This window comes from Biomphalaria glabrata, chromosome 4 (assembly GCF_947242115.1).
Source record: "Biomphalaria glabrata chromosome 4, xgBioGlab47.1, whole genome shotgun sequence".
NCBI classification, from domain to species: domain Eukaryota; kingdom Metazoa; phylum Mollusca; class Gastropoda; family Planorbidae; genus Biomphalaria; species Biomphalaria glabrata.
The window spans coordinates 48,793,613-49,069,257 of record NC_074714.1 but is presented as its reverse complement, the minus strand read 5'-3'; the positions used below and the strand labels follow the sequence as shown (position 1 = coordinate 49,069,257).

Here is a 275,645-nt window from a genome sequence, read left to right as displayed (position 1 = left end):
CAAATTCACAAAGGTGTTCAATTTAAAATCGTATCGTCATGTATGACAAGATCTACACTGGCATGCGGCATAGGAGTCTTGATATATAAAAAAAAATAATAAAAAAATGTGTAGGCCTACATTCTAAATTATTGAATAAATAAACAATAATAAAAAAAGCTTTAGTGTGCTTATAGCTTGCTGCTAATTAACACCTTTACCACCACCCACACACACATTCACTTTTCGGTAAATAATAGGGTCAACGTTTCTAGGTCTATGTGTAGTAATGGTAGCCTACATTCCCTTTGAAGTGCTCTAGAGACCCACACATTTCAAATACCGTAATATCAGGCCAGGACTGAAGTTATACAATGTGTGCAACCTTTAAGGACCTCGAGATGTTTATTTGTTTATTTCGAGACTAGATAGCACTGTGCTGTGTACCTGACTACCAGTGGACCAGTGGCGTAGCTAGGGTGGGGGAGGGGGGAGGGGGAGAATTTGAAATCCCCCCGGGCCCCCACTTGAGTATTTTTTACATTAAAAATTAAATATTACGCAAAATGCAGGGGCCCCCAAAGAGGTCAAGCCTGCGGGCCCCCAAACAACGATGGAAAATTCTTAGCTACGCCCCTGCTGACTACTTGTATAATGATATAGACTAGGCTAAGAAGCCAGCAGCGTTTAGTTGTTGTGTTCGCTTATGGTACATTATGTTTCCCCAGAGTGGTGAGGATGAGCTACCAATAAACAGGGCCGGCCCAACAGATTGCGGAGCCCTATGCGAAACGGATTGCGCGGGATAAGGATAATGAGTGAAAATTAAGATTTTTTGTTAAAAAATAAATTCGACACTGCATTTTATTCATACTTTAATAAGTGCAAAATCAAGGTAAAATTAATTTTACATCTACAATAGAATGTAGTTTTCCAACAAAAAGCTGATAAACATTCAGATCTGCCTTTTAGATTTACTATCGACTAGAAAGATATCGCTTTTGATTTTTTTTTGTAAGAGATAGAGATAGATTTAGATCTATATTTATATGCCATTGACTATTTCAGTAAATTAAGTATTGGAATTTCCAGTTTTTGTTAACATATGCTCTATTATTTTCATTAAATGAAAGCTGACAACGCCGTTTTTTTTTAATCGCGAGTAGGATTGGTGTTTTCCATATTGAATGACACCCAAAATTATAATTGTGTCTCTTTTTCAGGATATTTTATGAGCTTTCAGGATATTTTAATAACTTCAAGAGATTTTCATGACTTTTTCGTATACTTTGCAATTTCATGAGATTTCCAGGAGCTCGTGGAAAATCAGGAGGCCGCGGAAATATAAGTTAACATGGTTTAATTTAATAATTTACAACTATAGTCAGCGCTGGGCCTATGAAAGTGTGGGACCCACTGCGACCGCATAGGTTGCAGAGCCCTAAGGCCGGCCCTGCCAATAAACAATAAATAATTTTGTTTAAAAAGTATCCAAGTCTCTACAATTCAGACTGCAGAAAATCGCTTCGTTTCCGGGGCTCCGTCCATGCCTTGCTATGAAAATTTACATTGCTCGCCCTAGCTGACAGGGCAAGAATTTTATGGATCTCACTAATGTCGTGGGTCAATTTTATTTTGCACTCCTTAAAGAGAGAGAGAGTGGGGGTGGGGGGGGGTGGGGGGGGGGGAGGGGATCATCGACGTTTAATCAGACTATTTGCTTATGTGTTATGTCTTATGTGTCTGTCTTTTGAAGTGAAGAAATTAAACAGCGCCCTTCGATCAAGATCTAACGAATTGCTGCAATAAACTTATAATTACGAACACCATAGTTTGCTTAAAAAATTAAAATATTTCGGCATTAATGGTCCACTGCATCAGTGGATTAAAGATTTTCTGATAGGGAGAGAACAAACTGTAATAATAAATGGCTCTAAATCAACACCGATAACAGTAAACTCAGGTGTACCTCAAGGAACAGTCTTGGTTCCACTACTATTTTTAATTTACATAAATGATTTACCAAATTGCATTAGTTCAGGAACAAAAGTCAGATTATTTGCACACGATTGCATAATATTAGAACAATAAAAACCATACAAGACACAGAAATTTTACAAAGAGAATTAGATGAATTACAGAAATGGGAATCAAATTGGAGCATGTCTTTCCACCCAGAAAAATGTCAGTTGTTAAGAGTAACAAAAAACTAAAACAAATTAATTCCACTTATCTTATTCATGGCAAACCAGTAACACAGACTAAAAACGCAAAATACCTAGGTGTTATAATAAATGAAAAACTGTCATGGAATCCACATATTGATGAAACTATAAAAAAAAATCAAACAAAGCATTAGGATTTATTAAAAGAAATTTAATAAAACATAAAACTAAAATGTTATTTAACCTTGGTTAGGCCTATAATAGAATATGCATCCTCCGTTTGGTATCCCTCAACTCAAGAAAACATTAAGAAACTGGAACAGACACAAAATAGAGCAGTGAGATTCATAACAAACAAATATTCACATTTAACTAAAGTAACACCTTTAGTAAAATCACTCAATTTAGAAAGCCTCCAGGACAGAAGACTCAAAAGTAAAGTAGCAATTATACATAAAACACTGAACCATAATCTTCAAATACAAAATTTAATAAAATACTCTGAAAGACACAAAGATAAAGGCACATTTCTCATCCCATATGCTAGGACAAATTTGTACAAATACTCCTTCTTCCCTAGTGCTATTAGAGCATGGAATGGGTTGCCTGAGCTAGCCAGGAAAACCAGACACTTGGCAGAATTTAAGTCATTGATTAATATGCATGACTAAATGCATGACGCGTAGGACGTAATCATCTTCTTTTTTGAAGTAACGTCTGTGTTGTGTAGGATGAGGACATGACAACACCAGCAGTTCAAGAAAATAATGATTCTTGAATTTTGCAAGTGACAACGAACGAGATTGGGAAGAAGGTAGGCCTAAAAATGGCAATAGTCAGTGCCAGTAAAAAATGCAGTGAGATTTAGTGCCTCTCTGTTAGACAAAAATAGAAATGAAATCTTTCTCTTTTTCAGTAATTTTGTTATCTAATGAAATCTTGATAAAAAAGTGTCTGAGCACACTGGATAAGTTTCTACTTTGTCTGGCCTAGTTTACATTTATTTGTTAACAATTAATAAGTTTGCAAACAACAGTGTTGTGTGTCATATTGCACGTGTAGATATGCTAGGCTTACGTAACCTGTGTAGGCCTACGTTACACATCAACATCTCGGTTCTGTAAAGGGCCGGATTTAAGGGCAGGTGGGGCTACAGACCCGGGGAATCCAGAAGAAAGGGCCTCCACAAAAGATTTTTTTTAAAAGTATATCCGGAGTTTCTATGGGTCGGATTTTTTTTTATATATAATTTTTTTTTTGTTTACATTTTTACGGCTGGCAAAATGTGATGTTTATAATTAAGTATAGGCCTACTCTTGCATGCTTGCAGCACGCTCGGAATAAGTAAATACAGCTCCTGACCTACGACACTGCGTATATATACATATTATAACTAAAATATGTATATTAAATATTTTTTTAAAAGGAAAGTGAGATTACATTGACAAGAACTCCATTGCTTTCTTGTATAATAAAGCATGATTTTAGATATAAATAGTCTCATTCATAAGCTGCTCTTTATTAAAGCTTTCGAAAAAATTTTAGGTCCCTCCACAAAATATCTGCATGGGCCATGGAGTCTCCACATACTTGAATCCGGCCCTGGACACATATTACTTTGAACACATCCCGTCTTGTAGAAGAATGCACATTTTCATTACATTGTCTTAATATCCTGATTTTGTTATAATCTTTTTAAACTTTACGCTAAATCGACTCAATTGTTCTACCCAAATTTATGCTAAACACACCTAAAAAAGGGCCTGCCTTAGATAACTGGAGGCCCTAGGCGAAGTGAATTTGGTGACCCTAATGACACAAAACTTTAAAAAAAAAGAACAGCGAAAAACTAAAATTATGAAATTTATTAAAAACCTGCCTCTGTTTATATCTAAATAAAAAAATAACTGAAATTCATGTGTCGCATTTTCCGTAGTAGAGAAAGAGACTACAGTGATAGCGCTCTGCTATGTTTGGGAAGTGATCCAAGTTTCACAATTTTTTTTTTAGTCCTTTGCGAGACCCCACTATTTGGAGGCCCCAGGCGGCTGCCTAGCTTGCCTATGCCTAAGGCCGGTTCTGAACCAAGAACATATATATCGGCTGACTATTTTCATGAAACCCCATGAATACTGAGAAGGATTCCTCTCAGCGGACATGCTGAACTGGGAGCTTCTTCATCCCCAATTCTGTCTGAAGATTTCTCTTTGTTAGAGACCATTTTCCCTTGACTATCACTAATTTGGGTCCACACCAATTTTCGCGGTGTTGATAATAATTTAAGCGACCATGAGCCGTAACCCACGACGAGCTCCTTCATATCCCTATATATGTGACTGCCAGTTTTCACAGCGTGGCGCCATGATGCTCTGTCGTGTGTTTTGTCTCCCAGGTGGCAGGGTCATACTGTATACTGTCCACGTTTCTGACGCATACAGCCCGTTAGACCCCTAGCTTGGTACGTGTGGTAATACCTCGTCTGTTCCATATATTTCTAGTCTATCACTGGGTGTCTTTTTTAAATTTTGTATTTATAGTGAGACTAAAGTCTGTAGCTTACGATGCTATGCAGATCAGTTTTGGAGCAGGCATTTAGAGCACAGACGCCAGTAAATAGCAGTTCCCGGTTGTTGCTATTTAGTTTTTGATTTTGCTTTAAGCCGCCTTTGGTTGAATAGACCACCATCAAATCTATACGTTGTATTTATTCCGTCGATATCACGTTCTTTAAAGTCTGAAAACATCTATCAGCACAGCGGAGAACATGATACTGAACAGCGTGGGTGCTAGGACTCAACCCTGTTTTACCCAATTTGATACTGCAAAAGGATCTGATGGTTCAACGATCTCCTGGATACGAGCCTTCGTGGCATCGGGAGAAAGTCTCACCATGGTTATGAATTTTTGTGGGCATCAGTACATAGACGTGATCTTCTAGAGTCCTTCTATGCTCACAGGGTCGACGGCTTTTGTTAGGTCCACTTGCCCAACAATTACAGAGAAAAAGAAGACTACACTGGAATAAGAAAAGCGCCAGAGAAAAACAAATCTAGGCAACTGACACAGGCTCCAGCTGGATTAATCTGCGTCTGAGCATTCCGGGCTCACATAGGTTTCACCAGACACGCAAAGAGACACAAAGTCGCAGTGGAAAGTAATAGCCGGACTTTTTCTCACTTTAGGCCCGTACTTGCCGTATGGAGGACACGACACCAACGAGCAAAATACAAAAAAATATACTTAAAAAAAAAACTAAACTTATATTAAGTGTATCAATTAGTTTGGCTCAGTCATGTAATTAAATTTGTAATAAGCCTCAGACGATGATATGTAAAGGGGAATAATTCTACCTAATTATACCTTTACTTCTTTCAAGTACTATTTCTTTCCCTTGTTTGAGATATTAAACGAAGTAATTTATAACCAATAGTTAATGAACTAATTTTTTTGAAAAATTTATTCTTCTGTTGTTCAAAATTTCAGCTTGATCCGAGATTTGGTGTTTGAGAAATAAGGTGGCCAGACAGAAAGACACCCTAACAGATAGACATAGTTGATATAGGCCTAAGCTTTGTAAAAAGGACTTTCTGAAGGACACGCCTTTTTGACGGAATTTAGGCCTACATTTCCGACCTACGCGTTGAGTTTTAATAGAGACATTTTCCTGACACTTTAAATATTATTTGTAAAAAAAAACACATTGTGATATCACACAAACTCAGAGGCGGCCCCGGTCGGATCCCTGTCGGATACGCCTATTCGCAATGAATATTGAAGACGTGATTTTATTTTGATTGTCGAAAGTAATAATTTATTATATATACTTAAATCTATTGCGATCATACTTAAAACTATTGCAATGTTTCGAAACGAAAATTAAAGGTTAATCAAATTTTCAATAGCTTTTAGTTGTTTTTTCTTATATTAACATGACGGACAGACAGACTGACAGACAAAACGCACAAAAATGCGGCTTTAATCCTGTTTAAATAAGTTCTATTAGAACTCAATGCACCAATGTCGTTAAATATCCCGTGTTAATAAAGACATTTTTTTGGTACTAGCCCATTGTGCATCAGACTCAAATTCTTTTTGATTTCTCTATAATAAATTTTACAATCGTCCGAAAAACGATTAGACTTCATTTTCCATTGCTGTATTTCTATGCTAGGTGGCTTTAACTGGCAACTGGTATATGTGGCTCGCAGTGGCATAAACCGCTTGGATAATTGTCAAGATGCTTGAGTTTGAATCCCAACTCGAGTTGAGTTGTTCTTGGCAGCACGGAAACCTTTTCAAGAAACACCCTCTCCCCTCGGTCTACAAAAGAGATTGGATCAAAGGGCATTGTGATTGTTTGGTGATCTCCGTTGAAGGAATGCCGAAATGAAAGGCAATCAAAGAGTCATTTCTATGGTTTCATATCTGAGAGTACAAAAAGTCTGCTGACTTGGTTAAACAAATAGGCTAATCCCACAGTTGACATTCAAAAAAATCATCAGATGTATTAAAATAACTTGCAAGCATCTTGTGAAGATTGTGATTTCATCCTAAGTGGACATAACAATGATCTTTGGCTATTACTTAATTGTTGTCAGCGGTGTTCAGCGAATTGTAGATTTCTGTGACTTGCTGCAAAATGTATTTCACAGCCTAAAAGCATATCAAGTTGGGCGCATTGACAATTAAATATGGTGAGTACATTTTTGGGACACACACTATTGTGTCCTACACAGTGGTCAAGGTAACATGGTCAAAAAGTCATGCGATTTACATGTTTTAATGTGATTAAAGTGTTAAGACAAATGACTTTGTTTTCCACTAATGAAAAAGAACGCCCAGCAGTATCTTCATTTAAAACGTGACTTGTTGTTTTTGTATATACTATTTGGCCTATATATAACTATTATTTACCAGTTAGGGTTCCAAATATTTTCAATGCTTGAATTATAATTTTTACTAAACCAGTGACACTTTATTCATCAAAGCGGTTGAGATTAGCAATAATTCAAAGCAGGTTGGCTTCACTATCTGTTCTTTTCAGTAACGACGACCCAAAACTCATACCACGAGACTCGGCAGCCATCTTGGCAAGTCGTTGAAGTACAATGATCCTTTTTCAAAAAAAAAAATAAAAAAAAATGCTACAAAATCCTCCCCGTCGTCATTCTAATTATCGGTCCATTTCTTTTTCACTTCTGCTATTCATTTGTCGATTTTCTGCCTGAGTGACTCTTAAAGGCCACGCACAAAGTGTGTATTTATTAGTCATAGTTACTGATTCATTGCAGAATACATACTAAACATGTGGTCGTCCTTTTTGCATGTTACTGATGTGTAAAAATGTGTCCATCAGATCGCAAATAACGATAATAAAAAAAAAAATCAACTTTGAATATAGGCTTGTCCTCAACACCATATATAGTTTCACTTCCAACCAGAAGTGGTGTTAAGCAATATTGCAATGAGATCTTTGTCACCTTAAATCATTGCGCAAGACTTAGATAAGAAAAGACTAGGCCATACTGTGGACACTAACTTCCCTATTAAAAGAGCTGGATTATGTACTACATAACTAAACGGAACAAAATGCTGTTTACAGGGTTAAGTGACGTGTTTGGAAAACACACACACGAACAAACTGTGATGGATGAAGATAATTGAAACAATATATTTTTATTTTTGGTAATGGTATTATTGTCTGTCAAATGAGTGCACGCTTAGGTATTTGCTATGAAGGTCTGCACAGGTTTAACAATACACTCTTCAGTATTTGTTATTAAGTTGTGCACAGCTTTAATATTACACTCTTCAGTATTTGCTATTAAGGTCTGCACAGGTTTTACTTTACATTACACTCTGCAGTATTTGCTTTTAGGGTCTGCCTTTAAATTCTGTAGGATGTAGCTATCTATATATATAATTCTCTTCATGGCTCAAGAGTTTGGACACCACGTAATGGAAAGATCACTCTTTTATTTTTGCAAGTAGAGTTATCCTACGTAATTTAAGAGGCGAAAAAAGAGAAAAAAAAAAAAGGGGGGGGGCGGAGAACAAGCAGCGTTTACCTGTCACTAAATAGCAGGGCCGGACTTATTTGTGACCAAGAAGTCATGAAAAGAGAACAAAAAATCTACTCTGTATTCACCCATCACTAAATAGCAGGGCCTGATTAACCATTGTAGAGCCCTATGCGAAACGGATTTTGGTGGGGCCAAGTTTAGGTAGGGATACGGATAATAAGTGAAAATTAAGAGTTTGTATTAGAAAATAAACTTGTCTTTGCATTTTATTCATTTTTTACTCTGTTCAAAATTACTTTACGAGACTTGCGTGTAGTGAAGTCATACAGTATATCATACAAATTCTATTTCCTACATAGATCACGCTCAATGGCAAGAATTACCAAATGTTTCAATCTATCTACGAGAATGTTTACCTCAAGTAATTCTTAATTAGTTTGAGGCGCGAGATGCTTCTTTCACTAAATTCCACAATTACGGGTATTGCATAATGCCGTTTGTTTTTAATCGCGCGTAGGATTGGCGTTTTCCAAATTGACTGACACTCCCAAAACGACAATTTTTTGTCTATATATTTCAGGAGATTTGTACGAGTTTTCAAAAGATTTTAATAATTTCCAGATATTTCCAGGAGCTCCTGGTTAATCGACAGGAGGCCGCGGGAAATCTGTCATAAGTTATAAAAAAGTTTAATTTAATAATTTATACTCCTAGAATTAGCGCGGGTCGTATGATAGTGCGGGGCTCACTGCGGTCGCATAGGATGCATTGGCCTAAGGCCGGCCCTGCAAAATAGCGCCATATGCTACGTCGCCGGTCGACTAGTGAATAGTATTCAAGGCACTTCTCTTAACAAACCAAAGCCTATGTTGTTTTTTTTGGTGAAGTCCGAAAGACAGCTTATGTTTACTACCCTTCAGTGAGTTCTACTATAAGAAATAAAAAGAACTTGATTCCCTGACAGAAATACCATTAGGAATACAATCTTAGGACAGTAACAATGTTGTACTATTGCTTTAATGATTTTTCATTTCAATACATCATCTTTTTGTGTCTTATAAGCTAATTAGTTAATCAAAACAAACACCACTAAAATAAAAACACAAACTACCATATAAAAACAATGCTGCATATGAAACAAACCGATATTGTAATGAATTAAGAACAGGTGATGAACACATTTATATTAGACTAATTAGCTCACTCAGATGAGATTTTAATGACAAAATTGCCTACACTTCTAATATTTGCTATACATGTACCTATTTTTGTTTAAATTACATTAAATTTAAAGTCCGGGCATGTTTATTTTTATAAAGTTAAAAACAAAATGCTGATAATTTAAATTTGTTTTAAAAAATTTACAGTTTTGTTTTTTTTATTGAAGATAACATCTAATTGAATATGCGAATGAAATTGTTTCCCAAAATGATGACCTTTATATTGCCTCATAGACCTTGAGATCTTTAAGGAAAAATAGTCATAACTTTATTCCATTAAAGAAATCTGCTAGTTAAATTAATCAAAAGTGCTTTTGCATGGATCAAAAGTATTAAAAAGAGCTAATATATACTTGTATAATTAAAAGCGTTCCAAAAAAAAAAAAAAAAAAACCAACAACAACGAATGAACAGTATTACTATCAACTTTGACCAGTTTGTAAAACTGTTTTACATGTTTTGGATGTTCTTTCAAAGTTGAAGATAATCTACTTCCTAGTCCAAACCTCCTGCTGAACGACGGGGGATGACAGCAGGCAAGGGTATGAACCCGGGACCACAGAGAAAATCGAATGACAGTCCAGTGCACATACTGCACGACCAGGTAGCCTTGACCAGTGCAGGCATAAGTCCTGATGAATTGAGACAAGTCCTAGAAACGTGGGCAGTAAATAGCTGACAAATATCTGGAAGTGTTGTGCTACCAACGACATAACGATGTTTATGAGCATGTAAAGTAAAAAAATTCCCCTTTCAGACCATGCGGTCTATAGGGCAGATGATGTTAAGGTTTCCTTGGCCAACGGTTAACGACCAACCGCCTTTACTTTCCCCAACTAAAGTCAGGCACCAATTAGAATTGGGTGCATTCAGGGGTGGTCTAAAAATCCTGAAGTTCAAAATCCTTGTCTTCACTGAGATTCGAACCCAGGACCCCAGTTTCAGAAACCAAGTGCTTAACCACTCTGCCACCACATCCCCTTTGAGAGCATGTACAAAACAATAAAAAAAAGAAAAATAAAATATGAGGTTTGTTTTCAGTATATGTTTTTCTCCCTCTTATTTCACCAGTCTAGTATAATTAGAGCAGAGTTTGTGGGGTCTGGGAAGAGCGCTGAGAGCAAAGTCCCAAAGGGGTTTAAGAATGTAATGAAATAGCATAAAAAACTTACAGACATATAATTATAACACAATTTTCCCATTTTTCTTTGTATAATTAAGTTACAGTATGTTTGGAATCCAAAATACTCAATGAAATTAAATGAAAGCAAATTCTTTTTTTTTTTTTTTTTTGGAAAATGAGTTTTGTAGATAATTTGAAGTGTTTTGTAAACTGGACGAAATTCTGACAGTAGAAAAGACAACAGTTTTTCCCTCCAGCCAGCAAAGATGTCTGGGGGAGCGCTGTAATCTTCCCTAGTGTAATCCTGGACGGAGTCCTGGTGCTTAACATTCTCCTTTATTTAGAGCTTCAGAAATTCATCATCCTGGCATTTACAACATGCCAAAAACAGGCAGAATTACAAAGTGCTGTGATGGGCCAATATGCATGTCAAATTAAGTCTTATAATGAAGGAAGCAGAACTGGCCATTACTATTGTGTGAGGGACAATTGACCTACATGCTATGTCTGTAATGAGTGTGATCGTCATAAAATCATCTTCATATTAATGTAAGACATCTTGTTGCAGACTTTTTGGATGCAAAAGTTGTCAATATAACAATGTACAATCAACTGGATCAATTCAACCATTCCGACATAAGAATGTCAAGAAGAATTGCTTTAGTGGAGAGATTTTGAAAAGTCTTCATAAAAAAGTTTTGTGTCAATATTGTTGAAGAAGCCTCTAGTAGGAACAGCATACATTTTTAAAAGGTTCTACTTAAAAATATGAAACAATCTCATTTTTCTCGGTTAATGGATTTATAATTACAAAGAAAATATTTTTTTTGTTCTCTTGAAAAGTTAATAGAACCTCATCCACCGACAGAAGTAGAGTTTATAATTAAAGAGAAGCCTGCAGAGACTTTATTACTTTATGCTGGTAATGTAAATGATACTGAAGATAAATACAGACAGAATTTTGTCTTGTAAAACTACTATGACGTTTAAACCAGCACATAAGAAAAATTTTGAAGAATAATAAATTCCTATTTTTTAAAAAAAAGGATTTGAGCAGAGGCATAAGATGACACTGGTCTAGTAATAAAATGAGATTTGCCATTGGATGCACTCTAAAAAATTACATCAACATCAAAGCAAGTTTGACATTCTACAAGAAAACTATAAACTGCAAGTCCTGAGGTAACTGTAATCTTCATTGACTAGTTATTAATAGTAATTATATAACTTATTTTCCAAATATGTCAGAATTAATTATATCAATAAAAAAAAAAACATAAATAAATTGTAATTAAAAAAACAACAACCCACATACACACACAAAAAAAAAACACAACAAAATCTGATTATCTAACAAAAAAAAAAAGTTCCTTTAAAAAGAGACAATGCCTCTTCTATGAAGCTGAGGACTTTTTGTAATAGTGATTAATGTACTAATGAATGGTATTAAAAGTGGATCATTTTAATCCTGCCTAAATCCCCAAAGAAAAAGATCCAGGTAAAGCGCATGTAACGCATGTATATAAAGTTCTAGTTTGGTGATACAGCTCCAGACACGCAACATTAAAAGACAGTAGTCTAGATCAGTGGCTCTCAAACTGTCGTGGGGGTCGGCACTAAGGATGAAAATTGTATACAATTAAAATAACTTCTTCGCTTAAAGCCAGTTTATCTGATCGGATTTTAATAATAATCAACTCGCCCCTCACTACCGTTTCATATGTCTATAACATACTATGAAATGATGACCAAAACAAAAGATTTGAAAACAATCTTCACTTGGATATTCCTGACTGGGTGTATCTACTAACTCTTCTGCGTGTGAACAAACTCAGGTCCCTATCCCAGATGAGTTCATACCAATGTAGGGCAGCTTCCACTAACACGGAACTTAAGCAATGTTTAAACAAGGATACCACAAAATCTGGTTACATAAACGTATTCCAAATTGAATCCGCATTAGGGGTCATTGTAAAGAAGTTGTTGACTGTTTTCCCCATCTTCTTATTTGGTACAACGTGGATTAATTGCCTAAATGAAGCTCATCACGATTAAAAGATACCAACTTGAAATTTGTTTTAGTTGAGCCGACTCAGCTTGGCATAAATATACTAATAAAATGTTATCAACCTGATCCAATCATTAATTTAAAAAAAATTATATTTTAAACAAAGGTTATAATCTCAATAAACACTCCTTCAACAATTTATTTTTACATTTGTTACTTATATGCATTAATGTAGATTTTTCACTTAGAGGTCCATAAGCAAGCTTTGACCACATAAAGGGGTCCCTTGGGTCATAAAAGTTTGAGAACTTCTGATCTAAGACTACAGCCCTGGATCTAGATATATGATATAGAAGAATAGGCCTATAGATCCAGGGTTAAAAGATAGTGTGCAAAATGTTCCTGAAATCTATTTTTGCAAACATTTAGTTATTTGTGTTCAACATAAAGGTTGTCTTAACTCCAAATTATTAAACTTAAAAAAAAATATAAAAATGTGTGGCCAATAGGCTAATAATTCTTTTCCCAAAGATATACATAAGCTGTTGAATTTCTAGGAAAATCATTAAGAGTTGTTTTCGAGAACTGTGCCCACACATAAGTTTTTTTTCCAATGAAGAATTTAAAAGCTGAGAAGAGGAATAGTAAAAACAAAACATTATTGTTTGAAGATTTAGTTGTTTTTGTTTTAAATAAAATATTAAATAAATGATGTTTTACCACTGGAAAAAAATATTGTCTATTGGTTAAAAGAAATGAAACCTACATTAAAAAAAGACAAAAAACAATAATAATCAAGCAATCAGCTTGAGCAAATATCTTAAGAGGCAATCAAATTCAAGGAATTCCAAAGCTTTATAAGTAGACGAAAAAAATAGTGAAATGAAACAGTGTCAACTAAATAAAGAAAAAAAATATAGCCACAATAACAAACATAAAATTGAAAACATAAAAATTGTAAACGAAAATTTAAACAGAACCATTTTCCTTATTATAATAATATTCTACAAAAAAAAACACAAAGTTCTGAAATAGTTTATGGTAGTAAAATTATTTTTCTATTTAAAACTATAATGAGTATATAATGAGAAAATAGGATAAATAACAAAATATATATTTTACTGGAATGGTGATAAAAAATATTCCTTGAAATTAATTTCAAGTTAAGCAATATCTACACCCCCTGACAACACTCCCACACACATAAAAAAGCCAATATTCTAGTGATATTAAAACAAATATCTAACAAACAACATAAGTATTTTTTAAGTAGGGAAATGCAAAATTTTAATCTATTTGTAAAAACTTTTTACAAAAATTACATTTCAAAACTTATTTGGATTTTTTTTTTCAGAAAGACATCATCAACCACTAATGAAAACATACTACTAAATTTTGACTTTTTCTTGTTACCCAATATAAATATGAAAAGTTTTTTTCATAAATAGACCATGTGCTACACGACAGATAATTAGCATTAAATAAAATAAAAAGAAGCCATATATGCATGATAGATATAAGCACATCAAAATGCCATCATAACTACTATAATTTCTATTTTAATATCTTTTGAAATATACATTGCAATAATTTTCATTGACTTTTTTTTTTAATCTTAAAGAAAACAAATCTAATACAGAAAAAAAAATGTGTTCACTTATTTCTATGTCCAGGTTGAAGTCCATAAGCCTATTCAGCAGTTGGTGTCCCTAGTTCAGGCTTTAAGAGTTCGAAAGACGAGGATGAATCATCCGAACCTTGGTCATCCTCCTTAGCTTCATCAGTCTCTACATTTGTGTTATTCCCATTCTGATTATCTGCGTCAGAGATGGGCCAGTTTGTTGATTCATCTGCAGATTCAGAAACAGGCATTTCAGATTTTTCCTCAACAGGCGAGTGAGGTAAATCGTGGCTGACCTGTAGGTCATCATCGCAGGATTGACTGCTGTTTGAATGGGCAGTGGAATCCCATTCTGTTGTTGGCTGGTCACCCCCTGCGGCTGTTTCACACTCAGGGACAAAGAACTCTTCCTGTCTAGATAGTGGTGCCCAAAAGTGAATATGTCCACCATCATAATACTCTAAAAATGGGTATGCACAGAGTTTGCGCTCCTGCCAAGTAAATAAAAAAAAAATCAATTAATAAGATATGAAGGAACGAATGAAATAAAAAACCTAGCACTACCTCTGTCTTAAAGGCAAGAATCTAATTATCTAAGTGATAATTTTTTATTATTATAATAAAAACGGTTACTATCTGGTTGGATTGCTCTTGCTAAGGCAGTAATTGTTAAAGACTTAGCAATATTTGTTTAAGAAATAATGTCTTTTTAGGTTTTGGTTACAATACTGACATTTTTTTGGAGTATTTGACTATTGTGAAGCAAAAGCTAAATAATTGAAAAGTGTTTGATACAAGTAAAATTGTACTTTTAAAGGCCATGAGTTACTTGTAAAAAAAAAAAAACCAACATAACAGCTTTACTTTTCTTATTTTTACCAGGAGATTTAATCGCCATTAAGCAAAACATGGATTTTACTAGAACAAATAATATGCCTAATTGAACTTATGGTCTAGTTAATGTATTGAAAATAGCTCATTCAGTTGTTTTCTGTTTTTAAACCAATTAAAACGGGATCATAGCTGGTGGAGATAATTATAATACAAACTTTACAGTAGGTAATGCATGTCATTATATAATATATAAAAAAATATTCCATATTGTAAAGCAAGATTTTAAAAAGTTCCTTTTAAGTAAAAACCATGTTATCTCACTAGAGAGGATAGGCTCACTAACCAGATTTTTTTTTACATTAATCCTTTTTTTTTTTACGAATAAAAATTACAAGATGTTTTAATTCCATAAACAAATGAATTAAAAAATTAAAATTATTGCAATTTTATACTTCATTATTTAGGCTAAAATTATTTATTAAGCTGAGGATTTAGGGGAAGTTTAATAAGTTTAAGTGATAAATTTGTGGATGCTTTTATAACTATTAGTGTTTTAGGATGAAGCTTAGAACTTAAAATTAGTAGGAATGGTATTGATAGTATTCCAAAACCAGCTCTCCTCTTTAACCTGGTTTGGGACAATCAGTAGATCTTAGAAAAACATGTTAAAATGCGTTAAAACAAATTAATTACATATAATTTAATATTTTAAAAAATATTTGTATGAGAGGTCAATTATCTGTTGAAAGAGTGTACAGCTAATTGGTAAAAGAAAGGCTCAGTGCCATAGCAGTTTTCAGTTCATCTGGATGATACATTTCCACATGATTAGTAAGAAGTTTGTTTATTATTATATAGACTTCTGAACGGAGGGGTCCCAGGTTGGGATCTTAGGGGAAAACTGGGATTTTGAACTTCAGAATTTGATGGATGCCCCTGAGTTCTCCAAACTGTAATGGGTACCTAAAGGTAAAGGCAGTTGGTTGTTGTGCTGCCCACATACATCATCTGCCCTATGGGTATGACAGGGGAACTTTGTATATTATAACTAAAATGTTGTTTGTAAACGCAATGGTAAACAAAGTTTAAAGGAATATGTAGAATATTTTTATAAGCCTAAAATATGTTTATTGTCATTTACAAAGAGCAAAAAAAATAATAATAATAGTTTTTTAAGAAAAGTATCTACCTCTATGTATGCCTGAAGCTTTGGATAAGCTTTGTGTACAGCAATCAAGATGGACAGTGTAGTTATATGTGGAAATCTAGTATACACTCCATATGTTACCTGCAATAATAAAGAATATATATAGAGTAATATATATTCATGTACTGTATTAAAATATACATATATATGTTAATAAGCTTTAAATCTGAAATGTAATTTACTCCCTATTATGGAGAGTGTTTTAATGTTTCTATGAGTTGATAATAACTACGAGTAAGCACACCACAGTTGAGGTTATATGGGGAATGAAAGGAGATAAGTGAAAGAGAGATTTGTTGTTTAAAATTGCATTGTATTCTAAATACTTATAAAAACTTGTATCTCCTTCTTATCCTCTTTTGTCTGATTTGTATATTATGTATATATATATATATAAGCATGGCTGCAAAATGAAAAACTCTAGTTTAAATCTTGATAAAGGCTAGGATATTTTTAGTTCAGGTTTCAACTCAAGCTCAGCTGTGAATCACTAGGGCCTAAAGATAGCATGTAATCCTCAATGTAACACTTCACACAATTTACAAATGCATTTCTATAGGGTCACCAGACCTCTGTTTGGGGTCAGTGTTTTGCATCCATCAGACTTAGGCATAAAGTGTGTAAATCGTCCAGCTTTCACTTTGTTGTTCACTGGAATCAAATTCATACATCTCACTTACAAATAGCTGAAAGTTGAAAAATTCCTTGACAAGCTCCTTCATGAATATTCCTATACATAGAGCTACACTGTTATTCAGAGCTTCTTAAGATCTGTGATTGTTTCTTCTGTAGTCTACAGAATAATGCTAAATAAGGTTAATAAGCATTTAGACTGATTAATGCACGGTAAGAGAAATAAACTCTCCAATACTGAGAAGCATATTTCTCACAAAATATAATCTGACAAGAAAACAAAAAAATACACAGAGGAGGGGCTTCAATCTTTAATTTACTGACATATTTCATTAAAATACAGCCTAGTTTTTAAAGTATATTATATGTATACTTTGTTATATTTGTCTTTGCATGTATATCCTCATTTGTAAGGCCTTGCCTCCCACTGGGGGGGTGCAGGTATCTGGCAACCGTATAGTTTTAACATTACATTATTATACAGTCAAAGTAGTGCTTTTACTATTTAAGATAAGATTATTTTTATTGGTTCAAACAAATGGAAATTCAGTTTGACTACAATTGCCCACCTCAGTGTAACTACTGTACAATAACAATATAGATGCAAATAGGAACAACATTCACACACCAAAGCTTGTTTAAATTTTATTTCTCGTTTTTACCTAGAATTAGTTTTGATATTTACAATAATACAACTTCAAAACATCTTGACTTGATGAAAAAGACTTACAACATAAAGGTTAATATTTAATTTTAACCAACTTTAAAAAAACAACAACATATTACAGAATTTGTTTCTATTAATTATTTTTCAAAAGAAACTTTTTAAGTGGGCTTTAGTTTTTATTGATACAGTTTATAGCATATATATATTTGAGTAAAATATGGATTGAAAAGAATATAAATTTACCTCTGGAAGATGAATTATTTTAAAACCATTGTCTGTGAATTTCTTGACCATATCTGTGTTGACCTGATCAGATCCAACTGAAAGTATTGAACCAACAACATATCTCAGCCTACTGGACTCAACCTGGGAGGTAAAAAGGCAACAGATTTCAAAGAGAAAATGATACAATATTAATTTCGTCTTTCGTTTCAGCCAATATCAAACTGCCTGACTGATTATAGATGTTATGCCAGTATTATATATAATGGATATAATCATGCCAAATGACTGCAGAATCTAGGTCACTACGTTACTTTACTATGTTTATATATAATATAGGCTACTATAAAAGGAATTTTAAAACAATTTTATATACTTTTTACACTTTTTTTTTCTGAGGCTAGTGGAAGCAGCCAAAGAGCACTAACTGCTGGATGTGAAAGTCGTAGCTAGAATGTAAAGAGGCATATATAACTATCTCTTTAGAACTATATTCTTAAAAAAGAACTGTGAATTATAAATTATGATCAAGATAATGGTTCTGAACAAGTAACTAGCTATGTGAAAAAAAAACAACGGAAATGCGGAAGAAAAAATGTCGATAATTTAGAGATTGCGTTTTTGATATGTTTTTTTTTTTTTACATATGCTGAAATAGGAAATTTATTACACTTTTGAATGAAATGTGAGAAGTTTTAAAGTTATGTTATCGATTACTTTAGACAATGGCCTAATTAATGCTTAATGAGGATTTTTAAAAAAAGTTTTATTTAATTGCGTTTTTTTTATACTTATAATGAAAATATCACTTTTTTGTTTTCACCAATACAGAAGTTAGGATAGAGAACAAAGGTAAATTTTTTTTTTCATGTTAGATATCATGCCAGGCCATAATTCTACCAAGTTTTATCGCTGTAAGTCTTATGCAGCGCTTACAAAGAAAATAATGGCCATGGAAAGTTTTGGTATTGTCTGATATATATAGAAAAATTTTGTGAACAAAAATAAAAACATGTCAGGTTTTGTAAAGCCTAATATTCTGCATATATTCCAATATTTTTTGTGTACTAAACACCTTCACGCGGAGTGTGACAAATTTTAAAGCGCATTTGAATTTTTTTTTTTCACAGGCGATTTTGATCCCACTTTTTAAATATTTTGTTATTTTTTGCCATTGCAATGACGCCATTTTGTCCACACCTCTCTGGGTCACTCTGGCATTTCTTGACGCTCAAGACCCTATAATTTGTTTATTTCCTTCAATATTTACATTCTAAACAAGTAAAGTTCATAAATATAAATGAAATCAGCTTTGTGAGCTAGAAATTTACTACTAAAACTAGATCTACTATTAAATTTCTTATTTTTCTTATTTCTACGAAACTCAATTTCAACTTTTTAACTTCATCGCTAGGGTGTGTCTCGCCGGCTTAGCCAGCGACAAGCTCTCTTTTCTCTGTTGTTCCGTGTCAATCGATGTTAGGTCAAAACACCACAAAAAAAAACATAAAACTTTCTAAATGTGAAACATACAGTCAAATTTTATACACCAGTTCTGTTAAAGTATTTTAATGATCTACTTACGAAAAATTGTTTTTTTCAAAGATAACTCATTAAATGTTTTATTTCACATACAGTAATCTATTAATCTATTGTCAAGTATTGATACCTTATTTGGATCATCATAATATATTCCAACTTTTTTATTTCCTGGTTCAATAATAGCTGCCTCAGTGAATAGTTGACCAGCTTGGTTGTATGGTCCTCTGTTAAATTTATATGCTAATATCATCTGCCCTACAGGAGGCTTTCCAGTTTTCACTTCATCAACTGAAGTAAAAATGCCCGACTGAACAAGAAGCACCAATAAAGTGAGTACAATTAAAGCCAAAAGCAAAAGAATGACATATAACAATAGTACAGCTGTACTTATACCGTCAAACATGTTAGGAATATTAGATTATATCTTAATCTAGTTAGCTATCGCTAAAATAATTATCTGTCTGTTCAGTTTGTAGAGATGACTCTATCGTCTAGATCCACTGAATTTGGATCCAGTTGTTGTTGCTTGCGCTCTCTTCCGATTGATTATTGAAACTTTTTAATGGAAGAGCATGTATGCTATAAAAAGCATATTATTATATAGGTCTGTGATTATAAACTAGTAGTCACTGACGTCAGTGAGCAAATAGTTCTAGCTAGATATATAATAGAATCATTTAGACCTAGATCTATAGATGACGAATTAGGGTATTAGTTTATGTGACTAGATACGCAGACTCAGGTTTCTATTACATTTTAAGAATATGCAAAAAAAAAAAATAAAAAAAAAATACAGAAATAAATAGTTTTTGCTAAGGATCTATTAGCATAGATTATAGATCTATATATGCCAGTGAATTTACTTTTCGTAACTCTAAAAATTAGCACTCGGTTTCGTGTCAACAAACATGGCTAATAAAGATGAAAAGGATAATAATGCACAAACTGCAGCAAATCCATTGTCAAGAAAACTTAATAAAATTTTGGAAACTCGGCTTGATAATGATAAGGTACGCTTGTTGATAATCTCTGAGACTTATTTTCCGTTATCAATACTAATCAATAGGCTTATTAGGTTTGGCTTAGCCCTCTTGCTCTTGCAACTCTTGCTTGATTTGAACTTTGAAGTTCCGTTTGAGTTTCTCACTCACTCAGACGACTCAGTTTCTGAGTTTCAGTTTGAGTTTGGCCCTTACAGTGACAGTTACAGTTAATGTGGCCTTAAACTTAAATAATAAATAATGATAATAATAATAATTTAAAGGCCTTAACAGTCGGGCTTAACTAGAGTCTAATAACTTCTTAACGCAACACTTACTAATTAGATTTGTAATTACTTAATATTGATAATTGTCTTAATGAAAAGTTAATGTCTTAACTTAATTAGTAAATTAGTAAGAAGCCCTATCCAAAAAATTAAAAAATGTATGATTCGTCATAATATAAAATAATTGTTATTGTTACACGACCCTGCATTCGTTGTACAAGTGGCAAGTGCTGTCATTTTAATTTGTTAAGAGTTTGTGACCATGAGATACAACAGAAAGATTGGTGAAAGAAAGAAGTTGAAGAAGTGAGAATACAGAGAATCTTGAAAATGTAAATAAGGAAGCTTTAGGCACTTTAGCAGTTAAACTATTAGTTTTCACGCTATCTATTTTATTACTTAACTAGGATGATACTGATAGTAAAGCCTTATCGTTGATCTTATTTTGTTTACCTATAATCTATTGGCTACATTACAGCAATATCTATCTATCTATAGTCATTTTTGTCTAATGAACAATCCCTATTTTCTGATATTAGTGAACACCCCACAATCTTTGTTATAATGAGCCTTTATTTTGATAGCTATGACGAAACTAGTCTATTAGATTGTTTTTGTAAATGCTCCATTTCTTTATATAGCTCAGACACATTTAGTTTTGTTTTCTCTGAAAAACAAGGGTTTTACATGAGTTCAAAGAACACTGGTAGGATGATGCCTTTTTTTTCTTTCTTCTAGGACAGAAGGAGGGTAGGTCTGGGGTGAAGGAGAATTTTTTAGAAAATGTAGGTACCAGCTAAACAAGACCTATTCTAAAATTCTTCTAAATGGGCCCTAAAACACATACATGTCACAACCTTTGTGTAAATAGGGGGTGTTCACTAATATTTGTTTATTACTATCAATGAAATTAACTAACGCTATTTTAATGAACATTGAGCTATTAGAGGTGGCGCTAGATCTACATTTTTTCTACACTATTTTATTACTATTTTGCCACACATCACTAATGCTCTACAAATGTAAAGATATTCTAAAGTGATAGGCTACTAACACTAAAGCAAAAAATATGCTAAAACAATTAACAAACAAACAAACACAGCGATAGGCACAACCTTGCTCTCCTTCTCACTCATTCTAATTATTGATAAACCAGGTAGGTACTAAGCCTGGTCATCAGCACGGTATCAGAAGAAAAAAAAAGCATAGAGGGAGGGACAATTATTGATCGTTCAGGTACCAAATTAGGTTACAGTCACTGAGCAGAGTGAGCGGGCTAGACAAGCGGGGTCGCGAAGTTTTTATTTGGGTCAACTAGACCTAGGTAGGCTACAGTACACAATATAGGTAAAACTTGTGTCTAATGGTCTGGTTGTGGTGTCAGTTATAAGTAGAGAAGAGACCAATGAAGAGTGGGAAAAGTAACACTAATCTGTCGGTCTTGAGTTGGTTTAAAAAGAAATTGATATTTAAAAAAAATAAAATTGAAGATAAAATTATTTTTAAAAACAATAACAGAAAGTGTTTGTTAGTGTACAGACAGTGTTCATTAGTGTACAGAGCGGGGAATGGTGTTCGTTAATGTTAGCGCTGGACCTCATTGACCTGACCCTCTTCAACATCATATATTATTGTAGCTATGCTAAGCATAACAAAACAATGTAATATTGACAAATGGATGACAAGTCTATAGATGTTTCCAGTTTTTTCCTAGGACTAACCATTACGGAGCTATAAAAGTTCAAACGTAAAAATTGGGGTGGAGCATATTCATTTGTAAATGTACCTTCACCTAACCCTTGGTCTGTCAAACCATTGGGGCACCACACATGATCTGTTGACTATCTTTCTCCATTCCTGTCTTTTTTGCCTTGAATAAAATCTCTTTGATTGAAAGGTCCATCCAATCTTTGACGCAACAACAGCCAGGACAAATGCAACTAACATTATATACTATCTCTTAAAAGTAATATTGTGATCTAGTAACTTTAGGAATTGACAGTCAACTGCCAATTATGTAACATTCATAGTAGTGGACCTGAGAATTCCAAGGTTTTCAACGTAAAGAATCTTTGATCAGCCTAATGCAAATAAGAACTCTCAAACAAATTCACTTTCCAATGACAATCTGAAATTGCAGCTGGTGACTAGTTGAACAATGTCCAGTAAGAAATGCATCTCTTAAAAAGAAAAGAAAGAGGGTAGCATGTATTTCTGCTTGAATTATATTTCACATTCCTTTCCTAAAAAAAAGGCAGTACATTGCATTGTATATAATATAATATATGTTTATTTCATCAGTGTTAATTTATTGACTAATTTTACTTTCATCAAAGTTTCTTATATAATAAATTGTATCTGGGGTTTTGATGTGATGAACCCAAAAGTTTCATAGAAATCAGAGCCCTCACAGTTTGACTCAAAATTTATCCTTCCAGAATGGGTGGACTACGGAAGAGGAATTGAGGCAAAAGTATTTAACTTTATCTTTACATGCAATAAATGTTGGGTAAAAAAAGACTACTTCAGTGGGTAGGGGGTAGAGATAAGGGTTGGATGTAAAGTCTAAATCTAAAACCTGACAAACCAAAGAATATCATTATTTGTGTGATGTGTTGTGGGACTTAAATTGTATCTTGGGCTGGTGGTGCTGAAACTTTTAGATTGGCTCAAATATTTCATGGAAATTAAAGTCCTCACTAATTGCAAAAGTTCCCTTTTCAGACCTTGTGGTCTATAGGGCAGATGATGTAAAGATGATGTAAAGGTCATCTGTTTCTGTGCCAGCGCAATGACCAACCGCCTTTACTTTTCTCCGACTAATGTCAGGTACCCATTAGAGCTGGGTGGACTCAAAGGTGCCAAAAAATCCGGAAAATAAAAATCACAGTCTTCATACAGGATTTGAACCCTGAAGCCCCAGGCTTTACTGATCAGCCACTGCACATCCCCTCACTAATTGACTTATAACTAAAGTTGGTGGATGGGACAGGGTGCTCCTCTTAAACTATTGGATTAAAAAAGCAACACTTTCATCCTATAAGACTATGACTGAGTTCCCTACTACTGTTCCACGTGAGAATCAAAGCAAAGTTATTTAAGGAGTTGTAGAATTCTTTGGGGACATTGTTGTTGGTGTTCTAGTCATAGATTGACTTTGGTTCATCTTGTAGAGCACTTCTTTGTGGACTTAAAGGCTCCAGCAAATTAAAAAACCTATACAAACATTTTCACTGTATCTAAGTACAAATATCAGCTAATCAATAATAATATACCACAACAAAATGGTAAGTAAAAATGTAACACTTTAGTTTATAGTTTAAAAACTTTTTTCCAAATATCTTTATTTTTTAGGAGATGCTGGAAGCTCTGAAAGCTTTGTCAATATTTTTTACTGAGAATAATTTACGCAGCCGCAGGAACTTAAGAAGTGATATAGAAAAAAGAAGCCTTGCTATTAATGAAGAGTTTTTATCAGCATTCCAAGCAGTGAAAGAGGTACTATTTTTTTGTTTTCTTTTTACATATTGTGGGAAAATTTTATTTAATGTAATATCCAATCAACAATAATAAACATTTAGAAAGACTGGCTCTTGTTGTAACTGGAGCAATATATACAATATTCCTTAATAATAAATAAAAAAAATATTGTATTCTAAAATAGTACTTAACTTTTGATTAATCCTTAAATAACTGATATGATAACATTTCCATTGTCTAGCAACTTGACAGTGTATATTCTGATGTTCAGGCTATGAATGAATGTTGTCAAGATATGACAAATCGTCTTAAGGTATATTTTTTTTTTACCATTCACATCTCTAGAATATTAACATGAGTATATTAATCCATGATAAAAGTTAATTAAATTGAATAGATGCGTATGCTTTCTTTTCTTTCTTTGTTCATTTTGTAAGTTATATTTGTATCAAGAAATAATATTTTCATGTTATTCACTACTTGTTCTCTTTCTTCTCCCTTCTTCTTTGCCTAATTTTAGTCTACTAATAATCTAAGCGCTTTAGCTTTGTACATTGTCTGTGAGATAACAATAAATCTCCTTAGTCTTTTAAAGTTTTGCTGTCTTCTTTTATCCTGAGATTAGAAAAGCAATGCTTTATGAAATTAATTATTATTATTTATGGACTTTATTACTTATATTCATTCCCCTTAAGATTCTGTCTGTGTTCTTTATTAATTTTAAATTAATATATCTAACTTATTAGTATTTTTGTTTGTTTGAATCATATTTCTTTAGGCAGCTAAAGCCAAAACTCACCACCTTATTTCTCAAACCACTTCACTGCACAATGAAAGGTAACCCTTCGGTTTTTATACATGTATATCTATAATCTATAGATAGAAACTTAAACATATACAAAAAGATACGTGGTTGTTAACTCCTGTCTCTCTTTGTTAATTCATGTCAGTCTCTTTGTTAACTGATGTCTCTCTTTGTTAAGTCATGTCTCTCTTTGTTAAGTCATGTCTGTCTCTTTGTTAACTCATGTCTCTCTTTGTTAACTCATGTCTCTATTTTTTTTGTTATTTAGTCAAAAACTACAGTTGAGAGAGCAGGTGGCTAATGCTTTTCTGGAGAAATTTCAACTTAAGCCTGATGAAATAAAAATTCTTCGCGGCACTAGAGATGGAGGATTGCATGCTGTAGGTAGATAATTTGTGGTAACTGTTATCAAACATCATATTGAGTAAGTCTTACTTTGTTTTCAAAGTCTTTAAAAATGTACACATTTTTTTTCCACATCAGGATTTTTTTAAAGCTCTAGCCAAGGTGAAACAGATTCACAGTGACTGTAAATTTCTTCTACGCACAAATCATCAAACAGCAGGGTGAGAGTGAACACATTTTCTTTTAATGAATGAAGTATAAATATTTTGTAAACTTGAATCCTTTAACACCATGACAGAGTCTCTGACAGTATCACTGATAAATCTTGAACAAATTTGGGCCATTTCTCTTAGCGCCAATGGATTAGTGAGATATCTGCTCATCTCATCTTAATGTCATCAACATGTGGTCTTCTTCTTGCTTTAATTAACAAGTGGAATGTGTGTCTGAGTGGCAAAAATCCCTTGACTACCTATCAAGGGGGCTCAAGGTTGAATCCTGACTTGAGCTTAGTTTTGCTAACTGTGTGTCCTTTTCCCAGATACCTCTTCCTGAATGAATGAATGTTTAAAGAGTTGCAGAAGTCAAAGACATGTCTACAGTCTTAATAAACCATGATTATTGTTGTCATGTACACAAAGCTATTCAGAAATAAAATAAAAATTTTCTGTATTCAGTTCAAATAGTTCAATCATATCATCATATTTGTTTTTCTAAAATGTTCTAGAGTCCAACGCAAATTTATATCATTAAAATAAAGAAGTAGATATTATCAAAGTACATAAACTAATTTGAAATACATTTTTATTCTTTTCAATGTCAAGGTTGGAGATAATGGAGTCCATGGCCTTACACCAAGAGTCTGCATATGAAAGATTATACAGATGGACCCAAAGTAAAGAAATTCTTCTTATGTATCAATGATTTAAAAATTCTTTAGAGCCACCACCATCCAGAATTTTGAAAATTATATCCAACTTTAATCTATTTCATTAGGCAATTATAAACATTATCATTGTGTCATACAAGGCTATAAAGCATTATAAAATTTAAATGCATGTACGTATACGTCAAATTGTTATCAGTTTGTCTCATGCACTTGCTGACAGAGAACAAATATCTTATGACATCTTTGAGCATCTAATTGAATAATAACAATAATAATAATAATTTTTATTATCCATGAGGAAATTAGTTTAACAATAGTGCATTGAAAAAAACAATACATAATTAGAGAAAACCATTTGTATGATGGCACACAAAATATATGTTTCTTTTTAACATTACATGTGTAATTTACAACAGTACGTACATTTTGTACAACTATTCAATTGCCGATAGAACAAAAGAGTTTTTGTGTTTATGTGTTTTGTGATTGGTGTATTATATCTTCTTAACTTGAAAACAAACTGAATAACCTAAAGAGACTTTCAGAAATAATAATAAAAATTATGCAATACTGGAAAGAATTAAGTTAGTAAAAAATTATAGCTTTTGAAAATGTTTTTTACAATAATTACTATGCAGACAATTATTGCCAAAAATGTTTTTTTGAATGGCTAGCCAATACCAAGTCATCTCTACTGTGTGTACATTTACCCATTACAAATCTGGCAGATCTCCAATCACTAACCAGCCCAGACATTAAACTGCCCACTTTTGGGTTGTTTTTTTTACCTCCCTTGCCTTTAAGCTTTTTTTTCTACCAACAATTTCTCTTGCAGATATAATTTCTTCAACTTTTATGTTTTTAATGAGTGTTAAACATTTGAAATTTGCACCAAAGATAAAGCTCTAAAATGTTTTTTAAATAAATGCTATCACTATTTAACAGATCAGTGTCGTCAGGTGACTCAAGACACCCCTGATGTCAGTTATCTCTTATGTCAAGCAGTGGAAGCTCTACAGGATAGACCTGTGCTCTTAAAGTAGGAAATCATTAATTTAAAAGAAACTCTCGTTCTAAGATTTTATGCTTTTTTTAATAGTCCTTTTTATTGCCAGTGGTGTTTAAGGCTGCGATAGTACTTTGTCATTGTCATCGGATTCTGTTCTGAACAATGCCCCTCAGTTGGGTCCATGTCCATCCTGATGTATTAGCTTTTTGTTCTGTTGATAGCTTCCATGTTTGCTTTGGTCCTCAGCTTTTCTATTTTCCCTGTGGGTTTCAGAGATGATATGATTACTCCCCAGGAAGCACATAGTTATTTTATTTTATTGTATGGCGTTACAGTTCACAGTTATTGTGTATTCATTATATGTGCAACTAGAAGGAAATGAGAAGGCTGACACACTCACCAAGAGTGGGAGAACAAACTCACAATTAAACATCCAGAAGAAATGATGAAACTAATAGTAAATAAAATAAATGAGAAATGGACAATCTCTCATCCATATCACAAAAAAGGTGATGTTTATTATAAACTATCCCGACAAAATCAACGTCTAATCTTTCGTCTCAGGACCGGACACAACAGAATAAGACAGCATATGTACCGGAAGCTCAAAATTGGAGCCAGTGAAATCTGCCCATGTGGAGTGTCACCAGAGAATGCTGACCATGTCCTTCAAAACTGTTCTCTTTACCATGATGCCTGTACAAGGCACTGGCCCCAAAACACCCCAATAGAAAGAAAAATATATGGAGAGCTTCCTAAATTGAAAACCACTGCACAGTTCATCTCAAATATTGGTCTAGTCATCTGAACGCTTCAACATAAAAATGTGAACGAGGAAGAAGAAGAAGAAGAAGTGTATTCATTGCTATGAAGAGCTTAGTAAAGGGTATAGTTTACATAGACACTTTTTTCTTTGTTTCTGCTAGTGACAGCAGGCTTACATGAAGAGCTCGTCTATCTGGATGGCTGCCTGGTTGTGTGCTAGGTACTCTGGACTCTTGTCATGATAGTCCCAGGTTTGAATCCTATCCACCACCATCCTGCGAGAGGTTAGGGCTAGGATGTAATGATCTTCAATTCTGAAGGAACATTCGAAACATACAATGGACGAATGGGTTAAGATCTAACTAAAGTCAGGCAGCCATTTTGCTGACCACAAAACTCTCTCCCAGAAAGGAACAACTTTAATAGCTTTGTCCTAGTTCCTCTGAGACACCTTTACTTAACTTTTTATTTCTTTAACTTTGCAGATATTCTTTGGATGAATTCGGAAAGGCAAGAAGAAGTGCTGTAGTTCGAGGATTCATTGACGCACTAACTCGTGGAGGTAGAAAGTTGGTCTTCAAATAATCACATTGTCTTTTTTTTTTTAAATTCAAAATTGATAACTTTGGAAAATTTAAATTGAACAATCATTAAAATGTAATCATAGATTTGTTTCTGTTCAAACTTAGGGTATTTTGTTTTTACACATTAGAAAATTCTCTGCCATATTTATATACAACAGGTCCAGGTGGCACCCCAAGACCCATAGAGCTTCATTCCCATGATCCACTTCGTTATGTTGGTGACATGTTGGCATGGCTCCACCAATCATCTGCTTCAGAAAAAGAATATCTTCAGTCCCTTGTGAAAAACTGTTCTGGTAAGCACATGATAGCATTCTACTTAAAGAGAGAGTTTTGTGGTCAGCAAAATGGCTGTCTGACTTTGGTTAGATCTTAACCCATTCGTCCATTGTATGTTTCGAATGTTCCTTGTGAAAAACTGTTCTGGTAAGCACATGATAGCATTGTACTTAAAGAAATAATCTATAAATATTTGTTAAATTAATAATGCCAATCTCTCTGATAGGAATATCTTTTATTCAGTTTTGTCATTTAGTTTTTTTCATTGCTTTGTACAATAATAATGTGATTTACACTTGCTTAATTTAACAATATCCACTTGCAGCTAATGTAATACAGTTGGAAGAAATATTAGGCAATATAACAGAGGGTGTTTGTACACCATTTAAGGTTTGTATGTTAACATTATGTAAATATAACATTGGATGAGAATATATAGATAATATGGTTGTTAAGTAACTGTGATTTGTCTCAGTTTTATCCTTGAGGAAATTTGTCTTACAATAGTGCATTACACATGACAAAACATGACAAAGGTAGAAAAGGAAAATAACATACATAGTCATCATTAGATTCAGTGGTTGAAGGTAAAGCACCTGGCTTCTGAACCGAGGGGTCCTGGGTATGAATCCAGGTGAAGACTGGGATTTTTCATTTCGGGATCTTTAGGGCACCCCTGAGTCCATTCAGCTCTAATGGGTACCTGACAATAGTTGGAGAAAAGTAAAAGCGGTTGGTCAATGCCGGCCACATGACAGCCTTGTTAACCATGGACCACAGAAACAGATAGATTGCAAGATCTGAGAGGGGAATTGTAGTTGTCATTAATCATTACATGTGAAGTTCACATCAGAAAGTTGGCTTCTATTAAATAATTGAATTGCCAAAGGAATAAAGAAGTTAATTTTCTGTTATTGAAGTTATACATACAGTTTGGTCAAACTCCACTATCTTCTTCACTTGTCTGTTGAGCCTTTGAGGCACTATTGAGTTTCTTGCTAATTAGATGACTTCATTCTTCTCTATGTTTTACTTTTCCAAAGGACTCGCTATGCTCTACTTCTTTCTCTCTTTAACTGACGATAACAATGTTGATTTCACCCCATTAAACTAAATTAATTCTTGGTTTATAAACTTTAATTTGTGTTATATATAAAAAAAACATGCATTCTTCTATAATTATATACCTAATATAACATTTCCTGATTACAAACCAAAACGTTATTGAAGTGCAATCATAACTGGATAGTGAAATACAAATGAGCAAAATGAATAGTTCCATTGGAACATCGAAAATAATTAGGGAAAGAAAAAGTTGATAGCTATAATTTGTTTTTATTTGACTATTTCAATTAGGTTCGAGTTGAACAAGTGTTGGTTTCTGAGCAGGACCCAGTTATATTATACAAGCTGGACAATTTGTTGAAGTTTTATCACCACACTATCACGTAAGTGAAATCCTAGCTTTTTGTTTGTCATTTGTTTAACACAGCTTTGTATTTCAATGTAAACATGTTGAAAGCAAGACATTTTTATAACTTTGTATTTTAATGTAAGCATATGTTGAAAGCCAGTCATTTTTATAATTGTTTGTATTTTAATGTAAGCATATGTTGAAAGCCAGACATTTTTATAACTGTTTGTATTTCAATGTAAACATGTTGAAAGCAAGACATTTTTATAACTGTTTGTATTTTAATGTAAGCATATGTTGAAAGCCAGACATTTTTATAACTGTTTGTATTTTAATGTAAGCATATGTTGAAAGCCAGACATGGAAAATAATTAGGGAAAGAAAAAGTTGATAGCTATAATGTGTTTTTATTTGACTATTTCAATTAGGTTCGAGTTTTGTATTTCAGTGTAAAAATATGTTGAAAGCCAGACATTTTTATTACTGTTCGTATTTTAATGTAAGCATATGTTGAAAGCCGGACATTTTTATAACTGTGTGTTTATATCTTTGCTGCAGCCAAATTATTAGCAGCGAGGCGGCTTTGTTGACAACTGTGGCAGAAATACAAGATTTGAGTCATCGCATGTTCTTCAACAGTCTCACCAGCCACGCTAATAGATTGTTGGATAAAGTAAGAAACATATAAATGGTTGAATTTTAATTTCTGTCTTTCCTTTGGCTTGTTTTAATCATTCATTGAATTTTTTAAACGTGTCCAGGTTGAGCTTCCCCCTCCTGACCTAGGTGCTACATCATCCCTGACTCAGACCTTACAGTTACTACGAGATGTCTTGGCATGTCATGATGCTTCAGTTGTTAGAATTGATGATAAGAAACAAGATTACAAACAGGTAGGATTCTTGGAGCAACATGTTTAAAAGTTTCTGCCATTTGTGTAAAAAATAACAAAGTAATAATCTAACATATTGAATATAACTATATTCAACAAAAGAAAAATTATAGAAATATAAGAAAACTATTTAAACATATCTATGCTTAATATTTTACGGCAGTTTCAATCAAAACTTTTATTGAAATATGATTGTAGCTTTGTATTCATAATATATATAATAAAGTTACAAATTTGTTGGCAAGCTTTTGAGAGGCCATAATATATATCAAAGAATAGATCACTAATAGACTCCCTTTTAAATATATATATAAATTTTGATACTTGCAAACACAATTTAAAAGACTCATGTTTGGAAAACAGTGAGTATAACATTTATTTTGAACATGTTGGCAAATCAGACTTTTATTAATGCTTTTTAATTTTAAGACACAAACTTAGCAAATGGACAAAACCACAACAGTAGTTACTGCATCATGTTGTGCTGTTAAAACAAATCCACTCAATTCATAGCTTTTGGTTCAGTGTTAAAAAAGATGAAATAACTTTGGACAGAAGAATCATTTTAGAGCAGAAACATATCTCTGATATGACCAAATTGTAATTGTTTCCTCAGATCCTGGCCTGTGTTATCGACCCACTTCTCCAGATGTGTTCAGTGTCAGCCAGTAGACTGAATGCTGTGGATATGGCTGCCTACATGGTTAACTCTATCCACCTGATGAACACAACCTTGTCCCTGTATGAGTTTACTGATGCCAGGCTGGAAATGTTGAATGCTCAGGTTTGTCTTACTTAGCTTGTTAAAAATAATTTAAAAAAATAAAGGTTCTACCTTGAGGAATTACTGGGCCAATCCAGAATTTTATTATTATTATTATTATTATTTAGTGTGTTCTTTTTTACTTTGGTATTTTGGTTATTTTAAAAATGTTTCAGATGATTTGATTTTAATATTTTGTTATGGCATCTAAAAAATTATTTGGCATTTGAAATTTATTTTTTCTATATGAATAGCTCAGAAACAGGTAATAGAAACTTCTAATATTAGCTCATTGATTTTTTTTTTTAAATTTGATATCTTTTATATTAATCTCTTTTATTTGATCATTTTTTCTTTTTTCTTTTGTTACACAAAACATAGACTGAGGCTCACTTAGATACTCTGGTCAGTGAACAAGCGTCCTATATTCTGAACAGAGTTGGACTGGCACAGATGTATGGCTCCATACAACAACACAGGCCTGAGCATGTAAGTGCACACATTATAGACACACACTACACAGTAAGTGGGCTCAGTGGGGTTTCGTTAAGTTAAATGTACACATTTGTGGATATAGATTCTGGTTAATCATGCCAGATCAGGAAGTGATCATTTTAATCCTTATATCAAGTTGGTCATATTTCAGGAGAATGCCTAGGTTGCTGTGCTCTATGTGCTATATGTATGAATCAATAACCTGTGGTCTCGTTCAATATATTAATTCTGTAATGATGTCTCGCAAAAGGTAGAAAAAAATTCCAATTAGTTGCAAACATATACTATAAAAAAAATGTAAAAATTGAGACTGAAAATGATTTGATCTTGCCAGCTAAATAAATTAGGTTCATAATTCACAGTGGATAGTAATACAAAGACAAATTGTTCTTGACGTTTAATTCTTGATGTCTGTTATGTATTATGAACTCTTTTTTCTTTCAGGGCCCACTATCCTCAATATCTGGTCTGGATGAGATTGCCATTAAATCAGCCATGGTAAGATTACTTACAATTGAATATTAAAATAAAATTGGTATCCTTAATATTATTGATTATTTTGTAAGTAAATTATAGCAAGTTTTAAATTTAGACATTTTTCTTGTTTATTTGCAGAACAAGTTTGACAGTTACCTGGCGCAACCAGACAGCCTGACTTTGCCACAGTGCAGCCTTATTCTTAGCTCAACTGTCAGGTTGGTTGAAATTTAATGCTACACTGTTTTACTGCACTTCATATTTGTCTGAACATCTGTACAAGCATTATTAATTATAATATCTGTCTGTCAATGATGACAGAGTGATCACAGCTCAAGATGGTGTTTGATTTAAAGGCTCAGAAATTCTAATACATACTTACATAAAGTACAGCATTGAAAATGTCAAACAATAAAATTGTTACAATTCTGTGCTTACAATCACATCTATTTATCACATCTATTATTTCCTGACAATCTATTTACGGACCAATGATTGCCTGTTTCTTTTATTCATAATTGTGTGTCATTTTTGTTATGTGACATGTGCAAGAAAAATGCAACAGAAGAAGGACATATATGCTGCCTTTGTAGATCTTGCTAAGGCTTTTGATCCAGTGAGCTGCTATGGTTTGTGGAGGGCTTTGTGCTAATTCAAGTGCTCTACAAGGTTCCTGTCCATTATCAGACAGCCAGGGACAAACGGTCAAGTTAGGTACAATCTTGACCTATGTCATGTTTCACTTAGAAATAGTATATTCAACCAACAGTGCCTACTGTCCTATACTAAAACTAAAGAGAAGATCACCACAGAACTTTTTTATGTGGATGGTTGTGCCCTACTTGCTCACATTGGACATGAGCTTCAGCTTGCTGTCAACAAATTAGTTTACGTCATGCGTCCTTACATCTAACAATCAACCTAGGGAAAACAGAAGTGTTGTTCCAGATATTCTATAATGAATTGCCACCATGAATTGCCACTCCCTCATTGTGGTGTACCACATTGCATATCTGGGAAACATGGTATCTAATGACACATCACTTTAGTGAGAAGTAGCTAACCACCTGGACTTGGGCAGCTTTCAAACAAGAATGTATTGCTCCATCTGCCAACAAATATCAGTGCTTAACAATTGTTTTGTATGGCTTTGAGACCTACTATACAGAAAACAACAAAGGCTTCTTGAATACTTTCACTATGCTCATGCGCATACAATGGCCAGACTACACTACAAATAGTGATATTCTGATGAATGCTGGTGTGGACAATTTAGAGGCATTGTATATTGTTTAACAGCAGGGCTGTATGGGAGATGACTTTGTGCTAATGCAATATTTTTTGGTAAGTTGGAGCTGAGACCGCTGAAACCACTAACAAAATCCACAGAATACACATATGAGACAAAAGGACGCAATAGCTGACAACATTCCTATACGAGGAATATTTAAATCTACCACTAGTAGATAACAGTTTTTGTTGGGGTTTGGTGGCTGAGTGGTAAACCAACTGTTTCCCAAACTGAGGAGAATTCTAGTGAAGATGGGTTTTGATTTTCTGGATTTTTAGGTTGCCCAGAGTCCACACAACTCAAATGTGCACCTGACATTAGTTGCAAGATCTGAAAGGGGAACTTTACATTTACACTTTTTTAAGTTTGATTTGTATGATAATAAACACTGATATTAGAATAATTTAGTTTGTTTAGTAGGAGATCAACTAAAACTATCTGTTTAGATATTATGCCAGTATGGTACATACATACACACATATATGTGATTTTTTAAATTCAGCAACTCTTTATCATGTGAACTATGTAACAAAATTATTAAAAAGGTTTTTGTATGCTTGAAAATAATAAATCAGCCCACTTGTTGTTAGCCTCCTTCAGTAAGTCTTTCTTGCCTTTCAATTCAAATTTCTCTTCTTAGTTTCTTGTGTAAACAAATGTTAAAGTATCCTTTAGTCTTGTCTATAGTCTAGTCATTCTAAAATAGGGCCAATCATCTACTAGGTCGGTTATACATTTCTCAAATATTTAGTCCAGATTGTTCAAGAATAAGTATTAGTATAATTTTCTTATATGCTTCTTAGATCTAGAACTGGTTAATAAAAAAATAATGTATAATTAAAATTTAAAGATGTAATAAACTTATCTCTGTTTGTGTTTTGACATAATTATTGAAACAAATTGTTCAAAGGAATATTTTTGTCAAAAAGACTAAAACTTTTATTGAAAATTGTAAAGGTCATCTGCCCTCTAGACCACAAGGTCTGAAAGGGGAACTTTACTTTATTACTTTATTTTTATTTTATTGGAAAGTTACTGTGATTACACTGACTTTTGTTTTTCAATTAAAAACAACAACATTCCACAAAAGAGAACAAACACACCAAACAGAGAAGTTCATTGAGTGACTCCACACACATGTTTATCTCTTTGTTCCCCCCCCCCTATATTTGATAGGTGTATCATTACATTCTTACTTCATTCTAGAAATAGTTACTTACTGAATTAGGGAATTCATAATTTTGTTATTTTTATTTTTTTTGTGACCATTTGTCAATCTAGGGCATCTGCCAAGAAAAGATCAGTAGAGTTGGTGTGTCAAGCCTACAAACAAATTTACAATGCCATCATTGACCCAAAGAATAACTACAGGGATGGCCAGAACATAGTCCCTAGAACTCCAGAACAAGTGGTTCATTTATTAATGTGATTTAGCTGAAGTATTCAATTTCTTTGTAAATAGTGTTTGCTATATATGTTTATGATTTAGTTTTTTTTAAATGACAATTATATTGAAACTTTTTTATAGGTAGCATTTCAAATTGTTTCTGATCAGCTTTTGTGTTGTTGTTTTTTCTAAACTACTATTTTGTTGACCTTAAAATTTTGTCTTCATTAAATGTTTGCTAATGTTGTTGATATATGTAAAAAATCGTGGGCCATCAGTTTCAATATTGGTGATATACAGTGTATTTATTTAATAAAAATATTACAATATTTTTTCTGAGCCTATTTTTACATAAATGGTATCTGTCTTGAAAGGTGATCCATGTGTCCAGATGAATTACTGGTGTTGATTTCTTTTCCATGAATTTGAGCAAATATTTTTTTTTTATTGGATTTCTAGTCACATCTACATATGTTAAAAATATTTCAAATTATTAAACAAACAAAAAAATCAAACAGACCATCTTTAAAATAAGTTTACACTATTGTATTTACAAAGCAACAGTGACATTTTTGATGTCATCAAATGATAATAGAATACAAAATATGTAAACAAAGGTTCCAAAATATTAGTGTACCAGTAATTGTAATTTTCTACAATTTTAAAACAAAAATCAAGAATAATTTCATTTCATAATTGTGAACAATAAACTTTGTAGTGTTCATTTCAGATACTTTTACAAAGAAATAGAATTACATTTGACATATTGCTTTCTACAGAAATTTTACAATGAATGTGTTCTCTCTTAACTCCAAAAACAAAAAATGTGAAAATGCACACAGCTGCAGAATAAAATATTCATTCTCAATTAAATTATACTTTTATCCATTGATGTATTCAGTGAGAAGTTGCGAGGCATTCCACATTTACCAAGTTCCTAGAAAGAAAAATAAAAGCACCTTTACCATATTCTTTTTACAAACCTTATATCAACTCACTCTGTCTGGTCAAAAGTTTATGCCTCCCACACCCATTCTTGGATCAAGCTGAAACTTTGCAAAACTATTCATTGGCACAGACAATACATGAATCAATAAAACATAATTAACCAATTAGTGAATTAACTACTGGTAATTAATTACTAAGTTTGATAACAACAAGGGAAATTAATCCTTCAGTATTAGCATATATGACTAAATATATAGGGTTTAATCCCCTTAAATAAAATGTACACATTATTTCTCCCACACCCATTCTCAGATCAAGTTGAAGCTTTAAGCTATTATTTATTGTACCTAGCAAAAAATGTATCAATTAAAAAATTAACCAATTACTCAATAAATTAATTAATTATTTTGTTTTATATCAAATACTGGAAATAACTTCTACATTATTGAGATAAAGTTATAAGTGAGGATTCTTCCCCTTAAATAAGCTTTGTTTTTAAAAAAGGATCTATAAGCTATTAAGTAATTAAATTTAATCCATGTTTAAAGTTTAAACTGAGACTTACATCTGAAAATTTTTGTGATTTGGCATGAAAACAAAGTGGCATAGTGTGGACTGATGGCATCTTGGATCCATATTTTGAGGCTTCAGTTGTGTACATAGGATGTTGAGGTTTCTGACCATATCCTTTCATTACATCTAAAAAAAAATTTGAGACTTTATTGACATGTAAATTTGATTTCAATCTATTGAGTATTCGAATAATTGAATACTGTTACATGGGTTTAACATCATGATTAAGACAGCTGATGTAACATATTTCTAATGCAGAAAAAGTGGTAAAGTGCTTGGCTTACAAACCAAGGGATCTCGATTCAAATCCTCGTGAGGACTGGCATTTGAATTTAGGGATTTTCAGGGCACCCCAAGTCCACCTAGCTCTAATGGGTAAAGTAAAGGCAGTTGGTTATTGTGCTGGCCATATAACGCCCTTGTTGACCCTAAGCCACAGAAACAGATAACCTTTACATCATTTGCCCTTATAGATTGCAAGGTCTGAAAAGGGTACTTAACTTCTACTTTTTAAAAGATTTTTCAATGATCAACTGGGTTATTTGTCTTATGTTTACTTGAGACTTTTGTTTCTCAGATCCTCAAAGATTCAAATAAAAGTGTATAAGAATGTCACAGAGCAGGCTAGAACCAAGGTCTAATAACCTACATTGTAATTTAAATCCTTAGGGATAATACAACAATATTATAGAAGGGCATGCTATTGCTGGAATATTTATTGCAACTCAAAGTAAATAAACAAATTGACATAGGATTTTTTTAATAATTGTGTTTGCCAGTGATAGTAATGAGAATATAACCTGATGCCTGAATAAAAAAAAAAGAAAATATGTAAAACTCAGTGTTTTTTATGAAAGAGTAGAAGAAAGGAAAGATTTTAATGTAAAAATAAACAAAATTATAACTTGTAGCTTATGTAAATTATACATGTAAAAAAAAAGTCTCAAATACTCACTTGGATGTTCAAATCTGTAAGGTAAATCTTTGGTCCTGTAATAATCTGATGTGCAAGCATCCAAGGGAACACCGCCAGGACCAAGTTGCTGTAAAGCATTGACAGAAATAAATTAAGCAATAGTGTCAATTGGTATACTTTATGGTTTGTTTGGAATAAAAAAAAGTAGTAAAAAGCTACATCATTGATAAAGACCAATGAAAAGGCTGCAGGTTTGATAACAGATTTTGAGACCATTCAATTCACTCATAAAACAGAATATTTAACCACAACATAACAACAAGTTGGGTGGACATTATATACATATATACCATAGCTGAATGTGACATTGTAGTGCCACCCTTTAGTACTGTGGAAACTATAAATATTAAGACTAAATTTATACTGAAAGAAATTAGAATAATAAAAGAAAACTAAATCTAGGGCTGTTTTTGTATATATTTTTTTTTTAAATTTTAGTTTTTCTTAACAAGTGGTGTTTTGTTTCTGAGTGAAAAAAACATGCTCTAATTTGATAGGCATAGGATGTAGGCCTAGTCATCTCCTTTTTTGATAAGATACTATCTAAACTTTTTGAAAAAATCATCACTTAAAATTATAGAGTTTAAAATTATCTAAAATTTCAAATGTTAGTGGTGTTTACTAGGACATTATTGTATCTTTATATCTAGGTGATTTATAATGCTGCTACATTTTTCTGAATGTTCTAATATTTTACATAATGGGTTAAATATTAACCCTTATTAGGCTTAGGCTAAGGATTGAATTACTGATAGGATAGCTATAATAGTCTAAGTATTGTTATTTATATCTATATAATTCTCCTATATGTTTACTAGATTAGATCTATTTGGTTTAAAATTTAATCAGTATGTCTTTGTGTCTCAGTCTCATGGAGCTTACACTAATAAATTAATTAAATCTAGACACAGAAGCCTACTGAGTAGGCCTAGTGAGCCTAGTCGAGTAGTCTAGTCGAGCTAGCGGGCCAATCTATATTAGTACAAGATAGATCTAGGTTTCTAGATATAGAATCTAGATGAGTAGATTCTAATATTTTTTTATTTTATTCAACAAAGGATAACCTTTTGAGATGATTCCATTTTCCAAACTTTTTCCTTGGCTTGCCTGAAATCCAATGAAATCAGCAATGGACTTAACTTAACTAGACTAGACTTAGAGTAGACAACTAGATTTAGATCTAGATTAACTAGATATAAAAATAGAGATGTCGAGATGATGATAGATACAAATAATAACTAGATCTAGACTTCAGAGATCACATATAATATCTAGATTCTAGAATATAAACTACATCTAATGAGAATCTAGTCTAGAATCTAAATCAAAATATGAATTATTTGAGGGATTTCCCATGGCAACAGGGGAGAAAATCCATTACCTTATTGTAGATATATCATATAATCATTATATCATTCTAATAGTGTGGTTTATCTAGATCTATCTGAAAATAATGCAAACTTTCACTTTTTAAAAATAATATAGATTTAGATCTATCTTTTTTTAAATTGAGAGTCTAGATATTTCTATATAGTCTATAAGACTATTAATATATTTTCTAACCTAGATTATTATCTAGAGTAGATATCTAGACTCTATACTATATCTAGTTCAGTGATCTAGTTAGTCTATTTTAAAAAACAAAAGTAAACAGATTATTCACGTGATGGATAATTTAAAAAGTTTACTCCTATAGATCTATGGGAAAGGACCAATGGCGAACGCTTTTGTGCCAGTTTTTAGTTTAGAATTTATAACTCCGCAATGGTTAAACTTATTAAAAAAATGAAAACATCTGCGGACTCCTCAGCTATTGGGCGATAAAACTAAATTTGAATCTTTTTTCAATATCAGCTATTAAATTTATAATTCAAGTCAACTTGCGGTAGGGGTCGGACCTAATCAGCGAACGCAATTTTCGCGGGAGTCATAATGAGCGAAAGGCCGTAAAAAATAGCGAAATAGCATGTTAAAATATAGGAAATTCTGCTTCAATTAGATCTACCATCTAACTTCTTCCATGAAACATTATAACTATTGTCCTCCTTGTGACATTAGGCCTAAATTTGTTTTCACTTTTCTCGTGCTCCACATCTCCTTTCTCTGCTTGGAACTGATGTATATATAGCCTACGAAACTTGCGATCAAATATTTTTCTTTTAGAGAAAGAAAGAAACTACAAAATTCTATCTTGCCTCCTCCCTCTAGGCTAGTCCACGTCATTTTACTCCCCATTTCATAAACTCTCGTTACTGTGACTATTTTTTTAAGAACACATGTTCAGTGCACTTAATTTAATCAACATCAACTCGACCCCCCCCCCACACACACACACACACACGCGCGCTCGCTGATTGACCCAAAGGCAGATCCCGAATGCGATGGATTGATGATGTATGGGAGGTAGATCTTCAACAACTTGGGTTTCGGGCATGGAGACGAAAGGCTCAGGAGAGATCTTGTAATTTTATACATGTATATTATATGGTAATTCTTATATTTATTACTAAATATATAGTTAGCGTTTTTTCCGCTCCTGAAATCGAATATTTTCTCCTGGAAAACTCTTGGAAATCCTAATCCTAATGGTGGGGGAACCCAGTGAAAATGAATTCTGATCTTCTTTTAAACACCTATACACATATTGATATCATTAATTAGTAACAAGAGGTTAACCAGCCAGTTACAAAAAAAGGAGGACGGCAAAACAGAGGTCCCCCCCCCCGTATAAACCGTATAGGCCTAAGCGCTGTTTCAAATGATGCGTCATTTCACCCTCACTGGCATAGAGGAAAGTAACTGCCAGCATATGACTGTTGGAGAGAGAGGTGTGAGTCAAACATTTTAGACGGAAAGAAAATGCGGGAAAATATGCCGGTCACAACTGGGCGTAGACATGTGAAACATGTAGGCTACTGCACTCATCCTTAATCTTCGAAATCGAAGACATTGGGTTAAGGTTAAAAATAGGCCTATTATTTTAATATTTCAGTTTACAAACAATAACATTAGATAAGACAAAAAGAAAAACAGATTAACTCAGTAACTACATTATTTTTAATGGCTTTTTAAGCTTATAATAGGGGTTTCGCTGAATAGGTTTTCAGTTAAAAAGGTCATTTTGAGCGAACATTCCATAATATTTTTTTTTCAACGGAATTAATAGCCTTAGCTATTCTAGCTAACTATTTCCTCATCAATTTAGAAGCATAATAGGCGATTTTTTTTCGGCCGATGTCCATTGGTGCTTTAAAATCGCCTTAAGTTCGAACCTATTCTCGTTTATCCGGAAACGTTTTGAGAATGAAATTTCCATACATGTCAACTTTGACCTTCAGCTATGCTTTATTTTATGAGGGAAAACGAAAGTGACTATGTGGGAAATGTAGAAAAATGAAGTCTTTGTAATACCATTTTATTAGTTCTGCAGTTACTTTTGAAATAAATAAGAATGGATAAAAATTACGGGGAGGTGTTCGCTTTATATGCCATTTCGCTGATGGGCCTTTCCTATACATTGTTTTCACAAAATACGAAATTAACATCTCTAGAGTCTAGATCTAGATCACACTAATCACAGGGAAGGAAAACATGATTAAATGTAATCGAGATCTAGATCTAGGTCTAGATAAGGTTTGATTTAAACGTTCCGAGCAATTTGGGTGTTTAGTAGTTACAGTGTAGTTAAAAAATGAATTGTTCTAATAATATTAGTATGATAGATCTAATTAGCAATTCCACTCAGACTACTCAGAGTCAGAGTCCGGGCACTCATCATCACGAACTTCTCTCAGAGAATCAGGTAATCACCGTAAATGGCGTAAATCAGTAATGCTTGCAGTCATTCTGTTGAGTTCTATTTGAGATTTTTTCGAGACTTCCTCTTCCATTTCCAACACTATCTTTGTGAAAGTGAAACATGTTTGTTTTTTTCTGCCTGTCAGTTATGAAGTTTTAACACAGAAATAAACTTGATGTGAATTCCTAATAGCCTAATCTATTGAAATAAAAACAAGCTTAACCTTCGCACTAACTTTGGGCAGTTTGGCGTGTTTGAAAATACTGTCGCAACGTTTTCCATGATTAGTAATACTTTTAAAATTGTAAAATATTATGTAATGTGAGTATATTAAACACGCAATGAAAAGTAAATAAATACAAATAATAATATCTGCTTTTTAAAAAAATTAAAGCACAAATTTATTTTACACTAAATAAATATGATAGGTTTCTAACAATTAAATAAACATCATGGATATTAGTTCTATACATTTTGATAACCATTTTATAACATTAGCTAAATCAAATTTACCTAATAAAACTAAAGTAAAGTTCCCCTTTCAGACCATGTGGTCTATAGGGCAGATGATGAAAAGGTAATGAGGCCTATGGTTTTACGAGGGTGTTATGTGGCCAGCACAACGACCAACCGCCTTTACTTTTCTCCAATTAATGTCAGATACCCATTAGAGCTGGGTGAACTCAAAGACGCTCAAAGATCCCGAAATAGGAAATCCCAGTCTTTACCAGGATTCGAACCCGGGACTCCGGTTCAGAAGCCCAGCGCTTAACCGCTCAAACACCGCGCTTCACATTTTACCTAGAACTATGACAAAAAAAATTATGGTTGGGGGTCGCTTCCTGTTGAAAAATTGTATTAGGGGTCGCGGAGCTAAAAAGGTTGAGAACCGCTGATCTTGTGACACTAGAGTCACTAGTGATCACTAGTCACTAGTAAATGTAGAATTTAGAATAATATTAATAAATCTACTCTTCCAAAATCTAGATTGTCTCTTGAGTCTCAATAATAGTCAATGCTATACTATACCACTATTATCACTATACTATTTTGATATTAATTTTGTCTGTATATTTTAGTGAACCTAACTAATGATTTAATGTTGTTCATTGTCTTCCAGATGCAAACTATTGCAGTTTTGAGTCTTCTAACATCAGGATTAAGGTAATTATTTGGTAAAAAAAAAAAGGTGAATTACAATTAATCCATTTCAAATTTCATATTTTAATTTTAAACAATTCTGATAGAAGCATTAGGTAGACATTATATAGAATATAGATCTTGTATGCTAATAATAAAACATAGTAAAAGAACTTCATAAAAAATTTCCTATTATAGGATGAGTAGAAGATGAGATATTAAGTCAATTTTTAAAAACAAAGTATGATTTTGATACCGTATTATTATAAAAATATTCCTTTTTTTCTTAACAGCTTTATTGGGTCTGGATCAGTTTTTCTCTGTGCTGTGTACCTTAAAAGAGTATGTTATCCAGAGGTAAGCTGTAATTGGAAGATTTAATTATTTGTTCTAGCTGGTCTTTGTGCTGTTGACATAGTTTAGAAATTTTTCAGAAAAATACTTTTAAAATTTCGTAACTAATTTTCATTTTCAGGTTTTCCCAACATTCCATCTTGCTCTTGCGGACATGTTATCTTCGCTGTTTTTGATCATCTCCTCGTCTATATTTCTAACCAGTCCAGTAAAATCAACCATGAACTATCCAGGAACACCAGGTCCTTGTGCGTACCTAATGGCTATAGTAACAGTAAGCTGGGATTCTATCATAATGTTTTCATTAAATTTTATTTAACTAAAATGTATATAAGTCTGCTTGTAAATGTGCATGCTGTTTTTTCCTTTTTTTTTTTAATCTAAAGAGTGCCTATACACTAGCATTTTTCCTGACAATAACATATGCACTGGAAGCTTATTTTCGGTTTCGTAAAAGATTAGTGGACACAATGAACATGGATCTAATGACGGTACGTTGGATTTTTTCTTTCTTACATTTCACTGTTTATTTGACATGTTCTCAAAATATGGGCTCACTCATCTCCCATTTAAAACCAAAATGTTTTAAAAATATTTGTTAAAAAAAAAACTCAAAATTTCTTTAAATTTAGAGAACTGTTAAAAATTTTTTGGAGATGTAGCACAATTTAAAAAAAGTGATTTGTTTGCTTTTTTATGCAACACAGATTATCTTGGTTGCATAAATGTAAATTCCATAATTAATCTTTAATGAAATTTGACAAATGATGGAATTCTTTTAATGTTTTTTTTTTCACAAAATTGATTTTCGATAAAACAAAAACAAAATTTTAACTTTCTCAAACCTTTTATTTGATAGGTAACCATGGCAACTTATTTAGTGTAGTTTTGGTTTTGTTTCCAACCACTTACATTAATCTCTATATTTAGGTACAAGTAGTGAGCAACAGATGGATGTATTTGGTCTACATAGTTGCTTGGTAAGTTTTGAGATGTGCTAGATTTGTTTAGCTTAGCTTCTGGTTTTATTTCTCCTGCTGGTTGATGGGAATTTTAACGCATGTGCATTTCTTCCATGAGAAAATTAGAACTGACATTATTAGATGATCAGTTGGCTAGTTGTTTGATTAGGTGAGGAGTTTTCCTACCATTGAGCTCTCCAATAAATAATGTGCTCTGCGCAGACTCTATGACATCATCACATTCTAAACCAAAGCCTACAGTAGGTAAGATCAAGGAACTCTTTTTTAGACTGTACAATCTATGAGGCAGATGATGGCTGACAGTTAATGAGGGTATCATGTGGCCAGCACAACGACAGACCAACCATTACTTCCCCAACATATGCCAGGTATCTATTAGATTTGTGTGGATTTAAGGGTGTCTTTGAAATCCCAGGATTTAAACTTGGGACCTCTCAGTTCAGAAGCCAAGCACTTTACCACTCACCCCCCCTAGCCCCCCCCCCCCCCCCCCCCGCCTTCAATAGCCAGGTAAAATAACAAACATTTTAATGAATGTTCCATTACTCAATATACAAGTAACATGGAATTCTATTCATGATGTTTTGGAGGAAAAGGAAATCATGTCTCAAGTTTCTTATGCTTGTCCTGACAAATTTCTTTGGAAAGCCACTTGTTTTTTAACCTTTATGGACAATGACGTAAACATCTTTTTTGAAGTAACGTCTGTATTATATAAGATAAGATGACATTTTTATTATATTCAAGGCTAGTGAAAAGCAGTTTACTTCAAGATGGGAATTTTTGTAAATAGCCCAGAATAAAACATATAGTACCAAACAACCTTTTCTATTTTGGAATCAAACACATCATAAAATTCTACCAAGCTGAACATGTAAAAAATGTATATATATATATATGTATGTATATGTGTATATATATATATATATATATGTATGTATATGTGTATATATATATATATATATATATATATGTATGTATATGTGTATATATGTATATATGTATGTATATGTGTATATATATATATATATGTATGTATATGTGTATATATATATATATGTATGTATATGTATATATGTATGTATATGTGTATATATATATATGTATGTATATGTATATATGTATGGTGCCCGCGGGTCTTAATTTGCATATCACTTTCGATATAGTCACTGAGAGTGGTTTGTAAACAATTAAACGAAATAATAATTTTTATAAGTAAAGTAAATGCGGAATTCGTGAACGTAAAAATAGTATGAATGGAGCTATCAAAATAGCTAATCAACTTAATTTCATTTTTCAAATAAAAACATTTGCTTGTAGGCCTACATATATTTGATTAAAATTTTAAATGAATAGACTTTATTTTGTATGTTCATGTGTTAAAGTATAAAGTAGATCTTGAGTTAGACACAGATCTAGATCTAGACTAATCTTGGATAGAGTTCATTCTGCGCGTGCGTGAAGGCTTCGCTTTGCACATGCGTGACCTTTTTTTTATTAGATTACATGATTCATGAATGCAGCTTTAGAAAACAAATGAATGAAAAATGCTTTAGAAAAACAAATTTGAATGTTAATTTGATTAAAATATGAAATGAATGGACTATAATTAGTATGTTCATGTGTTAAAGTATAAAACTATCTTTGCAAAGAGAAGTTCTATCATCTTAGAGTTGAATTAGAGTTTTTGACCTAGGAATAGAGAGATGTGTAACCTTTCGGGTAATGTCTAATAAAAGAATGTACGTCAGAAATTCTAAATTCGCAGATATAAGGAATGAATTTATGTAAAAATGCTTTTGAAACACAAATTTGAAGCTTAATTTATTAAATAATAAAATCAATAGACTATATTTTGTAATTTTCATGTGTCAAAGTAAATAACTATCTGTGCAATGTGTAGTTCTTAAAATTAGATCTAGATCTAAATCCTTTCGATCTTTTCTCATATCAACATGGTAAACATGGCCTAGATTTATAAGATACTATACTTTCATAGAGTCTCTCAACTTTTTTTTTTTTTGAGGGTCTTAAGTTTATTTTAGGGCTACAATACATACACTACAGTCCCAGTTAGTACCCAAGGAACATTTATGCCAAGTTTTATCAAGATTGGTCAAACTGTTTTGATTTCTATTCGGCACATACATACATACATACATATGCCTTACATTGTAATTTATAGTTTAGAAATGTATACATATATATATATATTGGCAAGCAGACAAATAAGTAAAGCTTCCTTTTACATCTAGTGGTACAATATTTTTTTAATGCGAGAAATGTGACAGTTGAACTTTGGGTAGGAAAGTTCAGGACTGGTAAACACAATCTGAGAGATTTATTTTTAAGAATCTGGATTGTCTTGTGCTGTGTTTACTTTGTCCTTTATTGCTGCTCTGCGGAGTTGCTGACTTGGAGGGTCCATGGGTTGTGCCTTGGACAGGACTGTCTATGGTTTCATTTGCTTCGTTGCAGTGCAGTGTGCAAACGGTGTTATTTTCTATGTTAACATAGTTTAATTGAATTTTTCTTTTTTTTTTTTTGCCTTTAAGCTCTGTCCTGTTACTCAGTTAGATTGGCTTTGTGAATTGATTGGATTTGAGAAACTTTCACTCTGGTTCTATTGCTAGTAAATCTTTAGTAGATTCTCTGGAGAACTGGTCTAATTTCTGTTTCCAGTTTTCATATGTGTATCACTTTAATGGTATGCATCATTATCTGAAAACTATTAAATAACTTTTCTAAGAGTTTCCATTGATTTGGAAATCAATGAAAGAAACTTGATTTTCATTCAATAAATGAGGATTGAGCATTTTTAAGCTATTTAGAAACATTTAAGAAAAGTCATTCAAAATTCAATCAATGATAAGATAAGATAAGATGACTATGTGGACCTCAGTTGCCTATAACATATGTTGATCAATATTTCAGGCTGCTTCCTGTGATATTTGGTGGCATATTGATGTATGTAACACATTCACTGCGAGACTGTGATGATGATGTGCCACCTAACTCTAAACTTTATTATCACTACAACCGGACCAATCTGTCTGCACAGTGTTCATCGTAAGCTATTTATTTGTTTCCTTTATTTACATGTATATTATAGAAAAAAAAAAATTACAGATAAGTGTCACGAACATGTAATTATTATTTAATTTAATTGAACAAAATTGTACAATCTAATTTACTCTTTAGTCATGGTAGAAATAAAATGTGTGTTCTTATAAATTTGAAATGTCCTTCAAGCACTTACATTTTTTCTTTAACTTTTAGATTAATTTTTTTTTTTGCATACTTATTCCGAAACTCTTTTGAATGAAACCCATAATTTTTTTCTAGATGTTTTCCTGTCTTCTGGTTTAATGAGGATCATTGCTGGGTATGTTTTTTTTGTTTTTTTAAATAATTTATCCTATTGATCGTAGAATGTTTGCTTGTTAGATTATTCTTAACTCTTTCTCTCCTAACTGACGATACCAATGTTGATTCCACCAGAATGTGGTAAATAGTTACGGAGAGAAAGAGTTAAGATATTAATGGGTTGAAATCTTTAAGAACATGCTAAATGTTAATGGTGAAAGAGGAATTAAAAACTTAATGACAATAATACTAAGTGTTTTTATAATTGCTAGAGATGAACAAATGAAGAAAGAAATATTACAATGTCTGGTATCTTCTTTGAAAAAATAAAAACCTTAAATATTAATGACAGAAGTAAAAAAAAAAACTAATAAAAGTATGCAACTGGACATTCTCTAACTTTCACCTAAAGCAAATCACTTTCAAGTAAAATAAAGAAAATTGTCTAACAAACTAGTTTATGACCAATAGCCATGTATGCACTGACATAAAACCTAATAAATACTTAGGAAAAAAAAGTCCTGAGGAACTTTGGAATTGTGCATAATGAAACTGACATAACTAGGAACTTATACGACCTACATTGAGACTCAAGTAGTCACCATGAAAGAATAGAGAAGCTAAAGTAGTCAAGCAGGAAAATAAAAGATGTAGGAATTCAATACTGACCAAAATTAAGGTGTCACGACAAATAAACTACCATTCATTATATATGGCTTAGTGGCATAAGCTGCATGGCTACTTAACCAAGGGGCCTCAAGTTCCAATCCTAATGTAGCCTAGGAATTTTAAATTTGGAACAGAATTGTAATTGAGTGCACACATTCTCCCATGTACCCCCCCATCCTGACATGTCCACAAAAGGTATTGAACCAGAGCTCACAGAGTACCCAGAGCTCACAGATCTCACTAAAATAACATGGAGACAAGTAATAAAAAAATAAGTTAAGGCATGGAAACTAAAGGTTTAGGAGAGATCTTTATGGAAAAATTAATAATTATAGCTTTTATATATAGCTACTTTCATGCTTGTAGCATACTCAGAGCGCTATGGTCCAATCTCGTTTGTGGACCAGTGGGGGAGGGTATCTGGGAGAAGGTTTTCTGTGCTGCCTTTAGGCGCTCAGTAAACACAACTTGAAGCTTGAGCCCCCTTCATAGGTAGCCAAGTTCAAGTGTAGTTAACCTCTCGACTACGCTTCCCACAAACTTGTGATGAACTAAAAGTTTAGGAGAGATCTTAATGAAAAAAATGTGTTGATATAGACCATGGACTTCAGTGACCCTGGTGTGGATGTAAATATTTTGGTTTTTGGCATTTAAAAAATTTGTCTGCAAATTATACCTTGTACTCTTTGATACAGTATTATAGCGCTTATGGGAAAATGTGTCCACTCAAATACAATTCCATTTCAAATTTAAAATTCCTAGTCTACATTAGGATTAGAACTTGAGACCCCTTGGTGTGGATGTAAATATTTTGGTTGTTAGTATTTTTAAAATTTGTCTGCAAATTATACCTTGTACTCTTAGATACAGTATTATAGTGTACTTTTTCTATTCCTAACAGAAACAGGTTGATGAAGGCCATCTCATGCATGTTGTTATCAGACTGATATTTTTGATACCACTTTTGATGGTCATGGTACTTAACATGGTGAGGAACTACTTAGTTTTTTTTTAATTGTTTTTTTTTTTATTTATTTTAGCAAGAAGTGAAAGTCATTGTAACTGCTAACTGGAAGTGAAATAACACCTGAGTCTAAATTTAAACTCTTTAATGGCAAGGATGAAAGTCTGTCATGTAACCTTTGCTTTTTTTTTATTGTGAGCTGCAAGTGAAAATGTAATGAGAGATTTAGTTTTAAGTAGTTTTTACTTTTCTTTTTATAGTAAATTATCTGCAAAAAATTTATATACAAACTCAACATTGCAATTAGTTCAACTTTATTAGTTTGAATGTCTGACAAAAATTTGTTTCTTTGAGTGTCTGTTATATTTTTATGCCCATTTTAATTTTATGACAGTCATTGGGGTCAGTAATGTTTGTTGGTCATTTTGCTGCACATATGATGCCCTTTTTGACCTTGAAAACTGGTGCACATTCCATGGATCGCTGCTAGATGTAAAAGGAAGCTTTATTTATTTGTCTGCATGCCAATATATGTGTATATATACATATGTTTTTAAAATTTATTTTTGAAAACTTTCTAAATATATATATATTTTTTAATTTTCTGTAATGATTTTATCTTTTAATGCCAGATTTTGTATGTGTTGGTAGCCAAAGTTTTTAAGCAGGTGGCAATGAGGCGAGGTGAGTTTCCTGCATGCTTCAAATAATGTCTCACAACTTTTTTAAAATCATTTTTCTCAGCTGTTCTGTGTCTGTATTGTTGATGTTGATGGTAACGTTTTCTGAGAGCTCTAGTTATGCTGAATTTAGTCTATTATCTTATATAGACTTGCCTTTAGACAAATTATATCTCGAAAGATAATTGATGTGCCCAGATGAGTCACTGGTTTTGGATTTACAACAGTAAATGCTAAAATATCTCATTTTGTTAATTTTTTTTTTTGCCTTTAGAGGATTATTACTAAGGTAAACTTGTGAGAGAATTATCACATCAGAATACTTTATACCTATCAGTCAAAAAGTTATTACCCTAGAGAGTAACAAAAATCTTGAAAAAGTAAGCACAAGATTTGTTGCAGATATTTTGGCTTCTGTTTTTAAAAACAGTTTTCCCTTAGAGTTTTTTTTTTTTTTTTTTGTATGGAGGTTACAACTGTTTCATTTATAGTCCATGTTTATTGATTTATCAAGATTAATTCATTATTCAGGGTTCGTAGCCACCTTGAAAACCTGGAAAACACCTTGAATTTCATATTAAATTCAAGGCCTTGAAAAAGCGTTGAATTTCGTAAAAAACTGTGAAAAAAACTTGAATTTTAAAACTGGACCTTGAGTTCTTTCCCTCCCGATACCTGGTGTTTATTTTCGTTTTTTTCCCGGTTACATTGAGCTGACCAGGGACGACGCGTCTACACTGCCTTTCACCCACTTGTGAAGGGCGACCTCGTGATTGAAAACGACCTTGGCTCAAGCAAGCATTTCTTTTAGCACTATTTTCCTTTCACTGTTACCACTGAAGACGCGCTAGATCTAGTCTGTAGTGACTATTGTCTATAGCTAGAGCAATTAGCAGCCTAATGTGAAGGCTACACCCTCCGGGCCCTCCCTCGCCGAAAATCTTCTTCTTCTTGTAACAGTAAGAGTGACTTCGCGTGGAAAGTCCGTATATCATCTTATCTTTGTGTCTTTCTGAGTATTTTATAAGATTTTGTATTTGGAGATTATGATTCAGTGTTTAAGTATAATTGCTACCGGTACTTTACTTTTGAGTCTTCTCACGATCCATCCTTCTCATCTAGCTAGAAATAGTATATAGATTTAGATCTAGTGAAGATGATTCGCACTTAACCTGAAAACTCCATGAATTTTAGTTAATTTAAGGATCTAGATACAGGTACATCCTAGATTGCTCTAGAAATATTCTAGATTTACGCTAAATCACTAGAATCTAGTGATGATAATTCTCTCACAGCCGTTAAAAGTCCACGAAGTTTAGTGACATTGAGTTAGAATCTATACAGTCTAGATCTACGATAGATTCAGTGAAGATAATTCGCACACAGCCGTGAAAAGTCCGCCAATTTAGTGACTTAATAGATCTAGACTGTAGACGCAGTGACAGCCGTGAAAAGTCAGGGAAGTTAGTGACTTAAATCTAGACTCTAGATTTACGGTAGATTCAATGAAAATAATTCGCACACAGCCATGAAAAGTCCGCCAAGTTAGTGACTTAGATCTAGACTCTAGATTTAGCCTACGGTAGATTCAATGAAAATAATTCACACACAGCAGTGAAAAGTCCGCGAAGTTAGTGACTTAGATCTAGACTCTAGATTTACGGTAGATTCAATGAAAATAATTCACTCACAGCCGTGAAAAGTCCGCGAAGTTAGTGACTTAGATCTAGACTCTAGATTTACGGTAGATTCAATGAAAATAATTCACACACAGCCGTGAAAAGTCAGCGAAGTTAGTGACTTAGATCTAGACTCTAGATTTATGGTAGATTCAATGAAAATAATTCGCACACAGCCGTGAAAAGTCTGCGAATTTTAGGGACTAGATTTACGGTGATTCAGTGAAGATAATTCAAAAAAAGTCAGCGAATTTAGTGTCTTAGACTTAGATCTAGACTTAATTTACGCTTATCCAATAGAATAGAGTGAAGATAATTCTCTCACAGCCGTGAAAAGTCCGTGAATTTAGTGACTTAAATTAGAGTCTAGATCTACTGTAGATGTAACGAAAATATTTCGCACACAGCTGTAGAAAAGCCTGTAGAATTATTTTGGTTGTAATTTACTTAAAACTGACAGAAAGCAAGTCAACTGCTATAGTAAGAATGAAATTTTTTTTTTTACAAATCTATGTCAATTTAAGAAAATTTCCAACTTCAGATTGCGACAGTTTTAGCTGTATTACATCTCGTATTTAAAAAAAGTTATTCTTTTGTAGTGCAAGCTTGTGTGTGTTTTCTAATGTATTAAAAAGTTGCATTTAAATGCTTAGGAAACACTAGAGATGAATTTTTTTTTCTTTGATTTCAACTTATCAGCATACATTTTAATGAGTTTTTTTTTATTTAATATTTATATATATATGTATATATAGGCTATATATTGTTCTTTTTACATATTTATGTCATATGTATGTAAATATATATACATATATATTGCTTGCTATGGTGCGATGCATACCTTGAAAATCTAAAACTCTACCTTGAAAACCTGGAAAATACCTGGAAAATCATTCATGAAATTGGCTATGAACCCTGATTATTACTACAATTTGTCATAGTCATTGTCTTAACACTAGACAAATCTGTTTATAGACTAGACTTAGTGACAAAAAGAAAGTTTTTTTGTTTTTTCCTGGCTATATTAAACTCATTCTGGTGAAATGGACTTTATTATGAACATAAAATAATGTGAAGACATTTTAATGCTTAATGTTAAATTTGGAAACTGCTGTCTCTTTTTAATTAAAGATCAACTCTATTACGTTGAGTCTCTTTCTATTTAAAGATCAACTCTATTACATTGAGTCTCTTTCTAATTAAAGATCAACTCTATTACATTGAGTCTCTTTCTAATTAAAGATCAACTCTATTACATTGAGTCTCTTTCTAATTAAAGATTAACTATTACGTTGAGTCTCTTTCTAATTAACAATCAACTCTATTATGTTGAGTCTCTTTCTAATTAAGAATAAACTCTATTACATTGAGTCTCTTTCTAATTAAGAATGAACTCTATTACAGGATTACTAATTAAGAATGAACTCTATTACAGGGTTGCTTAGTTATCACCAGAGAAAAGAGGAACAACTCCTTAAGAAAAAAGCTTTCCTCTACCAGGGAGTATTCTATCTTTGTTGGCTTCCATGTACGTTCAATATAATTGTAAAATGTTTTTATTCAATATTTCTGAACATTTTTTTTTCTTTGTACACAAGTAAGTAAAATTGAAAATAACTACAGGTAATTCTATTCTATAGTTCATCCATTGTGGTTTGATGATGACCACTTTATCAACCAGGGGTCTGAGGGCTATGCACTGGGGTTTTGTGCCTCCTCATGTGGCTGGTGAGACCTATGTGAGCCCAGAATGTTCACATGCACACTGGGGAGGTTATTCTAGCTGGAACTAGTGTCATTGGCCTTGCTTTTTTTCTCTGGCGCTTTTCTTCTGCCAGTGCTGTTCTTCTGTCCTCTGCAATTTGTGCACCAGTTTTCTCAGTGCGACACCATGATGCACTATCATATGCTTCTGTCTCCCAGGTGGCTGGGTGGCTTTCAGGGTGTCCCTGAAGCGTTTTCTTTGTCCATCTTGTCAGCACTTTCCTTCCCTTAATTGGCCATGCAGGAGTCGTTTAGGTAATACATTAGGGTTTTTAGCTAACTTAAGAAAACAAAACTGATAACAGAACTGTAATAAAATTGTACTAATCATACTTTGAACAAGACATTGAGTTGTAATACATAAAAATTAAGTGAATTCAATCATGTCAGTACCGGGTATTCCAAATGTGTTTTGACATAAAGATTTTCAAAAGTTCATTTTTTATTAATTCTGCATGTCAATAGCATTAGCATTTTGCTTTTTTTTTTCTTGCTACTGTCCAGAAGGGAGACCACCAAAAGCTAAAAGTGATATTTTTGAGTCAGTTGTTTGGTGGACAAGAAATGTCTAGAAATCATGAAAGGAAAATTCTAGACTTAACAGGAATTATAGCTGCCTGGTCAGCACTTGCCTGCAGCCATCCCCAGTCATTTTAGGGATAACATGTGCAAGTATTTACTGCACTTTTTACAGTGATTTTTTTTTCTTTATTCTTATTTTTTACAAGTATCAGTAAAAATTGTATTCCTTGTTTTCAGCTGTGATTCTTGGGATAGTTTCTTTATTCACATCTTATTCTATGGCGAAATTTTTCTGGCTGCTGGTCATACAGGTAACATATTGATTTAAACTTGTAGGAAATAATGTTTCTATGTTAAAGTTGACTAGAATTAGCCTTAGGCTAAAGTTTTAAGGTATATGAAAGAATCAGTTGGCTAATGCTCTGAGTTTGCATGCACAGAGTTGATCTGGTCATCTTAAAGCAGCTAAAACTGTGGCACAGTATTTTTGTTATATAATGTTTGTGTAATGTTTATTTGCCATTTGGCCTTCACTGGAAAGCAGCTGGCGGTATATGGCTTTAGAAAGGGACAGCTGGAGAGTTCTCGTAAAGGTCGCTGGATACACATTTGAGGCTCATTGAAAAGCCCTTGCCAAGGACAGGCCTAGAAAATGAAAAGAAAACTTAAATAGCTCCCAAGGGACAATAGCTTTGTCTGCATTAGGTGTGGCAAAATATGCGGGTCACAATTGGGCTTGGGTAGTTAAACGAAATACTGCACTCATCCTTAATCTTTGGAATCAAAGACATTGCCATTATTATTATTATGTTTCTTAAATGGAGGCAATTGTTGTAAGTAAATTGTTTAAATGAAATATATATTGCAGGCTATCTTTGGACCATTGCAAGGAATCTTGAACAGTATTGTGTATGGCTGGAAAAGGGACAGCTTCAGACGAGCTTTGAATGAGAGAACATCTTTACTGAGTACTAACAGAACTACAGCCATGTCAGTAACATTATAAGATTATTTCATCAATTCTATATATTACTCTATGCCCCTGTTTCTTTTGTATTTTTTTTTGTTCTTTTCTAGTCAAGACAGACATTTTGCTTTGGTTGGAGTGTATAATTAAAACCTAAATGTATCCTGTGGGCTTTAGTCCTTCATTGTATCTCATATTTGTCATTATTTAACCCTTGCTTATATTTCAGAGTTAAAAAAATATATACAATTATGTTTTCTCAAGCTGATTTTGAGTTTTGGAATTCTATAGAAAAAAAAATAATTTTACTGTAGAAAATGTATATGCCTTAGAATGGATTTTTGCAGAATGTTATAAAACTTAAACCATTCTTCAATTTAATTTAAATGATTTTTTAAAATTTAATATAGAGTGTATCATTTAATTGAAAACCTTTTTTTTTATATAACGTAATGACTGAACAATGTGATACTTAAATATGTGTTTTAAATATATGTTTTATAACAAGACTCTACAGCTACAATGGTTTAAGGTAAAAAAATATTTCTATTTTTTTAAACGTAAGATGCGAATCTTTTAATTTTTGGAATTTGTTTTTTAAACTTATCATTTTAATGTAAAACCAATTATTTTTTATCAGACAAACCTGAATGTTCAGTAATATTAAAGATTTTGTTTGCCTCTTTTTACCTTTTACTTATTCACCCATTTTTTCTTTTGAAAAAATTCTCTTGTTTATGTAACAATAAAAATTAACTAAAAAATTATAGGGAAAAAAAAGTAGGATTCTTACTTAAAATTCTTCATTTAGCAATGTAGACAATACGACACATTGAACTTTACAACCACACTGCGTTAACCTGCTATCTAAATGTGAGTTCTTTTGGGTTTGCTATGATAAATTTGCAACATATTGAAAAATCATTTTAAAACAAAATCCTTATTTTACATTTTTTATAAATAACAAAATGTTGAGATGGATTGCTTGCAGAGATGAAATGCATGCATTATAGCATTACCATAAACTTTTTAAAACATTAAAAAAAAATTTTTGAGTTTATTGTTTTCAGTTTTTTTAAGCTGAATTTTTTTTAAATTTTTCAGTTGACCTTGTACATTAAAATTATTTTAATTTCTTTTTTAATTCTAAATCTGATTTAGTAGTTTTTTCTACAATATTCCGGTGAGATGTTTACCAAACATGTATAGCATGAATCTCATGGTATCTCTTGATGTTAATTTGTTCTAATTTAAATGTTGAGTTCCTTGTTCAGTTTTCTAATTGGAAAAGTTCTTGTATATTAAAAAAAAAGTTAAAATGCTTGTTTATCATTAGGATAGGGATATCCTAACTTTGGTGTCTAAATGGAAGATAAGATGCTTTTAAAACAAGTTATAGATTGACTTTCTATCAAATAAATATCTACAAGTACCTTTTGTAAAAACACATGAATAAATTCTGGTTAATACTGAAAGGAAATTTTGAAAAATTCCCAAGAATGGAAATTTGGAAGATAAGGTAGTTTCTTTATCTCTCAATAGATTAAAGATAAATATTGAGTCTTCACTGTCTGCAGTGTATTGCCTCTTTTTTAGTGGCTAGAGGCTATTTTTGTAAAGAAAAAAAATTTTTCTTTTTTTTTAAGTAAATAAAATTGAATAGAATGTTAGAGAATGCTAGCTTAAATTTGACCTTGGTTGTTTTTACATCCACAAAAGTCTGTTGATATTTCTTTGTAAAAAATATTTTGAGTGCCATATTTGTGAACAATTTTTCTGTTTATGAATCTGACAGCATCCTAAAATGACAACATCCTAAAGGATCAACACAAAACTGACATGACCTATTTAGTGTTCTCTCTTTATAAACAGGGTTCCCGCGGCCTCCTGATTTTTCAGGAGCTTCTGGAAATCTCCTGAAATTGCAAAATATATGAAAAAGTCCTGGAAATCTCCTGAAATTATTAAAAATCTCCTGAAAAGTCATAAGAATCTCCTGAAAAATAGACAAAATTGTCTTTTTCTGTGTCATTCAATATGAAAATCGCCGATCCTACGAGCGATTAAGAAAAAAAAAACGGCATTGTCGGCTTTCATTTAATAAAAATGTAATAATATGGCGAATTCAAGCCTAAAACGGAAGTTCTAATACTTTGTTTACTTTAATAGTCACTGGCATATATAAACATAGATCTAAGTACTGGTATTCTAAGTCTATCTCGATCTCAAAAGTGATTTTTTTAAAAACAACATTGTATTTAGTCCTGAGGTATTTGAAGATCCTCTTAACCGATTGTGTAGCCATTGACTTAAATTTTTTTTTTCACAGTTTGCTTTGTAAATATGTTATTAAAAAACAACTTACTAGTTTTATATTTGAATTTTGCTTATAGTATCGAAATTTTAAAGGATTGATACTTGCAAATATTGTTGACAATAGAAATTTAATTAAATTCATCTGAATACAACTTTTTAAAGGAACTAAATTAGCCCATTAAAATTGTACATACTGTCTTATCATTTAATTGTCGTACACTTTTATTTGTACTTGATGTGTTCTGTTTTATGGTACACAGTCTTTTCATGACATACTAGCGGTGTAGAGTTTGTTTTATAGTTTTTGCAGTCATTAGAGCTTGGTTTCACTTTTTTTACCTTTCCACAACACCCAGACTCCTAAGCTCCCCATTACTTTGAAATTCATATTTCATGTGTAAATACTTTTGATATAAAGAAAACTGTTTTATAGTTTTGTAATTTTAGTTGTTTTTTTTTACAAACCACAAAGAATTTTGTTAATTTATACTCCCAACTTGTTTTCATCAGTTCTGCTCAGAATGAGAGACATGATCTTCTGAATCATAGATCATCAGTCATAAAGGAAGTTCAAAAAAGATCCTGATGATGTTCTAATGACGCTAATAGCAAATTTTACTTTGCTCCATTGTCATTTCTTTTATCTTCGCCTTTTTCTGACAAAGAAGTGAGCTATTAGGAAAATGTTTTTAAAATGTCATTTTGAAATTATTTTTTTTTAAATTTTCAGTATATTTAGAAATGGATATTTCATGTTTTTATGAGATCTGATGGTGTATAGTTTGAATGTTGATATGTCTCAAGGCACACAAACAGTAGTGCTAGAGCACTTATGGAACTGGTGAATTGTATTACAATCATTATTGTACTCATATTTTATTGTGTCATAATGTTTAAAATGTGTGGGAGTGCTTGTTTCAAGGTTCTGAATGTTATTAAACATGGCTAAAATTTGTTTCTGGCCATCGGTAGCTCCTATAATGAAAACTGTTCAACTCTACTTTGAACTCATTTAAAATTATAGTGCTACAATATATTTATAACTAACTGTGCATTATATTTGTGACTACTTCATACAATAAGGAAGTTTGGTACTGACATAAATGAGATGTTTCTCTTACCATCTAATTTATAGTTGACATTTAATGTAAATAAGACAATGTTTTGTTTTCAAAACTAAAAATAGGTTTATACTTATTAGAGAAGTCATTATTTTGGATGTAGACAATCCTGTTAAAGACTAGGATTTTTATTTTCAAGATCTTTAGGGAGCTACCTGATGTAAGTTGGGGAAAAGGTGGTTGGTCATATTGCTGGCTACATGACATTAGCCATGGGCCACATAAACAAATGACCTTTACATCATATGCTCTATAGATCACTAGGTCTGAAAGGGTAACTTTACTAGAAAAGTCATATTATTTTAAATGTTGTGAGAAACTATAAGAGATCTTCCATCGTGGGAAAAGTCTGTCTCAAGTTTGATGGGAATGATACTGTTGATAGCTAGTGGTCAACACTATTCAAATTTTGAAATTAACTTATAGACCAGTAGAAATTTTGTATTTGTATATCAGTGAATACTTGGTTCCTGAGCTATTTGCTGTACCATAAAATTAAAAAAGCAAACAAAAATAGATTCTGGTACTTTGCCATGTTCTTAGTATTCATTGCCTATTACACTTTAATCTTTTAAATTACAAACATTCATTTCTAACTGAAGTTAATTTACTGAATTGAAATTGGTCTTCTTAGAAGATTGATTCAAATGCCCCTGTGCTGAAGCTGCTTGTGTAAAATTAGGAAGCTATTTACATATTATTTATTTATTACTATTTATTAATGGATTAGTTATAGTTCCCAAGTCTCAGGCAGTTTTTTTTTTTAACTTCTAATAACTACTGAAAATTGTGTTCATTAAATCTACAAACCACTTTTTTTTTTTTTTGTTGAGGATTGTATTCATGTATTGTCTCCAACACAGCTTGCTTAAGTTAGGACACACAAGTGTCAGTTTGAAATTTGTCAGTTCGTAGCTTTTGTGTTTTGTTTATTTGGCCATTTAACTTTAAAAAAAGAGTGTACTTGTTCAGAAATGATAAATAATTTTTGTTTATGTCAATTGCATGCAACTCAAACATTTTGTTTTGTATGAGGCTTGCTAGTGACTTCATTAAGTTAAAAGGAGTGTTCTCCAATGTTTGACCTCTTAGAAAAGATAAATTTTAATGGATGATGTATGAATGTAAAGCTGCTTTTTTTTTAATCTGGTTGTCCAGTCTTTGAAAGTCTGGAATGGTCAACTATTACAAGTTATTAGAGCCAGACATTTTATTATCATACTTAATATATTAAAGTAAGTAGCTTTAGTGTCATTTGTCATGTTTTCACTATTATGTTGCTACAGATTTCTCTCTTTCTGTTGTTGCTACCCTATGCCTTTCAATTTGTCAGAACTTTGTTGAAGCAAGTGTTTGATTTACTTGTTCATTTATAAAGGTTGTTTCTTACTAACCATTGGATGACTGAATAAATAGTTCAGAATTATGAAATATCAAAGATTAGGAAAATGTGATGATATTGGTATTTAATACAATATTTTGATTACAGCTTAGAATTTTAACTTTACCCAAGTAGTTGGTATTTATCCATAAATTCTGTTTATTATTATTTATATCATGACACCATCACCAAGATAAGTGAGAAGACAACTCTGTTTTAATGTTCTGTAAGACAATAAAAGTATTTTTTTTATTTGTAAACAATCAGCTTTTTTTTTTTTTTTCTACACATACTGGTACATAGAAAGTATAAAACTGTTTTAAAATGAAATATAAATACAATACAATCAATAAATAGTGGAACATTTGTTAAGAATAATTGACTTCCTGTAGGTGCCTCATGTCTCAAACACCCAGCCTTCATCATCATCATTTTGTGAAAGCAGAATTGTGCGGTGATGGGACTGGGCCCACAGCCACACTATTTTAGCCATTTCACGTCCTTCCTGAGTGTCCAGCACAAAAGCATGCTTTAAATTCAAGGTGCAGAGCCTTGCGTCTAAATGCGGGAACCGTTTCATCAGGTCATAGTAATACTGCGGTGGGGCCCAGTGGTCATTAGCGCCATAGTAGAAACTGAGCTTGTCTGCATGCTTTTTGATGAGTTCAGCCTGTAATAACGTTACTTTGTCCATTTCCAGTTTAGCCAGGTATGTTGTGTAGTTAACTGTCCATGGGCTAATGGTGGCAAGAATGGCTTTAAGAGTGCATGATGGGCAATCTAAGTCTTTGTACCACCATTTAAAAATGTGAACATGCAGATACTTTGGCAAAAGTGAAATGATGAATGCAGTAAAAATGACGAGCCAGCGCATATATCTTAAAACAGGTGTCATTTTAATTCCATTTGGCGATGAGGACATGCGTTCAATAGTTGGAAAGAGCATGAAACATCTTAGTATCTGGTCAGATGGCAGACTATCCAATATATTTAATATCATGTAACTGCCGATGGAATGGCCGATCAGAATAAGTTTCACCTCACGAGGAACATGATTCTGAATAAACTCAACTTTGTGTGAGATTTGGGCTTCAAGTCCATACACTTGTTCTGAAGTAGAACCTATATAGTACATGAGAAACAAGGAAAAAATCATCATAATTTATAGCTGATTATTATAACATTACCATTGTTAATGATTTGTGCTGGTAGTAAACTGAATGCAAATTATTATTATTAAAATTAAATAGTTTATTAAAGAAATATTCCTAATATTTACATATAATCACATAAAAACCAATTATACAACTAGTTTAAACTCACAGATGTCTTGTAAAGAGAGTCTTTCTCCAGGGGGCTGAACATGTCCTGCATGACCTAGAACCCAGACTGGTATTTGAAAGTCACAGTGACTGTAAAGTTCCTGCATGAAGTCTTCATAATAGTATGGCACCCCAGGGTTACCTAAACAAACATTTTAAGACATGGGATATTAGCATTTGTTTAGCCAGAAACAAAGGGAATGATAGACACGACTAAAGGCTTGGAAAACAGAAAAACACTTTCATTATCTCCCCTAATAAGACTACATGTATGAGTTAAAAGGAATGGTTGTGTAGCTTCAGTCCAAATTAAGTTCAAAATTATCCAATCCTGTTACGCCAGAGTTTTGCTTAGTCAATTATATTCTTTCTTGAAAAAAAACAATCTCAAAATTGGAATAGCAAAAGTGTAAATAAAGTCAGTACGGTATTCTTCTTTTTGCCAGCATTTTTTTTTTGCTGCTGGGCTGTAAGTTCTTTTTCAGTCTGTGCCAAGAAAACATAGTAAGCTGTTTTTTGTTTTCATCTGTTCTGCCATACAGAGTATTGGTTATGTTGGGCTGTGGTAATTAACGTAGGGCATCAAAGAGGGTATTATTCATTTTCATAAGTGTGGGCACAGTGTTTCTTCAGTGGCGTGGGTGTGTTTATATTTAGGCAAACATTTGAAGATCTGTGTCCTGTTCCGAGATGAAAGATTGTTGATTGCTCTTTTTGGGGGAAGAAATTGATATGTAGAGCTTGTTTGGCTCTGTCATTTTTTGTAAATAACTCTCCCTTTATTTCTGATGCCCATTGGTTGAGCCATTCAACTTCTTTTGTTAGCCCTATAAAGTATCCCTTTCAGACCTTGCAGATCTATTGGGCAGAAGATGTAAAGATCAGCTGTTTCTATGGCTGACAGTTGACATAAATTAAGTATAAAAAAAGTAAAGTTCCCCTTTTAGACCATGTGATCTATAGGGCAGATGATGTTAAGATCTGTTTCTTTGGCCAACGGTTAACGACCAGGGTGTCATGCGACCAGAACAATGACCAACTGCTTTTACTTTCCCCAAACTAAAGTCATGTACCCTTTAGAGTTGGGTGGTCTCAGGGACACCCTAAAAATCCTGAAATTCAAAGTCCCAAGATTTAAATCCAGGACCCCAGGTTCAGAAGCCAAGTGCTTAGCCACTCAACCACCACACCTTCAAGAGACATTTAAGACAGTTGTAATGTCTTCTAGTGGGCCCAGTGTTCATGCAAAAGACTTCAACAGACTAATAGTATGCCAAAAAGAAATTACCCTCTATCTGAAAATTGTATATAATATTAAGAAAAATAGAGATAGAAGATAAAAATGACTAATAGAACTAGAGTCTAGAAATATAGTATTAAATAAATGTGTGTGTGTATTACTGAATTACCGTTAAGGGCTACCTGGTATAATTAGCATTAAAACTTTTTGGTTTCCTGGAGAAGGTGAATCTTTGAAGTGTCCAAGTTTTAAGACAGAAGTCTTCACTTTGCCAACATGAACGAATTCTTCTTGAATAGAGTCATCTGGGATTCGTCTTTGTGAAGAGGAAGTGGACATTCTAAAGATAAAAGCCAAAACTAAATAAATTTAAATTAGCCAAACAATAATTAATGAAATGTACAGCACTTGCAGTTTCTGTTGTTTTGAGCAAAGCTACAAGACCAACCAAAGCTTTTCAAAAGCTAGATCAAAGTCAAGATAGATAAAAATAATAATATTGTTATATTATATAAAGTCAGGGAAGCGTGGTCTAGAGGCTAAGTGCGCTTGAACTTAGCTTGTCTTGGCTACCTAGAAGGGGGCTTGAGGTTCGACACCGACTCGGGCAGAGTTGCATTTACTGAGCGCCTAAAGGCAGCACGGAAAACCAACTCCTAGATACCCCCTCCCCCCACCGGTCCACAAATGAGATTGGACCAAAGCGCTCTGAGCATGCTATAAGCATGAAAGTAGCGCTATATAAAAGCTATAATAATAATAATAATAATAGTAATAATAAAGTGTAAGCATATTTATTTTCAAGCAAAATTATGTTTGCCTACCTTGAATGCAAAGTGCAATCAGTGAAAAAAGAACTGAGTTTGTTAACTACACACAATTTCCAATTTGCTAGAGATTTAAATGTATTCACCCTCACATTCACAGAAGGCTGGATTATTGTTAGAACTATTTTAAATAGCATTCACATTGCATGTTTAGACACTTACGGCTAAAAACAATTGACTCAATGGTCAATATTGAGGAGGTTTTCAGAAACAAATTATTATGATTACCAAACGTTCCTTCAAAAAGAAGATTGTCATGTTTTGTGCATGTTCATGTTTTAATCACAATATTATTCTTATTTAAATTTATTGTTGTATCTAAAAAAAAAAACTCATTAAAATAATGATTCAAAGTCTGCCCATTTTAGTAAATTGCTTTAGTTCATCCCAACATATTTGCTTAAAACTTGCATCAATGCAAGCATACAGAATTTCATTTTTCTGTTTCAAAATTCTCTGAAATTTTAAAATTGTTATAGTCATTGTTTATGTAATGCTCTATTGCACAAACAAAGAAATATTAATGAAAAAATACATAAAAAAATTGGCACTAAGTCTTTGTGTTAAGTGATATTCTATTTAAAAAAACTAAGCTTCTACACTTTTGTTTCAGGAGTAAGGACATAACAATTTACTCTATTGCAAATAAATCTGCAAGCAAAAATTTGACTTTACCAGACTTTTATTTTGACTGAGAGAGTTTATATATATGTTTTGGACATTCATTCAAAAATGAAGATTACTACATCCTAACCCAAACCTCCTGCAGGTCAGCGGGGGATGGCAGCGGTCAGGATAAGAATTCAGGACAATATCATGTTGACAGACCAAAATACCTTCACAAGCTTGACAGTGAGTTTTGTCAATATTGAAGACATTAATGAACTGAGACTATCACTAACATATAATTATACCAAGGTTATTGGGCACTACCAGTAATATATATAAACACCATGACATCAGAAAAGAAATTTAACATGTTTCAGATGTAATTATATTTTGCCAAGCCCAAGCTAAAGCTGCCTTGTGCCTTTAGGGTGTGGATATATTATTATATAATTATATTGATATATCATATATTAGCTATTATTAGTATATTATATTTATATATTATCATATATTTATTATTATTATAATTATTCTAGATTCTAGATTTCTCCTTTCTAGACTAAAGTCTTGATAGATAACTACATAAGATCTAAATCTAGTATCACACTGAGTGACTATCATGTAGATCTATAAGATAATCAGATCTGAGCATCACACACCACAGTATGATGAGTATGACTAGTTACCACTAGTATGAGTATGAATATGAACAGTATCAAATAATCAATCTATCATTGACTATCACTATCATGAGTATCAATATTATTCAATAAAATCAATATCATCATTTATTTTATTATCAAGACATTTCAAGTCAAGTTAATTTATTTACTATTACCCTTTATTTTTATTCAATCTATGAGTATAATATTATTCATTTAGATCTAAAATCTTAACACATAGAGTCTAGATCTAGCTAGATCTACTCTATTATACTCTATACGCAAAGAAACAATAATGGGGAGTGTCGTTATCTAAAATCGAAAGTTGACAAAATATTAAAGGACGATTACTCTCGTCTTTAATTTTGTTTTCTTTTTTATCATTCACATTTTAAAATTCACCTTTTAATTAATACTTTATTATAATTGTCGGCTTTCTTCTTTAACAAATTAAAACAACAAAAAACAACGTGTGTTTTTGAAACTATAAGTGATCTATATTAATATGCCTCTAGGCTATATCTATAATAGTAAATATGTAGGCCCTAAGACTGCATTTCATCTAATTATCATCTAAATTACAGCAGTTCCCCAGTAATGAATATAAGCTTTTCAATTAAGAAGAAAATGCTTTCAATGGCATTCGTCTGAAACAGACCCTGTCAACCAGACCTAATCCTGGCCTTCAGATATTGGGTTATCGCTGACAGGTGAAAGGGGCAAAGTCGAGCAACTGTCACCTAACACAGTAGGCCTATAATTTTCAGGCAGGAGGGGCTCATTTGCCTTGGCTGGCTACCTACCATAAGTAGGCCTATAGAAGGAAAACCTTTGCTGCCTTGCTGTTATACCAAAACAAGGGAAAGACTTCAGGAGTCAAACCCGAGGAAAATTCGATCAGGAGCCGGCGACCTTAAGGCAGATTGCATCACATAGTGCTACACCCCGGCAGAGCCTGCGATGCCGCGCTGATTTCAAACTGAATCGGCACCTGCCGTTCCTTTAAATTTGGATTCACCAGCTGTGTGGAGAAAGGAGGCCTTATAGAGATAGACTAGAATCTAGATCTAGATGTTGTCAACTAGTCCCGAGGCGAACATACACGCTGCTCTGAGGATCTAAAAATATTGTCAGGGCCGCAGAGAAAGAACAGATAACGTTGGCATATAGTTAAGCTGACCAGTTTGTCTCTCAATACAATAATGCGGACGGATTCTTTACTGTTTTCGGAACTTCCCTCAGAAGTGACTCCAGTTCGGAGCGCACACGAATCATTCTCTCTCCGTTTATCAAAGTCTCGGTAACAGCGTTGACCAGTCTTGAAAGGAGTGTTAATAAGTCTTTTGTAGCCATGCTGATCAGTCTTGGTAGTCATGCTGATCAGTCGTGGTAGTCATGCTGATCAGTCTTGGTAGCCATGCTGATCAGTCTTGGTAGCCATGCTGATCAGTCTTGGTAGTCATGCTGATCAGTCTTGGTAGCCATGCTGATCAGTCTTGGTAGTCTTATTTCCACTTTCTACATCAAACAAATTTAATTAATAACCACTAAATAATTGGGGTTTTTTAATGACTCGTTTATTTATGGACAATGAGTAATTGTGCAAAGTTTCAACTTGATCCGAGAATGATGGGAAGGGAGTAATAATAAGTTAATGTGCAGCCTACCAATAAGACAGACAGACGGAGTGAGTTGATATGTAAATTAGGCTATACCGGTACTTCTCTTACACTAGTTCATACTTTCTGATGGGCAGAATGATCTAAGTTGGCCAAATGGCACTCTCATAGCCCTTGGTCACAGAGAAAGGTGAGATTTACACCATTAACAAAATAAATCAATTCTATTACAATCGATGACAAACTTTTTATTTTAATTTCCTCATGGGAAATGTGGCTATGTAAAGAAATAGTAACATCTACATAGGGAACTATTAGCAAGAATAATAATCGATAGACTTTCGAACTTAAACGTACTATATACAATCACTTTATTGCAAACAGTAGATATGCAATGTCTTTTGTATTTGATGATATATATCAATGGTATACTGCATAAAAATATAATAATAATGCTCTTCAATACAGCTGATTTAAGCAAACCCAGTATAATGAAATCCTATTTCCATATACTGCAAACTTGCCTCAACGTAGGTACACTATTTCCCCCCATACGTTAGGACAAATGAATACAAGTGCTCTTTCTGTAGTAGAACCATTTGAGTATGACCTGGTTACCTAAATAAGCCAGGAAAATAGTTAACTAGTTTTTAAGTCTAACAAGCAAGACTAGATAAACTCATGGATACTCACAACTCATTGAATTAAAATGTCTTTTTGAAGCAACATCTGTGATTTATAAACATGTTATCTATAGCTATGGTAGGCATCATCAGTTTGGTGAGCTATCCAACATAACTTTTCATAACTAAAATTTTTACCTTCTAAACTTTGACTCAGGTAATCGTGCATTATATTAATCATTACAATACTATTATTGCCTTGATGTTCAAGATGAGAAAGCAGAAATAGAAAATTCATTGACTTTCTAGATCTGATAGACAAAAAACATTAAAACTGTTGGTAGTTTTGAAATCACTATTTACATTAGGGGTGCACCGGATAGTCCCTCAGGCTCCGGCTTCTGCCGAATATCCGGCATTTTTTACTATCCGGTGCTATTCGGCTCCGGTCGAATATCACTACCGGATAGTAAACCGGATAGTAAAAAGTACATAATTTAATATGCATAAAGTGGACCTAGTTCCATTACTGTCTGTTATAGAATGTATTAATGTTTATATGAAAACAAAATAATGTGCTTAAAAATAGAGCCATTATGAATATGCACCAAACATCGTTTATTATAAAGACAAGGCGTGTTAATAACTTAATATAAATAGAGATGAAACTTTACATCATAAATGCGCTTTACATACAGAGCAGCAATGGCTGGCACTTTTTTTCAATTTGTCTTGACCTTTGAGTAAGTTAGTTAACATGTTAAAATGCTACATTCCTTGACTACGTCATGCTGACCAGACGTCTGTCTAGCTGTGCGGGTATATCTCCAGAGGTAGAGATGAATAACTCCCACCCCCTTTTATTTGTTTAGTCCATCACATTGAGTTTTTTATGGGTGGGTAACCACAAGTTAAATACGATGGACGTAGGTTTAATGTCAGCGTATTGACACTCTCTAGTGGTCACACCTCTAATGTAACCAGGTATATTTCTAGATGAACAACTCCCTTCCCCTTTTATTTGTTTAGCCCATCACATTGAGTTCATTGATTGACAGGTGACCCCAAGTCAAATACGATGGACGTAAGCACTCTCTAGAGGTCACACGAGGGAACTAGGTTTGTTATTGGGGGGGGGGGTGGACTAGACTTTACATTATAAATTCGTATTACATACGTAGCAGCGATGTCTGGCACATTTTAAAAGCTTGTCTTGACCTTTGAGTGGTCTTGTATTCCTTAACTACGTCACGCTGATAATCTGTCTAGATGTGCGAGTATATCTCCAGAGGTAGAGATGAGCACCACCACCTCCTTTTGTTTGTTTAGTCCATAACATTGAGTTCACGGATAGGCAGCTGACCACATTAAGCCAGATGTCAACGTGTTGACACTTTCTAGAGGTCACATCTTATGAGGGAACTGAGTTTGTTTACTTGGAGTAGAATTTTTATTAGGGGCGGGACTACAAGCCAAATCTCTATAAGGTTAATCTGGTATGAGTTTGTTTATTATGAGATAGGTTGTCAATCAAGGGTCTGGACCACAAACCAAATTGTTAAGACATATTGACACTGTCTAGAGGTCACTAGATGATGACACTAAGTTTGTTTACTTGGAGAGAAATGTCAATTAGGGCGCTGAACTACAGGACACATCCCTACAAGTATTTTGTTACACAAGCCACGGGTATTAAAGTGGCTTGTAAGGGCCTTTAGTAAATTGGACAACAATAATAATGGCTGATAAAAAGTCATCACTTATATGGCGTTACTTTAATGTCAAAACAATGGACAACTCTAAAGCAGTTTGCAATGCTTGTAAAATAGTAATGTCACGTGGTAAACCAGGCAAACCTAAAGACTTCTCAACCACCACTATGATTAGTCATCTACGCTCGAAACACCCAGACTTATTCAACAAAATGACTGCATTGAAATCAGCATCAAGTAATATCACTGCCTGTGCCAGTACGTCTACGAGCTCCAGTGATTCGTCAAGCCTCACACACAAGCAGCAACCAGGGATTAAAGAGGTCTTAGACAAAGCTAAATTGTGGGATATTAATAGTGATAATGCTAAACGCATTCACTTGGCCATAGCAAAGATGATTGCAACTGACATGGAACCTTACCAAGTAGTTGAGAAGCCTGGATTTATTGGACTTTTACAAGTACTGGAGAAAAGATACACTGTGCCTAGTCGCAAATATTTTACAGAACGTGTTATTCCAGATATCTACGACAATATTTCCTCAAAGCTTCGTGAAATGCTATCTGATGCTAAAAGCATCGCTTTCTCAACGGACACTTGGACAGCTGATAATACCACCGAATCATATTTTGGTTTAACTGCCCATTGGTTGAATGAGTCATTTGACCGAAGCAGCTATGTTTTGCATTGTACAAAATTTAATGGCCAGCATACGGCTGCAAATTTGCTGTACTTAAGATATTTACTAAGCCATTATCTGTATTAGATACAAACCAGAAGCGGTTTGTGGCTTTTAAAACACGAGCCTAATGACAAGTTGATGGTGTCAAATACATGAACACAAACATCTACCCACTATACAACTTAGATTGTACTTAAGAAAGATTTACGCTATAAAACCAAGAGTGAACTTTACCTTTGAAAGATTTACATTAGTTACATATATGTTTATATATTCTGCATGAGTTATCCCACATTCTACTTTACAATACATACGCACACACCATCTCATGTTACAAAGATTAGTTTATGATAAGCATATCTGTAAAAAAAAATGCTGTTCATTTTAATTTATCAATCAGTGATAGAGTTTAAAGTAAGAATGTAAATAACAAAATAATATGAATATAGGTATGTTATATAGAAGATTTGCAAAAACTTCAGTAAAACGAGCTGTTTGAGTCATGTAGGTATCCGGCTCCGGCCGAATATCTAATTGTACTATCCGGTTATATCCGGCTCCTGCCAGATATCAAAAAGTACTATTCGGTGCACCCTTAATTTACATAGTGTTAATACAAACAACTTCACACATTATTATTTATTTTATTTTTATTGATTAAATATTGATTAAAATTGAGGTAAAGACTAAACAATGATATCAAGTGAATGAAAAACAAAACCAGGCCAAGAAAAAAAGTTAAATTAGAAAGAGATATAAGTACAATAGTGACTGACTAATATAAGGTACAGAAGTGACAGACTAGATTACATTTCTTTTATTTCATAAGGCAAGTCATAAAGAACATATTGTTTTGATTCATCTACTGTACAAATAAGGTGCAAGAAACTAAAATACAAAGACAATAGTTCCATTAACATTTCTTTAAATGGGGTAGAGCTAGAAACAATACAAGGTGAGCAATTGAAAATATCACATCAAAATATGACACTTTTATTTATTTTTACAAATATTTTGAAAGACAAAGCAAGTTTTTTTTTTACAATTAAGAATGACATACAAAAATAGAATACAAATTGAAAGTAAGAAGCTAAAAAAAAATATAGTTAAAAAGTATCAAAATAAAGTTTTACAAAATAAAAACTAGAGATTTTTTATTTTGGAACTCCCAGAATATCATTAAGACAAATTCTCTTCATAAAATAATGTTACAATGTTTAGGCTATGCATTACAAAATTTTATAGATCTAATAATATTTTAAATTATACATAAAATAATATATATATATACATAAATACACATAAAATAATTTATAATGCAATAATGAATAAATTAAATCTCCTTACGGTTAATATAGCAGCTTGTGACACATATCACTTCATAAATGCCAATAATGGATGGCTGCCTGGTCGTGCGGTTTGCTCGCTGGACTGTCGTTCGGATTTATCGACGGTCGAGGGTTCAAACCCTGCCCGCTCCCATCCCCCGTCGTCCTGCGGGAGGTTTGGACTAGGAAGTAAACTATCTTCAACTCTGAAGGAACATCCGAATTATGTAAAACAAAACATTTTACATGAGAATTTTAAGGGTTTTGCCTTTTGATTTTATTGGTAATCATTGTTAAAACTTAGATTGTCTTGTAGATCGTCTAGTGGCACTAGAGACATTGCTTGTAGAGGATTTACAACTTCTGTCATCCAATACTAACGTTTGAGGAGAAACTGTGGCACAGGGTGACGTGCTATTCAATGCCCTGACCAGACGACTGTTTTTTTCGGCTATCTGATGCATATGGTACACAGTCTTAGAAAAACTTTTGGCAGATTCCACACGTGTGACTGGGCTAATGCTGGGACTGTTAGTCTGTTTCCTGGGACGTAAATTGTAGGGCGATCCCTAAGGAGGAAAAGAAGATATCAACATTTGAGAATGAGATGGTCCAAAGAAAATAAACAAAAGGTAAAAAAAAACTCTTAAGTGTTATGAAATGTGTTTGCGTGTTTCTAATGAAATCAGGATTAAAAATCATGGAAGATAAACTCAGTGCGCGATGGTCCAATCTCTTTTGTAGACCAGTAGAGGTCTGATGTATCTGGAAGAAAGTTCCTGTGCTTCCTTTAGGCACTCAACCAACAAAACTCTGCCCAATCGGGATTTAAACTGGACCCCCTTTGTAAGATGGCCAAGTTTCCCTTTCAGACCTTGCGATCTTTAGGGATGTAAAGGTCATCTCTTTCTGTAGTACACAGTTAATGAAGGTGTCGTGTGGCCAGCACAATAACCAACCCCTTTTACTTAAAAAAAACCCTGGTTGGTTGATGTTTATGAGTGCACAACCAGAATTCTTGCTAATGTAAATGGCTTTTAACATAGAAAAATGGCCAGCTTAAGCTTATGAGGTCCATGTTACATATAAAAAGCAGGGCCCGTGTTACATATACAAACCAGAACTTACTGAATTTGTTGTTTGAGTTACAGGAACACTCAATGGTGAAGGCTTGAAATCTATGTACTCTGTAAACAAATATCACTATGTTAAATATACTTATACCATGTTATAAAACTAACATAAAGCATAGTTTCTATAAAACATTTCATAGATCACGAGTTTTCATAAAAAACTTAAATAAAACTTTTCATAAATGAAATGAAAACATCAAATGGTTTTCCTTTTACTTTAAATCTGTACATCATTACACCCAGTGCAACTTACCCAGTGAAGTGTTAGCTTTATCCAACCAAGAAAGAATCTTTTCATGAGGATCTGTCAGGGAAGTGTCTTTCTGAAGTTCAGACAGCTCGATCAACAACGAGGCCTTCTCTTTTTCCAAGTGCTCAGACTAAATGGCAACGATAAGTAATCCATTACAAATGTGAGAAAATTAGACCACAGGTTATTATATACATTAAATATTTGTAACATGTCAGATGTTGAGAAATTGTTAGTGTCTTTGTTTTGCCTAGATCAGGTTAAATACTAATATCCTTACATCTTGTAATGTCAGCCAACTAGCCAGCTCATCATTATCTTTTCTATTCTCCGGGAGAATGAAAGTCTTGTCAGAATCATCACTGTCATCTTCATCAGAGACATCACTTGTATAATCACTGTCTGTAGAATCTGTCAAGATAAATGCATTAAATAGTTTGAAACTTTATCATTTTAGAACTATATTATTTATCTATTATTAACAAGATCTGATAAAAACATGAACAAGATAGATTTAAAAAAAAAAGAGCTAGTGAAAGCAGAGAATTGTTACAAAATACACATAAAAAAAAATAATTGAAATGGTTATTTATACAATTATAATATTGTTATAACTCTGGTGGAGTGGAAAGGTGTAGTAGTGTGTATGTAGTCAGCCGACAAATCACTCAAGGCAAACGCAAGATAAGCAGTCAACCATGATGAGTGGAGATGGTCCACAGTGACAACTGGTGAAGTTTCAAGAAACATTTAAAGTGAACGCTACTCATGCAAGTCACATTGGATGTGGTAATGTGATTAACCAGAACGGTTGAGTGACGTTTCATTTTTTTTTTTATGGAAGGTCAGAGGGGACCCTATATAAAGAGCAGTGATGTCACAGTCAAGGCTGGTTGACTACAACACAGTTCAGTGTGGTTTAGAGGTGTGGTTCTGTATGGTGTATTACAATGGTTTGGTGCGGAGTAGTGTCAAGACACATTGTGAGTATGAGACAAAGTCTTGGTGCTGATCTAGATGATCATGTCTGACAAAATGAGCCCAGTGTGTGAAGTCAGTTTTGGAACAGTTGGTCCCAACGCAAGTTCAAGACAAGGAAGAGAGGCCAGTGGAGTTTGATACAGCAGTTTAAGAGTTGATACGGCGGTACGGTTGTTAACTGTGAAATATTTGTACAGTAAGTGTTACGTGTGGCCAATTGTCCTACAGTATTGGCTGTGATTTATCGGACTGTAATGTTATTTTGGAGCCCTGAGTTGTCAAGTTGTTTGAATTGGTGGTGTTGTGAGGAGCAGTTTGCAGAGAGCCTGGATAGTGAGACTGTTACAGTATTCCACTTTAATCTCATTAAATATAAGGGTACATGATGTTGAACAGGTTTTAGTTTTTATTCTAAACTTCCGTCATACCTTCAGTGTGCCTGTTAACTGTGCTTGTTTGTTCAGGTTTTGGTGGCACAGGTTGACCTAATGAGTAAGAAAAAAAAAAGGATAAAAAGTGCCAATGGAACAGATGGCATGACATGGTGATAAAGTCTGGGTCATGACCATGGCCTGGTTTCAAAACTTATTCAACGGAGCCTCTTGTCTGGTCTCTCATGTAGCAGACAACATTGTAATGTCTTCAGACCAATATGAATGACATGAACTTGTTTGTCATTATGAAAATGCAATGAGAAATTAATTGATGAAAAAATATGTTGTGTATAATAATAAAAATGTTCAAAGTAGGGAAAACTGGTTTAAACAAATTATTTTTAAAAATTAATTTAACTTTTTGAACTTTTAACCTCTTCATTATGTAAGAACAATTAATTTATCCAAGCAAGACATAGCTGATTGCTAAAACTAATGTTGAAAAAAGAAACATGTTAGACAGCCATGGGTGATTTGCTAACCTGTGAAAAGTTTCTTCAAGTCTGAGTTTTGTTTTCTGATTTCCACCAACAGCTGATTGTTAAGAGCATTAATGTCCTTGTACAGGTAGGCACATAAGAGCCAGCTGATGATGGCTACTGCCATAGAGATGCGACGACACATCTTCTGGAGCCAGTATAGAAACTCCTGGTAAGAATAAAAAATATTTCAGGTAATGTGAAGAAACAAGTCCCTTTATGTTTAAAGGGACTTTTAATAGTGAAGCATTTCAACATAACATATTTACATGGCAAACGTTATATACAGATACCCAACTTTACTAGCTGACTTCCTCTCTTCTTGTTTACACACTCGTCACTTCCCGTAAGTCCCCTAACTCTCCAATACCCAACACTTGACAGTGTGTCACGGTTGACCACACACAGTAACCGTGTTACAACAGGTAACAATATTCACCTGTCTGTTTGTGTTGTTCACAAGTGTAGTCATAATTAGTATTGTTGCTTATTATATGAAAAATTCCAGTCAGCACTATATGGTGGTGCTTAGATACAAGTTTCCTTGATAAAGAATGGTCAAACAGATTGAAGTTAGGACATAGGTAAAATAACATCACCAATCACTCAAAGATTGCAAAGTTAGGACTTGTTTTTACCAGCTTACATTAAAAAGATGAAGCAGATGGGCATGGGGTGGGGACAGTTAAGACACATCCAGAACCAAGATACTGGTAGCTATGCCCCAGATGGGATCACAGGCAGAGATGAGATCTGTATTAGTGAACATAGTTACAAAAACTGTTGAGTATATGTAGTCAAGTGATAGAAAGTAAGATGGCAGGGAAAATACTCAGAAGACAAAAAAAATGAAAAGGTAGGATTGTGATCAGCCAAGTTCTCTTCAATATTGAGTTGCTTATATTGGAACGTGTCACCACTATATTGAGCTTTCATATTTTAAAAGTTTCAAAATATAAAACAAACTTCTTGAAAAAGCAGAGGGGGAAAAAAAACTGAAGCCTATTTTATAATTAGCATACAAAACTTAATTTTACAGAACAATCAATTCAGCTAAGGAATTCTCTAACTAACATTGGCTACAGCTCAGCTCAGTTTTGAACTAGAGCTACTGATTTTTAGATGTATCTCATTTTAAAATATCTTAGCTATGACATTTTTGTGCACTGGAAAAATTAAGCTTACATTATCTCCACTTGTAGAGTAGACATTGTTGATCCATCTCATTATTGTCTGTTCTGTTAGCACATTCAACGTCATGATAAGGAACAGCCAAACTCTGGAGCCTGTTATAAGAGAGAAGGTGAAAGCAATGAAGTCTCAAGGAGTAAATGATGAAATAAATGTTTTATAATTCTTAAAGCCCCTTTTTATACCCTGAACACATGATAACTTCGGGATGTGTCACAATGTATTTCTTTTTTATAAAGAGATAAATCTTGCTGGTGTGAGCGTGCGACCCCAGGTCTATTTGTTATCTATTTTTATCTGTATTTCGATCTGGTTACTTTATATAGGCCAGGCTAGAATAATTTAATTTAGTGTCTTTTCTTCCTGCATAGGTCAGTGCTGTGTGTTTGTAGTTTCCGCTATTTATAACTTCTGGTAGTTTTAGTCTTTTTCTGTTATTTGTGTTTTACTTGTAGAGGAAAAGTAGTTTTAAAAATAGTTAACTAGCCTTAGAGTTGTTGGCACTGTTTCCATTTTTTTGTCCCTGATTAGTTCTATGTATTTTTGTCTTTAGCGCTTAGGTTAGGTTAGTAGTTATTTTCTAATTTCAGTCTAAGTGTAAGTCTAGAAGCTGTATAGGGTCCCTGTACGAGTTTAGAACATAAATATCTTTCTTCTTCCTTTTTGTATTTTTGTAAGATTTAAATTTTAAGGTTCTCTTTTTTATGCTGTTTAATTTGGTATATAATGTTGTGTAGTCCGTGTCTTTAGTAATTTTCTAGATTTTATTATAGCGTACGGCTAGGTACAAATTAGGGGAATTAGTAGTCCAGTTTAGTTTTAGGTAATTAGCGTGACGTCATGCTCTCCGATATGTTCGCGCTGACCAGTTATAGCTAGCTCCGGAACCACGTTGAGCTCTCTTTTGTCTTGACCAGTGGTCAGTGCCGACAGTAGTGCCGGTGTAGAGTTAATTGTGTGTAGTGTAATTTCAGCTGGGACTGCCTGTAAGTCGAGAGAATGTTTTATTTCTTTTTCTTTTTATTTTATTAGCTTAGATTTATATTGATTATTTCTAGATTAATTGTTATAATCTAGATTTGGATGGATTGGGGCAGCACCCCAGTTCTGTCTAATTTCATTGGCCATTTTCTAGACTGTGCCGGAAACTCATTAACCTGGGTGGCTTAACCTGCAGCCATCTTGAATTAATACATATATATTTTTTTTTATTTCTTTATTTTATTTGTACATTTTTTATTATCTTATATTCTTATGTATGTTTATTTTTATTAGTGATTTTTTTGGTAGTTTCTGAAGCGTAGTTGGCAGATAATATTATTTTTAATTTTGTTGTACTTTTATGTACAAGATGGCGGCTGGCATAAGCCGGCTCATTAACCTAGATCTAATGTTATCTAGATCTGTTTATTGTCTAACCAGCCTGTGTGGGTTGTGGCGTAGACTTGGCCTAAATTCTGTGGCTTTTACTAGCTACATGGAGGCTAATTACTAATATGTAATTACCTCATGTCTCTAGGTCGGTTTGTGTACTAGACTAGGTCTAGTCTAGCTTTTTACTATTTTTTAACGTTTTTTTGTATTGATTTTTGCAGGCTATCCTTACTGTTGTTAGTCTACTGCCTGTAGGCTGTTGTTAGTCTACTGCCTGTAGGCTGTTGTTAGTCTACTGCCTGTAGGCTGTTGTGAGTCTACTGCCATTAGACTGCCATTAGTCTGCCATTAGTCTGCCATCGCCTCCTTGTACCTTTTTTTTGTTATATTTTATTAATTCTAAGCTTAGGTCTAGGGTAGTAATTGTAGTGATTTAGTTAGATAGTTGGTTTGGTTCGTCTGTTAGTGTTTGTAGATTTAGAGGGTTTTAGTTAGATGCTGAGTTCAGTTGTAGTGTCAGTGTAGCTCTATATGTTATATTTTATTATTGATTTATTTGTGTATGTAAATAAAGTTTCTTTTTGTTTTATTTACCCTAAAGTAAAAGTTTCGTTATTGCTTTCTTTTAGTTAGCTAGATTAGTTTAGTTTAGTTCAATTGTGCTGTCTGGTTGCTTAGGCGACTCTAGCCCCTTGGTCGCAGACCGAGGTGCACAGATTGGGCCCACCCAGTAGAGCTACCACCTGCCTACTGTTACAAATGAATTTAATGTTGAGCAGCAGAAGAGAATAGGCCACCACACTCGCGCCTGCCTGACCTGCTCACACTGGCATTTTGGTATGTGTAATATACTAAGTCAATTCATAACCTTAGAAACAAGGCTTTATTTCAATAAAACACGACTGATACACACAATAACACAGTACAGACTGGTCACGATTCACAGACTACGATAATGCGAACACGATTACAAATACTAGCACGATTACAAGCACGGGTAACACACAAGTTCATTTAACGATCACTCCATTCACCCCTCCTTTATTTCTTTCTTGGTCTTAGGTTATAACCATGCGTATGAAGGGAAGGATCCGGCGGTATCTCTGGCGTAGACTTTTCTCCTTGCATGTCGAAACTGTCCTGTACGGGACTCGAGTCAATATTGGCCTCAGGCATTGGGTGGCTCCCCTGTGAGTCACTGATGACTTCTGGCTGGTTGTACATCATTGGGGTGGAACTCTGTGAATTACTGATAGTTTCAGGCCCGTAGCGACTCCCTGGTGAGAGATCCAAAGAGTCACCGACCTCTTGAGGCAGAATACCGTTCTCTGGTTCGAAATAGTCGTTCGTGGAACTTTCCTTTGGCGCCAGGTGCCTAAACGACACTGTCTCATCCCGGCCGTTTGGAAATCGTATATGGGCGTACTGTGGGTTGCAGCTAATAAGTTCAACCTCTTGTACCAATGGGTCAAATTTTGAAGATCTTACAGGGGATTTTAGTAATACTTTGCCTGGGTTCTGTAGCCAAGTAGGCAAGGATGTTCCCGTTGGCGATCTTCTGTTGAATTTGAAGATCCGTTCGTGTGGAGTTTCATTAGTAGAAGTACACAGTAATGATCGAATTGAGTGAAGTGCCTGGGGCAACACAGATTCCCACTGTGATAGTTCCAACTTCCCTGAGTCCAATGCTAATAAAATAGCCTGCCACAATGTTTTATTCAGCTTTTCTATTTGCCCATTTCCTTTGGCATTATAGGGCGTTGTCCTGCTAGTGGCTATGCCCTTAGAATGTAGATATTCTGTAGTTTCTGTGGACATAAATGATGTGCCACGATCAGAGTGGATGTAACTGGGTGTTCCAAAGAGGAAAAATAACTGGTCGAAGCACTTTATTACTGTCTTAGATGTCATATCAGGACAGGGAAAAGCGAATGGAAACCGCGAATATTCGTCAATCATTGTTAACAAATACTTGTTGCGAGTAGCTGATGGCAAAGGACCTTTAAAGTCAACACTTATTCTTTCAAACGGCTGTGTGGCCTTGATGAGCGTACCTGCAAATTCCTTATAGAATTGCGGTTTAATTCTATTGCAGGTTCTGCATTGTTGAATGGTCTGTCTGACCTCTTCAACCGAGAAGGGTAAGTTCTTTGACCTGACATAATGTAGAAGTCTAGTGACACCTGGATGACACAGGTAGTCATGGTACGTCTTCAGGCTACTTTGTTTCGTCATGGTTGCACAGTGCCCTCTAGACAAGGTGTCTGCTGCTGTGTTGGCGTTCCCAGGTCTATACTGTATATCAAACTTGAAGCTTGCTAGTTCCAATTTCCACCTTTGTATCTTATCGTTTTTAATTTTCTTGTCATGAGTGTCTTTAAATATGTATGAAATGGACCGCTGGTCTGTAATAAGGGTAAAATGATTGCCACACAAATAATGCTTCCATTTGCGTATGGCTTCAATTATTGCAGTGGCTTCTTTCTCTATGGCAGATTGATGCCTTTCAGTAGGTGAAAGAGTTCTAGAGAAGAATGCAATAGGTCTTCCCTCCTGATTTAAAGTGGCAGCTACTGCGATGTCAGAAGCGTCAGTTTCCACAATTAGAGGATGGTCATACTTTATGGTGAAAATTGCTGCTTTCTGCAATTCTTCTTTCAAGTCTTCCAACGCTGTTTTTACTTCTGTAGGTACAGGAAAAATTTGATTTTTCATTATAGGATACATTTTGTCGGAGAAATTTGGTATCCAGTGAGCATAATATGCCAAAAGTCCTACAATCCTTTTCTGAGACTTCAGATCTTTTGGAGGTGGCAAATCTCGCAGAGCTTGAAATCTATCAGGGTCCGGCTTCAAATGCCCTTTGGATATTTCATATCCAAGCAGCTTTACCTTCTTAGTAGCAAATACACTTTTACTTTCGTTGAAAGTTATTCCGTATTCCAGAGCTACCTTCTGAAAATGCAACAGATTTTTGTTATGGGAGTCTACATCTGTACCACATATTGTTACATTGTCGACATAGGCAAACGTGTCAGACAACTTTTCTTTTTCTATAATAGTGTCTATGGTTTTCTGGAAGCAAGCTACACCGTTAGTGACCCCAAAGGGTATTCTGCAAAACTGGTAGAGTTTACCACAAGCTTCGAAGGCTGTGTATTTCTTTTCGCTCTGTTGGATAGGTATTTGGTGATAAGCACTCTCCAGATCCAATGTGCTAAAGATTTCATACCTGGAAATTTTCTCCACCATTTCATCCACTCTAGGCATGGGGTAAGCGTCCAGGTAAGTAAATCTATTTATAGTTTGGCTATAATCAACGACCATTCGCTTTTTGTGCCGCTCATTGGTCGTGACAAGGACTTGAGCTCTCCAAGGTGATTTGGAAGGTTCAATGATACCGTTTCGTATCAATTTCTCAACTTCAGCTTTAATAAATTGTGTGTCTTGGAAGGAGTAACGACGAGATTTAGTAGCAATAGGTCTGCAATCAGGGGATAAATTTGCAAACAATTGTGGTGCCTCTACCTTAACAGCATTGAGCGAGCAGACATGAAATGCAGGTCGACCACCGTTGAATGGAATTATCAGTTCTTTGTGTAATGCGAGGAAATCTAACCCAAGCACTACATCAGTGCAAAGTTCATCTAGTAACGAAAGTTTGAATTGATTGTAAACTTCCCCTTTGTATTTTAGCGATGCAAACGTGTGGCCTCTTGTGACGCTTGACAGTTGAGATGACGCCATAGAAATTTTGTGCTTTGAACGTGTCACTGACCAATCGTACTCTCTTGGTATGTTTGAAGAAATGTAGCTTTCCCCGCTACCTGTATCAATTAGGGCTTTTAGGTTCACGCCATTTACAGAGATGTGTACTGTTGATTTAGTTAAACCAGGTACAGACGAAGTAGCAATTAGTGATGTTAGATGTGTAGAGTCCTTAATGCAGCTACAATCTTTACAAGATTGTCTTTTAATCTCGTGGCTAGGAGATGTTTTGACTTTTGTTTTGGTTATAGGAGTGTTGCGAGACCTGCAAACCTTCGAAAAATGTCCATTTTTCCCGCACGAATGACACATGCAGTCTTTGGCAGGGCATTTCGCTCTGAGATGCCGACTACCTCCGCAAAAGAAACATTTAGTATTCACTGTTGCGATTGTTTCTGAGTCCACCATTTCTTCGGTTGAGATTGCCGATGACGAAAGAGATGACTCTACCAATTGAGACGGAGTACTAAACGAACTGGATTCTTTTTGGGCCATATCGAGAGTCTTGGCAATATCTAAAGCCATTTTCAAGTCAAGGGATCTTTTCTCAAGTAGCCTCTGTCTAATTACACTCGAACGCATGCCGCTAACAAAGGCATTGCGAATGGCGTCCTCTTCATTTTTGTCAGCACTGACAGCTCGGAACTGACAATCTCTGGCCATCACTCTCAGCTTGTGTACAAATTGATCAAGACTTTGATCGACTTCTTGTTTGCAAGTTGCAAGCAAATGTCTGGCCAATGTTTCATTAGGGGCCTTCACAAATAAATTCTCAAGAATAGATTTTGCTTCTGAGTATTTAGAACAGGTAGAAATATACTGATATAAGGATGGAGACACAAAGTTGCATAGCAGGTCAAACTGTTCGCTTTCACTAGCCCCTACCTTCGTTGAGAATCTGTCAAAACAAGAAATCCAATGTTTCCATGTAACTGAAGCATTAGTTGAACTAGGATCAGCATCCAGTCTATTGGGACGCAAAAACTTGTCCATTTAAGAATGGTTGTATTGAAATAAATTGTAATATACTAAGTCAATTCATAACCTTAGAAACAAGGCTTTATTTCAATAAAACACGACTGATACACACAATAACACAGTACAGACTGGTCACGATTCACAGACTACGATAATGCGAACACGATTACAAATACTAGCACGATTACAAGCACGGGTAACACACAAGTTCATTTAACGATCACTCCAGTATGAAACAAACAAACAAACACGAATGTTGATTGGGCTTTATTTTTAAAAAATCATATTTCAGTCTCAAATGTTTTTAGATCAAATGATGTGGTGTTGATAAGAAAAAATATTTAACATTATTAGATCTCGAACTAGAAAAAATAGGAGAGAGGGTGTGCCCCTTAGGTATACAGGACAGGTTTCGGTACTAAGGTCTGGTAGGGTTAAAATCCTTAAATTATAATACCAAGATTCACTGAAAGTTTAAGACTCTTGCTAACATTAAAGAGGCCTAAGTTTTGCTTTTTTAACGCCTAACACATAATGAACAAATTATTCACCTGCAGTCCTAGGAGTTGAAGATAAGATATAGCAAACAAATATTGAAGCCATGTAGTACACAAGTGAGTAGAATCCAGACACTTCTCCTAGGATAGTGTTTTGGAGCTTGGTCAACTGGTCAAATAAGTCTCCAATAATTTGACGCTGCTCTTTTGTAGATTGCTGGAAATAAAAGTTTTAACAATCAAATCAATGGATCATGCAATGAAATTCTGGTCAAATTTCATTGTAGAGATCATTTAATTTACAGTTCGAATGCTGGATAAATAAATTATTTCGTATATACAATTTAAAATCCATTCAATTTTCAACACATAGCATTTAAGAGGACATTATTTGACAGTCACTTAGTTAACGCTAGAAAATTGTATGGAATGAAAAAAAGGAACAATGAAAATGTAAAAACAACATTAAGCAGTTTAAGCTTTCACTAATTTATAACACTCTAAGTCTTACAAAAATTCTTTTATTACAACAGGGGAGTGCAGAAGAGAGCAAAAATTTGTTGGTATAACGTTTATCTTTCTTGTTGGCTCAGGTGAAATATATAGGCATCATGCTGCAGCCTTTAAACGAGTTTAATTGAAAATAATGGTATTACTAAAAAGGGATGATTATATAGAAGTTGAAATACAATATGCAATGCAATATAGTTAAACCATGTTTTATGATAAAAAAGAACAAGTGCTGACCTTAAGATCTTCAAATAAAAATTTGACGCTATGAGACGAGTTAATTATAATGTCATTTAAACTGTGAGCCTGGTTGATTAGCTCTTCTTGATTTTTCAAACTCTGGTTCTGAGAGGCCAGCATGTCCTTCTGAAGTACTTGGGACGTTTCCAGTTGATCAGCCACCTACAAGAGCAGAAATGAAATTAATAACAAATTACTACAGTTAAGGAATATGCTCAGAAAAAATTAACAAAAACTTTAGTAAGAAATGTAGACATTTTGTTGGACACTATGTTAACAAAAGGTTAGTAAAACTGACCATCTACTTGAAAATGTTGGATATTTGATGAAATGTTTGACAAAATACTGGTGAATAAAACGGTAACTTTCAAACTTTGAAAGTAAACTCTCTCTTGAGACCTTGCTGTCCACAGAGCAGATGATGTAAAGATCATATGTTTCTATGGCAGACAGTTAATGTGGATGCCATTTGGCCAGTCCATTGACAAATAGTCTCTACTTTCCCAACTTAAGTCAAGTACATGGACCCAGGGGAGTCCTAAAAAAAAAATTCAGAATTTCTCAAACTCATTCAAACGTAAGACCCCTCAAACCAAGATCTTTACCATTCAACTACTATACCACCTTTCAATACAAGACACAGAGAATTAAAGCCAAGGGATGCTTCTTAATTCCTATCCATTTACAGTATGATAAATTTTGTAAACGTCTGCTATTGCTTATATAGCAAAAAAGTGCATATTATCTTTGCTATACCTGAGAGCTGGTCACGCTCAACTTGTTGATTGTGTATTCCGTTTCTTCTTGCCAAACTTGAGCTTGCAGGAAATAGCAAATGTTTTGGGTGTGGGTAAAGAAAGTGGTGAAAGAGCTGCGGTCAGCATCATTCATGTTCTGAAGACAGGACTGTATCTCAGAAGTTCCACTGCACTCGTACCTTGTCCGCCCTTGAATCTTTTGAAGAAACAAAATAAAGCCAACAAATCAGACAATGTGGCCAATGAAGAAAAAAAAATAAAAAAAAAAAATGCATAAGCAGTAAAAATTAAAAAAGAAAGTTGACATTCAGAAGAAAAATAAATTTAACAAAAATTTAAATTATGCTACTTTAACAATATTATCAGAAGGTCTATAAAATCAATTAGGGGTAGGCTTGCTGATGCATAAATATATTATTGTTTTTGTTTTTTTAATACATTTTCATATGATTATTTTAATTATGTTTTTGTCACTCAAAGTGATGTAGGCATAGCTAACAATGCTAGTTGGGACAGAAATGGTATTATGGCATGTTCCAAGGTGATGATTATAAAAGTAAAAATAGCTGTTTCGAGAAATATGAATGCAGATGTTGCAAGCTTTATTGCAGACAATTATTTTCAGAAAAGCTATATAATGAAATTAAAAGTGACAGAAGGATTCAAGAGACACTCAGTTCAGTTTTCTCATTAAAATATACTCACATCTTTCCCTTCTTGAATAAAAACATTGAAAAGACTAGAAACATGAGAAGCACAAATATCAATGTCAAAAAAAGAGAGAGTGATGTTTATTATTGTAGAATATATCATTTAGATTTAGAGTAACCTAGAAAGATAATTGTAGTTCAGCTAGGTATAAAGATTTCTTGTCATTGTAATATATGATACGGGTGGGTGACTGTGAGATGCAACCATTAGGAATTTCTGCATGATCAAGGATTGATGTTTTCTAGCTGACCCTTTTGTTATTTGAACAGATGCATGTGAAAAAGTACATGTAAACCAAAAATGTATTTAAAGGCTTGATTTTGTTATAGTTGGTTAGTAAGCGATAGTAGTTAGAATCTATACAGAAAGGTTAGTTAGAATTTGGAGAAAATGTTGAAGACTAGAGAACTGTAGTAATGTATTTTGCATTAATAAACTGTTAAAGAGTTTGACTTGTCTCTGTTGTTATTCAAGAATAAACTAAAGTAGTAAATCATCATCAACAATAAAAGAGTTCGCATCATAACACAGATTTGATTCAATTCTAAATGTTTAGTTTAAAAAGTAATCACCTCTAAAAAGCAGTTGAGATAAGCCAGTGCCAGTCGTGCCTGAACTAAATCAGTGAGATGTTTGCATTCTGAATGTATGAGCATCACAGCCTCTCTCCAGCAGTTGCCGTACTTGGGCATCTCTGATTGGGATTGCATCATATCATATTGTTTTTTACCTTCCTGGTAGCGAGTATGATCGACAGGGGACTGGAAACCCCAAACAACTGCAATGTTCCATGTGAACAAAGTCATCACTAAATAGAAAAGTGCCATTATATCTGTAAATGAAAAGATCAAAGAAAAATGTATTGACAACTGACTTTGAATATAATTATAATAATATACAACAGATGATCTTTACATCATCTGTCCTATATAGGGGTGGCCTTAGCAGTGCAAGGGGCCCTGGGCGAGTGCCATGTGTGTGCGGGGGCCTTAGCTGTAAGGGTAGACTATATATATATACCATACGGACTAATCTGTCTCTAAAGCTGTAACAATAAAAATACAGTATGTCCGCCTCTAAGCTATGTGCCTTATTTTTGCTACATAACATAGAACATTACGTAAGTACGTTATATACTGTATTGTAAATTTTCTTTTTCTGCATTAAAAAGGAAAACACAAGCGCACTACTAATATTATGTCTCCATTCTCACTCTGCTAATTGAAGCCAATAGGACGTTCTAAAAGAACAATTGTGCTATAAGAGTTACAGAGGTCCATACACTTTTGTAGACCTGACTTTTGCGGAGAGGCTATATCACGGGTTTTCAAAAAAAAAAAACAGCTGCGTTTTTTTTTTTAACATGGTGTCAAACATGGTGACACCGGTTTCCCATGGTCGCACGATGTCTATGCACAGTAGCCTATTGGAAAAAAACAACAACTTAATACGTCATCACCAAACTTTCTCGAAGCTGATTAGCCGAAATAAATTAAAAATTAAATTATGGCTTTTATATAGTGCTACTTTCATGCTTATAGCATGCTCAGAGTACTTTGGTTCAGTCTCAGTCGTGGACCTGTGGGGGGTATCTAGGAGAAGGTTTTTCCGTGCTGCCTTTAAGCGCTCAGTAAACACAACTCTGCCCGAGTCGGGTGTTGAACCTCGAGCCCCCTTTATAGGTAGCCAAGCCAAGCTAAGTTCAAGGGCACTTAGCCTCTCACAAAACAGCTGTACAAGCACATTAACTGGTTCAATACAGGCTAGGTTACAGTACCAAATAAGGAATCCTTCTTATACACCATCAACCTTTTTTTTTCCATTGCAGACTAAATTAACAGTATATTTAATGTTTACGTCTTTATGTACACCAATTCTTTCTATATTGTAATGTGACATAACAGTGCTGCATGACACTTTAAAAAATTACTGAACATTTAATGAGTTTATAAAAGGAACAGCATGTAAAAGTTATTAATGAAATGGGAAATGGTTATCTATAGGTTTTAAGTGTTAGGGGATGTCCTGTGATACTCAAAACAATTTCTAATAATAATAATAATAATATAATATTATACCTATAAATAGTATAAAATATATTATAAAAAATTAGTATAATCTAGAGAAATCTAGATCTATAATGATAGATCTAGAAAAAAATCCCAATCTAGTTACTCTAGTGTAGAGATTAGATTGAGTCTAGAGAATTAATTATAGTTATAGGAATCTAGAAATAGAACGTAGAAATCTAGCTCGAGTCTAGTGAGACTCTAGTGCCTCTAGTTACACTCTAGACTCTATATATATATATTAGTAGTATATAAAGTATATATCATATTAACTTAACACTCTATTCTATATAGATACTAATTACTAATAATATACTTAGTACAGTCTATAGATCTATCTAGATTTACTATTTAGATCTAGAATTCTAGATTTAATAAATTATAAATCTAATAAGTAATATAAATAATATTAATAATTTAATAAGTAAATAAGACCAAAGACTTGAAAGACGACAAAGATTAAAATTAATGATATCATAGTCATAGTGTATTATTATAATATTATTAATATTATAATAATTATGTATACATACTAAGTTAGTAAGTATGATCATATGATCTAGATTATCTAGATTTTTTAAATAAAGATTAGTAGAGTCTAGTCAATGAATCTACTCTACTTTCTACTAGCTAGCAGCTAGATCTAGATATTATATATACTAATCTAACTACTTAACTTAGACCTAGGACTCAAGTCTAGACTAGACTAGATTCTTAGTAATCTTAGTGACTAAGTTAGTCTTAGTACTCTCTTACTCTTAGTGATTCTAAGTGACACTAAGTCTAATACTAATGAGTATCTAGCTTGAGTAAAGTCTGTAAACACACCCACTTTTCACTACTTTGTGACTGGCTACGTAGATTCTAGATCTAGGTACTATTCTACTCTATCTATTCTAGGTCTAGAGTCTAGACTAGGCGTAGAGCGTCGACTGATACTGAGCAGTACTATTGTTGATTATTTTGAATTTCTTTGTTTCGTTAACGTCAGAATATTTGGATTTTTTAAACAGCTAGACTAGATTTATAAAATTATTTGTAACTCCCCCCCCCCTTTTTTTTTTTTACCTGATTCTAGATTCATGATCTAGATATTTGGATGCAGATCTAGAATAGATGCTATATATTCTATTATAGGCCTACTCATAAATCTACATCTACACAAATTAAGATTTATTTTAAATCTACTATGAAATAGTGCTAGATCTAGCTTCTTGAGAAGTGGATCTTTTGTTGATTAATCTGGGTATTTTTTCCTTCCCACTATTTCCCCAGCGACAAGTTCAGACATGAATTTAAAACGCTTCTATGTATACTACATCTAGGCTATATCTAGATTATAGAGTCCACCTATTCAGGGAAAATCCGCTTCTCTGATCATCGTGACCTAATGAAGGGGACATATTGTCGTAGATGCAAGACCGTCGTTACAAGTTTACAACCATAGACCAGACCTGATTTATAGTAATTTATACTATATGACATGTCCCGAGAGCAAAAGCGGGACGTATGGCAATAATAAGACCCCCCCCCCTCCCAGCCCCCACCAAAAAAAAAAAAAAAAAAAGCAATGGTGCTCATCGGTATATATATAGACTACTATAGACTATGTGATTAGAATAGCGTATTTTAAAAATGAAAAAGGGTATAAAAATTGGTTCCAACATAACACCCGCTGATAGTCTGGCATTTTGTGAAGCTGTTGCTCTAAAACCTTTCATGGACGCATAAATCTCCTTGTAAAGTCTAAGTATTCTTGTGAATGTTTACGTGATCGTCTTTTAAATGCATAAAAAAATGTTCACTCAGGGCTCGAGGCCTCAAGGGGACTATTTCAACTTATACTACCACATCTGTCAAGTACGATTTCTTTTTCTTTTTCAAGATACCAAACAAATAATTATAGGCCTATAATCATCGTGACATCGTGGTTCGATGATGACCACTTTGTCATCCAGGGGGCTGAGGGCTTTGCACTGGGGTTTTATGCCTCCTCATGTGGCTGGTGAGACCTATGGGAGCCCGGAATGTTCGGCCGCACACTGGGCAGGTTATTCCAGATGGAGCTAGTGTCGTTTGTCTTGCTTTTCTTTTCTGGCGTTTTTCTTCTGCCAGCGTTGTTCTTTTTTCCTCAACAACCTGTGCGCCAGTTTTCACAGCGCGACGCCATGCTCTGTCATGTGCCTCTGTCTCCCAGGTGGCTGGGTCTATGCTGAACGCCTTCAGAGAAGCTTTGAGGGTGTCCCTGAAGCGCTTTCTTTGCCCACCTTGCGAGCGCTTTCCTTCGCTTAGTTGGCCATACAAGAGTCTTTTAGGGATGCAGTGGTCTTCCATTCTGTAGACGTGACCTGCCCATCGCAGCTGGGACTGCATCAGGATTGTGTGGATACTTTGCAGACACGCTCTTCGAAGGACTTTTGTATCTGGTATTTTGTCTTGCCATTTGACATTTAGTATTTTTCTCAGACATGTCATGTAGAAGTGGTTCAGTTTCTTTGCATGTTTACTGTACACTGTCCATGTTTCTGAGGCATAGAGCAATGTAGGGAGGATGACGGCTCTATAGACCCCTAGCTTTGTGTTTGTGGTGATACCATGTCTGTTCCAGACATTTGTAGACAGTCTGCCAAACAAATAATTAATTAACAATAGACTATTTAGTTATTTTTTAATATTCATTCTTGTGTTGTAAGGTAAAAGAAAAAAAAAGTGTGCAAAATTTCAGATTAATCCGAGATAAGGTGTGGGAAAAATAATGTGCACTAACTTCTTACTTGACTGTGAGAGAGTTGATGTAAGCTTTGTAAAAAGATTGCCCATCGCTGCCCTAGACGTAACACTATACTAGAAAGAGGTTGGGCAAACGTTTTCTTCGTACGAGTAGGCCTACAAAGAAAACCCTCATGACAAATATAAAAAAAGTAAAGTTCCTGTTTCAGACCATGCAGTCTATATGGCAAATGATGTTAAGAACTGTTCAAATAATTTAGATTTAACATCTTATAAAAATAATATGAAAAATAATAAAAATAATATCTAACAATATCTGTACTTGCTACCCAGAGGACGCTTGATACACCTACCACCAGTCTATAGTCACCACTCTCGCTTCAACAATATAAGTGTTAGTGCCGCCCAAACATCCTCAGAATAGCTTGGAAAGGCGGTGAGCAGGATTCGAACCTGGGACAATGAACAGTTCAAAGCGTAGACCACACGACCATATATACCTTGTATGCCACTTTTTTTTTTTACAGTCAACACTGTTTGACACATACATATCTTACAGCAGCACTTCCACACTTTGGTCATGTTAAGCACTAGAAATCAGTGGCGTAGCAAGATAGCTGTGGGCTCGGGTTCGAAAATATCTTATTGGGCCCCCCTATTTTGAGCGTCTCGCTAATGACACACAAGTCCTAGGTTCGATCCTTATAGTCAACAATTTTTGTCAAGGATAAATAAAATTTATATTGTTATGACTCTACATTGCGCACTGTCATTAGGTGCGAGACTGTGCACCATGAGACACAGGACAGAGACACGCTAAAAGATAGAGGAAGTCAAAGATGGCCGATTATTAGATCTAGGATGTAAACAAGAAAGAAGTACTGCTATTATTGGTTACTCTAGTGGTACATTTGTTATCGCATTACTATTGTTCTATGATTAAACTGTAGTTTTGATATATCCCTTTCGTTAAGGTTCTTTGGGCTCGCTGTTGGCTGAGTTACAGCAATATGTTAAATGTTTTCTTGGAGGTTCAGCGAGTGCCGATTTAAAATTATTCCGATAGCGGATTCCAGCGGTGGTTGATTTTGAAACCAATATGATGCCAATGCCGATACATTCTCATCGTATGACCTCAAAACCATCCATTCGAAGTTTTTTTTTTTTCTTACGGTGGTTGAACTCAAAACCATCCATTCGACGTTTGTTTGTTTGTTAGTTGTTTTTTCTTGCGGTGGTTGATTTTGAAACCAGTACGATGCCAAGAACTTGATACTAGCTCTTGGCGGCTAGAGTGGTTCTCACTACTTCGACTAATATAATGTATAAAGCTAATATCAGATGACGATAAAGTAAAGAAACACAATAAATAATAATACTAATTATCTCACACTCCGGACACAAATTTGTATTTGAAATTGATATATTGATTTACAACTAGGCGTTAACCAACAACATTGAAAATAATTTTTAAAAAGTGAGTTGATGTTTATTAATATATCAAGTTAGCAAACGTATCATACGACAGTAGGGGCTATAATGTGTAAAAAAAAGTAATAATAATATTATAAAGTAATATAAAGTGTTTTCTTTAACCTATGTGATTTCAGAACTAGAATATAGTTAATCCTGAGACATCAATACTTGGCTGCGATAGACTTTCTCTGTCCCTGTCTCTCTCTCTCTCTCCTGCACGGATCCTGGAGACCGACGTCACAGTCTGCGCAGTAGCCTACTAGTCAGTGGCGTAGCATCCATGACGCGAAGGGGTTTAATGAACCCGGGCTCACAACCAATAGGAGCCCACAGTTATGGCGTAGCAACCATGGGGCGAAGGAATACATTACGCTTGGGCCCATGGCTCATGGCCATATGGAGCCCACAACTTAGGTAGAACATTTGTTTGTTCAGTTGAAACACTTTGAAGTCGTTTACTCTGTTAAGAAGTTGTAAAAACATTGACTTTTAAGACACTATTACTTATATGCAGTCCTAACTGAATCAAACGTTATCACATAATTACTTACTTAAAAAAAAGGTATGATCTTTACATTGGAATGTTTTTACATTTAGATTACTCATTTTTTTGTCGAACACTAAGTTTGTCTTATTGGTTGGAGGGGGGCCCACCAAGATGTTCTTAAACCCGGGCCCACGGGTACCTTGCTACGCCACTGTACAGACCTGTGACGTGGTAACGAGCTATTGGTCTCCACTGCCCACAGATTGCTACGTAACAGGTCAGAGTTCAGGCCTTCTATGACGGTTGGTCTCGCTCAAACTCGATTCTTCGGGTTGACAGTTTGAAGTTTATAGCACTCAGCCAGTTCTGTTACTGAGGGAGGGGGTGAGGGATATATATTATAAGGAGAGGGAGAGTTAGAGAGAAAGTGGTTTGTGTGTGTGTGTGAAAGAGAGATGAGAAAAGGACCGGTAGTTATATTTTTAGAACACTATTTGTAGAGCAAACCTTAATATATCTGTAACATCTGACACTGATTTTGTTCTACATAATTTCAAATGCCTTCTATTTACACTGGTTTATTTATACAGCATTAATTTTGGCTTTGTGTTTTCCAAATGGCCTTGATTGAAATGAAAGTGATTTTAATTGCTTCTCTCTCTCTCTCTCTCTCTCCCCCTCTCTCTCTCCCTCCCTCTCTCTCTCTCTCCCTCTCTCTCTCTCCCTCTCTCTCTCTCTCTCCCTCCCTCTCTCTCTCTCTCCCTCCCCCTCTCTCTCCCTCTCTCTCTCTCTCTCTCCCTCCCTCTCTCTCTCTCTCCCTCCCCCTCTCTCTCCCTCTCTCTCTTTCTCTCTCCCTCTCTCTCAGCATCCTTGTCTTTCCCTTTTCTCAGCACTACTATTTAAACAATGTGATGTTTTTGTTGACTGAACAAAACAAGGTCGTCATTGACATCCTCTGAAAAGGCAACAGGGGGAGAGGGGGGGGGGGGCAAGAAAAGGAGATCGGGAGGAATGTAGAAGCTAATTACTATCACCAGGGAATGGACTGGTGTCAGTCTAATAGCACAGAAAAACAAAGCTAAGGGGTGGGAGAAGGTCTTAATTACCTTTCCGTGTTTGGCCTTCAAAAGTGGGTCGTGAACTGACCCAGCCTCTATCCCTCCTACATCCTCTGACCGTTCCTCAACCCACCCCTTTCCTCCAGCATCCTCATCTCTCCTCTTATCTCTGTCACCGAGTGTCTGACAAGCAGGTGTGTGATAGCCCGCAGTTCCAAACCTGACAAAACAATGGCGTCACATCGTTGGTAAGAGAGGTGGGATGGGAATAGGGTGACGAGAGACGCTGCTGAGACTGGTAGTGTTGCCGGCACAAAGATTCTCAAACTGTACCAACTATATAAACGTTTCTAATTGAAAAAATAGGCCTATTTCAAAATTTCGATAACATAGCAGCCCATTGTCACATAATTTGTTGAAAACTGATAGATGTAAAATTGTGTGTATTGTAGATCTGGCTGTCTGGTCTACTGTGATGCGCTTCGGAGTGCCAATACGATGGTCCCGAGTTCGAAACTAGGCCGCTGCTCCCCTCTGCAGTCCTGTAGGAGTTTAGGCTAGGACGTATTAATCATTTTTTTCCAAAACTTACTTACTTAGACTTAGGTCCTCCCGCGCCGTTCGGCTCATTGGGCGGCAAGCTGTCTCCATAATGATCTGTCACTGGCAATGTCTGAAGCCTCCTCCCACCTGGTGTCCACTGTTCTGAGATCCTCCATGAAGGTGTGTCGCCAGGTAATACGAGGACGTCCCTGTTTGCGCTTTCCTCGTTTTAGTCTTTTCTCAATTTTGACAAAAAAATTTTTTTTTTCCAAAACAGCATCTGAAAAGTCTGAAACATAGGTAATCTTATAATGGAGCGTGTGCCTGTGTTTTTGTGTTGCTATGGTGACGGTAGGAAGAGGTTAGCCATTGGTTGTGAATGATGTAAGATAGGTGGCATCATCGTCATTGCTCTTAGTTAGGACGACTCCAGAAAGTGAGACTGAAAAGAAGTGTTATTGTAGTGAGTTAGACTAAGTTTAGAATACCACTTTATACTATTACTGTAGTTTACTACATTGATTTCATTTATCTCTAATGTGTTTATATTGAAATAAATGTATTATTTGTCACGAGTCTAGAAGCCCAGGTCAGGTCATAGATGACTAGAGTAAACAAGTTAACTATAGTCATCCAGTCAGAGAAAGAGGTTAAGGTTTCTTTAGTGTATTATCAAATCATTCATATAATCTCCGGCGTGATGATTCTGTTTGAACCATAACTTATATAAGAAGTAATACCCAGAATTAAATAAACAGAAATAGTCATGATATACTATTGTTTATAAAAGAAGTTATTCAAATTTTACAAATTAAGATATTGTAGCAACTCTAGGGTAGGCACTCAAAGAAAAGGCAGGCAACTCAACACAGTTGGACAGGAAATAAATAGTTGTGTTTATTCACCAGGGCAAACACATAACATCCTTCAACTTCCCCAGAGTCTTACTACTAAGTACACCAGTCCTTTGTTACTTAACCCGAATGTGGACCAACGACAGCCTTCCCCGCCTCGCTCCAGGTCCCTACTACAACCTTCAGGTAGCACAAAAGTTGGCCTCATAGTTTCCCAACATTCAGACTCTTCACAATCTCTGATGCACTGTTCTTCTCTCCATTCTAGTGTCTTCCTGTTTACGTTCAACAGTGCGCGCGTGCGCATCTCAAGCACTGGTGCAAGGCAGGGTTACAACAATATAATAAGCCTACAACGATTTAGCTGTCTACTAGCAGTTTGGTGCTACAAGTCAATGACCATCAACAAATAATCTACATCTCAGAAAGACGCTAGGATAGAGAAAAGAACAGTGATAAGTGATTGTGAAGAGTTTGAAATGTTTGGAAACTAATGAACCGTCTTTTGTGCCTACTGAAGACCGTAGTGGGGACCTGGAGCGAAGCGGGGAAGCAGTAGCGTAGCAAGGTACCCGCGGGCAAGAATATGTTGATGGGCCCTTCCCCCCCAAAATGACAAATATTTGTGTGACAAAGAAATCCATTAGTTTGTATGCATCATTACATTTAGTCAAAGATACCCCAATGCAAGCTCATGAACACGGCTGACAGAATCATTGAAGACTATGTTTAAGTACTGTGTAGCAAAAAAATTGAACATAATGCTTTTGTTGAAACAATACATGAAGGCTATTCAGTGGCGTAGCTAGGGTGGGGGGAGTGGGTCCTAATTTGAAAAACTCCACGGGTCCCCCATTGAGGGGTCTCCCAAGTGGGTGTCCGAATTTTGTTTTACATTAAATAACAAATATTATGCCTTTATATAATGTCAGGATGTCGCATGTTATAATGCAGGGGGCCCTAAAGAGGTCAAGCCTCCCGAGCCCCAAAGTCCCTAGCTACACCACTGAGGCTATTGTACTGTTGGCTCATGTTGAACAAAACATCATTGCCTTGGCATCGTATGTATTTAAAGAGAGATGGTGCATTTTATTATTTAAAAGTATCTGTTCATTCAATCCTGCAGACTTCTGGTTCTCGCAAATATAAAACTAATGTGCTCTTTGTATTCACCATCCACCGTTCTCAATCGTTCATGTTGTCTGTATGTTTGGCAAGCTTGTGTAGGAAATTTAGTAATTAGTAGGTCTATCTTTTTGTTTTTTGGCGATTCGGTTGGAAAACAAACAACATTGATGCTGTGTCAGGGTATAAACCAGAGACCATCTGAATGACTTTCCAGTGCACATACCAGACGACTAAACAGCCATTCAAGTGTGAGACACTATTTCACGATAAATGTAATTATCGCTAAATCTTAAAAATTTTTGTTATAAACTTCCTTCCCAATATAGTCACGATCGAAAAGTCAACATCTTTAATGTTTCTCTAAGTTACAAACATAATATGATGTTTCTTTTTCTTGTTTAATACCTATTTAAAGTAAAATCTAGATTTATGATAATGGAAAAATGAAAAAAAAAACAACAAAGATGCTTAATTAAAAAAAAAAGCAGAAAAAAAGGTAATATTATCAAAGGTTTAGTTAACAGAGGGAAAAAAACAAGAGTAAAGAATGAGAGTATGGGGGGAATCAAACGTCACCACCAACGCGCCGTCAGCACATTACATAAACCTGAAGAAAGCAGTTCCTTACAATGACTAGGTGAAAACACGGGTTAATGTTTTGAAGTTCATATAAAGTTTGATTTGACGTTTAGGATATTTTAAGGAAACTATTAAATATTTCTTGGAGGCCCTAAGGTAGAGCTTATGTTGCATAGAAGGGCCCTAAAGGGTCGTGGGCCCGAGTTCATTAAACCCCTTCGCGCCATGGATGCTACTGCTCTCATCCACACTGATGACTATTTCCTCTTTTGGATTACTTTTAATTTTTCATTAAATTCTAAAGAAAACCAAAATGTTGAAAATGTTGACATAAATAATTAGAAAAATAATTAGATCTAATTTTTTAAAAACTCTATTTCATTATGGCTTTAATGAATTATAATTTTTTGTTCCGGCATTGATAATCGAACATCCTTTTCATCTTAGCTTCCATATTATTCAGAGTCTTTTGCCAGGTAAATTTTTTTGGTTGGAAACTAGTTTGTCGTTTTTTTTTTTTAAATTCTATCACGAAATTTACACACATTTTCAAGAACATTGAAAAAAATTACTTGTACAAAATGGCATAAATGTCCATCCTGCCATATTTGCTTTTTGTTCTGTTGATCTCCTCAATATTTACTTTGGTCTCACAGCCTTTCTCTTCCCCTGTTGGTTCCAGTTCAGAGCAGTTCTTTTGCAATATTTTCCTTTATTCTCTGTTTTGTCTTGTTAATCCAGTCCCGTTTGAGTCTTTTTTTTTTTTTTAATTTCCTGCTCTATTGGTATTTGCTGGGTTGTTTTTCACAGACTGTAATTATAGATTTTCTTTGTCCATTTAGTACCCATTATATGTCGTAGGCATTTCTTGGTGAAGTCCTAAAGATTGTCTGCATTGCTATTTGGTAATCTCCATGTCTTTGCCGGGTCGCCTCGACCGCGTGGCCGTAGGTGGTAGCCCACGTCACCAACAGCTTGAGCCGCCTCTGCGCTTGCGCCGCTCTATTTTTGTTTATTCAGTAGAAGAGATTACATTGCCAACAACACATAAGACAAAAAAAAAAGCAAGTTCCCAGTTTACACAAATATTAAGGTTAACATTGTTCAGAAACTGTCCAAATTTGACGACCACTAGGTTGTCAATTGTCCTCTGTCGAAGACACATGTACTTAAAGTTTCCAAAATAGCTTTTTATTGTATGAATATCGTCTCCATCTTTTTTTTTTTAGGGCCATTGGTTCGAGTAATTGGTTCAAGTAATTGGTTCGAGCAATTGGTTCGAGCAATTGGTTCGCGTAATTGGTTCGAGTAATTGGTTCGAGTAATTGGTTCGAGTAATTGTCTGGGTGCATCGTTTTCTCATTCTTTCATGTCTCTTTGGGTCACGTTCTGTTTGTACTGCAATGTGTATATGGAGCGCGTGTATTTAGATCTGACTAACCGCTAGTGTTCATTTTGTATGTGCAATGAGCAAAAACCTTTTGTGGTGTGGGTTGACTGGAAATGTTAGGGTATGAGAGCATCGTCTGCTGAGTAGGGGTTCCCTAAAGAATAAAGAAAAGTAAAAAAGGAATAAAAAAAAAAAAAGAGAAGCAGAAAGAAAGAATAAGATATAAAATAAAATGTTTTGCTTCGTTTAATTTTCATGGAAGACCCTCCCTCACTCACTAGCCCTCTTGACCACTTCTAGGCGACCTTCTGCTCGGAAGGTCCAGGTGGTCATTAGTTTGATATACAGACAATTCATATTGGGATATCTCGATGGGCGTTAACCTAAAATTCAAGGAAACCACACAGGGGAGGAAAGCATTATACGTAGGACCAACCTTTATGGAGGGAAATAATCGCTGGACCATCCTATTCGCATTACATTGTAGCGCCCTTTCACAAAACGAAGGCCCCCATAACGGATCTCCTTTGCTCCGCCGTTGAGTAAATCACAGGCAGAGCGGAACGTCAAGAGCGGTGTCGTTAGCTTCTCTCCTTGCCTTCTTTGTCCTTGGACACTCACAGTTTCACTAGAGGACGTAATCGTCTTCTATTTTTTTGAAGTAACGTCTGTATTATATAAGTCAAGTTTTGATACAAATTTCACAATGGTGTATTAGTGTCACAATTTTTTTTTAATGTTCGAAACTGTGGAAGTGCCGTTAAAAATGGCAGTCCGGATATTTGACTTTCCAGATAACTGACGTACGGATCAAGGACGTTCTACCTGTAGACCTATATCTACATTCTAGATCTAAATGAGAATTAAGATAAGATAAGAGATAATAGAGATAAGATAATTTTTATTGATCCAATCAAATGGAAATTCAGTTTGACAACGATTAACAACCTCAGCGTAACTACTGTAACAATAACATTATAGATGCAAATACGAACAACATTCACACACGAAACACACACTCACAACCAGCGCTTTATGACTTAGACTTCTATGTACTTCTGGATGATAGATGATCTTGTAACACTCTGACCGAAAGTGGGATAAAGGAGTTTTCAAATCCTTCTGTTTTAGTCCTAATGGAAAGGAGACGACCACTGCGTTCAGATCTTATGTAACAGTGGTTTAATGAGTAGAGAATTTTTTTTTTTTTAAATTTGCTGTCATAACTTATCAAATACTAGGCGATATTGGTAGTGACCACATTCCAATACTACAGACTGCCACTCTTTCTAAAATCAACACCAAGACCACTAAAGAGCCACGAAAGTGGTGCTATACTAAAGCTAATTAGGAAGGATACGAGGTAGCTGTCGTCATTGCCCTTGAAAAAAATCCACGTAGAGTCTAGCTCTGTTGACCTTGTATACCGTCAAATAACAGCAGGTAATTTGCTCACTGACAAATACGCAAGCTGACCGAGATCTAATGCAAATAAATAAGCTTCCATTTTGTCATTAACTCTTTGATGCCTTTGGGTGTACTAAAGTGAAATGTTAAATTGTAAATTTTACAGAAAGGTTTGCTTTACTTCTTAGTAATTGCTGACTAAAAAAATTTTTGTATCTAGATCTATTTAACTGAGGAAATTCATTTCACTTTTTGTTTTGATATTTCTAAAAATGGCCTCAGAGTTCGTAAAAAACAACAACAGCTAAATCCTAGCATCATTGAAAATCTAGATTCTAGATCTATTGTCATTGCGGTACATTCAAAAAGAAAACCATATTTGATATTTCTTCTTATTTCGAGAACAAAATACCAAGAGAAATGTAGAAACGGAAACGGGAATGTGTACGAAAAACAAACTTTTAAATCTTGGCGGGGGGAGGGGGGATAAGTACAAGTGCTACTAAAATCAGCGGGTCCAAAATAAGAGAGCGGCCCGCTTATTAAAATTAATAAAAAAAAAAAAACAACAGGAAAAGAAAGGGATGGTCCGGTCATAAGAAGCAATATAAAGCTTAGGAACAAATCCGGCCATAATAAACAAAAAAAAAAAAAAATAAAAAAAAAAACAACCTAGGAACAAATTAACGGGCTTAGCCTGTGCGTACTTCTAGAATATATGTATATTAGGTCTCATGCGAGTTTCTTTGTTATTTTTCTAAAACATGAGGACACTGTGTGATAAAATTAGACTTAAAAATATAATAAAAACTTACAAACTTCCCAATTTAATGGACGCTCACTTAACTATATGTATATATGTATGTATGTATATATGTATGTATGTATGTATGTATGTATGTATGTATGTATGTATGTATGTATGTATGTATGTATGACTTTTGTATGTTTGTATCTTCATTACATCTACCAAAAATGCGGACACTATTCCAGCCTAAAAACTTAGTTTAGCTTTGTATGAGTGTATATCTATTCAGTTTCAATGTGGGGAGCGCCTGTAACATTCTTCAATATCATACATTAGACAATATAAACAAAAAAGGTTATAAAAAACAACAACATAATATGATAATAAAACAAAATGTCACAACAAATAACAATCATGTACATAAACGTTGAAGACTATTTCGGATATTGAAGAAGCTGCAGGGAAGTAACTATATACATCTTTATTACCTGGTTATTTTTATGTAGAGTTGCTGCCCTTGCTAATATGAATCAATTATAAGAAGTATTTCTCTTTAACTATTAAGAAGAAATAGTCTGTTACAATTTTGATTTATTTTTGTCTTCGGTTTTTATGTTGTTCAAGGTATGTATATTAAGACCGAAAGAAATAACTCAATGAATATATCAAAGCAAGATGCGATGGACACAGACGGGACGGGAAGACTTCTGCTCAGCAAGATGAGAATGATGCCCCCCCCCCCCTGGATTGTATCACAAAGACTGCTGATAAAAACTTGAAAAAGTACGCAATTAGTTCTACAGTACACGTCACAGGGTCTTCGGAACATACTTGTGAGATGTTTAAATAAATGAAGAACATGGACGGCTTCCTGGTCGTGTGGTATGCGCCCTGGACTGTCGTCTTGATAATCCAAGGTTCGAACCCTGCCATTCTAAGCCGTTTGTGGGAAGTTAGGGCTTTTATGTAAATACTTGCAGTTGTCATATTTTATTTCTGGACAAGAAAATAAAAAAAAAAAACTTTTTGAAAAAAGCAACAAAGCTTACATTAAGAGTACTTGTATCAATTTGTTTGGATGTAACTAAATTTGTAGCAAATGTAGACTAACAAAAAAAAATATTTATAAAAATAAAAATGGAAACGACCTGGATTCTAACTTGTGGGGTAAAGCCTTCTCAGCCTTCTCAAGCCAAACCGGTAACCACTGTGCAAGCAAGCAGTCTATGAAATTGGAAGATTGTATAATTATCTCTTGTTTCTATTTCATGTTTGTGTTCACTAAGCCTAAGACTGCAGCCTAATATAAAGGGGACTTACTCAGCGTATACCGCCTCTTCATTCAGTACTATTTCTTTCCCTTTTTTTTAAGGAATACCAAACAAAGTAATTTATTACCAGTAGTTAATTAACTAATTGGTTAAGTTCTTGTGTTGTCAGGTAAAACAAGTAAGTGTGCAAAGATAGGGCGTCGGAGAAATAACGTGTAGGTCTACAAACATTGGCCAGCCAGACAGACAGACAGACAGACAGACATACAGAGTGAGTTGATATAAGCTTTGTAAGAAGCCATTTAAGAGAAACTAAATTAAAAAAAAAGAATCGAAATACAAATACAAGCCTTACTGAACTGCAGTATAGGAGTATCGTACATTACCTAACAAGCTAAGACAATATCTGCTTTAATAGATAAAACTGCCAATTCTGATAGTCTTCGTGAATCACTGTACATGTAGGCACTATTTCATAACTATTAATTACTAGTTTTAATTTTGAAAATCTTCTCTCATCTGGTACCTGCACAGCTGCAGGTATTGTTAACAAACTTAGAACGATAATGCAGACTCTAAATATTTAGGTACATCTCTTTCTAAAGGTATTTGTTTGTAACATATTGGAAAGCTGATTAACATCATTAAATGAAATCGGGTAAATTAGGAATAAAGTTTTGTAAATCTTGACATAATTAATTAGGCTGGAAGTCATTGCTATCACCCACTTGACGATTACCTATTTCAGATTACTTTTAAACTTTCTTAAATCATAGAGAAAACCCAAAGTTTTCAAAATGTTAATTGCCCATTATATGTCGTTGGCATTTGTTGACGAATGCCTGGAGCATGTCTGCAGCGCTATTTGGTAGAGGCCCTACTATCTACGTCTCTGCGCGAGGCCTTTAGGACAAAACGTTTAGGAGCTCTTTGCAAGAGATTATGGCAGCTGATCATCTTCTGGGGGCGCTTTGGCTGAGTGGCTAAAGGCTCGGCTTCTGAACCTGTTGTCCTGGCTTCGAATCTTGGTAAAGACTGTAATTTTTAATTTCAGGATTTTCAATGCGTCTAATGGGCAGCTGACTTTTGTTGGTCATTGTGCTGACCACGCTACACCCTGCTCGTTAACCGTTGGCGTAATGAAGAGAGTAAACTATTCCATGTGATTTGTTACAAAAACTGTCAGACTTCTTTTGTCTAACTCTAAATGATGAGAACTTATAAAAAAATAGAGTCAATGACCATTTGTAGACATCATATGTAGTTTTCTGTAACTTTTCCTAACAAAAATTTCTTTGACTTGATTTTTTTTTTCTTTTCTAGCAGATGAAGCTCGTACAAAGAAAATGAAAGCGTTTGGTCTGTCTTTCACAAGACTTACTTTTTAATGGTCTTCAGCGCCACCTGTCGGCTGTAATCGAACTACAAATTATAATGCTTTGTTTAAAATTACCATGGCACACTCACACGTGCAAGCCTAGTGCCAAACGAAATCGTGACGTGCTCATTCAGTCGGTTTACGTCTGAATGACTTCTGCTTTGAAATATATATGCTGCGTTAAATCTTTTCAATGTGTCGAACTAACACGAACACCCGCCCGAATAGAGATTCACGCCTGAAACGAGGCCGCGGAAATAGTTCAAGGTAAAATAAAAAAAAAATATTGGATGACAGCACGACTATCAAACCATTCTCACCCTCCCTCCTAAGTGTCATTTCTCTTCCCCCCCCCCCCCACCTGTATGACGAAGGGTAGTTTAAACTGGGTCAGTGGTAATTGAGGTTCAAGTACGCAGTATCGATACGGATATCCGGACGGAGCGAAAAAAACAACAACTCATCACCGATCTTAAAGCTATTCAAGTTAGAGAACTCTTATTGTGCTAAAGTTACGTAGATTTACAAAATAAATTTTAAAAAAATGGCTGCCACCTTTGATTTCTAAAGATTAGTGAGAATGGTTGCTGTTATTACAGCCTAATTCATCTAGATTTCATAATCATGAATATTAATTAGGAAGTTCAGCCTTCTTCTGTTCTGAATACCATGATTCATCATCATCATCGTTGGCCTCCTTCAGTCGTAAAACGACTATGGTTCATCTCAGAGCACACTTCCTCGTGTGGCTGTTAAGTGAGATGAAAGACTGGGCATTGTTTATGGTCGGAACGATTTCGCCCACACAGCAGTTCCCTCCTCTATGCGCAGCTGATGTGACCAAAGGAACGGAATATACAATACAGTTTGGGATCAGTAGCGCCGCAGGATCTGCCAGGCTGTAGCACGGTGTGCCACAGTCTGCCTAAGGGTCACCAGCTCCTGATTTTTCCCCAGGGTTGTCTCCCGAAGCCTTTCCCGTGTTTGGGTATAGCCACAGGGCAGCGGAGGTTGGGATTCAGAGTTTTCCTTCTTCTAGATGGGTAGCCAACCAAGGCTAACGAGCACTTCCTGCCCGAAGCTTACTGGTTTAGGCGCCAGTTGCTCGTCTTTGCCCCTTCTCCTGTCTGTGGTAACGGTTCCGCCGGGCTCAGAAACTGAGCCACACGTGAAGGCCAGGAGTTGGACTGGTTGTCAGAGGCTATTTGAGACGCATGCCATTTGAAGCACTTTATAGGTAATGATGGGCTTAAGACCATTACCACTTCCGGCGTTAACAACCTTGCGGAACCTAGCATGATTAAGAAAACACTTTTTGAACCGCCCTCGATAAAGAGCCGCTATTAGTTTTGTGTGATCCGTCCTTTTGTTTGTCCCTTTTAGATCATGAAAACTAGAATTTTGATTTTGAAAATTCGATTTCATATTTTGTACCTTGTAAAGTTCTTGTGTTAACGCTTTTTATTAATCTTTTGAAAACGAACCGTTTTGTTTTTAAAATTACATATGTGCGGTTTGATACAGTATTGAAAAATAGGATAATAAAACTTTTAAGTCAAGTAAATGTAACGTCAGAGCAGATTTATTATTATTATTTTAGCTAAGATCACGAGTAGTTTGGTCTCTGTCCTCCATTTTGATTACAGTGTAGTTTGGTCTTTGTCCTCCATTTTGATTACAGTGTAGTTTGGTCTCAGTCCTCCATTTTGATTACAGTGTAGTTTGGTCTCAGTCCTCCATTTTGATTACAGTGTAGTTTGGTCTTTGTCCTCCATTTTGATTACAGTGTAGTTTGGTCTCAGTCCTCCATTTTGATTACAGTGTAGTTTGGTCTCAGTCCTCCATTTTGATTACAGTGTAGTTTGGTCTTTGTCCTCCATTTTGATTACAGTGTAGTTTGGTCTCTGTCCTCCATTTTGATTACAGTGTAGTTTGGTCTTTGTCCTCCATTTTGATTACAGTGTAGTTTGGTCTTTGTCCTCCATTTTGATTACAGTGTAGTTTGGTCTCAGTCCTCCATTTTGATTACAGTGTAGTTTGGTCTCAGTCCTCCATTTTGATTACAGTGTAGTTTGGTCTTTGTCCTCCATTTTGATTACAGTGTAGTTTGGTCTCTGTCCTCCATTTTGATTACAGTGTAGTTTGGTCTTTGTCCTCCATTTTGATTACAGTGTAGTTTGGTCTCTGTCCTCCATTTTGATTACAGTGTAGTTTGGTCTCAGTCCTCCATTTTGATTACAGTGTAGTTTGGTCTCTGTCCTCCATTTTGATTACAGTGTAGTTTGGTCTCAGTCCTCCATTTTGATTACAGTGTAGTTTGGTCTCAGTCCTCCATTTTGATTACAGTGTAGTTTGGTCTTTGTCCTCCATTTTGATTACAGTGTAGTTTGGTCTTTGTCCTCCATTTTGATTACAGTGTAGTTTGGTCTCTGTCCTCCATTTTGATTACAGTGTAGTTTGGTCTCAGTCCTCCATTTTGATTACAGTGTAGTTTGGTCTCTGTCCTCCATTTTGATTACAGTGTAGTTTGGTCTCTGTCCTCCATTTTGATTACAGTGTAGTTTGGTCTCTGTCCTCCATTTTGATTACAGTGTAGTTTGGTCTCTGTCCTCCATTTTGATTACAGTGTAGTTTGGTCTCTGTCCTCCATTTTGATTACAGTGTAGTTTGGTCTCTGTCCTCCATTTTGATTACAGTGTATTTTGGTCTCTGTCCTCCATTTTGATTACAGTGTAGTTTGGTCTTTGTCCTCCATTTTGATTACAGTGTAGTTTGGTCTCTGTCCTCCATTTTGATTACAGTGTAGTTTGGTCTTTGTCCTCCATTTTGATTACAGTGTAGATTGGTCTCAGTCCTCCATTTTGATTACAGTGTAGTTTGGTCTCAGTCCTCCATTTTGATTACAGTGTAGTTTGGTCTTTGTCCTCCATTTTGATTACAGTGTAGTTTGGTCTCAGTCCTCCATTTTGATTACAGTGTAGTTTGGTCTCAGTCCTCCATTTTGATTACAGTGTAGTTTGGTCTTTGTCCTCCATTTTGATTACAGTGTAGTTTGGTCTCTGTCCTCCATTTTGATTACAGTGTAGTTTGGTCTTTGTCCTCCATTTTGATTACAGTGTAGTTTGGTCTCAGTCCTCCATTTTGATTACAGTGTAGTTTGGTCTTTGTCCTCCATTTTGATTACAGTGTAGTTTGGTCTCAGTCCTCCATTTTGATTACAGTGTAGTTTGGTCTCAGTCCTCCATTTTGATTACAGTGTAGTTTGGTCTTTGTCCTCCATTTTGATTACAGTGTAGTTTGGTCTCTGTCCTCCATTTTGATTACAGTGTAGTTTGGTCTCAGTCCTCCATTTTGATTACAGTGTAGTTTGGTCTCTGTCCTCCATTTTGATTACAGTGTAGTTTGGTCTCTGTCCTCCATTTTGATTACAGTGTAGTTTGGTCTCTGTCCTCCATTTTGATTACAGTGTAGTTTGGTCTCTGTCCTCCATTTTGATTACAGTGTAGTTTGGTCTCTGTCCTCCATTTTGATTACAGTGTAGTTTGGTCTCTGTCCTCCATTTTGATTACAGTGTAGTTTGGTCTCTGTCCTCCATTTTGATTACAGTGTAGTTTGGTCTTTGTCCTCCATTTTGATTACAGTGTAGTTTGGTCTCTGTCCTCCATTTTGATTACAGTGTAGTTTGGTCTTTAGACTTTAACTGTATGACTTAAAACGTTAAACAAGCAAAATAAAAAAAAAAATCCTTGAAAAAAACAAAACAAAATTATCTAAGGGGGAAGAACTCTATCCTTAAAACTATATATACCAATAATGTACAAGTTATTTCCTTTATTCAATATAAAAAAATACCAATAATTAATTGTCTAATTGAGTATTTTTGTTTATTTGATTCATGTTATGTTAGGGTACAATAAATAATTGTTTAAGGTATCAACTTGATCGGAGAATGCGTGAGGGAGAAATAACTTACAATTATTTAAGGGGACTAAACCCAACACATTTCGCCATTTAGTTTCCCTTGTTGGTTTTAAACAAAATAATGAATAAAAGTAGGAAATATGGTCTAATTGGTCAATTTTTAGCGGCCCACGAAAGGGAAAAGATGTTGTTAGTCCGTCTTCCGTCCCGTTTAGGTCTCACAAACTAGAAGAGAAAATGAAAATCGGACATGATAATATTTTAGATCATTCAAAGTTCTGATGCAACTGCTACTTTTTCTTTTCCGAAAGTGAACCATCTAATTAAAAAAAAAAAAAAAAATACACCACTTTTCAATGAAAAACTTCAGGGGAGGTAACTTTTTTAAAACAAAATAATGAATAAAAGTAAGAAACTTGGTCTAATTGGTCAATTTTTAGCGGCACCCGAAAGGGAAAAGACGCTGTTAGTCCGTCTGTCCGTCCCGTTTTGAAAAACTTCAGGGGAGGTAACTTTTTTTAAAAAGAGGTCATGGACTTCTTCATTAATAACTCAAGCTTCATTCATAGATTCGCGCATTGGTACAAAAAATTCATCTAAGGTCACAATGGTAAAAGTGTCAATGGATCATTATAAAATATATTTTCCATTTATCAACTAAACTCATTGAACAGAATGCTGATTCAAGTGTTGTTTTTTTAAAAAGAACTTCGTTCTAGTTATAAGTTTCAAAAGTAACGAACTACTTTTATAGCGCGCAGTTTTGACATATCCTCATTATAGGGGCGTACACTTGTAAATTCTGTCATGAATTCACGGAGTCTAGAAACAAGAACGAATAAAGGTGCCTTTGTGGCATGGACATAGCCAGTTTTTCTCCACTGTTGTTTGAATTGTCGCAGAATTCTCATAGATGTAGAGTCCAGCGACTGGCAGGATCCGCTTTACATCATCTGCTTCCATAGATCGCAAGGTCTGAAAGGATCACACTTTTCTTTTTCTTTAGCGCAGTCTTTCCCCAAACTTTTTCTTTAACGGAACACTCCGCACATTCTGAGTATTTAGCGGGACACTTTGTACATTCTGAGTATTTAGAGGGACACTTTGCTTATTTTTTTTTTAGAGAGGTTAATTCACTTGATGGCCTACTAGCTCATTATTTCCAGTAGCTCGTGGAACACCTATAAAGGCCATGCTGAACATTAGGGTTCAGCGGAACACAATTTGGTAAACGCTACTTTAGCGCAGTAAGTATTTACTCTTAACCTATTCTTCCCATTTATTGTAATTGTTTATGGTGAGTTTAAGGCCGTATTGTCAAGTTAGATCTAGCAATGGCCCCTCGGTGTCATTGAAACAAGATTAAACAAAAAATAAACACACAGATATTTACATTTTTTCACGAAAGGTAAGCATCACTTTTCTTAACCCACTTAAAAATATACCTCGATCAATAAATCCAACCGATTTAATTACTTATGCATGACATCAGCCATATTGATCGTCTGCTAAGCACAGTATCGATACCGCGTTTTGGATTGAAGAAGACAAAAATCAAACCAAGATGTTTACAACTTTGATATAGTTTTTTTTCTTCTCCCTCTCTCTCTCTCTCGTCTCGCTACGTATGTAGATCCAAGTACCTGGTCCAACCAGACGGGGTGGAAGTTGACAGGCGACACAAAGTGGAAGTGATCGCCTGCTCGTGTGGTTCTGGAAGGAAGTACGCGATGTTTTAACGCACCGCGACCTGGAAGTTTTAGCGGATCTCTCTCGTGTGTGTGTTTGTTTTATCTCTCGCTCCCTAACCTCGTGTTTTGATTCCCAACTTTTCATAAAGGATTTCATAAAGGATTTCTAGTGTCGCGTCCAATCGGATACATATGTGTGGATATAAATAGACCATTATTTCTATGTGCTTTATGCTAATTTACCATCTGATTATTTAATGAGGTAAGTAAGTCTAGATCTAAAATCACTGATCCATTATAAAGTTAATTACACGGCTGCATATCTAGATCTAGATCCAAATAGATCTACAATCATCTACTGATCTAGACATTCTAGATCTACATCTAGAACTTTATAGTAGATCTAGATCTAGATCTAATATAAATTGTAATCATAGAGTCTAGATCTAGATCTAACCTCTCGATCTAGTCTAGGTTTCAGAGCGCAGACTTGACCTAAAGTGGACAGAAAATAGTCGTCAGTTAAGCTGGTGGTAGCGCTTTAGTTTCACTCGCCCGATGCAAATTTCACTCGCTTGGGGCGACTGCACCAATCAAGCTGATCTATGACCTTACATCTGTAACAGCCTAGTTTTGATTTAAAAACGATCTTGGCCTACATTATTTGGTATGTGTGTTTGTTTCGATGTGTCTAGTTCTGGTGTATTAAGAATTACGACATCTATAGCACTAGACCACTTTAAGTTAGCATTTGGAATCTAGATCTAGGGCCTACATCTTTATAATGCTCTAGTCTCTAGAAAAGGCTTTATCGGAGATGCTCTTATTTTAGTGCGTTCTTTTAAAGTAGCCTAATTGTGGACCTGCAAGTTAATGTTTAGGTGACAGAAATATTTGCTTCTCCAAATATATATACAGAGGCGTAGCGATAAGGGGGCAAGAGGGGCACGATGCCCCCGGCGCCACTTTCAGGGGGCGTCACACGCAGAGGCGCCCAAATATTTTTAAAAAATTATTGTAGATATTTTAGTTAGGTAATACATTTGTATTATATTATTATTAAATTCTGTTTATTTATAGGCCTATTTTTCTAAGCGATGTTCATGGAATATGGAGGCCAAAAAAGGCACCAATAAAGTTTCTTGCCCCAGGCGCACATTTCGCTCACTACGCCGCTGTATATATACTCCTATTTTTCTTTTACTCTAGATGTAGTCTAAATCTGTCTCTTTATTCTAAGTTCTAATACATTGTAGACACTAGTCGCCAGTAGTTTCATTGCGACAGAAAAGTTTTAATTCACGGATCTGCCGTTATGGGGGCCTGTTAGTTGGATGCTGAAAAAAAAAGGTTTCTGAATCAAGGCGTCAATAATTCAAAGCCCGGTAAAGATTTGTTTTTTTAAAAAGGACTTCTATCACTGCCCAAGTCCACCCAACTAAAATGGGAAAAATGAGGTCAATGGGAAAAAGTCAAGGCGGTTGGTAGTTGTGCTGGTCACGTGACTCTCCTCGTTAGCCGCCGTCCATAGAAACTGATGCACCATGGACCGCAAGGTTATTATTCACAGACGTTACTTTTGTTGCTGGTGTTTTTTTTTTTTCTTTTTGCCATTGAAGAGTTTTGGCGCCATTGATTTAAAGAATATTTGTAGGTTTGAAGGGTGTCTATTCTGACAGGGAGGCGGGTTACTGCCGCTGGTGCTGTTGCAGCTTACACGTGTTGAGAAGCCCTGGGCAACGTGAGCAGGAGTCTTGCATTATAATAGTACTACTTTTAAGAAAAGTTTCAATACACACAGACATATAATCAGAACAGGAGCCTTATAATTATAGTCCACACTCACGTTAATTAAGACCACGTGTGCAATTTCTGACTCTCTCCCGTCTTATCGTGATACATGGCTGCATATTTAAATTATAGAACACATGGTAGGAACAGCTAATTTCGGGGGTGCGATGTAGAAAAAAGGGTGTTTCGAATGTCATAGGATTTGAAGCAGGGAGAAATTATTATTTTTTTTTGGTGTGATCACAATTGGATATAATTGATTAAAAAAAGTCTATATTATTAGCGCAACGGTCCCTGATTGGTTGACATATCTCTAATTCTCCCACATGCCATGGACGAAAAAATACAAAAATTTAACCAGTTATAACTTTCCGTGTGCCTAGAACAACATTTCACGATCGAAACCACAGCCTTAAATATTACCCAAAGCGATTTAGACTCATTGTGGTTTTGTTTTCAAGCTGGCATATCAAGAAGTACACGATTAAACTTTCTTCAGTTTTTAGGCACTATTTAAACTTAAAAAAAAATGAGCCTACATTTCTCCTTGGCGCGAAACTTTTAGGACATCCATAGAAGTGTGACAAGGAGGCATTCCCTCTCCAGCTCCTTTTAACATTTCTGGAGCATATTGTGATGGAAACTGTAGAAGGATTTACTGCTAGCTTGACCATAAACAGGCGGCCTATTTCCAATCTCAATTTTGGTGATAATATGACCTCATTTGAGAAAATGCAGACAAACTAAAAGATCTAAAAAAAATCCAGAAGTTCTAATCAAATTTGGATGCTGCACTAGGGCAGTTGGCATGGGAATCAGTGCAGAAAAAATAATCAAATTACTAGTTTGTGGCGAACAATGACATGTAGCAAACAGTCGAATGATTAAACATTAGAAGAAGTTGATTCATTTAAATAGACTACCTAGGGCCAAGCATAACAAAATATGAAGGATCATCAAAGGCCTTTTAAGCGTGGTATGTTATGCTGCCTTGAGAAAACTCTAGAAATCCTGAAAGAATCTGCTTTCAAATTAAATCTGTATTCTTTGCTAGTGGTTTCTGAACTCCTGTTTGGTTGTGAAAGTTGGACACTAAACGCTGAGGCTGAAAGAAGAACTTAAGCTTTTGAGAGTTAACAAAAAAATGCTGGGTATCAGATGCCTGGATAAGAAGGCAAATGAGTTTGTACTTTTACCAGTCTAGAATCTGCCTGGCGAAAAAGGAGAAACTCCTCAATACCGTGAAGAGACGAAAGCTGAGCGTGTTCGGTTATATTGTAAGATATGACTCACTCTGAAAATGTATCCTTCGCGTATTGTGGATGGAGCACGAAGAAAGGGTCCTCCAAAGAAAAACTGGCTGGGCAGCGTAAAAGAATTGACCGGGCCTCGCTCTTGATATCCTGCTAAGAACAGGTACTGACCGGGAAAAGTTGAGGTATTTTGTTAGGCAAACAGTTACACAGTCACCCTACGACGATAGAGACAGGTGAGATGTTTCTTAAAAGAATCCTCAAATTCAGAGCAGCATGAATTAACACATTGTGACTTTCACATGAAATAATTGTAAAATCATTCTCACGCTTCTAGTAAACGCCTCTCTCTTTTTCTACAGCTGACTTAGAAGCTCTACTCGCTTCTAAGAATTATCAGTAACACAATCAAAAGGTTTCACCGTCCAAAAGATGATGTCTCAGTCTCCACCGCCGTAAGTCTATATTGTTACCTTCCTCTACCACCCCGAGTTTACGCCGAGCGCACAACTTGAAAACACTATTCGATAATGTCGACCCCGGGAAGGTGATTGGCTTTGTCCGGGAGGTGGGGTTGTCTGCGAAGATTTGATGTGTGAAATTGTGAACATGTAATATTTACAAAATATTTTTATTAAATTATTAAATTTTTATTACCTCCACTATTTTAACTGTGAATAGACCTTGTTTTTAATGACTTAACTAAATAAAATTTAGCTCTTGTGGTATGAAGGAATAGTAACCCTTTAGGGATTATGGGCACGACATGGCCTAAAGTGTGCCGATGTGTCAAAACTCAAACGCAAACCCATCTCATTCAACAGCCTACACCCTATCTCCCTACCACCTTCTAGACTAGAGTCTGCGCTCTTTCTCTTTGGGCCTGCACATTTTTTTCCTGTCATTTTGGAGTCTTTTTTTTTAAATTTTATTTCGAATATATAAAAAATATTGGTTTGGTTACTATCGATTGAATTTTCACTTTCGCAACGCCGCGATCACTGGGAGTCCCTCCGGAACCTTAGAAATAGGGGTCACGGAGGTCACTGTCCCTCCCCCTCCCCTACTGTTTGTCCCAACAGGCCATCTTCCACTATAATTCACGTTTTTAGCGGCTTTCGTCACGCTTGATCTATGCTGAGGGCATCAAATAGGATGCATTGAATTCTACTTACAACTCGAGACCGATGTGTTGATGCAGGTCTACTTTTCTTTGCTAACTAAACAGCAAAATAACATAGACATAAAAACAACAACACACACAGCAAGGAAAACACAGACATATTTATAAAGTAACATAGACAGCAAGTGAAACTAGAGACGACGATCAATAATTATCCAGTTTGACCCTCCAGCTCTCCAATATAAGAGTTTTGAAGTCAGTATTGTTATCTGGCCTAGCAGCAGCAGCATCTTGTTTATTTTATATCGTTGAAAGTCTAAGAGAGTGACTTATTTTTTTTATACATCATAAATACAATTTTCTTGACCCATTCTTTGAAGTACAGCTAACCTTTGGTTATCCGATGTTTCCGACAATCCGACACCACCCTGGTCACGTAACCGTCGGACTTTCACGGGCCAACTGTATATTTATGAAATTTAGTGCCAGTGGCGTAGCTAGGAATTTGCCATCATTTGGGGGCTCGGGGAGGGGGGCTTGACCTCTTTGGGGGCATCTGCATTTTGCGTAGTATTTAATATTTAATGTAAACACTCATTTGGGATCTCCCCTCAAGTGGGAGCCGGGAAGGGGGGATTTTTAAATTCTACTCTCCCTCTCCACACCCTATCTACGCCTCTGCTTAGTGCTAGTGATCATCACATTTTAAAAAAAAATTATTTCTTTAAACATCTTATCCATTTCACTCTTTGATGTGAGGATGCCACTGGACACAGTTTAGGAACCTCTGGTCTGCTTAATTATGAATGCAGCTACGCAGACTACTTCAAAAGCCTCTAATGGTTTTAGTTTTTTTTTTTTTTTTTTTTTTTAAATTTAAAATTTTTAATTCTGCAGGAGTTCAAGGGGCAGCCATCTTTGTTACTATTTTGTTATTGTTTATGTTCCAAAGAAATTCCAAGATAGTGTCTTAAAAAATACCAAGAATTAACATTACTTCTCTGTGTTTTCAAAGTAATGCTATTTTTTTCTTTTAATTTTGACTTGGTGTCAATACAATACGTTTCTTATTGTTCTGTCTTCTTTTTAATTGTTAAATATTGTCTATATCTATTCTGAATTATTCTGATATAGAGAATCTAAATTTAACTAGGCCTACAATATATATCAGCACAGTTTATTACCAAAAATTAATTGACCTTTATTGCCTTTAAGAAGCTTGTCATATTAATATAATAATTAGTCTAGTTCTAGAAATTAGATTATGGGTCTAATTAATAGACTTGTTAGGACTAGATGATACCGGTATAGCTAGAACTAGCATATTATTTAGCTTCAAAAATAAAAACAAACAAAAACCCAAATCGGAGAGAAAACCCAAGATACAAGATTACAGTCTAAACAATAAGAAAGATGGCTGCCCCTTGAACTCCTGCAGAATTACCTTAAAATTAGATCAGCATAATGTTTTTTTTTTTTTACATTAGAAACACATTGAGGAATACGTTAGTTCTTATTTTGTTCATTCTTCACAGTGTTGTTCACTCACAGGTGTGTCTAATCACTCAAGCACACTAAATTTATTGTAAACAGGTTACAATGTGTGTGGAAAACGCTGGCAGGGTGACATGAATGGTTTATCTACGTGGATTGAACCCACACACACACCTGATCGCAAAATGACCAGCTAAATATATATATATATTAGTAACAGACTTCTTGCTAACCGTGGCATCCCGTTAGTGGGAAATAAGCTATCACAAAGCCATTTTTAGGCTAAACAAGTGAGAAGCAGACTTTAGAACAGCAGACTACAGTGGTGCTTTGTTGACATTGGTTACAAAGTCGGATTTCCGGTAGAAGGGAAATCGAAACAAGAACGCTCACTTTTTTTTTTGAGCCTTCGACCAAACAGTTGATTGCCTTTCAGATTACAAGTTTAAAAAATTAGAATTTTGTTTTGGCGCGATTAATGCTTGTTGATATTTGAACATAAAGGGCTGTATTGTGATATGTTGTTTGGCCGTTCTCTGTTGAGAATTGCGTTTCGTAATACCAACATGACGTACGAGCTTCGATTTTCACGATGTTTCTCACCATGTTGCAGGTTATAATTTCCAGCTTCATATTGCAACCATATTGCCACCATGTGCATTGTAGTCTTAGAAGATAAAAAAAAAACAACAAAAAAACTACTTCATGCTATGTCAATTAAGCAGCCTGCGAGCCGTTGGCGTCCAATTATATTCATCAACGCGGCCCATACCTCTATTTGAAACCCTTGTAGCCCCCAGGCCTCAGCTAGCCTTCAATTTGTTATGTCTGCCATAGATTGTCACACGAAAAAAAAAGTGGAGCATGTAGGCCTACTACCCTCAAAAAACAGTCTGTTTCATGCATTTTAAAAGAAGAATGTACAACGTTGGGGATTTACCTCGTTTAAGTCTGGGTTTATTTTGATTCCCTGATTCTGATTCTATCATAAAGTCGTCTTCTTAGAATAAAACCTGCCGTGTAGTGGCATCCCCGGACTGTCTTAACGTACACAGTTTCCAGTTAGATGTGATGACTTTGTGAAGTACCCCCTCTTATAGGTTAAGTTTCAGCAAACTACAGTAATAATCACATATATAGGCCTACATTTATGTGATACCGAAAAAAAAAAAAGTGCCATCATCAGGACTCAAACCCGCGAATATCATAGTAACCAGCCCCTTCTTCTCTAGGCTGAGCACTCCTGCTGCTGTCCTGCAGCAGAATCTTACTCCACCCCAAGGGAGCTTAATAATAACAATGCCTTCTTCTTTCTCTTTTTTTTCGCTCTCATTACAGGGACCCTCCCAAATTAAACAAGATACAATCAGAATAACGAGCTACAGAACATCTTTGATGCCCTAAACATCCTTAAGAAGATTCTCGTTACCTGACAGCAGTCCTGCCAGACAATCAGAAAATCCCTCAGTGGACACTGTTAATAGACAACAATGAGCTAGCTAGAGAGTGACAACTTTTTCATTTCCATAATAATAATACTAAAAAGTAAAAGTAAAGTTCCCTTGCAGTCTGTAGGGCAAATGATGTTAAGTTCATCTGTTTCTTTGGTCAACGGTTAACGAGCAGGGCGTCTTGTAAACCAGCACAACGACCATCCCCCTTACTTTCCCCGACTTAAGTCAGGTACCCGGTACCCAATTGAGTTGGGTGGACTCGGGGGTGCCCTAAAAAATCCAGAAGTTCTAAATTCCAGTCTTTACCGGTGTTACGTGCGCATCGTGGTGTAAATGTGAAATGGTGCTAATTCGTGTTGAAAGGAGAGGAGAACCAAAATGAAAGAATATAAACGAAATAGTGTTTACAGTGTTAATTAAGATTAAATTATGTATAAATTATGATTTTGTCGTTTTGAGTTGGTGTGTTGCTAAAAGAGTCTCATGACGTAACAAGTCGTAACAACCAGCAACATCATAAACAAGCAACTCCTCAGTAGACACTGTTAAACAATTTAACAATTTTAGAAATTCAACAATTTTATTTGTTGTGCCACAAAACGAAGGGGGTTACTTACCTTGTAATTTGTTTTCCTTGTCTGAGATTTAAAAAACAAAACGCTTGGCTACCTATCAAGGGGAGGGGGGCTCAAGCTTGAACAGAGTTGTATTTGCTGAGTGCTTAAAGGCAGCACGGAAACCTCCCAGATGCCCCCCCCCCCAACCAAACTAGGTCCACAAAAGAGATGGGACCACAGGCACATAACTTGCTGTTAGCATGAAATATGCGCTAAATAAAAAATGAATTATATACGATTGTATTGCATACATTGTAATGCTAATGCATTTACTGACACCTCGTTAACTAGTATGTGTGTAAATGTGTGTGTGTAAACAGATGTGTATCTTGCTGGGAAAGAGCGATCCTGATTCCCCGGACCCTCATATATTATACATCCTCGTTTATTCTTAGACGAAATGGACTTAGTACGGGCTAGTTTTGCTTATTCAAAAAGAGCATTTTTAAAATAATATTTTCTCAATTGAACCTTCTTATTAAATGTTTGGCGTAGACGGTAACAAGACTGTTCTTCTTGGTTTGGATATAGTGTGAAAATAGGATATCTGAGTGATTGGGGAAAAAAAAAAGGACAGCAGCTACACAGTTGTAATCTGCGAGCGTGCTTTTTTTTTTCTTCTTTTAACCATCTCCCAGTTTTTGTCCCAGAGTTGATTTCCACGTCATATTTAACTTGCCTCCGTTCTTAAGTAAGTCCACATGTGTCCACGTGTTTGTGGAGACAATTTTATTGTTTTGTTTGCTTTTTGGTCAGAAAGGGTTAAAGGAAACTGGGTCAAAGGTTCATGCATGTTTACGCCTGATTGTTTGGTTAAGTGTAGACTAGGGGAACACTCTTAAGGTCTTTTTTACTTTGAAAGATTTCTTTGATCTGCTCACTGGTACTAGTCTTTACTTTCTGCGAGACGGTAATATATCAGTTCGTAGTTTACTGACGCCATGGGCAAAACAAGCCTCTCCGCGCGTCGCAAAATTTTTCCTATCCCGCCCCCCTTTCCGGCCCAGACACACAAAAAAAGTGTATGTTCTTAACACTTAGTCTATTAGGGCGCTCTGGAAAAAAAAACGGGAGGGGGTGGTGAGAGCGTTGTTATACCCCTAACTGGACCCATGGCAGAACAGCGACGCCAATGTTGCCAACTAGATCATGAGCAGCAGAAATGCATTGTCCTAGCAACTACATCGTATAATTTATTTTTTGTAAACAAAAAAAAAAATAACGTCAAATTAGATCCCATAAGGAAGCGGCCGATACTGCAATGTGAGCGACATTTGAAATATTTATAGCGCAAGCATGTCTATAATGAACATGATCTTCGTAACATTATTTTACATGATCAACAAGACGTTTGATGGCGTTCCTCTTCTCGTGTCTATAGATCGATCAAGCCCACACACGCATTCTCTTTGCTCCTTTTGATAGCGAAAGTTTGTTTTGAAACAAATGAAATGTACTTTTTTTAAATAAAAAAAAATAAACATCTTATTTATATTCTTTATAATGATCAAATGAATGTAATGAAGAAGATATCTTCAAACTATTTTGTTTATAAAATTAAAATATATAAAAGTATACCCCCCCCCCCAAATATATTCAGCTATTTATATGTGTCAAAAGTTCAAAAGTGTGCGGTTTTGTTATTTAAAAAAAAAGAATGCACTCTGTATGCACATAGATATGTACAAAAAAGTACAACGTAATGTGTGAGTAAAACACTGATATAATACACCAAAAGTACAACATACACACTTTTATTCTCTTTTTTTTTTTGTTGCTCTGATGTATTCCTTTACTTGCGTCTCTCTCACTCTGTCTCCCACCCTCCCCCACCCAGCCCCCCTTTTCTTTTTACAAAAATTTTTTTGTTTCTGTCTCTGTCACGTATACACACACACACACTCTCTCTCTCTCTCCCATATACACAAACGCTCCTTCTTGAGATTTCCTTTAAACACCACGTGAAAAGCAGACGACCGAGGTATTGACGTCATCCCTTTTTTTGTTAGAGCCAGGCTTTAATATGTTTATTTATAGATTATGGAGGTGAGTTGGTCCCGATATATTATTCCAATCGTTTGGTCGAAACCGTGAACGGCCTTGAGAAGGAAATTGGGTCAAGTTAAAAGAAATTTTAAATAGGTCAATTTTCACATCTGCTGCACACTGGAACGTTGTTAGTTTTACAGTCGCTATTTCTAAACAGACATATGTTATTATGTTTTTATTACGTTGATATATCTAGTTTATAGTTTGCGTATTTTTTTCAAAACCTGTTATGAAATACTATCATATTAATGTGCTATTACATTTACATGTATTGGGAAAGCAGTTTGTGTGCGTTTGTTTGAGGGGTAAAAAAATTGGCGGAGCCTGGGCACTCGTACTTAGCATGTTAAGGAGGCTTGGTTTGAAAAAAAAAAAAAAGACAAGCGGTTGGTTGGATTACAGAAAAGGTGTCCAACCTTTTTTGACTTGAGGGTCATATAAGTTTCCGACACCTATGTCATGGGCAGCAACAAACAACCAATAATCGTTGTGTCATATGAAACTGAGCGGCATGATGCGTCACTTTGGGAAGGGATGTCGAAGGGCCAGATAACACCGTGTCAATTGCCAGATGAAGCCCGCGGGCCGTAGTTTCTGCACCACTGAACTTCAGTAAGAGAAAACAACTCAGTTTTCTCTTTTAAAAGATGTTAAGAATGCCCGTTATTGACAGGGATGGAGGGGGAGAGTATACAGATAGATTACATACAAACAGGTACATTCACCAAAAAAAAAAAGCAACAACTGTAAATGTAAATACATTGATGAGATAGTTCTGTAATAACAACACCATACAATATGTTTAAATAAATACAATCACAGACAAATGGACTAATCAAATTTAAACGGAAAAATCATTTCAAAATCTTTGTTACGTATGATCTTGTAATTCCGCGTTCTGATTCCTAGTTTGTATACAGTACTTACGTGACTATCAAGGATTTTCTGTTTGTGTATGAAATTAGTTCTTATGGTTTTTCTTTATAAATTATTATTTTAGCTTTTGTTTTTTTTTCCTTTCTACTGGGTTCACCTGGAACGATATTTTCTCAATGTTGGCTATTTATTTTTCTGTAGTATTCGATAAACTATCAATCAAATGGCCACATTTCGTTAATGTCAACACGACATGTAAATGTTTTTGTGTGAATTTTTAAACACTAAACGACACTGGAGCACTTGACTACGCGGGGATCTATCTATTGCCATAGTTGGCTACTGGTGTGAAACCTCTTAGCTTGAATAAATGTACGCCAGTAGATTGGAAGACTTGAGCAGTATGGCGTCTTACTGTGAAGTTGCGACATCTACACACTCACAGAGTTGTTGTATGACTAACACACACGCACACACGAAACAAAATATTTATTTGCAACCCACTTGGAAATCAATAGTAGCAAACAAAAAGACAAAACAAAGAAAAGATAAAAACAATTTTAACACTTTTTGTTTCCCTTTCCGATATCAGACGAGATAATTAATTACCAATAATTAATTGCCTAATTGTTTAATTTTTAAACATTGATTCATGTTTTGTTAGATGCAATAAATAATTGTTGTAAAGTTTCAACTTGATCCAAGAATGTGTAGGAGAAATAACTTGTATAGTTATCGAAGGGGACAAAACCTGTGAATACTGAAGGATTAATTTCCCTTGTTGGTATGAAACAAAGTATTTAATTACCAGTAGTTAATTGACTAGTTTTTTTTTTTTTTTTTTTTTTTTAATGATTTATGTATTGTCTTCGCAAATGAATAAATCTGCAAAGTTTTAACTTGATCCCAGAATGGGTGTGAGAGAAAAAGTGTGTTCAAAATTTTTACCAGACAGACAAAGGGAATTGATATAAGCTTTGTAACTATTTATAAAAATGTTTCAAACTTATCAAAATTAATCACTCTATGCTCAAATACTATAGAATACATTTATAATGTATTTTGTCTTTGAAAAAAGAAAGAGTAATGTTGGGCAGTATGGGATCGAACCCATGCCATACGCGTTATTAGCCTGACGCTCTAACCAGCTTACCACAAATGTTCAAACATAAATATATATATTTCGATATGTAAACTGCATCTAAATGAATCGAAAATTTAAATTGCTGTCAATTTTTTAAAACTTCATTCCGTATTACGTAAATTTAAATAAATTTAAATTTTAAAAAAGTTCAAATAATATTATTGAAGTGATCTTCTTGAAATTTTGATAACATGTGTTGTCAAGCAGAACGAGATTTAGTTTATACGCAAATTTTCATTTCTATAGGATAATGAAAAGTAGAACACAAATATTCAGTGTATAAGGATGAAATAGGATCTGTCATGATTTTGATAAGAACAGCAGACGATCTAGAGGCACGAAAGAGTAAAGACGTTTTTTTGTTGTGAGTTATATTTTGTTTTAAATATCAGTTTATCTCATTACTAATAAATGTATATCTCATTTCAAGTTAAATTTGTTATTACAGTAATAAAAGTTATATTGATTTTTTTTTGTTCACAAGAGAAGTTGGTTCAAGTTGTCTAAAGTTAATTTATTAAAAATAGAATACGCATACATCGATTTAGTTGTGCTAGATGCTTGGAGCTACAAGCCAACGACCGATCATCAACATATGGTGTCAGAAATGGGATTAAAACAAAAACACGTCACGATCAGCTCATATTTCATCATTCTACACTGCACAACCAAATGCCAATCACGTGACCTCTCCTCCTCTCTCTCTCTCTCTCTCTCTCTCACACACCCACACACACTATTACAGTTATAGTCAAAATCGTCTCAATTTGTCTAGTTCTAAATTCTAGGTCTAGTATACAGTCTACTACCTTTCGAGACTTTTAAAAAATGTTATTTACATAACAACACGAAACCAAACGAAACGAAACAAAAAAAGATTACCCCAAAAAAATAAATAAGGAAATAAATTAAAAAAAAATCATCGACCGACTAATCGGATTGCTTTTTTTTTTCTCCCCCTCTCTCTCTGTATATACTTTAATCTGCCTTTATTGTGTTATTTGTCTATTTTTTATGTGATACTTGCTGAGCAAATCAAGCTTTGGTTTCCAGATAAGACACGGTAGACTTAACCACAAAATGATAGTTTGCTGTTATACAAACTTTAAGTTTCAGATAATATATAGGCCAGTGTTCGACCTCTACCTTGTCAAGAAAAAAAAATAATTTTAATATTTGATCGTTACAAAAGGTCAAGGATGTTTGGCGATTACAAAAGGTCAAGGATGTTTGGCGGTTGCAAAAGGTCAAGTATGTTTGGCGATTACTAAAGGTCAAGGATGTTTGGCGGTTGCAAAAGGTCAAGGATGTTTGGCGATTACAAAAGGTCAAGTATGTTTGGCGATTACAAAAGGTCAAGGATGTTTGGAGATTACAAAGGGTCATGGATGTTTGGCTGTTACAAAGGACATATGTGTTAGGTTTTTGTAAAATGTCATGCATATAAGGCCATGGAAACTTTGCTCCTACGACGATCATGAATGTTTACCTGTTACGAAGGTAATGGGTGTGTGACCGTTACGAAGGTCATTGATATTTACCTGGTCATGATTGCTTACCTGTTTGCGAAGGTGGCGGATGTTTGGATGTTTGGATGTTTGGATGTTATGAAGGTCATAAAGGTGTTGGCTTTTACAAAGGTCATAAATGTTTGGCTGCTAGAAAGGTCATGGATGTTTGGCTGTTACAAAGGTCATGGATGTTTGGCTGTTACAAAGGTCATGGATGTTTGGCTGTTACAAAGGTCATGGATGTTTGGTTGTTACAAAGGTCATGGATGTTTGGTTGTTAAAAAGATGGTGCACATTTGTGTTGTTCTGTTGCTCTTTTTGGGATTTGAACCTATCATAGCTTAACTTAAATCATCACCCACTCAACAACGTGACGCAACTAAATAATAATATTTAAATGAAAGGTCAGGTCTGAAAATGATACAGAAAATAGATCGATATCGAAAAATCATTGTCCTCCAATCGTAGACTTAGATAAATGAATTTTAGCGTTGAACTCATGAGCGACTTGGAAGTTCCAAATATTTTGCACTTACTGATCATAATGTTTCACCTCTGACTGGAGTCTAGTTGCCAGTCGGATTATGACCAAGCACAAAGATAACTTAACGATTTTCTGCCTCGTGTATTTAAATATTTTTTTTTAACATTATAGTGATTAGACAAATGGAGAGATGATATTCTTGCAATGATGATCCCGAGCCATGCTTCTCAGCCTCAACGTGGCGCTCGGGTGGAAACGGTCGTTAGAGGAGACGATTAGGCCGATGAGGAAGCAAAAAAAAAAAAAAAAAATAATCTCCCATTAGGGTGCCAAAGGACCTAACAAACATGTCACTATCAGCACAACGCAATGGACCATTTTTATTTTATGGCGACACCATCACGGCTGGTACAGAGAAGGAACATGGGGGGGGGGGGCTTTCCCGGTGTGCCCGGCCTTTGGCCTCGCTTATACTCCGAACATCTTTTGGATACTAGCCATCGGTAATAGAGATGTAATAATTTACATGTGCTTTGATCTTTCCCAAACACAAATTTGTTCAGACAGGCAGAAGGAAGCAGATTGCATAGGCCTAGAGTTCCAAAGTTCTTATATACTCAATTACAAAGATGAAAAAGAAGTAATGGTGATCATTAAAATAATGTCTCTTCGCTCTGCGCATGCGTTCCCCCTCTCTCTCCCCTATTGGCTCACTCTTCTTTTATTCCGAAATATTTCACCTGCCTACAACCTTATTGACCAAGTCTCTCCACAAGATTGTGAAAACACGCGTCTCGGTGGTCACATTAGAAATGTAAGTCAGCTATTCACCACACCCTCGCATTGAGCAACCACTTTCAGACAGTATTCAAAAGTTTTAATGTACTATTGAGTAGTTTACCGGTCTGATTGAATGCCCTTGCAAGACAGGTAGAATTTGTATGTAGTCAAACATTGACCGACTTCTTGTTAAGCAAATACCATATGTAGGTTACAACATTTTTAACGCAAAACCTTTTTGACTATTAATTTCATTCTACCATAAAATATAGAATTATGTAGTCACTAGGTCAGGGGTCGGCAACCTTTTCAGTCGGAAGAGCCAAAAATTACAATTTACAAAATTTCAACGTTTTTAAAGAGCCACAAGCCTACTCGCACTAATAAAGTTTTTAGATTAAAAAAACGAATCTAGATCTATTTATTCATAAGAAAAAATTTGAATTTATCTTTATATAAATGCACAACAAATAAGATTATATATAGGACCTATATATGGTATTATTAGATAATTACTAATTATTGAAGTATAACATTTAAACACAACACTAACTTGTACTTCGATAACAAACAATTGAGCAAACGAATTCAGTGGTAACTGTAGCTATTTGCATGGTTGTAGAGAGTTTAGATAAATTAGGCTCATAGCTTGTTTTTAGTTTCAAACCCAACTCTAAATTTTCATTTGTTTGTTGGCTTCTTACTTTACTTTTAATTATATTCATCCAAGAGAACACTTGCTCGCATCCGACGATAGTCAGCCTTCCAAATGCAAACTTTTTCACATGACTGTAGCAATCTGGAAGGCTATTCCATGAGTCGAAGATAATGCCTAATCTCGCGGCATTTCTTTTAAAGCTGTCCACTTTTGTTAAGTTACATAGATTTCTGGACCTTCAACTCTTCCAACCTGATTTTCAACTCTGTACATTTTCCACTACATAAAGCTTTACTTTTTAAGTCGATCAATTGCATGTCTAGAGATCCAGTATCAATTCCTAATGGATCATGTGGATTTCGGTACTATTAGTGTTGAGAAGATTTTTTTTTATAAATGCTACTATGTTTTGTTTGTTTTGAATTGCTCAAATCTGTCAATAAATTCATCTTTAATTTTTCTTTCTAACTGTGCTGAATAAACTCGCGTCAACAGTTGCACTGGTTTTATCGCAATATTGCTTTACAAATTGAAAATGAAATAATTGACTGCTACGAATAATTTCTGCAAAAGAATATTTTTTTTTTCTTCAAAACAAACTAATTCTTCTACCAAAACATAGACTAGTTATCCCTTTCCTTGCAGTTTTAGATTCAGCTCATTTAATTTCACTGCTATTTACATCATAAAGTAAAATGCTTGCAACCATTTGTCGATCTCTAATTGAGGGGATTAATGCCTTTATCATTTAGGAATGTATTTAATGTATTAAAAGCAAAACGTTTCCAACACCTTTGGAAAGCCATCGTACTTTGTTCTAAAGAAGGAGCTCGGAATACTGAGTCTCCCTTTCGTTAAGAATTCTTTAAACTGAGGATGGTAGGGTGCTTTTGGCAACATGCTTTTAAAAATCAACTATTTCGGCCAGAAAGTTTTTGGACATAAAGCGCTTCTTGGTGTATTATACAGGGAAACGTAAGAATTTCGTGGTTTATTTTGCGCCAAAGAATCGTATTTGCCCCTTTATTTTTTCCTGTCATACTTCTGGCTCCATCAGTTGCTATTGAAACGATTTTATTTATATCGATTTTATTGTCTTAAAAGTATTTTTGCACGACATTAGCTGTATCTTCTCCTCTGGTTTGTCACGAAAGCGGTAGCAATCCTAGAAGTTCTTCTTTTAGACCTTGGGAAGACTTATATCTGACAAAAAGATCAACTTGTGCCGTGTCTTTTTGTGACCCATATATCGAGTGAATTGAATATCTTCCACCTGCAAATATGTTACATTTCAAGACATGGGGGAGGGGTGCGCTGAAAAGCGAGTACAAGTGGCTGAGTGATAGAATCGAATCATTACGATTTTTAAATGTTTTTTTTATAGATAAAATAAATAATATTTGCAAATGGAACTAAAGAGCCGCAGCTTAGCATCCAAAGAGCCGCATGTGGCTCGCGAGCCGCAGGTTGCCGACCCCTGCACTAGGTGATGTTACACATTGGATGTATCAAGTAACAGTGGCGTAACTAGGAATTAGCCTTCATTCTGGGGCCCGGGGGGCGTGACCTCTATGGGTGCCCCTGCATATTGCGAAATAGCGTAGCTAGGAATTACCCATCATTTTGGGGCCCGGGGGCTTGACCTCTATGGGGGCACCTACATTTTGCGTAATATTTAATGTAAAAAAACAATTTCGAACACTCATTTGGGGTCCCCCATCAAGTGGGGGCCCGAGGGGATTTTCAAATTCTCCCCCCTCCTCCCCCACCCTAGCTACGCCACTGCCAAGTAATGAATTGAGGAAACTTAGAAAAAAACAAATCTTGTGCTAGGTATTTTTTGGGTGCATTTTTTTTTATCACTCTGGGTGGAATGTTTGACACGTTTTTTTTTTCCAACTTCCCATTCTCGGATCAAGTTGAAAGTTATTCATTGTCGAAGGCAATATATGAATCAATAGTGCTGGAACTGACTTCTTTAGTTGCTCAGTTAGTGGTAATGAATTAATATTGTTTGATATAGAAAGTGGAGATAAATCTTGCAGTATTAAAATATGACAGTGATTATGCGGTTCTTTCCTTATATAGGATTTAAAAAAAAAATATTTTTTATCTTTTGCTTTTTTTTTAACGATTCTTTGCAGTTTTTATTATTTACTTTTGGGGGGGGGGTGAGAGGGGTTGTCAACAATCCTGACTTGTAGAATAGACCAATCTTATCTCAAATATTTCTGATACCTAGTACTACATACCAATCTTATCTGTACCTCCAACAGGGCTTTGATCTGTTCAGCACTACTTGCAAACATCGATCTATCCCGGATAGATTTGACTACATTCGTGCTCCAATACAAACCCTTGTTTGTTTGTTTGTTTGTTTTTACTGCGTGTCCACGTTAAAATATTTGTTTGTTTCTTATTGCACAGAAGACGAAATGAAAACTTAAATAGACCGCCAGCGGACAACGGCTTTGTCTGCAGGAAATGCGGGAAAATATGCAGGTCGCAATAGGGTTTGCGTAGTTATGTGAAACATTGTTATCATCTTTTATCTTCAAAATCGAAGACATTGCCAGTATTGGACAAAACTCTGAGGCTGTGAGCAGCATAAAACAACTGTTTGAACCATATTTAAAAATTTCATTATTAAAGTTTGACTGATTTTCTTTGGCTTGAACAAAAAAAAAAAAGGAATCGAATGTTCGATTCTGCAGGGGGACAAAGCTGCTTTACAGTCATTGCCAAGGTGTTGTACCATCTGGTATTGTTCTCGTTTCTCTGGAGTTTTCCTTGGTCTCTTTGTGAACTCTAGTAGCGGCTCGTGTACAGAATATTTACGAAAGAAACGATTTGAAGACCCTTGTTCAATTTAAATACCTTTCAAGAAATCTTTTGGTTTTAAGGAAGACTCCTGTCTATTCACAATTCCCACTATTAGATTCATAATCATCTGGAAGTGGGTCTCCCGATTGCAATTATCGGATTACGTATAAACAATTAAGACAGTGAAATCTATTTGTCTTTATTAAGTTAAAGCTCGCGACATCTCATCTTGACAACTAATCACACCGTTCATCCATAATGGTCTTTCGTCAATATCTTTCATTATTCCGTTGACTTGCGCTCTGGGGCGTGCTACTGCGACTCTAGCAACCCAAGTTATTCTAACTTACTTATTACAGAACGTTCGAAGTATACGCCAATAGACAGACGTATCAGCTTTCTATAATCAGCTTGTCCCACAAATATTTTGAGGACTTTAAACGAATTGTTTTTCTACATTTTTAAGGACACTCTTAATCAGTTAGTGACGTCTTACATTGTTCTTCAAACCATTCTAGTTACAAAGCTTATATCGCTCCGTTTGTCTGTCTGTCTGTCTGTCTGGTGCTAGTTTCGTACACGTTATTTCTCCCACTTCGTATACACGGACCAGGTTGAAACTTTGCACAATTATTCATTGTCCCTAACACACAATCAAAAAAATTAACCAATTAATTAATTAATTAATCATTGGTAATTAATAAATTTTGTTTGAAATAGTTCCTTTCAGACCTTGTGATCTATACGGCTGATGATGTAAAGGTCATCTGTTTCTGTTTGACGAGGGTGTCATGTGACCAGCACATTGACCAACCACCTTTACTTTTCCCCAGCTAATGTGAAGTACCCATTCGAGCTGGATGGACTCAGATAAAGAAAAAAGAAAATAATATCACAGTATTTATATATAGAACAGTAAATGTACTGTTCTTTCCCTTTTATAAGCTTTGTTTTTTTTTAATGTATTTTTTTTTTATTTTTCAAAAATTGTTTTCGTATTTCACAATATTGAAGAACTTGCTTGACAAAGCATGACATTATATCGTGAATGTTGATAACAAAAATATTTGTTTAACCCCTAGATCGAATTTATTGTCCACAGCTCTTAGCTGTATTAGTTTTAAAAAGAAAAAAAAAAAGTCCTCCCATATCTTCTGTATGTGACCCAGTCAGCAAATGGAAGAAAATGGCAGGTTGCTCTTAGGACGGATACTTTACGCAAGTCGCAGTCTGCACTCTTGGTTCACACACCCAATCACAGGGCTGCAAATCATTATATGACACACCAATCATCCAGCGAATGACTGAAGATAAAACCTTTAGCCCCGGACTGTTACCACATAATAAATAAAGCTTAATTGAACGTATTGAAATGAAAGTATTCCACAACAAAGGATCAACAGCCGTGCCCCCCCCCACCCCCCACCTTCGGATACGCCCTAAAACATTTGTCCGAAAAAGCGCACGTCGCATTCAATGAGACAAGGTTGAATCAATATGTTCCTCCCTGTTCATTTCTCTCCCTTTTTTCCCTCGATCTTTCTTTTCACACACAAACACGCGCGCGCGCACACACACACACACACATATGGAGGGAGGACTAACACAAGAGCCGCCTTTGTGTTAGCACGTAACGTTATAGCACACCTCAGGCTAATCGATGTCTTCAAGACTAGAAGGTATCTCTTTATACTGGATTTAAAAAAAAAAACTAACAACATCAATAGATCTGGAGAGTCTGGCTGTCTTATAAACCCAAGAACGAACAGAATGAACAATGCTTTCAGCCTGGTCAGTGTTTGCGTTCATCTCTTGTGTAACCTGGGCGGACGAAACAACAAAATCCATAAACGACCACTCACTCGCTCACTTAGCTCTGTTTAAAAGGTCATAATCTTACTGCAGTCAGGGGGTGGTAAGCGTTAGCAGACGACAATGCATTAACGCAAGCCGCCATATTGAAATCTTGAGTAAAAGTTGTTTTTTCCATAGTTTAATCCTAGAAGAAACCCCTGCTTGTGTAATGTCCATCTAAATGATTACAACTTTTATTTCAAATGATGTTTAGCGTGCATGTGAAGCGTTTTTCAAATCAATTTAATATTTATATTTTCTTACAATGTCTACACACTGCACTGACCTATAATGACGAGTAAGTAACGTTGGTGGAGTGAAAAAACGAATTGGTTCGAGCATGTAAAAAGTCTTGTTAGTGAGAGTTTAAGAGTTGGCCGAACATTTGCTTCCAATAAGTCATCTCATCTATTTGTTCTTATTATTTCGGGGGCCGCAAAAAAATTCAAATTAAACAAGAAAAAAATACTCTTAAACAAATTTACTTTAAAAAAAAACCCAGAAAAACTTGTATTAAGTTTATCAATTAGTCAGGATCAGTCATGTAATTAAATTTGTAATAGATCTAGACCAGTGATGCCCAAAATACGGCCCGCGGGCCAGATCCGGCCCGCGACGTGGTTCCATCCGGCCCGCCGAAGTGTCGGCTTAAAGTGTAGACAACCCAATCAAAAAAAAAAAAGGTTGACTTATGTATCTTTACCTACGTTAGGGCTCTCAATTTTTATTTAATTGATTGGTACCATGACATTTAATCATTAGTGTGTTTATGAAATGAGAATGTACCAGAAAAAGAAAACGGATCTTAACTTTTATTTTGTGTGGAGCATGATAATAAACCAACATATTTGATCTATAAAAAAAAAGTGTGGCTGTTTTAAAAAGGAAAAACATATGAAGAATATGTGCGATAAGAAATATTTTTACCAATTGTCTTTGTTTAACGCTATTTCATGCTTTTAGCTTTCTAAATACGCTATAATATTATCACTTATCTGAACCAGTTGGGAAAATGGGGGGGGGGGGGGCGGAGAAAGGTATATCCCTAATTGCTTTTTTTTTTTTTAAAGGGGACGACCTGAATTCGATCGAGCTAGCCAGGAAAACCAGTGACTTGGCAGAATTTAAGTCATTGGTTAATATGCATGACTAAACGCATGACGCGTAGGATGTAATCATCTTCTTTTTTGAAGTAACGTCTGTATTACATAAGATAATACCCGAATTCGAACTCGTCGCTCACGCCTCCAGGCTTTGTGCTAAGCACTCTGCTAGTGAGCTTTAGATGACCAGAGAAGATATTCTAGTTATCTATTGTTCATTACAATTTAGAAGCGGCGACCCATAAAGGGGACTAACTCAGCTTATACCAACAATTCAGTCAAGTAAAACTTCTTTCTCTTGTTCAAGATGCCAAACAAAATAATTAATTATCAATAGTTAATTAATTAATTGGCATGTTCTAAAATTGATTTTTAGTGTTGTCGGGTAAAAGAAATAATTGTGCCAAATTTCAGATTGATTCCGAGATTGGGTGTCAAAGAAATAATGTGTTTTTACCAGACAGACAAGGCACGACATGGCCTAAATTGTACCGATGTGGCTAAAATCAAAATCAAATCAACCAGACAGACAGCTTTGTAAAAACATTAAAATGAGCAATGTTTATACCGCGCAGTAAACTCGAGATTCAAAGAATGTTTACGCATTTGGTGCATCACTGAGTATCACACTAGAGCGCTTAAAGACCTCGTGCTCTAGTCCGACACTAGGGGCTTTAAGAAAACAGGTCAGAGTAGACAAGATCACACAGGAAGGAAACTATGACATTAGAAGAGCGTCTGGTGTCATACTAATGGACATTTCATTCTCCAACAAAAATAAATAAATAAAACTAAAGTAAAGTGTTTGGCTAATTAGATAGTCAATCAATCAGCCCAGAAAAACATCCTCTACCATTTACAAAGGATTCAAGGCAATGCATACAAATGTATCAAGAGACGTGAAGGTCTCGCGAGTACAGACAGACAGACTGCCAGATCTTCCCATGACAATTTTTCGGTGAAAAATAAATATTTTTGGTAATGAACCATTAAAAGAAAACTGACGATCTGAAGTGATCGCTTAAGTGATTGATTATTATAATTCTATCTATCTATCTATCTATCTATCTATCTATCTATCTATCTATCTATCTATCTATCTATCTATCTATCTATCTATCTATCTATCTATCTATCTATCTATCTATCTATCTATCTTTATATCTATCTATCTATCTATCTATCTATCTATCTATCTATCTATCTATCTATCTATCTATCTATCTATCTATCTATCTATCTATCTATCTATCTATCTATCTATCTATCTATCTATCTATCTATCTATCTATATATATATATATATATATATATATATATATATATATATATATATATATATATATATATATATATTTATCTTTCTATATATCTTTCTATATATAAACATTTTATAAGAGAAATAAATGATAATTTAAACATTGTTGAAGGTCTTATAGAACTTGTTAAAAAAATAAAGAGACCCAATATATTATAGACAGTTTGGAAAATTATCAATTAAATATGGTCTTAAGTGTTTGTACTGATAGAGCACCACCAATGATTGGCAGAGGTACTTGAACAGTAACCAAAGTCATGCCTGTCCATTCGTATCAACATACAGATTCAAGCAAACATTTTCATCCGTGAAAAATAATAGTTAACAAATTAAAGTCCCGACTGTCCGATTCCAATGTGAAGAACTGTCAATTGCTTTCAGTTGCGAATTTAACTATTAATACTTCAGATTTATTAAAAACAACAAAAAATCAAATCTCATTTAAAGCTAATTAACTTGTCTGCATAAGAAATATTATTTTTATTGAAAACTTCGAACGGTGTTCATAATCAATTAGTTTGTATAGTCAGAAATAATCCATTAAAATGATTAAGGCTACTTCAGAAATGTCCGTACTGTAAGTAAAGTTTTAACTTGTTTGTGTGTGTGTGTGTTTGAGATGCCTTCCTTTACAACTGCTACTTCTGCCGACACTATCATAAATTTATAGGATTTTGATAGAAACAATTATACAGAGTATATTAAGTTTCAACTTTGTCCAAATTACCAAATTTCAAAGATATAAAAAGGGAGTGCAAGTTTGTGTGGCGCATCTGTATCAGAAGTGAAAAAAAAAATTGGCGCGTGGAGACAAAAGGTTGGCCATCCCTGGTCCGATCACTTTTGTGGATTAGTGGGGTGGGGGTATCTGGGAGAAAGTTTCAGTGCTCCCTTTTCAAAAATATTTTTTTTTCTCAAGTTTAACTTTAAACCTTTACATTGGAAGGCCGACTTGTTATCCACTAAGCTATCCAAGTGCTTATAAAAAATAAGGTTTAATAGTATATTGATTAAAAAAAATATTAGCAAACGACCTAATATTTTACACTAGGCTTATCTCCCATTAGCTTAGTAGGCCCATCTGTCTCTATATTAACGAAATTAGTTAATTAAAACTAATTGATAAGCTAATTTGTTATTTTTTTCATTGATTCGTGTGTTGTCATCAGCAATGAATAATTGTGCAACGTTAAAACTTGATCCGAGAATGGGAAGTGGGAGAAATAACGTGTAGGAGACGATACCCAGACAGACAGAAGTAAGCCAGTATCAGCTTTTTTAAAACGTTGTTGGCAATCAATGTTTAAAGAATGGTGTCCATTGTAGCTGGGCTCTTTTTGTGAGTTGAAAACATAAAAATAGTTTTATTTTTTTAAAAAAGATATATAAAGTGACAGGAGTTCATTGTGTGTGAGCATTTAACAAATTTTTGTTCGCGTGCTTGCACAATTATTCGATCTTTTTGCTTCTGTCCATTGTGAAATCTAAATGTCTTTAAAGTCAATGCCTGTTGTCACTGTTTGATGTCAACAGTTAATGTTTAGTGTTGACTTTCAATCTTTGACTTTTCACTATTAGTCTAGTATCATTGTCTTATGGCCACAGTATGTAGTGAAGAGACACTGCCGTGTGCCACTAATTTAGTGTCCCAGGACCTACACCGCACCTTACTTTATTCAAGTACCCATACATTTTTTACGTCTGCTGAATTTACCATTCTCACGTTTCGCTTCCACACGCTATCAACGTCTTTCTCCCGCCGGCGTCAAGGTGTGAAGTCCTCGTCTGCTCAGCGTGGCGTTACGCATCATCAGAACTGAGAAATCTCCCGCCATCATGCAACACATTTTACATGTCTTTTTTTTTTTTCATTGGCCATGTCTCGCACATGTTCACTGGACGTCACTGAAATGTACTTGAGAACAAAAGTATGAAAAAATAATAAGTTCAATATGGCGAAATTCGTCGAGTATGAAGATTAAAAAAAATTATACAGTACAGCTACAGCTATATACAGATATATACCACAAGCTGTTACCGAATAGATCTTTTTTTTTTTTTAGTTTGCCACATCTGACGCTGGGAAAAAAAAGGGGGTGGGGTTCAGTTTTCTTTATTGTCAGTCTCCAGTCTAAAGTGTACAGTCACAGTGTACAGTCTACAGTGTATATTTGTCGAAACCTTCTTCTTTGTCACTTACCTATAAATGTTGTTTTATGTACCGATGTCTTTGAAGAGTCAAACAGCCTTGTCTTTTGGGAAGCTAGTCCACCCCAGGGGCGCTATAGCACACGGAGGGCCCTGGCCTGCTTTAGTACATCTCTCTATTCTGATCTATCATATGCTTTACGTCTCCGTGCCCGGACTTTTAGCTGTTGTAGCTCTGCGTCCACGTCATCGAGCCACCGTACTCGTGGTTTGCCTTTGGGGCGCCTGTCTTTCGGGAAGCTAGTAGCTGCCAGCTATTCTTTATGATCATATATGTCATAAAAAACACGCGAAAAATGATACTATTGCTATGAACATTTAGTCTTGAAAGTTATATGCACCAGAAGCTATAATTAACTCTTATCCATTCAAGGCCAGATTTACGAAAGTACAAGACTGCAAAGGCATAGGGCCTCCCCCTTGAATATAACAAAATACGGGCAATGAGAATAAATGTACAACTATTCTTTTTTAAAAAGCTTCTATCAACTCACTCTGTCCGTCTGTCTGGGTGAATTCTTTTACACGTTATTTCTCCAACTTCCCATTCTTGGATCAAGTTAAAATATCTCACAATTATTCATAGTGGAAGACAATACATGAAACACCCATAGAGAAAAAGGGAGATAAGCCTTGCAGTATTGAGATATTTAGCATTTAAAAAAAAAATTTCTATGATAATTTGACATATATATGTGTTAACATTAATTTTGGAACTGAAAAGAGTAGAGACCTTCACAAAAGTCCTGCCTAGGGCATTCATTTCATGAAATCCGTAGATGTTATGAATGACCTCATGGGTTAAGTAATTGTGATTAAAAATCAAGAGACATTCTCCCAGCGCTTAACATCACAGACATTCATTCAATTGGTTACGAATGTAAAAGATTCATTCAGTGTTCAAAATCTTTCACAGAAATCTTCGAACCCCCTTTTTTTTTCCTTCTATGTTGCTACACAGTAGTATGAAAATTCAAATCTTCTTAGAATTCTGTTTTTAACCCGCGAGGTCTTCTCATTCAGAGGCGAACCTATGGGTGACGAGTGGGAACACCTTTTTGTCCCCGACAGCCCATCGTACATATTCGTGGCCCTGATAAGACCCCCCCCCCCCAGGCCCACCCCACTGCTACGTCCGCCTCTGTCATTACTTAATGGACACACAGGTATATTGCCGTATATATATATATATGCATCCTCTGTTTGGGACCTCTCAACTCAAGAAAACATTAAGAAACTGGAACAGGCACAAAATAGAGCAGTGAGATTCATAACAAACGAATATTCACATTTGACTAAAGTAATACCTTTAGTAAAATCACTACATTTAGAAAGCTTTCAGGACAGAAGACTTAAAAAGTAAAGTAGCAATAATACATAAAACACTGAACCATAATCTTCAAATACAAAAACAAAATTTAATAAAATACTCAGAAAGACACAAAGATAAAGGCACATTCCTCATCCCATATGCTAGGACAAATTTGTACAAATACTCCTTCTTCCCTAGTGCTATTAGAGCTAGCCAGGAAAACCAGTGACTTGGCAGAATTTAAGTCATTGGTTAATATGCATGACTGAATGCATGACGCGTAGGACGCAATCATCTTCTTTTTTGTTTTGTCTGTCCGTCCGTCCCGTTTAGATCTCAGAAAGGTAAGATAAGATTTATCTCAGTAAGTTTTCTAATACTTCCTTTAATTTTAAAAGCAGTAATTTACATTTGGTGAGTAAATTTTCCATTTCAACACTTTATAAAAAAAAATTTTTTTTTTACAATGACGAAATAACTTCACGAATGCGAGTGTCTAAAGAGAAGGGCATGTTTCAAGGGCCACATCTATGTATACAATTTAGAAGCTGAAGGAAAGGCAGTGTATTTAAGACATTATCTTTTTATATGGGTAGGTGAGGGTCAGGGATACTAGATTTCAAGGGCAAAAAGTATGTGTGTGGGTAGGTTATAATGTAGGCGTGGGTAGGTTATAATGTAGGTGTGGATAGATTATAATGTAGGCGTGGGTAGGTTATAATGTAGGTGTGGATAGATTATAATGTAAGCGTGGGTAGGTTATAATGTAGGTGTGGATAGATTATAATGTAGGTGTGGAAAGGTTATAATGTAGGTGTGGAAAGGTTATACTGTGTGGAAAGGTTATAATGTAGGTGTGGATAGATTATAATGTAGGTGTGGAAAGGTTATAATGTAGGTGTGGAAAGGTTATAATGTGTGGAAAGGTTATAATGTAGGTGTGGATAGATTATAATGTAGGCGTGGGTAGGTTATAATGTAGGTGTGGATAGATTATAATGTAGGTGTGGACAGTGCCGGTCTTAAGCCACTGCAACCTATGCGGTCGCAGTGGGCCACGCGCCTTCACGCGTCAACACCAACCAATCACTCAATTCTCACCGTCATCACAGAAATACACACACACACACTCACACTCCATAATATACCCCCCCCCCAAAAAAAAAAAAAAAAAAGTATAAACCATTTCTATCTAGCAATGCACAAATATAAGGGATGCTAGGATTCACGGGCCCATGTTCGACTCTTAAAAAAAAAAATAGTAATGAGGCATCTTGGATTATTCAAACAAGAGTATATTGTGATAAATCGGGGAACAAATAATGGGCGTAGCGGGTGGGTTAAGCTAGTTTTAAAAATAACAATAAACGTAAGTGCATTTTTTTTTTTTTTTTTTTTTACAAAAATTCCATGTATAAAATTTCTTTTTTTTTAAACTCGGTGTTGGTGTGAAAAGGTTGTGCCAGTCACCGAGCTAACTGATCCTCATTCGCTTTCATGTCCAGATCGCCTGATTAGTTAATTTGTTACATGAGACTTTAGTGTAACACTTAAACGACCCAGTTAATCTGTATCGATCTGTTGCAGTTGGCTTGGGAGCTGTCTTTCCCGCGCGTTGACAAGTCCTGTGTCGAGTTGGCTATTGAAAGGACGGAGGCAATCTCCCAGAGGTCAAGGTAAGAACTGTTATTAACTTTACAGCTTTGCAGACGTCTTGTCACAACAGGGTCAAAGGATTGATTAAATGTTTCAGCTCTTGTACCGTCTTAGTTTATGGACTGCACATGAGTAGGCGCATTGACGCCAGCTGAGGTCCACGCTTAACTGCAGTGGCTTCGTATTGCAAGACTGATTTAAGTTTACACGTCGCAATGACCGATTTCTATGTTGTTGTTTTTTTGTCTTTACCAAACTTACTCACTAGGTCTGTCTGCCCAGCGGCAATTTTATACACGTTATTTTTCCCACTACCAATTCTCGGATCAAGTTCGAACTTTGTACAACTCTACACTGTCGATGACAACACACGAATCGTTAAAAAGTATCAAATTAGTTCATTAACTAGTGGTAATTATATATTTTTGGTTTAGTTAGAAAAGGGAAACTGTTACAGTATTGAAAGAAATGGCAGTAATTGAGCAGTTATTTTCCCGTATATAAGCTATTTAAAAAAAATCTTTGAAAAATATTTTGCTTGTTATGGACTTGTATCGACACATTTCTAGCTTAGATAGCTTTTGCTTTCTTAGCTTTGAGTCTCTTTTGGTGTAAAATGTCATTTTCATTTGTTAGTAGCCGATAAAGAGATTGTATTCTTACTTTAGTTCACCATGTATGACTGGAGGAGCGGTGGCTGAGCGGAGAAGCGCTTGGCTTCCGTACCGGGGTCCGGGGTTCGAATCCTGGTGTGGACTGGGATTTTGAATTTCATGATCTTCAGGCGTATCTGAGTTCACACAGCTCTACCTGACGTTAGTAAAGGCGGTTGATCTGTAAGACACAGAAACAGATGACCTTTACATCATCTGCCTTGTATACCACAAGGTCTGTAAGGGGAACTTTTTTTTTTATACCATGTATGTCTATTGTATTATTTGATAATATAAGGGTGTTTTGTGAACCTTTATCAAAGATGGGTTTGTCTGTATCAGCTGAGGAAACAAATGTTGCTTGTTTATGTGGTCACTGCACTCATTCATTATCGACGACATTGCTATTATTATTAGCGGCCCCCGAAAGGGGAAAAGACGCTATTTGTTTTGTCTGTCCGTCCGTCCCGTTTAGATCTCAGAAACTAGAAGAGAAAATGAAAATCGGACATCATGATATTTTATATCATTCTAAGTTCTGATGCAACGGCTACTTTTCTTTTCTGAAAGCGAAAAATCTAATTTTTTAAATCAATTATGCAAGCATTTTTTTCTTAAAAATACACCATTTTTACAACTATTCACTATTAATAGTGGGAAGCGTTGTCGAGAGGCTAAGTGCGCTTAGGCCTGTCACGTCTTGGTTAGCTAGAAGGGGGCTCGAGGTTCGACAGAGTTGCGTTTACTGAGCGCCTAAAGGCAGCACGGAAAACCAACTCCTAGATACCCCCCACCGGTCCACAAATGAGATTGGACCAAAGCGTAAGCATGAAAGTTGCGCTATATAAAAGCTATAATTATAATAGTAACAAAAACGGAAGGCTTTTTAGTAAGGGAGATGGATATTTACCATTTCTTAAACACATTTACGCAAATGGTTTTAGATTTTTGGTCCAAAAAAAATAAATATTTTTTTACAATTGTACTGCTAAGTTATGTAAGTTCTGTCATACGAAATACTACATTTACAAAAAAAAAATGTTAACATTTTTTATAAAAGAGAAAAAATCTATTTACTATGCAAATAAGTTGGGCATACTTTAAAACAGCAATTAATAAGTAGTTTCTCATATTATCGCGTGAACTGCAGGGAACATATACCACCACGAAATACAAAACTTAAGGATTTTTTTTTTTTTTACGGAAATGTTTTTTTCTTGAGGCTTTGAATGAGAGATGGACCCTTTACTAAACAATTAAATCAATTAAGATACGTATTATAAGACATCAGTTAGGCCAGGTTCACATCTAACTTCATATTCACTTTCACCTATCCCTTGGTCTGCTGGACCTTTGGGGCACCACATAGGAATGGTCAACCATCTTTCTCCATTCTCCTCTGTCATTGGCCTTTGATAGAATTTCATTCTGATATTCTTTCTGAAAATATTAAAACCTGCCTTTTTACCTGCCTCGGTGGACCACTTCGGGGGCCGATTTTGAGTTTGTGTTTCCACACAAACTGTCTTTGTAGCCTTGTTATTATCATAAACTTTAAAAAAATTTTCTTCTGCAATTCGTCTTTGCAACTTCTACTCCACTCTACAACAAGACAATAAAATAGCATGACCAACAAAACAACAACAATAACAACAATCCAACAAAACCGAAATCCAATCCAACAAAACAACAACAAAACAAGTAAGCTAATTTTTAGTTTTGTGGTATAAAAAAATATACAGCCATCCCTGAAATTGTATGACTTTGAAAACAAATGAGCTGCCATTATTGAGTCTTGAGAACTGCTTTTTTTTGTAAGTAGGTAATATATTATTTTATTATAGAAAACATGTTTCACGCTTAAAACATTGTAACACTTTAGTGGTTTCCGCACAAATTAAAAAAGAACAAAAAAATGCTAAGAAGAAATTTTTTTATTTACGCTAATTACATATCATCCAATATCGACAGTTACGATGTCCAGAATTTAAAAAAAAAAAAAAAAAAAAAAAACTACCTTCTTTGGTTTGGTGTGTGTTCATCTCCCAATATATAGCACACAGACAGAACATTGTTTTCTCACATAGTGCTGGAAAATGAACTTTATTTGAAACTAGATCTTTAGGGCCCATTCAGCACATACCAGCAAGTTCACTTTGCCATCAAAGCGAGGAAAATAAATCAACAAATACACGAAAATTGGCACGTCGCGCCACACAGTGTGAAATATATATTCTCTAAGACCCTTAAAAAGATGTTATATATAATTCTTCGATGTAATATGACTCTCTGATCATGTGGACATTATTTTGATTCCATGATGTGTAAATTGTTGAGACTCACCGATGTTGCAAAAGAGTGTCGTAATTGCTGGCCCACAGCTGTTCGAGGCAATCAAATGTCATTTCTTTCTACTGGAGAGCTGGTGAACCATAAAATCGTGCTCCAACGCGAGATTTACGATACTTATAAAACCACAAAATGTTGCACTGTGTGGCATCTATTAAAACTCGGACTATACTTACTTACCATGTTTTATTTTCACGAGAAAGACTTAACTCTTTCTCTCCGTATTTATTTTTTTCACGTTTCGACTTTTTGAGTTCTTCAATTTTGCTTAAGACTATTTCACTACCCTGTCGTGATTAAGCTTCAATAACTTTGTCATTTGTTATCAGAAAATTGTTTTATTTGGTCTAGAATTAAAGGGAATGCATGCTTTTTTTTATTATATAACACAAAGTGAAGTTAATTAAATCAAACATTAATTTAATTTAATAAGTTCAAATCAACGATGGTATCGTCGATTCGGAGAGAAAGAGTTTTAAAATCCGACTTTTTTAAGAAGTCTTTAAACACGAGAAAGGTGTAATTTATCGCCCCCGAAGAGGGTTACAACAGAATCAGACAACAAATGTTCCGGACGATGGAAATGTGAACCAATGAATCATGCCACTGGCCAGAGAATGCTAGAAACCACCGAGAAGTTTAACTCAGCAATATTCAAACTCCCCAATATTGTTAATGAGAACAAAGAAGAAGGTTGAAACAATCCTCTACAATATCTGACTGTAGGAGGAATAATTTTTTTTTAGCGGCCTCCCGAAACGGGTATAGTCACTATTAGTTTTGTGTGACCTGCCTGTTTGTCCGTCCGTCTGTCCGGTTAGATCTAAAAAACTAGAAAAGTTATTGAAAATCCGCTATCATGATATTTTAGATATTTCAAAGTTCTTTTGCAACGACTATTTTTTTTTTCTGAAAGCGAAACTTATAGTTTTAAATAAACTAGTGCAAGCAGTTTTTTTCATAAAAAATAGGCCTACACCGTTTTTACAACTATTTACTATTAATAGTTAAAAACAACTACAACAAGTAAATCTATATGCAAACAAACACACAGGCTACTTACATTTTAAAAATAATGTTTAATTTTGTTTTGAAAAGAAAAAAACATTTAATCTGTAAACAAGTCTAATATAAGTTAAAAGAACAATTAAGAATTAATGTTTGTTTGTTTTACATGTTTCGGATGTTCCTTCAGAGTTGAAGATAGTTTACTTCCTAGTCCAAACCTCCCGCAGGACGACGGGGAATGGGAGCCGGCAGGGTTTGAACCCTCGACGGTCGATAAATCCGAACGACAGTCCAGCGCACAAACCGCACGACCAGGTGTACATTAACCAAAGTAAAGTGCAATACAAACTTGTAAAGCCATTGCACATTTGATTAAAAGGAAAAGCCTTTTACTTGAGTCCTTTGAATGATTGGCCCTTTGCAAAAACAATTGTATCATTTAGATAATTATTCAATAACATCATACATGGTGTATGCCTAATGGCTATCCATATATTATCATGGTGCTTGTCTAAGAATTATCCATATATTATCATGGTGCTTGTTTAAGGGCTACAAAATATTATCATGGTGCTTGTCTAAAGGCTATCCGTAAGTTATCATAGTGCTTATCTAAAGGCTATCCATATATTATCATGGTGCTTGTCTAAAGGCTATCCAAAGTTATCATAGTGCTTATCTAAAGGCTATCCATATATTATCATGGTGCTTGTCTAAAGGCTATCCATAAGTTATCATAGTGCTTATCTAAAGGCTATCCATATATTATCATGGTGCTTGTCTAAGGGTTATCCATACATTATCATGGTGGTTGTCTAAGGGCTATCCATATATTATCATGGTGCTTCTCTAAAGGCTATCCATATATTATCATGGTGCCTGTCTAAGGGCTATACGTATATTATCATGGTGTTTGTCTAAGGGCTATCCAAATATTATCATGGTGCTTGTCTAAAGGCTATCCATATATTATCATGGTGCTAATATAAAGGCTATCCATATATATTGTCATGCTGCTTGTCTTAAGACTACAAAATATTATCATGGTGCTTGTCTTAAGACTACAAAATATTATCATGGTGCTTGTTTAAGGGCTATCTATACATTCTCTATGCAGCTATTTTGTAAATGTGCCTAGACGTTTGATCAGATTCGGACATAAATACAATCGTGTTATTCTTTCTTTATTGCCATGAGTTGTATCGCTGACGAGAAGATTTCGTTGCTTTTTTTTTTTTTCTTAGAACCCTTTCTCAAATCTTCACCAAGTTTCACTTTCGCTAGAAGAGAACAATGCAAATGTCAAAAGGGCGACAAACGTATAGAATGGAACAGCCTTCGGTGATTAATTTTGCAATTATTTTGACCGTAACTGTTCATATACGATTAGTATATGGGGGGGGGGGAGCACCCGAAGTCCTGTCAGAGCTCCACACCATGACCTGTAAGGGCATTACAGGAGTCCTGTAAGGGCTCCACTAGAGGTCCTGTAAGGGCTCCACACAAGGTCCTATAAGGTCTCCACACAAGGTCCTGTAAGGTCTCCACACAAGGTCCTGGAAGAGGAAAAAAGCAAAAAAGACCCCCAAAAAAAAAGCTTTTTATTCTAAGTCTTATAAAGTATTTATTTTTAACCAGTAATTGGATTTAATATCTCCTGCCCTAACACTGCTACAATGTACGCAAACAAAAGGATACGAAAACTTTCGATGTTTTTTAAGACACCGGACTATCACCGGTTTTGAAGTTGTGTCACTACTGATGTGAAGACTCCAGTCACTGACTACCGACAATCGTTACCCGTCGATTGGCACTACACTAGATCTTTATTGCTCCTTGAAGGCAAGCGAAACATTTGCCAGCGTTTCTACACAAACATTTACTGAACATGACCTTTAGCGAGAAATTAGAATAAAAATAAAAATGATAATAAAAACCCAGCGATAAAAATCTAGTGTTTTTTTTTGTTTTTGTTTACAGTGTTTGTTGTTAGCTTTTCTTTACTCTTTGTGAAGTCCATGCCGTTCCTAATGCGGTTCTTTTTATTTTCAAGCGTTTTTTTTTTTTAATTCAATCTAGATTTTTTAAAGATAATTTTTTTTTTACTGCTTTGTTTCTAATGCTGCTCCAGCTGCATAAACACATTTTTCCCCATTTTTTTTTCACAGTCAACCGTGAATTAAAAAGTTTCTGAAATGAATTAACTATTTTGTCCCCAACCATTTGAAGGGATTTGCGGATTCCAAGCCATCTTAATAAGACAATGTCTGGGCAGAGTAAAAGGTGGGACTGGTTGTTGTGATGAACAGTCGCGTCTCTACTGAAGCTGGTTTGAGACCCGCTGGCTCTCTGTGTCCTAGTCTAGGCAGTTGTACTATTGGTTTGAGACCCGCTGGCTCTCTGTGTCCTAGTCTAGGCAGTTGTACTATTGATTTGAGACCCGCTGGCTCTCTGGGTCCTTCTCTAGGCAGTTGTACTATTGGTTTGAGACCCGCTGGCTCTCTAAGTCCTTCTCTAGGCAGTTGTACTATTGGTTTGAGACCCGCTGGCTCTCTGTGTCCTAGTCTAGGCAGTTGTACTATTGGTTTGAGACCCGCTGGCTCTCTGTGTCCTAGTCTAGGCAGTTGTACTATTGGTTTGAGACCCGCTGGCTCTGTGTCCTACTCTAGACAGTTGTACTATTGAACAGACGAGTTCAATAAATACTTTAGAAAAGGGAGAGAGGGAATGAACTACAAAAGTAGTGCACTCAAAAATGTGTGTGTGTGTTGGAAAGAAGAGCAAACATTTACCTCCCCTCCTAGCCCTGAAAAAAAAAATGGGGGCGTGTGTCATTCTAACACCTCTCTCCTTCCCCTCACAATCTGGGTAAATAAAGTGTTAGAGGTCGTCTCTTGGTGCCCTAACCCACAGCTCGCGGGTCACATCCGGCCCGTGATGTGATCCAGTCTCTCAGCGGTTGATAAAAATCAGCAGAGGTTCGTCTCTATAGAACACGACGTTGTTTTTTTTTTTTTTTCTTGCCTTGCTTCTGCTCTTGAAATGCCCTTAGGAAAATTATTTAACCCCCTGGCCGAATAAGGTTGACCACCAGGGGCGTAACTAGGGATTTGGGGGCCCGGGGGGATTGACCTCTTTGGGGGCCCCTTGCATTTTGACTTTCGACATATGACATGAGATAATGTACGCAAAAATATATACGCCTCAAATCAAATCGGTTCAGTATATCAGTAAACTTAACAAAAAGTAATCATCAAGACTCTTTTAAAGAATAATACCGTTGTTTATTAGTTAAATAATGCACAAGTGACAAATCTAAATTGATATCGCTTCACGTCCTGCATTCTGTGCAGCAAAGACATCTATAACATCAACTACATCGATACTTTCTAGTATTTGTGACTTCACTGACATTAAAGCCATGATAAGCCTTTCTTGCGTCATTGTGCTCCTGAGATACTTTTTGATGAGCTTGAGCTTTGAGAATGATCTCTCACATGACGTAATGGAAGTGGCCTGAGTTAGCGGTATTCGGAGGAGGTTGCAAAGTCTGAGCACACGTAATTACCATATGAAGCCTGTTTCCTCAATATGTCTATTGGTGATTGTATTACTGTTTGTTGATGAAAAGTGCTCGTGCATCAATGACATCATTGAAAAAGCGATTTTCCATTTATTTCATCATACAAACAGGAAAAGTAGCACAGTTTGTCACAAGCGTGTCTTCTAACAGGTGTCTTGGTTCAAGAAGAAACTTAAAGGTATCGGATATCCATTTTCTTTCCAGCCTTTGGAATCTTCCCTTCATCTCCATATGAAATCTGTCCAGCACTTCTGTCGCAACACGTTTGAATTGCAGTTGTATTGACAGTCCTACATTAGAACTCAACTTTCCATCAAGTCTTTTCTTTCATATGGTTGTTTTGATTACAGGGAATCCATAGTATTCACTACCTTCTTTTGATTTTTCGATGGATTGGGTTTTTGTCAGTTTCTCATCATTTTGCAGAAAGCATGAAAGGGTACTAATTTCTTTAGCAGATTCCCGTATATGCAGTCCAGACTTTTGTAGTTTCTTCCGAACTATATTAATTGGGTACAGGAGCTTTGACCAGAATTCAAGATAAGCAAAAAAATCGTAATTTTCCACTGCATGAAGAAGATTATGTGCTAATATTATATGGCATTACGTCATTGTTGGTTGTTTATGTTTTGTGCGAAAGCAAAAGGATTCAGAGTATACAAAAGTGGGAAAGATCCATATCTCGTTATGCTCGAGTATAGAAATACTCCGATAAGTGGACTGCCGTATTCACCATCACAACTGATGACGAGTAGAAGACTCAGGGAATCATTCCAACTGATCACAAACTTCTGAAACCATTGGTAGCTGAAAATGCAGAGACATTATTCAACGAACGACAGATGAAAAGCTAAGTGAAATACGATGCAAAAGCAAGACTACCTAAAGATTATTCTGTCGGAGAGTTCGTCTAGGTCAAACATGGCAGAAAGCAGTTGTCATAAAAAAAAATTCAGCACCCAGATCTTACATCATAAAGGCAAACAATGGAATAACATACAGAAGAAATCAACGCTTTTTAAATAAGAGTTTCGATGAAGACATCTCTGGGTACTATGATACCGATGAAGACAATGAACTGCAAACTGTTGCTACAAACGAAACAGACAGTTATAGACCAACGTCTAGAGAACTTGTTCAGTCAAGACAACCAGAAGTGGACGAATTGTTAAAGTTCCTAGTAGACAGTGCCGGTCGCAGTGGGCGCCGCGCTTTCATAGGCCCCGCGCTAATTCCAAGTGTACATTATTAAATTAAACAATTATAACGTATATAAAATAACAGGGTTTTCGCGACCTCCTGATTTTTCAGGGCCTCCAGGAAATCTCATGAAAAGGCAAAATATACGATAAAGTCCTGAACTTTTTTTGAATTTATTCAAATCTCCTGAAGAATAGACGAAATTGACGTTTTGGGGTGCCAATGATTAAAAAGTGGCATTGCGAGGCTGCGAGCTTTCATTTGATAAAAATTTATTGCAAAGACGAAAGTAGGCCTATTTTCTAATTCAAAAAATAATAATTTTGACATTATGCTTATTCCTACCCAGACTAGGCCCCGCGCGATCCGTTTCGCATAGGGCCCCGCAAATGCTAGGGCCGGCCCTGCTAGTAGATATCACTATTAAGAACTTTAAAAGGAATGGTGTGATAATAACTTCAATAGGAAGGATGTATTAATATTATATGATATTACGTCATTATTTTTTGTTTATGTTTTGTGCGAAAGCTAAAGGATTAGATCATTGGATTGAGGAAAGATGAATAAAGGGGTAATAACTCGAGTGTGAAGTTTAATTCTGAAATTATAGACGCCAAACCCGATTAATGGACAATTTTAGCATTGTTAAGAATAACTTTTAGTTATACTCGATTCTGTAAATTTTCCTTCAAGGTTAATTAGTGTAGTCATATAATACTCGCCATTTAGATCTATTATTAGTAAAGGTAACAAGATACCTGGAATTCGCTGTATATCATGCAGTTTTATTCGTGGCAACAAAGTTTAAGATGGAAATCGCTGACAACCATTAGAAACTGATCTGTGCGGCAAAAATATTTTTAAAATATCTAGGTCTAGTCTTTGTGATAAATTTAATCCACAAATGTTGATTAAAAAAAAGACACCCGTTGACACTATTTATCAATCAAATATATTAATTTATGTATTTACAAATAAATTTCGGACACCCATTTGGGGGCCCCCCCTAGGTGGGGGCCCGGGGGGATTTTAAAATTCTCCCCCCCCCCATCCCCCCCCCCCCCCCTTAGTTACGCCACTGTTGACCACCAATCCACCATTTCCGTAGACTTTGTATCATTATCATACAAAACATTACTGAGTCATCACAGCATCTAGCGTTTTTTTTTTTACATTTAGTTTCTCTGCTTCAAAAGCTTTTGCTTAGATTTAGTGGAATATTTTCTCATATTTAAATAATGGCTTGGAGAGTCACTCGATCTAAAATTAATCAGACTAAAGAACAAAGCAGTCGGAGAAGCTGCAAGTAATCGATCCTTTCCTGTCTTTCCGCTACTCTTTGAACTCATGACGTCGATAGAAGCGCCTTGATTGCAAGAGATATTTAATCCTGGAGATTAGGTCTTCTAATGACCATCACCTTGGACTAATCAGATATTCACACATGAAGCTTTAACCAATTTTGTTTTTATTTACTCTGGTTCTCAAATTATTTCTGATTCATAGGGTTATGAAGGGCCCACATGAAAAGCTTACCAATTCATTTGCGTTATCAGAAAGATGCTGCCCTTTCATATCACAAAAGTATACAAACAAGTCGCAGTATCTACAATATGAACATTGATGACAAATTAATTCTTTGCACTGGCTTATCGTTCATTCAAAATGACAGCATCACACTTAATACCTAAGATTGGTATAGAAAACATGTACGCATTTTGTTTATCAATTTAGTACATAAATTATTTTTAGTATTCGGATTCTAGTAGCTTCGAGTTTCAACACAGAAGTGTATTATTGCTTGATAATTAGTATGTGTTCAATCATTTCATTATTTCTACTTCTAAAGAGGAATTATCTTTTTTTTTTTCTCAAATAAACAAGTAACTTCCTGCATTTTAGATGATTATATTTTGACAAATTATAACGGTCAAACTAGAGTTTTCCCTGTCTGTCTGTCAGATTTCTAGGAAAATCGTTAGAGCCTTTTTCGAAATCAGAGTGAAACTGAGCCATTTGATTCTACAGTCCTAAAAAGGATATTAAAAGGTTTATTATTATTATTATTCTAAGGTTAATTAAAATAATTCGCATCCGTATTCCGTACACCAGATACACCAAGCTTGTTATTTATAGAAATCTCCAATATTGCTTCTGTACGCTCTAGTACCCTGCTAAGAACAGCTGCTGACCGTGAAAATTGGAGGGATTTGGTTTCGCGAACTGTCATAGCACCCCTACGACGAAAGTCACGTGACAGATGAGATGATTTGTCCATATTCTGTCAGTCGCCCATCATTCTGTCCTAGATCTCTAGCACGTCTGGATGTCTTTCTGTATTGTTCCTGTTAACAACTTAAGTCTTTCGTAGATGCACGCCCTATCACTTAAAGGCCTATGTATGTGTATTCTATGTATGTGTATCCTATGTATGTGTATTCTATGTATGTGTATCCTATATATGTGTATCCTATGTATGTGTATCCTATGTATGTGTATTCTATGTATGTGTATTCTATATATGTGTATCCTATATATGTGTATCCTATGTATGTGTATCCTATATATGTGTATCCTATATATGTGTATCCTATATATGTGTATCCTATATATGTGTATCCTATGTATGTGTATCCTATGCATGTGTATCCTATGTATGTGTATTCTATATATGTGTATCCTATATATGTGTATCCTATATATGTGTATCCTATGTATGTGTATCCTATGCATGTGTATCCTATGTATGTGTATCCTATGTATGTGTATCCTATGTATGTGTATTCTATGTATGTGTATTCTATGTATGTGTATTCTATGTATGTGTATCCTATATATGTGTATCCTATGTATGTGTATTCTATGTATGTGTATTCTATGTATGTGTATCCTATGTATGTGTATTCTATGTATGTGTATTCTATGTATGTGTATTCTATGTATGTGTATCCTATATATGTGTATCCTATGTATGTGTATTCTATGTATGTGTATTCTATGTATGTGTATCCTATGTATGTGCATCCTATGTATGTGTATCCTATGTATGTGTATCCTATGTATGTGTATCCTATGTGTGTGTATCCTATGCATGTGTATCCTATGTATGTGTATCCTATGCATGTGTATCCTATGTATGTGTATCCTATGCATGTGTATCCTATATATGTGTATCCTATATATGTGTATCCTATGTATGTGTATCCTATGTATGTGTATCCTATGCATGTGTATCCTATGTATGTGTATCCTATGCATGTGTATCCTATATATGTGTATCCTATGTATGTGTATCCTATGTATGTGTATCCTATGTATGTGCATCCTATGTATGTGCATCCTATGTATGTGTATCCTATGTATGTGTATCCTATGTATGTGTATCCTATGCATGTGTATCCTATGCATGTGTATCCTATATATGTGTATCCTATGAATGTGTATCCTATGTATGTGCATCCTATGTATGTGTATCCTATGCATGCGTATCCTATATATGTGTATCCTATATATGTGTATCCTATGTATGTGTATGCGTGTACATATCAACTCAATTGAATTCAAACCTCTGCTGCCTTGCAGCTATACCCAAACATGGGAAATGCATCGAGAGTCAACCTTGAGAAAAAATCAGCAGCCGGTGAGCCAAAACAAATGTGCAGCACTCAGTGCTCCTGGCAGGGCCTGCGATACAACTGAACCTAAACTTCATAGGCACTTGCCGTTCCTTTGGAGACATCAGCTGTGTGGAGAGGGGGGGACTGCTGTTTGGGCGATATCGGTTTGACCACAGCTATTGCCCAGACATTCATCTTATTTCTATAAGATAATCCTTAGTCGTGACGTGTTGTTATGGAGTGTTTATGGTGACGGTGGGAAGAGGTTAGCGATTGGTTGTGAATGATGCAACATAGGTATCATTGTCATCATTGGTCTTAGTTACGGGAGACGACTCCAGAGCGTGAGACTGAAAGTTTTTCCTACTGTAGTGAGCTAGATTTTGTTAAAAAATATTATTACTAAAGTCTACTACATTTATTTTATTTTATATCAACTTCATTATTGTCAATATTTTATAAAAAAGTTATATTTATTATTGCTCACAAGGAGGTTATTCAAGTTATTTGAGGTTTTATTAATTAAGATATATAACGCCTGCAACGATTTAGTTGTCTACCAGCAGTTTGGTGCTACAAGTCAACAACTGGTAACAACACATGTGTTACACTCGAGTCTTCGCATGTCTATTCAATTCAAAAGTAGCGATATTTATGGCAATGTATCGATTATTTTAACCCGCATCGTTTTCGAAACTTCCTAGAGATTTGCATATCTATGATCTGTCGTCTCTACCTCAGACACATGTCTCTTTTTGAGAAAATATAATTTAATAATGTCCTGGCTACATAAACCAGAAACCACCTGAATATAAAGTGGTTACAATGGGTCTGTACAAGTGTCACTTACTGGAGGATGTAACAATGAAGCTACTGTGAGTCACTTACTTAGATTTTCCCGCGTTGGGCGACAAGCTGTGTCCATAGAAATTAGCCTCTTCCTAACTGGTTCATTCTGTCCATGTTGGTGCGGCGCCATGTTATATAAGGACATTGCTGTTTGCTCTTAATTCAACGACCTCCCTTTACAGGTATTAATTTACCTACCTTGAAAAGATATTAATCTACTTCCGTTGAACATATATTAATTTAACATCCCTTGAAAATATACTTTTACCTCCCCTGAAAATATATAAATCTACTTCCCTTGAAAAGATATTAATTTATTTCCCTTGAAAAGATATTAATTACCTCCCTTGAAAATATACTTTTACCTCCCTTGAAAAGATATTAATTTACCTCCCTTGAAAATATACTTTTACCTCCCTTGAAAAGATATTAATTTACCTCCCTTGAAAATATACTTTTACCTCCCTTGAAAATATATTAATTTACCTCCCTTGAAAATATACTTTTTGTCATACTTTTATCTCCCTTGAAAAGATATACATCTACTTCCCTTGAAAAGATATTTATTTACCTTCCTTGAAAATATACTTTTACCTCCCTTGAAAAGATATTCAATTACCTCCCTTGAAAATATACTTTTACCTCCCGTGGAAAGATATTCATTACCTCCCTTGAAAATATACTTTTACCTCCCTTGAAAGGATATAAATCTATTTCCCTTGAAAAGATATTAACTTACCGCTCTTAGAAAGTGATTCAGTTGTCTCTCTTGAAAAGAGACTCACTCAGCTCTATCGAAAAGAGATTTACTTACATCCCTTGAAAAAGATATACACTTATTCCCCTTAAAAAAGTAAAACTTACCTTCTTTGAAAAAAAAATCATCAGGTTTATTTTCCTCCATCATTCTTAGTTCCTGACCTACATTTTTTCCCTAATTGTCTAATATTAGATTGACCTACTCCTGGCGACATACTTATTACTAGTTCTATCTGTTATTGAATTTACTGACAGAAAGATTCACACCATATGATTTCTACATCACTGCCAGCCCTTCATAAAAACGAACAAAGAACTTTGTTTTATGAAAGTAAGTCTCCTTAAATAGCCTGTGCCTCGCAAGTATACGAAAAAAAAAAACGTCAAGCTCAATTGCTACAGGCTTTGAATAATTCATCGTCATCCTCCTCATCATCATCTGTCGCTTGACTTTCGTCATAGGTTTGCTGTGACAGTTTCCGTAACCAAAGCCCTCCACCTTTCTCGGTCAGCATCTGTTCTTAGCAGGATTTCAAGAGAGGCCAGTCTATTCTTTTATGTTATCCATCCAGCTTTTCTTCGTGCTCCCTCTACAATACCTTGAAGAATGATTTCTGACAGCGAGTGATGAACGACCGAACCAGCTCTGATTTCGTCTCTTCACGGTATTGAGGAGTTCCTACGTTTTGCCAGACAAAGTGAAGCAGAATTTGTTTTGTTTTTTTTAAATCCAGCATTGTCTCGTCACTTATATTGCCTCTTATTTTTATTTCGTAAATTAAAAATAAATGATTGTTAGATGAAATGTATCTGTTAGCATACCAATTTTTATGAATCGTGCACCCGCCGCCCCCTACGCACTCTAAGTACTACACTAAGTAGTTAGTCTTAATCGATTCCAATATTCTTACTAACAAAAACAAACTATTAGATCTACTGACTGGACCATCGTTAGAGTCCAGACTTTTCGCTTCATCACTCTGTCAGACTGCTGTGTACATTTCTTCTTTTTAAAAAAACAATAAGGGAAAAACAAAATCAATGTAACGAAACAAACTCAAACAAATCCTTTTTTTTTTAAATTTAATTTTTTTCTCTAAAGCTGCTTGCAGACAAACTCATTTGGTGTTGATATTAAAGTTACAGCTAAAAATAGTATCAACGACTTAGTTAAAAACTGCTTAGAGCATAATGGAGATACAAATGTTGTCTACCCCCCCCTCCCCAACACACACGCATACAACTTCTCAATGTGCACACGCATACAACTTCTCAATGTGCACATGTTTTTCTCTCCCAGATGGTATTGAGGCTACTGGGAGCTAATGCTACCTAACAATGGATGGCTGAGTGGCTATGAACCTTTCATCTTTAGTATCATGTATGTCCATATGAAAAAAAAAATGTGTGCACTATCCCAATAGCTCCCTGGTTGTCTCTTTTCAGAGGCCACCTGCTTTCAGCTGCTTTCTTCTACACCAGTGAGGGCAAAATGGCGCATGAGTTGATCTGTATAGCTCTGTTACGACGTCCCCTTTAAAGTCTCGAAAAATAAAAGTTCTTTTTGTCATAACGTCGTCCCCGTGCGGGTTAAGTGTCTGACAAACGTACAGTAACTCATGAGTTCAAAGGAGGTTTTTTAGAAGTTATAGAAGGAGCGACTGCACGTTTGTGTTTGTGTGTGTGTGGTGTGAAAGAGTAAATGAATGAGATATACTTCTTCTAGCCAGATTTTTTGCTGCTGAGATGTAGGCTCTTTTGTAGTCTGTGCCAAGGGGAAAAAGCGTGGTATATGAAAATGTGGTATATGAAGATAAGGTATATGAAGATGTGGTATATGAAAATGTGGTATATGAAGATGTGGTATATGAAGATAAGGTATATCAAGATGTGGTATATAAGATGAGTTATGTGAAGATGTGGTATATGAAGATGTGGTATATGAAGATAAGGTATATGAAGATGTGGTATATAAGATGAGTTATGTGAAGATGTGGTATATGAAGATGTGGTATATGAAGATGTGGTATATGAAGATGTGGTATATGAAGATAAGGTATATGAAGATAAGGAATATGAAGATGTGGTATATGAAGGTGAGGTATATGAAGATGTGGTATATGAAGATGTGGTATATGAAGATGTGGTATATGAAGATAAGGTATATGAAGATAAGGAATATGAAGATGTGGTATATGAAGATGTGGTATATGAAGATAAGGTATATGAAGATAAGGAATATGAAGATGTGGTATATGAAGATGTGGTATATGAAGATGTAGTATATGAAGATAAGGTATATGAAGATAAGGAATATGAAGATGGGGTATATGAAGATGTGGTATATGAAGATGTGGAATATGAAGATGTGGTATATGAAGGTGAGGTATATAAAGATAATGTATATGAAGATGAGGTATATGAAGATGAGGTATATGAAGGTGAGGTATATGAAGGTGAGGTATATGAAGGTGAGGTATATGAAGATGAGGTATTTCTATGGAGAAAGATAACACAATCTACGTCCTAAGTTACATTTGAAAAACATCAAGATTAAATTTGCTGATGTAATTCTCTGCTGTAGTGTCTGTCCACTGAATTGTCTGTCCTCTGAATATGTTCCATGTTGTGTCTCTCTGGTAAAAACAAACAAACAAACTTCATTTCAATGAAAACCAATTTGTTCAGAAAAAAAAAAGATTCATATTTTATAAATGTCTGCCAGTGAAACAGATTTGAAATCACTGAACAATAAAAACAACAACCCTAACAATAACAACAATGTAATAATTAATTTATAAAAAGTTTCAAATACGCCATAACCAATCTTAAATTTCGTCTTGTTTTTATTATTTGAAAGTTGGCAACATCAGCTATTTCAATACGAATTTTATAATGTTGTTTAGGAAGAAAAAAAACCCCAGACTTGTGGAGATGTTCACGATGAACTAAACAATGTCAAGGACTCTATATAAAACATCAATGTTGTCAACACATAAAAAAAAAGAATAGAACCTGGACCAGAAGAGATTAGAAAATTTTATTCGCTGCACTTAAAAGTGCAAAAAAAAAAAATGATCATTGAACTTTTTGAAGAAAAAGAGAAAGAGATTATAATCACTTCCTTCTCTCTGTACACGGGATTCACCAAAAAGCGAACTATTTATTTTAATTTTTTTTGAAAATCTCTAATAGGATTTAAGAAGGATAGGCATGAAACATTCATTTTTTTTTTTGTAACTATAAAAATATTTATGCCATTTTATTAAAATATGCACTTTTTATGTACATTGTATTTTCACCAAAGTCGTCTGCGCTCCATCATGGAGGTATATGAAGATGAGGCCAAGCCGCTCTACAAATAGCCATGTACTTGCTCATGTCTGTATCAACAGTATAGAGGGATTGCTTATGCGATAGCTACGCTTTTCGTATGGGGGACGACCCTATGCCAAAGATGCTCTTTTTGTGACCTGAAAGGTGGTCGCCCTCCCGAAATTGCAATAAAGACCAGCGTAGGCCCCATAGAAGAGAGCATCTGGCAGCAGGCAACTTCCGAATGAGACAGCTTGGGATTTATTACTAGACGCGGGATACACCTTGAGGCCAAAAGAACATCTATAGCCGAGGACAGTCGTAGACGGCGGAAAGAGAACATAAACCGACCACCGGCAGACAACGGGTAAGTCTGTGCTGGATGTGGCAATGTATGTAAGTCACAATTAGGACTGCGTAGACACGAGAAATACTACACTCCTCCCTAATTTTCGGACCGGAAGTCAAGCGCTTATTATTATTTCTTTTTTTTAAAGTCTTTCTTCCAGATCCACACATGCTCTTTTCTTACTTCCTGGCGTTGCTGTCAACAGTTTTGTTTTCCTTCTATACTCTCGTTTGTCTGACCTCCTATGCCATGCTGCATTTTCCTAATGTTCTCCCGCCCCCTGTATCCGTAGAGTACAGTAACTGTCCACGAACCGGTTTTTGAGAACTGAAATTACAAAACGCGACCCTGCATTCGAATGCTCTTTAAGTAGTTTCATTTTATAAAGCTTATATCAACTCACTCTGTAATGTGTCTGTCTGGCCCAAAAGTTTGTTCACGTTATTTCTCCGATACCCAACCTCTGATCAAGCTGAAACTTCGCACAATTGTTTCTTATACCTGACAACACAAGAATTAAGCAATTATTTAATTAATTTTGGTAATAAATTACTTTGTTTGGTATCTCAAACAAGGCGAGAAATAGTACTTGAATTGGTGGTTTAAGCTGAATTAGTCCCCTTTATATTTAGCTGCCGTCTCAAGCTTAGTGAACACAAACATGAAATAGAAACATTAGATAACTGTACAATCTTCCACTTTTATAGGCTGCTTGCTTGCACAGTGGTTACCGCGTTAGCTTGAGAAGTCTTAAAAGGCTTGAGCCATGAGTTTGAATTCAGTTCTATTTTAATTTTTGTATAAAAGTTTGTTTTTTATTGTTAGTCTAGATCTATTACAAATTTAATTCAGATTGTTTTGCAAACAGTTTTAAATGTTTCGGATGTTTCTTCTGAGTTGAAGATAATTTACTTCCTAGTCCAAACCTCCCGCAGGACGACAGGGGATGGGAGCAGGCGGGGCTTGAACCCGGGACCATCGATAAGTCCAAAACGACAGTCCAGAGCGCAAACCGCACGACCAGTCAGCCATTAGTTGATACAAATACGCTTAATATAAGCTTTTGTTTTTACAAAATGTTTCATGCTTCTCTTGTTTTTTTTTTTCTCCTTTAGAAACATATACGTTTAGTTTTATTCACAAAAAAATTGGAATGATTTTCTAAAACTTTTTTTTAAAATATATTTGTAAAGGCGGAAGGGGACGTGGTGGACGTGGTGGAAGACAAGATGTAGGTGAAAGGTCACCTGTACCTTCATCAGACTTTTTTTCTTCTTTTATGAAACATCCAAGGCTCTAGGATTTCAGAACGCTTTCTTCGTTTCCTAGTAACAGTGACGTCACATGACATCCACTCCGGTTTTTTTTTCGTTTGTTTGTCTTGATGTCACATGCTGCAACGTAAACACACAAAAAAGGGACACAGTTGAGAGTGTTGTAGTGTAATACTTTTGTAATGTAATACTTTTGTAATGTAATACTTTTGTAATGTAATACTTTACTCTCAACCGAAACCTGAAATCTTCTTTTCTGAAACACGAATACCGCCTTTTAGTAGCCCCGCAACGCTTTCTATGTTGAGACCCGAGTTATATCCAATTCTCTGAAATTTGCTTTGAAATTGCAGAGCGGAAAAAAACCTGGCGGTTAATTTCATTATCTCCCAGATCTTTGAAATTATGTGCGAGGTCACATGAAGCAGGGTTTGACAGAATGCAGCGTAGTTTGTTTTGGTCTATAATAGTCTTAAAACAGTCAAGGAATCTAGGTCACGAAAAAAAGCAGCGCCGTCTGTTTTTAAATTCAGCCAATAGCAACTGGCGCTAAGTTTACTTTTGGTACTTAAGTGAGGCCCAAATTGTAATCACTTAACGCTGTGCTATCCGGTCTCTCGAAATTTCTGCCTCTAATTCATAAAGAAGCTCAAAAAGAGGCTCGCTTCCATTCATTTGACACTTTTTGTTTTCTGCTACCCGAGGCATGTGTGTAGATAATTGATATGCACCCATGGCCGACAAAGTTTGGACAACTTGGACACCACTGTCAAACTTAAAAGAAAAATATTTTGCACAATCTCCTCCTACCTCTTTTTTTTTTTTTTCCATTTCTTTATTATTGTCAGTATTGTTTTAAATGTAGGAGATTAACAATGAAAGGATACAACAATACATACTGCGTTATTTCATCTTTACCTATTGGATTTCTTTCCTGAGTTACCATCCTTTGGGGATTGTCACACCAACGTTAATCACAGTTATCTGCCCTTTGTTAGCTTTTTTTTTCTTATTTCTAAGATCTGGCCTACGTTCCTTACGCAATTGATAGAGTACGAGAGAAAAAGGGAGATGAAGCGATATTTGGGGCGCTGTTAAAAAAAAAAGGGAGAGATTTTTAAATTAATAAACTAATTTAATGTAATTTTAGGGACGTTATATTAAAAGATTACCGTAGCCAACTTTAAGTATAAACTTTGTGTTAATTATAATAATAATTATAAATAATAATAACTAATAAGAATCTTTATTATCTCTTAGGAAATTTATCTTACAATTTTTGCGTTACACCGAGCAGAATATCATAACTGTAGAACATACATACATATACATTCACACCAGACTAATTCATAATCTACACATTTACTTTATATCAGATTGTTGAATTTTATTTAATAATTTGATTGCCAGAGGGACAAAAGATTTTTTTTTTTTATATCTGTTTGTCTTTGCTTTCGGTGTCTAGTATCTCTTTTGTGATGGTAAAACCTGTAACGGATGCATGTGTAAATCAGATGTACTTGAAGTATTTCTAACGATACTTGATTATACAAGATGTGTGCGTACCTTGTTGAGTGTATTACAGTTGCGAGTTTCTAGACTATGCTATCCGCCACAAGATGCACAGGTAGCAACAGGAACAAAGACTCAATAACTAAGTTCACTCAGAATGAAACTTCAAACAATGTTTAATACAGAATGGGCCACAGTCTAGTCTGTCACTATAGAACGATGTTACCCCCTCAAGAGTCTAGCAGTAACTGATTAATAAAAGTCTATTCTAATCTCTAACCCAAAGTCTATGTGGTCACTATAAAATGTACGTTCACTGCCGGTCCAATAAAGTGCGCAACTCAACTAACTAAACTAACTATCTAACAAACCATAAACCGTGACCCACAGGGTGATTTGTTATTCCTAGAAGAGAAGAAGTTAGGTTCTTAAGTGCTAAAACCCTCATCCCTGCTTTGTCAGTTCAGGTATATAATAATTAGTTTTAAATTTAAAAGAGGATCAACCTACCCCACCAACAGCAAGAAACTTTGTTAACTATTAGAAATACTAAATTCGCCCGCATTGCTTATTGCTTGATACTGTGGTATGCACTTCGAACAGTCGTCAGATGGTCCAGATTTGAAACCCTGCCCGCTTTTATCACCTGCCGTCCTACAAAGAGGCCTGGAATAGTGCGTGGAAGTCCGATACTTCTTAAATTAGCCAGTTGTAATTACATATTTATAGATCGCTGATCAGACTTAGAGCAGGCAAAATATAATAGCTTTCTCCCAAGCGGTTAGAGGGCTGGGTCGGAGGAGGCTTAGTGTGTGCAAGTGTAAGCGGCATCATTTGCATTTTAATGGTAGCATTTCGAATTGTTGCGAAATTGTTGAGTCTTTATAATCCCAAAAGACTACATATATCTAATAACTTAGAGCCTTCACAAGTCTAAACACGGCACTGTAGACATCACAATTCAAAAGGCGTCTCTCGAGAACAGATATACAACGATATGGACCTTAGAAAACTGTTTGTGTGTGTGTTGTTCACAATTCTGATGCAATGTCACGAATCTCGGAAACCGAAAAGTGCGTGAAAATTTAGTGAGATAGGGGGGGGGGTGATTATGAAGTTATCCAAGCGTCTCGTCTTGGGTTCTCATATTTCGGGTACTCTGGTAATGTATAATTTTACTCGTTCATTGGTATTCACAGAGGTGCTAGTCTGTCTGCCGTGTGTGAGGGTTGGGGGGGGGGAGGGTTTAAAGTAGTGGTTACCTCTCATTGTTTGCTATCGCAAGGAGGGGTGGAGGGTATTTAGTCAGTAGATAAAATCAGATTTACTAAAACACCGGTGTCTTTTTACCCCCAAACGATACGGTCTAATACTCCTATTTCATTGACACCAAATTATTTTAACGTTTTTTTTTATAAGTTTATTGTCACGCTATGAAGAAAGAAGCTTAAGTAATTATTTTGGAAGCCAATATTCTGTGGACGAGAAACGCGCAAATGCTTGCATTTTAAAAAAATTACATAAACTTACTTAGGTCCTCCCGCTCCTTTCGGCGCATTGGGCGGCAAGCTGTCTCCACAAGGATCTGTCACTGGCAATGTCTGAAGCCTCCTCCCTCCTGGTGTCCACTAATCTGGGGTCCTCCGTGAAAGTGTGGCGCCAAGTTATACGAGGACGTCCTTGTTTGCGCTTTCCTCGTATTGCCTCCTTGTCATCGCAACTCTTGGTATGCGTGGTTTATTTTGTCGGAGAACATGTCCCGCAAACCTCTTGCGACGCTCTGTGATCTTTTTTTTTTTTTTTTGTTTTCCGTATGTGTGTCTATGTGTGTGTGTGTTTGGGGGGGGGGGGGTTGTGATTATGATTGGAAAAAATCTATTTACTCTGTTGAGGTGTTTGCACTTGTTTGTGTGCAAGGCCGGCCTTAGGCATAGGCAAACTAGGCATCAGTCCTATTGGTGGGGGTCTCGCACAGGGCTCAAAATATTTTTTTTTTAGAGACGAATTAGCGAAATTTGTGCCCAATGTTGGGAGTACACTGGGTTTTAAATCAATTTGCGTACGTTTATTTGTTTCGCTGTTTTTTTTTGTTGATATTTTTCTATTTCATTTTGGGGGGCCACCAAATTCACTTCGCCCTGGGCCTCCAATTATCGTCAAATGTGCAGAAGTAGTTACTGCGTTTGACTGGTTTATTGGGATGATCGACATTGAACCAGTAAGGCTGAGGTGGTCAATTGTAGTCAAAACTGAATTTCCATTTGATGGGGCCCATAAAAATTATCTTATATGAATTCAACTTTGACTGCATTCAACACTGTTACGTACATGCGGGTGTGTTGACAATGTAACGTTGATATGTTAATACGCAGGTCTCTTCTCTTCTCTTGGTGTTGCATTACTTTCTGTTAACTCTTTCTCTCCGTTATTATTTAACACGTTCTGATGGAATCAACGTTGGTATCGTCAGTTAGGATAGAAAGAGTTAATGCGAATGTCGTGTAGAGCTTCTAACTTGAGCAGCACAACAGATATTAAGATACACTAAGTGACACACTTGTCAGCAGACAATATATTTATTGATATGAAATAATAATACATAGATGATCCAGCCATAATGGCTCTATAAACGGATGAATAATAATAGCTTCTAGAACAAATTATAAGTCCAAGATATGAATACGTTTTACAATGACACTTAATATTATTAAGTTTTCTTTTTTTAACAAACTCTACTATCACACGTCTGAGGACCAAATAACAGTCGGCCTTTTACCTCAACCGAGATCCTTTCTCCCCGTTCGAAAGGCACGCTTATTTTATGTGATTAGGCTACAAATCACCTCATGTCACTGTGAGTCTCAAACGAAGCTGTGACAGACACTTCCACGTGTAACCACTGGTTATTGACTTAATAGAACCATCGCAGGCTTACAAGGGTCTCAATAGTTTTAAAGTGTTTAACAAACATCGTTACACCGCCCGGGCACCTGACAGCTTACTTCAACTCAGTCGCTCGTGCATTTAAAGTGTAAAGATACAGGCCAAATATTTAAGACGATAAAAATGTCTACAATGGCTTAGTGATAACTTCAGATATATTGTGAACGGCTTTTAAAGCAGAGATTATTCATAAAATACTTAACCATAATTTAAAAACAAAACAAAACCGAAAACATAATAAAATACCCAAAAAAGACAGAAAGTTAAAAACACATCCCTCGTTCCATATGCTAGGAATTTTCGCAACTACTCCTTCTTCCTTAGTGCTATTAGAACATGGAATGGGTTGCCTGAGTCAGCCAGGAAAACCAATGACTTGGAAGTGTTTAAGCCATTGATTAACATGCATAACTAGATTGACCTGTGGATACGCGTAGGACGTAATCACATTAATATAATCAACGTCTGTATCTTATAAGATAAGAAGATAAATAATAAACATGCCAATGGCATGGTGGCTTCCAGAACTTATTAAAAATGTTAACCCTCCAAGTCTACTTATTAAATCATTATAACGAAGAAATGTTTTTGTGTCTCTATTTCTATGCCAACTTGTTTTATGTACAATAATTCACGACCACCTTGACCCCCCATCCATTTACCGTGCGTCTTTCATTGTCTCCGCGCAATAGTGTTCGATTCCATTTCTGCTATTACAATTTCGTTTTCATGTTTCAGTTTTGTCATTGCTGAGAGACCCCATAACCTAAGTGGAACTCTGGGATAGAATAAATTACCAGGTCAAATTTTTTGTTTCCATTATCAGAATGTAGGTCACGTCTCGGGTTACATCCACCAGTGCAGCAAAGTCCTTGCCCTGCTGTTGTCACCAGTCACTGTTGTACGATATTACCCCGCTAGAGGTCGTGGGCGAGGCTACATGTAATCTAGAGTTAGGGTAGTTTTGTTTTTCTAATGGGCCCCAGCTGCGTGGCCTGCCAGATCATTATCGACTCAACACACAGTTTCAAGTTAAAACGTTTCGACCGTGGGTTAGGGGTGGTGTCCGGGGTGGTTAGAAGGAACATTTGGATTTGATTTCTAGGTGGGAGTGGATGTAAAGTTTACAAAATGTTTAGGGATAATATTCCAGAAGTGTACTTTTCATTACAGGTGTTTTGATCTTTCTGAAGATGCTTTGCAAGGAACATTTTTTTTTTTAAAAGTACAAACTATTTGCATTTAACTAAACTGACCATCATTGTTATTGGGTAAGATGGCCATTGAAAGTCTTTCGAAAAGGGTCCTTATGTCTTTTAAATTAGGTATATACATTTCATGGATTTACAAATTAACAGCGTAAAAACAAGACGAAACAAGTTCTATTAACTTTTTATGAATCAACTCCTACTTTATGAAGCTGATGTTGGTCTTTGATTCGATTCATTCGTTGCATGCTTCGTGATGGGGAAGAGAATTTCCAATGAGTTTCACCCAAACATTAATCTAGACCCCAGATCTAGTCTAGTATTTTACATATGTAGATCTCAGAACATCCCTGGAGCTTAGACTTACATAAGACGGTGCACAAACTGTTCATGGACGTCTAGTTATTGGTTCAGCTCTTTAGGGAATACACGGAAACATTAGAGTAGAGTGCGGGAATTACCGCTGAAGTCACGTGACTTTATGTGTAAAAAAAAAATAATCTTTTCATTGATGGAAAGACGTAAGCCAAATTGAATTTTAAAAATTATATAATGATTGTGAACAATTACAACGGTTCAACCAGAGATTTTCACTATGTGGAACACAAAACCCTGCGTCCATGAAATTGCCATAATTAATTGTTCTATATTAGTTTAATTGACCCTAGAGAGCAATCGGCTTTCTAGTTCGGAGATCGTAAGCTCGGACTCCACAGCCATCTTAGAGTTTATAGGAAAGAGATTGTACTCATATTTGACTAGGAAGTCGGAGTGTATTGTTAGGCATTTTGCGAGCAATATTCTACGGCGGACTGAATCAGTTTTATTACCTGTGGACTAGTTTTTCAAATATATTTAACTGCTAGTCGATAGAGCTAGACCGAGCGAAGGTGTGTCCACAGAGACAAATTAGTTACAATAAAAACGGTCGTCTGCAAACGTCTCGGCGGAAAACGTCTGGAGAGAGAGAGAGTCGTTAATCAGTATCGTTTTCCCGCTCACCTTAATTAACGAGAGAGAATTTTCAGATGGTCTCTTTTTGGCCTGTCATTGGTCTTACTTGGACATTCAAATTTCGCCGAGGCTGAAGGAACGAAGGAAATTGAAGAAACTGTTTACTTAGTTGGTGTATGTGGGGGTAATTTCTTTTTTGGGGAGTGGGGAAGAGGTATTGCGTAAGTGCTACGTTGCTTTTTCTTTTGTCTTGAAAGTGGTACAATGAACGTACATCTTGGTGTAGAACTGGGTCTCTGAGCCATATTGTTTCTCACTGGTTATATAGACACAGTAATAATGTGACCGAATCCAAATCCTAATCAATCTGATATTTACCAATAGTTAAATAACTAATGGATATTTTATTTTTTGTATTGATGCCTGCCAGGTAAAAGAAATAATTGTGCTAAATTTCAGCTAAATCCAAAATTGGGTATGGGAGAAATTACGTGTACAGACTTTTTGTCAGACAGACAGTGTGTCTTCTTTCTGATGTCTCTAGACACTGAAAGCTTGCAAATATTTTAAATAGATTATATTGTTGTTGATTGTCTAAATATGTTTTTACATTACTTATTTCCCTTGTTCTTACATTATTGTCACCCCCTGCCCTTCTGTATATCTATAACAACACAGGTATAGAGGACAAATTAAACCCAGAATTATTGGTGTTGATTATAGGGCCAACCACTTCTAATGAAAACATTTTTTTTTTGCTCGGTTCGAAAACAACAGGTAGCTAAACAACTACAGCAGAGTGACAGGCGAGTGACCAGGCCAGGTGATTGACCAGAGCTAAGACAACGTCTTTCTGACCTACTTGTTGTGTCCGTTTTCTGAGCTTCTTGCCTTACCTATTTTTTTTTCTTTAAAACAGTCTTTTTATAGATCTAGTTCATTTAGGTGACAGTTGAGTTTAACAAGAGCGACAGCAGTTACACTCTCACTGTAATTAACAAACCACTCATTAATACAACTAAAACACACACACACATAAATGGGAGCACACACTTAAACAAGAAGTAGACTAGAAAAAAATGACCTGAAAAGTAAAGTGGCAATAATAAACCAAACATTGCATCATACCTTTCAAATACAAACACAACGCAATGAAAAATAATGAACACATAGGTAGAGGTACGTTTTTTTTTGTAGAAAGCTTATATCAACTCATTCTGTCTGTCTGGTAAAAAGTTTGTACACGTTATTACTCCCGCACCCAATCTCGGATCAATCTGAAATTGTCCACAGTTAGTTATTTTACCTGACACCACAAGAAGCAATAAAAAAAAATTAACCAATTAGTTAATTAACCTACTTAGTTACTTACTTAGGTCCTCCCGCGCCGTTTGGCGCATTGTCACAACCTCACTAAGTGTTCGACTCCCAGTTCCGCATAGGATTTCCTTGTTTGAGACCCGATCTGTGTAACTGACTCCCAAAATCCGTCTCAGCTATTTTTTCTTGAGCCACATTTAGTCTTTTCTCAATTTTGACAGATGACTTCCATGTCTCACATGCATATGTTGCAGTTGGGATGACAATTGTGTTGAGAAGGTAAGTTTGCTGTTTCTGTAGCAATTGTGGTTTTACAGTTAATTAACTATTGGGAATTAATTAGATTGTTTGGTATCTCAAACAAGGGAAAGAATATGTACTTGACTGAAGTGGTGTTATAAGTTGAATTAATCCCCTTTATAGTTCGTCGTCTGAGTCTTAGTGAACACAGCATGAAAAATAGGACGAGACAATAGAAACGAAAGATAACTATACCATCTTCCATAATCATAAGCTCTCCACTAGCAGAGTGGTAACTGTGTTGGCTTGAGAAGCTCGAGAAGGCTTCAGCCATTAGTTCGAATTCAGGTCGTTTCCCATTTTTTAAAAATATTTTCATAAATCCTTTTTCATTGTTAGTTTTGATCTATTACCAATTTAATTACATGACTTATCCAAACTAATTGATACAACCATGCTTAATAAACTTTAAAAAAAAAAGTATTTTTAAAAATACCATTCACATATTAATCCTATGCACTTTTCCATTTCATTCTATCGTATCAGTTCTACTAATTACCTTAAGTCACGTGGTTGTATGTATAGGGAACAAAATATTCTTATCTTATCTTATACATTAAACACTTTCCTTCAAAAACGATTATTACGTATTCTTGTGTTGTTTCAGTCATGTCTTTAAACTCTGGTAAATCCTTTGTTCCGCTGGCTCATGCAAGCAACCCGTTCCATGCTGTAATGGCTCTAGGAAAGAATTGTACGAATTGTTCCCAGTATATAAAAACAACTTTAAGAATCCTTCTCTTTTATATTTCCCCGCCTCCCTCTCTGGTGTATCTGCGTTCTTCAAAATGTTCAGTTTTGCATTCATATTCAATCTCTCCTGACTTGATCATCCTTGGTCTGTCTAAGATTGTTGTAAATTTATTGAAATTTGACAACTTCTCTGAAGATGTTGCTTTTTTCAAAAAATGTTTTTTGCGAATGTTTATTTTATTTTAGAGACGTTAAACTGCGCATGTCATGGGAGGTCACGTGCTTGTGACGCAGTCAGGTCTAAATTAAGAGTTATCGCTTCTAAGACGTGTGCTCCAATCGCTGAGAGTTATCATTTCTCAAGATGTATGTCTGCTGGTCAGTCTGTTATTGCTCAGCGCCAGGGATAAGACACCATCGAGTGGTCTGTTTGATTGACAAGAAAGTTTGGATTCCTTCTTTTGTTAGGAAAATTGTATTTTATTGCTCTGGGGTGTGTAAAGTTGCGTTTAGGTTTTTGTTTTCATCATTTTGAAGTCACACACAGGTGTCTTACGACATAATTGTAGTCCGACATCTTTTATTTTCCATTCTGTTTGATTTATGTCTCTTTTTCGCGATTCTGTCTCATTATTCATCTCTTTTTCTGTCTCTTTCTTTCTCAATTCATTTCTCTTTTTCTTTATCTGTCTCTTCTCTATTTCTCAATTCATTTCTCTTTTTCTTTATCTGTCTCTTTTCTATTTCTCAATTCATTTCTCTTTTTCTTTATCTCTGTCTCTTTTCTATTTCTCTTTTCTTCCTCTCTTTCTGTCTCTTTCTTTCTCTGTTTATCTCTCTCTTTATCTTTCTCCGTCTCTCTCTCTCTTTCGTTTTCTTTCTTTCTTTCCTTATCCATTTTTTTTTTATCTCTTTCCTCTCATCTTCATCCTCTCTGTTTCTTTCTCTCTCTCCTTTTCTCCTTCTCCGTATCTTCTCTCATTATCTTTCTCTTTTCTTCTATATCTTTCTCTCTCTCTCTCTCTCTCTCTCCCTATGTTCGCAGATTAGTGTTAATACTAAACGCTATACTGACATTTAAAAACACCTACCAATACTAAAGGAATGGGGAAAAACAACGAAACAAAACAGAAATCAAGAAAGACAGCGTGTCAGCCACGTGATCTCAGTCTCGTTTGCTCAACGGCAATGTCAGACATAGGCGTCTCCTCAGTCGTATTCACACATCACTTCACGCTAAACCTAAGTTTGCTTCTAATCTGCTTTCACCAGACAGCGACCATGAGCAGACCAAAACAACACATTACTGTTGTGACCCACAATCTGGTCTTGGCGCCAAAGCCGTATTCAAGTCAGCCAAAATTAGATGAACCTTTTTTTTTTTAAACATAACACATTTTGAAAGAAAAAAATAAAGGCTAAAAAAAAAAAACAAAAAAAAAAACACTTTTATTTGTTTACAATATAGGCCCCATGCTCACTTCTTTGAAATAAAATGAGATAAAATTGACTCTCACCCCCCCCCCCCGGCCGACTTAAATTCACGCTGATGAAAATTCGGCTCCGCCACTGCTGTAGTTTTTTTCTCATAGCTCATCACGATTATCTTTAGCTCCTCCCTAAGTCTCTCTCTGTATTGATCAGACACTTACACCGTGTCGTTACGTCCTTCAGACATCAAGACACGGATTTTTTTTTAAAAGTGATTTTAGTAGTTCAAGTACACTCGTGCTGGGATAGCTTCTTGAAAAAACCTCCACACTGGCCTCGCTCTAACAGTCCAGCTTGTTATATCCAACTCCTTCTGAAAAAACAACAACAACAAAACCTTTCATAAAGTGCTTTTATGGCGGACAGTAACTAGATCAATCTAAAGAACAACTGTCTGGGAAGGTCAAGGTCAAGAGCAGAAAGCACGAAAACCAAAGAAAGAGATCCAAGCTCCAACAAACACAAACTTTAGTTGGACCTGACATCAGTTAAACTGCTTCGGGCAGACGACTCAGACAATATATATATATACAGAGAGAGAGAGAGAGAGGGGGGGGGGAACTGAAAAAGGATCTCGACAGAATGGGGCAACATCTATAATGAAGCTTCATGGCGATTGGTGAAGTCTTGATTGGAAACCCAGCTTTCTTTAAAACAACCAAGCAAGGAAAAAGACGGCTTGCAGTGTAATGTTTCCTAGCCGATACAAAGCTGTACTTTAAACAAATAACCCAAGCACTTTTAAAGATGCTGATGCGGGCGAAAAAAAAACACAGCAAGAGACTGGAAATTAAACTCTAGTTAAACCGAAATTAAATCCAAGTTTAATAATAATAATAACAATGACCAGATGACCACTCAAAAACGCAAAGTTAAACTATATGGCCATATTACGAGGTACTCGTGATTTGCATTGACCTTCTTACAGGGAACTGTACCAGGGAAAAGAAGAAGAAGAAGCAGACATGGAAAGCGATGGGAAGACAACATCCAAAAATGTCATTGAAAGAGATTCTAGTCAAGGCCAAAGACAAAGAGGAATGGAGAAAGACAGTCGACAGATCTGTGTGGTGCCCCAAAGGTCCAACGGACTAAAGGATAGGTGAAAGTTTAAAGACGGAAGACAGACAATTTTTAGATCTTGAAGGATGCAGACGTGCCCCTTATCTTATTGGAGAGTTTCTTATCTTATTGAAGTGTTTCTTATCTTATTGAAGAGTTTCTTATCTTCTTGAAGCTTTTCTTATCTTATTGAAGATAAAATGTATTGACTTAGTCTGTGAAATGTACATTATTGATAATGTGTTACTATTAACCTGTCACCGGGAAAGTTGGGAGGGACAGTCCACCCCCAATGGGTCCCTCTTGAAAGGGAAGAGTGACATTTTTTTTTTCAGAGCGCTATTTATTAAACCATTTGCGATGTTTGACTTTAAAAGATACAGGATAGGATCTAATCTGTCATCTTTTAAAAGAAATCACCTTCACCTATCCCTTAGTATGTTAGACCCTCTTTCTCCAATTCTCTCTGTCTTTTGCTTTGGATAGCAGGCCCGTCAGTTCTTGTGATTCTTGTCTTCCCATCGCTTTCTCTGTCTGCGACATTGATTTTTGTAGGCAGGCAGAGCGATTTATTCCGCAAAACTCTCGCCTGAAGGCGTCAAAAAGCGCTACTGGCCCTGACCAGACGGTTATCAACTTCCCTTGAAAGTGAGGCGTCATGTATATATATATATTTACCTTATCTTTACCTATCCCTTAGTCTGTTGGACCGTTGGGGCACCATGCATGATTCGTCGACCGTCTTTCTCCATTCCTCTCTTTCTTTTGCCTTAGTTAGAACCTATTTCAATGGCAGGCCCATCCATTCTTTTATATTGTCCTCCCATCTCTTTCTGTCTGCCTCTTCTTTTCCTGGTACTGTTCCCTTGTAGTATGGCCATAGAGTTTTAGTTTGCGTTTTTTCGCAATAGTTAGCAGGTCATCGTGGGGTCCTATCGCTGAAGTAACCCTGTCTCTAATCAATTGGTTAGTGATGCGGTCTTTAAATGTGATACACAGGATCCTTCTGTAGCATCTCAATTCCATTGCTAGGATCCTCCTCTCTAGCTCTGCAGTCAGCGTCCAAGACTCGCATATAAGAATGTGGCCATGACCAGGGAGAGCAATAATTAGAAAATGTTACAATTATTATGAACAGATTATTTCATAATAACATTTAATCAAGTAGGACGAACATACGTCAACAACAAATGTGGAGCTGAAAAGCCAGACGATGGAACTGGGGTGAGATGGGCGGTAGACTCTAGTCCGGGCTTATAATTTCAACTTAGGCCTCTGTAAGTGAATTGTTCGATCCTTTAATCACACTTTATAGACTCTTGTTGAAAATCTATTCATCATTTACACGACTGGAGCGCACACTATTTTAAAGTGCACGCTATTTTAAAGTGCACGCATTCTAGACGTAATTTAATATTCCTCTCGCCATCTTTTTCGCTACCCTCTCTCTCTCTCACTTTCTCTCTCTCACTTTCTCTCTCTCACTTTCTCTCTCTCCCTTTCTCTCTCTCACTTTGTTCTCTCTCTCTCTTTCTCTCTCTCACTTTCTCTCTCCCTTTCTCTCTCTCACTTTTTTTTTTCTCTCTCTCTTTCTCTCACTCTGTGTTGCTACTCTCTCAACAATCAGGCTTTGCTAATGACCAGATGTACTTTCTATGTTTTCTGATTGGCTTGAATATAAGTTATGTGTTAAGAAGAAAAACGTGTTTAAGACCCAGCGTCGCTGTACTGGTCCTGATATCTGCGAAGGCTAGGAGGAAGCTGGTGACAACGTAGTCTGTGTGTGTGTGTGGACAACGTAGTCTCTGTGTGTGGACAAAGTAGTCTCTGTATGTGTGTATAACGTAGTCTGTGTGTGTGGACAACGTAGTCTCTGTGTGTGGACAACTTAGTCTGTGTGTGTGAACAACGTAGTCTCTGTGTGTGTACAACGTAATCTGTATGTGTGTGTGTGAACAATGTAGTCTGTGTGTGTGAACAACGTAGTCTCTGTGTGTGTACAACGTAGTCTCTGTGTGTGAACAACGTAGTCTCTGTGTGTGTGTGTTGACAACGTAATCTGTATGTGTGTGTGTGTGTGTGTGGACAACGTAATCTGTATGTGTGTGTGGACAACGTAATCTGTATGTGTGTGTGTATGGGTAACGTAGTCTCTCTCTGTGTGTGGACAACGTAGTCTGTATGTGTGTGTGTGTATGGATAGTGTAGTCTGTATGTGTGTGTATGGATAACGTAGTTTCTCTGTGTGTGTGGACAACGTAATCTGTGTCTGTGTGTGTATGGATAACGTAGTCTGTGTGTGTGTGTGAATAACGTAGTCTCTGTGTGTGAACAACTCAGACTGTGTGTGTGAACAACGTTGTCTCTGTGTGTGAATAACGTAGTCTCTGTGTGTGAACAACGTAGTCTCTGTGTGAACAACGTAGTCTGTGTGTGTGAATAACGTAGTCTCTGTGTGTGAAAAACGTAGTCTCTGTGTGTGAATAACGTAGTCTCTGTGTGTGAATAACGTAGTCTCTGTGTGTGAACAACGTAGTCTGTGTGTGTGAACAACGTTGTCTCTGTGTGTGAATAACGTAGTCTCTGTGTGTGAATAACGTAGTCTCTGTGTGTGGACAACGTTGTCTCTGTGTGTGAATAACGTTGTCTCTGTGTGTGAATAACGTAGTCTCTGTGTGTGAATAACGTAGTCTCTGTGTGTGAATAACGTTGTCTATGTGTTTGAATAACGTAGTCTCTGTGTGTGAACAACGTAGTCTGTGTGTGTGAATAACGTAGTCTGTGTGTGTGAATAACGTAGTCTCTGTGTGTGAATAACGTAGTCTCTGTGTGTGAATAACGTAGTCTCTGTGTGTGAACAACGTATTCTCTGTGTGTGAATAACGTAGTCTCTGTGTGTGAACAACGTAGTCTCTGTGTGTGAACAACGTAGTCTCTGCTTGTGAACAACGTAGTCTCTGTGTGTGAATAACGTAGTCTCTGTGTGTGAATAACGTAGTCTCTGTGTGTGAACAACGTTGTCTCTGTGTGTGAATAACGTAGTCTCTGTGTGTGAATAACGTAGTCTCTGTGTGTGAATAACGTTGTCTCTGTGTGTGAATAACGTTGTCTCTGTGTTTGAATAACGTAGTCTCTGTGTGTGAACAACGTAGTCTGTGTGTGTGAATAACGTAGTCTCTGTGTGTGAATAACGTAGTCTGTGTGTGTGAATAACGTAGTCTCTGTGTGTGAATAATGTTGTCTCTGTGTGTGAATAACGTTGTCTCTGTGTGTGAATAACGTTGTCTCTGTGTGTGAACAACGTAGTCTCTGGGTGTGAATAACGTAGTCTCTGTGTGTGAATGACGTAGTCTCTGTTTGTGAACAACGTAGTCTGTGTGTGTGAACAACGCAGACTGTGTGTGTGGATAACGTTGTCTGTGTGTGTGAACAACGCAGACTGTGTGTGTGGATAACGTTGTCTGTTTGTGTGAACAACGCAGACTGTGTGTGTGGATAACGTTGTCTGTGTGTGTGAACAACGCAGACTGTGTGTGTGGATAACGTAGTTTGTGTGTGTGTGTGTTTGAACAATGTAGTCTGTGTGTGTGTGTTTGTTGTGTTCTGTTGAAGAAAGTACATTTGTATTTGCATCATTGTTTTCTTGTTGAACTGAAGAGAATTTCAACAGCACTGGTCTATATATTCACAGGGGGGCAACACACAAGATTAATGACGTAATCGACTTGACAGTGTCGCGAGGGTACCACCAAGGGGCCTCACGTTAACCTCAAACGAAGCCTCAGAGACATCGCATTGGAAGATCAGTGACACCTCTTTGTCAAATGTTTGACATGTTTCGGATGTGCCTGTCGTCTCGATGGTCCGCGGAATCGAACCCTGCCCTCTGCGATCCCTCGTCGTCCTGGGAGTGGTTTAGTCTGGGTTGTGAAGGCCTTCAAATCTGAGGAAACATCCAAAAACATAGGAAAGAAATAATAAATCTTAAATAGATATTGGGGACACTGAATTATAAGGACGTTCGCAGGACCGGAACACTAAAGAGATACTTATAACTATTAATTTTAAAAACATACTTCGAACAATTTTTGGTGAATCCAAAGCAAACATTTTTCGAGCGAGCGCCAATGGTCCATTACAAAGCTAATATAAAATGCTCTGAGAATGGGTTTACCCGATTCGTTACAATGTTTCGATTTTTAATAGAGATAAATTTATGTTTTCATTTTAATTTTAGGGCCTTCCGGTTGTGGGTGGGACATTAAACATACACTACGGTCTCCGCCGTGATCCGAGAAACATTCATGCCAAATTTTATCAAGATTGGTCAAACTATTCTGATTTATATGCGGGACATACATACATACGGCGTACTTAGTGCTATGTGTATTAGATAGCAGACCTGAATTTGTGTGTGTGTGTCGTAGCCTCCCCTTTCCTCAATCCTTGCCCCCCCTCCCTCCGTCCTGCAGGAGGTTTAATGCTAGGACGTAATTATATCAAAAAACAAACAAAAACAATTTTTACAAAGTCCATCTCAGCGAAAATCAAATCTAGTGAAGAAAAAACCCAGCGTGGGAAGTACTGTAATGAGTACTGTAAAGAGAACAAAGACTCGTACCAATCATTCAACGAGTGCCATGACGTATGTAAACAAAGAGTGATCGTCTTTGTTTAATGTCACTTGCTGTCTCCACACATTTGATCCAATGTCCTTGGCATATTTAAACGTTTCATCAGAAACTTGTGAATGTTCTTCTGTTTCACAAATAAATGTTTGCTTAGCAACACTATTCTTTCTTCACTTTATTTTCATAACAATTTATATGACACTTAAATCTTCAGTAACATCAGCTATCAGTTAATTGAAATACTAGGTGTTATTTTTTTATTATTATTTTTAAGGTATAAGGTATGCAAATGTAATTTATTTATCTTAGCGACGCTATATAGTTGACACACTTTGAACGCGACATCATGGATGATGTCACGGATAGTGGGGGCGTTAGTTTGTTTATGATTTATTTTAATGAGTTGGCATTTAGACTTTGAGGCGACAGCATCTATTAGCGACATAGGCTCGACTCTGGCCCAAACTGAACTGAAGTTCGTGTTAATGATTCAACAGTCTGAGCTTTTTTTTTTTCCCATCAGTATTGTGTTTAACTGAGCGAACCCGCATAAGAAAATAGGCCTGAACAAGATAGTCAGTTGACTAGAATGTATGAGTGATTAAAGAGATTAAAAAGTCAGACGCATCTTTACACCGATGTAACAGTTTATTGGTATTACCTGTAATTAGTTCAAGGGCGGTGTAAATATCAGGGAAAAATAAAAAAAAAGGCACGTGAGAAATATGACGCGATTCTATCCGCCCCTTCAAAAGTTCTGCCCACACGCATAAGGAGTCACGGAGGCTCAGTTCCATGGGACTCTTATTACTATTTTCTTGTTTTGTTTTGCTGTGATGCTGCGTGTTGGAAATTTCCTTGGCCCCAAGGCTGAGACAGTGAGGGTACCATGGCTGTAAGGCAGTCACTGGTGCCACGTGACAACGAGACACGACGCATCAATCAGATTGGGCGAGCTGTAAAGGCGCGGGAAAAAGTTGAAGAGAAGAAATGACAGGAAATAAGAGATGAACTGTGGAAGGTAATAGTGGAACCAGAGATGAAGTCCAGTAGGAAATCGGTGCCATAGGCGCCATTATCACGTTGATTGTTACAAAGGCTTTTATCCAACAACCAGGCCTGGACATAGGGCTCTTCACCCCTGTCCTGTCTGAGGGCTCCCAGCAGTGACGGCCATAATGACTGGGCATGAGGGGCCGTACCACGTACACAGAGCACCGTCCCCGTTCCTGGGCCCCACTCGCTATAAGTGGCCGAGAACAGCGCTAACTATGGGGAGATTGCCTCATATTCCTATACTGTAACCGCCACTGTTCCGTGCGGTAACCGCCACTCCAGCTAATCCGGTCACTGATGAAGGCCCCCTTTGTGGGACGGCCTGGCAGACCTTTTGGACTGGGGTGCGGGCTGCTTGTTCCATCCCTACCCCGAGTGAGATAAAAAAAACAAAAACAAAAGCTCACCCAGGGAATCCCGCAAGGGCCTGGTTCGCTTCTCGTACTTGGCCTATCTAGTTCCACTACTAGACGTTTCCACCAGAGGCGCGTCACGCTGAGGCGACGGGTAGCTGGAATCCTCCAGAACAGTGTTACCCTTACTTAAACTTTTGTAATACATGTCAATAGGGTTGTATATTAGGGTGAAATCAAGTCTAAATGAAGAGTCTTTTCGTTACTGTACATAATGCCAGTATTAAAATAAAAATATTTTTGAAAGTAACTTCCTTTATAAAATGGTGAATATAAACACGACTCCCAGAAAAGAATCTCTCGAATCGGCACTGGTAGCTAGCCCTGTACTTGCCACCCAGAGATCTAGAAGTTATGGCCTATTTAAGCCTCGACCAGGCACTGCTACGCTCGTTTCACATACAAACTTAGCAATGATATTGTAATTATGTTGTTGAAAAATATAGCAAAACAACAACAACACCAACAAAGCAATAACTAAATCTAGTGGTCGGCCGTTTTAGATTGCTCGTGTAGACGTAGCCTTGTGAGGATGCGTCATTGTTAAAATTGTAAGCGTATTTCCACCAGCCTGAATGAAGGCAATCTGTCTGAAAGATTTCCAAATGCTAATTCGATCTCAAAAGGCCCTCAACCTAAGAAACTCATTTGCCTTCTCTATATCAAATTGGTCGTGCGGACACGGTGTGTGTGTTCGACAAAGATAAATCGTCGAGGAACGGTGTGTAGATGAATTTTTTTTGTTTCTTTCAATCCGCAATCTATAAAATTACAATTTACTTCTATTATAAAAGAATTTACTACTATTGCAGATTGGTGGTCAACTGGTCCGAATGTCGCTTTGAAACAGCCGTGTCTTTCATTTAACTGTCGCCGTAGGGCGCCTTGGACTCACCCGCCTACGTGACAAAAATGCTTGCTTTCATACCAAACGGTTTGTAGTCGTGCAGCCACGAGGGATGAACCAATCACAAAGCAGTAATTTTAAATAAAAGTGAATCTAGAATAGCTGGGTACGGCAAGGTGAAATTATGTCCAATCAGAATGGAACAATTACACGAACAAAAAAATACACACAAAATTTCGTGTTTTTTTTTTTTGGCGTACGGTCCAAGCCGGCTGGTGTGCAAGCGGCCGTAATCTTTAAGACTAAAACACTTGACCATAAAAACATCTATTTCTACAAGTTAATCTTGTGGTGAGCAGGTGTCTAAGCTCGTACGCGAGCACTAGGGGAAGCGATACATGGATGGATAGTAAAAACTAATCGATAGTTTTTTTGTTTTGTTCTTTCTTGCTCTCTTTTTTTTTTTAAGCTCTCACTCTCTCTTGTTATTTCTCCCTCCCTCCCTCCCTCCCCCTCTCTCTCTCTCTCTCTCTCTCTCTCTCTGTCTTCGGTCAAATGCATCAGTCAATTTTTTGGTGCTGAAGGCCTCGAGTGAAGGGAATGACCTTTTTCTGTCTCTTGTTTCCACTTTTCTCCTTTTTTTGTTCTAACCCCCCTCTCCTTTCTAATGCTTTCTTTTCTGTTTTTTCCCCTTAACTCTCTTCTTTCTTTCTTCAAGGCATTCTTTCTTACCATAAGGTTTTCTTGCTTTCTCTTATTCTTTCTCTCTCTTCTTTCCTTCTATCTTTTCTTTCTCTTTTCTCTCTCTTCTTCCTTTCTCTTCTGTCTTTCTCTGACACGGTTATTATTTTTTTGCCCCGCCCCCTTTTTTGTTTAATTTGCTCAGCTATAGCTAGTCCTTTCTTTTTCTAACAGTATCTGGCCCCCTAATTCACTCTGTCCCTATTTTCACCCCCTCCCATCTTTCTCGTTTCTTCTTTGTTATCTCTCTTTCTCTCTCTCTCTCTCTCTCTCTCTTTCTGACTCTCTTTTCAAGCTCTCCCCCTCTCCCTCTTCCTCAACATTGAAGGGCCCTCCAACATCTCAGAAAGCTCACCGACGACAATATCGATATATGACAAGGCTTAAGGCAAGACAGTGAGGGTTTGTAAGGTAATACCACATGACACTACTGTCATCCAAGCAACTGACAGTGGTGTAATCCAACCAGCTTCTGGTGGGTGTTAGCCAAGCCTCGGATCAGAATCTCGTCAAGCCGTTTGTCATAGTGATGTTTTGGTCTTTTGCCTTTCACTAACATTGTGGTCATTTGCTTCCTCACTTGAATTGTGTTTTTTTTTGTCCCCTTTTTGACCAGTGGTCATTTGATCCCTCACTGGAATTGTGGTCAATCTCTGTCATTGGAATTATGGGCTTTTGTCCCCCTGGGATTGTGGTCTTTTGCCCCCCCCCACCCCCGGAATTGCGGTCTTGTGTCCCCCTTAGAGAAATTGTGGTAATTAGCCGCTCGTTGGAATTGTCATCATTTATCCCTGTAATTGGAATTGTGGTCTTTTCTCCCCTTACTGGAAGTGTGGTCTCAACGTCATTGCAGTGATTGTCTCCCTTTTCAAACATTGTATTTGCCCCCCCCCCCCCCCCAATACGTTTCTAGTGTTTGGACCCCACAACGACATTGCATATTGCAGTGCTTGACCTCTTTCACCAGAATTCTAGTACTTTGACCTCCTCACACACTGACATGTTGCTGTTGTGATAGTTCCCTGACACTGTCCTGTTTTCATAGCTCGGTCTATCATTGTGTTTGTGTTGCTTAAAAAAAAAAGTTAGCATTTCTGCACGTAGACACAGTGTCATTTATTGGCTTTTTAATTTATGTATCTGGGGCGACGACCAGACGGTCGAGCTCACCTTTCAAACGATATGTGAACTTATGAGATATACTTTAATTTTTATTGTCCTTCATAAAGACCTGAAATATTTAATCAATTGTTTGTATTACTATTCAATTGCTATTACTAGATATGCAAATACGCAAAACCGATTTTTGTTAAATTACCTGTCAGAATATCTTTCTAATATTTCTATATGTCAGTAGTGGATAGCAACAGGATAGACAATCAATACAGATTTTCATGTTAAAAAAAGAGATCTATTATAGGAAACTATGACCCAGACAGGAGAAATGTTCTTACATAAATGAAGATTAAGCATAAGATGTACATGTTCATATTGTTATTACACTTTTTTCTCCCACTTCCCATTTAAAATTGAAACCTTGAACTTTTTTTTTTATGCCGATTACAACACACGAATCGATTACAAAAAAATTACCAATTATTTGAAAAATTATTAGTAGCTAATAACTTTTGTGTTTTGTATAGAAAAGGGGAAATAAATGTTGCGGTATTCAGAAAATGGCAGTAATTGAGCAGTTCATCCTTAGATAAGATTCTTGTTTTTCAAAAAGTAATTTAAAAAAAATATTTTTTGCTTGTTTAGAGAAATATTGTTCGACACTATAGATCTAATTTGAAACCTGTTTTAATACGCATAGCGCTCGTTTTTATAGATTTTCCTTTATGTTATAATGGAGAATAAACTATGCAAATACAGTGAAAATTGATCTTAATCAAAGTCACTCAGACGACAGTTTATGCAAAATAGCGAATTTTTTAGTCATCTAATTCATCTCAACAGAGTCAGATGTCAGAGATGAACAATTCATTCTCATTTTAAATTTACTTTCAAGAAAATATAATGTGTGCGTGTGTGTGTGTGTGGATGATTATACCTTACTTTTGAAAATATGAAAAAAAAAACAAAACCCGTCTTTATTTTTATTTTATGCTTTGTCGTCAGCAGATTTTTCTTTCCAGAACTTCCTTCAATCATTTTTTTTTTCTTTTTAGAATTAGATAACCTCTTTCAGAGGCGCAGTCACCCGAAGATCAAAGAGGGTCAAAAATTATGGACCTGATCTAAAGATTTCCGAAATTTGCCGAGTTTTAGTGAAAGTAATATTTGGAAGCTTAAAAAATAGATCTGTTTAAATTGTAGAATTCGTACAGCTTCACCACACTATGGCAAACGGCATGTACCCCCTGTCGTTCAGAAGGGGTCACAACACACGCTTGACTGACAACTGGTTCACATGGAAAATTTCAATGAAGCAGTTGTCTCTGAGCAATTCGTCAGAAAACCAGTTATCAGTGAACCAGTTGTCAGTGAACCAGTTGTCCGTGAGCCAGTTGTCCGTGAGCCAGTTGTCCGTGAGCCAGTTGTCTGTGAGCCAGTTGTCAGTGAACCAGTTGTCTGTGAACCAGTTACCTGTGAGCCAGTTGTCAGAAAACCAGTTATCAGTGAACCAGTTGTCCGTGAGCCAGTTGTCTGTGAGCCAGTTGTCTGTGAGCCAGTTGTCTGTGAGCCAGTTGTCTGTGAGCCAGTTGTCTGTGAGCCAGTTGTCAGAAAACCAGTTGTCTGTGAACCAGTTGTCAGAAAACCAGTTGTCTGTGAACCAGTTGTCAGTGAACCAGTTGTCTGTGAACCAGTTGTCCGAAAACCAGTTGTCAGAAAACCAGTTGTTTGTGAGCCAGTTGTCAGAAAACCAGTTGTCTGTGAGCCAGTTGTCAGAAAACCAGTTATCAGTGAACCAGTTGTCAGTGAACCAGTTGTCTGTGAACCAGTTGTCTGTGAGCCAGTTGTCTGTGAACCAGTTGTCTGTGAGCCAGTTGTCTGTGAGCCAGTTGTCTGTGAACCAGTTGTCTGTGAACCAGTTGTCTGTGAGCCAGTTGTCTGTGAGCCAGTTGTCAGAAAACCAGTTGTCTGTGAACCAGTTGTCAGAAAACCAGTTGTCTGTGAACCAGTTGTCAGTGAACCAGTTGTCAGAAAACCAGTTGTCTGTGAACCAGTTGTCAGAAAACCAGTTGTCTGTGAACCAGTTGTCTGTGAACCAGTTGTCTGTGAACCAGTTGTCTGTGAGCCAGTTGTCTGTGAACCAGTTGTCTGTGAACCAGTTGTCTGTGAGCCAGTTGTCTGTGAGCCAGTTGTCTGTGAACCAGTTGTCTGTGAGCCAGTTGTCTGTGAGCCAGTTGTCAGAAAACCAGTTGTCTGTGAACCAGTTGTCAGAAAACCAGTTGTCTGTGAACCAGTTGTCAGTGAACCAGTTGTCTGTGAACCAGTTGTCAGAAAACCAGTTGTCTGTGAGCCAGTTGTCAGAAAACCAGTTGCCTGTAAGCCAGTTGTCAGAAAACCAGTTGTCTGTGAACCAGTTGTCTGTAAGCCAGTTGTCTGTGAGCCAGTTGTCTGTGAGCCAGTTGTCTGTGAACCAGTTGTCTGTGAACCAGTTGTCAGAAAACCAGTTGTCTGTGAGCCAGTTGTCAGAAAACCAGTTGTTTGTGAGCCATTTGTCAGAAAACCAGTTGTCTGTGAGCCAGTTGTCAGAAAACCAGTTTTCTGTGAACCAGTTGCCTGTGAGCCAGTTGTCAGAAAATCAGTTGTCTGTGAACCAGATGTCTGTAAGCCAGTTGTCTGTGAGCCAGTTGTCTGTGAGCCAGTTGTCTGTGAACCAGTTGTCTGTGAACCAGTTGTCTGTGAAACAGTTGTCTGTGAGCCAGTTGTCTGTGAGCCAGTTGTCTGTGAACCAGTTGTCTGTGAGCCAGTTGTCTGTGAACCAGTTGTCTGTGAGCCAGTTGTCTGTGAGCCAGTTGTCAGAAAACCAGTTGTCTGTGAACCAGTTGTCAGAAAATCAGTTGTCTGTGAACCAGTTGTCAGAAAACCAGTTGTCTGTGAGCCAGTTGTCAGAAAACCAGTTGTCTGTGAACCAGTTGTCAGAAAACCAGTTGTCTGTGAACCAGTTGTCTGTGAACCAGTTGTCTGTGAGCCAGTTGTCTGTGAACCAGTTGTCAGAAAACCAGTTGTCTATGAACCAGTTGTCTGTGAACCAGTTGTCTGTGAGCCAGTTGTCAGAAAACCAGTTGTCTGTGAGCCAGTTGTCAGAAAACCAGTTGTCTGTGAACCAGTTGTCAGTGAACCAGTTGTCTGTGAACCAGTTGTCTGTGAGCCAGTTGTCAGAAAACCAGTTGTCTGTGAGCCAGTTGTCAGAAAACCAGTTGTCTGTGAACCAGTTGTCAGTGAACCAGTTGTCTGTGAACCAGTTGCCTGTGAGCCAGTTGTCAGAAAACCAGTTGTCTGTGAACCAGTTGTCTGTGAACCAGTTGTCTGTGAGCCAGTTGTCTGTGAGCCAGTTGTCAGTGAACCAGTTGTCTGTGTACCAGTTGTCTGTGAGCCAGTTGTCAGTGAATAATCTGTCAGTGAACCAGTTGTCTGCGAGCCAGTTGTCAGTGAACCAGTTGTCTGCGAGCCAGTTGTCAGAAAACCAGTTGTCTGTGAGCCAGTTGTCAGAAAACCAGTTGTCTGTGAGCCAGTTGTCAGAAAACCAGTTGTCTGTGAACCAGTTGTCAGTGAACCAGTTGTCTGTGAACCAGTTGCCTGTGAGCCAGTTGTCAGAAAACCAGTTGTCTGTGAACCAGTTGTCTGTGAACCAGTTGTCTGTGAGCCAGTTGTCTGTGAGCCAGTTGTCAGTGAACCAGTTGTCTGTGTACCAGTTGTCTGTGAGCCAGTTGTCAGTGAATAATCTGTCAGTGAACCAGTTGTCTGCGAGCCAGTTGTCAGTGAACCAGTTGTCTGCGAGCCAGTTGTCAGTGAACCAGTTGTCTGTGAGCCAGTTGCCTGTGAGCCAGTTGTCCGAAAACCAGTTGTCTGTGAGCCAGTTGTCCGAAAACCAGTTGTCTGCGAATAATTTGTCAGTAAACCAGTTGTCTGTGAGCCAGTTGTCATGGAATCCGTTAAGAAAGCTAAGCCTTTGCCAGGTTCAGACTTAAAAACCATAAAGCGTTCAATTGTTTCCTGAACAGACCGTTGCGTAGAACGAGCCGAGACAATAAAACACACATCTTGCAAGGTGTAGGCGTCGTGAGGCAAAGGACCGGCCTTGTCACCTGACAGACCAGCTTCTCGACATTTGAAGACCAGGTGACATTTCAACCTGACAGGACAGTTAATGGCATTGTGTCAGCTGGAGTGGTTCCACTTTTCCGGCAGAAACGACGGGGGAAACACATGCGGGGCGTAATAGACATTTATTGTAAGTTCGATAGGCGTGTGGCAATAGATTTGATGGATGGTTCACGTTTGCGTGGCAATAGACGTTTGATGTATGTTTCAAGTCCGTGTGATAATAGACGCTGAACTTGTGATCAATTTGAGTTCATCATTGTTACACTTGATCTTGGCTGGCTTCATTACAATATTATAATACGGGCCTACATTTACAATGTATGATATCAACAACCGTATCAAGATTTATGACTAATAACTTTGCCATACTATTCATCGTAAAATAATTTCTCTATACACTGGATTTATTTACATATATTCTTTTTTAAGAAAACAACAGACATCATATTAAATTCGTTTTTGCTTTCGATTAAATTGAATACTGGCTCATTACAAATGAAGAAATTCAAAACAGGATCACAATGGCTTTTGGGCCCCACGATGACCTTCTGTCAGAAATGCTAACTTAAACTGTATGGCATACCACGAGGTCCTCGCGGCTCGCAAAGACCTTCCTGCAAGGAACTGTAACATGCAAAAAAAAAAAGAGGGGCAGACAGTGAAAGTGATGGAATGACGGCATACAAAAAAATGAACAGCTTTTCTTTAAAAATGACTATTGTCAAGGCAAAAGACAGAGCGGAATGGGGAAAAACGGTTAACAGATCACGTGTAGTGTCCCAATGAACCAATAGACTTAATGGTAAATATTGGCTATTTAATATTTGAAACCCAAACCTCCGTTTGATATTATATGGACAACCTTGAGAGCTTGAATTAATTGACCAGAGGTTTAAATTTTGAGCTCATCTTTTAGCTTCAACTTAAAGTCTTAGCTGTAAAACCAGGGTTTGATACCTCAGTAGACTAGATCTTAAATACCTGTCCTAATGTTTTGTGAACTGTAGACAGCTTAAGAGGTCAGAAAAATGATGCAGATATAGATCTAGTCCGCATATGGAAATAGTTCACCTTCTTGAATACTTGATGTATTGGCATTTAACATTCTGGGTTCAAACATGGAATTGAGGATAAAAAAAAAAAGTGCCAACATTTCAATATTTACTCTAAGACAAAGACAGAGCTCTGTATCTGAGACTTAGTACAGTAGCCCTATATATGAGACTCTGACCACTATATCTGTAAACTCAAGTCTACTATATCTTAGACTCAGTTCACTATATGAGACTCAGTTCACTATATCTGACACTCACTCTACTCGCGTACTTAGCGCTCCTCCTTTGTGGTCGAAGATGAGCACAATCACATTTCCTAAGGACTCGAAGATGGCCATGGAGTTCAAATCTTCGCTTTTGAAAGCCGGCCGTACACAAGACATGGTAAGGTTGGGTCTGTAGCAGAGTTGCCCGCTTTGATTCTGTTACGGCTCTTCCGCAGTGTCAAATACAAACAATGAAATAAACAGGAGGTAACCTTCAACTAGATCAGGAACACCGGCGAAAGGCCGAAACAATCAAGATATGTAGTGGACGCTGATGTTGGTCAACAAATTTGTTTAATGATCAAGAAGGGAATCGTCCGATGTCAACTATGTCTGTAAACTACTTCTTATTCTTGTTGTGATAGGAAAAGCGTCTTGTCTCTATCCAATCCTAGAGCGTTCTTACTTTTTAACAAACTTTACGTCATCGTCGCTAAGTAAAACTTTTCCCTTATTCCCGAAACAAATAACTAAATCCTAATTATGTCATAACAATTCTCAACTTTTCTTATTGTGGGATCTGCCTTCTTTGCTGAATGATTTCCCTTGCCTCTAAACATCGACATTCACGGCTTCACGCCATGGTTACACAATTACTGACTAATGGAATCAATGACAGTTTCCTTAGACATCGTTGTCCTATAGATAAATGCCTGACACTAGTTATGTGCCGCAAGAAGGTTATCTTCAGTGACATTTCTGCCGGCTAACACTGAACTTCTTGTCACAATTGCCGCTTTGCCTCACCGACGCTTTGGCTGGGGGTTGAAACCGCAATTAACCTGTGTTATAGTGTGTGCGTGTGTTTTGTGTGTGTTCTGTTGTCAGAAATAACTTTGAGTAGGATTAGTGTAAGGGTATAAGAGAGAGACTGCGGAGGAACCATGTGTCAATATTGAACGGCGGGAGGAGGGGACTTGAAGTCTATTGATTAATACTTCCATATAGACATTAACAAAAATTTAATATATATATATATTTAATTATGTTTATGTTTGTATGTATGCATATATGTATGCATATATACTTATTTGGCATCTTGTAATCTAGCCTACACTTGTAAACATTTCTATGACAAGATTGAAAGATGAAATACACCTAAAATGCTAAATTGGTTAAGCTTCAGAATAACAGGAAACTAAAACGTATCCCCCCCCCCTCTTTCTGCCTGCGGTCAGAGTTTCATTTTCGTTGTCTGCGCCTGTATTCAATAAGAGAATTTATTTATTTTTTAATGTGTAACCCGAGGACTATATAAAATATTTAAAATTGCCAAAGACTCTCCTGAATATTTTTTTTTTTTTTTTTAAATTCGTTTCTATTATTGGAAAGTTCCTTTCAGCGGAGTCGGAACTTACCGGAATTGTTAAAAAAAACAAACAACAACTAACGACAATGTAAAAAAAATTGGATCAACTTCAGTTTTGTGTGTGTGTGTGTGTCTGTGTTATGTATTGGAGTAGCTGAACAACAACTTTTATGACATATGATAATTGTCGATCAATTGTTTCTATTCTCTATCCACTCACAGGACGGTCTGTAAATCTTGACAATTTCTTTATTATTTTATCTTTGGAAGCCATTTTAACAAATATATATATATATATATATCAGTCATCCCGTATCTGAGGTGAACCGCTCAGTGGCAGACATTTCTCCTATAGCTTTTGTTTTTCTATAGGAGGGTTTTGGGGCCAGAGTCTTGTTCGGGTCTCTTCGTATTCACTTCTCAGGACGACCTAATACGTCATTTCCTGTCAATGGAAATATTTTTCTGTGACTTGACTTACTTGACTTAATCCTGTGCACTCCCAGGGGGAGCATAGGGTTGCAACCACACCTCTCCACCGAACTCAGTTCTGAGCAGCTTTCTTCATCTGCACCCATGTCATTCCAGTATCCACAGTTTCAATGATGACTGACCTTTTCCAGGTTATCTTGGGCCTGCCCACTTTCCTCTTTCCCTGCAGATTCCAATCAAGTGCTTGCCTTGCAACATTGGTAGATCTAGCTGGTTTTCGCAGGGTGTGTCCTATCCATCTTCACTTTCGTTTTTTGATGTCTTGAGCTATAGGTTTTGTCTAGTTCTCTCCCACAAATTGACAGTAGTTATTTTTTATGGCCACCTAATTTTTTATATCCAGTGTAGGCATCTGTTAACAAAGGCCTGGAGTTTTTCCATATTTGTTTTAGTGATTCTCCGTGTCTCTTATCCGTATAGTGAACGGCCTTAAATTATTTGCTTAAAATGTGCGGTTATACAAAGATAATTCTAAAACATAAAAACCATTGCAGGGGAAAAGTAGATTGTGGGGTTAAACTTGTGAAAAGGACAAATGTACTTAGCCAGACGCACTCACGGATCTTGTATATCAGCAGACGTCACGTCCCTGTCTCTACAGTGTTCTGTTTCTTTGACTTGTTTTGTTTTTTTCAATGACATTTCAAATGAAATCGTGTGGAGACGTCTGCTACTCCTACAGAGTTTAAAATGATTTTTTAAAAAAAAGCCAGACAGAAAAAAAAAATGAGAGAGAGAGAGCGAGAGAGAGAGAGAGAAATGAAATGAAAGAGTTAGACTGAAATATAGTGGGAGAGTGAGGGAATAATAGAGAATGGGTAAAATGCAATGAGCGAAATTTAAAATGAGAGAGAGAGAATGTGAGAGACATTGTGAAAGGAGAGAGTGAGACAGGGTGTCTCTTCACACAAAAAACCAACTCTGTAGATGCTTGACTTTTAATCAGAAACTTGCGTCTGCGTGTTGCATGTTTTAAGAGATTTGAAACCAATCTAGCAGCGCTAACTAGAGGTTGAATGACCACAAAGATGACCATCTTCAAATGTTGTACCTTAAGGTTATTTTGGTGATCTATCTTCTACCTGTGGGTCATATCCATCCCACGACCCGGTGCCGTCCGGTCTCTGCCCACATGCCTGTAGACGCTCTATAGACACTGCTTCACTGGACTCAACGATTCTTTACAGTAATGCGCTGACACTTGTGTGGGACATTTATTTGCCCGAGCCCCCCCCCCCCAACCCATAAGCTGACCAAAGTCTGGGTACCACTGGACTAGCACAAACTTTTTTCTTTTGCATCTATTTCTCCCTTTTTTCTCATTCCGCTTCTGTTTTCCCCTCACCCTCTGTGTGGTAAGCATACTTTGAAGAATTCAGCTCGAATTAGAGGTTAGAGATATTCTCCCTACAAGTTCTCTCTTTAATCTTTCTTGATTATGTACCTTGCAAGAAGATCCGAGCACGTTTTATTTATCATATGTCCACGATGTAGCTCTAGCGCTTGATTTAAGGCTTAACAGATAAACCCAGTTTTTGAATAGTCTAGAAGCTAGGATCAACTGCCTTTTACAAAGCTTATATCAACCCACTCTGTCTGTCTGGTAAAAATGTGTACAGGTTATTTCTCCCACAACCAATGTCAAGGCTACTCCTTCTTTATACATCTTATAGATCGATTGTTGCTCTTAAAAATTAATGCATTCAAAAGTGGAACATTCTCTCTCTCTCTCTCTCTCTCTCTCTCTCTCTCTCTCCCCCCCCAACCCTAGTAAAAAAAATCCTGGTTTTAGTGAATGCATTTTTTCTACTAGACTTTATAATATTCTCATGATGGGTCTTTAGATAAGATAAGATAACTTTTATTGATCCAATCAAATCTAGACTTATAGAAGACGGTGCGCAAAGTATTCGTAAATATTAATGTATTAAACTATTCAATGAATAAGGTCTATGTGCAGAAATATTTGATGACGTATTCTATTCAAGATAAAGATATTCTAGCCATCTAGCCAAATTTAATTCATTTTTATATTTCGAAAAATTATAACGGTCAAACTTGAGTTTGTCCAGTGTGGACAACGAGCTAGTAATTTTTTTTTTCCAACGACATACACCAACTGTCAAATTTCCGAGGAAATATTTCGAGCCATTTTCGAGAACAGTGTCTAGGTTCCATGTGTTTCCAGGATCAAGGATGATCTAGGATCTGTTTGTTTTAAACCTGAATAGAGGAATTGTAAAAAAGTTACTTATAATTTTTATTGTTTAAATCTTTCTCTACGGAGATAAAATGTAAATACTAAAAAAATAGTGAATGTGTTTGATTAGTTAGTGACATATAGTCACTATAAGTTTTGCACTATGCAATTTTTCTGAGGCATCCACAACATAACTTCTAATAGTCATGATATATATATATATATCTATGAACTCCACTTTCATCTCTATGCCGAATGTTATTCGATATCTGGATGGAGTAACCACTAAGTCATAAAACTGTCTTGTAGGGGGTAACACATGTTGGACCCCTATATTGACTAACAGAGAGTCCAGCAATAAAACTTTTTTTTTTGTATCTATCGATTTTTTGTTCTTCATTGTATTTATTGATAAGTTGAGAGTGGTGTCTGTCCTTTTTTCTATCTCTCATTGGATGGAGAGAGAGGGGGGGTCTGTTGTTACTGATCGCTCACCTTCAGGCGAACACACAGAACGTAAAGGTAACCGAGGTCATTGTGTCAGTCGACTCCTGTAACCGCCCCATAACTAACGCTCCCGTCTGCAGGGCGTCACGTACCCCGGCCGTTGGATGTTGTGGGCACATGGGTCTTTCTCCAGAGTCACACAATGGCTGCTCACCTTTGAATAAAACTTTAAACGGCTCACACCGGAGTACGAACTCATGCACTCGGGGATTAGGTAGCATATTTATCTGATAGTGACGTCTGTGTATCTGTATACAAATCTATATCTTACGTCTTAGAGCCTTTTTGTCTAACAAATGCGGGGCCCACTGCGACGCATAGGTTGCAGTAACCACTCAGCCACCGCGCCTCCTAAACAAGTTCATTAAAAATACACGCTCGTCTCTTCTGTTCTCTTTCTCTTCAACTTTTATACTTCTTTTTATTCACTAGTTCACCACTTTTTATTCACTAGTTCACCACTTTTTATTCACTAGTTCACCACTTTTTATTCACTAGTTCACCACTTTTTATTCACTAGTTCACCACTTTTTTATTCACTAGTTCACTACTTTTTATTCTCTAGTTCACTACTTTCTATTCACTAGTTCACCACTTTTTTATTCTCTAGTTCACTACTTTTTATTCACTAGTTCACCATTTTTTATTCACTAGTTCACTACTTTTTATTCTCTAGTTCACTACTTTTTATTCACTAGTTCACTACGTTTTCATCCGAATCGCTCAGCATGCACATCCCACCAACCGCCCACCTTTACTCATGGTGACATCTGACACACGCGCATACGCTCGATAACAGTCATCCTTCTACTATTGTAAAATATGTATAGCAAACTTGAGTTCTGAAGATGGTCCAAACTAAAACTTCATTGTTTTCAGTAACATAGTATTATTATTATTTTTAGCTTGAAATCCAGACCACATATAAATCTAGTCCAGTGCTAACTGAACTACTGCCCTCGAACATATACGGAGCGTGACACGATACTGGCCGCCCCCATCCTAACTAGTGCCGCTCATTGTGCATAATGACTCCCCAGAGGATTTGTTCAATTGGACTCGGCAGTTTTTCTCTCATGGGGCCCTTGATACGCGTGTGGGCATGGCTGTTCAGCAAAGTTGACAGAGTAAAACGCTAATGTCGTGGGTTCAATTCCCACAATAGCCATTTTTTTAATTTTTTTTTTTTGCAGTGGCTAATAACATGCTAAGTTTGAATATTGTTGGCTCATTAAGAAGAAACTTATACAAAAATATTACGTATTTACATTTCCACTTTGAATAGGTTCTAGCTTTATATTTGAGTTATCTACTTCTTGAAAAATTACTCAAAGGTTATTCACCTGTGAGGAGTCGTTTGACATATATATTTCTGTCGTGACAGCGACAGGTAGATGCACACACACACACATACACACGCCAACTCACACATATTATGACTTTTGCTTTCACGATCGCGTCATTAATAACAATTCGCCTTACAGGCGTCGATTAGGTTTTGTTGTAACATTTTTTTTTTTTTTAAATCTGAACATAAATGTTGAAATTCTTACTGTTACATTTTTAAAACGTATTTGATAGAAAATGTCTAGAGGCGTTGTCTTGCGTCACTTTGTAACCCGACTTGTGAACCTTTTTATTCTTCTTTGTTTCAGACTGCTAGACTACGTCACTGTAGTTGAGTGCGGTGGTACTTGCGTTTAACTATGTAAGTACATATATGTAATTGAGTTATTTGAGTGCCCGTGGTAGGTGTGTTTAAAGATGTAACTGTATGCATGTAATTGATTGCGATAGTACTTGTGTTTTCATGTGTAAGTGGGTATGCATGTAATTGAGAGCTATGGTACTTGTGTTTACATGTGTAAGTGGGTATGCATGTAATTGAGTGCTATGGTACTTGTGTTTACATGTGTAAGTGGGTATGCATGTAATTGAGTGCTATGGTACTTGTGTTTACATGTGTAAGTGGGTATGCATGTAATTGAGTGCGATAGTACTTGTGTTTTCATGTGTAAGTGGGTATGCATGTAATTGAGTGCTATGGTACTTTTGTTTTCATGTGTAAGTGGGTATGCATGTAATTGAGTGCTATGTTACTTGTGTTTTCATGTGTAAGTGGGTATGCATGTAATTGAGTGCTATGTTACTTGTGTTTTCATGTGTAAGTGGGTATGCATGTAATTGAGTGCTATGGTACTTGTGTTTACATGTGTAAGTGGGTATGCATGTAATTGAGTGCTATGGTACTTGTGTTTACATGTGTAAGTGGGTATGCATGTAATTGAGTGCTATGGTACTTGTGTTTACATGTGTAAGTGGGTATGCATGTAATTGAGTGCGATGGTACTTGTGTTTTCATGTGTAAGTGGGTATGCATGTAATTGAGTGCTATGGTACTTGTGTTTACATGTGTAAGTGGGTATGCATGTAATTGAGTGCTATGGTACTTGTGTTTACATGTGTAAGTGGGTATGCATGTAATTGAGTGCTATGGTACTTGTGTTTACATGTGTAAGTGGGTATGCATGTAATTGAGTGCTATGGTACTTGTGTTTTCATGTGTAAGTGGGTATGCATGTAATTGAGTGCTATGGTACTTGTGTTTACATGTGTAAGTGGATATGCATGTAATTGAGTGCTATGGTACTTGTGTTTACATGTGTAAGTGCACGTTTTAATTACTTTTCAATTATTGAATTTAACGTTTACTTTCAGAGTTTTTAGAATTTCGAAAATGCTAGAAATGCGTATATTGGGAAAAAAAAACTAAAATAAAAGCTTATATAAGCAGGTGGCTGCTATATCTCTCAATACTGCAAGATTTATTTCCCATTTCCTATATCAAACAAAATTAATTAATTACTACTAATTAAATCTACTAAATTGGTTAAGTTTTTAAAAAGTATTTTCATCGACAATGAAATAATTGTGCAAAGTTTTAACTCGATCCGAGAATGGGAAGTAGGAGAAAAAAACATAAAAACAATCCTGACAGACAGACAAACAGACAAAGTGAGTTAATATCAGCTTTGTAGAAAAAAAATGGCATTCACCTTATGCCCAAAACGACAAATCGTGCAGGTGGTGAAAATCATTTTGCAGGGGATCAACCATTGTGCAGGTGATAAATGATTGTGCAGGAGTAAAACCATTGTGCAGGTGATAAATGATTGTGCAGGAGTAAAACCATTGTGCAGGTGATAAATGATTGTGCAGGGGATCAACCATTGTGCAGGTGATAAATGATTGTGCAGGGGATAAACCATTGTGCAGGTGATAAATGATTGTGCAGGGGATAAACCATTGTGCAAGGGATAAATCATTGTGCAGGGGATAAATCATTGTGCAGGGGATAAACCATTGTGCAGGTGATAAATCATTGTGCAGGGGATAAAGCATTGCGCAGGTGATAAATCATTGTGCAGGTAGTGAAAATCATTTTGCAGGTGATAAATGATTGTGCAGGGGATAAACCATTGTGCAGGTGATAAATGATTGTGCAGGGGATAAACCATTGTGCAGGTGATAAATGATTGTGCATGAGATAAATCATTGTGCAGGGGATAAATCATTGTGCAGGTGATAAATCATTTTGCAGGGAATAAACCATTGTGCAGTTGATAAACCATTGTGCAGGTGATAAATCATTGCGCAGGGGATAAACCATTGTGCAGGTGATAAATGATTGTGCAGATGATAAATCATTGTGCAGGGGATAAACCATTGTGCAGGTGATAAATGATTGTGCAGGGGATAAATCATTGTGCAGGGGATAAACCATTGTGCAGGGGATAAATCATTGTGCAGGTGATAAATCATTGTGCAGGTAGTGAAAATCATTTTGCAGGTGATAAATGATTGTGCAGAGGATAAACCATTGTGCAGGTGATAAATGATTGTGCAGGGGATAAACCATTGTGCATTGGATAAATCATTGTGCAGGGGATAAATCATTGTGCAGGGGATAAATCATTGTGCAGGTAGTGAAAATCATTTTGCAGGGGATAAACCATTTTGCAGGGGATAAACCATTGTGCAGGTGATAAACCATTGTGCAGGTGATAAATCATTGCACAGGGGATAAACCATTGTGCAGGGGATAAACCATTGTGCAAATGATAAATCATTGGGCAGGGGATAAATCATTGTGTAGGTGATAAATGATTGTGCAGGCGATAAATCATTGTGCAGGCGATAAATCATTGTGCAGGGGATAAATCATTGTGCAGGGGATAAACCATTGTGCAGGTGATAAATCATTGTGCAGGTAGTGAAAATCATTTTGCAGGGGATAAACCATTGTGTAGGGGATAAATTATTGTGCAGGGGATAAACCATTGTGCAGGTGATAAACCATTGTGCAGGGGATAAATCATTGTGCAGGGGATAAATCATTGTGCAGGTGATAAATCATTGTGCAGGTGATAAACCACTGTTCAGGGATAAATCATTGTGCAGGGGATAATTAATTATGCAGGGGATAAACCATTGTGCAGGTGATAAATCATTGTGCAGGGGATAAACCATTGTGCAGGGGATAATTAATTATGCAGGAGATAAATCATTGTGTAGGTAGTGAATCATTGTGCAGGTGGTGAATCATTGCACAGGTGGTGAATCATTGCACAGGTGGTGAATCATTGCACAGGTGGTGAATCATTGTGCAGATGGTGAATCATTGCACAGGTGGTGAATCATTGCACAGGTGGTGAATCATTGTGCTTTATACACAACATTCTCATTTACCGTTGGTCTTTAGAAGACTTTGAAATGAACATTACAATTCCTGTGACCATTTAGAATTATGTCTTGAAGTAAAATCTACTATTAATAATTTGTATGGTAGTTTATACTATTCAAAGACCAACTAGACTAGTTAAATAAAGATAGTGATCTATGCAGTGTAAAAATAGATTCTATGGAGTACTTATTATTATAGAATCAATAGACTTCTGGGATCCTGTCTGGAAGTTAAAATGAAATTCACTTACTTTATAAAGTATCAAGTTCAGACTTGGTGTCTGTGCTCTTGTGCGCGGGCGCGTGTGTTTATGTCCAGTTTAAGAGCCTGGTTCGTGCGTCATAATAACACTTCTAAGGTATCCACGAGTCGGTCAGGTTTCAGAGACCAAGAGAAAATAAAAGGCAGGAACCTGGTGAGACCAGCTGGAGCTAACAGAATCTAGAACTAGGTCATGTTCATTTTGTAATATACTTTTAATATTCTAGTTAAGATTTTTATAAAAACAATACCAAGAGAAATGGTTGAAATATTAGGTAGATCTAATTTGCCTATTAAAATATTAATATTACCATTTTCACTTTTATTAGTTTTCACTGTTTTTACTTACTGTCTGATAATCAATGTTTATTATAAAATCATTTTTTTATAGTTTTTTTGTATAGCGCGTGCGTGTAAGCAAAGGTATTGAAGCTTCTTGGCAAATAAAAAGTGTAAATTGTTACACCTACCGTGTCCTGCAAACTTTTAACTTAGGACAAGTAACATTATAAAAAAATCAATTCATCAATTCACATCAATTCCTAGCTATACCTAAACAAAATAAACTTTTTAGTGTCTTTACCGAGGCTGACAGTATGAGTTTGAACATAGCCGAGTTAATATCTTAAGCTTTCTTCTTCCTTTGATTTCTTGTACTTGTCCTTGACCTAGAAGTACTTTTCTATTAGTCCAGTGACGCCCAGTCATTATCGACTTTTGGACCATGTACTTTTCCGAAATTCCGACCCACGAGTCCGAGGGTCTGATCTCCTGCAACTTCATTTTGAACTATGGGCAGGAACTAGATAGGTCCCCTTTACAAGTTGGACTTCGGGCCATAGTTTGGACATTACTGTATCAGTATGTCTTTTATATATAACATCTGCAGCAGTAAGAGTATTTAATTGTATTTAAAATAATCACGTGGTGTGCTCGTAAAGGTTACCACTACAATGTAAACGGAAGTGTTTTTCTTGACAAAGCTTATATGAATTCACCCTGTCTTTCTGGTAAAATGTTTGTACACATTATTTGTTTTGAAACCCTATATCGAATCAGGCAGAAATTATGCACAATTCTTTCATTCTTTACAACACAAGAATAAACAAGGTTACAAAAGACAGTTTGTGTGGAAACACAAACTCAAAATCGGCCCCCGAAGTGGTCCACCCAGGCAGGCTTCAATATTTTCAGAAAGAACATCTGAATGAAATTATATCAAAGACAAATGAGAGATAAGAATTAACCAAAGTGTGGGATAGAAGCTGAATAGTCCCCTTATAGGCTGCCTCTTTAAAGTAAGTTTGAAACAAATACAAAGTTATAGCATTTATATAGCGCTAAGTTCATGCTTATAGTATGCTCAGAGCGCTATGGTGCAATCTCATTTGTGGACCAGTGGGGGGAACTAGGAGAAGGTTTTCTGTGCTGCCTTTAGGCGCTCAGTAAACACAACTTTGCTCGAGTCGGGTGTCGAACATTGAGTCCCCTTCTTAGGTAGCCAAACCAAGCCACGTTCAAGCGTACTTAGCCTCTCGACCACACTTCCTACATAAATAATGCATAACTATACAATTTTCTAGCAGAGTGGCTAGTATGTCGGCGTGAGGAGACGTGAGCCTTGAGTTCGAATTCAGGTCGTCCCGCGTATTGAGAAAGCTAAAAGCATGAAATATTTTTACAAAGCTCATATCAACTCACTCTGTCTCACTGGTCCAGATTAAGTGATAGGATCATAGCGTATTGAGAAAGCTAAAAGCATGAAATTGCGCCAAACAAAAACAACAAGTAAAAATATTTATAATCGTACAGATTTATTATTGTTAGTCTAGATCTATTACTAATTTAATTACATGACTGATCTAAACAAATGGATACAGCTACGCTTAATATAAGAGTTTTTTAAAAGCATTGTTTATTTTGCTTGTTGCTGTTCGGTTAAATGTTAATAGCGTCACTGGCTAGATTCCTAGTTACTACATTCACCTTGACTCAGGATTTGAACCAAAGACGTTCGGATTAGCAATGACGCGCTTTCCATATGAAGTAAAAATTAAAAAAATGGATCACAATTTTCAGCCTAACTTACGCTCCAACAAGTTTCAAGGGACGTCAATTAGATATTTCATTAGATCGTTTTTATGTGTTGACATTAACAATCTCGTCTAATTCTTGTTTAATCAATAGTTATTCTATTTTTGGCTCAAATGACCTTGACCCCACTTATTGTACATCCGATCGTAGCGATGGGGAAAAAAGTGAACTAGATATACAGTTTTTTTATTTCTTTCTAGTTAGTTGTTTTTTCCAAATTGTCTTTTTTGTGATCTTGCGCTAAGATAGTTTTTATGTACTGCCATTAGAGCACAGAGTAGATCTTTATCTTATCTTATCTTATCTTGTATAATACAGACGTTACTTCAAAAAAGAGGATGACTACGTCCTTCGCGTCATGCATTCAGTCATGCATATTAACCAATGACTTAAATGTGCCTTTATCTTTGTGTTTTTCAGAGTATTTTATTAAATTTTGTTTTTGTATTTGAAGATTATGGTTCAGTGTTTTATTTATAATTGCTACTTTACTTTTGCGTCTTCTGTCCTGTAAATATTACAGACGTTACCTCAAAAAAAAAAAAAGATAATTACGTCTGTTACGAGCAGATGAGACTCTTAATCATATAGCAACAGACTCAAATATAGTAGATTATGAAGACTTTAAATCTTGATTAACAAATAATAATCTATCTATACAAACTTCGTTTACATTGTTCCATTATCGCATCCTTCTCTCTCTTCATCTTTCAACACGCATTCGCACCATTCCACATTCACGCCATGCCGCGCACATAACCACGTCCTACGCTTTTCATGTGTCAATCTTGTCATGCATGTTGATCAATTATTTATTGAATTCGTCAAAGGAACTCAGAGATTAACTACAATTAAAATATCTAATCATGGAACTATAATTAACAATTAGACTATCAGGTAGGAAGTTTTACTATACCTTTTTCTAAAGGCACTTTCTGGGATCTAAACAAAAAAGATCTAAAATAAAGAGCTGTAACTAACACGCTCCAAATCAGGCTTGAAGGATATATACACATTTTTTTTTCAGATGTATGTTACGATGGACTTGAGTGTTCAAAAATTTTCATATTGTCAAATATGATTTGCAATACTTTAATGTGAGCTGGAGATATTGGTTTAGGTGATCAATATGCTTTTACAAAATAAAACAATTTAGACCTCAAGTAAAAAAATATTTCAGAATATTACGTTTCGCAGGGTGCAAAAAATAAAATGAATTGGCCCCATAGAGAAAGAGAGAAGGAGATTGAGAGTGGAGGAGAAAGAGAAGTAAAGGGAGAAAGAGAAAAAGAGAGAAGAAGATTAAGAGAGAGAGAGAGAGAGAGACGTCACAGATACTAGAATTGAACAATAGCACGGTGGGACGTGTAATAAAAGAAAGGAATCAATAAAAAGATGCAAGGTTCCGCCTCAATAAATAATAGAAAACTAGAGAGCAAACCAACGGGCGTAGCCGGTGGGTGATATTAATATTAATGCGAATTGTTCTCATCTGGATGGGGGCGCCACAAGTAGAAGCGCTGATGTAAATGATTTTTTCTGTTATAGTTTTTACTCTTGACAACGGGCGTAGCCAGTTTGTAATGCTAGTTAGATAGTATAAATGCCTATTAGGTTTAAACTTTTTCTTATAATAAAAAAAAAAATTAAAATAAAAAATAAATGTCAGAAGTGGGATTTGAACCCACGCCTACAAGAGTAGACTGCGACCTGAACGCAGCGCCTTAGACCACTCGGCCATCCTGACATACCAAAATAGTGTTCTGACTTGAAACATACTGAGTATGTCGTCTTTGATTTTTTGAAGTCACGATGACATTGTGGAGGTTTATTTTACACTCGCAAGCGGCCCCGTGGCATTGCAGGTCAAAGGTCAGAATTTTGAAATTTTGAGTTCAGTGAGACAACCATCTACATTTATTTTCAGTATTATCCTTGTAACCAGAAGCTGGGTAGGGCACGTATCCCGTATGGGAGACGAACGTATGCCAAAGGCTGTCTTTTTTGGTGAGCTAAAAGGTGGTCGACGTGACAGAGGCGCCCCACGGAAACGCTTCAAAGACCAGCTTAGGCGTCAACTTTCCTTGGCCCGGCTTGGCTAACATAGAAGAGAGCACCTGGTTGCATGCGGCTTCCGAACGAGACGGCTGGAGGTCACTCACAAAGGCCGTGGGATAAACATTTGCGACCAAAAGAAAATCCGCTGCCGAGGACAAACGCAGACGGCGAAAAGAAAATCTCTAATCGACCACCTGCGAACAATGGTTTTGCTTGCCATGGATGTGGCAAAATATGTAGGTCACAGCTGGGGATGCGCAGCCACAGGAAATACTGCACTCTTCACTAATCTTCGGACTCGAAGACAAGCCTTATTATTATAGAAGCAACTGTTAACTGAAAGAACGAATCGTACCTTTGATATGTACAATAGATACAATTGTAAAATCTTGCATTCAAAATGCTGCACTACATGTGTATACGTTCACGATAAACAAAACAATGTCAAGGACGCTAAGTTGACCTTCAATAATACAAACGGAAGAGCTTGGAACATTTGATTCTGCAGTGCCCCAAAATACACACAGTTATTACTGGAAAGGCCCATCAGAGAAATGGCATATAAAGCGATCACCTCCCCGTAATTTTTATCTATTCTTATTTATTTTGAAAGTAACTGCAGAACTAATAAATTGGTATTACATATAATCTTCTACATTTCCCACATAGCCACTTTCGTTTTCCCTCATACAATAAAGCATAGCTGAAGGTCAAAGTTAACATGTAAGGACATTTCCATTGTCAAAACGTTTCCGGATAAACGAGAATAGGTCCGAACTTAAGGCGATTTTAAAGCACCAATGGACATCGGCCAAAAAAAAAAATAATCGCATATTATGCTTCTAAATAGATGGGGAAATAGTTAGCTAGAATAGCCAAGGCTAGTCATTCCGTTAAAACAAATTATTGAGGAGTGTTCGCTCAAAATGACCTTTTAACTCAAAAACTTTTCTACGAACACCCCTATAATAAGCTTAAAAGCCATTAATGATAATTTAGTTATTGATTAATTTATCTGTTTTTCTTTTTGTCTTATTTGTTGTTATTGTTTGTAAATTGAAATCTGAAAATAATAGGCCTATTTTTATATGAATGGCAATGTCTTCGATTTTGAAGGTTAAGGATGAGTGCAGTACATGTTTCACATGACTACGCACGCCCAGCTGCGACCAGCATATTTTCCCGCATTTCGTGCAGGCAAAGCGTGACCTCCGTGACTCATATCACGTTGGCTGTGGGCAAAGCCGTTGTCCACTGGCGGTGTATTTTCTTTCCGTCTAAAATGTCTCGCAGCCTTTAAATGTGAGAGCTCTCCAACTATCTCTCTCAGAGGCCATCTGCTACCAGCTACTTTCTTCTATGCCAGTGAGGTTGAAATGGCGCCTCAGTTGATCTTTATATCGCCTATACGGGTGGGGATGGTGGGGGCACCTCTGTTTTGCCGTCCTCCTTTTTTTAAAAACTGGCTGGCTAACCTCTTGTCACTAATTAATGCTATTAATATGTGTATACATGTTTAAAAGAAGTATAGTTTAGGCACCTATTTTTATGCTATAGGCCTACCTATAGGCTACAAAAAAAAAAACAAAAAAAAAACGTGCATTATCCAATATAGGTCATCTTCCGACATGAATGAATTTTTTTTATATCAGGTTTTTGCAAGCCCTAGGGTACGTTGTAATAGCCACACATTGTTTTTTTTAATGTGGTTAACAGGTCATCATAAGGTCTACTGGCGGTTGTGTGATCCTGTTTCAAATCTCTTCGTTTGTGATAGGGTGTTTGTATATCAGCTCAGTTCCATTACTAGGAGTCTTCTCTCTAATCCTGAAGTTAGCTTCCAAGATTCGCAAGCGTTATACAAATGTGGGCATCGCATCTCTGTGATTTAGTGAAGAGAGTTAGCCCTATGCTTTTTTTTTTATTTCAAGATTGTTTAGAGTGTTGCAAGTGCAGCTGTGGACTTCAGTTCTGTCTATCCATCCTAGTAGCGCTACAGGCCGTGGAGAGGGGCTCTGGCCTGCTTCAACACATCCCTAAATTCAGATTTCTCCTGAGCCTTTCGTCTCCACCCCCGAAACCCAAGATGTTTTAGATCTGCCTCCATACACCATCAATCCATCGCATTCGGGATCTGCCTTTGGGTCAATCAGCGCGTACCGTGTGTGTGTGTGTGCGGGGACTGATTAAGTCCACTGAACATGTGTTCTTAAAAAAATAATAGCCGCAGTTCGAGAGTCCATGATATGGAGAGTAACACGACGTGGGCTAGACTATAGGAAGGAGGCGCGAGATAGAATTTTGTAGTTTCTTTCTTTCTTTAAAAGAAATATTTGATCACAAATTTCCTAAGCATCGACATCAGTTCCAAGCAGAGAAAGGAGATGTGGAGTACGGGGAAAGTGAAACCAAATTTAATGCCACAAGGAGGACAAAAGTTATAGTTATGCTTCACGGAAGAAATTAGATGATAGAACTAATTGAAGCTTAATTTACTATATTTTAATAAGCTATTTCGCTATTTTTTACGGCCTTTCGCTCATTACGACTCCCGCGAAAATTACGCTCGCAGATTAGGTTCGACCCCTACCGCAAGTTGACTTGAATTAAAAATTTAATAGCTGATATAGAAAAAGATTCAAATGTATTTTTATCGCCCAATAGCTGAGGAGTCCTTTCCCATGTATAGCTTTAAAAAAAACATAGCTTACTAATAACACTCCGTGTTTCATGAAAAAGTAACTGTTTATAGAACAGACCTATATGTATTATAATATAGATGTATATATGGTCTGTGGTTTGTGGTTTTTCCCACCATATATTCCAAAAAATCTCCATATATATATATATATATATATATATATATATATATATATATATATATATATATATATATTTATATATATATTAACCCTTAAGGCGCGTGTGGTAGTTTAGCCTCCATTTTTTATGCACTCATTGTAAAACAGCTCTGCACTATAAGGGTTAATAGAGACTAAATAGGACGAGACTATAGGGACAATAAATACAACCTTGCATGGTTATTGGCTCTCCACTAGCAGAAGCCTGAGTTTGGATTCAGGTCGTTCCCCTCCCCTTTTTTTTTATTTTTAGAAATGCTGTTTCTTTTTATTGTTAATCTATATCTATTACAAATTTAATTATAAGACTGATCCTAATCAATTAATGTATTATACTAACACCGATAGCGTTATTATTTAACAAGGTTACAAAAGACAGTTTGTGTGGAAACACAAACTCAAAATCGGCCCCCGAAGTGGTCCACCCAGGCAGGCTTAAAAAAAAAATAAAAAAATAAGACATCAGTTAGACCAGGGGAGGCGCGGTGGCTGAGCGGTAAAGAGCTTGGTTTCCGAACCGGGGGTTCCGGATTCGAATCCTGGTGAAGACTGGGATTTTTAACTTTGGAATCTTTAGGCGCCTCTGAGTCCACTCAGCTCTAATGGGTACCTGACATTAATTGGGGAAATGTAAAGGCGGTTGGTCGTTGTGCTGGCTACATGACACCCTCGTTAACCGTAGGCCACAAAAACAGATGAACTTTATCATCTGCCCTATAGACCACAAGGTCTGAAAGGGGAACTAGTTAGGCCAGGTTCACATCTAACTTTACATTCACTTTCACCTATCCTTTGATCTGCTGGACCGTTGGGGCACTACACAAGATCTGTTACATTCTTTCTCCATTCTTATCTCTCATTTTGTCTTCGATATAATTTCATTCTGATGTTTTTTCTAAAAATATTGAAGCCTGCCTGGGTGGACCACTTCGGGGACCGATTTTGAGTTTGTGTTTTCACACAAACTGTCTTTTGTAACCTTTTTATTTTTTAGAAATGCTGCTTCTTTTTATTGTTAATCTAGATCTATTACAAATTTAATTATATGACGATCCAAATTCATTTATGTAAAATCATTATTGCAAAAGCGTTATTATATGAAAAAAGTATTTTAAAACTATTTTCTTGTTTAAAGATTATGGTAGCAAAAGAAATATAGACCTCCACCTCCCGAGTTTTTTTTTTTTTAAACCTTTCATTTGCATTCTTGGCGAAGTCGAGTAGGCTTGTAAATAATGATGATTGAGATTTAAAAAAAAATTGTATTCTACAGATGGTATCTAGTTACAAACGTACCAGTTGGTTTCGTATTGATTACTGACCTTGGCATCAGTGTTCTTGGATTACATTGAAATCCTTTGTATAGGCGGTGTGTGTGACTACATTAATCCCGAAGATGAAGTCGTTTTCGAGTCAGAAGATCTAGACACTCACCCACGCAGCCACCCGACCTACACCCACTCACCCACGCAGCCACCCGACCTACACCCACTCGCCCGTTACAGCGTAGACATAATATCACATTAGCTTCTTGGGTAGAATTTACCGGTACGATATGTTACCAGAGCTTTTTGAAACGAATGCGACTTTGAATCGCGTCTTTTGACCGCTGACAATTTCCTGGTTTAGTGTATCTTGTCGTCGTTTGATTGGTGGGGGGGGGAGGGGGCGGAGAGGTGAGTGAAAGAAAGAGATAGAAAGAGAGTAGTAGAGGAATGAGGAAGAAAAAGCAAAGTAAAAGAGAGTTCGATAAAGTGACAGAAAAAAACAATCGAGAAACGGAAAAAGAGAACTGGGAAGAAAGAGAGTCTGAGAGAGTCTGAGAGAGTCTGAGAGAAAGTAAGAAGTCTTTAGAAATTCAGATTCAAAGACAGAGAGAAAGAGAGAGAGATGAGGAGGAATATAAATAGGGAAAATCAAGAGGGTGTCAAAGCCTTGAAACGAAGAGAGAGAAGTTGAAATGTTAATGAAAAACAAAATCATTCTTATTGTTACTTCACTTTTTGTAGAGAGCCTTTATACAATAAAATACAGCGAATTAACTTTTTTGTAGAGAGCCTTTATAAAATAAAATACAACGAATTAACTTCTTTGTAGAGAGCCTTTATAAAATAAAATACAGTGAATTCACTTCTTTGTAGAGAGCCTTTATAAAATAAAATACAGCGAATTAACTTCTTTGTAGAGAGCCTTTATAAAATAAAATACAGCGAATTAACATCTTTGTAGAGAGCCTTTATAAAATAAAATACAGCGAATTGACATCTTTGCAGAGAGCCTTTATAAAATAAAATACAACGAATTAACATCTTTGTAGAGAGCCTTTATAAAATAAAATACAGCGAATTGACATCTTTGTAGAGAGCCTTTATAAAATAAAATACAACGAATTAACATCTTTGTAGAGAGCCTTTATAAAATAAAATACAACGAATTAACTTCTTTGTAGAGAGCCTTTATAAAATAAAATACAGCGAATTAACTTCTTTGTAGAGAGCCTTTATAAAATAAAATACAGCGAATTAACATCTTTGTAGAGAGCCTTTATAAAATAAAATACAGCGAATTGACATCTTTGCAGAGAGCCTTTATAAAATAAAATACAACGAATTAACTTCTTTGTAGAGAGCCTTTATAAAATAAAATACAGCGAATTAACATCTTTGTAGAGAGCCTTTATAAAATAAAATACAGCGAATTAACTTCTTTGTAGAGTGCCTTTATAAAATAAAATACAGCGAATCTTTTTTTTTTTAAATATCACTTTCCAGATTTATATTCCTTGCAAAATTGTATCAAATATTCAAATCATAAGACGCTTAAGACATAGTGCTAATGGGATATTCCCATTATAGTGCAAGCAAACTTTTAACAATGTCCATAACATTATGAAAAGTAATTTATTGTAGTGCTGGTACATTATAATGGTGGTCTGCTTGTCTAATATTATCGATGTGTCATTTAGAAATGATATATATATATATATATATATATATATACATATATATATATATATATATTGAAAAGCTTCTATCAACTCAGTCTGTCTGGTACGAATCTTGTACACGTTATTTCTCCAACTTCTCATTCTCGGATCATGTAACAATTAGTTGTTCATCGTCGCTGACACCACATGATTCGATAAAAAATCAACCAATTAGTGGTAATTAAATATCTTATTAGGTTCTATATAGAAAAAGGGAGATATATCTTGCAGTATTGATATATGACATTAATTGTACACTTCTTTCCTTTATATTAGCTTTTTTTTAATAGTATTTTTACAAATTTATCCTTTTGTTTAGAAGAATTTATATATAAAAAAAATACAGATGCTATTTTCCTGTATACGTTTTAATGGATTAGGCGCATTCATGCATGGAGCAAACTCATAAATAACAAACTTATGTTTACAGTATCGATAGCCTAAGTATTTTAATCAAATGTTTGATAATTGTGGAACATCTTTTAGAGTTGTATTATCAAGTTTCTAATTTCACTTTTTTCCCTTTTTGTTTAAAATTTTCTCTTTCTCTTGTATCTTTCTTTTATTTCTCCTTTATTCTCTTTCCTGACTTAGTGTCTTTCTCTTTTAATTCGTTTGCTTATCATAGTGTATTTTTTTTCTTTTATTTTCTCAATCTTTCTATCTACCTTTGACATAATGCAGGGCCCCTATTATTTATTTATGTTCTCTCTGTCTTTTTCTCTTTGTGTGTGTGTCTCTCTCTGTCTCACTCTCTCTCTCTATGTGTCCCTCTCTCTATCTTTGACATAATGTCTTCCTCTCTATTATTTCCCTCCCTTACTAAGAGTAACTTTCTCTTCACTTTTCAGACTCCTCTCAGATTGATCCATCCCCTCACTTCCGGTTGATCGTGGGATGTTCCACACTTGGCGGGAGACTGACATGTACGAGACAAAACAAAAGAGCCTGCCGCCAGGACAGACACCCAGGCAGAGACACGTTGCAGACCTGGACATGTCATGGTGACCTTGTTAGTCTGGATTCTTAACTATTCTTCTATTTAAAATGTAATCTGGTTATTAGCCTTTTTTTTTTTTGTTTGCCGTCTGAAACAAAATGCTCATCTTTTGTATTGTGAAATGCTGTGTAGATTGTGTTTTTATTATTATTTTCTTAAAGAAAGAATCTTTGCAATTTGTCCAAGACTTGGATTCTAAGTGTGACAGAAAGAGAGAGTCTTTTGGTGTCGAGACCACGATGGTAGAGTTTCTGATTTGAAACTTAAGAGAATGACCCCAAAAAGGGAAATAGTATTTCTAACAAAGACAAATGGGCTTAAGAATGGGCTGTCTTTTATAGGGTATATATACAACTTTCGCTGTGTTTTAACACGTACTACCTTTTAAATCTTGTTATAAAAATGGTTTTTATTATGTGCATGCAATAAGCATACTTAGTCTTTATTAAAACAAAAGCGCACGAATTTGGAAGACGATATGAAAGCTGCAGAGCCTTTACAAACAAACGTACATAACACTGCCTCGCCCGCCACCCTTTCGATATGCCAATGCTACAACCCTAAATATCGACAAGTCCAGCAGATCTTTCCAATAAAAACAACAAGAACAATTTAATAAAAATAATAATATTTGGGAAGAGTAAATGCAAAGAATAAAACAATGGCTTAAAAGATCAAGTCTGTGCAGTAGATCCTTCTCATAAAGCCTTGTAAAGTAAAGTAAGTTCCCATTTCAGACCTTGTGGTCTATAGGGCAGATGATGTAATGGTAATCTGTTTCTGTGGCCTACGGTTAACGAGGGTGTCATGTAACCAGCACAATAGCAAAACGACCAACCGCTTTCACTTTTCCCCATCTAATAGAGCTGGGTTTACTCAGAGGCGCCCAAAAATCCCAAAATTAAAAATCCCAGTTTTCACCAGGATTTGAAATCCGGACCCCGGTTCGGAAGCCAAGCGCTCTACCGCTCCTCCAATAAAGCCTTGAGAGAGCTGAAAAAAACATACAACAGAAGATTGTGTTAACACTTATGGAATTACATTATATGTTATAGTTTCGACAGGAGGCGCGGTGACATCCGCCCAATAGACAACAAGGTGTGAATAGGTAACTTTTTTATATTTCGACATTCTTCTCCTGCAGAAATTTATTTACTTATTTTATTTGCTTTAACAAAAAGATTGTCGGCTTAAAAATGGTTTATGGAAATGGAATTCCAAAGGAATGGCACGAAAAATAGTATTATAGCCAGGGCCGGATTTAAATACATGGAGGCTTTGGGGCAGTAGCCCTGTCTGCTCTCCCTTAATCCGGCCCTGATTGTAGGTAAGCAACACGTTGGACACAGACACGTTATTCCAGGTATTAGTTGTCTGCAAGAGTTCCAATATCTCCACCTGCAGTACACTGAAATAGCACACATTTTGTGTCATGGGTTGAACATTTTATTGTACAAGGGATGTCGAAACGCCACTACTACAGAGACTTGTATTGTACAAATATGTCGAAACGCCACTACTACAAAGATGCATGCATATATAGACGGTGGACTTGACATTTCAATTGACATATTGAAAACATCTTCACCCATAGCCGTGTTGTCAATGGCGTTCATGCTCGCATCCTGTCGTGTGATGTGCTGGTATCTGCAGATAGTCTGTCTGGTATTTCGATGGCACGCGCACTGGCGCACCTCCTCGGGGAAGTAGTAGCTACAGCGGACATCGTTTTATTCAATATCTTGCAGACTCGTCATGAGTGCATTGCTATATATATAGAAAAGTAGCTGATACGAAATTTCAGGTTTAGTACTAACTAGTTATCAGTGATTACATAGCGCATTGGCATTTATAACATTGCTAAGAGATCTGATCATATTACGCTAATTCATAACTTCACATATCTATTTGGTTCTATACGGTCAGAAGTGTTGACAATATTCTTTGGTCACTTACATTCTATCTTGAGTTAGCAACCTTTAATAAATTACTGCATTGCCTCCAGCTTGAGAATTAATGTAATGCACATTTGAGACATAAAGAAAATCCGCTGCCGAGGACAGAACGGCAAAAAGAAAATCTTAATCGACCTCCTCAATCTATGCGACCGCAGTGGGCCCCGCACTTTCATATGATCCGCACTTTCATATGACCCGCGCTAATTCAAGGTGTATAAATTATTAAATTAAACCATTTTATAACTTAAAACAGATTTCCAGCGCCCTCCTGTCGATTTACCAGGAGCTCCTGGAAATCTCACGAAATTGCAAAATATACGAAAAAGTCTTTATAATATACGGAAATATATAGACAAAAATTGTCATTTTGGGTTGTCATTCAATATGGAAAACGCCAATTCTACGCGCGATAAATAAAAAAGGCATCATGCATTAGACGTAATTGTGTAATCTGGTGAAAGAATCTTCTCGCGCCTCAAACTAATGAAGAATTACTTGAGGTCAACAATTCTCAAAGATAAATTGAAACATTGGGTTATTTTTGCTATTGAGCGTGATCTATGTAGGAAACAGAATTATGATATACTGTATGACTTTTCTACACGCAAGGCTCGTAAAGTAATTCTGTACGTAGTAAAGAATGAATAAAATGCAGAGATGAATTTATTCCTAATACAAACTCTTAAATTTCACTTATTATCCGCTTCCCTTCCCAAACTTGTCCCCGCTAAATCCGTTTTGCATAGGGCCCCACAATGTTTAAGTCCGTCCCTGCTATTTAGTGACAGGCTAATATACATAGTAGATTACTTTTTCTCTTTCCATGACTTCTTGGTCACAATGGTTAAGTCCGGCGCTGCTATTTAGTGTTTGTCAAATGTTTGTTTGTAAAATGTTTCTCATATTTCGAATGTTGAAGATAGTTTACTTCCTAGTCCAAACCTCCCGCAGGACGAAGAGGGGTGGGAGCGGGCAGGGTTTGAGCCCGGGACTATCGATAAATCCAAACGACAGTCCAACGCGCAAACCGCACGACTAGGCAGCCATCCGTAGTGACGGGTGAATACTACTTGTTCTCCCCTCTTCTTTTTTCTTGGGTGTAACTCTATCCGCAGAAATAAAAGAGTGATCATTCCTTTACTTCTTCTTCTTCTCGTCCAATATATATATATACTTTTATATGTATAAAATAAGCATAGACCTATCAGGGCCGGCGTTAAATAATTAGAGGTCCTAGGCGAAGTGAATTTGGTTGCCCCAAATGAAATAGAAAAATAAAAAAATAAACTGCGAAAAAAAACGAAATTTATTTTTAAACGTTTCGCTATTTCTTCTCTAAAAAATTGTCCTATATGAGGCCACTATTAACCGGATGCCCTAGGCGACTTCCTAGTTTGCCTATGTCAAAGTCAAGTCCGGCCCTGGACCCATCTTAATGTCTTACACAAATATTTCGTGAATTTAACCAGAAGAACTTTTAAAAAGCTTCCTAAACTAGACAAGTTCCTTGCGAAGGCATTGTAGACTAGCATTGTAGAGTAGCGAATAGCGAAGGCATTGTAGAGTAGCAAATAACGAAGGCATTGTAGACTAGCGAATGGGGAAGGCATTGTAGAGTAGCGAATAGCGAAGGCATTGTAGACTAGCGAATAGCGAAGGCATTGTAGACTAGCGAATAGCGAAGGCATTGTAGACTAGCGAATAGCGAAGGCATTGTAGACTAGCGAATAGCGAAGGCATTGTAGAGTAGCGAATAGCGAAGGCATTGTAGACTAGCGAATAGCGAAGGCATTGTAGAGTAGCGAATAGCGAAGGCATTGTAGACTAGCGAATAGCGAAGGCATTGTAGAGTAGCGAATAACGAAGGCATTGTAGAGTAGCAAATAACGAAGGCATTGTAGACTAGCGAATAGCGAAGGCATTGTAGAGTAGCAAATAACGAAGGCATTGTAGACTAGCGAATAGCGAAGGCATTGTAGAGTAGCGAATAACGAAGGCATTGTAGAGTAGCGAATAGCGAAGGCATTGTAGACTAGCGAATAGCGAAGGCATTGTAGACTAGCGAATAGCGAAGGCATTGTAGACTAGCGAATAGCGAAGGCATTGTAGAGTAGCGAATAGCGAAGGCATTGTAGAGTAGCGAATAGCGAAGGCATTGTAGAGTAGCAAATAACGAAGGCATTGTAGACTAGCGAATAGCGAAGGCATTGTAGAGTAGCAAATAACGAAGGCATTGTAGAGTAACGAGTAGCGAAGGCATTGTAGAGTAGCGAATAGCGAAGGAATTGTAGACTAGCGAAGGCATTGTAGCGTAACGAGTAGCGAAGGCATTGTAGAGTAGCGAATAGCGAAGGCATTGTAGGGTAGCGAATAGCGAAGGCATTGTAGAGTAGCGAATAGCGAAGGAATTGTAGACTAGCGAAGGCATTGTAGCGTAACGAGTAGCGAAGGCATTGTAGAGTAGCGAGTGCAATGTGCAAATCAAATGAAAACTATGAACGTATAGTGAGTAGAAACACTTTTTGAGACCAAATTTATTGTAATTGTGTCATTCCTCCATGAGAAGTCTAAGAGCTAATTCCTACAAGATTCGGGTCTCACGTTCATCTCTGTATGTAAACTTACATACTTAGAAGACGCAAGGGGATGCAAGCTCGCTCCAAAGATCGGTTAAAGGCAGCTTCTACAGCCTCTTACCAACTGTTGCCCTCGGATTTGGGTTCCTCTAAGAAGTTGAGACGTCATGATGACTTCTGCTTTCGCGTTTCTATTTTCGGCTTCCGTGTTATGTCGGACTTTGACAAACGTGTGGTTCGCCCTTCCTAAGGATAAGGAAATGCCCCGCGAGCAGGGCCGGTCCTAGCAATTGCGGGGCCCTATGCGAAACTGATTGCGCGGGGCCTAGTCTAGGTGAGAATAAGGATAGTAAGTGAAAATTAAGATTCGGTATTAGAAAATAAATTTGGCTTTGCATTTTATTCATTCTTTTCTAAGTACAAAATTGCGATCAAGTTGACTTTACTTTACGAATCTTGCAACGGTTCCCTATGACATATTTTTATGCCAGTGACTATATAAGTTAATACGGTATTGGAACTTCCGGTTTTGGGGAAAAATTGTCCGATCATTAAATTTTATTGCATGAAAGGTGACATTGGCTTTTTTTTTATATCGCGCGTAGGAATGGCGTTTCCCATAATGAATGACACACACAAATGATAATTTTGTCTATTTTTCATGAGATATTTATGAGTTGTCAGGAGATTTTAATTAGTGCAGGACATTTCCAAAAATTTTTCGTATATATTTTGCAATTAATAATTACACTTAGAATTAGCGCGGGGCCTATGAAGACTCGCGGCCCACTGCGACCGCATAGGTTGCAGTGGCCTAAGACCGGCCCTGCCCCGCGAGTCTCATTAGAGGTTCGGTCATCGTTTCACCCAGGGGACGAGTGCCCCGTGCGAGAAAGGACTTACCTATTGGTGACATGATCTCAGTATGTGATTCGTAGGAACTATTTTCAAAGTAGATCATATTGCGTCACGTTCAGTGTTTTTTCAACCTATATGGATGACATTCGAGTGTCGCATGGTGGCCGTTGGGACGAGGTTTGTATGGGGGGAAAATTTTTATTTTTTTTTAGGATTATTTTTTGATCAACGAGAAAACCATTGTCAACACTGCTATTAGTGGCGTAGCTAGGATGGGGGGAGGAGGGGGGAGAATTTGAAAATCCCCCGGGCCCCCACTTAAGGGGGGGGGCAAATGAGTGTTTTTACATTAAAAATTAAATATTAAGAAAAATGCTGGGCCCCCAAAAGAGGTCAAGCCTCCCGGGCCCCCAAACGATGGAAAATTCCTAGCTACGCCCCTGACTGCTATGACTCATTTTGTTATTTTTGTTTTTCACATCTTAACCGCTTTTGCGGCCTTATTAAGTGTCAATTGTGTAGTCTAAATGATGTTTTTTTTTCCCTTTCTTTGATCGTCAGGTGATTAAATCTGTTGTGCAGAGTTAATGTCCTTGTACAGCATGACAGTTTGGCTGCTTCTAGTCGCAGCGTTAATAGTTTCGGCTGCGCCAGCGACTCCCAGCGAAAACCCAAACCCTATGGTTCACTACGCGTGCTTGGATTCTTGTTCGGTAAGTTTCCTACTTCGTAAGAAGACGATTGTGTATGTGTGTGTTTCCAAGGTAACGATGAAGAAATAAAAAGTAAAGTTCCCCTTTCAGACCTTGCGGTCTATAGGGCAGATGATGTAAAGATCATCTGTTTCTGTGGCCTACGGTCTACGAGGGTGTCATGTGGCCAGCAATACGACCAACCGCCCTTACTTTTCCCCAACTAACGTCAGGTACCCATTAGTGCTGGGTTGACTCAGAGGTGCTGAAATTAAAAATCCCAGTCTCGTCCAGGATACGAACCCCCCCCCCTCCGGTTCAGAAGCCAAGCGCTTTACCGCTCAGCCACCGTGCCTCCGATAAAGAAATGGACTATAAGTTTTGGTGATGTAGGGTGATGAAACCACGAGCTGGTCTGTCATAATTTATGTTAATTTAAGTCACGTTGAAAAGACTATGTCCAGACGTTGAAAAGACTACGTCCAGACGTTGAAAAGACTTAGTCCAGACCGTTAGACACTCGAATGAAGCTTAATAGGTAAAGGCCACAGTCGAGTCTCTGTATGATATGTGAATCAATTTAGTCAGTGTCTATGAAATGTGAATCAATTTAATCACTATCTATGATATGTGAATCAATTAAGTCTATAGATCTATAACTCCTATATGTGAATCAATTTAGTTTATAAATTTATGGCTGCTGTATGTGGATCAATTGACTTGATATCTTTATGTATATCTATGGGTGTGGTCTGTTAATGAGTAATTTATATATATTTTTTTTAATCCTCAGGATCAAGTGGGTTGTACTATTCACGGGAAACCATTCTGTTTACGAGGTAAACAAATAGATAATATTTGATACGTATTGACATACATTTTGTTGGAGAATTCATAGAAATTCACCAACTATTTGGACACTCATGTCACACCAATTATTTGTGAACAGTCCACTATAGTAAACAAAGAGTAGGTATAAACGAAACCTCAGTACAAATGAATGAACTTTTAGAGTCTTGAAGAGATACCGGTAATTGAGAGTCTTTTGTACAAAGCGTATATCAGCTCTGTTTGTCTGGATGTCATCTTGCACACTCTACTTCTCCCACTTCCCATTCTCGGGTCAAGTTGAAAAGTTGCACAATTATTCGAAGTCGATGACAACACATGATTGATTCAAAATAAGTTATGCTATTTCATTCAATGTAAGCTTTCTTTGTAAAAAAAAAAAAAGTATTTTTTTTTCTAAGTTGTTATTAAAGCTTCTTTTTAAAAATCTTGATTGGAAATGGTAATGATTTTCACAATGCTTATAATTACGGACTCTTGTTTGTCTGTTGTAGTGGAATATTTTACACGACATTTCTGACACTTCTCAGACAGAGTGGAAACTTTGCACAATTAATCCTTGTCGATAACAATACTTGAATCAATTTTTAAAAAATAAATCACTGAGTTACTCAATTAGTTATTAATTAATTTTGATTTATATAGAAAACTAACATTACCCACCAGCTTCGAACTGTTGATTTGTTTATTTGAACATTTTTTCTTACTTATTAACAGAATAATGATTTAAAGTTTAAACGTTTCCGATACATTTCTTTGGCCAACTAATTTTAGTATCTATTACGTTGGACTGGACCTGCCCATAAACTCGAGTATCACTTCTCGTCGCCTAGTCTTACGTGCAGTATGCTTCAACTTTTCAGCTTTTATAGAAATATTTTCAAAGGCTCTTTAACGTTTTTATACACCATGCATCCATTTTTTAATCAAGTGCTACAATCATGTTGGGATCGAGTTTATAAATTCTGTGTCAACTTTTATGTAGATCGAATTACTAAAATTTAATTGTGCGAACAAAAAATAACTAGTTAAAAAAATATATGCAATTTTTTTTTCACCCGATAAAAGACTTGAACCACTGATCCTAATATATAAAGTCTGATATATATATATATATAGTTCGTCCATCATGGTTCGATTATGATCACTTTGTCATCCAGGGGCCTGAGGGCTTTGCACTGGAGGTGTTATGCCTCCTCATGTGGTTGGTGAGACCCATGTGAGCCCGGAATGTTCGGCTGCACACTGGGCATGTTATTCCAGCTGGAGCCAGTGTCATTGGCCTTGCTTTTTTTCTCTGGCGTTTTTCGTCTGCCAGAGTTGTTCTCTTTTCCTCAGCAATCTGTGCGCCAGTTTTCACAGCGCGACGCCATAATGCTCTGTCATGTGCCTCTGTCTTCCAGGTGGCTGGGTCTATGCTGAATGCCTTCAGATAAGCTTTGAGGGTGTCCCTGAAGCGCTTTCTTTGACCACCTTGCGAGCACTTTCCTTGGCTTAGTTGGCCATACAGGAGACGTTTAGGGAGGGATGCGGCGGTCTTACGTTCTGCAGACGTGTCCAGCCCATCGCAGCTGGGACTGCATCAGGATTGTGTGGATGCTTTGCAGATCCGCTCTTCGAAGAACTTCAGTATCTGGTATTTTGTCTTGCCATTTGACATTCAGTAATTTTCTTAGACATGTCATGTGGAAGTGGTTCAGTTTCTTTGCATGTTTTCTGTACACTGTCCACGTTTCTGAGGCATAGAGCAATGTAGGGAGGATTACAACTCGATACTGTCCAGAGTGAGCTATTAGAGTGTTATCAATATTAGAGGAAATTACGCACAAAAAGTGAACGGAAATATAATCCTGTACATTTCAAAATGTCCGCTTTAGTAAAACAAAAAATATCATCTTTGGTAAAATTTAACTGCTGCGGTTTCTATCATGAAAGGTATTTAGTTGTCCTGAGCACATGGAAAATCAAAGCAGGTTATAGTTGTTGTTTCTTCGTCAGCAGCAAGTGAGAATTAGTGATTATGAGTGAGGGGGCAGGAATACAAATTTTATATTAGCCTTGTCACCGCCTTGTGTACAGAATAATAAGCTGTTTCCAAAAAAAAAAAAGTTCTTGAATAGCTCAGTGGCCAAACACACCGGCCTCCCATAATGGAGGCTTAAGACCTTGAGTTCAAATTCAGACTTAAGCAACAATTTTTTAAAATAAGCATTTGAACAGGCAGCAAAAGAATGCTGCTTCAGTTGCGCTATACAAAAACAATAAATAAAATATTTCCAATCGCATAACTTTATTATTGTTAGTCTAGATCTATGAAGAAATAATTGAAAGATTGGTTCAAAATAATTGATGCAATTTCACATTCTAGAAGCTTTGTCTAAAGACTTGTATTTTGAACATCAGGATCTTAAGGGAGCCCCTCAGGCCATTCAGCTCTTAGTGGATACTTGGCATTAGTTGGGAAAAAGTAAAGGCGGTTGTTCATTGTGCTGTCCACATGACACCCTCGTTAACCGTGGGCCACAGAAACAGATGACCTTTACATCATCTGCCCTTTAAACCGCTAGGTCTGAAAGGGGGAGTGTAAATGAACGTTGAATGTCAATGAACGTTGAATATTAGAGACTGATTGAATGGTGTAATACTGGGTTCTTACTTCCTGAAGTGCTCTAGACACGTGACGAGACAAACACTATACGACTGACTCAAGTCCGTTCAGCAGACAACATTAAGTTTATTTACAACATAATAATAATATACTGCACTCCTTGTTAGTGCTACAAGTCAAGAAATAATAATCCTATCCGCATAACAGCGGTATCAAAATTATCCAATACGTTAACAACAAATCACGTCCGCATCTCAGCGGGTAACAATAAGAACAATTACTACTAGTGACACTGGAGCTTCAACTATAGATATCCATTGAAATACGAATAATACCTTAATATCCAATAAGCACATTATGAAATCGACTCTCAAATATTATTAATCAACAATGACTAGTCCTTCGACTCTCATGCTATATACATATATATCCACCAGTCCAGGAAGAAACGTCCAACCTTCCTGTACCGGGAGCAAGACCTTACTGACTTGACTTGACTTGACTCTAAGTCAACTTTTCATTCTACTTCCTGTTTTCTACATCAGGAATTCCACGTGTCTTTTAAACTATTAACATGACGTGAACTTTAGATCATGCAATGTCAACTAAGACTGTGACATTACGCCCTTTCCCTCAAAAAAAGATTTTGAAAAAATCTTTTAAAAAATTTAAGTAATAATACTATTAAATGTATAGTCACATCTTTTGAGAGAAAAAACAATCTATACAAATGTACAATATGTGCTATAATCTCTTGCACATGTCTTATCATGCTATCAAAAATTTTGATGAGACTAATATATGGTCTCATTTGACCTTACAATATTTGAAAAAATATCTGTCTGTGATGACAATACTCATAGTTGTCAACATTACTCAAAAAGCAAATGTTTCTTCTTTACACAAAATTTCAAAGTAAATTCTTAATTCCTCAATAGAATGCTTTCAATATTAATTTTACAACAGAGTGAGAGCAGCCGTGAAAAATGCTCTTATACTAATATACTTAGTTTATCCAATCAGGTTACATAATCAAATGAAAAATATTGACAATGGTTACATGGTCAAATGAAAAAATATTGACAATGTTCTTTAAAATAAATCAATGCAAGTGAAATATCTCTATAATAAATATGTATGTTGTCTCAATGGTTTGTGTACGAAAATAATGACAATGTTTTGACAATGCAACTAAATCATGAAAGTCAAGAAAATATATTCTTCAATGATGATTTATGGGGAACGTCTAAATCATCAAAGTCATAAGCATATTAAAGCGTGAAGGTCGTTATCATGATATTCATTTGGCTCATATGTCTTACTGTGAACTCAAGTTGTTTTAACATAAGTATAAGTTACAATCTTCTCTCGAAAAATTAGTTTACGCTACACAATATCAAGTATATTACTTTGAGCCATTAATATTGCTCTAATAGTCTTCATCAATCAAATACAATGTTCTTTCAAAAAAATCAGTGCTTACATCACATATCAAATATATTGCTTCACGAGCCATCAATAATGCTCCAATAAATTTTTCATATTAAATACAATCTTCTCCTCAAAAAATCAGTGTCTACAACACATATCAAATATATTGCTTCACGAGCCATCAATAATGCTCCAATAATTTTCTCATATCAATACAATATTCTTCTCAAAAATCAGTGTCTACATCACACACTATATATATTACTTCACGAGCCATCAATAATGCTCCAATATTTCTCATATTAAATACAATCTTCTAAAAAAATCAGTGTCTACGACACACATCAAATATATTACTCCACGAGCCATCAATAATGCTCCAATAGTTTCTCATTAAATACAATCTTCTCCTCAAAAAAAATCAGTGTCTACACCACACATCAAATGTATTGCTTCACGAGCCATCAATAATGCTCCAATAATTTCTCATTGAATACAATCTTCTCAAAAAATCAGTGTCTACGTCACACACTATCAAATATATTACTTCACGAGCCATCAATAATGCTCCAATAGTTTCTCATTAAATACAATCTTCTCAAAAATCTGTGTCTACATCACACACTATCAAATATATTACTTCAGGAGCCATGAATAATGCTCCAATACTTCTCATATTAAATACAATCTTCTCAAAAAATGTGGTTTGCATTACACAGTATCAATATATTTCAAGCCATCAGTAATGCTCAAATAGATCTCACTAATTAAATACAATATTCTTTCAAAAATCATTGTTTGCATTCTCATCAAGTATATCGTTTCAAGCCTCGAATTAAGCTCAAATAGTCTTCAAAACTGATATATGAGAAAAATAAATTCATCAGTGAAGATCAATGTCACGATCAAATCTATACAATTTACAAAGGTTATGTACATTTGAAAAAATGAGAAATACATTTCAATAAATAGTGTCACATACTCAGGTTCCAATATGACTGAGTTCTGTTCAAATGGACTATGAAAAAATAATTTACATATTTGCAAAAATTGGGCACATATGACCTTTTGAAGTGTCATGTGTACAAATACAATCAAAGTTATATGTAGAATATGGCATCAACAGATTCAATGAATTACACTTGTACTGGCTAATGAGTCCTTAACGGTGCTAGTGTTATGTCAAATAGTGTGATAATTATAGTTGTTGCCTTATGTGAACAATGTCATTGTTTAGTTATATTACTGATATTTAATGATTTTGTGATGGTGTTATTTCCTACTGTATAATAAACAAAATTGTATGTTGTGCTGCATTATGTCTAGCTTGCTAACTACTAGTGTCATGTGTGTTTCCAGTTCTAATGTTACTGTTTTGTGATGCGTTGTCCAGCCCGTTTGTAAGTAATGGATAGGAATTATTGTCTGGAGTTGAGTTCATGAATGCTACATGTTCGTGTTCGTGAGTGTCGAGGGTTGCGGCTGAGTTGTCATAACTGCTAGGGCGTCTATGGATTCTAGTGTTGCTGTTACTTTGCCATCTGTTTGAAGTATTTCTGTTGTATCTGTTTCGTTCGTAGCCATCACGTCTGGATTGTCTGTAATTGTTCTGGAAGTTGTTGGTATTATATTGCTGTCTTCTTTGATGGTTCTGGAAGTTGTAATTATCGTTGTTGGTGTTGTATTGCCTTCTATCATTAGGACTATAGCTTTGGGTTGCTCTGCTGTTTCTTCTGTTGTCATATTTATTGTCCCGATATGTGCCACTTCGATACTGGAAAGTGCTTCTGTTGATTGATCTACATTGGCTCTTTATGTGACCCTTTATGCCGCAGTTAAAGCAGGTTTTATTGTTGCTGTACTTGAATTTACTTGAATCAGTGTTAATGGTGGCAGCTATTTGATGGTCTCTTCTGTCGATGGTGTGATTTGGATGGCTGTCTTTGAATAAATTCAGGTTAGTTATAAGTTCTGTTTCGTTTTTAATTTTCTTCTCTTTCAGGAAAGTGAAAACGTTGTCTGTAACATTCAATAGTACACTGTCAATTAAGAACATATCAATGATTTCGTCTGGTTTCTTCATGTCACAGTTGGAGAGTTCGAGCCACTTTAAGATATTTTGCTTGATTTCGAAAATAATTCTGTTGTAATCACCGTTCTTTTGCAATCTGATGTCTCGAAAGAGTTTTCTGTAGTGGTCCTCGGATTTGCCAAAGTGTTCGAGGAGTCTGTTTTTCACAGCCTTGTAGTCAGTCTTTTGTTCAGGTGTCAGGGTGGCTATTATGTTCAGCGGTTCACCTGCGAGATTGGCGAGTAGGTGCTTGGCCATATCTCTGGGAGACATGTCATACGTTGAGGCTATGTGCTCAAATTGCACGATGTAGTTTTCAAGACTTTCATTTTTCTCATTGAACTTATGGAACTTCGAAACGTATGGTTTGGCTTGCTGTGTCAGTGGTTGTAATATGTTCGGATTCACTTTTGCAGCTTCCAGTTTAGCTAACTCAACTTTTCCCTCTATTTCTTTCATTTCTCTCTGATGCGCTCTTTCTGCCGCTCGTTCATCTCGTTCTGCTACTTCACGTTCTTTCCTCTTTAATTCATCCAATTCTCTTTCGATAAATTCTCTTTTCTTTTCACCCTTCAATTCCATTTCTCTGGCCAACTCCAAGATTTTATCATAGGTAGACATTGTTGATAGGTATGGGCTTAGGCTTCAAGTGTGTATAATGTCAATAAATATTAAATAATCTTCAACGTGTATAAAGTCAACAAATATATAGGATTCCAATCTGTATGTAGTATTAACTGTGTAGTGAGTGCTTAGTTATGAAAATACAAATAATAATGTCTCACTTTGCATGTATCTTTGATATTTAAATAATAGATGGCCAATAAATGTGTTGAGTTTGTAATCAATGTGTGCCAGATACAATGTACTAAATAATTAATAGTGACAAATGCTGTGCCAAAATTATATTCACAAAATAATCAAGTTCAAAAAATGTAACAAAACAAAGTAGACCTTGTTGTTAATTTGTGCTAGATGTAATGTTCGAATTAGTCAATAGTAACAAGTGTTGCGTCAAAATGTACCAACAAAATAATCAGAGTACGAGAAATGTGTCAATACAAAAGTACAAGAGCTCAAAAAATAAGGCTCTAATTCAAGTGATAGTATATATGTACACAATATTATTACTTCAAATATATCTTTGTAACATGTTATATGTGCAGTGAAAAAAGTGAAATGAAAAAAAAATTAAATTAATAAGAGAATAAAGACATAAATTAAAGGATAAATGACAAACACAAAAACAATATAGATAACAATACAGTCTGCTTTAAAAGAAATCAATAAATAGAAGACTTTGACAGGAGAATCACAAATATGTAAATACAAGACTTACACAAACAAACAATATGGATACGAAGAGAAATTACACTACGATTGTACAAACAAAACTATATACCACTAAACAAAAAAATTTCTGAATGATCTAGAAGTCCCTACCGAACAAGGCTGGTCTACTCGGACCTTATTAGGACTAGGAGAACAAAAAGAAAATCCCTAAAGATCCCTATCAGATGAAGTGAAATGGAACGGAACAAATAAATTGTGCCGCTTCAGTCTCAAAACATAAGACAGACCCACGCCGACCGCCCTTTAAGGTAACAAATATAAAAAATGAAAAACAATTTAATATGGTTCCAAGAGTTATCAATCACTAACTCTCTATATAATCAACTTCAATTACTGCTATACCACAGCAAAATCAATGTACTTTATTAATCATATATCCAATTCTTAATTATTACTTACAGATTCTTTATTTTGTAGACTAGTGTAGATTCATCCCCTTCTCTCTTGTAGCTTGTCAAATACAAATACAGCTTGAGTAGTTCCATAATAATCCATGGGTAAGGTAACTAAGTAATCCAATTGAGAATACACATCAATGTGAGCATCAAAGTAGTAGTAAAATAATCCAGTCATATGCCATAAGATGGCTCAAATGCTCAAGTAATGTCAAAAAATATTTCCGCTTGACATTTACAATTAACACAAGTCCAACAGGTAGTCCAAATAATCCAATAAGATTATCCAAGAGTTAAGTGTAGTAATGCAGGCACGTGTTTCTTCGGCGTACAACGATGACTAGGAGAGCGCCAATAGGTACAAGTTAGTCCAACTTCAACGTCAAAGATCAATAATCCCAAAAGTACTTGAACATTCGTATAAATAATCCAAATAATCCAACAGTACTTAAGTGGAAAACTTCAGCTTAGATAATCCAAATATGTAAAGTCTCTGAAAAATTTAGAATGACCATAAGTGAACAGAGGTCTAAATGGAGGACCTTCTGTATAGCAATGTAAGGTGAGACCTCGACAATGCAAGAGCGTGTCAAAAGTTGGTGACGAGCGCTCACGTGGAAACGATGTATCATCTGTCTTCAGGCGATGCCTTGAATTTTTCACCCACACAAATGTATCAGCTGTCTTCGAGCGACGCCTTGAGTTTTTCACCCACACAAATGTATCAGCTGTCTTCGAGCGACGCCTTGAGTTTTTCACCCACACAAATGTATCAGCTGTCTTCGAGCGACGCCTTGAGTTTTTCACCCACACAAATGTATCAGCTGTCTTCGAGCGACGCCTTCAGTTTTTCATCCACACAAATGTATCAACTGTCTTCGGTTTCTGCCGATGGTGATGTCACGCCGTGCTAAATCTCAAGATGTCGACAATAGTGGAGAAATAGGCATTGACCAGGTTTGAAATATACAAGCTATTGATGTTAAGTTCGAATTGGTCAATGATAAAGTGGACTCTGGTAAATACGGGTCAGGTCAACCGGTGAAAAAGTGCAGGCTCAGGTTAGTTCAATGGTGATCTACTTGAATACTTGTGACTGGTTTCGCTTGAGTGGTGTTTGAGTTGAGTCCGTGCGTGTCTAGCACACAACATACTGTCCACCAAAAATGTCAATGAATGACAAGACGAATACCAGAGACTGATTGAATGGTGTAATACTGGGTTCTTACTTCCTGAAGTGCTCTAGACACGTGACGAGACAAACACTATACGACTGACTCAAGTCCGTTCAGCAGACAACATTAAGTTTATTTACAACATAATAATAATATACTGCACTCCTTGTTAGTGCTACAAGTCAAGAAATAATAATCCTATCCGCATAACAGCGGTATCAAAATTATCCAATACGTTAACAACAAATCACGTCCGCATCTCAGCGGGTAACAATAAGAACAATTACTACTAGTGACACTGGAGCTTCAACTATAGATATCCATTGAAATACGAATAATACCTTAATATCCAATAAGCACATTATGAAATCGACTCTCAAATATTATTAATCAACAATGACTAGTCCTTCGACTCTCATGCTATATACATATATATCCACCAGTCCAGGAAGAAACGTCCAACCTTCCTGTACCGGGAGCAAGACCTTACTGACTTGACTTGACTTGACTCTAAGTCAACTTTTCATTCTACTTCCTGTTTTCTACATCAGGAATTCCACGTGTCTTTTAAACTATTAACATGACGTGAACTTTAGATCATGCAATGTCAACTAAGACTGTGACAGGGAGCAACACACGAAATATCTTAAATCCAATAATTAGAAGGCTTGTCTTCGAGTCCTAAGATTAATGAGGAATGCAGTATTTCCAGTTTTGACCTACGTACATGTCTTGCCACATTCAATGCAGGCATTACCATTTTCGGCCGGTGACCATTTAGATTTTCTTTTCGCTGTCTACGCCTGTCATTGGTATCGATTTTTTTTTTGTCTTCAATGTGTATCTTGCTCATGATCTTGCTGCTGTTTGTAAATGATCTCTTGTAAGTGAAGAACTCTCTTCTTTGTCAGTTAAAACAAAATGGTGCCTAAGCTTGTCTGTAAAGCGTTTATGTCGAGCACCTCCCTTTCCACAGTAAATTTACAAAAGTAGACATGATATTTTTTAAAATATCAATTTAGTTTTAACAAACAGTTTTTTTTTTTTAAATCTTTCCTTGACTAAAATCAACTTCTCCAACTTTTGAAAAATAGACATCTATGTTTTGAGTACTATTGAAAATTTATGTCTATTTTTAGTAGCATGTCAATATTTCTGTCTTCTCTGAGCTTATGTGTAGTTAACATTCTTATTTACACAAAACACGAAATATTGACACTTACATAAACAGACATATATATATATATTTACTATTTTATCAATAAGCAGCTAATTCTTGAGAATATTTGTTAATTAAGTTTGTTTTTTTTCCACCATATGCTCTTTATCTTCTAGATGTAAATGAAACAAGAGGCGATTTATCCATCCCTGGAACACCCTTCAACATACAGTTAGAAAAGTCTTACGATACAGAATATCAATATTTAAACTTTTCATGGACAGTACCTCAAGATGGTCAGTACAAAGATAATCTCATTTTTTTGTTTCGTAGTATAGTCCCCATTTAAAATTTAGAGTTCTTTAGTGCAGGTTAATAAAGTTTCAGAAATAATGTTGTACAGCAGTGATCCCCAGCCTAATTGGACATGCAGGCCAAAATATTTTTCCGGCACTCGTATCGCGGGCCATATGACCTAAAAATGTACAAAAAATGAAATGAAATTGGCCTGAAATAATTGTATTAGAAACCTGTGGATCTTCTACTGTGGATCTAGTACTTTATTCATTAATGTGATTTATGAAAGTTATCTCTTTTTTGTGTGCTTTGTGTCAATGTTTTGGTGGGCCGGGTGAAACCGCGTTGCGAGCCTGATGTGGCCTGCGGGCCGTATTTTGGGCATCGCTGTTGTACAGCAATCATAGGTAAATGTGGTTTAAAAGCACTCATGATCTTTAAAGAGGTCCTCCCATTTACATAAGATATATACTCAGATGCATTTATCCTGGTATGATCAACATCTTGAGAAAAAAAAATTCTATTAAATATTTCATTAGATAAGATATTTTATTGATTCAAGCAAATGGAAATTTAGTTTAACAAAAATTGTCCACCTCAATGTAACTAGTATAACAATAACAATGTAAATGCAAACAAGAACAACATTCATACATGAAACACACACACACACACACAACCAGCGCTTTATGAATTGGACTTCTATGTACGTATGTGGCGACGAATGACCTTGTAACAACCCCTGACTGAAAGTGGAATAAAGGAGTTTTTAAATCTGTTTAGCAGTAATGGAGATGAGACAACCAATTTGTCTAAATCTAATGTAACAGTGTTTTAATGATGCAGATTATCTTCAAGATATGGTAGCTGCGTTTGAGAGATATATGATGCTTTTATAATGAGTCTGTTAACTCTGTTTAGTCGATGTTTTTTGTGCTAGTAAAATATAGAATGGTTAAAAAAGAATGCTCCAAAACCATTGCATTATATTTAAAAACAATTGATACCTAGCTGGACACCAATTTTGCATATAACTTTAAATTTTTAATTGCATGCTTTACAAGTGCTCAATGTGACCGCCACTGATGTGATAGTTCCTCCCAAACTCGCTGTGTTTAATACAGCTGTTATTCGATCTTTCATGTCATTGATATTTACTGGCAATGGTGGATCAGAAAGTTTAAACAGACCCACAGGAAAAGTTGTTGCACTGTGACAATGACATTTGTTTACGCTAACTCAAGCCCACAAAACACTTTTTTTGCTGAGTAATTGACAATTAGAGAGTAAATAAATAAGGGATTGTCCTGCAAAGACAAACCTTAAATTGACACGTTGAAACTGACACTTAGTTACACAATTGTCATCAAAATGTAGTCTATTAAAAAATGAATGATTTTGGTCCATTTGATTTGAATCACCATGCATTACCATACCAGCAGGTGATGGCAAAATTAGTTAGACTGATGGTTGCTGTAAAAAAATTATTGTTTTTTCGATCATAAATTTTCTTAGCTTCCTGAGATAGAAAAAGTTATTGATGAATTATCTTATCTTATCTTATATAATACAGACGTTACGTCAAAAAATTTGGTAAACATTCAGATAAAAAAGTTTTAGCAATAAAAAGTGAACCGTTCGAACCTCTATACAAATCGGGGCTTTTCGAACTTCGCACTTTACAGCTTTTCTTCTTAAATGAACAGATTGTCAACAAATCCAATCTTCTCTCTTTTCAGGGTCTCTCTATTATTTAGAAGGCTTCATGTTTGAGATCTGGTTGTATTCAAAATATGGACCATACTCTTCAAGGTGCTTTAATTTAAATCTGGAGAAGAACTGGAGATCGGTCTTTAATTCGACCAAACAGGCAATACATTTTTTAAATTTCTGTTTGATCCTTTATATGCCATCCTACTAAAAAAAAATCCTCTTGCAAATTCTCCACATTTAATACAAACATTGCAATAATGGAGGTAAAAGAAATAGATATACTCTTACCAATGTTTCAATATTTAAAAAAAAAAATTAATTGGTATGTTAAGAATTTATAAAATGAATTAGATTTACACTTGAATGAATGAAGCTTGAAAATTATTTTATTTCTCTTAAGCAAATATCTGTTGTTTTTTTTTTTAAACCTAGGACAATGTATGGCTTTTGTAATATCATCTTATTAATTTTTTTTCTAGGGGAATCTTAATATTTATTTTCGATGTGTTCAACTGCATCAAAACGCATATGAAAGACTCGAGGTTCGTATCTACAGTAGACCATTTAGATATCAAACATCAAAAGTATGGGAACGATTTGTGCCCATTACACCAGGTAGGTAGATGCATTTAAGATATGGCAAAACAAACTTTTAAAACTTTTTTTTAGCATAAACTATTGGATAAGGTATACCCATGTTGTATGATATCGGCAAACAAGGTAATCCTATGTTGAACTGGGAGTTGACGATTTAGTGAGGTAGTGACAGAGTGTCACAGAAGGTTTGTGGGACATGTTCTCCGACAAAATGAATAACGCATACCAAGAGTTGCGATGACATTAGGGCCAATACAAGGAACGCGCAATCAGGGACTTCCTTGTATAACTTGGCACTACACTTTCATGGAGGACTTCAGAGCAATGGACACTAGGTGTAAAGAGGCTTCAGAGATCGCCAGTGACAATCTTTGTGGAGACACCTTGCTGCCCAATGCGCATCTTGTAAGGTTTTACTGAGAGGTGTGACAAGTCAAAAACTCGCTGTCAGAGTCACTCAAATTTATCACAGCATTAATTATTATTTTTCATTATTTATTTATTTTATTTTAATTATTTCCCCCTCCTACCTCCAATTTCTTCACCCGCCCCACCTTTCCTCTCTACCAGGCTAGACTTAGTCCACCACCTTGGAAAAAATTAGGCCAGTCCTTTCATTTATCTGCCCTTGACCGGGGCAAAGATAGACACGTTCTCTTTAGTCTTATCCGCGGATGTCCGCCGCAGTTGACACCCCCCCCCCTTGGGTGGAATGTAGGTCACTCTTCCCCCCACGTCTCTCTTTGATCTAAGAGATTACACGGGTCAATACACCGCGTGGTACTCCAAGGTGTGACTCTTGTCGGACTTCACCCACGTGTAAGCTAATTCTTAGCCTAGGACATTTCCGGTGTCCGCCCACACTTTTCAGGCATATATATATAGTAAACCAACTCAAATCACCCTCTCTCATTCTCATACGAGCTGAGCTATCGAGTCTGGACTATATCATTTATTCTCACTCCTAGAGGAATACCTGGTGCCTCCCTCAGGTGTCTGCCTATTGCCTATTTGCCTACTGGCCTATCTATGTGTTTAGTGCTAATCAGCGCTGCACTTGCCTAGTTGCTATCAAGAATCACCTATTGCCTAGTTACTGGATCAACGATCCATTTACCTGCAGTTGTGCTTAGTGCTATTCAGCGCTGCATTTGCCTACTGAGATCTACTCAACTCTACCACTTGGCGCTATCGGCATTGCCCGCCTATTCGACAGCCCACCTGTCAAGCTATTAGGCGCGACGTCCCTATAGAGTCAGATCTGTGCGAGACGTCATAGCTACGCCAACCCTCTGCAACTCACTGGACATATCCTGTTACTCACACTGCCCACGGCAGATCAGCTCTGCCCGCAGTAACCTTGTGCCCACGGTATCCGGCCACCCGCCATACTGTGCCCACTACAGATACTAGAACTTGGGACTGAGACTCCACAAGAACTATATCGCCGGCGTCCCTCTATCCGCTAGAGCGCCACCTCCAGCTGCAGAACCTCAAGCCAGGACACAGCCAGCTGCGACATCAACAGGACAACCAGCTAAGTCAGAGGACAAAGTGACATACTCTCTTATTATGTGCAAGAGTGATGATTAAACATAGAATATACTAGAGATAGATGCAAACCCTCCCCCTTTTTATTATTATATGTATATTTATGTAAATAAATATCCTTTATTTTAACTTTTGTATCTATCTTTCATTGCTTTGTCTCGTTGTGTGTCTGCTCCCGATTCATATGCTGATAAGTGGGGGTGTGATAGCTTTAAAAATAATCATCCCCTAGACATAAAACGAGCCAAACACACGTCACATCTCCCCACCTGTCACAAGAGGCACATAAGAATAGACAGAGAAAGCGATGGGAAGACGACATAAAAGAATGTACGGGGCTGCCATTGAAAGAGGTTCTATCCAAGGCAAAAGACAAAGTGGAATGGAGAAGGACAGTCAACAAATCTTGTGTGGTGCCCCAACAGTCCAACAGACTAGGTGAAGGTGATGAATGTGAACATTGCTGAAAATTTTCTCATCACTTCACAAAGTGTCACTGAAAAGTCTCTCATTTATATCCCCTTGTAATCTGCACCTGATAGGTGAATGAAACAGAGGCAATATTGTAGATTAGCATAAAGGTATTGGCTGCTTGGTGATGTGGTATGCACTCAGGATTGTCTTCCAGTTGGTTTTAAATTCAAACCCTGCATAGTGTCATCCCATATCAAACTGCAGGAGTTTGGGCTAAGATGTAACAATCTTCAAATCTGAAGGAACATTCAAAACATGTAAACAAACTAAGATTGATAAAAATAATATTGCATGGCCCAAAATACCATTGGGATGAAATCTTCTTGTAGTTGGCAAGAAATTGCCTAGCAAAATGTACAACTGCTTATTTAGTAATAATACTTTTTTTTTTTAAATCTTCTTTTGTCATCTGTTTCCACATTGGTGATTTAAAAACAACAACTTAGAATTAATGAAAAGAATAATAAACACTTGCAAGCATAGATTAATGTAGTTTGACCCATTAGAAAGAAAGGAGAGAGGCAAAGAAAAAGTGATTAAGAAAAGTTCCTTCCCTTCTGCACCATTAAAATATTCATTTTTTTTTTGTAAATAATTTTAATGATCAATAATATAAATGTTACCTAAACAATTTTTTTTTATTCTTTCTAAAAATCTAGATGGTCGATGGTTCCCAATGTTGGATATACTGAGTAACAATTCTGACAAAATCCACATCAAACTGTTAAACCCTCTCCCTGAGGCAAAGACTTATAATTTTAAGATCATGTCCAGTTCACAGTCATTTGTCAAACTGGCAAGCTATACTTTAGTAAGTATTTATAAAAGTAATCATTTACATCAAAAAATATTTTATTACTCTCAATCTTAAAAGCCAAAGAGAATTCATCTTGAAATAATTCAAGTTGGATTAGAATTTTTTAAAATTAGAAAATATGAAAAACCCTAAATAATAGCCACCATGCTTCATAAATTTGATTTTGAAACTTCTTTTAATGAAATCTGTACTTTTTTTAAAAGTGTTTTCTTTACATGCTTACAAATTTTCTGCTAAAAAGAATAAAATAATATATATTTTTGTAACTGAACTGTGACGTGGGTCAGTGTCTCCTGTGTGTGATCAGCCAACATTATGTATATAAAAAGCACTGATAGCTGCTTGGTTGTGTGGTTTGCATGCAATAAGACTTTTTTTGTTTCTCGTGTGTGTGATCAGCCAACATCATGTATATAGACAGCACTGATAGCGGCTTGGTTGTGTGGTTTGCATACTGGACTTTCATTCGGTTGTCTTGATGGTCCAGGGTTCAAAACCATGCCTGCTGCCATCCCCCATCATCCTGTGTGAGACTAGGAAGTAGATTATCTTCTGCTCTGAAGGAAATGTCCAAAACATGTCAAACATTTTACAAATAGAACTTTTCATACTAAATTTGTTATGTATACAAGAAAACAGCTCTATTAATATAAATCCTTATTTAAATTCATATTTAAATTTCATATTTAAATTCATATTTAAATCACACTAAAATAAGACTTTTTTTAAATTACAACTATTCTGCTTAAAAAAAGTCTCTTCTTATCTTATAAAATACAGACATTACTTTAAAAAAGAAGATGATTATGTCCTACGCGTCATGCATTTAGTCATGCATATTAACCAGTGACCTAAATTCTGCCAAGTCATTGGTTTTCCTGGCTAGCTCAGGCAACCCATTCCATGCTCTAATAGCGCTAGGGAAGAAGGAGCATTTGTACACATTTGTTCTTTCTAGCATATGGAACGAGGAATGTGCCTTTATCTTTATTTTATTCTCACTAATTAACTTTTGTGTCTGGTGACCAACTTTTTGGTGTTATTATTTTTTTTTAGAAAATTCAATTTGTTGATGACTACCTGGCTTTGCTTTTCTGCTATTCCTTAAAGTTTTGGGTATTGATTTAGTGGTGCAGCCATTGGACTGTAATGTCTGGATAACAAAACAATAGTATATACCATCAACTTTTGTTTTTGTAAATTTTGTTTTTTTGTAAATAAAAAAGGCTTTAAAAAATATATTGTATCTTTTGCACACTTGGTTTGAATAAAGAGTACTGTAAAATCTTCATTACAATATAGCTTGTGATAAGGGATTTAATATTTCAATAAAGCAATATGTGTTAGATACTGTAAAATTTGTGTTTTAAGACATTGTTTTGCATAACACAAAAAAGTTTCAATAGTCTGCTGATCACTTTGAAAATGAAATGTGATTGTAATACTTCACTTTTTAAAATATTTTTGTAGGTCAACACTAGCGCTGAATTGAGTGAAAAGCCATTCATTGATATAGTGATTCCTGATACTTTCAGAAAGGAACAGTTTACTATAAGTGTATGTATATCAAATAATACCCATTAAGTTTAAATAATGTAAATAAATTGTTTTTTAAAATGACCAATAAAATATTTGTTTCTAGTTATATCTGGCACAAACTGAGATACATTCTTAAAGTTAACATAAGTGTTAAGCTACTTTGATATTTGTAATAGAAAAATATATTGTGTAGGTTGTTGAAGGGATGAGAGGAAAGATTATTTTAACTCATTATTATTTAAATCTAAATAAATTTTAAAAGGTTCATTATCTTAGGAAAGTAAACCAATGGAAGTATCCCCCCTCCAACCAGATGTACTGTTGATTGCATCTAAAAATTATATCCATTGAACTGGTATGGGGGTCCTGGGCTCAAATCCTGGTGAAGACTGGGATTTTTAATTTCAAGATCTTTACAGCACCTCTGAGTCCAGCCAGCTCTACTAAGTACCTGATGTCAGTTTGGTAATGTAAAGGTGTTTGGTCGTTGTGCTGTGGGTGACAGGAACGGATGACCTATACATCATCTGCCATATAGATCACTAGTTCTGAAAGGGGAACTTTTGCTATTGAACTGGTTTGTTGATCAATATTTTGGCTTCAAAATGCTGTCATTAAAACAAAGGCATGCAAAATTATCAAATCTTTTATCTTTAGTAAATGTTATTGCAGTACTTTACTGTCACCAGCCTTTTAAAACATTTAAGGTTACACACAAAACTATGTGTTGCTGTAACTAATAAAGCTTCAGAGTAACTCCAACCATACTAATGAAAACTAATTTATAAGCTATCGTAAAAATGTAAAAAAAAAAAAAATTCAAATAATCAAATAGCTCTATTAAAAAATACTTTTGTATAGCCCATATTTCTTGCTATAGCATGTCAGTGTGCTATGACCAAATCTCTTTTCTTATGAAATACAGATGCTACAACAAAAAAGAAGATGATTACGTCCTACATGTCATGCATCTAGTCATGATTGTTAACCAATGACTAAATTTTGCCAAAATTCTGTCTTTTGTTGGTTTATGGAGGGAAGGGGGGGGGGTATCCAGGAGAAGATTTCCATGCTGCCTTTAGATGGGATTTGAACACCCAATAGGTAACAAGTAAGGTGATAAAGGAATTATTCCACTTTGTTTATTCATTCAGGAGAAGCAACAATGGGCAAATGTGTAAATTGTTTCTCAAGTTATCTCCCTTAAAAAGTGAGTTTGGAGTTTGAAAAAAAAAAAGCTAACACGTCAGTCCCACTCACGAGGTTATCTTAAATAGTGCTAAGTAATGTCGTTTGCACTTCAGGCTATTGTCATGATGTCCCTAGTTTGAACCCTAGCCACTGCTTTTCTCTGCTTACATGCAGAAGGTTTAGGCAAGGAAATTATAATCTTCATTTCTAAAGGGATGCTAAAAATGTAGAAACCAAAACAGACTGTACACAGTTAATAGATAGGAACTGTTGATCTTGATGGCCCACAAATGTGAACAAATTTCAATGATTTCTCTGTTAGTTTTACAATATTTATGCAAAAACTTTTTTTTTCAGCTGGAGGCATTTGGCTTTGATGGCCATCCTGTTCAAAGCACAACAACTTACGAGCATTCTTTTAGTAAGTAGGCAGACATCTGCTTGTGTTGCTTTTGATAGCCACCATTGTGACTTTGTACTTGTCCTTCATTCATACTTTCTGTTTGCATCGTATCTGACTACACTGGATCTAGTTAGAGATATAGTATAGATATTGTGTACTGATAGATTGTGTTAGTAATATATGCATATGTAATTGTCACAAATTAATTATAGCAGTCCAGCTAATGATTTCCACATAAGGCTTTGCAAAAGACAAAATGTTCCAGAATATACATTTATGAATTTAATTCTTTACAGTCTTTAAATGTGGGATCATGGTGACTTTCACCCAGATTCCCCCTGCTTTCTCCCACTCCCCCCTTTCCCAACTGGTCTAGACAAGTGATAGGATTAAAGTGGATTGAGAAAGCTAAAACTATGCAATTGCACTAAACAAAAACAATTAGTAAAAATAATATCTGATTGCACAGATTTATTATTGCTAGATCTATTACAAATTCAACTATATGACTGATCCAAACTAATTGATACAATTACACTTAATATTAGCTTATAAAATATAAGTATTTTTTTTATTTTGTTTGTTGAAACCCTGTATTTTTTAAAAGAATACCTTGACTATAACTGAGAAATACATAGATATTACCTTGGGGTGCACTCATTAAGACTTATCTTATAGATTACTTAACAAGTACCATTCAAGAGCTTAGTAGATAGAATAAAACCTCTTTAATGCAGTGCAAATATTTACTACAGGGTTGAGATAAAACTCTTTTTAAAATAACTTTTATATACCACAACTTCCATGTAAGAAATTAAGTGCATCCTCAATGTGATCTGGTCTATTTCATGAGCATGTATGTGGGGGGGGGGGGGAATGAAAAACTGGGAGAAACTCTCCTTCTGCCTTTGGGTCTTCAGCAAGCCCAGCTCTTGGCCCACATCAGAATTTGAACTCTAGACCCCTCTTCTCTTTTTAGGTAGCCAAGTGGTTGATACCATTCAGCCACACATCCCTAAAATGTCTGTAATATATGGTTGACAATTTTGAAAAAACAACATTCTACCTCTCTTTGTCAACATTTTTGTGTCTTCCAGGATTATCAAATAATTCACCATCAGAAGGAGGAATAGATGATAACAGACTGATTATTATATTAGTAACAATAAGCATTGTCATTGTAGCTTCTGTCTTGATCTGCATTTTATGGAGGGTCAAAATTTGGCTCAAACTTAGAAAATGGATTCACATCTTTTCACGCAAGAGCTCAGCACAGAATATTGAGATAAAATTACCAAAAGGTAAAACTACCCATAATTAGAGTATTAGTTTATTTATAACTGAAAAGTGTAATTATTTAGCTTTAATATTTAAGTAATAAAATACTAATTGCATACTGTTAATGTGCTAGATCTCCCTTTTGTGTCTGTTTATTTCTTTGGTTCTTGATTAATTATTATATTTATTATTATTTATATATTATAAGAACATAATTCATTATATTTCAACAGAGCTATTATTTTCTATTATTTTTTTTTTGTCCTCAGTTTTTCCTATCTATTGTTTTGAAAGTGACAACTATGTGAAAGTAGTGCAATGTCATCTATCACTACTGCAGACCTATGTCAAAATATCTAGACTACCATCTAGTAACTACTTTTCATGTGGGCCTTGCCCCGAAGATCTCTCTTGGGTTCAGTCAGAACTCAAAAGCAACTGTGTCATCATTTACCTGTCTCCTAAATTGGGGGCTTTGCTCCACAGGGATATTGACATGTCCCAGCTACATCATCTGGACGTCCTGTGCATTCGTTCATTGCAGGCACTATATGAGGTACTGAGCAAAGACAGCAGTGTACCATTGCCTATTCTTGTTACATTCGACTGTTTTGAGAAGAAAGAGCAGGAAACAGTGCAAGAACTTCATGGATTTCTTCAGGCCCATAAAGAAATACAAGAGCAGCTGGTGCCACTCACTTTAGCATCATTATGCTCCGGGGTCTTCCAGCTAGAAAACTTGGACCAATTGCTGAGTAAGTTGTGCACAATCTCAAAGTCATCTCAAAACAAGTCCCAGAATCTGGGATGTTGGAGGGAGAGTAAAGAAGCTAAAGAACTGCAAGGTCAGCTTTCTTTAGTGTCATATTTTCAGCCAGAAGAGACTTGTGCACAAAAGTGCTTTGCTGTTGAAGAACCTAAAAGAGGTTCTTTGACAAATGGAAGCTTAAGTTACTCTACTAAAAACAATAGACTGTATTCTTTGGATACTGTGTATCTGGAAGATTTGAGAACTCCTGATGCTCAAAGTACTGATGATAATGAGCATGCTGATGAAGTGATTGATTGTGAGTCAGAGCTTAACACATGTGTACCATTGATTTCCAGCTCCAGTGGATTCCACAGTGGATCTTACCAAACATACGATGAAGAAATGAGGAACTTGATGAATCCTCTTGTTGGTTTCAGCAAAAACATTACCGGAAACCTCCATAAGGACAGCAACTCGCATTTATGTTCCAACCATCCAGCTCATCATGTAGCTAATGAATGTGACCATCCTCTCTTAAATAGCTCAGCAGACTATGCTGACAATACACTGGAAAGCCCTCCAGGGTATTGTCACAGACCTGTGAATGGTGTGTACTCCAATATTCCGAACATTACTCCTGCCAGCTGTTCTGCACACCACAAAACACATCCAGTCCAAGAGAAATTTGACAGCTTATGGACCATGCACAATGGGGAAGCCTTTCGCCAGCTCCCTAAAATCATTCCTCCACATTTATGTTTCAGTAGCAGCACAAGTATCGACAGTGTATGTGAGAGAATCAATAGGATCAACGAAAGTAGCACATGGAGTGACCTTAACCTTGCCAAACCTTAATTTAAACATGACCTTTGTAAACTACTTATAACTTTATATAACTGAATCAATGTAAACTAATTAAATTTGAGAAAACTAATTAATGTAAGATTATATTATCTTACAAAAAATATTAGTGTTGAGATTTTTTAAAATGTATAATTTTAGCAATTTTAATTCTTTAAATTTTCACACAAAAAAATTACCTTAATTTTCCACTGCTTTTTCATTTTAAATTCATAATAAATACATTGTAATTCACAGAAAAAAATCCTAATTAAACATAACTTGCTACATTCTCTACTCACTGTTTTCTAGTTTAGCAGATTAATGACATCAAAGTGAAAAAGAGTAAAGCTCAGGATTAATAAATTTCTACATAAAAAACTTTTACATGCTTATACATAAATTTCCATTCTGCACAGCATTGTATGGTCACAAATTGAAGCTAAACATCCTTTGTAGTTTTATTTATGTGAAGAAGAAAGGGTTATTGACAATCTGCTTATCTGAACTATTTGCATAGTATTTAAAAAAAAAACAAACATTTATCTGTGCACCTATGACAAACTAATTATTTTGATTTACTTTATTAGATACCAGAATTGGATTTGGATTTGCCTATCCATTGTTATTACTTTAATTATATCATCAGGTGCTAAATAGAACAAATGTATGTAGTCAGTTTAAAAATATGTTAGTCCTTGAACTACTTAGCCTGTGCACTAATTAGTTGTAAAGTTGCATAAGAATGAAAATGTGTGACTATTCACCAAGTAATAATTTTTTTTTTTTTTTGCCTAAAGTGACTAGAAACACATGTCAAGATTACCATTTAGAAGTTTTCATTGCTTCTGATTATTCATTCGATTTTTCAGATATATTTGGTGGTCAGTTTAAGAAAACTGAATTCTAAAATTATTTAAATTTTTTTAACAAAAAAATGCTTTGTAAGTTTTAATAATTTACTTTGTTATAACAGCTGTTTAGTAGGATGGTGTCTGCCTATCTTTGTCCTAAGCTAATTCATTGAATTTGGCACAAATGAAAAAAATGTCAACACATTATTCTTTTGACTAAACAGGTTTAAAAGTATACTTTGTCTATAAGGAAATGTTCTTATGTAGTATTTTATCATAAAAGACATTAGCTTTCAAATTTATATTGTTTCCAAACTGAATAAGACATGTGCCTTCCAACTTTTATTGTGTTGGAAGGTCTTTTTTTTTTTTTACTGAGAAATAAAAAAAAAATATGTCATTGGAAATTTCAAAATAAATTTGAAAAACTTTTGGGAAAATTGGAAAAAAAACAACAAATTTCCTAATGCACTAATATTATAGAAATTTTAATCAGACCTTTGACTTGTGTTGCAGGGATGTTTATGGTTTGCATAACAAAATCTCTCTACTGTTCTTAGTAGATCAAAATAGAGGGCGGTCCATTCTTTCACGTTGTCCAGCTAACTTTTCTTAGGACAACCCTTCTTTATGCTCCTTCCACTGTACCTTCAAGGACAACTTTTGAAGGTGAGCTGTATCTTCTAGAAATTAGCATCCAATAATTAATATTTGCTACTAAAACTCATATTATAGCTATTAGCTATTTAGAACTTACAAGAAGAGGCAAAGATTCTTGCTGCATTACTTGCTCGAGGGAAATATTTTTTTTTTAAATGTATAAAAGGTTAGTCCTTCAGTTTTAGTCAGCCTGTGATTGCTGGACTAACACTGGACTATTAATAATGGAGGTCAGTGACTATGTCCAATCACTGTACAGTGGAGGTCTATTACTGTGGCAAAGTATTTGTTTTCAATAGTCTCTAAAGGATGAGAACTGCCCTCTAAAAGAAAGACACACATGATGATATGTAACTTGTGACTTCTATATTGATATTTTCTAATAATGAGATGTTAGTCAAAATGATTTGGGTCTACAGAATATTTTCTATAATGTGAACAAGAATGTGCCTGAAACTTGGGTCAAGACATAGAAAAGAACTATATTTTTTGCAATATATATATGACTAAGATTTTAATTTTAGTAAGTGTAGTCTTACGGGTAATGTTTTTTACTAAATTGTTCCATGTTAAACTTTTTAATTATTGTTGAAAAAGTTTTGCAACACTGGATATAATTTTTTTTCTCAACAAAGAATGAAGTTTTTAAATGAAAATTATTTTTTTTCATCGTCCTGACTAAAGAATTTTTTAAATGTTTCTTGCTTTCCATATTCTCAAAAGAACAACATTTTACATGCTTGTCTTTTATAAGCTATAGTATAAGAAAATTTATTTTTTTTCAGCCAGGCTTGGGTTGCCTGAGTCAGCCAGAAAAAACTGTGACTTAGCAGAGTTTAAGTCATCGTTTAAAATGCATGACTACATAGACCTAGGGACACGCGAAGGATGTAATCCTATTCTTTTTTTGAAGTAACGTCTGTATTTTATAAGATTAAAATAATTTTATGGAAGGTTATTTTATGTAGTTTTATGTAATTCTATTCTTTTTTTGAAGTAACGTCTGTATTTTATAAGATTAAAATAATTTTATGGAAGGTTATTTTACGTAGCCTACGTTTAGGAAGTCCAGAAGAATTTCACTTCCTATAAAGCCATACAGTGATGATGTCAAGAATTTTAATGTTTTTTTTTTAAATTTTAGATGTGTCTTAAGTATGAATTTTAAAATATTTTATTTGATATGGGCCCTACTGTTTGATTTCATAGAGTGTTTAACATGATTAAAGTAATATTTATCAGTGACTTGCAAAGAAATCTTAGAATATAAATGCATACTCATCAATTAATTTTCATTTGAAATAGTTTCTTTAGGAACATCTACTTTCCAATAATGTGACTTTTCTAAGAAAAATAAATAACAGAAATAATGTGATATTTATTTAGAAAGTTTGGATTACAAATAATTGTATCCTCTTGTGAAAGTGCCATTGTTTATTGTTTTTTCTTTCAAAGGACTTTTTTTTTTATTGCTTGATGATTATTGGTTGTTATAATCACAGGATCATTAATGTTTTTGTTTGAAGTGTTCTAATGTTTTATATACATTTGATTTCTGTCAGTGACTTACAGACTGGCCTTGTTGTTACTTATTGTGCTCAATATTTGTTTTATTTTTATGAAAGATCTGAGAATGTATAGCTATTAATGTATAGATATCTTGCCAAGTAAGAGTGATATTCTCCTCAGTCAGACAGTGATCTTTAACAGCATGTCAATAAGTGACAGCAAAAGAGTATTGCTAGATGAAATGTACTCTTAGCTTATTTCTCAGCCTGTCATTCGTATGTATTATTGAAATGGTTCAAGGCCTAGAGTTGATATAACTTGTAATTTTGTAATAGTTTGTACGAATATATTTCCTTGATCAGTGATGTAATTGTTTTTTGTACAATAGTACTACAACAACGCCATGAAAATTGTAATGAGATACTGTAACCATTTAGTGATATTCTTTTTACTGGTATAGAATATAAGGGACAGTACAGGACACTAGTGCAGCTATAGCAGGCTCATTGTATCAGTTGATCTGTGATACTTGTTGAAACAGTATTTTTTTAAAATCCGGGCTTAAACATTTAAATAACTTTGTAGGACCAATTAGTCTTCATCTTTTCCTTCTTGAAAGTACATTAATGAAGTCTATTTTTCTTCCTATTTACATTTGATTATTATTGCTATTAACTGGAGGGGGTATCTTTTTTTTTTTTTAGTTTTAGCCTTTACTCGAGTTTTGTTTTTATAGGTTTTGTAAAAATTGAGATTTAGTGCTAATAATAATACATTTGAAAAATGCTATTGTTTGGCTTTCATACTTATAGCTTGCTCAAATACTTATAGTCCAATCTGTTTTGTAGACCAGTGAGGGGAGGGGAAACTGGGAGACGGTTTCTAGCTGCCTTTAGGTGCTCAAGGAACACAACTCTGCTCATGTTGGGTAGCTAAGTATTTTTTGTCAATCAGCTACATATCCCATTATACATAAAGTCTTTGACCTACTGGACTGAAGCATTCCTTTCACTACACAAGTTCATTGACCTACTGGACTGAATCATTTTTTTCTCTACATTAGGTCATTGACCTACTGAACTTGAAGCATTCCTTTCACTACACAAGTTCATTGACCTACTGGACTGAAGCATTTTATTCTCTACATTAGGTCATTGACCTACTGAACTTGAAGCATTCCTTTCACTACACAAGTTCACTGACCTACTGGACTGAAGCATTTTATTCTCTACATTAGTTCATTGACCAAATGGACTGAAGCATTCCTTTATCTATACAAGTTCATTGACCTACTTGACTGAAGCATCCCTTTCCTTACATGAGTTCATATGTCTATTAGATTGAAGCATTTCTTTCTCTATAGTAGGTCATTGACCTGAGTGACAAGCAAGTTCATTGACCTATTGGACTGAAACCTCAATTTCTCTAACACTTACATGACCTTGCTTTACTTTCTAATTGCTAAAATTGTCCAGTGCCTCAACCCTTTGTTTTTACAAGAACTTTTTAACAATTTTAAATATCAACTTAATTATTAAGACTCCCTTTTAAATGGTTTTCAAATGTTGTTTTTTTCCAAACAAAATTAGTGATAAAGACCAACTTTGAAAATTGAAAAGTACAATTTTTTTTTTCTTCATTTTCCAAAATAGATTTTTTTTAAAGTTGTTCATTGTTTCTAAAAAGAAAATGTTAAAAAAATATGCCTAGATTTATCTGTTATGCTCTACACTGTCTTTATTTCCTACAAAGTTAGTGAGTTCTTTTTTTAGAAAGAGTAAGATTGAAAAAATTTTCTTTTGCCTAAGTTTCATTTTTGTTTATGATAACCAAATAAGTTTCACCAAAAATAGTTTTGCCTTCAGTTATAAAGTTTCAGACCATAAGTCCTTATTCTGAAGGAATGTTTAAGATAAAAATGCATTTAACCTTGTCAGCTCAAGACATAAAAAACTTATTTCAAATATAAGTCATTGCCACATTTATCATAAATTTATCTTGTAAATTTATTTGAAATCAGGGCCTGCTTTCCTCCTCCTTGCACATGCCCTGTTTCCCATGTGCTGATACATGATAAATGTTTAACTCTTTCTCTCCGTAATTATTTACCACATTCTGGTGGCATCAACGTTGGTATCGTCTGTTAGGAGAGAAAGAGTTAATGTAGACTTTGGGGTTGTATAAAAAAGGGTTTAGGGTATTTATTTATCCCAAGTACATTTGTATATTTTTTGTTGGTTTGATCTTTTTTTTTTCCACTCACCGTGAAATTGATTGCATTTTTTCATTATACCACCTGAGAGACTGTATCCATGATATATTTATATGTACAGGTGGTAGACTTATGGCCTTTAAATTTTTTTTTTCATACAAGTTTTGACAATTTGCCTGGTATTAGTAAGGTGTTTGATGTTTATATAAGATTTTTTAACACAAAGGTCTAATATCTGTGTTTGCCTTTTTTCTATTGGTTTATTTCAATTGGATGTGACCAATCAGATTCTTGCTATTTTGATAATGTCTCTATCCATTTAGAAAGACATTCCTAAGTCACTTATATTTTTTTTGTTGTTGTTGTCAATATTTTTCTGTGAAAGATGGCATTATTGGATGTTTACATTTCATTCTGATTTAGTTGTTCAATAAAGTAATAATTCACACAATGTGATAACATTATCAGTGTTATATGTATATGGAGTCAAATAATTCATTATTGGTATACATCCATATCAACATTTTCTCAATGACATACTTGTAATATTGTTTGGTTAGTGTGACATTCATGATATTCATAATGGTTTTTTGTTACAAATGTAAGTTATTTTATTACTGAAATGTAAACATTGTAGTGTTCATTTTCTATTCTAAGTATTTGAATTTTTTCTTTGGATGATATTTAGTTCTTTTTTTTTTCTTTATATTCACATTTCTTTTTTTCTTTCTGCCCTAGTGACTTTTTTTTCTCCCTCTTACAATATAGTTAGTTGATGGACTCAAGCTTAGATTTTTGGATAGCTGCCTGGTCAAGCAGTATACAGGCTAGAATGTTGTTTGGACTTCTAGATGGTCCTGTGTTCATGCCCTGTTCACTGCCATCTCCCTCCATCCTGCGGGAGGTTTGGGCTAGGAAGTAAATTATTTTCAACTCTGAAGGAACATCTGAAACCTGTAAAACATTTTACAAACACTAGAGCATGGAACGGGTTGCCTGAATCAGCCATAAAAACCAATGACTTAGAATTTAAATATCTAATTAACATATTTGACTAGATTAACACATGGCTACGCGTAGTACGTGATTATCGTCTCATTTGAAATAATGTCTGTAATTTATAAGATAAGATAGTGAAGCTTGACAGAGTTCACATTTGGAAGAATCATCAAATTAGACCTTACAGTTATCAGCTCCATCTAGAATAGTTTCTTGACATCAAAGAAAAATATACATACAAGATTTAGGGGTGTGGTCTGTTGCAGGTGTACACATTACATTGGATACAAGTAATATTAGAATTCTATTATCTGGAATGTCAAAATCTTGTCATCAAGGGGAAGTAACATCTTTAAATTCTAAACATTTCTTAACATTTTTTACTATCGAAGTTTGCTAGTGCCAAACATCCAATATAATAGTCACAACCCAACGTTTTCATGTTCTCATTACCTCCCCTTAACTTGGATTCAAGTCATGGTTTTAAGTTGGTCTTTCTAAAAATTCAAATCTGTGAGTCTTTGGGGGGGGGGGGGGGCAGTTGATCTACAATGTATATATAATAAAAGGGAATACTTATCGTTTTTCAATTTAACTAAGAGTGGCTAGTTACATATTTATACAGCCTATGAACGGCCAGTTGACTGTACATTTATACACATAACTTTTGGGTGAGATGAAAGCTGGTCAGCGTAGCCTAGGTGCAAACTTGCTTGCAACTAACTGACATAGAAGAGAGCAGCTGGAGGCTTCCGAACGAGACAGCTGGAGGTTTCTTACAAAGCCGAGAGAAAATCTACTGCTGATGACACAGACGGCGAAAAAAGAATCTAAATCGAGCCACCGCTGGATGAGGCAAAATATGTAGGTCGCAGCTGGGACGTGAAATACTGTATTCCTTATTTATTTTCGGAGCCGAAGAAAAACATTATTGTTTTTTTTTTGTGTCTCTGCATTAAGTCCCACCTAAGTCTAGGGAATCTTCTTATGTTATATAATACAGACGTTACTTCAAAAAAGAAGACGATTACGTCCTACGCGTCATGCATTTAGTCATGCATATTAACCAATGACTTGAATTCCTGGGGATACTTTGATCAGACTAAGTCTAGGTCGGAGAATGCGTGATCGAGAGGTCATTCGTGGGCATATTTTGATCAGCCTGAGGGACAAATATATTTTCGAAACAGGCCTAATAAAAAAAATGGAACCGATTCTGTAGTCTGTTGACAGAAGTTTCTTGGTGCCGGATATGTCCCGCGATTTGTAGTCTGGGCTAGAAACGGAAATTTATCTTGTCCATTTTGTTGAAAACTCTGTGACTCTCTCTATAATTGTGTGTGTGTGTGTGTTAATAAAAAAGTGTTGAAGGTGAAGGTCTAGTGCCATGCTCATTTTCCCCCTATTATTTTTATGTTGCTTCTTTCCACTACGTGTTTCCGAAGACCGACAAATTTCACAATATTTTAGATGTGAAGAACAAAACGAATCCATGTTCATCTTTCTGAAGTGAGACTCTCTTAGTATCCACACACTGTCTTCATTAGTTCATGTGTGGCACAATCGGCTTTGTCCTTTAGCGAAATTATAGCAACTAAAGCCTTGACTCATAGTTCGTCCTAATTGATCTACAAAGGCCTACAGAGACCAGTAAAATTTGCTGATGCTTTGTTTTTCACAATGTTCAAATGTCGAAAGTAAACTGCAGTTTTAGAATTAGAATGAAATTTTACAAATATTTTACATTTTATTATATAAAAGTGTTGAGTAATAAAAAAAATGTTCTATCATTATTAGTTTGTTATTTTTGCGATATTCGAAGACATTCCATAGATACACATACTTGGTCTTGGTGTCCGGCATGCAAACAAAAATCCAAAACTGGTATAGGCTTCAGTATTTTCCAGCCATAATGAACATATTAGAATTGTTCCGATAGCGAGTCAGGAAAACACAGCATGCAATCAGCGTATTCATCAGTCTTGATATGTCTCCTATGTTTAGTTTCCTCTTTTAGTTTGTCTATTACACTGTGTTCAGTGGAACTCTATAGTGTTCCCCGAGACCTGAATATGTGTTCCACGAACTATGGAATAATTAAGTAGTACGCCACCTCTTCAAGTATATATATAAAGCAAAGTGTTCCGCTAAATACTCAGAATGTGAGAAATGTTTCGCTAGAGTAAAAGTTTGAGAAACAGTGGGACTCTGTTACAATGGGATCAAAAAAAAAGTTATTTTCGCTAAATTAAAATAAAATAATTTTTAAATAAATTTGATATTTCTTTAATTATTATAAGCCGAAGAAGGACTAACTAATTAGGCAGTCCTTAGCTTTGGTTTCCTATTTTGAGATGGACCTTGTACAGTGTACGTGCAACGTGAGTTGTATCAGTTCTTCTTGATGCCGGTCTGTTGACATAAACTATGTCATTACATCGACTGATTGGTTTGTAGGATGCAGTCCTCTTTTGACCAGAACTATTTCATTACGTAGGACAGGCATTTTGAAATAAACATTTTCATAATTTATGCTTTCAATAGGTTAGATTGGTTTTACATCCCTAATGATGTACCGAGTACAATTCTACACACTACTCCCTCCTCTTCTTACACTTTACTCCCTCCTCTTCTTACACATTACTCCCTCCTCTTCTTACACATTACTCCTCCCTTACACATTACTCCCTCCCCTCCTTACACTCTACTCCCTCCCCTCCGGAAAGGCCATTAAATAAAATGACATTCTAGTCTCAGTGATAGAGCGACATCGACTTCATGTTTCCTTAGTTTTATAGATGTTCGCTTGCAAATAACAAAATGTGGGTTCGAATCTGAACCTAATATTATGTTTTCCATGACTTTATAATCATTCTAATAGTTTGATATGTATTGTTGACAGTATTAGCTCATGTAATATTTCTGTACTCTTGTGGGTCTCCGTGGTCTGTTTCCTGGTTTATAAAATATCTATCATATGTCTGCTACGGTGTTCAAATGAATTCACTTCTTGTACTAGATTTTTCGCAGTTTTGGCTCCATCCGACGACGTTCTTTTATTCAACGAACTGATGTTTTGAAAGGCGATGTAGGTTGTAGGCCTTATCTAAGGGGCATTACTGAAAATTCTAGTTTGCACAATCCGGTTAGATTTAGTAACTCATGACAAGTTACCTCCCTTGCATAATTAAAACTAGATTGCTGATATCTGAAAGTATTCTTCTCCCGACGAGTATATAAAACTGATATATATTTCCTTTCGATGAATTGCCCAGGTATACTTTTGTATCCACCAATATTATGTGTATGTAAATATGTTAACGCTCATTAAACTCCAAAATGTCTCTCGAATGTAAATAGATGTGTCTGTTTGTGCCTTTATTTCAATAAAAAAAAAGTCATTCGATCCATTATCAAATTTCTTGTTCTTTTTTTTTTTCTTCTTATATTCCTTTACTTATTATAAACATTATTTTAAATATGTATCAATGTTTTAATAAGATCACCATTCTCATTTCAAATCGATTTTCTAAACATATTTTTTTTAAAGTCACCTGTTTTGGATTTACCTTTTGTCATTTCAGGCTAAAATAAAGATTTAAAAAATGTTCAAAGTGGTCCTCCCCCCCCTTCCAGAGATTAGTTTGAGTAAACAAAATTAAAAATTAAAGTGTAAACACAGAGAACGTGATTAACTCCTCAACAAGAGAAGATTCACGTGATTAACTCCTCAACAAGAGAAGATTCACGTGATTAACTCCTCAACAAGAAAAGATTCACGTGATTAACTCCTCAACAAGAAAAGATTCACGTGATTAACTCCTCAACAAGAGAAGATTCACGTGATTAACTCCTCAACAAGAGAAGATTCACGTGATTAACTCCTCAACAAGAGAAGATTCACGTGATTAACTCCTCAACAAGAGAAGATTCACGTGATTAACTCCTCAACAAGAAAAGATTCACGTGATTAACTCCTCAACAAGAAAAGATTCACGTGATTAACTCCTCAACAAGAGAAGATTCACGTGATTAACTCCTCAACAAGAGAAGATTCACGTGATTAACTCCTCAACAAGAGAAGATTCACGTGATTAACTCCTCAACAAGAGAAGATTCACGTGATTAACTCCTCAACAAGAAAAGATTCACGTGATTAACTCCTCAACAAGAGAAGATTCACGTGATTAACTCCTCAACAAGAAAAGATTCACGTGATTAACTCCTCAACAAGAAAAGATTCACGTGATTAACTCCTCAACAAGAGAAGAGGTGTATAACTACTTTTTTAAAAAGAGAAGATTCGTGAGATTACCTCCTCCAAGGAGAAGATTCATTCATTCCTCAATTAGACAGTTAAATCAGGATACAAAGAAATGATTGTCGTACAGAAGTACTATTTCGACAATAGAGTGTTAGCACTATAAATAGCACACCCACATGTCACACGCTGCTTTGAAAGTAACATTGGCACATTCTATAACACTGTCATTGGTGATGACTAGATTCATCAAGTTGGACAGTCTCCTCTAGCCTTGTACCTACCTAAGTGTCATTTTTAATTTACATACACCAAATTACAAAACTGCATTAGCACAGGAACAAAAGTCAGATTATTTGCAGACGATTACATAATATATAGAAAAATAAAAACAACACAAGATAAAAGAATTTTACAAAGAGAATTAGAGATGAATTACAGAAATGGGAATCAAATTGGAGCATGTTTTTCCACCCAGAAAAATGTCAGTTATTAATAGTAACAAAAAAAAAGCACTAAAATTAATACCACTTAACTTATTCATGATATACCAATAACACAGACTAAAAACGCCAAATACCTAGGTGTTATAATAAATGAAAAACTGCCATGGAATCCACATAAAGGCACATTCCTCCTTCCATAAACAAATTTGTACAAATGCTCCTTCTTCCCTAGTGCTATTAGAGCAACGTAATTATAACATAAAAAGATAAGATACTGATTTAACTATTAAAAAATCAAACAAAGCATTAGGGTTTATTAAAAGAAATTTCCACAAATCAAATAAAAAATAAAACTAAAATGTTATTTAACCTTGGTTAGGCCATATTCTTTGTCTGGAACCCTTCAACTAAAAAAACAACAACATAAAACATAAATAACGGACACAAAATAGAGCAGTGAGAGTTGTAACAAATAATATTTACATTTAATTAAATTAACACCTTGAATAAAATCGCTAAATATAGGAAAGAGAAACTTAATAAAATACTCAGACAGACAGGAAGATAAAGGCACATTTCTTGATTAATACGCTAGGACATTGTTTATACTGGAGAATTGGATAATTCATTTTATTTGATTGAGCTTTGAAGATATTGATCGTTAATTGAATTAATTTCTACACATTAACTCCTGACACTATTAAATTTATAGAAACCTTTATTTTTAACGGCCGAAAAAAAGGGTAAAAAGACGCTATTAGTTTTGTGTGGTCTGTCCGTCCGTCCGTCCGTCCCGTTTAGATCTCGTAAACTAAAAAAGAAAGTGAAAATCCGACATCATGATATTTTAGACCTTTCAAAGTTCTGATGCAACGGCAATTATGCAACCATTTTTTTTTTAAATAAAAATACACCATATTTACAGCTATTCACTATTAATAGTAACAAACACTGGAGGCTACCTAGTAAGAGGGAAAATCAATTACCATATTTTTAGCACATTTATGCATACTGTTTTAGATTTTTGTCAAAAAAAATATTTTTTTTTACGTTTGTATTGCTAAGTTAAGTAAGTTCTGTCATACTAACTACTACATTTACAAAAAAAAAATGTTTACTTTTTCTTTTAAACAGAAAAAAAATCTATTTAGTATGCATATAAGATTAAACAACACATTAGATCTCTTCTTAACCAACAGACCTGGATTGGTAGTTGATTATGATATTATCCCTGGTCTATCAGACCATGAGATCATAAAAATACACAGTCAGATAAAAGCAGTAGCCAATACAAAACCCAAAAGAAAAATCTTACTCTGGAATAAATGTAACCTAACACAACTACACCAAGCTGCATTAAACTTTCAACAAACATTCTTATTAGAAAAAGACATTAACCAACCAGTCGATGACCTCTGGAATTTCATTCAAAACCATCTTAAAAGCATTATAGAAAATCATATACCAACTAAATACACATCAAACAAAATAAATAAATGCTGGTTTAATAATAGACTAAAGAAGCTTTGTAAACAGAAGGAAAACCTATATAGAAAATTTAAAGAAACTAATGCAGAAAGAGTTTACAAAAAGTATATAAAAATTAAACACTTAACCCAAAAAGTAAGTAGACAGCTGCAGAGTGAATACATAAACAATGTAATATCTAAAGATAACAACAAAAACCTATGGTCATACATTAAGTCTAAGAAAATGGAAACAACAGGCGTAGCGCCATTAAAAGATGAACATAACATAATACATAATGATAATGAAACTAAAGCAAACATCCTAAACAAATACTTTGCATCAGCATTCTCAGCCCCAGGAGACAAAGACATATTACTGAATTTGAACCAAGTAGACAACATAGAAGATATAGTAGTACAAGAAAATTGAATTCAAAAACTATTAGCCAACACCAAACCAAATAAAGCTTCTGGACCTGATGGTATTCCAGCTAGATTACTCAAAGAACTAAGTAATGAGCTAGCCCCAGTGTTCAAAATACTCTTTCAGGCTTCACTTAACCAGGGCAGAGTACCAAAGGACTGGAAAGAAGCTAATGTCACCCCCCTATTTAAAAAAGGAGAAAAATCTGACCCAGGAAACTACAGACCAGTATCACTTACCAGCATCACATGTAAAATCCTAGAACACATAATATGTAGCAACATCATAAACCACTTAGAAAAACATAATGTCCTCACACCATACCAACATGGCATTAGGAAATATTGATCATGTGAAACACAACTAATAGGACTAATTGATGATTTCTCAAAAGGTTTAGATAATAGTGAACAAATAGATGCTATCTTACTAGATTTTTCTAAGGCTTTTGACAAAGTTCACCACCATAGTTTGCTTAAAAAATTAAAATATTTCGGCATTAATGGTCCACTGCATCAGTGGATTAAAGACTTTCAGATAGGGAGAGAACAAACTGTAATAATAAATGGCTCTAAATCAACACCGATAACAGTAAACTCAGGTGTACCTCAAGGAACAGTCTTGGGTCCACTACTATTTTTAATTTACATAAATGATTTACCAAATTGCATTACTTCAGGAACAAAAGTCAGATTATTTGCAGACGATTGCATAATATATAGAACAATAAAAACAACACAAGACACAGATATTTTACAAAGAGAATTAGATGAATTACAGAAATGGGAATCAAATTGGAGCATGTCTTTCCACCCAGAAAAATGTCATTTGTTAAGAGTAACAAAAAAACTAAAACAAATTAATTCCACTTATCTTATTCATGGCAAACCAGTAACACAGACTAAAAACGCAAAATACCTAGGTGTTATAATAAATGAAAAACTGTCATGGAATCCACATATTGATGAAACTACAAAAAAATCAAACAAAGCATTAGGATTTATTAAAAGAAATTTCTATAAATCAAATAAGAACATAAAACTAAAATGTTATTTAATCTTGGTTAGGCCAATAATAGAATATGCATCCTTCGTTAGGGACCCCTCAACTCAAGAAAACATTAAGAAACTAGAACAGACACAAAATAGAGCAGTGCGATTCATAACAAACGAATATTCACATTTAACTAGAGTAACACCTTTAGTAAAATCACTAAATTTAGAAAGCCTTCAGGACAGAAGGCTCAAAAGTAAAGTAGCAATCATACATAAAACACTGAACCATAATCTTCAAATACAAAAACAAAATTTAATAAAATACTCTGAAAGACACAAAGATAAAGGCACATTCCTCGTCCCATATGCTAGGACAAATTTGTACAAATACTCCTTCTTCCCTAGTGCTATTAGAGCATGGAATGGGTTGCCTGAGCTAGCCAAGAAAACCAGTGACTTGGCAGACTTTAAGTCATTGGTTAATATGCATGACTAAATGCATGACGCGTAGGACGTAATCATCTTCTTTTTTGAAGTAACGTCTGTATTATATAAGATAAGATAAGATAAGTGAAACATAATTTAAAACAACAATTAATAAGTAGTTTTTCATATTATCGCGTGAACGGAAGATGTGCAATACAGGAACGAAACACTTAACTAATGGATTTTTGTACAATTTTTTTTTCTTCTTGAGGCTTTGAATAGGAGATTAACTCTTTACAAAACAATTAGGTAATCATTATAAGACATCAGTTAGGCCATGTTCATATCTAACTTCACATTCACTTTCACCTATCCCTTGGGTTGCTCCTTCCGTTGGGGCACCACAGAAGATCTGTCAACCTTCTTTCTCCATTCTTCTATGTCATTTGCCTTTGATAGAATTTCATTCTGATAATCTTTCTGGAAATATTGAAACCTGCCTTTTACCTGCCTGGGTGGACCACTTCGAGGGCCGAATTTGAGTTTGTGTTTCCACACAAACTGTCTTTGTAATCTTGTTTGAATAAGATTTAATTCTTTTTTTTTTTAAAGCCGACAGTTCTTGGCATTCAATTATTTCCCCTTTAGGTGAAATGCATAAACTTCTTCTTCTTAAACTGTCAGGTAGAGTTGAGCCTTCGGCTCTTGGAACTCTAGGCCAGCAAAAGTGAACAAGAGCTCCCTCTCAACGGCCTGAATGAGAACTGTGTACACTGTTCTGTCTGACTGGTGGGTCAGACTCGCGGCAAGAGACCGCGTACACTAAGACCCCCGCCATTTTCATTTTCTATACCAGGCTAACTGTGCGGGACACACCATTTATGTAACGGCCCCTTCAGGAACAGCGCCTGGATTGTGACAAGGTTGTGGGAGCTTTTTTACAACTCCGCATAGTGCAATGAGGATGCTCTCGCACCCCCTTGGGCACCCCCACGGGAGTCTTGTTTAGCTACCCTTTAGCCTAATCGTTTCCTCCTACGATCGTTTCCACCCGGGCGCCACTATGAGGCAGGGTAGCATGCCCGGGATGCATAGACTTAAAAGGTGACATGTCAGATTAATCTCCGAAATAACGTAGGTCAGTGCATAATGACAGTCTGTAACATTATCAAGTTAGATCTAATGTCTAAAAGAATATCACGGCGTATTGATACATGTAGACCTATGTGCCGCAACATAAAGACATTTTTAAAGTCCCATTGAACAACTTTTTTTTATTAATGTTTGATAACAATGGTGTCAATCATTAAACCTGTTGACCTTTGAATGCCTTGTTCAGAAGTGTTACTAATGCTTGTGATATTTGCACTCAATTGTAAACAAATTTGAGAATATTAAATGGAGTATTAATGGGTTGGGTATGGACAACCTATTTTGGATATGGACAACCTAGTTTGGGTATGGACAACCTATTTGTTTGGGTATGGACAACCTATTTGTTTGGGTATGGACAACCTATTTGTTTGGGTATGGACAACCTAGTTTGGGTATGGACAACCTAGTTTGGGTATGGACAACCTATTTGTTTGGGTATGGACAACCTAGTTTGGGTATGGACAACCTAGTTTGGGTATGGACAACCTATTTGTTTGGGTATGGACAACCTAGTTTGGGTATGGACAACCTAGTTTGGGTATGGACAACCTAGTTTGGGTATGGACAACCTATTTGTTTAGGTATGGACAACCTATTTGTTTGGGTATGGACAACCTATTTTGGGTATGGACAACCTATTTTGGGTATGGACAACCTAGTTTGGGTATGGAAAACCTTGTTTGGGTATGGACAACCTAGTTTGGGTATGGACAACCTAGTTTATGTCATAGAGATTCATAGGATCAAAATCTTTTTTTTTTCTTATTTATAAATTTTTCTATTCTCTTTAATCATTGCAATGTATCAACCAAATCCTTATGTTTTGCAATGTTCAATTTTTTTTTACCACACTTTTAAAGTAAGGAGCCTACGTTCTTGTGTTTTAAGATGTAATACAATTTTCAAAGACAGTAAAATATTTTGTATGTACACAAAAATAGCTAACATAGTGACACCTTATCATATGTTGTAGAAAGGAGGTATTGTGTTTAAAAAAAAATAAATTTTTTATGCTTTTCTTGTTATGATATAACAGCCTCATAAGTAAATGTAATGTTTCTTCTGCTTGAACTGGGGCCTTTGAAATTTTCGAGCCACTGTACTTTTGTTGAAACTGAGACAATTTTCTAATTTTCCGTTCGTAACTGCTGATGTTTAACTTTTTCTCCCCTAATCGACGATACCATCGTTGATTGTGACTTCATTAAAATAAATTAATGTTTAATTTTATAAACTTGAAATTTTTGTTATATAAAAAGATCATGTATTTCCCTTTAATACTATACCAAATACAATATTTTCTAGTAACAACAAAACTATTGAAGACCAATCATAACTCGGTAGTGAAATAGTAATGAGCAAAATGAAGAATTCCTTTGAAACGTGGAAAAATAATTACGGAGAGAAAGAGTTAATATTGAGAATGATTTGAATTGTTTTAGAATATCTGGTAAGTCAATTATTCTGATTACAATATCTGTCCATTATTTAAGTTACAACTTCTTGTCTAGAGGCAGACAGACAAAGCGATGGGAAGACAACATAAAGAAAGGAAGGGCCTCTCATTGAAAGAGATTATATCAAATGTAAAAGAGAGGAATAGAGAAAAACGGTCAGCAGATCCTATGTGGTGCCCCAACAGGCTAAGGGATAGGTGATGGTGAACTGAACATTACGCTTTTTTTTTCTTAAATTGGGTTTCTAGAACTTAAAAAAAGTCCCATTCGGTTTTGTTTAGCAAAATTGCAGATTTATTTTAAATCCAATATTTATAATCGATTTTTCAGTCTCCGGTTGTGCCAAAGTTAACTTTGTACAGTGTTGAAGCTGCATGCAAAAGATTTTGATAGCTGCAAATATCAGCAGAAATGTTTTATTTACTCATTAAACAGAAAAGCTACTAGTAGGAGTGTGTATTTTGTGTTGGTGATTCCTCTATTTTATTTAGACGACGGTACTGGCTAGTAGCGAATAACTCTTCACAGAGTAACATTGGCGCAGGAACTGTAACTCCAATCATTAGATAGTACACAACTCAGTTCTCTCTTCTTTCGAATCACATTTCCAGGATGGAGACAAAGCGTATGTTTTGTGTTACTACAATATTCGTCTTGATAAGCACACTTCATGGGCATGTCGGTTTGAACGTGTCCGCCTACGCCAGACTTCGTAACGATCTTCTCTCCAGGGACGCTGTGATTCACCAAGTTTCACCAAGAAGAGTAGATCCCAAACAAAATTTCACTATAACTTTGAATTTGGTAGGCTATGATATCTTGGACATCGATCAGATTAAACAGGTAAGAATTTCTAGGATCACACTCTATATTTTTTCTCCATGTCCTCTTTTGTATTTATATACATTGCCTGGTAGGCTTCGTACTTTAAGCAGTAGCTAGTAGCCAAAAGTAAAATTAATATTTAATATAATACTTAATTATTAGTTGGCAGCCTTCATTTGTAGAATGGGCGTGGTTCATCTCATAGAGCACCTTTTCATGTGACTGTAGAGCCCTATTCTGGTATGTGATGCTGGGATGCATAAACCATTTAGCTATCTATCATGGGTGCTAGAGTTGTGTTGGTTGATAGCCTAAAGGTAGCAAGGAAACCTTCTCCCATATACCTCCTCTCTTCACTGGTTCTCAAAACAGATTCGTCCATAGCGCACTGAACATGCTTAAACATTAAAAATGTGCTATACAAAAAAAGCTATGATAAATAACACACGACGTCGGCAAAGGTAATAGTAAAAAAAAATCCATGTCCTCTGCTTGAAACTGATAAGTGTAGTCAATATTAGTATTGTAAAATTTATCTGAAAAAGTAAAAAAAAAATATGAAAAAAGAATTCAGTGTCTACTTTCTATATGTCTATTGACTCATCGCGATTTTTTCCACATTTTTTTTTAAATTTTGCATACATACTCATACCTGTGATCTTCTTTTCTTCCCCTCTAGACGATGACAATATTTTCATTTATGACCATCAGTTGGAAGCAGGAGTATCTGTCCTGGGATCCTAGTTTGTATGACAATCAGACGGATGTCAGTATCGAGACGTCACTCTTATGGAAACCGTACATATTTCTTCTCTTGGGTTACACAACTGATTTCCGCCTGGACTATCCAGAGAAGGCCATAGTCGACTGGACCGGGCAAGTCGACGTCTACGTTGATTTATACATTAACCTCCGGTGCGCCATCGACTTCGTGAAATACCCTTTTGACAGCCAGATATGCCGGCTGGGCTTGTACGCTTACGTCGACGACGCACAAATCTTTAGGGCTAAATATAGAATCGGAAAATTCACTTTCCGCACGAATGTTTTTAGCGAGAATGGAGAATGGCGAATTCAGAATTACAGCGGATCTGTTACCAGGGACATCAATGACCAAACGTATCCCATTTTTGACGTGAAGTTGCAGCGTCGCCCTGGCTACTACGTCATCACCGTGATCACCCCGTTGCTGCTGACATCGGTGATGATCTCTCTGGTGTTCCTGATACCTCCAGGGAGCGGCGAAAAAATTTCGTTTTTCGTCACGCTGTACACCTCTCTAGCGATATTCGTCAATTTTGTCAGGTGACTTTTTAAATAACAAGTTTATTAAATGCTGTAGTTAATACAACGACATACGTTTCTTAAATATATTTAACAAGTATGCTTTTTTTCTTCATCTATACACCTACATATAAGTGGTATGGAAAAGCGCGTGGCTACCTGACCGAGGGTTCCAAAGTTCAAATCCTAGTGGTAACTAAAATTTTAAATTTGACGCCTCTGGGTCCCCCCCCCCAACTCTAATAGATACCTGACATACGTTTGGGAAGTAAAGGCGATTGGTCGTTGTGTTGATCACATGACACCCTCGTAACCGTCAGCCATAGAAACGGATAAACTTTACATCATATGCTTTTATAGATAGTGCGGTTTGACCCTTGCTTTTAAACTTTTAAACTACATTTAGTGTTTTCAATTTCACCTTCACCTGTTCCTGAGCTTGTTGGACCACTGAGGCACCACACATGATCTGTTGACCGTCTTTCTCCATTCCTGTCTTTTGACATGATTAGTCTCTGTCATTGATAGGCCCATCTATTCTTTTAAAATGTCTTCCCATACTTTTGTCTGCCTCTCAGTCTTTTGCCAACATAAATGTCTTTGCGAGCCCCAAGGATGTCATTCAATATTCAATGGTGCACAACTTGTTTTGGCATGTGAGCTATCCGAGTCCAGAGCAACCGATCCTCTGTGGATTTATTTTGCGATGAGTCAAACTGAAATGTATAAATGTTCTTCTTCTTCCTCATTCTCATTATTATCTGGGAGCGTTCAGATGACTAGACCAATATCTGAGATGAACTGTTGGAGCGTTCAGATAACTAGACCAATATCTGAGATGAACTGTTGGAGCGTTCAGATGACTAGACCAATATCTGAGATGAACTGTTGGAGCGTTCAGATGACTAGACCAATAGATGAGATGAGCTGTTGGGGCGTTCAGATGACTAGACCAATATATGAGATGAACTGTTGGAGCGTTCAGATGACTAGACCAATATCTGAGATGAACTGTTGGAGCGTTCAGATGACTAGACCAATAGATGAGATGAGCTGTTGGGGCGTTCAGATGACTAGACCAATATATGAGATGAACTGTTGGAGCGTTCAGATGACTAGACCAATATATGAGATGAACTGTTGGAGCGTTCAGATGACTAGACCAATATATGAGATGAACTGTTGGAGCGTTCAGATGACTAGATCAATATATGAGATGAACTGTTGGAGCGTTCAGATGACTAGACCAATATATGAGATGAACTGTTGGAGCGTTCAGATGACTAGACCAATATATGAGATGAAATGCGCAGTGGAATCCAAACCACGCAGCTCTCCATATAGTTTTCTTCCTACGATGGTATTTTGGGGCCAGTGTCTTGTTTGGGCCTCTCGATAAAGAATGCAGTTTTGAAGGACAGATTTCGCTAGTTCCAGTATTTAGCTTCCGGAACATATGTGGTCTCATTCTGTTGTGCCCGGTTCTGAAGCGAAATATTAGACGTTGGTCATAACGTGATAGTTTATAATAGGTTTCTTCTTTCTTGTGATTCGGATGAAAGCTTGTTCATTTCTCGTTTATTTTGTTCATTATTTGTTTCTTCATTCCTTCTGATAGAATGTTCACTTGTGTATTTATTCTCCCACACTTGGCAAGTGTGTCAGCCTTCTCAAATGTATAATTAAGGTGTTAATAAAATTAAAAAAAAATTCTTCAGTGTCATTTATGATGTTTCCACCTGTATCCTACCACCTCTGAAAAGAGGCATAAAAAACAGAAAGAAAAGGTTATAGAAAAAGGATAAAAAAGAGAGAAATACAATAGAGAGAGAGTGAGATATAGAGAGAGTAAGAGAGAGAGAGAGAGAGCAAGAGAGAGAGAGAAATATAGAAGGAAGACAAGAACAAGATAGGTTTCCAGATAGCCTAAATTTTGAAAAGAAATCAACAGTTGATTTTATCCAAATAAATAAATACTTTTTTTTCAATTTATAATATAATAATAAAACATAATAAATAATACAGAATTTCTCAAATATTTACCATTAAACTAATTCCAATTTAGATCTTAATACTCTGCAACATTTTTATTTCCTTTAGTAACGTCATGCCACGTAATGTGTCCAGCGCCCCCTATCTGATACTTTTGCTGATTGGTGTCTCGATACAAGGTCTCCTGGCCAACTTGGCAACTCTATTTGTGGTCAAAATGTACGAAAAACAAAAAGATCAAGTATGTTTTATTTTTGTAAACATTTAAAAATAATTAGCTCATAAATAAATAATATAAATTAAATATTAACACACAAATACGTGGACATTTTTACAGTGAAGTCATTAGTCACCCCGTTTTATCATTTAGTTAGTCACATTGATTTTACAGCTGAACAAAGAAGCAACATGATTCACTAAGGTTAATTTCAAACATAGCGAATTATTCTGACTCTGGAAAAGTATTGCATGCTATAGTGGATCTTTTTCTCTTGTCATTTAATTTTGGCCTAATCTCCACTAGATTCTCAGAATATGTCTGGCGTACAATGCAGGACATGGTTGCAGTGGCGTAGCTAGTAATGTGCGGGTGGTGAGGGCATCAAATACCCAAGCTACGCCACTGCATAGTTGGACAAAAAATGGGAAAGAAACGATTCACAAAAAAAAATAAATAATAAAATAAAATAAAAACACTGTCCTAGATAAAATCTTACTCGCTCTTTTGATACTTTCAACGATTGAAAACTAGCCAGTATCTGTTCGGATTCCTATTCAAAGCTCTGAACAAACTTGCACATTTCAAGAAAGGTGATTATTCTAAAATTCAAAATACATATTTTTCTTGCTGTTGGTATGAAGCCATGCTAAAACTCTTGAAAAAAGGAGCAGTTAATGGGTTAAATTTATAAGTTTACTTACTATTATGCGCACCTCTCTGTAAGCATTAATGATTATATACAAGAATAAATTTTGATTTTAAAGTGGTATAAGCCGTTTAGCATGCACTCAAAATCGGTGATAGTGAAAGAAGAGTTATTAAGGAAAGTGAGGATCCATGGACTAAATGCGCGGATTGTTTGGAAGATGAAATATAGCAGTAGCCCACCTGTAGTATAAATTTTCGATCAGCGTGACACCCCATATGTTGTGATTCTATGTTTGCCAACCTCTGTTGCTGGCTCAGCCATACGTCTCACTGAAATACATTCTAAATATTGTGATATATCACAATGACAGCTGCGAATGTTCATCTGGTCCTCTGTATGCGCGTTCATATACAGCGAACAAATATCTTCTAAGTATTTCATTTTGGTTTTCTTTCTAAGTATTTAATTATTATTTTATTTTTTTTTTCCCTACAGATGAAGAAATCAAGTTCTGAAAGTAGATCATCGAAACAAACTAATACAATTCATCCAGAGAAGATAGCCGTTGTTACACCAGAAAACAGCGACCTGCCACTCATCGTGGAAGAGAAGGATGAGACAAAGCAACCAAAGATGCCGCTCTGGTTTCGCCTGAGTCCAGGACAATGGGACAACCTATTCTTTCTTTGCTTCACTTCTGCACAAGTGCTGCTGATGGGGACGATTTTTGGTGCGACGGATTGGTTAGCGGATGCACCATCACTTGCATTTTAAAGCTGTTTGCATGAGTAAATTCTGAGACATCCATAAATAGCTAAGAAGATACACTTTAAGGCAGGGGTTCTCAACCTGTGGGTCGCGATCCCCTTGGGGGTCGATTGACAATTTGCCAGGGGTCGCCTAAGACCATCGAAAATATAGATTGTTCTTGTCTATTCTTCTATTGCGGTGTGTGTGTGTGTGTTATGGGGTCGCGTCAGAGTGGGGGATTCTAAAAGGGGTCGCCGACCTTAAAAGGTTGAGAACCGCTGCTTAAGGGATTCTTAGGGGCGTGGCAAGACGAGTTTTTTGTTTGGCTGCTTAGAGCTTCACTCCCTGAGATCAAGTGTTAGCAATATAAGAGTTGACATTATTTGTATTTATTGTTAAACTTTAGTAAATATACAAACACAAACATTAAAATATGTAAACAATAAATGTAAATCATTTTCTACAAGGCCGCATACGTTATCGAGAGATAGTTTTCCCTTTTAAAACCTTACGATTGATAGGGCAGATGATGTTAAGGTCATCTGTTTTCTTTAGTCAACGGTTGCCGTGCATTTCATGTGGTCAGCACAAGGACCAACCACCTTTACTTTCCCCAACTCAAGTCAGGTACTTAAGAGAGAGGCAGTTTTATTGACTTAGAGATTTAGCTTGAGGACATTCGATGGTTTCCTTCGTTATTATTAAACGTCTTGTTGACATTCACTATCAGCGTCAGTTAAATTATAGTGTTGACCTTTTGCTAGTGTTATTGGATTTCGTTATTTGAGTGTTACCTCCGTTTGATTTGTCAGCATAAGACACGGTGCGAAAGCGGGTAACAAAATACAAATAATTTTTCTTCTTCTGCGTTCTCGTGTTTATGTTAAAGGGCTCAGTTAGACTAGTTGTAGATCTGAATTTAATTATTACCTTTAAAACAACATTTGTAATCCATTCATTAATTTGACTACCCCAACAGCCAACAACACATTTTTGTCATTGAAAAAAAAAAATTTATTCAAGACCTCCCCCTTCATATTGCCCACACGACGGGCTTTCTAAGGTGTGCTTTCCAACCCCAGTTTGAGAAACACTGCCATAGTCTCTGCTTACATATTGTAAATTTCATGGATATGATAGCTTGTGTCAATTTTCCAAATTTATATCTATTGACTTAAGTCATATATTTATGGTGTCGACTATAAAATTGTCACTCAAAATCTAATGGGATTGGTTTGGTTTTGATTACATTGTAGAAATCGTCAACAGTTACTTTACTTGTGTTTCTGTTTCATTTTTTTTGACATCCCATAATTTTCACTTCTCTTGACAACCATTTCATTGCTTATTTAACTAATGTAATTGGCTTGCTAAGTGACGCTACATTTAATACAATCTAACCCCATGAGATGGATAGCACAAGATACTTTTAGCACATAGAATCTAGCTTTTTTTTTTCTAAGTCCATAGCTTCTTTCTCCCAAAATCCCAAAGAGTACAGTCATGGCATATGTCCCCCTACCCTTTAACACCATTGCTCAAACACACACTCAATAGCAACATTTTCTTCTATATTAACATTGTCCCCCTTTACTGAAATGTCCAACAGGTTATCTGTCGCTGATTGTTATCTTCAGTTGCTCATGTCAAACCGGGATGTCACACATAGTGATACGACTATGTTCATAATATTGGACATGGATAAGTTTTTTTAGTTCTTCATGCACTTTATAAATCATTTATTTGACAGATTTGTTTACAATAGTACTTTCTTTTAAATTTAGGCAATATGTACGCAACTAATTATACGCATGGCGCCTGTTAAATATTAAAAGAGCATGAGTTTTAAATATGGTGTTATTTGGCTTGCATTCTTTAAATCTATAAACTATTTATAGTTATAAAATATAATTTCAAACATAAATTTAAGTTGACAATGTAATAAATGGAGAAAAAAAATACAACTAATAGTTTAAGACGTAGTATCATTGGCCAATGTTTATAAATATTTTTAAATTTAAAAACTGACATTATTAATTAAGTTGTCCACGAATGACGTCTAAAAGCGCTATGTTAATGCGTTTGATAAGTACGGTGTGCTGCTTCTCGTGTCTTGGCTTAGTGACGGCAGATGTGAACAGTTCCTTCGTACAGGACTACGAGAGGCTTATGGCTGACCTGTTAAAAAGGCCGGCTCTAGTTCATAGGATGCCCGCTGATCTGTTCGTTTCCAACACGGAACCAGTAGACATATCAGTGACTTTGTACCTTGCAGAGGTGGTCCAGGTTGATCAGGTGGAACAGGTAACACTTGCTTCTTTGTATTAATTTCTAGACATAGAATAGGTAAGCTTACAAGCAGGGCCGGTCCTACAGATTGCGGGGCCCTATGCGAAACGGACTGCGAGGGGCTCAGTCTGGGTAGGGATAAGGATAATAAGTGAAAATTAAGATTTTGTATTAGAAAATAAATTTGTATTTGCATTTTATTCATACTTTACTATGTACAAAATCACTGTCAAATTAACTTTAAGAGCCATCTACAGTAGATAGCAGTTTTCCCACAATAGGCCGATAAACATTTAGATCTGCTTTTTAGATTTACTATCGACTAGCAAAATATCGCTTTTGTCTTTTTTAAGCGGTCGAGATAAATTTAAATCAATATTTATATGCCAGTGACTATTAAAGTAAATTAAGTATTTGAACTTCTTGTTTTGGTTAAAATTCGCCTTATTTCTTTTTTATTAAATGAAAGCTGACAATGCCTTTTTTTTTTAAATCGCGAACAGGATTGGCCTTATCCGTATTGATTGACACCCCCAAATGACATTTTTTTCTTTTTTTAAGGATTTTAATAGTTTCAGGAGATTTTCATGACTTATTCGTATGTTTTGCAATTTCAGGAGAATTCTAGGAACCCTATAATAACAATGGTTTGTTTAATTCAATCATTTACACCTAGATTTCGCGCGGGGCCTATGAATGTGCGGGGCCTACTGTGGCCGCATAGGATGCAGTGGTCTAAGACCGGCCCTGCTTACCAGACCTCTGGCACAAAGATGACAGTTCCTCCCAAATGTTAAAATGACAAGCTTTTTTTTTAAAATTACTTTTGCATAGCGCAAATTTTAATACTTATATCACATCCAGTGGGCTGTGGACCCAATCTCTTTTGTGGACTCCTGGGAGAGGGGGATCTGGGAGAAGGCTTCCGTGCTGTCTTTAGGCACCCAGCAAACTCATCTCTGCTTAAGTTGAGATTGAAACTCGAGCCTCCTTGATAGGCAGTCAACTTATTTTTATACCAGTCATTGTGTCTTTGGTTTATTACAATGGGATATTATGCAACACAAGAATTCACTCCTTTTTAGTTTCTATTTTTAACACTTGCTCATAAATGATGTGTTGTGATGCATAAAGTACCGAAAGAAATAGGGTATTGATGCAAACAATGTTGTGTGATCTGTGTTTCACCAATGGCTACTTCATGTCACTTCGTCTGAGAACTATGATTTTCGTCCTCCTCTATAAGATGTTGTCCGCCTTTTTGTCCTCCTTTTAGTTTTTTGGATTTGCAAATGTCAGGTAATCTTAAGAATTTAAGAACAGGTGACATTTGTCATAATTGTATAACTAGAACACACACATTTTATATCTTATCAATATTACTTCGGACACTATGGCAATGACTTATTCTTGGGATAAATTTGTTTTGTATCTCGGTTTGAAAAACCTATTTTCAAAGATATTCCTTTCAGTGTTCAATTATTCTACTTTTTGTTTATTTTTTTTTTAAAATAAAGTCTAGTTTGATTTAACCAAGTTTAGGTTTAGTCTACATGCATTTCAGCTTGTGACTATAGCATGCCTTCTCTATATCGGATGGACTCACAAAGGCTTGGCCTGGGATGTTGACAATTATAGTACTCAGGCTGTCCTGCTGGACACCGAACACATGTGGTTACCACAGATCGGTGTATGGGTCGGCTACAAGGAATCTATGGTCATCGATTTTCCGGTCAGTTTACTAGTGAATGCTTCCGGGTTCGTCTCCTGTAAAGTCGTTGGCTATGTTACATTCCGGTGCAAGATCGACGTCCAGAAATACCCGTTCGACACGCAGTCCTGCAATTTCGGAATCTACTACTTCGAAGATGGCGTCCAAAAAGTGCCATTCAAGATGCATTTAAACGGCTTATCAGACTTGCAAGAGAACGTCGTTAAAAATGACCCGTACAGTGTAAAAGGAGAATGGACATTGGTCAATTTCACGGTAGCATACATAAGCTTGGAAAGCGGCGACCAGATTCCATACTTCGTGCTGACGATGAGGCGGCAACGCTTGTACTACGTCATCGTGGTTATCTTCCCCTTGGTGCTGACGTCAGTCATGATCCCCCTTGTTTTTCTCATCCCTGAGAAGTCAGGGGAACAAATGTCTTACATGGCGACCATCTTCACCTCAACGGCCATCTTCCTAAGCTACATTAGGTCAGTAATTAATGTATAATTTACATGATTCTAAGTGACATTGTACCACAAATGTTCTACGTCTTTCGGCCTAGAGGGGGATGGGGGGCAGATTAATACTCGGCACACATGTCACGGGATGATTAAAAAATTGTATCTCCTTTTTTTTTGTAACATGCCTATTGCCTAAATAATGGGCCGGAAATCATCATATCACAAACTAGACATAGACCCAAGGGTCGTAAGTTGAGCATCACTGGATTGTAAAATAAGAATCAACAAGCAATAGAACACAAATTTACTTTAAGAAAAAGCTTATGTAAGGGAAAGAACCGCTAATTTCCGCCATGTACCTGAAAATAGCATGGTTTGACTCCCTTTTTGTTATATAAAACTAAATTAAATGTATTAGTACTAATTGATTAACTAGTTGGTTCGTTTTTTGGATTGATTCGTGTATTGGAATGAATATAAATAATTATACACAATTTTCAGCTTGATCCGAGAATGGAAAGAAGAAGAAGAAAAACGTGTTAAAACGTAGTAAGGGGAATAAATCCATACATACATCCACATCTTTCTTTAACTAGCATTTATTCCCCTAGTTTCGATATAAAAAAAAAATAATATTAATCACTAATAATTAATTAACATTTTTTTTTTAAATTCATGTCTTGTCAGGTACATTGAAGATTTGTGCAAAGTTTCAACTTGATCTGAGAATGGGAAAAGTTAGTGACTATGTCTATTTATTGTTCTAGTCAGTGACTAAGTATGTTTACTTGTTCTAGTCAGTGACTAAGTCTGTTTGCTTTACTGCAGCAATGTGATGCCCAAAAGTTTGTCCAGTACTCCATTCCTGGCCATTCTTCTAACGGAAGTCTTGATTGAAGGATTCTGTGCCACTTTGGCTATTCTATGGGTAGTGAGAAGGAATGCTTACATGAAAAAGGTGAGTACCAAATGGTGCACTTAAGGAAGGCAACTCAATGGTCTTGTATTAAATAATAAGCTAGTTAGACTCCAAGTACAAAACATGTCTTTAATTCATAACGGCCCGAGAGACAATTCAAATTTTTTTAAAGTTTGTACGTGAAAGGCCCGAGTTAATGAGATGGCTAGATAGATGTGGGAGTCTTAAGTAATATGATAATCTTGTAGTTCCATGTTTCTAGGGTGGAATCACATTGTCCGTACGACCCACTTTATTATTGTCTTGTAGAGAGCTTTCATCTACTTCTGTTAGACATAATACCACATTTTAGCGCATATAACTCGCATACACGAATAACCCGCGTACTCGTATACCCCGCACAAATGACAAAAATAAGTTTTAAAAAAAACAAAACAAAACAAAAAGACAACGTACAACCCGCACTCCTTATATACCCCGCATATGCAAATGATGACTTGTAACTTGTCATGCTCCCGTTATTCCAACAAGCGAGACATGGAGTGCAACATGCTGTGAAATACGAGCCCTGCGGTCGTATCTTTACACATCAAACTCTTGGAGGTATAAAGACCCACCGGTATTTCCATAGTTTCCGTTATAGTATGTTTATGAGTAAAAAAAAATGTATACTCCCGTACCTTTGTATACCCCGCACAGGATCAATCCTTTGAGTGAACTTGTATATAAGTTACATGTGCAAGGATATGGTACTCAATCAATGATTCTGAGAGACTAAAGCACCTAACTATTAATAGCAGACTATTTTTACAAAGCCACTTGTTAAAACACAAGACTCTTCAAAAAATAAGTAAACACTTCAATATTCTTACGAGGAACGTTCTTCTAATATTTTTTCCCAATTCCTGCATATTCACTAGCAAAAGATTTTTTCTATTTTAATTCTTTTTATAAAATCAAAATTATGTCATAGAAAAGGTGAACATTTTGAATTATTTATTTTACAACTTTTTATTTTTCCATAGAGTTGAAATTATGCACATAGACTCGTGCTTTGTGAAAACACAACGTATTCAAGTTTCAGATTGATCACTTTATTTAATTACTGTGTTTATTTAAACAAACAAAAAACAAACAAACTATGTCTGTCTGGCAGAGGCGTATCTAGGGTGGGTGGAAGGAGGGGGACAATTCGAATATTCCCCCCAGGCCCCCACTAGAGGAGGGAGCCCCCAAAGGAGTGTTTTTTTACATTAAATATTAAATATTACGCAAAATGCAGGGGACCCCAAAAAGGTCAAGCCCCCCCCCCCCCCCCCGAGGCGCCCCAAATAATGGCGAATTCCTAGCTACGCCATTGCTGTCTGGTAACATTTTTGTGCACATTATTTCTCCCTCATTGAAACTTGACACAATTATCCGTTGTACCAAATAAAGCATGAGACAATCAACATATGAACCAATTAGGTGATTAACGGAAAACCTTCTCCCAGAAAGTTGAAATTATGCACATACCCCCACTGGTCCACACATGAGATTGGACCATAACGCTCTGAGCTTGCTATAAAGATGAAAGTAGCGCTAGATAAAATGTATAATTTATTTTGGTAATTACCTATTTTGTTACGAATCAAAAAGGGAAATAAATGCTTCTTATTGAGAGATGTGACTGTATAATGTGGAGTTATTCCCCTTATTTAGTTTTGTATACGTATTTTTCTCCATTTTTTTGGATTAAATTGAATTTTACACAATGCAAAAAAAATTAATCAATTAGTTAACAATTAGTGGTAATTAATCAATCTTGTAGGGAGATTTATCCATGCTAGGTATTTGGTGGTTTTTCTCTCTCGTAAAGGATGAAAGTAGCGCTAGATAAAATGTATAATTTATTTATTTATTGGTAATTACCTATTTTGTTACGAATCAAAAAGGGAAATAAATGCTTCTTATTGAGAGATGTGACTGTATAATGTGGAGTTATTCCCCTTATTTAGTTTTGTATACGTATTTTTCTCCATTTTTTTGGATTAAATTGAATTTTACACAATGCAAAAAAAATTAATCAATTAGTTAACAATTAGTGGTAATTAATCAATCTTGTAGGGAGATTTATCCATGCTAGGTATTTGGTGGTTTTTCTCTCTCGTAAACGTTTTTTTTTTAAAAAAATAGATTTTTAAAAATATTTTGCTTCCTATTAATATGTATCCAATTATATTTAATGCATATGTATAGTTTAAAAAAAATAAAAGTGCCCTATCCATTTGGCCATGATTGTTTAGAAGGAAGTGCCATTTTTTAAAATGCTTTTTTTTTTTTTTTTTAGACGCAGCGACATTGTCAAACTTCAGAAGGCCAAGTGACCTTGGCCCCCTCTGACGAGTTAAACGTGAAAGGTCAGTCGCAAGTGAGCCCAGCCTCGACATCACCCCTTAGACAGCACCGCGAAGTCCAGTCGAGGGATATCGGACAGTACATCTTCGTCCTCCGTTGTCAGCTGGACTTCTGCCTCTTCTTCTTGCTGCTGTCCGCTCAGATTGTCTTCTTGGTTTGTTTGCTGTTCGCGACGGATTGGCTCAGAAGTTAACACAGATCAGAGCTAGTCTCTATCTCTCACCAACAGTCTAAATAGTTGTTATTAAGGATGGAAGGTAGCTTTCATTACCTGGATAAAAGAATATGTTCCCCCGTGTAATCCAAAGAAAATGACTTCATATATTTGAATAATTTAAAGGAATTTTACAAATTTGTTTTGATTTCTTAAAATTAAATTAATATTGAATTACTTAATATTAGTACATGTCAGGGGATAGCTAGGAATTTTTCATCGTTTGGGGGCCGGGGGGGGGGGGCTTGACCGCTTTGGGGGGCCTCAGCATTTTGCGTAATATTTAATTTTTAATGTAAAAAACACTCATTTGGGGGGGGGGGCTCAATTGGGGGCACGGGGGGATTTTCAAATTCTCCCCCCTCCTCCCCACACCCTAGCTACGCCACTGGTACAATGTTTTGTGCTATTAGTTTCTGGATACGAAATTTGAAAAACAATCCCAGCTCAATTGGTTTTAGACACAGAGGAACAGAGACTCAGAGGAACAGAGACACAGAGGAACAGAGACTCAGAGGAACAGAGATTAAGAGGAACAGAGACTCAGAGACACAGAGGAACAGAGACTCAGAGGAACAGAGACTCAGAGACACAGAGGAACAGAGACTCAGAGGAACAGAGACTCAGAGACACAGAGGAACAGAGACTCAGAGGAACAGAAACACAGAGGAACAGAGACACAGAGGAACAGAGACTCAGAGGAACAGAGACACAGAGGAACAGAGACTCAGAGGAACAGAGACTAAGAGGAACAGAGACTCAGAGGAACAGAGACTCAGAGGAACAGAGACTCAGAGGAACAGAGACACAGAGTAACAGAGACACAGAGGAACAGAGACTCAGAGGAACAGATACTAAGAGGAACAGAGACTCAGAGGAACAGAGACACAGAGGAACAGAGACTCAGAGGAACAGAGACACAGAGGAACAGAGACTCAGAGGAACAGAGACACAGAGGAACAGAGACTCAGAGACACAGAGGAACAGAGACTCAGAGGAACAGAGACTAAGAGGAACAGAGACTCAGAGGAACAGAGACACAGAGGAACAGAGACACAGAGACTCGGAGACACAGAGACACAAAGGTAAAGAGGCATTGAGACACAGAGACTCGGAGACACAGAGGCACAGAGACTTTTTTTTATGGCATGCACGCTTTCTTTGTTGAAACTATTTTTTTTTAATTTTTTTTTTATAAAACTTGTATCAACTCTGTCTGTTTGTCTGGTGAAAAGTTTGTACACGTGACTTCTCCTACACCCAAACTCGGATCAAGTTGAAATTTTACTCCATTATTTCTTTTACCTGACAAAAAACAACAACTATAATCAATAAAAAGAAATAATCAATTAGTTTATCAACTATTGCTAATTAATTATTTTGTTTGGTATCAAACAAGGGAAAGAAATCAAACTTGAAAGATATGGTGGTATACGTTTCATTAGTCCCCTTGAGGAGGGATTAAGTCCTAAGTGAACACATTTGTATGAATATAAAAAGTGATCACGGTAAATGTGAATATAGGATATTCTACTCTTACGTTACAAATTTATAATGATAATTTAAAAACAAAGTTATACCGCATAACTATTTAGACCATCACAGACAGAATAATGATTTGCATATTTTTTTTTTCAGTAAAAGATTACATTGCCAAAGATACTTAGGATTGAACCATAAGCTCCATTTTTCTCAACAATTAAGGTTAACATCGTTCTGAAATTGTACTACTTCTATTTACACCCTTTATAACAAAAATATATTGTCACAGAAAATCCATCTGATTTTTAAATTTATGTAGTAGAAAAGCTTTCTGGTATTTTACATATATTAAATCCGTGAACAACTTTATCCTATACTCTTAAGCGTGCAATTCTTGTATGTATGTATGTATGTATATATATTTATATATATATAAATTTTATTTCGAAAACGGCTCTAACGATTTTCTTTAAAAGTTCACGGTATGTGCATACAGGATACCGCTCTGTCCAGCGTAACTGACGGACTTAAAGAATTACCTCTATTCAAAGCCCCGGATACACATTTGAGACCAAAGAAAATCTGCTGCCGAGAACAGAGGCAGACGCGAAAAGAAAATCTTAATCGACCACTGTTTGACAATGGTTATGCTTGCCCTGGATGTGGCAAAATTTGTAGGTCACAGCAGGGGCTGCGTAGCCACGGGAAATACTGCAATCCTCATTAATCTTAGGAATCGAAGACAAGCCTTATTATTATTTTTTTTGCTGTTGAATTATTACCATAAGTTCGTGCTTTGTGTCTACTGTCCCGTACCAAAACAAAGGAAATGGTCATAACACAGCTTCTCTACGCCTTACGTGCTCACACTGAACATGATATCTAGCCAGCGGCCAACGAGTTTGCGTACGCTGCAGCCTCTTTTTATTTAACTATACACCTCGGTAAAAAGCTTGGGGTTAGGGCTTGGAGATGGAAGGCCAAGTTGAGATCTGAATGGAGGGATGTGTATAAGCAGGCCATATCCCTCCACGGGCTGTAGCACCACTGGGATGGATGGATGGTATGAACTTCTTATAGTCCAACCGTCAGGCTGGGCAGGGCACGTATCCCGTATGGGTAACGAGCATATTGTTTGGCGTAACAGAGGTGTCCCATGGAAACGTTTCTAATGCAATGATTTAAGTCTATTAAGAAAAAATGAGCCATTTTACTTTGTCACAAAGTGCCTGTTTTACCCTATAACGTAGAGATTTGCGTCACTTGATGTTTCGTACTAAAGACATAATGAATTGAGACTAATTCCATAATGAAATGTTTGAACGCAACCATCTAAGAAGTTACATTGCAAAGACTTTCTTCTAAGCCAGTAATAGTAGACCTACAATAGTTTTACACAAAAAATGGATTGTAAAACTATAAGACGGATGTGAGCTGTGGTTTGTCTAGACTATAGAAGGACTTAAGAGACTTTATATTTAATCGCCATGTATAATTACATTTAGAACTAACAGAACACTAAATGTAACTCTTCAGATTAGTAGTATTTATATGATCGTTCATTTTCGTAATTACAAAAATATTCCCAAAATGACTTAGGAAATTATTTAACCGAGCTAGGATCGGTCATCCAGGTACTAATTGTTAAAACAAAAATAAATTGTAAAAAATTCTAATATATGTTTTTTCTTCTTTTTCAAATTATGAAAACTCACATTGATCTCCCTTAGAATAGATTCAAAGAAAGAAAGAAAGACACAGTATTGGGCTAGGGATTTGCTCCTCGGTAGTGAAAGACTCGGATAGGAATAGGATTGCCTGTTTGGTAGTGGTTGACTCTGAATTGGGCTAGGATTGCCTGTTTGGTAGTGGCTGACTCTGAATTGGGCTAGGACTGCCTGTTTGGTAGTGGCTGACTCTGAATTGGGCTAGGACTGCCTGTTTGGTAGTGGCTGACTCTGAATTGGGCTAGGACTGCCTGTTTGGTAATGGATGACTCTGAATTGGGCTAGGACTGCCTGTTTGGTAGTGGCTGACTCTGAATTGGGCTAGGACTGCCTGTTTGGTAATGGATGACTCTGAATTGGACTAGGACTGCCTGTTTGGTAGTGGCTGACTCTGAATTGGGCTAGGACTGCCTGCTCATCATTCTGAGTAGCCACCCTGCCCACAATCTTGTTAACTCAGTGCCTCCAAAGTTCTCTTCGTTTCTCGAGCTTGCCACAACCATCAAAGGAACGTGTCTGCTTCCTCTGACAGACAAATGCAAGAACACAAGCGTAGGAGAGCGGCTCTCTACGTATTGTTGCCCGAAGCGGACTTCGGTAAAAGATTTGCTCTCTCGATGTTCATGTTGAATTTGTGTAATGACATAAAACTTATCACAGCCCTTATTGTCAGACCACTTGAAACTAACAATCTTTTTATTTACTGCAGGTATCGTTTGTCAAAATGTACACTTTGTATAGCTTTAAGCGATTTCAAATATTTCAAAATAGATCGCTTACGTACATTTGCAAGGAAAAATCGATGAAATCGATTCTCCATGGTATATTTTTATTAATATATATATATATATATATATATATATATATATATATATATATATATACATATATATATATATATATATAATGAAATCGATTCTCCGTGGTATATTTTTATTAATATATATATATATATATATATATATATAATCCTCTTCATGGCTCAACCATTCCTAATACCACCAAAGAAGTCATGGAAAGATCACTCTTTTATTTCTGCAAGTCGGACTAGAGTTACACCACGTAAATTAAGCGGCCAAAAAAAAAAAAGAGGGGGGGGGAGAACAAGTAGCATTCAACCGTCACTAAGTAGCAGGGCCGGACTTAACCATTGTGGGCCCTATTCGAAACGGATTTCGCGGTGCCAAGTTTGGGTAATGATACGTATATTAAGTGAAAATTAAGAGTTTGTATTAGAAAATAAATTCGTCTTTGCATTTTATTCATTCTTTCATACGTACAGAATTACTTTACGAGCCTTGAGTAAAGCGAAGTCATACAATATATCATAAAATTTCTGTTTCCTACATAGATCACGCTTAGTAGCAAGAATTACCAAATGTTTCAGTCTCTCTTCAAGAATTGTTGACCTCAAGTAATTCTTCATTAGTTTGAGGCGCGAGAAGCATCTTTCACCATATTCCACAAATATGGGTATTGTATAATGTCGTTTTTTTATCGCGCGTAGAATTGGCGTTTTTCATATTGAATGACACCCCTAAATGACAATTTTGTCTATATTTTATAAAATTTTTATGAGTTTTCAAAAGATTTTAATAAATTCCGGAGATTTCCAGGACTTTTTCGTATATTTTGCAATTTCATGAGATTTTCAGGAGCTCTTGGTAAATCAGGAGGCGCGGAAAATCTGCTATAAGTTATAAAATGGTTTAATTTAATAATTTACACCTAAAATCAGAGTGGGGCCTATGACAGTGCGGGCCCACAGCGGCCCTGCAAAATAGCGGCGCATGCTTGGGTCGACTAGTAACTATTATTTCCTTAAAGATAAAATAACAGATAAAAAGATTTAGCTTTAATTTTTAGAATAAAAATTTGTGAGTCATATAGTGTACTTCGGGAAGAGGAATATCGAAGAAGCTTCTTTTGCAGAACTCGATACCTCTAATCCTGTCACTATGGTCCAGAGTTAAACTTTAAGCTTTAATTCTGAAAAAAAAAACTAATAAAAAAACAAAACATTTCTAGTTATGTTAATATTAGAAATCGATTACAATGCTGATCCCATAGAAACGTAACGTGTTTAAAAATTTTAAAAGTAAGCATTTATAATGGAATCGATATTCCATAACCACAGACACAAGTATTTGAAACTTCATTCGATACTTAAGTTTGAATGTAAGCCACTCTAATGACGTGACGGCTGTATTAAACAAATAAAAGTAGGCATGACAATTTGTTTGAATAAATTATATTTAAAACATTTTCCTTTTTTTTTTTATCCAAAAAGAAAATTTCTGTAACCTCAGTCCTCAGGGAATCTCATACTATTAGAATGCTATTGGTATATTGGACCCATAGAAAGTTATTATTAGTTAATATTACTTACTATATGTTTTGAGAAGTCTCAGTACAAGTTTGATCGTTCCTGCTTGAAAAGGTCAAGGTTATCACGTGTGCATTCAAGTGTTGTATATTCAATGGATGTTTTGAAATTGTTTTATTTACATTTTTATATGATTGCCGAGTCAATGTTCATTGAGTCTTAACTGGAATGGGAGAGGGGCTATCGAATCTAGAAGAACACTCATGCTTAATTGACGCCGGCGGGTCCACAATTTTTAGAACCACCGATTTAACTTTTACAATTATCGAATTTTGTAAGATTGTATGTAAATATGCAGTGTGGACATTAGCAGTGATTGGACGTTAGTTGTCCGATCTAGCTAGCTGTGTGGCTATTAGCTGTGATTGGACGTTAGTTGCCCGATCTAGCTAGCTGTGTGGCTATTAGCAGTGACTGGTAGTTAGTTGTCCGATCTAGCTAGCTGTGTGGCTATTAGCAGTGATTGGAAGTTAGTTGTCCGATCTAGCTACTTTTTTTTTTTTGTGATCCGAAGACGCTTTTACAAACGAACTCTCGGTTTAATCTCCAGCTTTACGTTATTGTAAGACATTTTTTTTTTTTTACATTATTTTATTTTGAAGAAACAAATGATACTTTTTTTGTCTGTAATATTTTTGACCCGTGGATTGGTCTTGGTCAGGCCAGCCCACGGCTACTCTGATTCGAATATCACCGCGTATGGTAGATTGCGGAACGATATCCTTTCTCGTGACGCCGTCGTTCACCGAGTGCCTCCGAACATTGCCGATCCAACTCTGGCTGTCAACATGACCTACAACTTGGTACTGTTTGACGTCATGGACATAGACCAAGTCAGACAGGTAACTATAAAATATATAATATTGAAATAAAAGTTGCTCACTTCATTGAAGATTGAAGTCAACAGTTAATGTTCACTCCTCATAATGCTGTTCTCATTGGCGTCAACGCAGAAAGTTTTCATGGTGCCGACATAGATAAGAATTATTGTTAGTTAAAGACTGAAGTTTGGCAGTGCTCTCCTTAATTCACTAAAATCCACTAAATTCACTAATTCACTAAAAGAAAAATAAGTAACTAGTAACATAACAAGAAAAACATTCGAAAACTGCCAACGCCCGAAAAACAAAACTACCAACCCCGAAAAACAAAACTACCAAACTATCAATAGCTTCTTTTTTTTTGTTGAACCTTTATATTTCTTTCATGTATCTTCTTTTTTTTTTTTGAAGTGACGTCTGTAATATATAAGATAAGAAGATACTCTGAGCTACTAATTTGATTGTAAACTGGTAAATGTCTATTTTAATTATAATTTCCTTGTTCCTGACATTGTATCAATGTTATTACATACATTAAACATGTAAAAATAATGACATTAGAAACATTGAATTGAACATGTTTGTAATTAAAAGTTATGAAAGATCTACTCACGGAAACGGTTTTACATTATACTAGTAACCAGTGGCGTAGATGGGGGGGGGGGCGAAGAGGCGTTAAAAATTTGAAAATCCCCCGGGCCCCGTCTTGAGGGTTCCCCCAAATGAGTGTCCCAAATTTGTTTTTACATTAAATATTACGCTATTATCTCATGTCATGATGTAGAATGTCAAAATACAGGGGCCCCAGAAGACGCCAAGCCCACCGGGCCCCTATATCCTTAGCTACGCCACTGCTACTAGGCTAACTAGTGTACACAACTGCTTCCAAAGAGGCATGTCATGCACTGAACAGATTCTCGCCCTGCAAAATGTCATCGGACAAAGCCTGGAATACCTACAAAAACTAATGATCAGATTAGTAGATTTTTTTTAAAGCGAGAGAATATGGCAACCAGCAACAGTTTGTCCAGATTCAGAGACACTTTTATATCAAATCAAACTGTTGTGTCAGAACAGGTAATGGAATAACTTCAACATCGAGACGGGTGTTACACAAAGGTGTATCTTATTTCCATTTTTATTTCTGCTCACTTATCCCATGGCGTGAACTAAACCATTTGACGGACTTGGGGTTTTTACAGAAGATAAAGCATTACTCGGTATAGACCAATGAATGTAGACAAGAGAAGAAGGAGAGCCTCGGTAGAAGCGCACTCAAACTTATGTGCATTGGCTGCCTGCTCACCCAGTATCCCCGTGCACATTGGGCACCTCGGTACAAGCGCACTCAAATGTATGTGCATTGGCTGCCTGCTCACCCAGTATCCCCGTGCACATTGGGCACCTCGGTACAAGCGCACACAAACTTATGTGCATTGGCAGCCTTCTCACCCAGTATCCCCGTGCACATTGGGCACCTCAGTAGAAGCGCACTCAAACTAATGTGCATTGGCTGCCTGCTCACCCAGTATCCCAGTGCACATTGGGCACCTCGGTAGAAGCGCACTCAAACTTATATGCATTGGCTGCCTTCTCACCCAGTATCCCCGTGCACATTGGGCATACAGATCTTGAACCAACACAAAAGCCAACCTATTAAGGCAGCGCTATCTCAAGCGAAGGAGATCTTTCAAAGGTACAAAAGTCTGCCTTGACATGAAAGCCAAAAAGCCCAAAACGAAAACATGACCGTCGACGCTTTACAGGACGTAGCACCTTTCTAGAAAACTTAAACACTGTGGGCACCAGCTTGGAAGTCTTCGTAGACCGATCTCTATGGAGAGAGCTTGTACCTTGTCTGTCTGTCTGGTAAAAAGTTTGTACACGTTATTTCTCCAACACCAAATCTCGGATCAAGTTCAAACTTTGCACAATTATTTCTTGTACCAGACAAAACAAGTATCAATTTTAAAAATTAGCCAATTAATTAATTATGTATTATTAATTAATTATATTGTCTAGTATCGAACAAGGGAAAGAAATTGTACTTGATTGATCATCGATGTGATGGTTTAAGTTGAGTTAGCCCTATTTAAACTTTGTGTAGAGAATTAGTTCCCATAAAACTAACAATAGATAACTATAAAACCTTCTACTTTCATTAGCACTTCGCTGGCACAATGGTTAGTTTATTAGCTTTAGGAGCTTGACCCTTCGAGTTGGAATTCAAGTCGTACAGCATTTTTACTTATAAATTACATTTAAAAAAGTTATAACCTTTAGCCAGACACCCCCTTTTGTCTACATCGTCCTTATTAACTGGTCCAGACAAGTTTTGATTAGATCTTAGCGTATTGAGAAAGCTAAAAGCTTGAAATAGCGCTGAACAAAAACAATTGGTAAAATATTTCTAATCGCACAGATTTATTATTGTTAGTCTGGAACCATTACTAATTCAATTACATGACTGTTCCAAACTAAGTTATACAACTACACTTAGTATAATTTTTTTTTAAAGCATTTGCATATTGTTGTTGTTAATATTTTGATTTCTTGTTTCTTGCACTATGTGTAACACTTATCGTTTCACCAATAACAATAACGAGACACATACTATACATAATATATATAACATTAATTCTGTTTCAGTTAATGACTGTATGTTTGTACTTGAGAGTGGAGTGGACACAGCCGTATTTGTCCTGGGAACCTTCTCTTTACAATAACATAACCAAAGTAAACATTGAGACTCGGTCTTTATGGACACCATACATCGTCATTGTTGTGGGCTTCGGAGAACGGCTTAGTCTGGAATTTCCCGAATGGGCATACGTGACCTCGAAAGGAAGTGTCTTGTTTCATTTTGAGACCTTCGTCACCTTCCGGTGCAGCATAGATTTCCGGAAATATCCGTTCGACACCCAAACATGTAAGATGGGAATAATAGCTATTACCGAATTAACGGACCCCATCAATATCAGGTATAACGTCAAGGAAAAAGAATTCGATCCAACTCCTTACGTCACCAACGGCGAGTGGCGGCTGATTTCGTATCAATGGAAAATAAGCAACGACACCAACGATCTCTCTTTCCCTATGTACAGCATCAAGGTGCAGCGTCGCCCAGAGTATTACGTCATCACCATCGTGGCCCCCTTGATTCTGGCGTCAGCAATGATGTCATTCGTGTTCCTCATACCTCCAGGAAGTGGCGAGAAAATTTCGTTTTTTGTCACCCTCTTCACATCTCTGACGATATTCTTGAGCTTTGTCGGGTGAGTTGATTCGTTTGATTCATTCTCAATTGAATCATTTAAAGTTATTCTTACATGACGATATTCTTGAGCTTTGTCGGGTGATTTGATTCTTTTGTTTCATTGTCAATTGAATCAGTTAAAGGGGATCAGGCGAAGGATCTCAAAGCTAATCTGAAATAAAACCTTGTTGTCAACTCATTCGGGTCTGGTTAATGAATTATAGCCGTAATTCTCTTTAAGTTGGTGGTGTTATGGAGTAAATGATCTTGTCTATGATGTAACCTTGACACAAGTATAATATAAAAAAAATATAAAATTTTCAAATTAAAAACCAAAAAAAAAACCCACTTAGGGGAAGAACTCCAAATTTACAGACAAATATAACACTACTGTTAGATTTATTTGCCTTTTCAATATCAAAGAAAATGATGAATCAATTACCACTATTTAATTTATTAATTGTTTTTTTTTTTATTGATTCATGTTATGTTCGGAACAATGGTGCATGTGAAGTGGGAGAAAAAAGGTATTTAAAATTTGGACCAGACAGACAGACAGACAGACAGTGTGATTTGATATAGGTTTTGCAAATAGAGTAGAAAACGGTTTTACTTATCTATGCTGAATAGTTTCTGATGGAATCACGAGGCGGTCTGTCCTAATTAAAGTCAATACCGACTGGTATGAAAGTTGAGAAGATCGAACAGACGTGAGACACTATGACGCGTGTCTGTAGCGAGTTGTCTCCCTTAAAATATCCTTTCATTTGTGTTTCTACTTAGATCTAATCATTAGTTGAATCTGTAAACGTTTATAAATAAAATTTCTATTCCGGTTTGTTTTAAAAGAAGCCTGCTAATGTTTATTGCAATTTTTACATTAAGATTTTAAGACACCTATTTAGTTGAACTAGCTGTTTGGAGCTACACACCAACGATAGTGTATTAACAGGAGGACTATGAATTTAGGACATTTTATTGATCTTTCTTAGTCTATCGCAATTTCTAAAGGCTTCATAGTGTCAGTATAGACCTCAAGTTTTATATAGAAGTCGAGTTAATTATAAGCCTATATCTCAAATTTAATAATGTTATCAAGTTAAATATAGATGTTGATGAAGACACATGAATCAATAAAAAAACAAGGTTATAAAAGACAGTTTGTGTGGGAACACAAACTCAAAATCGGCCCCCGAAGTGGTCCACCCAGGCAGGCTTCAATATTTTGAACATCCGAATGAAATTATATCAAAGACAAATGAGAGATAAGAATGGAGAAAGAGGTTTAACAGATCTTGTGTAGTGCCCCAACGGTCCCGCAGATCAAAGGATAGGTAAAAGTGAATGTAAAGTTAGATGTGAACCTGGCCTAACTAGTTCATCTGTTTTTGTGGCCTACGGTTAACGAGCGTGTCATGTAACCAGCACAACGACCAACCGCCTTTACTTTTTCCCAACTAATGTCAGGTACCCATTAGAGCTGAGTGGACTCAGAGGCGCCCAAAGTTGAAAATTCCAGTCTTCTTGTAAACTTCATTTTCCTAAACTAACCCTCTTCACCAGGATTCGAACCCGGGACCTCCGGAAGCCAAGCGCTTTACCGCTCAGCCACCGCGCCTCCCCTGGCCTAACTGATGTCTTATAATTGATCTAATTGTTTTGAAAAGGCTCAATCTCTTACTCAATTCTTCAAAAAAAAAAAAAAATAAATAAAAAATTCCGCAATAAAATAAATAGTTTAGGAAAATGAAGTTTACAAGATTACTATTTGTTTCTAATTAGGTCTAACTTATAATGCATACTAATTAGCTTTTTCTCTTTAAAAAACTGCTTGCATAACTGATTTAAAAAATTAGATTTTTCGCTTTCAGAAAAAAAAAAGTAGCCGTTGCATCAGAACTTTGAATGGTCTAAGATATTGTGATGTCGGATTTTCAATATCTTTTACGAGATCTAAACGGGACGGACGGACAGACGGACAGACGGACAGACATTTCGCACAAAACTAATAGCGTCTTTTCCCCTTTCGGGGGCCGCTAAAAATGACCAATTATTTAATCAATTAGTAGTAATTAATTAATTGTGTTTTTATTCAGAAAATGTACTGAGCCAAATAAACATGAGCCTTGTGTAGAGCACCATTGAGTATGCTAAACATTGTAACACTTCCTTCTTCCTTCGTGGAGGCTCAGGATGTCGAGTTCAAATATAAACTCTCGTGTAGCTTCAAAACAAAAAGTTTATGAACATGCAAACCGGAAACTTTCTTTCAGATGACCACTACTCCTCCCCTCCCCCAACTGATCTACACAGTGATTGGACCAAAGCGAACTGACTGCCACTAAGCATGCTATAAGTCTTTATTAATACAAATATTTCCAATCGCAAAGATCTAGATCTACTTAAAATTAATAACATGAATTGATACAAAATATAAGGTTTGTTTTTTAAAAGTATTTTTTTTTCTATTTTACTTCTTGGTGTAATAGTATTCAAAATATAATTATTATTTCAGAAATGTCATGCCACGCAACTTGTCTAGCGCGCCTTATCTGATTCTGTTACTGATTGGCGTTTATACACAAGGTCTCCTGGCCAATCTGGCAACTTTGTTTGTCGTCAACACGTATCACAAAGAGAATAAACAGGTAACTTTTTTTTTGCGAAAATGTTGCCAAATTTTTATTTTTATGTTTTAAATATAGACTTTATAACATTTGAAAACTTGGTGATTTATTTGACTTCTCCAGACAAACAGATGCGAGTGTAGATCTTCCAGAAAAAGAGGTAAAGTGGCACCTCTAGAAACTGTGGTGGAGAAAGAAAATCTAAGTCAAGATCGACACGCAGAACTCGAAAACACGACAATGAAATCAAAGTTGGCGCCAAATAAATTCTGCCTTACCTCCAACCAATGGGACAAACTCTTTTTCGTCCTCTTCACTTCCGTGGAAGTGGTTTTGCTCGGGGCGCTCTTCGGCGCCACGGACTGGTTGTCAGATGCACCGACATTAGGGCTATAACGTCTACGCCTTAATATTGTCTTGATATTTTAACACATTTAATTCACCAAGCACTGGTTGTGTGTATTATTTCGCTGTCGGCAAATCTCTGCTTTATAGTCTGAGATTTCGTTACTGCCAGATTTCAAACGCAGTGCCACATGTATGGATAATTAACTAGTCTTAGAAGTTTGTTTTTGAACTCAAATGGTTGAATAATTGTTATGGAGTGTGTGTCAGTGTGTGTTTCTATTGTGACGGTAGGAAGAGGTTGGTGGTTATGTAGTGTGAATGATGCACTGTCGTACTCTGTCATGGGTAACACAAACGACTCAGGATTGCCAGAATGAAAAGAATTTTTTTTTAGTGTTTGTTCAAAGTACCATTTTATATTGTTACTAAAGTCTGCTACATTTATTTCATTGTATCTCAAGTTGATATTGTCTCTAGTGTAATAAAAGTTATTTTATAATGTTGTTCACAAAGAAGTTGTTCAAGGTATTTCAAGTTTTATAAGTTAAGATTTAATACGCAAAATCCGAGAGCCGCTTCCCTACGACATTGTTCCATCGTTTGTATCATCAGTTGTAGTCTACAGTCTGCCTCCATTATGAAGCCCCCCACATTATAACATTACACACACATAATAGACACACTACTTTTAAATGAACACACGTTTTGCACTTTTGTACATTAATCGCTTAATTTTGTTGGCATTCTCCAATGGAGGACCCTCATTCTCAACTCTAACTTTTAGGCAGCCCCATTTTTTTAGCGTCCATTAATTAAAAGGCCGATGGTGTGCTATTTTAAACATAACACATCCTTCTTTAAATCACCCGTAACATCCTAGGATACATGGGTTCTCTAAATTACCCTATTTTTTTTTTAACTCGTAAATTATAGAATACTCAATAATAGTAAACTTGTGTATTTTTATTACAAAAAAAAATGCTTTGAATACTTAATCTTAAAAAATCACCTTTTCGCTTCGATAACAAAGGATACGTTGCATCACAAATTTGATATATCTAAAATATTATGATATCTATTCTGTTTTTTTTGAGATCTAAACGGGATGGACGACCAGTCGGAAGGACGGATAGACAGATCAAACTAATTTCATAAAAATAAACTAGATCGAAAGCAAGTTACGCACCAAAAAAAGCTGAGGCTAAGACATTTAAATGTCGACTTTAACAATAAAGCATATTATTGTTTAAATATATGTAAAGTATTGTCCAGCTTTTTTACTACACACATTTTAAAATCATGTCGATTTTCTAGAAAATGTGTGGTTGGTCACCCTACCCCTCACTTCCTAAAGTTGCATACTTTATTTGCATGTAAACTTCAGAAACAAAACAGTGAAATTTAACAGAACTCAATCAGCACGTTTTGATGTCAGTGGTGGTGACAAGCAGGACTGTGTGCTCGCACCTACTCAGTTTGGCACATACTTCTGCTGCCTACTGTATTATGCAACGAAAGTGTATTTTTCCATACAGGATCATCTGGAAAACTCTTCAATGTATCAAGGTTGAGGAAAAAACAACAAATCTAGGAAGGTAAAGTACTTATCAGGGAACTCCGCTACGCTGATGATGCAGCTATTGTGGCTGACTCTACTACTCAGCTTCAGGCCCTGGTTGACAAACTATCTGCTGCTTGCCAGAATTTGGCTTAAATATTAGTCAAAGCAAGACTAAAATACTAGTTCAGAACACAAATACTGCTCGTAACGTAACCATTAACTGCCAACCACTGGAAATCGTTAACTATTCCTATTATCTTAGCTCCATGATATCCAACATGTTCTACTGGATAAAGACATCAGTAACAGGATAGCCAAGGCAACGGGTACCATGTCACGGCTGCAGAAAAGAGTGTGGGACAATACCTTGCTGACTAACAATACTAACGCCTTAATCTACCGGCCCTGAGTGATGAGCACTCTGCTATACGGAAGTGAAACATGGTCAGCCTATTCATGGCAGGGAAATCTTCCATCCCCGATGCTTAAGGCGTATCTTTAAAATAAGGTGGCAAGATAAAATAACCAATGAGGAAGTGCTACGAAGAGCAGGATGCCAGGACATCCGCTCTGTTATCAAAGCAGACGCCTTGGCTGCCTTGGCCACGTTCGTAGAATGCCAGTAGGTCGACTTCCACAAGACATTCTGAATGGTCATCTAACAGAAGGCAGGAGAGCCGCTGGTCGTCCACTTCTAACATATACTGATGTATGCAGACGCGACCTGAAGCTCTTCAAAATCGACACTAACAGTTGGGATAAAGTGGCACTGGATAGATCCATATGGAGAGTGAGCATAAAGGAAAGGTCCCGGATTGCAGATGCTATACACAACAATAGTAGAAAGAAGGGTGAAAGTGCAGAAGCCCCTGGTGATTACAGATGACAGGAGGAGAAAGCGTCACAGAACAGTGTTGATGGTTTCATGAAGAACACGCCCCGTGCCGTCTGTCGCTCCTTCCATCACCGATGAACCTTCAACGCCCATGCCGTGAATTAGCCGACGGAACTAACAGAATAAAGGAGATGACAATGTTGTAATTCTGACCTGCACACTTGCGGCCATGGTGTGTGCTGAACTGGGACCAAGGCACAGAAGTAGGCGTCTTGCTTCATGGTCGTCACTGTCTTGTTTTGTGTGAGTCAATAATGACCAATGATTCAATTCTTCATCCCATTCATTGAGGTTAAGTGCTTCCTTTAAGTTTATAAGACATGTATTTTTTGTTGTTGTGTGTGTGTATATATATATATATATATATATATATATATATATATATATATATATATATATATATATATATATATATATATATATATGTGTGTGTGTGTGTGTATATGTGTGTGTGTGTGTGTAAGTCTATGTGTGTTTGCGAGAGTCGGTTCTTTTTGACAAACTTATCCTAGACTTAACATACATTTGGGGAATAAAGCTTCTCTCAACTCCACTAAACTTAAATGTAATCTGGTTGCACTTGCTAAGTTGTGTGAGAGAGAGAGAGATACGGAGAGCGGCAAAAAAAGCGAAACAAAGAGGTAAACATAGAGGGAGTGAGACAGTGAGAGAGAGAGAGGGAAAGAGAAAGAGTGGTAGAGAGCCAGAATAAGATGAGAGACACAGAGAGAAAAAGAAGACAAGAAGATAAGAGAGAATGAGAACGACAGAAAGTGATAGAGAAAGACCAGAGAGACAGAGAAAAGAATAGAGAAAGACCAGAGAGACAGAGAAAAGAATAGAGAAAGACCAGAGAGACAGAGAAAAGAATAGAGAAAGACCAGAGAGACAGAGAAAAGAATAGAGAAAGACCAGAGAGACAGAGAAAAGAATAGAGAAAGAAAAGAGAGACAGGGAAAAGAATAGAGAAAGACCAGAGAGACAGAGAAAAGAATAGAGAAAAGAATAGAGAAAGACCAGAGAGACAGAGAAAGTGCTAGTGAAAGACCAAGAGAGACAGAGAAAGTGCTAGTGAAAGACCAGAGAGACAGAGAGAGTGCTAGAGAAAGACCAGAGAGACAGAGAGAGTGCTAGAGAAAGACCAGAGAGACAGAGAAAGTGCTAGTGAATGACTAGAGAGACAGAGAAAAGAATAGAGAAAGACCAGAGAGACAGAGAAAGACGAGAGAGACAGAGAAAGGGACAGAGAAAAGGATAGAGCAAAACCAGGGAGACTAAGTGAGATCAAGAGGTAGAGACTTGTAAAAATCAAGTTCTGAGAAAGAAGCACACCGAGGTAAGACAATTAGAAAGCAAGTGGACAGGAAACATTGTGACTCCAGTTTTTGAACTCTGTATTCATTTATTTGTACATAGCCCACGACATACACACCTTTATAAGCCAGGCTCTCTAAGACTAAGACTAAGACTAAGACTGCTTTATTGATCCTTACGGAAATTTGTTGTGATTACAAGGACTCGTTTCTCATATAAAGACAACACAACAGAAAAATACACATAAATACAACAGACAACATAAACAGTTCATTCAGCGACTACTAACAGGTATCTTGGTGCATTTCATGTTCCCTGATCAATGAGTGGCGGTGATAGAGTCTGACCGAGTGAGGTACGAATGAGTTTTTGTACCGCTCCGTTCTTGTTTTGATTGACAGCAGTCGCCCACTTCGCGACGACCTAGCGTAGTTCTGATGGAGCGGGAGGCCGTTGTCTTCCAAGATTTTTTCGATTTTTCTTAGGCACGTTTGTTCAAAAAGTTCCTTTAAATGTGGTAATGTGTGTGTAATTTTTGATGCTTTTTTAATGATGTTTTCTAGACGTTGCAACAGTTTAGATGAGGCGTTGCCTTGCCAACAACTTATTCCCTATGTTAGCAGATTTTGTACAGTCGCGCCGTAAAATCTCTCAAGGATCTTCTTGTTTAATTTAAAACTGTTGAGTTTGTATAGAAAAAAGAGTCGCTGGGCTGTTTTCTTTGTCAGAGTTCCAAGGTGGTCTTCCCATGAAAGCTTGTTGATGATGATAACGCCTAGATATTTATATGCCTTTACTTGTTCTATAGATGTAGTGTTTATTTGCAATCAGGGCGAGCTCTACTGACCTTCAGTAACCCACGCTATCCCTAAGCACCTGGTGACATGTACCCTTGTGGTAACCCTCTTATTCCTTTCTTCTGTCCAGTCAGTCCAATGACTTCAGATAAAGAACTCTCCACGGGATAATATACTCGATTACTACCGTACGCAATACAACGCACTCTACCTCACGTGACGTAAGTAAAAACAAATCAACCAATCAGATTTAACGACATTACAGTTGGAGCCATTAGA

The 275,645-nt window shown here is 35.9% G+C and overlaps 10 protein-coding genes, 2 long non-coding RNA genes and 1 other non-coding gene across 22 annotated transcripts; 7 read left to right on the top strand and 6 right to left on the bottom strand.

The window, feature by feature from the left end:
* Positions 1–9,166: 9,166 nt before the first annotated feature.
* Positions 9,167–19,798, bottom strand: LOC106051525 (testis-expressed protein 264-like). Its single transcript, XM_013206705.2, has 4 exons — positions 19,372–19,798; positions 17,724–17,846; positions 16,163–16,261; positions 9,167–14,630 (listed from the first exon to the last, which is right to left on the bottom strand). Exons 1-4 carry the CDS (start codon positions 19,645–19,647, stop codon positions 14,208–14,210), a joined length of 921 nt encoding a protein of 306 aa, XP_013062159.2. The 5' UTR covers positions 19,648–19,798; the 3' UTR covers positions 9,167–14,207.
* A 270-nt stretch (positions 19,799–20,068) lies between these two features.
* LOC106051472 (conserved oligomeric Golgi complex subunit 6-like) lies at positions 20,069–35,717 on the top strand. The gene is made up of 19 exons (XM_056026588.1): positions 20,069–20,254; positions 23,866–24,009; positions 24,233–24,304; positions 24,770–24,828; positions 25,065–25,176; positions 25,280–25,362; positions 25,966–26,036; positions 26,976–27,069; positions 28,290–28,366; positions 28,547–28,684; positions 28,993–29,057; positions 30,024–30,115; positions 30,640–30,754; positions 30,843–30,974; positions 31,590–31,757; positions 32,118–32,225; positions 32,676–32,729; positions 32,847–32,926; positions 35,281–35,717. Exons 1-19 carry the CDS (start codon positions 20,153–20,155, stop codon positions 35,426–35,428), a joined length of 1,914 nt encoding a protein of 637 aa, XP_055882563.1. The 5' UTR covers positions 20,069–20,152; the 3' UTR covers positions 35,429–35,717.
* Positions 35,718–35,917: 200 nt separating this feature from the next.
* LOC106051535 (piercer of microtubule wall 1 protein-like) lies at positions 35,918–39,237 on the bottom strand. The gene is made up of 4 exons (XM_013206717.2): positions 38,948–39,237; positions 37,863–37,950; positions 36,900–37,033; positions 35,918–36,323 (listed from the first exon to the last, which is right to left on the bottom strand). The coding sequence occupies exons 1-4, from the start codon at positions 38,963–38,965 to the stop codon at positions 36,255–36,257; spliced, it is 309 nt and encodes a 102-aa protein (XP_013062171.2). The 5' UTR covers positions 38,966–39,237; the 3' UTR covers positions 35,918–36,254.
* A 2,203-nt stretch (positions 39,238–41,440) lies between these two features.
* On the top strand, positions 41,441–59,851 carry LOC106051482 (transmembrane protein 116-like). Of its 2 annotated transcripts, XM_056026710.1 has the most exons (15): positions 41,441–41,685; positions 42,803–42,846; positions 43,116–43,179; positions 43,298–43,450; positions 43,563–43,667; positions 44,107–44,156; positions 47,094–47,228; positions 47,505–47,544; positions 49,096–49,182; positions 49,791–49,842; positions 52,953–53,045; positions 54,041–54,114; positions 54,672–54,793; positions 55,279–55,302; positions 57,597–59,851. In XM_056026710.1, exons 1-15 carry the CDS (start codon positions 41,575–41,577, stop codon positions 57,670–57,672), a joined length of 1,230 nt encoding a protein of 409 aa, XP_055882685.1. In that variant the 5' UTR covers positions 41,441–41,574; the 3' UTR covers positions 57,673–59,851. The 2 variants fall into 2 exon arrangements, with proteins under 2 accessions (XP_055882685.1, XP_055882686.1); XM_056026711.1 differs by lacking the exon at positions 55,279–55,302.
* An 8-nt stretch (positions 59,852–59,859) lies between these two features.
* LOC106065380 (lipid droplet-associated hydrolase-like) lies at positions 59,860–64,533 on the bottom strand. Of its 4 annotated transcripts, none has more exons than XM_056026712.1 (5): positions 64,425–64,530; positions 62,975–63,214; positions 62,333–62,490; positions 60,912–61,052; positions 59,860–60,710 (listed from the first exon to the last, which is right to left on the bottom strand). In XM_056026712.1, the coding sequence occupies exons 2-5, from the start codon at positions 63,112–63,114 to the stop codon at positions 59,986–59,988; spliced, it is 1,164 nt and encodes a 387-aa protein (XP_055882687.1). In that variant the 5' UTR covers positions 63,115–63,214; positions 64,425–64,530; the 3' UTR covers positions 59,860–59,985. The 4 variants fall into 4 exon arrangements, with proteins under 4 accessions (XP_055882687.1, XP_055882688.1, XP_055882689.1 ...); XM_056026713.1 differs by having other exon boundaries at positions 62,975–63,081; positions 64,425–64,526; XM_056026714.1 differs by having other exon boundaries at positions 62,975–63,098; positions 64,425–64,520.
* A 5,154-nt stretch (positions 64,534–69,687) lies between these two features.
* Positions 69,688–86,873, bottom strand: LOC129925911 (uncharacterized). 3 transcript variants are annotated; one of them, XM_056027467.1, is made up of 12 exons: positions 86,655–86,873; positions 84,090–84,349; positions 82,805–83,002; positions 82,046–82,210; positions 81,353–81,515; positions 74,676–74,776; positions 73,494–73,659; positions 73,006–73,062; positions 71,877–72,007; positions 71,600–71,726; positions 71,342–71,400; positions 69,688–70,782 (listed from the first exon to the last, which is right to left on the bottom strand). In XM_056027467.1, exons 1-12 carry the CDS (start codon positions 86,668–86,670, stop codon positions 70,507–70,509), a joined length of 1,719 nt encoding a protein of 572 aa, XP_055883442.1. In that variant the 5' UTR covers positions 86,671–86,873; the 3' UTR covers positions 69,688–70,506. The 3 variants fall into 3 exon arrangements, with proteins under 3 accessions (XP_055883442.1, XP_055883443.1, XP_055883444.1); XM_056027468.1 differs by lacking the exon at positions 86,655–86,873 and adding an exon at positions 86,419–86,575; XM_056027469.1 differs by lacking the exon at positions 86,655–86,873 and adding an exon at positions 86,415–86,574.
* Positions 75,111–76,648, top strand: LOC129925912 (uncharacterized). Its single transcript, XR_008777682.1, has 2 exons — positions 75,111–75,667; positions 76,277–76,648. It is a non-coding gene; the product is annotated as an uncharacterized LOC129925912 (long non-coding RNA).
* Positions 86,874–106,154: 19,281 nt separating the features above from the next.
* Positions 106,155–228,786, top strand: LOC106052448 (uncharacterized). 3 transcript variants are annotated; one of them, XM_056027284.1, is made up of 14 exons: positions 106,155–106,509; positions 133,687–133,775; positions 184,644–184,696; positions 198,844–199,004; positions 204,946–205,097; positions 205,870–205,915; positions 216,294–216,413; positions 218,154–218,284; positions 218,607–218,742; positions 221,409–221,560; positions 223,037–223,123; positions 224,654–224,717; positions 225,797–226,000; positions 226,247–228,786. In XM_056027284.1, exons 5-14 carry the CDS (start codon positions 204,972–204,974, stop codon positions 227,581–227,583), a joined length of 2,403 nt encoding a protein of 800 aa, XP_055883259.1. In that variant the 5' UTR covers positions 106,155–106,509; positions 133,687–133,775; positions 184,644–184,696; positions 198,844–199,004; positions 204,946–204,971; the 3' UTR covers positions 227,584–228,786. The 3 variants fall into 3 exon arrangements, with proteins under 3 accessions (XP_055883259.1, XP_055883260.1, XP_055883261.1); XM_056027285.1 differs by lacking the exon at positions 184,644–184,696; XM_056027286.1 differs by lacking the exons at positions 106,155–106,509; positions 133,687–133,775; positions 184,644–184,696 and adding an exon at positions 198,057–198,169.
* LOC129925878 (uncharacterized) lies at positions 148,990–155,971 on the bottom strand. Its single transcript, XR_008777641.1, has 3 exons — positions 155,754–155,971; positions 152,691–152,831; positions 148,990–150,409 (listed from the first exon to the last, which is right to left on the bottom strand). It is a non-coding gene; the product is annotated as an uncharacterized LOC129925878 (long non-coding RNA).
* On the top strand, positions 174,296–176,446 carry LOC129925973 (uncharacterized). Its single transcript, XM_056027581.1, has 4 exons — positions 174,296–174,428; positions 174,693–174,818; positions 175,518–175,658; positions 176,418–176,446. The coding sequence occupies exons 1-4, from the start codon at positions 174,296–174,298 to the stop codon at positions 176,444–176,446; spliced, it is 429 nt and encodes a 142-aa protein (XP_055883556.1).
* On the bottom strand, positions 191,751–191,834 carry Trnal-cag (transfer RNA leucine (anticodon CAG)). The gene has a single exon. It is a non-coding gene; the product is annotated as a tRNA-Leu (tRNA).
* A 16,261-nt stretch (positions 228,787–245,047) lies between the features above and the next one.
* Positions 245,048–250,179, top strand: LOC106061255 (5-hydroxytryptamine receptor 3A-like). Its single transcript, XM_013219322.2, has 4 exons — positions 245,048–245,278; positions 245,940–246,565; positions 248,645–248,777; positions 249,901–250,179. The coding sequence occupies exons 1-4, from the start codon at positions 245,048–245,050 to the stop codon at positions 250,177–250,179; spliced, it is 1,269 nt and encodes a 422-aa protein (XP_013074776.2).
* A 1,032-nt stretch (positions 250,180–251,211) lies between these two features.
* On the top strand, positions 251,212–258,355 carry LOC106061254 (neuronal acetylcholine receptor subunit alpha-7-like). 2 transcript variants are annotated; one of them, XM_056027204.1, is made up of 4 exons: positions 251,212–252,459; positions 254,009–254,649; positions 255,451–255,580; positions 257,877–258,355. In XM_056027204.1, exons 1-4 carry the CDS (start codon positions 252,208–252,210, stop codon positions 258,129–258,131), a joined length of 1,278 nt encoding a protein of 425 aa, XP_055883179.1. In that variant the 5' UTR covers positions 251,212–252,207; the 3' UTR covers positions 258,132–258,355. The 2 variants fall into 2 exon arrangements, with proteins under 2 accessions (XP_055883179.1, XP_055883178.1); XM_056027203.1 differs by having other exon boundaries at positions 257,871–258,355.
* The last annotated feature ends 17,290 nt before the right edge of the window (positions 258,356–275,645 follow it).

Coding starts and splice junctions, on each gene's coding strand:
- LOC106051525 (XM_013206705.2), bottom strand. CDS start 19,647: ATGTTTGACGGTATAAGTACAGCTGTACTATTGTTATATGTCATTCTT. Junction 16,262..17,723: donor AAATAATTCATCTTCCAGAG/GTAAATTTATAT, acceptor TTATTATTGCAG/GTAACATATGGAGTGTATAC. Junction 14,631..16,162: donor AGCTTCAGGCATACATAGAG/GTAGATACTTTT, acceptor TTTACTTGGCAG/GAGCGCAAACTCTGTGCATA.
- LOC106051472 (XM_056026588.1), top strand. CDS start 20,153: ATGGCTAATAAAGATGAAAAGGATAATAATGCACAAACTGCAGCAAAT. Junction 27,070..28,289: donor GATAGACCTGTGCTCTTAAA/GTAGGAAATCAT, acceptor TTAACTTTGCAG/ATATTCTTTGGATGAATTCG. Junction 29,058..30,023: donor GTGTTTGTACACCATTTAAG/GTTTGTATGTTA, acceptor TATTTCAATTAG/GTTCGAGTTGAACAAGTGTT.
- LOC106051535 (XM_013206717.2), bottom strand. Junction 37,034..37,862: donor TTACAGATTTGAACATCCAA/GTGAGTATTTGA, acceptor ATTTTTTTTTAG/ATGTAATGAAAGGATATGGT. Junction 36,324..36,899: donor AATCACAAAAATTTTCAGAT/GTAAGTCTCAGT, acceptor TTTTCTTTCTAG/GAACTTGGTAAATGTGGAAT.
- LOC106051482 (XM_056026710.1), top strand. CDS start 41,575: ATGAATTGTTCTAATAATATTAGTATGATAGATCTAATTAGCAATTCC. Junction 41,686..42,802: donor AACTTCTCTCAGAGAATCAG/GTAATCACCGTA, acceptor ATTGTCTTCCAG/ATGCAAACTATTGCAGTTTT. Junction 55,303..57,596: donor TACAGCTACAATGGTTTAAG/GTAAAAAAATAT, acceptor TGTTTTCATCAG/TTCTGCTCAGAATGAGAGAC.
- LOC106065380 (XM_056026712.1), bottom strand. CDS start 63,114: ATGCTATTTAAAATAGTTCTAACAATAATCCAGCCTTCTGTGAATGTG. Junction 61,053..62,332: donor TTTAATGCTAATTATACCAG/GTAGCCCTTAAC, acceptor ATGTTTGTTTAG/GTAACCCTGGGGTGCCATAC. Junction 60,711..60,911: donor ACTCTCTTTACAAGACATCT/GTGAGTTTAAAC, acceptor TGTACTATATAG/GTTCTACTTCAGAACAAGTG.
- LOC129925911 (XM_056027467.1), bottom strand. Junction 73,063..73,493: donor CTTGAAGAAACTTTTCACAG/GTTAGCAAATCA, acceptor CTTACTCATTAG/GTCAACCTGTGCCACCAAAA. Junction 71,401..71,599: donor TAAAGCTAACACTTCACTGG/GTAAGTTGCACT, acceptor ATTTGTTTACAG/AGTACATAGATTTCAAGCCT.
- LOC129925973 (XM_056027581.1), top strand. CDS start 174,296: ATGGAAAATTTCAATGAAGCAGTTGTCTCTGAGCAATTCGTCAGAAAA. Junction 174,429..174,692: donor TGTCCGTGAGCCAGTTGTCT/GTGAGCCAGTTG, acceptor TCTGTGAACCAG/TTGTCCGAAAACCAGTTGTC. Junction 174,819..175,517: donor TGTCAGTGAACCAGTTGTCT/GTGAACCAGTTG, acceptor TCTGTGAGCCAG/TTGTCAGAAAACCAGTTGTT.
- LOC106052448 (XM_056027285.1), top strand. CDS start 204,972: ATGTCCTTGTACAGCATGACAGTTTGGCTGCTTCTAGTCGCAGCGTTA. Junction 216,414..218,153: donor ATGGACAGTACCTCAAGATG/GTCAGTACAAAG, acceptor CTCTCTTTTCAG/GGTCTCTCTATTATTTAGAA. Junction 224,718..225,796: donor AACTTACGAGCATTCTTTTA/GTAAGTAGGCAG, acceptor TGTGTCTTCCAG/GATTATCAAATAATTCACCA.
- LOC106061255 (XM_013219322.2), top strand. CDS start 245,048: ATGGAGACAAAGCGTATGTTTTGTGTTACTACAATATTCGTCTTGATA. Junction 245,279..245,939: donor ACATCGATCAGATTAAACAG/GTAAGAATTTCT, acceptor CTTCCCCTCTAG/ACGATGACAATATTTTCATT. Junction 248,778..249,900: donor ACGAAAAACAAAAAGATCAA/GTATGTTTTATT, acceptor TTTTCCCTACAG/ATGAAGAAATCAAGTTCTGA.
- LOC106061254 (XM_056027203.1), top strand. CDS start 252,208: ATGACGTCTAAAAGCGCTATGTTAATGCGTTTGATAAGTACGGTGTGC. Junction 252,460..254,008: donor AGGTTGATCAGGTGGAACAG/GTAACACTTGCT, acceptor CATGCATTTCAG/CTTGTGACTATAGCATGCCT. Junction 254,650..255,450: donor ATCTTCCTAAGCTACATTAG/GTCAGTAATTAA, acceptor GCTTTACTGCAG/CAATGTGATGCCCAAAAGTT.